Source organism: Thamnophis elegans, chromosome 2, assembly GCF_009769535.1.
Source record: "Thamnophis elegans isolate rThaEle1 chromosome 2, rThaEle1.pri, whole genome shotgun sequence".
Classification (NCBI taxonomy): Eukaryota; Metazoa; Chordata; class Lepidosauria; order Squamata; family Colubridae; genus Thamnophis; species Thamnophis elegans.
The window spans coordinates 128,034,413-128,322,770 of record NC_045542.1 but is presented as its reverse complement, the minus strand read 5'-3'; the positions used below and the strand labels follow the sequence as shown (position 1 = coordinate 128,322,770).

Sequence of the window (288,358 nt, the reverse complement as noted above, 5' to 3'; positions counted from 1 at the left end):
TAAAAGAATGAAAGCTGCTGAATGACTTAAGCCAGTCCCACCCTCCCAGCAAAACCTACCTCACAGGGTTGTTGTAGTAGGGACAATAGGTGGTAGGAGGATTAGGCAAGTTCTTTGACTGGACAAAAAATTATATAGGTAGTTTTCACATTACAATCATTCAGTTGGTGACTATATGAAGTTACAACTGCACTAAACAAAAGTTACTTATGATGGACCCTTGCTTTATGATCTTCGCAATGTTCCCATAATAAAGGACCCAAATGAAAGCATTTGGAAACCAGTATGTATTTATGATGGTTGTAGCACACCAGGGTGATTTCATTTCCACTTGCAACCTTCCCAGCTGACTTCTATCATGCAAAGTCAATGGGGGAAGTCAGATTTATGAAATGATTGCATGATTTACTTAACAGCAGAATAACAAAGTTGAAAAACAACTTGGAGATCTTCTAATTCAAGCCCTTGATCAAGGAGAAGATCTTATACAATTCTGGACAAATGGCTGTCCAATTTATTCTTAAATACCTCCAGTGACAAAGCACCCAGTTCCTGTAAAACATATGAAGAACGGTCTAGAGAAGAGAAGGAACAGGGGAGACATGATAGTAGTGTTCCAATATTGAGAGGCTGCCACACAGAGGGGAGGGGTCAAACTATTTTCCAAAGAACCTGAGGCCAGGCAAGGAATAGTGGATGAAAACTGACCAAGGAGAGATTCAACCTAGAAATAAGGAGGAACTTTCTGACAGTGAGAACAATCAACCAATGGAACAGCTTGCCTTCGGAAGTTGGGGGGGCTTCATCACTTGAGACTTTCAAGAAGAGATTGGATCATTTTTGAAAAATGGTGTAGTATCTCCTGCTTGACGGGTTGGACTAGATGACCCTATAAGATCCCTTCCAACTCTGTTAATGTGTTAACTCATAAACTCTGGAGGCAATCCAATCCAATACAGGCAACTTGGCAAAACAAAAAACAAAAAAGTCATAAAATTAGGCATGACTTAATAACTTGCTTAGCGACAAAGATTCTGGTCCCTATTGTGGTCATAAATCAAGGACCACCTGTATGTAAAAACAGAAGGTGAGATGAAAATCTAACAACAGCTACTGCTATTCTCTTCAGTTTTTACTGAAGAAGGAGACTATGAACTTCAGTGAAACTTCATTTGAGTAGACATGCTTGGAAGAGGAGGCTTAGCAAAAGAATATGAGACAGAGACTGAAATATTAAGAATGGCAATTTGTAATAAATAATGAACTGGAAATAATCCTTTGTATGCTCATGCGCAGCAACAAGGGGGAAAAAATCCTTTCTGACTATGTCATTTTCTTTCTTTTCTCAACAACAGCAAGCATTTTGATGTATGCATACATTATTTAACACTATGGAAAAGGAAGGATGTCAAGCTTCTACAGAAATATAATTGCATCTCAAGAACTCCTCCAGAACTATAGAGATGTATTTGCTTGTAATCATTCATATGTTTGGCTCCACATTTAATTAAATATTCATAAGGTATTTAAATTGATTGTATCTTATTGTAGGACAAAGGAATACTAAGATCTACATTGGACATATCCATGATCGACCATTATGACTTTATATATTTTTTGCAAAAGACTAAAGAGAAGGTAGTTAAATGAAGATTGGTGCCTTGGTGTCACTATTTATCATAATGTTTCCCCAAATAATCATTTTGAGGCTAAGCTCTAGCAAGTTCATATGTACTCCCTTGATATTTCTCATAAGGCACCTAGACTAATAGTCAAAATTATTACCATTCTGTGCAGAAGCGTAACTATGAGTTGTTAATGTCATGATGTACCTGTGGCAAGGATAAATGGGCAATTCTAATGGAGGGACTACTTAAAGATTTCCATGTGGAGAACCTGTGACCCTCCAGATATCACTGGATTACAAATTCCATCTTGTTGATAGCATGGCAAAGGATTGTAATTTTGAACCAAGTTAGGATTAGGTACCCCATTTCTGTATACTTGAGACTAGGCCTCCATATATAAGTACACAGAGATGAAGAGTGTATTCTCATAGATTTAAGAATATGTGTGTATGTATGTGCATAAGTGTGGAGGGTTTTGTGAATCTACATTTATTCATATTTTTTTTAAAAAAATTCACAAACAAATCAGGATATAATGCATACAGTATGTGCTTTAAAATATGAAAATATTATACCAAGTGAACAAGTCACGCATTTAAAGTTCAATACAATCACATGTAAAATATGGAATTATGTCCAATCATTTTACTAAACCAACTTTTAGGAATGGGATTCTTGGAATGGGAGTTGCAACCCCAACATAATTGGATAGCATAAGATTTGCTACATTTATATTCAGTCTTTTCTATAGGATTAGGCTGTAAAATAGGATTCCCTTTTCCACTTTGACTCCCATAGCACCTTAGCAAGATAAGTTATAGGCTGAGACAGAGATTCATCCAAAATCTTCAATGAACAATCTATGGTTAAGTGTAGTGCTGAACCTGAGATATCACTGATCTACTACTATACTATACTGTAGTTCAGGAAAAGCCTGTTTTGTGAATAAAAGGCCAATACTCATTGTGGATCCCTACAACTTTTTAATTGTACATAGCATATGGATAATAAAAAGAAGAAAAGGGATGTGGTGGCTCAGTGTACTCACGACAAGACATTGAGCTTGTCGATCAGAAAGATCGGCAGTTCAGCGGTTTCAAATCCCTAGTGCTGTGCAACGGAGTGAGCTCCTGTTACTTGTCCCAGCTTCTGCCAACCTAGCAGTTCAAAAGCATGTAAAAATGCAAATAGAAAAATAGGGACCACCTTTGGTGGGAAGTTAACAGTGTTCCGTGCACCTTTGGTGTTTAGTCATGCTGGCCAGATGACTACAGAGACAGCTTTGGACAGCGCTGGCTCTTGAGCACTGCCCCCTAGAGTCAGGAACAACTAGCACATATGTGCGAGGGGAACCTTTACTTTTTACCTTTACCTTAATAAAAAGAATTCTATTTAATCAAGTAATTAATTAATCATTGTTTTGCAATGTTTGATTTTCTTTCAGGTTATGCAGTTCACCTTTGACATGAACTGATAGAGCAACATAGATCTATTATTACAGATGGCTGCAGGGGGAACAACTGCCCCAGGTACATGGGATAGAGTTAGGCATTTTTTTCAATACTCTGACCTTGAACACCTCTTAATTCAAAAAGCATGTCAGGAGCATAAATGAGGTCAAGTCTTGAGTATCAGACAATTTTTGATAATCCTGTTTCTTAGTGTGCTCGAAGAAAGGGTGTCAAACTCAGTCCCAATTATCATTGCTTGAGGGATATGTAAGATCAAAAGGTCACTTTAAAGGCTGACAGAGTGATGTTAAGCCCTTGATAATGCAGTCATTCACAGGTAGAATTCCTCCAAATACTGAGGCTTTTAAGAATATAGAGCCATTTGTAAATCCTTCACACTCCACTTTTCTAGGATATCCTTCTACAAATTTGAACTCAGATATGTCACTTATAGGGAATTCATATACACAGGACTGCATTATTATACCATTCAGATAATAGTTCCTGTGGTCAGGCAAGGACATTGAGTTTTATTTTTATTTTTTTAAAGAAGCAGCTCTCATTTTATTTACAGACAGATTCTACTTGTCTAAGTGGAATCACTAAATGGATTTATAATAAACTGACACATGGTCAGATGTTTCTAATGTGATTATCATTTCCACATTTCCATTAGCACAGCTACCTGAATGATGAATGACCTGGGAAAGTGTAGTTTAAAACATCTGCAGGGCTCCAAGTTGAGAAATACTGAACTAGTAAACCAAGAGCTATTTTAAATCACTAATCTTCAATGTATAAAAATAATGAGCCATCCTGGGATACAAATCTTCCTATGTTATAATCACCTTGCTCTGTAATATAGACCGGATTTTTTGGTACAATTGTCTACCTTACCTAATTGGTCAGTTTCAGTGAGAGACCTTTCCTTCCTAGTTTCAAAGCTGTGAACAAAATAGGAATGATAAAATACCTCACTTGGAATTCGAGATACATCTTATTTTCACAAGAAAATAATAGTATCTAAGGGAACAAAACTGAGTGTGGCATCTCTGAGTCATACCATCTAATGAAAGGGTAGGCTATCTGCTGCCCTTTTGGCTTACAACCATCAACACTTTACCCTCATGGGAACACAGATTTTTATAAGTTATTTCTAGCCTTTGTCGCATATCTGCTTGTTTTGCCCTGCACTGGATTCAGTTCAGATTGTGAAGCCATCCCTGCATGATACAATTTAAAAGTTCTATTGCACACTCATGACTTAGAATTACAAGAGGAGAGAGAGGGGGGAGGGAGGGAGGGAGGGAGGGAGGGAGAGAGAGAGAGAGAGAGAATGCACCAATGAGATGTTTAAAGTCCTAGTCCTCTCTTGGGTATGAAGGCCAGGTTGGTGACTTTTGAGACAGTCACCCTCTCTTAGTTGTAGATTGTGAAACTGAAAAAGCATTAATCTGTTAGTTTACCTTACCTGATATATATGGTCAATACACATCAGGGAAGATGACTTAATCCCGCAGTGGATTAATTTGGGCAAATTATTGCAACATGAAGAGCAACATTAAAGAGGTGGCACAGTGGCCAGAATGCAGTACTGCAGGCTACTTCTGCTGAGTGCAACTACCTGCAATTTGCCAGTTCAAATCTCACCAGGCTCAAGGTTGACTCAGCCTGAATCCTTCCAAGGTTGGTGAAATGAGGATAAAGTTTTTCTGGGAAACTCTGTAAACCACTTAGGGAGGGCTGTAAAAGCACTGTGAAGCAGTATATAAGTCTAAGTACCATTGCTATATTTATAAGCACTATAATTCAATGAAAATTATTACAAAACCTGTATTAAATTTGACGTTGGGTTATAAACAAGGGTTTATAAAGTTAGTAAAAGTATGGAAATATGTAATAATTTAAAGTATATAAAATTTAAAAATTTATAAGAGTAGGAAAAAAACCATCATTTCCCAACTCTTTTTACTTGTACTATCCCTGATAATTGTTCCAAAAGAGATTTTCCAATCCAGTTAATTACTCCTAATAACCCTAGCCAAAAAGTAAGAAAAGTAAGATTGCTAAACTTATACTCTTCCTAGATTGGTGGAGATCAATCTCCATGACCCATTTGGTCTGACTGGTGTTTACAGAAGATTGTGCTTGTAATATAAGAAGAATAAGTGGTAGAACAGATGCATTAACAATACAGATAAAAATAGCCTGTATGTGAAACAAGAAAACAAAGAAGGGTTGTAATAAATCTGAATTAAGGTGCTTTGATTTTCGTGAAGTAATGAATACATACTTTGAAGTGAATGTATAGTGGGTTTTCTTCTTGCTGCTGTTTTGAATAAAAGGGATACATTGTTATAGCAGAAAGCATGAAGAGGTATCATTTAGGATGTCATGGTGTTTAAGGACAATAAATTTGTAACAATTGAAATGACACTCTATTGAATGGATAATGGAAAACTGGACATTTACTTTGGGGAGAGTTGCACCACATTCTGAAGATTGTGATCAGGAGAAAACTTATTCTGTTAGAATACAGGTGGTAATGAGATGAGAGAACTTTAAAGGAGGAAGAGGAGGAAGAAGAGGAAGAAGAGAAGGAGAAGGATTGAACTACTTGGATACCTCAGAATAAATTATACTGTTAAGCCATGCCTTTAATGCATGACTAGTAAAAAATGTATGTCTTTAAGGCATGGCTTAAGTCTATTAATGCACATACAGTATGTACTTAGCAAAGGAATTAATATAAAAGTTTAACAGGATGGTTGATTTGATAATCCTATGATAAATGACCAAGAAAATTATTTGAGGCTATATGGATGCTAAGAGTGTGGGATAGAGCATTTTTTGGCAGCACCAAGCGTGGATATTAGAAAAAAAAATGGACATGGAAGAAAAGCAAGCAGGGAGTACTCTGAGGAAAATAGGAAGGAAAACTACAAGTCCTGTGCAAACCAAATATTGGAAGAAAAGCTGATGGGATAGATTGTAATCCAATACAATTTGACCGCGAGACTTTAAACAAGGCGGCTCTATTTGGTATAGATTTTTTCTCCAGCACAGCTTTGCTGAGAATTTCACTTTTTTTCATCTTCCTGACCTACATAATGGTGAACATGATAAAAGCTATTCACCAAGAGTTCTTCAAGAACAATGTAATTCCCTATATAAACTTTTTTCTTTGTCTCAGCTGCAGAATATGTCCATGTATTGTACTCACAGAGACTACATTATGCATCCTTAATGGAATTCTATACAGGTTTTTCAATGTGCAGCATGAGATCATCATTAACCTGGACAGCTTGGATATCCATAGCTTGTATCTGATTAGCTGCTTTGATATACTAAGCTACCTTTATTGTGCAAAAGAAAGGCAATGAGACATTTCCGCTCACTTTCAGATTAAACAAATGTAGCTACTTTCCTGGAGCTCCCACATTTCTCTTCAACCAATTTATTCATGTGCTGGTCCATTTTTTTTTTAAAGTCAGTTTTGTAAGGAATCATATCTTACAACTGCAGCTCATTTATATAAATACTATGATATTGATTGTATGGCAGTTATTACCAGAGTAGGAGAAAGGTGGGTCACGAGCAATTCCATATACACAGAGACATTTTTTCAATATATTTTTCAGGATAGACTCAAGATCCAGATGGATCTGACAGATTTTAACACTAACCCAATTTAACAAAATGCAATGCAATGTAGAGGAAAAGTAAAGTCCTACACTCAGGTAAGAAAACCAAAGTACACATATAAACTAGGTGGAAACCAAGCTTAACAGCAGTGACTGTGAGAGGGATCTTGGAGTCTTAGTGACAACCAGCTAAATAGGAGCCAGCAGTGTGCAGCGGTAGCCAAAAAAATCCAATGCAATCCTAAATTGCATTAACAGAGGGCTACAATCAAGCTCAAGCGAGGTACTAATACTACTCTATAAAGCTTTAGTAAGACCACACTAGAATAATGCATCCAGTTTTGGTCACCACACTATAAAAAAGATGTTGAGGCTCGAGAAAAAGTTCAGAGAAGAGCAACCAGGATGATTAGGGGACTGGAGATTAAAACATATCAAGAACGGTTTACAGGAAATGGGAAATGGCTAGTCTAGTGAAGAGAAGGACCAGGAGAGACCATGATAGCACTGTTCCAATAGGGGCTGCTGTGAAGAGAAGAGGGTCAAGCTATTCTCCAAAGCACCTGAAGGCCAGTCAAGAAATAATGGATGGAAACTAAACAAGGGGAGATTCCACCTTGAAGTGAGGAGGAACTTTCTGACAGTGAGAACAATCAACTTAGCAACAATTTTTTTGCCTCAATTACGGCAATTGTGCCTTCTGCCTCAATTGTGACTATCTGTATATACTGCTCACTTAGCAACCATTCAAAATTATCATGGAACCATCAAAAGGGATTTAAAACCAAATTTAAGTTCTGATGGTGGTCTCCCCTATGGTCATGTGACTGCATTTTGGCTCTCAGCAACCAGCTGTATTTACAGCTATTTGCAGCATCTCATGGTCATGTGACCGTTAATTACATTTTTTTTTGCTGAAAACTGGCATTTACTGTGTAATCATAAATATTTATAATATGTAGGCTCCCTTATGTTTAATAAGCAGGTATATCTAGGACTGCAGATGGAATGGATATCCTTCGAGATCTATTACTACTCTACGACTGATTCCTGTTGAAATGAAAGATAAAAACAAAAACAAACATCAGCAACAGTTTGCAGAGGTTCAAAAGTGAACATCAGTGATAGTTTGCAAAGTTGAAAAAGTAGGCAGAAAGCATATAGAAATAAATATAACCCTAGTTTGCACTATATTTATAATAAATTCATTTAATGTGGCTGTTCTAGGAAGACAATGTGACCCCACTGGTTATTGGACTTTATATTTGCATTAATTGACCAGACAATGAAGATAATAAAGTTTCGATGGATCCTCTATTAGGACAGAGTAACTAACCTCACACTTGCTACAGTTTCTTCTTTCCAGGACATTATTTGTATTTTTCAGTATTTCCTGGCAATACAGATTAGTATCTATATTATATGCCATTCAGCCAAAGTATGTAGCAGATTCAAAATATATGATAGGACAATTTCACACACATAATTTGAGCTATGATTTCCCCTTGAGTTCAATTATAGAAGTTGATGTGCTCGTATGAAGGGTCTTTTGGTACACAGAATTAAATTATACTGACTCTGATATCTTCTTTTTCTGGAATCTTTTGATTGCTACTGCTGATACGGGAGGAATAATGTTAATAATTAATTATTAGAATACCTCAAGAATTATGCACACACTGTTAATGGCAATATACTAATATAGCCACTAACAACTGCCTAATATGTAATACAGCACAGGTTCAAATCCCAGTAAGGGTATGGCTAGCTGATGAGAGCTAAATAGCTTGAAATAGATCTATACTAGTCTCCCTTTATTTATTTATCAGCACAATTGTAACACAAATGTAACAAAAAGACAACAGTAAAAATAATGGCTTTCTGTATGGATGGTCTCTTGAGATGTGCCGATAGGCAGAGAAAGGAAAGCAGTATGCTTCCTCCCATATTTGGGCATACCAAGGGTTATGACACAAAATAATACCCTATTTCCCTGGCTGAGCTGATAAAGGAGGAGAACCTGTGGCTTAGTGGCTAACACAACTGCCTAATATGTAATATAGCACAGGTTCAAATCCCAGTAAGGGTATGGCTAGCTGATGAGAGCTAAATAGCTTGAAATAGTCTATACTAGTCTCCCTTATTTATTTATCAGCACTGTGCTGATTAATAAATGAACACTAGGCAGAACATCAGAAAGTAGAAGCAGACAATTGGTAATTTCCCTGAATTCCCTTTTTTTTGCAACCCCCAAGGCCTTTCTTTCACACTGAAAACACCTGAGAGTATAATTTCTTAAATTAGGTGAGACGGTATTGTAGAAAGGTGATAGATAGATAAAGAGATAGATAGATAGATAGATAGATAGATAGATAGATAGATAGATAGATAGATAGATAGATATTTAAGGTGAGGAAGACATTAAGGCTGACACATAAGGCTCATACTTCACGTATTCCTCAAAACAATGGAATTCTTTCACATTCCTCCAAAAACTGTGTTGTTTCTCATATTTGTCATAGCAAATATGTGGGGTATATGCATAGTTTTGTATTTATTTATTTATCTATTTATTTTGTCCTGTTTATGTAGTGTATATTGACCTTGAGAGCTGTCTGCAATGAAAATTTCACCTTTATTTATGCCAATAGTGTATATTCAAAGTTGCAATAACGTTATTCTACGCTCTTCTAAATTCTAAACTAAAGAGAAAAGCAAACTCCTGGTCCAAATCTGTCTCTTTGCATTATCATCCCACTCCCTTATGGTCTTTGATTTGCAATAAACAAGCAAGTAAGCAAGCAAACAGGCTAAAACATTTGATGAATGATTGCTGGAACTGGGTATGTTCTCGTCTGATGAATAGAAGGACTAGGGGGACATGATAGCAGAATTCCCAGCATCTGAGGGGCTGCCACAAAGAAGAGGAGTCAAACTATTCTCTAAAGCACCAGAAGGAAGGACAAGAAGCAACGGATGGAAACTAATCAAGGACGGAGACGGAAACTTATATTTAAGAAGAAACTCCCTGACAGTGTATAACAATTAATTAGTGGAACAACTTGCCTTCAGAAGTTGTGAATTCTCCAACACTGGAAGTTTTAAAGAAGAGATTGGACAACCATTTGCCTGAAGTGGTGTAGGGTTTCCCTGCCCTAAGCAGGAGGTTGGACTAGAAGACCTCCAAGGTCCCTTCCAACTCACTCTACTCTACTCTACTCTACTCTACTCTATTCTATTCTATTCTATTCTATTCTATTCTATTCAATAAACAAGATCCCTGGCTACTTGAAGTTGCTCACAATGGAGTTAGTTTGACAGAATATAGCTGGGGCAATCTAACGACACTACCACACTGCACAATGTTTAGTGGGTCTCCTTCATCCAATCATCTTGAGGGTGGGAATGGAGAAAAAGAAAAAAAGAATAACCACACATGACCAGGATAAGCTGAGCATAAGGTATCAAGCATCCAATGAAGCTCTACAATTATTTTACTAATTCTTTGGATGTGGAAGATCCAAAGATCTTTTCTTTTCACATATACAGCAGAACTGGAGACTAGCCAAAAGAAGACTGATGGGAGGCTAGAAAGGATTTGTTTTAGTGGATTAATATCACCTATACCTCTAGAAGATTAAGCAAACAACAAGTCTAGCTCTTAATTAAAATGCCTTTCTCTAATGCTATATTCAACAACTAAGAGGAGGGCATTGTGTTATATAATATGTTAGTATATATCTTCATTAAAATTCTCTAATTACAATCACTTTCAAGTGCTATTAGGTTAATTAATTTTAATTAAATCTCCCTCCAAATAGGAGGTCAATATAACTTTACAAAAGTTACCATTTTCAGAATGAACTTTGGTATGATTTTTAAAGAAACAATTTTAGACAGCTACTAGTGAAATATTGTCAATATTAAAACAATTGTGATCTAAAATCAGAATATTTATGTGGAAAACATCTTCCAAGTGTTCTCTTTCAATATATGAATGCAATTGCAATACTTTGGTTATTTAAAATGGAAAATGGATTTGTTGTACACTTATTGAAAATAAAGCTACAGAAATAATCAAACTTCCATTCCCAAAAGACAGAAATACTTTGCTTTAGAATTATATTACACAACAGTGTAAAAAGGCCTATGTTTTGATTTATTGCTGTTGAGATCTCAATATTTATAGTTTTTACAATAAAATTAAACTCATAAAATTCAGCAGGATCAATTAGATACCTATAATAAGTGCATCCTTGTGTTGTTTATTTGGAGAAGACCAAATGTATAAATAAGCAAGATTTAATTATTTCTTTGTAGACTTTAAGAAGTACATAATAAAGATGGTCTAAGGTTAGAGAACATATTTACTTTTCAAGCCTGCTTTTTAGTCTGGATTGCTATGTTTTGTTTTCATGATTTTTAAAAACAATTTAAATGTAACCACTCAGATAGCAATAGCACTTAGACTTATACTGTATACATAGTGATTTTACAGCCCACTCTAAGAAATTTACAGGAATCAGCATATTGCCCCCACAATCTATGTACTCATTTTACCAACTTGGAAGGATGGAATGCGAGTCAAACCTTAAGCATGGTGAGATTCGATCTGCCAAACTGCACGAAGCCAACAGTCAGTAGAAGTAGACAGAACAGACAGACAGACAGACAGACAGACAGACAGACACCACACCACACACACCACACACACACCATCCAGAACATGTTTCCCAAAGTGATCAATATCAAGCACCAAGGATGGCTGGGACTAGCCAAGGGTTATATTTGGTGTTGAGAAACGAAAGGAGCTGAAGAGTTTGAGGAGTCCTGATCTAGAAGAACATTTCATTAAGGTTAGCATTAAGTCATCATTTCCATAACACATTCTGAGTCACAAAAGAACTCCGCCTATATTTCAAAAAAGCTGACCAGTGAGTTTGATTTGTTTCTTCCTAAATTTCCATAATCATTAATTATATATACAAATTGAGTTTTCTGATGGATGCACATTTTCAGGGATAGTGTTTCCTCTCTCTCAAACACACATACACACACACAACACACAACACACACACACAACACACAACTTGTTGGCCATATTGCTTAGAATAGAATAACAGAATCGAAGGGATCTTGGGGGGTCTTCTAGTCCAACCCCCTACCTAGGCAGGAAACCTACACCATGCTCACCACAGCCATCATTAAGCAGATCATATTAGTGGTCAGCAGGATTTTAAAATTATGAATTTAGTGGTCCCTGAGATCCAAAAGGTTGGTGAACTCTGTACTAGTCCAATCTCCTGCTTAGGCAGGAAACCCTATAGCACTTCAGACAATGGTTATCTAATCTCTTCTTTAAAAACTTCCACTATTGGAACATTTGCAACTTCTGGAGGAAAGTTGTTCCACGGGTTAATTGTTCTGTCAGGAAATTCTATCCTTAGTTCTAGGTTGCTTCTTTCCTTGATTAGTTTCTATCCATTGCTTCTTGTCCTGCCCTCAGGTGCTTTGGAGAATAGCTTGACTCCCTCTTCTTTGTGGCAGCCATGAGATATTGGAACACTGCTATCATGTCTCCCCTTGTCCTTCTTTTCATCAAACATACCCAATTCCTGCAACCATTCTTCATATGTTTTAGCCTCCAGTCTTCTAATAATCTTCTCTTCACTCTTTCTAGAGTCTCAGTATGTTTTTTACATTCATGGCGACCAAAAATGAATGCATTATAAAGTGGTATTAACACTTCACGTGACCTTGATTCTGTCCCTTTGCTTCTTCTTTCCATTCTTAATTCTCCAATCTATGTCCCCTTAATTAGCAGTTACCTGCTTCTTTGTGCTTTTCATCTGGATGGGATAGAACGTAACTGCCCTTTTGATTGTATTACTGGTGATGGCTTCTGCCTTGCTACAGTTGGTGCCTAACATTAAGCATGTATATTAACAACCAAATTTGTATTCTCTTGATGGCTCTTTTAAAGAAAAGCATATAGCCTCCATGTGCATAGATGAGCTCTAATGATGCCCGTCTCCACTTATTTATTTATTTAAGCATTCATATCTGCTCTTCAAGCAAAAAGCCTCCCTGAGCATAAAATCAATAGAAGCAGGACAATCCGTGCCTGCAGGCTTACAATCTCAACCTGTTAAAATATATCAAGTGTTTTTTTTTTTTAAAGGTGCAGTTTTGCAAAGAAAAAAGAAACCAAAATACTTACAAATTAGCATATTTTGCAAACATCAGCTCCATCTGCTTACTTTACTCTAATGCCAACATTTGAAATACATGCATTTTCCAGTGAGGAAGACGAAATGTGAGAATGTTAGTCTCTCGTTTTTCTTAATTTTTTTCCCACTCCATTTACACCCAGGGAATGCTGTCCATTCCTGCAGATTATGGAAGGGTCCTTTTTCTTCTGCATGCATGTTTTCTGTAGATGGGACATTCAATCCATAGGGTTTGCTAAAGCATGACTGTCCCAGCTGCTTGGAAAAACTGAAATTGAGTCCTCAAGGCAAAAAGGGAAAAATAAGCTTTTCAAGCACACCAGGATGCTCTGTACATCTTAGAACTCAGTCCCTTATTCAAAAAGTGAGTTATAGTTCCAGTGTCTGCATTTGCCTGTTATAATCATTGGAGGAGAAAGAAGTCAAAAGAAATGAAAATACATTTATTTATTCAAAGAAATCCCTTGATCATCTTTAAATGAAGAGACCTCTTCTTTTCCCTTCAGTTTCTCTCAAGCCCTGTTCAGGTCCTTCCTGCAGAAGTTTTGAAGATCCAGATAACTGCAAGTAATCAGAAGCAGAGTTCTTCACAATCCCCTCTTACCTAATTTGGCTACCAAAATTAGTCCAACTGTCAAAATTTAAATAGAATTTTTACATCTTGATTTGTCCAATGTTTAACTTAAGGATTTCTTTCTTTCTTTTGTTCTTTCTTTCTTTCTTTCTTTCTTTCTTTCTTTCTTTCTTCCTTCCTTCCTTCCTTCCTTTCTTCTTTTGTTCTTTTTTCTTTTCTTCCTTCCTTCCTTAATTCCTTCCTTCCTTCTTTCTTTCTTGTTTTTTTCTTCTTATGAATTAATTTACATGAAATTCATGCAATTTTCCCTAATACATGCATTTGTTATATGTCTTGTGTTTGGAAACTGTCCATTTGAAAAGTTGAGTTTTCATTTATGCATTATGGTTTAAAAGGGTGGACTGAGACAGCTTCTCATTCAGATATATGCCAAATTCTCCTCCATCCTTAATTGCAATTCCAAATTTAGGCATCCTTATCTGTTTGATTCACAAGGGTGATAAGGTAAAAGAAGATGACGCTATGATGTCAAATACAGGCTCAAAGTCTCAGAGAGGATCATTAACTGCTCTAGTTGTTAATGGAAAGATAAGAGATGTCCAGAGATATATAAGCTCTGATAAATTTATTGAAGTCCAGTTGGAAGTGAACAGACAGAACAATTTTATGTTTAAAATAAGCTAAGTTTTGTAAATGTTTATTTTATTGTAATGCCTAGGGTTGTTAATATAGAATTATGATCATAATAAATATGGCAGGCTTGGCAAACTTTGTGCAGGTTCATTCTCTTTTTTTGCCCACAGAATCAAGGGGAAAGAGTCAGTGGTGGGATTCAAATTTGTTTACTACCAGTTCTGTGGGTGTGGCTTGGTGGTGTGGCTTGGTGGGCGTAGCAGGGGAAGGATACTGTAAAATCTTCATTGCCACCTCACTCCAGGGGAAGGTTACTGCAAAATCCCCATTCCCTCCCCACTCCAAGGAAAGGTTACTGCAAAGTCCCATTTCCTCTCAATCAACTGGGACTTGGGAGGCAGAGAATAGATGGGGTTTGGGCCGTCAGAGGTGGTATTTACTGGTTCTCTGAACTACTAAAAAAAAGTATGCTACCAGTTCTCCAGAACTGGTCAGAACCTGCTGAACACCACCTCTGAAAAGAGTACACACAAAATATAAAAATATTATTTATTATTTAGCATATGATGATGATACAACTAGCCAGGAGACTATAGTATTAATACAAAGTAGCTATTTGATTGCCAAAACATGATACTCTGTTTAATTCACACTTGTGAGCTATCCAGGTTGCATCACAGATGGCAAACTAGCTTTTCACAAGAAAGAAAAACAGCATCCATCATTATCTTCCAGGGACTTCTCTCACCATTGATGTTGCCTCGCAGTCGGGTATCATATCCGGGCAAGTCCAGCACTGGCAGGGTTCTGACCGTCCACATGAAACACCAACATATTTCCCAGCAAAGTGGTACTTATTTGTCTACTCCTATGTAACATGCTTTTGAAATGCTAAATGGGCAGAAGTTGAAGCAAGTGACCAGAGCTTATTCCTCCACATAGTGCTAAGACTCAAACCACCAGAGCCAAGGTCATCTCCATTGTCTTTAAGCCATTCAGCCACTGCACCATACAATATGAAAACAAATATATTTATAAGAACAATTAAAATGACAGAGGAATTAAATAAGCTCCATTTGTTTCAAGCTCACTCCCATTAATTCCTTCTAGCTGATATGGGATAATTGTCATCTAATTTCCATCCTCCATTTCACATATAACCACTTTGAGGCAGTGATACGGTTCACTGAGCGCGCGCTTGGCTCAGAGCTACTTTTATCCGAACCTGTCTGAACTGGCTGAATCCCACCCCTGCTTTAGAAGGCTCTATAGCCTTCTTCTCCCTACAGTAGGGATAAAGGATATGGATCTGATCAGCAAGTTCACCAAGGGCATAATTCCAGGCTCGTTGCAATTAGCATATACCATTTTTTGTTTTCTCTGTCATGACGAAAATCAATCCAAGCAGACACCAACTGATCTGATATTGTCATTTTCAGGAAACCTGACTCCTAAGGAAGATAGCAAGAATAATCGCTGAGAAAACTGAAAAAGACAATTGCTTGGTCACCTTGTTAATTTTTAATGAAAGCATGGGTTGAAAGGATTGAAAATCAAGTGACAGATCTCCATGATTTTCCCCTGAGGATATGGATTAATAAATAAATAAATGCCAAGACTGCAAAAAATATCCAATTGTCTTTATGCCTAAAGGCCACTTGGTAATGAATGATAATGGTCCTAAAGCTACATTTCAAGTTACAAACATGGTCGTTTTAAAAATTAGTAAAAAGCTTGCCTTGATTATTTCTATGAAGACTTTTAGAACTTATTTGCCCAATTATCTCCAATCAGGCCTCAGATTCAGTTTGAGGGTTAAAGAGCTTGCAGTTTCATTATAGATAAGCTCAGGGATATTGATTTGAGTGGGCTTCTGTTCCTCCCCCACCTCTTTTCTACAGGGAATAGCTATCTGTAGAGGGCAGAAAGTTTTCAAATACTGAGGCAGGGTGACACGATTATAACGGTGAAAGAAGCCAATGCAGATCAAATGAAATGGCTACAGTTAGTTTTATTAGGAATTTTGGTCATAATTTGTTCCCTTTACTAAATCTCCCTGCCCCTACTGCCATGGCAACAACAATACAATTAGATTAGTCACTTGATTGATACTTCCATTTGTGGTCCTCAGGCCCACTGACAAAGCCACATTTTCAGGGCCTTTCAGAAAAGCAGCAGGCTATGGGCCAGTTGTACCTCAGAGTAATAGTGTTCTATAAAGAAAGAGCCAGACAAGACCCTTTTTCATTGTTCTACCCATGACAAGTCCTAAGTGATGGGACCCATAACATGCCTTACTGCTCTGTGGGACAGTTAGAGGTAATAGGGGAAAGTCGATCCTTCAAATAACTGCTATGGTGAGCATAATAGTCAGAGGAAGTTCACTATATTCAAATATGGATACATATGTGAGTAACGTGACATGAATCAGAGGGAGTAATGAGAAATTTTTTTGCACTGCAGCCTTTTTTGTTATCTACCTTATGGCCCTCTGTCAGTGAGGCACTCACAGAGGTAGCACAAATCTCAAACTACATTAGTCCCTGATTCACTGAGGAATATCTACTTAGTGACCCAAAACATGAGGAAAGATTAGACAAAAATAATAAGAGAAAAATTTATAACAATTTTATTAAGTTTCTTTGTAAGAAAAAATATAGAAGAAATAAAAGGTAGAAAAATAAGAAAAGGAAAGAGAGAAAAATGACTTTTAACTTTCTTTGATGCAGTAGATCACAAAAATAATACATTAACCCTTCTCTTTACTTTTCACAAGGTTTCAAGCCATTAGAAAATCATTTCAACCATCAAAAACTAAAATCAAAGTTTCATTTTTTTCTGTTTTAAGCAGAAAGTCCAGAAGCAGATTCCAAAAAGAGGTAAAACTAGATAAATGATGTTCTTTAAAAAAACTGTCAATTTCACCATCTCCACCAACTCAATCACCTTTACTGTACCTTTCTTTCCATTGTGGGAATCAATGTGTCTTTCCATCTTTGTGTATAAAGCGTCTTGCTGCTGTCAATATAATAACAAGATTCCAAATTTTCTTTCAAGGCATTTGTCCATCAAATCTAAAAAGGGAAAAAGATCTTCTGAATCAAAGTAGAAACCTGATTCCAGTATTATTATTATTTGCTTTATCACAAGATTAAAAAATATCATCTGTGCAGTTGCATTTCCGAGATAGAGAATAACAGACTAACAGAGTTGGAAAGGACCTTTGAGGTCTTCTTGTTCAACCCCCTGCTCAAGGAGGTAACCCTATACCATTTCAGACAAATGGTTGTTCAATCTCTTCTTAAAAACCTCCAGGGTTGGAGAACCTACAACTTCTGGAGGTAAGTTGTTCCACTGATTAATTGTTCTAACTATCAAATTTCTCCTTAGTTCTAGGTTGGTTATATTCTCTCCTTGATTAGTTTCCATTCCTTGCATCTTGTCCTGCTTTCAGGTGTTTTGGAGAATAGGTTGACCTCTTCTTTGTGGCAGTATCTTAGATATTGAAACCCTGCTATCATATCGTCCCTAGTCCTTCTTTTCATTAAACTAAATATACCCAATTCCTGTAACCTTTCTTCATATATTTTAGCCTTCAGTCCCCCTAATCATCTTTGTTCTTCTCCTCTGTACTCTTTCTAGTGTCTCAACACCCTTTTTATATCATGGCAACTGAAATGGGATGCAATATTCCAAGTGTGGTCTTACCAAAGACATTATAAAGTGGTATTAACATGTCATGTGACTTTGATTCTGTCTCTCTGTTAATGCAGCCTAGGACTGTGTTGGCTTTTTTGGTAACTGCAACACACTGCTGGCTCATATTTAAGAAATTGTCCACTATGACTCCAAGACACACACACACACACACACACACACACACATATCCCTTTCTCTGTTTCCCTCTGAGCCAAGTACCATCTATTCTACAATTATGCATTTGTGGGTTTTTTTGCCTAAATATAAAATCTTACTTTTCTCTACATTGAATTTAGTTTCTGAGATACACTTGAAATTCCTTTATACATTTTTGACAATTTCTCAGTTGAAGAGAAGAAGTCGGCTTTCAAGATTGTCTGTATTGCTGATCATCATATCACTGAGTTCCTTACACAAGCTGTACAGCTTCAATTCTCATTACTCCACAGTGGTATCATTGACTTTAATAAGAATGCCCTGGAGTTAATGAGTGGTAGACTTAATTGACTTAATGTAGATGAAGCACAAATAAAGATTGTCATGAAATGTATGATTCAGTCTAGGCATTTCAAGCAAGTTATTCTGATCGTAGAAATATCACTTTATTTTGATTCGGAAGTTATTTGACTGGTAGCAGAACACAGACATTTCCACCGCCTGCCATTACTTACCCTGAGAACAATCATAGCATTGGGCAGACTTTCAGATCTCTAATTGTCAAAATATTCTTGAGAAGACATATTGTGAAATATTGCAATATTTCACAATATTCATGAAATGTTGAAGTTAATTAAAGTAAATTATTATTCATTTTTACAGCTTGGGAGTATAGATGTGAAGCATAAAAACTGTTAATAAAAGGGATCTCAAACCATATTTAATGTGATGCAAAGAGGCAGATGCTAAGAGCCACCAGTATGGTATTGAACCTGGGTGAAGATTGGGGAATAGGTGAAGAGAGACAAGGTTCAAGGGACTTCCCATGCCTAACATTGAAAAGTACCTGGGCCTGAAGGAGGAATTGAATAGATGTGAAAAACAGAGTCCAAAGTGGGTTCACTGATGGTAGAAACAGTGTGATGGACTTGTGGGTGTGGGGGCAAGATCATGAACTTTATCTTGGGGGAGGAAATGGAAGAAGCTTCAGATTTGGGTTTTCCCCCAGATGTGCCAGCATGGCTCTCTTAATAAATTGGAACTTTAAGCAGCACATTGCCTTGAACCCTAATTTAATTTTGGATGCTATCTGGAATGCTGACAAACTTTTGGGGCTGTGACCAGTGGTGGGATTCAAATTTTTTTAACTACTGGTTTTGTGGGCATGGCTTTGTGGGTGTGGCAGGGGAAGGTTACTGCAAAATCCCCATTTCCTCCCCATCCCACTAATCTGCTTTCCAGCTTTATCCTCCTGTTCAGGGCAACAAAAGAAGATCATCAGGCAGGCAATGGGGGTGGGGCCAGCCTATTTGCCAGTTCTCCAAAGTACTCAAAATTTCCGCTACTGGTTCTCCAGAACCTGTCAGAACTGGCTGAATACCACTTCTGGCTGTGACTCCTAAACTGGGAGAGTGGCTCCAACAGATCCCAGGAACATTAGAACACTCTGAGTGCAGTGCTAGGAATAATTAAGATACTGCAAACAACCCTTAAATTCCCAGGTCTCTGGAAGTCATGAGAAACTGTAAACAATAAATTAATATTAAAACGAAATTTGTTCTCAGTTTTAAAGCTTTGGCTTTAAAATTCACCTAACATCTACTCCTGATTTAAGCAAACAAAATTGCTTAATTTATATAATAGGCTGTTAGGTCTTAATATGATGACTTGCTTGATACAACATACTAAGGAAATAGCTAGATATTCACATTCACCAAACCACAGGGTGTCAACCTCTTTTTATTCTTGCCTAAGCATTTTGGACAAACTTAGCCCGGATGATCCAATAGTGATTCCCACTTGCATTCCTAGTTCTGATTAAATGAACAAGAGCAAGACTAAAGAAAAAGGAATGGTGTGCAGAAGGATATAGTGATGTGGAAAGTATGTGTGCCACTCAGTGTCCCTTACATATTTGCACCCAGCACCCTGTACCTCATGTATACAGTAACAGCTGTTTGTATGCTTACTCTCCTGTTTCAGTTAATTATGAACAAAACCTGTATCAGAGCTTATAAAATAGTATTTTGTGATGCCTTACTCTTTATTGATCTTGTTCTTACATACAAGGATGTTTATACAGAAACAAGATCCTTGCTGCAGGGCATACATCTGCTCCTAGCTATAAATGCAACCTGTACACATTGATATGAATGTCATTGGGAACAAATCTTATGGTTAAGAAAGGAGATCTGAATAGATTGGCACTTAATGAAGAAAAAGCATAGCTTTTGTTTATTGTAAACAATACAGAAGAATCTCAAATCATAGGGTTAGGGTGAGGGTGAAGGTGAGAGTTAGGGTTAGGGTGAGGGTTGCATGCATGAAATAATTCCCTCCCCCTGACACCACTGCCATTGCCACCATTGCTACCGGGCCTGGAGCCAGTAAGGTTGGGAATTGCTGCTTTATGGTATATGACAGAGTTCCACAAATTTTTTGGCTTTATGAACCAGCAGGAGAGGAAAAATGGGATGGTTCCGTGCATGCAGCTCCATTGGCTCAAGCAATTGGCACGCACACCCACGCTCATGCAAATGGAGCAAGCACACATGCTGTTACTCACTGCTTGCATGATTAGGGATATGTGCATGAGTGTACTTGCTCACCTGCCACTTCCGCAGCCCAGTTCCAAAAGGCTCATGGCTTGATAGAGGGCTGTTTTCTGGGGTTTGGGGATCTTTGGTATACAGGTGAAACTTGAAAAATTAGAATATCGTACAAAAGTTCATTTATTTCAGTAATGAAACTTAAAAGGTGAAACTAATATATGAGATACATGCAAAGCAAGATAGTTCAAGCTGTGATTTGTCATAATTGGGATGATTATGGCTTACAGCTCATGAAAACCCCAAATCCACAATCTCAGAAAATTAGAATATTGTGAAAAGGTGCAATATTCTAGGCTCAAAGTGTCCCACTCTAATCAGCTAATTAAGCCATAACACCTGAGCCTTTAAATGGTCTCTCAGTCTGGTTCAACAGGAATCACAATCATGGGAAAGACTGCTGACCTGACAATTGCGCAGAAAACCATCATTGACACCCTCCATAAGGAGGGAAAGCCTCAAAAGGTAATTGCAAAAGAAGTTGGATGTTCCCAAAGTGCTGTATCAAAGCACATTAATAGAAAGTTATGTGGAAGGGAAAAGTGTGGAAGAAAAAAGTGCACAAGCAACAGGGATGACGGCAGCCTGGAGAGGATTGTCAGGAAAAGGCCATTCAAAAGTATTAGGGACTTTCACAAGGAGTGGATTGAGGCTGGAATCAGTGCATCAAGAGCCACCACACACAGACGGATCCTGGACATGGGCTTCAAATGTCGTATTCCTCTTGTCAAGCCGCTCCTGAACAACAAACAATGTCAGAAGCATCTTACCTGGGCTAAGAAAACAGACCTGGTCTGTTGCTCAGTGGTCCAAAGTCCTCTTTTCTGATGAGAGCAACTTTTGCATCTCATTTGGAAACCAAGGACCCAGAGTATGGAGGAAGAATGCAAGATGCTTGAAGTCCAGTGTGATGTTTCCACAGCCTGTGTTGATTTGGGGAGTCCTGTCATCTGCTGGGGTTGGTCCACTGTGCTTCATTAAGTCCAGAGTCAACACAGCCATCTACCAGGAGATTTTGGAGCACTTCATGCTTCCTTCCACAGACGAGCTTTATGGGGATGCAGACTTCATTTTCCAGCAGGACTTGGCACCCGTCCACACTGCCAAAAGCACCAAAACCTGTTTTAATGACCGTGGGATTACTGTGCTTGATTGGCCAGCAAACTCACCTGACCTGAACCCCATAGGGAACCTATGGGGCATTGCCAAGAGAAAGATAAGAGACATGAGACTGAACAATGCAGAAGAGCTGAAGGCCGCTATTGAAGCATCCTGGTCTTCCATAACACCTCAGCAGTGCCACAGGCAGATAGCTTCCATGCCACGTCGCATTAAGGCAGTAATTGCTGCAAAAGGGGTCCAAACCAAGTACTGAGTACATATGCATGCTTATACTTTTCAGAGGTCCTATATTGTTCTATGTACAATCCTTGTTTTATTGATTGCATGTAATATTCTAATTTTCTGAGATTGTGGATTTGGGATTTTCATGAGCTGCAAGCCATAATCATCACAATTATGACAAATCACGGCTTGAACTATCTTGCTTTGCACGTAATGAGTCTATCTGATATATTAGTTTCACCTTTTAAGTTGCATTACTGAAATGAATGAACTTTTGCACGATATTCTAATTTTTTAAGTTTCACCTGTATGATACATGTGGATTACGAAGTCCCCATTATTTTGTTTCCATAATTTTATTGCAATTGGTTTTTAAAAAACAAATCTGTTTAAAAGTAAATAAAGAATGATATTTAAAATCAACCACAGTTGCTCAAGATTACTTATTTCTCCTTTTCCTTTTCTCTGTATTTCTCCATTTACTGCTCCTTTTGTTTGCTTTACTGCCCCCTTTTAGAGCTATAATTCTGTTTCTGGTTATGTTCACTGTTATTTGTATTATATTTAGCTCAAAGGATCTGTATGAAATATGCTGTAACAAGGGATGTGAAAAAGATGAGTTCTGGTGTTTTGTTTATCAGTTCTCCCATGCTTAGCCAACTTAAATACATTACTGAACACCTTCATATCAAGTGTCACATTGATTAGTCATTTCACTTGAAGAAGACATAGGTGTTTCATAACTTTACCTATGCAACGCCATTATAAATATTCATCAATGGCTATGAATACTGATAGCTATCTTGCTCACAAGTTTCACTTCTTCCGTTGAAAAGCACTTCACAATCTGAAGAGGAGATGAAATGGAGGTTAAAAATACTCTCTCGGAACACAGGTAAGGTAGTAAATATAGAATGAGACATAAGAAGGTTATTTTATTTTTTTAAACACAAGAAAAAGTGATATGTAGTGAATTTTCAGTGGCAAACGCAGATTCTAGACAGAGAACTGTGGTTCATGGCTCAAAGCCCCCTAATATCATTAAATTTGCTGCTAAGAAAGAATCTCAAAGGCACACTGCCATCAAATGGGGATTTTATTATTATTATTATCATCAATCATTTATATAGCACTTAGTATACTTGCTGCTTTAATTTTGTTTTCCACACAGCCCCATAAAGTAGGTCATTATTATGCATTCTTAATAGTTGAGAAGCTGAAGATGAGAGAAGGGTTTGAACAAGAAAGACCACCTGGAAAATGGAGGTGGAATTTCTATAGAGCCCAACTTTCCAATTTGTGACTATGAAGTTTATGCAGAAGGAAATGGGCTGTGGATGACAAACTACACAAGCTTCCAACCCACAGGGGTGGGGGGAAGAGAAAGAAAATAAATGGCTCATATTCTCACAAGATTTCAATGGAGGAGTGTTGTCAGGGGTGGTATTTACTTACCTTCCCTACCAGTTCACAAATGTGAGCATGTGCACTTTTTGCGCATGTACTTTGCCTAAAAGGGGGGCCTAAATGGGATGCCGTACAGCTGGGGTGGGTGGGCAGACCCACCCGCGATTTCCACTATTGGTTTGGGTGACCCAATCAGAACCGGCAGAATACCACCTCTGAGTGTTATCTAGACTTAGTGAGATGCTGAGGGGAATTTGAGAGAAAGCCTGCCGACCCACTTTGAAATTGAGAAGACTCAGTTGAAAGTACACTACACTGCCCGCTGCAAGCCTCCTCTGAATACAACACCACAGATAAGCAACCTCTGTTCCCCTGATCTGAAGCCACCCCTTTTTTTCCTCCCTTTCTGCATGTCTTCCATCCATAAAACACAGAGCAAGTGGTTAAGTGAGTTATGCCCAATGTTACAGACTTTATGCTGCGGTTGTTAAGCAAACCATATGGTTGTTAAGCGAATCTGGCTTTCCCCATTGACTTTGCTTGTTAGAAGCCAGCTGGGAAACTCACAAATGGTGATCATGTGAACCAGGACTTGCACATGTTCTAAAGATATTCCAGCTGCCAAGAGTCACCCAGAAATTTAAATATGTTTTGTTTGATTAGGAGGTAGCAAAATGAAGGTAATATTTCAACCTATTCTTATTACCTGGTAGTTCCAGATTAACATCTTTTTTTAATCACAGGGGGAATAGAATAGAATAGAATAGAATAAAAAAGAATAGAATAATAGAGTTGGAAGGGACCTTGGAGGTCTTCTAGTCCAATCCCCTGCTCAGACAGGAAACACTGTATCATTTCAGATAATTGGCTGTCCAATCTCTTCTTAAAAACTTGGTCCTATCCCAGACTATTGTTTTAAATGTGTTTTTTTCTTTTGTTTTGGTTGTTGTAATCTAACCTGTTTACCAGGTTCAAAGCTCACTTTGTAGGATTGATTTGCAATTATTATGTTAGGCTTTGTTTTGATTGTTTATTTTTTTGATCTATCCTGCCTCTTTGTCAAGGCACATAATGAATAATTATAATGATTTTTGGTACACTAATAGTAATAGCACTTACGCTTATATATCGTTTCATAGTGCTTTACAGCTCTTTCTAAGCAGAGTCAGCATATTGCCCCCAACAATCTGGGTCCTCATTTTACCAACCTCGGTAGGATGGAAGTCTGAGTCAACCTTGAACCAGTGAGAATTGAACTGTGGGCAGTTGACAGAATGTGCATGCAGTACTGTGCTCTAACCACTGTGCCACCACGTATTACATAAATAATAAGAAATGTACTCTAGAATAAATCTGTTCTGACTTCATAATGTACAGCTAAAGTTTAGGCACCCAAGGTCAATTGCATCTTTCAATTAATCCCTGGGAGAATAGAAGCTGACATTCCTTTTCATGGCACAAAGTTAAATGTGACATCTTTCAGCAATTTGAATGTATGCCTATGTATTTATGCACAAGAATTTTACATAATAAAAATAGCAACAGTAAATATGGCAAATATAGAAATCTGCACAGAAATTTCTTCGGTACTTTATATCACCTAATTTGGTACCAATAATAGCTTCCAAACATTTCTGTTATTCTAAGAATCATTCAAACTTTTCCTCACTCTTTTTAGAACTGAAGATAAATTTCCTGACAGTTAGAACAATTAATCAGTGGAACAACTTGCCTCCAACAGTTGTGAATGCTCCAACACTGAAAGTTTTTAAGATGTTGGATAACCATTTATCTGAAGTAGTGTAGGGTTCCCTGCCTAGGCAGAAGGTTGGACTAGAAGACCTCCAAGGTCCCTTCCAACTCTGTTATTCTATTCTATTCTATTCTATTCTATCTCAGAAACATGCTTAGATCTCCTGCATGCTCCGGGCACTTAAGATCTCCCCACCGATTTTCAGATATTTCTTTCTGGGGACTATGAAAGCTATTTCAAAATCTTTATCATTTGTAAATATTTCACAGTTGATTTAGAAAAAACAAATATGTTGTACCTTTATAATATATTTTTTTGTTGCAGTATTCAACCTCTTTTCATTTTCAATTTCTTCATTGACTGTGGAACATTAGCCCCAGGTTATGTTAATGTTTAGTTGAATCTCTTCTTTCTTCCACCTGTGCACTATTTCCTGGGCTACTGGAGGCTACACAGGCCCAAAGTATAATAGAACCACTCCTGTGCTTAATGACTGCCAAGATGTTATTTTCTTCATACGTATCATCTTTTTTCCCCTTTTCCAAATGGGTCTTGTGTGATTTTGTAGCTAAACATTTCAATGTTTGTGCCATTAATCCAAAGCACTTAGTTCCAAAACATTTTAAGCTTCTCGAGGATTTCATTTCCATACTTCAGGCAACAAAAGAATGTGAAGATGCTGAGGAAAGTGTTTTCTTTCATCAAGTCTTCCATTAAGACTACTGTTGTACAACAATGATGTGAAAACTACTCCACTCTTTGCTACATTTTTTCAGCAGATATTTACAGTGATTTGCAGGTACTGATATTCAGAATTGATTACTTTTTAGGTAGGTCTAGCAAATGTTTTTTCTTGGTCTTCCAAAGCTTAACAATACAGTTAACTTCCTATTCTTAATGATGTTTCTCACACTTGAAATATGTAGCTGGCAACATTTACATTTTTAAAAAAAATAGATTTCTAATGAAGAGTGACATATTTTTATTTTCAAATTCTCAGCTGCTTAAGGGAGCCCATAGCTTTTGCAATTAGATGAACAATCAAAACCTGAGAGATTAAGAGAGTCAGAGGATCTGTTGACCTATTCAACTGTCTTCCGTCAACTAATTGTAGAGTTGCTTAATGAAATGCCTTCAATAATTTTATAGTTTTTAAACATTGCTACATCCAATGGAAGAATATCCAAATATTTGTTATTATTGTTATAATATTTCCAGATATTGTGTTTAAAATGCAATGGGCAATATGTTTTATTGTTTGTCCTTTTTTTCTTCATCTTATTGTAGAAGTAGATGTTGGAAGAAATATCCATCTGTTCAGTTCGAAGCTGGGAGAAAGACATTGGAAACATGGAGGCTGATTGGAAAGATGGTTTAATAATGAACAGAACTACATGGGTTCTGGTGCAGCTGACCCCATGGAGTTGAGAGTGGCAGAGTATTTATACTTGTCTTGAGCTTCCTGTTCCTGTGCAAAAACATGTATTCTATTGGCTGTTGTCAGATTCCTATGGTGCCATGTACAAATCCTAGGAGTTTGTCTGAGCTAAGTTTGGTTGATGTTTTCTGCAGGTGGTGCAACTGTAATAATGGAATGAAGGGGCTTGTATTCTGAAAGGGTATTGGGCAATTCCTATTGTGGCTGAGGGCTAATCCTACCTTTCTTGGATCTTGAGTGAGGGTATTTGCTTATGAATAGTGCTAGCTATCTCTTTATCTCTTTCTTAAGTGCTGACATCTCCTGAGAGCTTTTAAGAAAGGTGGGGGCTTCTTTTTGTCTCCAAGAGCATGCTTCTCAATTTCTCATCCAGGGAAATATAACATTCTGATTTTTCTAACATTTCTTAAAATATATTTTTTTTTCATTTGTATGCCGCCCTTTTCCCTGAAGGGACTCAGGGCGGCTCACAACTCAAGGGAAGGGGGATACAGACAGTTAACAACAACACAAAAACAATACATAGTTAAAACGCAACAATCATACCATTCGAGATAGGGGCAACGATTCTTTAGCCCCAGGCCTGTCGGAACAGCCAGGTTTAAGGGCTATGCGGATTTCATTTTTCTAGGATTGGGGTGGTTGTTAACTTTCTACACTGGCATATAATTAATACTATTAAAATTAATAGATTTACAATGAAAATATATTAAATTGTTTAGTGACTCAAGGATTCAAAATAGAGCCTTTCTTTTGGCACAAGTGTTTTCTAAGATGCTATTTTCCACTTTTACTTCATGTGCATACAAATGAGAACTGGAAAACAGCCAAAAAACTTGCATTTTTAAACAAGGAATCAAAGAGGGTAGCACAAAATTATAGGCCAGTTAATTTAACATCTGTTCTGGGTAAATTGATGGAAAACATTATTAAACAAAAAAAAATAACACTGATAAAGAGTAGAGGAGGAAGAAACTTGCTGAAGAAGAACCAACATTGCTTCAGCAAAGTGTTCTGACCTAGGCTTCCTGAGAAAGCATAAATCACAATCTTAGTCCCAAAAAACCTCTTTTATTTATACGGCTGTAAATTATGGTCATTAACAGTCTGCAAGGCTTCACAAACAGTTTGTGAAGGTTCCCACAGAGGTCTGCTCGAGTTGCCACAATCTTTCAGGGGAATGTTGATAAATACCCATCTTATCTCTCTTGGAATATTGCCAGAAACCTAATTGCCAAATGCAGAGCAAGGCCAAAGTTAGCACAGAGTCGAACAGAACTTTTCAAAGCTTGAACCGACCAGATGAACTAATTGCTTCCTGCAAGAGCTCATGTCCTGGTCTCTCCTCTTTTATGTCTTACGGGAGGGACCAATCATCTCCAAGCTTTACTCCCAATTCAACCCTGTTTCTAAATTGTTCTTGCCTTCTAGCAGCTCTGAGCATGCGCACACTGGGAACAGGCTCCCGCTTCTCTTCTGCCTCGCTGATGTCAGAGTCCGGAAGCTTCGGAGGCAGCAAATAACTACCAAATGGTCTTGATCCCTTCTCTGCCTCCAGCGCAGAGCCCTCGTCCAAGCCTTCTCCAGACTCTACAGATTCCAGGACTGGCCCATGTTCCTCCCCAATCTCCTCACTGTCCGAATCTGCTGCCAGCTCTGCTTGACTTGTCTCACTAATTTCTAGACTTTTTCACATCAACAAGTTTGTCGATAGATGTGAACTCTCAACTATAGGACCATGATCCAATTTTGAGAGAAAATAAATAGATAAAATGAAACACGATTTCAAGAATATGCAGAACAAAAGGATTTTCTATTTAAAATTATTCAACAGACAACACACTGAATTGATTTAACATAAGTGATTTCAATAACATCACTATGAAGCAGAATCAATTAGCGATTTGGTCTTTTCAATGCATTTGTATCTCCACTTCTATTAGTGAGAGTATTAGATAACATTGGCATTCTGAGGCCATATCTTGCATTTCTTCCATATGTAGGTCTAGTCTGATCTCAGGAAATATGGATCTGAAATCTCACTTATCAAACAGCATTAAAATCATAATACACCAAGGTTTTCTTAATGTCAAGTCTATGATTTATTGTGTTATAGAGAAGACAGACAGGAGATTATTTGATTGGAGGCATAGTAGGATAGAAATTTTCTATCTATAACAAGGGCTCGTGGTTTCAGATGAGGAAACAACCACAGGGGGTTAAATGCTAAGAAATGATAAAGAAAAAGAAATTATAGTTCAGCTTGTGCAGATAGCTCCTTAAGCCTAGTGATCACGTTTTAATAAATGGAAAGCTAAAGTTGGGTCACAGAGCCCTGGAGGAGGTTAAAACCTGGCATGGCTAAGTGTCATAATATTTACTTTGTGAAGTGAATGGTTACAGCAATTAACATGTATTTGACAATTGTGGGCTAAGCTCTACCCATCCCAATATAAAGAAACAAAAGAGATTATTAAACTTATAAAAAACAGGAGATGTACAGTATATGGTAGTATTCCCAACAGCAATTTCCTTTATAGTCACTTCCTCATTTTTGCCCATATAGTAAGATTTATCTACAAAAAACTTCGAGTGAGTTGAAAAAGAATATCACAGAACATAAATCCAAAATCAAATGCCAATGTATGGGAACATGGTTAGTCAATCATGTCGCATAGCAAATCATTCTGAAGAAAAAGGGGAGCAAGAATGTTAGAAGTCATTAAGCCACATTTTTGTTCAAATGGAGATAAATATATCTAGTAATAATCGATAACATAAACTAATATGTGTGTTTCTTTGTGTCTCTTTGTGTGTATTCTTTTTTCCCACTTATTGCTTATACAGAGAGAGAAACATGCACAGACATGCACAACACCATGTCTGACTCACTTGGGGATCTCCTTTTGCCCAACCTGTTGGGGACAGACAACAAGTTTGCTTCCTAAGAGCCATGGTGGCGCAGTGGTTAGATGCAGTATTGCAGGCTATTTCTGCTGACTGCTGGCTGACTGCAATTTGGCAGTTCGAATCTCACCAGGCTCAAGGTTGAATCAGCCTTCCATCCTTCTGAGGTCAGTAAAATGAGGACCCAGATTGTTGGGGGAAATATGCTCACTCTGTAGACCACTTAGAAAGGGCTGTAAAGCACTGCAAAGCGGTATATAAGTGTAAGTGCTTTTGCTATTGCTAATCATCCGTAGACAGGAGCCCACCACCAAAAAAGTCAAAAGGAGGGAGCTAGAGAATACAGCAGTTTCCTAGGAAAATGATATAGAAGATGGTTAACCCAAAGACCTAATGTTTATGCAACATAGTCCCATTTTGTTTAGAATAAGAAAATTATAGAATTGTAGGGAGTCCATTTAAACCTTTCTGTGTAGTGCTTGGAATATGAAAAAAAATCCAGATTAAAATATCCATATGCTGTTTGTCCAGCATCATCTTAATGTTTCCAGTGATGAGGAGCCCTCAATTTGCATTGATTATTGTCTCTCCTGCTATATCTTTTACTGTTCAGATTCCTGCACAAATGTTCAACTGCAATTTGCTGCTCTATAACCAAATCCATTATTCTAGGTCCAACTCTCTGGGATGATAGCTTTCTTTAGATTGGCATCCTTTTGATATTTCAAGAGCGTATTCATTCCCCCTTGATCTCCTCTTCTGAAGATTCAGAAGAGATTCCCAAATCTTGCAATTTCTGTGAGACTTAGTTGTTAGTCCTATGATCTTCCTCATTGTCCTCCTCTAAACCTGCTTTATTTCCCAGAATTTGTCCTAAAGTGTGCTACCAAGAATTGTTCAAAAACTTCAGATGCAGAACAATTACTTTCCACCCAGTAACAGTTAAAAACAGCATGCTTTTTCTGCAGCCAAAAGCTTCATTTGACTTTTTTGTAGCCGGATCACATTGCTGACTCACATTCAGTTCATAACCAAAACTATTTCAAGATCTTTTTCACAAGTAGTGTCACAAAGTCAGGTAACCCCGTTCTATTTCTATGCATTTGATTCTGGCTTTCCAGATAAAGAATTGTGCATTTCATAAATATTATCAGTGCATTTGTCTAAAATATCAGGATCATTTTTAATTTTATGTCTCTCTTCTAGGGTATTGTTCTGTTTCATGTTGTGCTATCTGCAAATTTGATAAGCATTCCTTCCACTTCATTTCATCTAAGTCATTAATTAAAAAAACATTGAAGTGTTCAGAACTCTGAAGTAAAACGTGGGCTCAAAGCATCTTTCAAGTTTGATTAAAAACTATTGGAAGACTTTTTGAGGGTAGCTTTTATATGTCTATTAATTAGATGTGCCATTCAGCTCAAATTTAACTGGTGGTGACACAGATGCAAAATATTTTGTCAAAGGTTTGTCTGAAGACAATGTATATCTACAGTTCCACAATTTAAAGTTCCTTGATCCCATTTTATCATAATCCTGTACTCATATATACTTGGCATAGGACTAATATCAAAAGTTGAGGCATGCATTCTTTCCAAATCATGGCAATTAGTTCTATACTGAGTTAGGGAATGCCTATGATATGTTTCAAGACATCAGTATGTACGGTATCAGAATGTAGTTCCAGAATGTAAGATGATCTTTGAGATGTTTCTGTCCACCCCACTTTTCAGGGAGACAGGACCTATTTGATGAGTCCACACCCAGTGACTGATCGACCTGATAGGATTTCAAAGGGATCTGGGGTTTCTTCCTGAGGTTCTTCTGCATGTCTGATACCTGGAATAGTACAGACATTAGACAAGGACCTGTGTGACTCTTCTTGTGCCATCATGCCTGACAATCCTTGTAGTTTATGGAGTAATTGATAAAGTTGAAAATAGGCTTAGACAACTTAAAACTTCATCGTCTTTGATCCGATCTAAGCATAGTCCATAAAATTATCTGCTACAATGTCCTACCTTTCAATGAATACTTCAGCTTCAACCACAACAACACATGAGCACACAATAGATACAAATTTATGGTAAATCGCTCCAAACTTGATTGCAGAAAATATAACTTCAGTAACAGAGTTGCAAAGCCTGGAATGCACTATGTGGTTTCTTCCCCAAACCCCCCAAACTTTAACCTTAGACTGTCTACTGTCGACCTCACCCCATTCCTAAGAGGTCTTTAAGAGGCATGCATAAGCGCACCAGCATGCCTATTGTTCCTGTCTTAATATTTCTTGTATTCATATTCATTTCATGTATTCATAATCATGTTTAAACTTATATCTGTTATCTAATTCATGCTTTACAAAATAAATAAATTTAAAAAGATATCCAAAGCACCCTGGAGGAAGACAAGGGATAATCTGACCAATCAAGAGTTAGAATCAATATTAAGGACTACCTCATGGTGGTAAGAGAGGTAAACATCAGTATTTCTCCATTCTTATTATATTTACTAAATGCCCCCTGGAAGTTCTGTTTAGAGTCACCCTTTATCTTTTGATAAAGAGGACTGAGATTCATCTTCAGGCTGCATTGAGGAATTTTCAATGCACTTGGTGGATAAAATAATTTGGTTCCATTGCCAGTTGGATTCCAAGCATGGTGCAGGTCTGTTGGAGATTCCTATTGTATGAGAGAAGTTTGATCCTGTTGGATCTGAGAATTGGACAGTGTCCTCTGAATTGTCAGCATGATTAACTGTGACTTAGATATCTTCTGGTGGTTATGGTCACTAGAGAAATGACATGTAGATGAGATTTAACAAAGAATAATGCACCCCTGAGTAAGAGAGTGATCTTGTTACCATTTAAAGAGATTCCGGTATGTCCTCTTCTCAAGAAGCCATCTTTGGACCCTACCCATGGTGAATAACTTTCATTTTAGGGAAGGTGATTGAGAAGGTGACCATGCATCAGCTCTAAACTGATTATCTGGACCCCTTCCAGTCAGGTTTTAAGCCCAAATATTGGATGGAAACAGCATTGCTTATTCCTTTGGATGACCTCTGCATCCATTCTGGCTCTTTTTGACTTATTGGTGGCTTCAATACCATTGACCAAGTATCATTTTGGACCAGTTTGGGGAGTGGAGGGCAAAGGCACAGTCTTTGTATGGTTTGTTTCCTTCCTCCAGGACTGTCCAATAGTTGTTGATAGGGAGTGAGAAGTCCAGTTCATGACCATTGTTCTGTGGAATGCTGCAGGACTCAGTCCTCTCTCCACTCATTTTTAACTTCTACAGGAATTTTTCTGGGAAAAATCATCATTAAGGGCTTAGATATAATCAGTATGTACAAATAACCCAGATGTATGTCTCCATTATGGGCAAAGTAAGTGCTGTCATGATTGCCCTTTATACTGCTTGAAGGTTGAGGGGGATTGGATAGGGAACAACAGGCTTCAACTGAATCCTGGTAAGATGGCTCTATGTAGGAGGTTCTTCTGTTTCCAATAATTTCCCATCATTAGTCCTGGATGAGGTTGCACTGCCCCATAGGGGGCTACTTTGTAATTTGGGGGCCTCCTAGACTCACAACTCTTCCTCAAGATGCAGTTGGCAGTTGTGGATAGGAAAGCCTTTGCTAAACTTCATTTTGTGCCCCAGTTATGTCCTTTCCATCACTCATACCCTGATAATTTCCCATTTGGACTATTGCAATATGTTCAGGCCCTACCTTTGAAGAGTATCCAGAAGCTGCAACTATGCAGAATGTGGCAGTGTTTGGTCCTCCTTAGGTTGCAGATATAGCACCTTTACTACATAAGCAGAGTGCCAGTTTACGTCTGTGTCCAACTTAAGGTGTTGGTTATCACCTTTAAGCTCTTCATTGAATGGAGCCAGGTTACCTGAGGAACTGTCTCATTCCAATTATATGGTTCTATTCTATATAATGGTCAGGCAAGGAGAGTATGCTGCAGATCCTGCTAGTTAAAAATAAATTGACTAGTGAGAACCAGGAAGAACGTTCTCTGGCATTGCCCCTGCCCTCTGGAATATCTTAACCTAGAGGTGAGGTGAGTCTTCTGGCCTTCAGAAAGAGCATTAAGACCTGGCTGTGCAAGTTGGCAGAGACTAAAAAGTAATATGAATCCTGGGAATGGTTCCCAAGTTTGAGATACATTACTATGTATCATTAAAGTGATAGAGTTTTAAAACATTGCAATAAAAGAATCATGGACCTGATAAATTAGCATTGTGTTTTGCATATTTTCATTCTTGTATGACCCTATTTTTGTATAATCAACATAGATGGGGATATAATTTTTTGTAATATATGATTGTAATAAAACTATGGTGGTGCACTGGTTAGAATACAGTATTGCAAGCTAACTCTGCTGAAAACCTGGAATTCAATCCTGCCAAGCTCAAGGTTGACTCAGCCTTCCATTCTTCTGAGGCCTGTAAAATGAGGATTCTATCTTTCCTTCATTAAAAGTGTTTCTGCTTACTGGAGAAAGTTGCCAAAGCACCAAAGGGCATATAAGTAATTACAGCTTTAGGTGACAGCAGCTGAAATAGCAAGTGGCAATAAAAACTGTTGTGGGATAGTCAGATAGTTTGGGTTATTTTTTGGAGCCTCTTTCACTGGCTAATTAGACTGAGCCATGGTGGCACAATAGTTAGAATGCAGTATTGCAGGTTAACTCTGCCCACAGCCTGGAATTCAATCCTGAAGGTTGACTCAGCCTTCCATCCTTCTGTGGTCAGTAAAATGAGGATCCAGATTATTGAGGGCAATATACTGACATTGTAAATCAGCCAGAGAGTGCTAAATAAAGCATTATTAAGCACTATATAAGTCTGAATGCTATTGCTATCAATCCTCAGAGTTTGAGATGGTATTATTTGTGCTGGGTATTATTTTCTGTAATTTAAATATATAACTGTTATGGCCCAGCAGGAGCCGTTGGAGCTGCCAACAGACTCTGATAGCGAGGGACCCTATGAGTCGACTCTGGACGATGTGGAGGACCTGGGCAGGGTTCAGACTCCAAGCAGGGACCAGAGATGTTGGTTGGCCACCAGGAGGTGCCTGAGGCATGGAGCAGTGGTGAAAGCCAAAGGGAATTTGTCCCTGATGTCAGGCCCTGGAGCAGTGGTGAAGATGTCAGGCCCTGGAGCAGTGGGGAGGAACAAAAGGAGTTGGTCCCGGATGCCAGGCAGAGACAGGTAGATAAGCACCAGCAGCAATTACGGAGCCAGAAGATAATCGGGCCCAGATGGTTGTGATTAGGCTCCTCCCAAGAGAGTATATAAGAAGAGACTTTGGGAGGAGTCCTTTTGCAGGACACAACCGTTTTACTAAAGCTGGAGAAGCTCTTGTGTGTATTTCTTATCTGTGGGAGCCTGGGTTGCTGCCAAAGTCTTGTCTGTGAGTAATTACTGTGAATAAATTGGCTAACAGTAATTTTGTGTTGGCGTGAATCTTGCCAAGTGAATCACTACAGTTGTTAAATTAGTAACATGGTTGTTAAGTGAATCTGGCTTCTCCATTGACTTTGCTTGTCAGAAGGTCACAAAAGGGGATTACACCTAGACATTGCAACTGTCATAAATATGAACCACTTGTCAAGTATTTGAATATAAATCACATGGACATGGGGATGCTGCAATGGTCGGAAATGTGAAAAATGGTCATAACATACTTTTTTCAGTGCTGTTGTAACTGAAAAGTCACTAAACAAACTACTGTAAGTTGAGGACTACCTGTATTGAATTTTACATTATATGTTGTTTTTATATTTCAAAATATGTCTATATTACAGTTTATTTTATTGTTGTGAATAATAGCCTTTTTACATAATTGTTTTCTCTAATACTTTGACATTCCATTTCTTGGAAAACCTACTTTTATCTGCAGGATAGCAGGATAGTTTGCAAATAGTTTGCAAAGGATTGTAAACGATTTCTCCAAAATGATGAAGAGGATTTAAATTGATACACACCATTTTTGGCAATAATTTTATAATAGAGTAATTGTTAATCTATTATTAATGTATCAAGTTAAGAATGATCAGAAAAATGGTTTGTTATAGTAATACTATTTTATGGTACACCGTGTAGAGTTATGTTCACATCAGTGGTGGGATGCAAAAAATTTTACTATCGGTTCTATGGGTGTGGTTTTGTGGGCTTGGCATTGTGGGCGTGGCAGGGGAAGGATACTGCAAAATCCCCATTCCCTCCCCACCTCACTATCCTGCTTTCTAGTTCCATTCTCTTGTTCAGGGCAACAAAGGAAGATCAACTGGGAGGCTGAGAGACAGCAAGAGTGGGCCAACCTATTTGCTGGTTCTCCAAACTATTCAAAATTTCTGCTACCGGTTCTCCAGCACCTGTCAGAGCTGGCTGAATACCACCTCTGATTCACATGATACCATAGAATTGAAAATATCTTTTGCATTAACAGTAATTGCCATTAGTATCACTCTATTAACCCTTATTGTAGAACTTCATACCGAAGAAGGCAAAATATTAATTATGCACTGTCAGGAAGTTACAGGTCTTATGGGCTTTAGGAGTAAATAAATCAAGAATTTTCTGACAAAATTCTTTCCAACAATGCATGAAGATTAAAGCAGAGGCAGTAAATTTTGGCAGGTACCCACAGGTGTTCTGAAACCTATATAAATGATCAAAGACATTTTCAACCAGAGCTCTATATAAGTCTTGGGAAATGAATAAATGAACGAATGAGCAAAGTTTATCAGAGTAGGCCCATAACATTTGTTACAATTTTACACTTGACAAAGTTTTATTAGTTTGGGACTTCTCCAAGCTTAAAATGTGCAAGCAGATATCAAATGGCAGGATTTGTGTGTGTGTGTGTGTGTGTGTGTGTGTGTGTGTGTGTGTGTGTGTGTGTTTAAAGCCTATGGGATGTAAGTGGAACGTTATTCCCGATAATGTATAGAAAATAGATAGCATTTCACTGGGCTAATTTTTTTCGGATCAGTATTGTCATTCCACAAGGTGAAAAATTTAACTAATAGGCTGACTTTAATATTTAATGAGACTGCAGGGTGTTCTTGACAAACCTAATCTTACTGAGTGAACCCTGTCATTTGTAGGAAGAAAACCCTTATCATTCCTGATATTAATTTGGTACACTGATAAGTGACCTGGATTTCAAGAAGATGAGTAGCTTTGAATACCTGGTAGGAGCTGTCAGCTGTATAGGAAGGAAAATAGAACGAGCATTTGATCTATCATGCTCAAGGTACGGCAGGCAGCTTTATGTGTTCTTTTTATTTCAGTGCTGGCATGTCTGTGCACTCGTGTCTCTTCTTCTTTCCTGCATGAAGAAATACAATGCAAAAGGCACAGGATGCCTCAATATCTCTATGCAGGATTTAACTGCCAGTCTCTGGGGTTGGCGGCTTCTTTTGGGTCTGGGCATTCGAAGCGTGCCGGGGACGTGGTGGAAAAGCCATACATTTCACGGTTAATCCCACTGAAGAGACTCAATGCTCAGCAGATAAAAGGCTTCTATTCCCAGCTGGGGAAAGAGTTCCATTATCTCCCAGCTGTCTGCCTAGGTCTGGTTTTTGCCTAGCTGAGCTGGGTAGCTTTCAGAGTGCGGGTAACATTTTGTCAGAAAACTGGGACGGTTCTGAGACATTAACATATGTAAGTACCAGATTGGGCTGCGTCTTGCAAGATGAATAATACTAGAGAGAGGACTGCTTTCTTTCTTTCTTTCTTTCTTTCTTTCTTTCTTTCTTTCTTTCTTTCTTTCTTTCTTTCTTTCTTTCTTTCTTTCTCCCTTCCTTCCTTCCTTCCTTCCTTCCTTCCTTCCTTCCTTCCTTCCATCCCCTTCTCTCCCTCTCTCTCCCCCCTCCCTTTGCAATGATTTAGATCAGCACGAGAAATCTAAATAAATAAATAAACCAACTGGCTTCCCTGCTATGAGGCTTCAATTGTAGTACTGCTGAGGCTGTCTTTTATATTCTGAATGATCTATGCATGCATGTATCTTGTGTGTTTGCATATAATCTCTGCTCATGTAAGAAAATATTGCAAGAAACAATGCTTTTAAGCAGGCACAGGTACAAGTATATTTCTTAATACCTTGCAGCAGTCTTTATTATGTACATACAGTTGTATGTACATTGGTAAATGTGTATATTTATTCAGCTGATGGGCAACACAGAGCACGAGAGTGCCTTTATTTGTTGCATGCAATAAATAAAGATAAAGAAGATGAAATCCTTTCTTCAAATGTTCCAACATCAGCAAAGAAACAACATTGTTTTCAATTGATTCCAATGAATTGTGTGAAGTAAGTTTCTTCTGGGATAATGTGTGTAGCTACATATGTGTTTTCTTTCTTTCTTTCTTTTCTAATTTAGAAGAAAATAATGTACCGGTACACATAGTTTTAGATTTTTTATTAGACTTTTCATAGGGATACATCTATCTGCGTTACTGTCCTTTCCTTTGTATTGTGTACCATTTGTAATTAGTATGGGTTGTTTTCTGATGAAAAGTTTGGAAAACTTGTAATTTTACAAAGAAGCACCGATTAGTTGTATCCTGGGTTAGGAATACATTCACCTATATATCTCGATCCATTCCATACTTTATGTTTAAATTGCATAAAGTGTATCAGAGAGAGGTATTTGGAGGTTTTATTTGAATAAAGTAGTCCCACACATTAATGTTTTGAATAACAGAATAACAGAATTAGAAGGGACCTTGAAGGTCTTCTAGCCCAACCCCCTACCTCACTCATTGCTTGTGTGTGTGTTGGTTTGTGTGTGTGTGTGTGTGTGTGTGTGTGTGTGTGTGTGTGTGTGTGTGGTATCTATGTTTTAAGTATTTTTAATGTATCATTTAGATGGCATGAGGAGTGGAATACTATTCAGAATGGGGAGGAGACTTCAAAAAGTCCTTAGATTGCTGAAGTGGATTTTTATATTTAATATCTTCCTATACTTACGATGTGGTGGCTCAGTGGTTAAGATGCCGAAAGGTTGGCAGTTCGGTGGTTCGAATTCCTAGTGCCATATAAGGGGGTGAGCTTCCATTACTTGTCGATCAGAAAGGTCGGCAGTTCAACGGTTGAAATACCTAATGCCATGCAATGGAGTGAGCTCCCGTTACTTGTCTAGCTTCTGCCAACTTAGCAGTTCAAAAGCATGTAAAAATGCAAGTAGAAAAAATAGGGACCACTTTGGTGGAAAGGTGACAGCATTCCGCTGGCTCTTTGGCTTTGAAACAGAGATGAGCACCGCCCCCTAGAGCCAGGAATGACTAGCACATACATGCCAGGGGAAATTTTACCTTTACCTTTTATCTTTCTATAAAAGAGTACAGTTGTGAAAAAATAAATTATCTGTTCATTGATTCCTGTTTCATTCATTAAAGGATCAGGAGACAGTGGAACAATCAACTTGTTATGTTTGCAAAACTTCTTCACTTCTGTCTACCATCATGAAACATGGTAAAAGAGAGAAAATAAAACAGTCTAGTAAAAAAGAGGGATTTAGAACTGTCCATTGATAGTACTCATTTTACAACCATAACTGGAACTGGTATTTCCATTGATGCTGTTAAGTGAGTCACACCAAATTTTATAACTTTTTTTGCCATGGTTACTAAGTAAATCACTGCAATTGTTAAGCGAGTCACATGGTTAAGCAAACCCAGCTTCTCTTGTTAACTTTGTTTGTGAAAAGCTGGCTAGGAAAGTCACAAATGGCTGTGACATGACCCCAGGATGCTGTTGGAAATACATGCTGGTTGCCAAGTCCCTAAATTTTGATCATGTGACTGTCGAGATGCTGTGATGGTCACAAGGGCAAGAACCAATTCTAAATCACTTGTTTGGTGTAAATTTGACTGTTATTAAAGGAATGGTTGTAAATCAAGAATTATATGCACTGGAATGCGGTGCTGGAACTGTCTTCGGGTATCTTCACACACAAGAAACAATTGTCCTTCCTTTGGAATCAGTTTGAGAACTCAGTAGCACAATTAGAGAATTTTCTAAATGGATAGAATAGATGATTATTATTATATGTGGTTAATCTTTGGTGAGATTCACAGCGTTTGGGGCTGGTTGGTAGCTCAACAGCTCGAGTCCTAACCAAGGACCTAGGAACTGTTAAGGTAACGTCGGAGGATATAAGCTGTTCCAAGTAGGGTGGCTTTTTGTAGAATCAGAATGTTCAAGTCTGATAAATTTAAAATTTCCAAATAGCGAGGTAGCCCTTTAGGTATTGCTCCAAGGGCTCCAATTACAATCAGGACAACACACAATTTCTTTTTCCACAGTCGCTCAACTTCAATTTGCAAGTCCCGGTACTTTGTGATTTTTTCTTGCTGTTTATCTTCAATTCGTGCATCTCCAGGTATTGCAATGTCAATGAACCATACTTTTTTCTTTTCAACTATTGTTATGTCAGGTGTGTTGTGGGCCAAGTGCCTGTCAGTCTGAATTCAGAAGTCCCACAAGATCTTGACTTTCTTGTTCTCTAAAACCTTCTTAACGCTATGTTCCCAATGTTTTTTGCTGTACTCAAATCCAAACTTTTGGCACAATTTCCAGTGAATGATCTTAGCAACATGGTCATGGTGTTGTAGGTACTCAGTTTGTGAAATTTTGCTGCACCCACTGATCAAGTGGTCGATTGTCTCATCTTTCTCATTACAGAGGCGACATTTGCTGTTGGTGGTAACATGTTGAATTTTTGCCTTCATGCAGTTTGTGGCTAAGGCTTGTTCTTGAGCTATCAAAATAAAGCCTTCTGTTTCTTTTTTCAGTGCTCATGTTCTTAACCAGTTTCCAGTTAGCTTTTGATCAGCTTTGCCTTCAATACTTTTCAAGTATTGGCTATGCATAGCTTTGTTTTTCCAATTTTCACCTCGCTTCTCAATTATTTCTTTCTTATATTCACCTTTTGACTTAGTTGTCTTTAAAAGGCCTCCTTTATTTACTTCCTTAATCATTGGTTCTTCACTTTTCTGGATGTAATCATCCAAGCTGTGTATTTCTTCTTCCACAGTCTGTTTTACTTGTAGGACTCCTCGACCACCCTCTGCTCTTGGTAGATATAATTGGTCAACATCACTTTTAGGGTGCAAAGCATGATTCATTGTCATAAGCTTCCTTGTTTTTCTGTCCAAATTGTCCAACTCCATCTGGGTCCAGTCAATTATTCCTGCAGAGTATTGAATCACAGGTATAGCCCAGGTATTTATGGCTTTTATGATCTTTCCTCCATTCAATTTGGACTTTAATATCTTGTGAATATTATTAGCAATATGCTATATCAACATACAAGGTTCAAACATGTATTACCAATAAAATCGTATGCAAACAATTTTAAATAAGAGTAGGGTAAAATAATCTGTGCACCTTCTGCATTTAGTCATGCCAGCCACATGTCCATGGAGACATCTTTGGACAACGCTTGCTCTTTAGCTTTGAAATGGAGATGAGCACCACCCCCTCGAGTCGGGAACAACTAGCACATGTGTGCAAGGGGAAACTTTACCTTTATTAAAATACAAAAGTTGCAGGATGAAATACAATAATTTAATCGATAAATATGTAAAATGAATAAAATGACATAAAATTATATTTCTATATCACGCCCGCAATCTACCTCAATCACATATGTTGATCTCAGTCTAACTGTTTTAGCCAGAAATTGTGCTGTAGTAAATGTCATTTTCAAATTCTGGCCACATATGTGATATGTTGTTTTAATATGGGCCTGCCACTGGGCCATACATTTAATATGTGGATCAAGGTACTTATCTCTCACCTCCTTATGATACAATAGCATATGACCATGCCTTAAAAATGTAGGTTTGATTCAAATATACTTTGATCAAAACTTTTACATCCATGTACTTTCAAAATTCAATTACAAAGTCAAATTATTGAATCAAAGTGGATGCTATCAAACTCCTAACCACAGCAAAATTGCATAATAAAAATGCTACTCAACCATCCAGCATTATTTCAAACTGCAAAAACAGTGACACATGAATATAATGAATAAATAGATAAATTAAACCAAAGAAGCAAGAGTCTCAAAGACACTTAACATTCAATACTAGGGGCTTGGTTATAGAATCTTGAAACTTGATTTTGGAAATTATATCCAGTCCTTATTCTTGGTGCAAGATGTTCTGTGAATTGTTTGAACTCCTTTGAAATCCTCCTATAGAATATATAGCCAATGGATTGACATGTTGTATGTGAGAAAAGGCCTATAATTACCATAATTCCTGCAGATATGCTAGTTGTGGGTATTGTAAACCCAACAAGTTAGAGTATGACAGGTTAGAAAAGCTGACCTAGAATATCTTTGTTTGGAGAAGAGAAATCAAGTGAAGGCTTTGTCATGAAGGAATGGATATGGAATTCATTACTTATCTAAAAAATGTTGATTATGAGATTTTATTCAACAATTATTCTCATAATCTCTTTACAACATCTTGCCACAAGAGATGAGATCTACTTTTGGCCTTCTAGAAGGACATTAATCCTTTTTTTCTGCTGATTGACTTGGAGTCTTGATAGGGACACTCTTCACTAGGGGTGGCTGGTTGATTGAACCCTTCTTGCATGGGTTTACCAATTTTGTATTTAATTTTGTTAATATTTAAATATTTTAACCTTTATGATGTTAATTGTAGGCTGTCCAGAGTTATTTTGTAGAGTGAAATAGGTGGCATATGAATATTAAATAGCCTGCTGCAATTTAATTGTGGACCTTTGCCGATTTAAGAATATTTGAATTATTTTTCTTTTAGCTCATTGGAAGAGAATTCTTGTTTGTGTGTATATATATATATGAAAATAGGATTGTGTGTGAGATTGAAATAGTTTAATTATAGGTAAATATTGATTCCAACATAATACCAGTATCTGAAGGCAATATGTTTCAGATCTTTTCAATCACACATGGATACATTAAATGCTCTTAGTAATATTAATAATTCCTAATCCTTGGTTATAATCTATTGTTTATTGATAGGTTTCTTTTTCCTTTAACTCCTGATACAAAATGATTGCACACTGTGAATGAAGCCCAATATTAATAGCATAATTTGTTTTTCTTTCCTTAGACATATTTGAATATATACTGTATGTCATAAGCTTTTGACTTAGTTGGTTCAGATTTGCTCTTATAATAAAGTAAAGTAAAATGTAGATCATCCCATATCAAACATCTTTCCTGTTGCCACCTTATAGTGACCTGAAAAATTGTGGTTTTTTATGATTAAGCATATTCTGTTTAATGAACTAAGAAAATGGAGAGAGATAGGCAGCCATATAAATTGCCTAAATAAGTACATCTTAGCCAAGATGTTTTTCTACAAACTAAACTTACAAAATGGTTTTTAGAAACATTGCCTGTTCCAGAATCTCCTCAATATTTATTTATTTACTTAGAAAAGTAGGATACAAATTAAAGAAACAAAGAAACAAATAGATAAAAACTTAGTCCATCTTATTACATCAACCTAGTTAATTGTATTGCACATAAAACAAATACCTTTTAGGCTTCTGCTACATCCAATACATGGACAATATTTACAGTGAGATACGTTTTTATCTATTTGTTTCTTTATTTCTTTAATTTTTATGCTACTTTTCTAAGTAAATAAATAAATATTGAGGAGATCTTGGACACCAAGAATCAAACAAGTTAACCAAGAATTATTGAAGATATATGGGTGGTTTTGGGCTAATCACTTTAGCTGAACTCAACTTACTTCACACAATTGTTATTAGGATAATAGAAGTGGGAAGACTACATATGTCACCTTGAGTTTCTGATGGGAAAGCTGAATATTTATTTAACAAATAAGACAAATACAAGTGGATTTTATTATTTGTATCCCACTTTTATTATTTTATAGATAACTCAAGGCAGCAAAAATATCCAACACACTTTCCTTCTTCTATTTTCCATAAAACTACCTTGTCAGATGGATAATAGAGAGTGACTAGCCCGAAGTCACCCGGATGGCATTCATGGCTAAGACAGAATTTGAAATTATGCCTCCCACTTTCTAGCCTGGTGCCTTTACCACTAGACAAAATTTGCTCTCTGGATTGCAGCCATCTGGTCATCTTTAAGAAAAACCCAAGAACAAACAAAAGTTAGGGGTGGGGGATTACAGTAGAAAAATTAATTGAGGATAATCAAGTAAAGTCAACTGCAACATGCAATGTTCATGTCCTGGCATGCCTGATTTTCTCCAGACTTACTATGATACAGGTTCTGAGATTGCAATTGAATGCATGCACTTTTATTCTTGCATTCCGTTTTACTTCATTTTTAAGTGATTTACTTGGTTTTGTTATGTCTTTGGTTGGATGTTCTGGGGATTGCTATTTTATTAGCTTTTTAATAATACCATTGGCATTTTAATATTTTTTCTATATTATTTATAATATAAACAGCTGGGGGATTCTTGGACTGCATTGAAATATATGCAAAATATCAATAAATATTTGGTTACATTTAAAAAAAGAAAGAAATGGAGAGACTGAACCTGGAAATGTTTCTAGCCCATTGAAAGCTGTGATCCTACTCCACATCTACCCACTTTTAATTACAAGGCAGCCATATGTAACAACTTCCTTCATTAAAGCCAGAGAAGTTGGCAAGAAGATGAAAGTTACTCTGTGTTGCACATATTGCTCTTTCTCACTGCCTGTTTGGTTGGATTCCCAGTGGCAGCGATGTGATGCATCAAAAGAGAAAATTCAGTGAAAAAAGAGAAGTCAAGTTAGTTAACATGGAACAAGTACCATGACTGGGGTAGCTACCTCAGAAGGATGGAGCCAACAAGAGAACAGGGGAAACAGCCTGGAAAATATGGGACTCAGAAAGAATTACACCATGCACGGATGGGATTCAAATGAAATAGTTAGAAGAGACTACTGTATTTCTTTTGCCCAATGCAGATTTGGTCCTATTAGCCTTGTCATCACTCAATTTAAAAAAAATGTTTTACTTCAAGAGTCAAAGTCAGGAGAAAACTGGAGTGAATCACAACAGAATGGCAATTTTAATTTCTTGTTGTTATTAGTTGTAAAGTCATGTCCCACCCATCACGACCCCATGGACTATATTCCTTCAGGCCTTCCTGTCCTCTACTATTCTTTGGAGTCCATTTAATGTTGACTGCTTCGGTGAATCCAGCCAGCCACCTCATTCTCTGTCGTCCCCTTCTTCTTTTGCCCTCCATCGTTTCCATCATTTGGCTCGTCTCCAGTGAGTCCTTCCTTCTCATTAGGTGGCCAAAGTATTTGAGTTTCTACAGAATCTGGCCTTCTAAAGAGCAGTCAGGGTTGACTGACCAGTTTGATTGCCTTGCAGTCCAAGGGACTCGCAGGAGTCTTCGCCTTTCATTTGCTATCCACCAGCTTTATGCAAATACATCTTTCAGGTAAGATTATCCAGCCAATGCTATACTATGCTAACAAAGAAAGGGTTTACAAGGAGATATTACAGTTTCTCTGAAAATTTAATCTCTTCTACTTAACACTCACCTAAATTAGCAGACAAATACTGGGGATTTTATTTTTTTGTTTTACCACAGGTAAGGAGACCAGAAAGACTCCTTAGGACTCAATTTCTTATTGTACAGCTCATTTATGAGCCATTACTTATAAGAAGATAACAATAATGATTTTCACCAAGTGACTTGAATTACATTGATGGCAATTATGAAAGAATTCCTTAGAGTAAGTCAAATTTTATGTAGGGATTGTTTTCCAAGCATCCAGAACATAGAAGGCACCTTAAATGTGTAGCTGGGAGTGCTGAGAACAACACAGCTGCAATCTTGAGATTCTGTTTGATCTTTGGCAGATGATGTTTAGAAATTTCATGAGGAAGTTACCGCTGAGTTTACCACAGGTACAGAATATATACTAAGTACAAATGTACTCCACAACTGATTTCTGCAGATGATAATACTTGGAAAAGATCCACATCCATTTTCCTATTAACAGAATAACACAGTTGGAAAGGACCTTGGAGGTCTTTTAGTCCACCGCCATACTCAGGAAACCTGCTGTCCCACTGTTGAAGAAACTCTATACCATTTCAGACAAATGTTCATCGAATCTCTTCTTAAAATTTTTCAGTATTTACAACTTCTGCAGGCAAGTTGTTTCATTACCAGCAATGTGTCTCAAAGTGCTATGTTTGGAAGTATGCAAATTTAAACTTGGAATTTTACACTTGGAAAAGTGCTTTGGTGTTTCGTGTAAACCTGATCTGTGAAGACTGTGGAAGAACGGCTGCGTTTGTAAGAGCTTCTGTTTTGAACTCTTATCGGAGAGTTATGTTTATGTTATTTCTGGGCTCAAAGCCAGTTTGAACTGTAAATTGATAAAGAGAAAAGTCCTTTTTTAGTTTGCCTGCCTGTGTTTGTTAATGAGCCGTCAAGGGGGGGGGGGTCAGAACATGTATGTATGTATGTATGTATTTATGTATGTATGTATGTCTCTGTGTGTATGTATTTATGTATATATACACATACATACATACAAACACACACACACACACACACACACACACACACACACACACACGAATTCTCTTCCAATGAGCTGAAAGGAAAATAATTCAAATTCTTAGTATGTCTATTGTTTCTGGAGATGAGCCAATGTGAGGGCTGAATTCTGGCCAGTAATAGAAATGAACTAGGAACTGAGAAACAAGGCACTTCAACATAAGATCAGAGTTGAGGATGAAGTCAAGTCTCTAGAGAATCAAGTTCAAAGAACAAAGTGGGAATTAGGCCTTGAAAAGCAAAGCACAAGTCAGGCATGGAGAGAAACCAAACCATATTGATTATTCTCTAGGAAGAATAGGAGAGAATAATCATGTGTGAGGAAAATGTGTGTCTCAGAAAAGTTCCAGCTGAACCTGCTTTTTGGTATTTGGTTCATTCATTCATTTATTAGGCTAATTCTTAATACGTAGTCTAGATGGCTCCAGGTCCAGGGCTACTTTACAGCAAAAATATGTGAAAAATGCCAGCAAACCTTCATTCCCCTCCATTCCAACAGAATGGCAGGACATGACAGTGGACCTAACACAACCCAGGAAAACAGATGATGTAAGAAAGTAGCTCAAGATGGTCCTGCCTCACCCATTGGGGTTTTTTTTTTGGGGGGAGGGGGGTTCTATAAGAGGGAGGGAAGGAAAATCACTGTCAAACTTTCTATTATTACTAATAAAATAGAGTGCTAATATTTCTTCTCATGTCATTTTCTTGATCTAGTGTGCCTCAAAAATCTGAGACCTTTTGAGGCTTCTACATATCACATACCTGCTGTAAATATGCCCCCCCTTCAGTTCACTTGGCATTAAAGTTTTATTCCCCAATCAAAGGGTATAGATTATAACAAAAGGTCCCTAGATTCTGAAGTTAGTATTCATGTTGCTGAAGCAAAACAAGAAATAACCTTTCCTACACACTATACTAGAAATTAAATTACCCTTTAAGTAAGCCATTAATCATGTTGTAGCAGATTAATGAGTCCAAAATAAAGAGAAAAGAATAGCTAGACTAACATGAATCAATATAATTTTATATATTTGTGCTGCGACTAGATTACTTTTTTGTGCCTTAGTATGATGAAAGCTGCCTCTGAGAATTTGCATATGGAGAGGAGAATCTGCATTCATTTTTCCAATTGCATTTGGGTAAAGTATTTCAGCACTGCTTTTATTTATTTATTTGCATTAAAAGACCTTTAAGTGCATCCCAATGTCACTTGATAATGGCACTAAAACAATGTTGCACATGAGATCGTATCATTACACAAATACCACCAGTCCTCTGGCAATTAGACAGTTATAGTAATTTAACAAGTAAAGAAAAAAAAATACTTGTGTTTTATAGGTGTCTGTCAGTCGGAGTATTTGGGAACAATATTATCATGCACATTATTACTTACCCCATCCCAATTCCTGCCATGTCCATGATTTATGAACCTTTTTTTGCAATACACTGTGTTGCATGGTTTACTTTCATATAGTTTCCTTCTTCAGCATCTCTTTTAGCCAAGATTTAGTGACAGCCGCCTCCATCTTTATCATCATCCATATGTACTGTACAATTTAATCAATCAATCAATCAACCAACCAGCCAATCAAATGTCTATGCCATCCATCATGCTTTTGTGCCTCTGGATAGTTTAGGCTTCCATACCTGAAGGTTACTGAGAACTAAAACTGGTCCAAAGAAAGGTGCCCTCTATGTCAGTACAGCATACAGTACAGCACAGGCATATAACTCTAAGGTTTCAATAATTTCACTAGTTGCTAAAACCCTGTAGACTCATTCCAGATGAAACTTAAGGCTGAGAAATGTAGACTCTCCAAACCCAATAGTTTTCTGTAGGGGTTTTAGAGAAGAGTCTCCTCTCAAGTTCATGATACACTTAAGCTGACATCTTTTAGAAAGCCCTTGTAATTGTCCTGCGGGTCAATGGTAGCCTTATGATTTGTGGAGCTCCATTACCAATTGATTCGTGTTTTGTTTGCATTGATGTTATTCCTACTTTGTCCTTTTGTTAATTCACTTTTGTTTCACGGTGTTGATTCCGATTACCGTAAACTGCAGTGAGTCAGTTGAAGTTGGCAGCATATCAAACAAATATATGCAATTTAAGTGAGATTCAAAGTAGGAATTTCTTTATAAAAGCTATTTGGTATTACTGGAATATTACAAATAACAATGATAAATTCAGAGATCTAGTTATTGGATTCTTTTGTTTGATCGCAGATGATGGAATTTCCTTGATAAAATTGGCTGAGTCCATAAAACAGATTTTGTGTTCATTCTAAAATGCTGTTTTTATTCATTCTTCATGTGTTTTGATAAAGATTTATTTGTGGTACATATGGTTCATATCCCCCAAGGGACTCCATCAATTTTTAAATTTGAAAAGAATCTAAGCTGTTCTTTTTTATGGCCAACTAATCACATAGTCACTAGGCAAGTTATTTCAGGGTCCATATAGAAAAAAGGAAAAGTAAACTTGTTTAACTTACATATTGGAGAATCTAATTCTCTTGAAAAAGCTAATTAGAATGGCACATAAATTTCACATGAGCCCCAGTGTCATGAGAACAAGCTTCCACTTAGGCAGTTGACTGCACAGAACAATCAAGAATAAGCATTTATAAGGGAGTTGGTGTTTTCTGCATTATTTTATATATGTATTATTCTGTTTATTTATTTATTATTTATTATCATTTATTATTGTTTCTTTCCCATCTTGCCACAAGGCAATGCTTTTATATATTATTATATACATTATTCTATATATTGCTACTTAAGTTTCGATCTTCAGACTTTTATAAAATTTCACAGAGCTATTTGTTGCTTGCATGAATTAATAAAATTATTATTTCATTTACAAAATATTGAAGCATCTTCCTGTTGCTGTTACTGCTGCTGTGCGCAAAAATAACTTTTAGTTAAATGCTGCTTTCAGAATCTACTACCAGTTTCGTTAGTCTTATTCAACAGTATCAAATGCAATTTACTTACTAGATATAGTCACAATAGGCTTCAGTTAATAGTTAAAATAAGCATTTGTAATTTAAACATGTTGTTATTATGGTTGGTCGCACAGTCAAATGTTTAGACTGGATTTGGCAAGTTTATCTACCTATCTAATCCTTCCCAAGGACTTGTGATAGGCAGGTGTTGTTGTTTGTTTTGTTAAAGGTATCACCGAAGCATTTAAGCTTTTCCAAGTAAAGCTGCCTTTTGCTGACTGATGGTGTCTTTGTCGATGTTGATGGTGCTTCAGATGTTTTGGGATCATTTGCAAGGGGATTTTACTAGTACTGGTACTTTTTTTTTTGCTTTCTTTTGCCACAGTTATTTTACTTCTATTTGGAAGTCTTTGTATGTTATGAATTTCTACAATTCTTTCTCTTCTCTTCTGCTGTCTCCAGGTACTGCATTGACAACGATCCATATTTTTGGGTCTTTCTTATCAACAATTGTTAAGTCTGAGTTGTTGCATGGCAGATGCTTTTCTGTGTGAATTCACCAGTCCCTGAACTCTTTAGGTTATTCCTTTTCTTTTACTTTGTCTATTTTGTGGTCCCACCATGTTCAATTATTATTGTTATTTGATTCCATATTTTGAGATTTCACTGTTGAACAGAGGCTCTCTGTTTTCCTACTCCTGAAAAATAATTTGAAAGTATTCTATTCTAGTTAAGAAACAGAGAATACTATATAAACCTGCTGTGTTTAATCTCCCCAAGACATTTGTCCATAACGTCTCACTGTTTTCGAAAGAATTCCACCTATTATAACTTATACAATTATTGTTTTTTCCCTGAATGGAAAAAAAAGCTTCATAACATATCTCTAAAAATAACCAGTGTTATATGTTACATTTTCCTTACGTTTTGTGTCAGTAATATTAGCTATAAACAGCTTTATTCTTGAATAGATAGCTTGTGACAAGTACTTAAAGGAATTTATCCATTCTATTAGTAATTAGAGGATTTTAAACAGTTTTGTAACAAGTCGATTAAATTTAACTGGAAAGAAGTAATTTGCAATATTATAAGATAATGTTAAAGAGCATTTAGCAATTATACAAGTTTTAATACATGCTGATTGACACTGCCTATTTTCCGTTGATAGAAGAGAGGTATTTTGGGGACACATAGCAGAGGTGAACTCTTAGAATCTCTGATTTTGACCCACATATTATTACAATAATTTGAAAATGCACATATTCATAGCACTTTATAAAATGTGTATGTAATTTCTCCTTAACTAATAGTGTCACCTCTATGTTTTTCAGAGTTGGACAATGTGATGACATTGCATTATTGGGTAACTACTTTCCATGAGTCTTATTTATGGAATTATAATCCATGCACTTGTTCTGACCTAGGCTTCCTGAGACAGTACAAAGCACACACTTAGTCCCCCAAACCCTCTTTTTATTTCAACGGCTGTGAATTAGGTTCATTCACAGCCTGTAATGAGTCACAAATCGTTTGCAAAGAGTCTGACAGAAGTCTGCCAAAGTCTTTCAGGATAAGGCTGATAAGCACACACCTTTATCTCCTTTGAAATATTGGCAAGAACCTAAATGCCAATTAGCTTTGCAAGGCCACGTGGAGCATAGAGTCAAAACCAAGCTTCAGAGTTTAAATCGGCCATAATGAACAAAGTTTCTTCCTGCAAAGGCTCACTATATACTCATGGTAGTGCCTTTCCTTCTCCTTTATGTCTTATGGGAGGAGCCAATCATCTCCAAGCCTTACTCCCAAGTCACCCCTTTGTCTTAACTGTTCTTGTCTTCTGGCACCTCTGTGCATGTGCACACAGGTAACAAGCTCCCCCTGTCCCTTTTCTTCACTGATGTCTGACTCTGGTGGCTCAGGAAGCAGCACAAAATTCCCTGATAGCCCTGGCCCTTCTCTGCCTCTGACGCAGAGCTCTTGACCAAGCCTTTCCCATACTCTAGGACTGGCTCATGTTCCTCTCAAACCTCCTCACTGTCTGACTCTGCTGTCAGCTCCGCTGGCAGACTACAACAGCATTGTTGACTAGGAGCTGGCTTAATGTTGTGGCAAGAGAGATAAAAAAATAAGTATAATCAAATCTTTTTAGGACATCAAAAGCAAACAGAGATTGTTGCTGGCTTTCTTATGTATACGGGGTGGGAGACCCTCTAATGCACCATAACTGCAGATCTGTTTTTCAGCATTGGGCTTTCAGAATACTAAATTGTGATCCCAAGAACATAGGGCAAAATAAATCATCATATACTCATGGTAATAGCAATAGAACAAGTAGCAATTTAGTTCAAACTGCTTTTTGTCCTCCCCAGTTGAGCAACTTTAACCCAACTATTCTCAGGACTTAATTAAAATTAAATTAAAATTAAGAGAGATTTGTAATCAATATTTTCTGAAGTTTTTGTTTTCTTTCAAGTCAGTTGAGTTGGATTATTAAATTGATCAGGAACTGGGTAGAGAAGAAGGAAGAGAAAATCTATTTAAGGCAGTTTGAAGTTCCCAGCACGGACAGCCGTTCTGCCTTGGGCTAGCCCCCCTTTCCTTGCAAGCACAAAAGCTGCAAAAATCGAAGAGCATTTGCCAGCAAAACAGTTTCTTCTTTCCTTCTTGCCTGAAGGATAAGAAAACCTGATAAGACGTCAGATGGAAGATCCTCTAAACAGGTACGTAGCCAGGAATTCGGAGGCAGCTGATTTTTTGCTGCCTCCACCAGCAAGCTCCTCCCAGGAAGTCCTAAGTATAGCTGTCTTTGCAGACCTCACATAATAAAGAAAGATAAAACAGTATTATTTGTTTGTTTGTTTATTTATTTATTTATTTATTTATTTATTTATTTATTTATTTATTTAATTTGCCACCCATATCACTATCCAAACTGACTCTGGATATTTATTATAATGACTACATAACCAACCTCTACTAGCGTTGCACCCACAAGATTCTATGGCACCAAAATAATGTCTCATGCACAACTACATCCTCATGGCAATGCCAACATTACTTATTTCTATCGCTACACTTAATGTCAGTCACAGCAATTGTTTGATGACAGCATTACACAAGTACCCTTGTTTGGTTTTCACTGATTCCCTGCACAGATGTCCATATCCTATTAAGCCAGTTTGTATTTTATTATTGTTAGCTCTTATCTTTCCTGGACTTGGAGGAGTCTCTAAGAAGAATAAGCCTATGGTGTTGTCAAACCTAGAGATCATTAATAAAATATGGTGTTTAAAATATTTAAGTTTTCAACTCCAAAATTGCAATTTTCTTTGAATTAAAGTCCAACCTGTGATGTCTGTACAGAGAAGGTACTTACTACCTTTTTTTTTTTTTCTATTTGGCTTGGAAATCCCCAAAATAATTATGTTCAGATAATTAAAATTCCCTAAAATTATAGAAGAGTGATTCTCTCCATTGTGAAAATAGGCTTGTTTGAAGCTATATTTTTGTTCATAATATGTCGTGGCAGTTCAAAAAAAATCCAAGGCTTAGAATTTATATTCATGGTGGAATTAAGACTGCCAAACAAAGTTCCAGTTTTTAATAATCTGGCAACTTTTCCATGCCTTGCCTAAGAAATAAAATTTACCTTTTAGTTAATTGTTTACAAAGATTTACAAAGAGCCACGACTGAGTGTGATCTGGAAAAGGTGGGCTTTCTGTTACAATTCCTCCAATTTATGATTCAGTTAACATATGGTGCATTACTGACAACAGTGACGGAGAAATAGATCAATTAAATTCTTTCTTTAATTAATTTGAGAAAAAAAATAATGGCATTAGGGACCTTCAGAGGCCATTGCTATAATTGGTGATCACCAAAGCATCACCAAAGCAAAGAATATATAGCACTAAAATAGGCAATGGGGGATAAGATGAATGTATCCTACTTTATAAAGATTGATGCACACTTAGAATTAATTGTGATAATTTAAAGAGGAATAAGATACACTGCACCAGAGGGATGGAGCTTGCAACCAATGGAATATTTGCCAGCTCAATTTTCTGTCCACTTGTAAAGTTTCAAAGGATTTGTGTTTAATGTATGCCCAGGTATATAATATATTAAGAAGATTTAACCATTCTGCCTGAAGAAGATAAAACTTTGAAAAATACAGGAAGATCTCACTATAAGTTTGTTATCACTGATGCCCTTTCATGATGTCAGGACTCATGTATATTAGATTTAAATTGTAATAGGAAGTACAATCTTTTTAGGGTGGTAGGAAATATGCTTGCTTTACCCTGTAAAATGGAGACTTTTTTCATTTTCACTGTGCATTGAAATTTATTGTACCCCCTTGTGGAAATCTTGTTGGTAGATGGACAGTATGTGCAATATGGGGTCTTTTAAATAAAGAAATAAGATGACAATATACATTTGGATACCAATATTTATTATCAGCTACAGGTTATAAATCCCTATCAAGTTGTAGGCTGTTGATTTGATGAAGCAAACAAATTCAAAAAGATATTCAGTGCAATTCCATCAAATATCACACTCAAGGATTTTAGTTCATAAAAACATTTGGCGAGGGAGAGTTGTCAATTGAATTTTATAATTATTGAGACACACCATTCAATTTGCATTTTAATGGTTTTTCACTGAAATTTATAGGGATGAGCTTAAGTTGAATATATATAAATTTTACACACACTCACACACACACACACACACACACACACATGACACAGAGAGACAGAGAACTGTGCTGCCTGCAATTTGAAAACAGCAATATTTTCTTGTAAAAATCTAGATTTTGTAAACAATAAAATAACCCTTCTCCAAAATGGAAATGCAACAGTATGCTTTCTGATAGCTATTATCATTATTAAAATTCTTATCTTTGACTTAGGTAGTAAGCATGTCTCTCCATAGTGGTTTTTTAAAGATTTTGGGTTAGATGGCTCTGCTAATACAATTTTGGAACAACCATGATGAATTCAGTCTGTTGAACACTTGGAAAATTTCAATGGATGTAGACAACAACCAAGTTGTGATTATAGTTTTCAAAGTAAATCTTCAAAGCAGATCAGATTAAGCTTGACTACGTTATATATGTACATGGAGAGCCCTTCTATTGCACTTGGTTGCTAGGCAAAATGTTTGCATCATTTCTAAGTATCTGTCTCCTGCCAAGTACATTTTTTGTAAATCGTGGCATACTTGGAAGTCAACATCTTTAATATTAGTCAAGGTGAAAGCATGATTTCGAAAACTGTGAGAATAATTTCTCTATCAAATGTTTAGCAAGCCAATTCAGATAATTTCTTTGAAACTTTTCTTTCTCATGACCCACATTTCCTCCTACTTTGCACACCAACTGAATTCTTTCAACTTGCTTCCCATCCTATTTCAAAATTTTTAAAACTCCAATTAAAATAGGTTAATTTTTAGGTTTAGGAGATCGGAGCTGCCGTCTTTCTATAAATATTGGTGGGTGTATGTGGAGTGCTGGCTTTGTTGCTGTAAGTGGGTTGGTTGGCTGTGTTTTTACATCTTGATTAGTTGATGGAGTTGATGTATGCAGATTAGTTGGCTGTTTCGTAACATCCTTTGTGGCTGAGGTACTAGCTGTGTTACAGCAACAAAGCCAACACTCCACACACCCCACCCATATTTATAGAAAGACAGCAGCTCCTATCATGCTTTGCTTGCACAAGCACGAAGCTGAAGGCACCAGCCTGAAGATGGCGAGTAGGACCTCGTCGAAACATTGCCAAGATACTCTCAATCTTACACAGGAAAAGAGCCGAATACGCCAAGACCTGCATACCTGTACCCGTGAAAATCTACAAAAACATACACACACACACACACACACACACAAACACAAAGTGTATGTGTATGTGTGTATGTGTGTGTGTATGTATGTATATATGTATGTATGTGTGTGTGTGTATGTATGTATGTATGTATGTATGTATATATATATATATATATATATATATATATATATATATATATATATATATATATATATATATATATATATACACTGCTTCCATTCTCTGTCAATCGGCTCATCACAAGAGTCCATCACGACAGAAACCCAATATTTTTACTGTTGCCTTTTGTTATATTTGTGTTTTATTTAGAATCCCAGTAAGGGTATGGCTAGCTGATGAGAGCTAAATAGCTTGAAATAGATCTATACTAGTCTCCCTTTATTTATTTATCAGCACAAATAAAACACACACACACACACACATATATATAAATTAAGAAAAGTATTGTTGACAAAGAGGAGCTAAATATCTATCACTGCTTTTGTAAAATAATCATTATGATTTACTTTGATTCTTGATGTGTAATAGAGCTGTAAATCATTAACCTACTATCTGGTCCAAGCATATTTACTTCTTTGAATTTAATAGAAGCAAAACATAAATTAGAGGGTGAAAAGATATTTGATAAATTATATCATAAATAACAAGTGAGATTGATGAATAAGGAAAAAACTGTTTGAATGTTAATATTATAACTGCTGCTAATACTAGGAGGTAGAAATCAATTTCTGCTTTTTTCCTCTCTGTATTAATCATTACAGTTATTGCAGAAGTGCAAGGAACTCCTATTATTGGTAAATATATATTAAAATATATGTTTTGCTTTGGACATATCAAATTTAAGTATTTATATATACCAATATCAGAAAATGGAGAAAAATTAAGCAAGGAAGCACCACAAATTCTTTGGATTTCATGGTCCTGTTGGAATATGATCAAAATATTAGGGATGGTTTCTTGGCTTTCTGTACACATTTAATGTGTGCCATTGTTTCCATCAAGTTAAGTCTCTACATCTGTTATTTCAAATAGCATATGCAGCAATTTGCATGCACCATGTGTATTTTATCAAAAGAATCCAAATTTTAAAACAACCAGCTTCATTCAGTGATAACCCCAAATGTTTTTTCCTTCTACAAGATATTTTTTACCCTCCAAATCCTGGACATATAGAGGGTGAAGCGGGAAAGAGGAAGGTTCAAACCATCTAAAATTTTCTATTCTCTTGTCAGAGAAATACAACTGTCACAATCCTTGTGTTTTGAAAGACATCAAGAAGGGAAATGCATACGCTGAAGTGACTTATTAGATCTGGAAATTTATTTGGCACTAGGCATTAAGCAAAACTATCTTTCCCATTTGATTATCATGACTGCCTGCTTCACATCCTCTGACTATTTTAAACTTAAACAACGAAGAAGATGTGACAATTTCCATTTGTCCTACCTGTTGTGTTGATGTCTCCATTTTCTGAAAAGGTGGAGCATAGAAAAAGTCTGAAAACTAAAACTAGCCATGAATTTCAAACACCTGAAGGAAATTATTTCATGAGATTTCATGCTCAGAATTATTAACAAGGGAGATCAGAGCAGCAAAAGGAAAGGCTAAAGAATCAGTTCTCAACAAATGAACCAGCAAACATGTGGAGAACTCTAAAAATATCACCGGTTACAGCTAACCTCCTTCCCATGCTGAAGGAAATCAACAACTGGCAGATGATCTGATGTGTTTTAATATAGGTTTGAGAGAAAACTACTGCCTCCCATCTCCACAATCCCCATCTCAGCAACAGCTAAGCCTCCTACAACCTACCTACAACCTACCCTATTCTACAGATGTGATTACAGAGGTGCAAGGTCTATTTCACAGACAAAAGCCAAGAAAAGCACCAGGTCCAGACAAGATAACTCCTTCTTGCTCAAAAGCTTGTGCTGACCAAATGGACCCCATCTTCACCTGCATGTTTAATAAATCACTAGAGATGTGCTATGTTCCTTCTTGCTTCAAATGTTCTACTATCATCCCAGTGCCAAAGAAACCCTCCATCAAGGAACTGAATGACTTCAGACTGGTTGCTCTAATCTCTGTAGTTATAAAGACCTTTGAAAGGCTAGTGCTGGTCCACCTGAAAATCATCACAGATCCGTAGTTAGACCCCTTGCAATTTGCCTACTGAGCAAATAGATCGACAGATGATGCTGTAAATGTGTCTCTGCACTACACCCTACAACATCTTGAATCTCCAAACACCTATGCAAGGGTCCTCTTTGTAGACGAGCTCAGCATTCAATACCATCATTTCATATATTCTTCTCACTAAACTAAATCAGCTAGCTGTACCTGACCACACTTGTAAATGGATCATAAGCTTCCTACCAGACAGGAAGCAGCAGGTGAAGCCAGGCAAAATCACATCAGATACATGTACAATTAGCACAGGAGCCCCACAGGGCTGTATGTTGTCTCCACTTCTCTTCTCTCTATCACCAATGACTGCATCTCAAAAGATCCCTCTGTTAAAGTACTGCCATTTGCAGATGATACAACAGTGATTGGTTTCATTTGAGACAACGATGAAAGGGAGATTGAACAACTAGTCTTGTGGTGGAACAAGAACAATCTTGAACTAAATAGAATCAAAACTATAGAAATGGTGGTAGATTTTAGGAGAAACCCTCCTATACTACCACCTTTTACAATAGTAGACAACATAGTATCAATAGTAGAGATCTTCAAGTTTCTAGGTTCTATCATGTCTCAAGACCTAAAATGGACACCTAACATCAAAAACATCATCAAAAAAGCACAAGAAAGAAGAGCAAGAGGAGCTGATGTCACAACAGTACGACGTGCGATCTCGGAACTCCAAGATCGCAGTCAATACTTTTGCTGCTAGACAGTCCTTTTCGACCTAAACCGTCCCAAAGAGATGGTGACAGGGAAAAGTATGTCTTTCTGATCTCAGGGACATCACAAAGTCCCTGATTGATCAAAGAGAATCTCTTCTTGCCGGTGACAGAAGTGCAGCCAAAAGCTGCTGAAGTTGGGACAGCTCCGCAACGGGAGGAAAGTGGAAAGATAAAGTGTGTCCATCTGGTGAAGAAATTTTATTGTTATAAAAGAGACTGCCCCCCCCCCAATCAAAGCTAAATTAAACTTGCAAAGAAAAGAAAATAAGCGGCAAAATTAAGCTATATTGGACAGTGTGTTATCCTTTTTTAATGGATGGAAGTTTTGCAAATATTTCCTACTTTTTAAAGTGAAAGTATTGGTTTTTCTTCTTCTATTTATTTTTTTACCTATGGATTAAATATTTTTCTTTATTTTTATAACATTGGTTTGGATGAGTTTTTTCTCTTTATTTTGCTCCATTTAAGAATTTTGTTTCTTTTAAGCCTGGAATATAAAGAAGATATAAAAGGAATATAAAGAGGGTAGTAACATCAGGGAGAAAAGAAATTACACTGTCACTTGGAGGTTGGAGGTTGAGTCCTGGAAATATTGCTTTCTCTTTTATCATTTTGACTTTGCACTTCAAAGGCTTCAGCTTGTTTACAGAAGACATAAGGAGAAGAGCATGGGTTGTTTATACAGGTGCTATTTGGATGCTTCTTTGGCAGCTGGAGGGAAGAAAATGAAAATAACCAGCAAATAGAAAAGTGGAGGTTAGAATCCTTAAAACCCAAGGGAAAAATGAACAAAGAGCAAGATAATTGTAGATACTGACAGTGAACTGAGTGTGGTTGGAGATGGAAAGAGTGGAATATAGAAAGGGAAGATAGATGGAAAGGAGCTCTACCCCAGATTTCAAGGTATAGAAGAAGAAAAAAGAGAAGAATTGATGGATTCAAGGAGAGAAACTTTGACAAAACCACTACTAATATCCAAAGATAAGCTGATTAAAGAAGCTGATGGAGGGTCTCAATTTTACAAGATATAAAAAGCAACAAGTTGCGAAGAGAAGTCCATACAAATTTGATTAAGGAAATAACCAGAAGACCAATTCCACAAATGGCAAAAGACATAAGACTGCACTTTTACTTGAAAAATACAGGTTGAGATATGAAAACTAATAAAATATTAGTGAAATTTAGTTAAAATTAGAGCATTATGTTAAAAATGAAGTGATAATGGATTTAGTTAGATAAATAATTGATAATGATAACAATGTACACATATGTTTTGCTTTGATAACAGGAAATTTGGTATAAATTCTAAATGGTGATCATGAAAGGAAGTTTAGAAACTCTGTTATGTATAAAAGTTTATAATATTAAAAAAAAGAGTAAGTCAAATTTAGTTAAACTAAGACCAAAAAAAATCTATGAAATGATGATGGATATTGTTAAATAAATGATTGATAATGATAATAACGTAATATTTGTAATGACAAGATAAAAGGGAAATTGGATATAAATTGTAAACAGTGATTAAGAAAGGAGGTTTAGAAACCTTGTTATTAAACATAATTAATTTTTATTTAGAAAGTGTCATAAAGATCTAATGTTGCTGGATGATATTGAAAATAGATAACGGAATGCCATCATGTGGTTTTGCTTTAAATTTTGGAATATTTTATATAAAGGGACGTAAAAACAATCATAATCATATGAAGTTTGAGGTATGATGATAGTAATATATATAAATATATTTGATTTAAAGCATATAACCTCATATGAATTGTAGATGATGACTGTGGAAGGGATGCACGAAAGCTCTTTGTAACCAACTGACACACTTTTTACAATTTGTAATGGAAGATATTTTTGTGGTGTTTGTTGTGTTTTGTCTGTTTGTGTTTATTGAAAAATAAAAAAAATATTTTAAAAAAGCACAAGAAAGAATGTTCTTTCTACGCCAACTCAGAAAGCTCAAACTACCCAAAGAGCTGCTGATTGAGTTCTACAGAGGAATTATTCTGTCATCTGCACCTCTATAACTGTCTGGTTTAGTTCTGCAACCAAACAAGACAGACACAGACTTCAATGGATAATTAGAACTGCAAAAAAAAAAAGAAAAAAAAAAAACCAACAACAACAATTGCTACCAATCTGCCTTCCATTGAGGACCTGTATACTGCACAAGTCAAAAAGAGGGCTGTGAAAATCTCTACAAACCCCTCACATCCTGGACATAAATTGTTTCAACTTCTACCCTCAAAATGGTGCTATAGGGCACTGCACAGCCGAACAACTAGACACAAGGACAGGTTTTTTCCCCAAATGCCATCACTCTGCTAAACAACTAATTCCCACAACACTATCAAATTATTTACTAAGACTGCATTACTATTATTCTTCTCATCCCTCCTAGTACCTATCTCTTTCCACTTATGACTATAACCATGTTGCTTGTATCTTTACATTTTCCTAGTATGATTTGATTGCTTATTAGTAACCTATGGCTATTATTAAGTGTTGTATTTTATGATTCTTGATGAACGTATATTTTTTATGTACACTGAGAGCATATATGTACCGAAGACAAATTCCTTGTGTGTCCAATCACTCTTGGCCAATTAAGAATTCTATTCTATTCTATTCTATTCTATTCTATTCTATTCTATTCTATTCTAGTCTAGTCTAGTCTAGTCTATTCCATTCCATTCCATTCCATTCCATTCTATTCTATTCCTACCATGTCTAAACAGTAAGGAATAAAAAAAATGAATAGGAAATGTCAAGCATAAAATCAGCTGCAAAAAACTTGAGCATTTCAGATAACTCTCTATCTGTACCAATAATTACTTATGCCAAAGAACATGCAGTTGCTGCCATTGTTGCTGCTAAATTCCTCTCTCCTCTTTTTCCTTTATGGCTAAAGATGATTTTACTGTTTATTTACAAATGATTTTTCCAGTAGAGTAAATGGCTGTTTATATATTAGCCTGTAAAAACATCTTACTTACAAAATACAGTTATCCTGTATTTTATGTCAACAGTACCAGAAGCTTTAACTGACTGACCTAGACAATTATGGAATCCTTGGGGTTATCCAAGCTTGATGTTTTGTTTTGCTTTTGCAAATATTTCATTACCAAACTAGATAACATCTCCAGAACACCAAGGGCTCCACAGTTCAACCCTGATCTATTATCTTTTATTGGACCTAGAGAATGTTGACGAAATAGATGAGATTATTGTTCTATATTGAAAGAATATATCAAATTCTTTTACCTGAAAGAGATCTGACTTGCCTTTTCTCCAAATAGTTAAAGAATGTCTTGTAAAGTCAACTGAGTTGAAAGAGTGATTGACCCCAAATCACTCTTGAGCTTTCTGAGTTGATCTTCCCAGTTGCAATCCAAGATTTTCAGGTCCATATTTTAGCATGTAACTACTGACATGTACTCAAGTGTACATCACAAATTCTGCAGACATTTTCTTATGCATTTTCTTATGCAAAGCTTCATCAGTGCAAGGGTGCCCAAGTGGGAGTTGCCTTACTGTATTTAGAATCTATATGGTCTTGAATTATGTGGGATTGGATAGTGATTGGATGCTTCTTGGAAAGTGTCAATTGATTGATACTTGGATGTGCTGGTTGGTCTGTTCTGATTGATCCAACTCAAAAGTTTCCTTTGAATAGTTTGGTTCTTGCATCTGATTGGGTAGTAAATCATATCTGCTATTGTTCTCTTGGTGTATCTATTATTTGGGCATGCAGCTTCCAGGGAATTTTGTGGCTCTTCTGCTGAAATAAGCTAGTTGATTATTTCTATACTATCCCATACAAACCTGTAGTTTGTTTTGAGATCATGGATAGCTAATAAGTAGTTCTGGTCTGAGTTCTTTGTGGAGCTTAGGCAAGTTTTTATTGTTTGGTGTAATTGGCTTTCTGTTTATCATACAGATTTTAATCTTGGAAGTTGATTCTATTTGATTCCAGTATCTCTTTGATAGGGTAAACAATCTTTGGTTCATACTACATTTTGCTTTTGATAGAAGTTATATTCAGATCTAATTGTAGATAAAGATGCTGATGCCTTTCAAAAATATTTATTTGTGTCCATCCATGCTGCTCATAACTCAGTCTTTCTTTATGGAGAAGCATAGTCTGATGTGAAAACTATCTAGTATAATTCAGGATTAAGGGTGTGCTACTTTAATAATACAGAAAAGAAGATAAAAAATTATAATCCAAAATTTCCCTACCCTGCCTTCACCTATTAAGATTTTGTGTATTCAATAGTCACAAAAACGTTGAGGGTATGTTGTGAGGAGAAAATAACAAAATATTTTTTAAGCAGTAGTAACAACATGGAAGCATCTGAAATATTTCTTTATGTGTTGATTAGAAGAGGAATACCCTCCAGCACTCACCTATCTTAATTAAAATATTTGAGTGAAACTTTATGCTTATGCCACAGTTTCTTTACATAACATTCTCAACTTCACATGACAAGTATTTCTTATGAATGTATCCCATATGATGACAGCTGGTGCGTATCACACCTGCTAGTTCAAAGATGATTTTCTCTGACCTGAGAAACACAAGCTGTCACAACTTAAGGATATGTGCATATGATTTGTAAAAAGTACTCAAAGAAATGTGATGAAAAATTCTCATTTGATATAAAATTAATGCTATATCATGCCATAAAGTAAATGAGCACAAGATTTGTCTGATATTGATATAGCTCGGACAATAGAATCTCAGCATACTCTCTTATATAGATATATAGCAAGAACCTTCTGCATGATGAGCAATGTTCAGCACTTATCAGAGTGCATTGCAAATGCCAGCCCAATTGAAAAGGCACACCTTACACTGCAAAGAAGCCAGTGAGCTGCTGAGATTAGTCTGTAAACAACTTACCTCACAAGATTGTTGTTGTGGGGAGAAAATAGGAAGAGAAAAGTGTGTTGGTAGATATATTTGTGGCCTTGAGTTATTTGTAAAAATAATAAAGGTAGGATATGAATGAATGAATGAATGAATGAATGAATGAATGAATGAATGAAAGAAAGAAAGAAAGAAAGAAAGAAAGAACTCTCCCCCAACTAGACAGGAGCACCTGAGATAAAATGACAGAAAAAAAGTGCACTTTATAAATGGAATATAGAAACATACCCTTACTTTGAAGATCACTGGCCAAGTTTGTGTGTGTGTGTGTGTATGTGTGTGTGTGTGTGTGTGTGTGGCAGAGAGAGGGAGGAGAAATAGAGACATAGATAGAGAGATGTGGAGTCAACCATTTCCACCTTCCAGAAACAGCTGCCTGTCCAATCACAGGACAGGGAGGATAAATCTTTACAATACATTCCTTTTCCTTTCTTTACTAGCCTGAAAGCCCTTGGCCTTGATATCTGACAAATTGGGTATCTTACTGTAACGTTGTTATGATCACTTAAACCTGTAATGAAGAATAAGAAAAGTGATCCTGACTAATTTAATGTTTTCACCAACAAATATCTAGGCAGGCAGCAGCACAAGGCTCCTGCCATCACTTGCTTTCATAGCTAACAAAGGAAGAACAGAAAGAGGCAATGCATCCATCAGTTAGACACAGAAATGTAAAGTCTCAGCTGTGTTTTTGTGGAAATGTGTGGCCCTTTACAATTTAGCACTGAAAGCTCAACCCATATGCTTTTTTACTGGATGAGTATCCTTGCACTCTTTTTCCTGTGGATAATGTAGGTGAACTGACTACAGAAATGCACAGGTAACTTAGCATAATGGAAGCATGTGCTTGTTTCATTAAGGCTGAAATAGGTGAAAAATATAGTTTCCAATACTTTTAAGTAATCTTTGTGCACAAAGCTACTATAACTAGGTCTAGCAGTTCATATTTGCAAAAACTTGATGACTGTGAATTGTGTTAACTAACAAGCGAGCCTATTTACTCCAAATGGATTGTACTGTTAATTTAAAAAGTAGAAGAAAAAATGGGAAAAATAGGTTGGGAAATCTCTCTAGGGGATGCTACCCTGCCCTGTGACTTTATTTTATAGTTCAAGTATTGAAACTGCCTTAGGGAGAAGAAGTTTTAAAAGAAAAAGAGTAACTGAATACAATTGGCATTCATAAGGAGACTCACATTAGCAGCCTGCAAATGGAATATTCAGAGAATTAGAGAGGATGGCAGGGGAAGGAGAGAGGGAAAGAATAGATATAGAGAGTTTGAATTCAACTGCTAATAAAAAGCAGGCTAATGGCAAAGGAAAGAGCTGGTGGAAGTTTAAAAATGACATCATCATCATCTTCAATTCCTTATGTCCCACTTTTAATTATCCTTTTCTTTCTTTGTGTTTATTTACATTCCCCTTTTCCTTATGTAATATACAGATATGGTGTTAAGCTTCTAATTTTAATTGAGCTTCATATACAGGTGTTCCCCAAGTTGCAACAGCTGTTTTAGTGACCATTCAAAGTTACAACAACATTGAAAAAAGTGATGTATGACCATTTTTCACACTTATGATTGTTACAGCATCCCCATAGTCAGGTGATTAAAACTCAAGACGCTTTCCAATTGATTCATATTTATGACCGTTGCAGTGTCCCAGAGTCACATGAACACATTTTCACCTCTTATGACCTTCTGACAATCAAAGTCAACAACTGCATTACCAGCTTAACCACTGCAGTGATTAAGTTAACAACTGAGCCAAGAAAGGTTGTAATATTTTCAGACATTTTGGAAACTAGAAAAAACAGATTTTGTCAAAAGCAAGGATATTTTGGCACAAGGCTAGAAAAAGTAAGAAATATAAGAAACATATTGTATTTCACTATTGTTTTAAAACCGTACAATTTACTGTATGTGCATAACTGCTAGATACATAAGTGAACTGCATCAATAATGTTCAAATATTGTATATAATTTATAGCATTATACTAATTTAATATACTGATTTCCCCTCTCTTATGGCAAATTAGTAAAGAAGCATATGATTTAGTAGACCAAGTAGAATCTCTAACTCTAATCCAGTTTCAAGAACATTAAGCTGGCTCTGCATTCTTGATCAAGTAGGCCTTATTTCTCATGGACTAGAATGGTACACACTATGCCAATTTCACTGCACCCCCAGTATTTTCATGCATCATCCAACTAGAATAAATCAAAAGCATATCCACACATGAATAAAAGGGTCCACCAGGGAAGAGGATCGTCTTCTCTTCTATAATGAAGGGAGTGCACAAAAGGTGGCAGAAATTCTCGCAAAACGGATTGTCTTTAGAAGTTGATGCATCATGTAAAAGTGTCCTAAAGGTGCTTTTTTCTAGAGGCAACTGGACTTTCTTCCTTTTTCTTTGAAGACATTTAACTTCTCATTCAAGAAGCTTGAGTAGTGCTGACCCAGAGATGACCCTGAGAATACAGATAAACCTCCAAGCGCTTCAACAACCCTCTAAAAGGATGCAAATCCTTCCATTCCCCACTATCTGTCAGAGCTGAAGGAGCTTCTTGCATAAGAAGCAAAATATCTTCAAAGAAAAAGCAAGAAAAAGCACCTTTGGGACAACCATGACCTGGATGACAGAATCTCTGCAGAATCATATAAAAGTGTAATTGTTGCATTGTTTTTAGGTATCAATGGGGTTAGGAATGAGGATATCTTGTTTAACCATTCAATATTCAAAATAAAATATCTTTCAACCAAGTTTCCTTTTCAGAATAAATATTTCAATTGTTTAAAAACAGGAACACAGCAACAAAAACATTGGGGGACCTTATCCACTTATATAGCTGGCAATCAAAAAAAAGGCTACTTGTTTTTGTGTTACTCATTTTTATTTTCGGCAAAGAGATTTAGATGTGTACAGTTATACACTTTTTATTTTCAAGAGATGCAAATGCTGAACTGACTGGATTTCCACATAGCATTATCCTTCGGGATACTTCAATGTGTTTTCTAAAGGTATCACAATTTTAAAAGGAGTTAAAAATAAAGGATTGTATTTCAATTCACATATTAAACCAGAAGCCTTTGAGATAATCTTGTCCTATTGAATATATAGTTCTATAGAGAATATATGTATATATGGAAGAAAATGTGGTTTTGTTTCTACAACTATGGTAGCTTTCCCAATTTTTCTTTGTTCTCTTGCTAAAATATATTTTATCATTTGTTATTTCTGCTATTGGACCAATTGGTTTTAACCAGAACCATTTTTTAATTTATCTTTATGTTTTTCATACCAAAGCTGTAATCTGTATCTGAATGACATAGCCCAGAATTCCATTTATATTTTTAAAGACATTTTGTAAACTTGAATAATATATGTATTATGTTGTATGGTGAGTTATATATTATGTGTTTCTAGAAACACAACTACGAACTTCCAATGACTTAATATAATATATACTTTGGTTGTCTTTCAAATGATTTGAGCGTAAGTCAAAGTGCCAATAAGAGGTCTGGACATATAAATGCTAGTGAAATTCAATTCGAGCAAGTAGCAAATTATTTCAATTTGTATCTGTTGATCATTAATATATGTTGCATGGCTAGCTACGAGGAAAAAAAGCATTGGAAACATAAGTTGAGACCTCAATAGATACTGAATAGTTTAAAAATGATCAAATTAAAAATTAAATCAAACAATGCCACATGAATATTTGCATATATTCTGAATCAATAACTTTATTTTACAGCTTATAAAACATTATCAGAAAGATTGACATAGTCCTACATCTTTCTCAGATGATTGGATGGGAGGAATTTTTGACCTCAGAAATTGGAAATGATGTTGCTATGGAAACTCATACTGCTTTCGTTCTTAAGCTGTTTTGCAGGTAAAGTATTTGATTATTAAGATTTTGGTTTGATTGTTTGGTTTGATATAGTAGCATACCTTATTTTTAAAGTAAATAAATGGGGCATTCTAATAGGGTAATATACACAAGCTATTTTTTAAATAAATAAGATAAAAAATCATGTTTTTTAAAAAAATTGATGGAAGGTGAAAGTGAATTGGACATATTTGTCTATTTAGGTAAACATTGCTTACTACTTACAAGTCTGAGTTCAAATTCCTGTATATTCAACGATGTTGAATTAGGGACAGATTTAGATTTAGATTGCTTTTATTTATAGGCCGCCCTTTTCCCTGAGGGGACTCAGGGCGGCTTACAACCTATAGGGAGGGGATACACGTAGTGACATATACAGACAATACACAATTAAAAAATAGAAGCAACATTCATTCAGAATCTTTTCTCTTATGAAAGATAACTCATATTTATTTTTAACATAGTTCCCCCCCCCATTTCTCCTCTCCCCCCCAATAAAATCTGGAATATTCATCATTTACAGCAGGGGAACCCCTTGGCTGTAGCCCACTGCCAGTCTGCGGTCCAGCAGGAATCGGGCTGCGCAAAAAAGCAAAACCCCATGTGGGATCCAGGCAGCACTGAAAACCACACATACCCACACACACAATCCACAGAAAAAGCATCCTCCATGGAACCAGTCACTAGGTCCCAAAAGATTGGGGACTGCTCATTTACACGCAGAAAACTTTGGGGAGGGCGGGACAATTTTATCTTCTTTTACAAACTAACATATTAAGGATTGGCGAGGACATTGCAGTAATGCAGCACCAGACTGGAAAATAGGAATCTAAATTATAAACTGGCTGAATTAGGGGTGTGAGGAATGTCATTAGATCTAATAGAAGCTCACTTCATTTATTTTGTTAATTAGTAGTTCTCATTTATTGATTTATTGATATCAAACTTTTTCCTGTTCGAGTTCCAAGATAGAGCCTTGTTATTCTCCACTTTTTTGAACAAGAGATTGGTGTGATTGGTGTGTATTTAAAGAAAGAAAGATTGTCTAAACATGCAGAGAACCTTCAAGTATCCATCCAGTTCAAGTTCAATATTTTCAGTACTACATCATATTGAATTCATCAGTGGAAACTAGCATAACGAACTTAGTAAATATCAGGAATTGGTGAAAACATCCATTCTTACTTACACCAATAAATTGGTTCTTTCAAATCAATGTTTTGACTCTTGCCCTCTCCAAGCTTCTTGTAATTTTCCTGCCTAATTTTCAGAAGTAACTTGTCATGGCTATCTTCAAGGACTGATAGAAACAATTGAATCACTCAGTTGACTTTTGTGCCTAAGGTGGAACCAGAACTCACAGATTCCTCGCTTCTAGCCTGATACTTTAATCACTGTGCCACACTGAATCGTTCCACTTACAATGTAAAAGACAGTAAAGTTACAATCTTTTACAATGTATTTTAGTATTCACAATTGGGACACTTGGAAATCAGGACAGATTCTTTGTCTGATTAGATAGTATAGTAATCTTCTTTTTTGTTAGCATTTTGAGGCAAAATAACTCTTTATATTATAAATGCCTAGCATTCTGAATCTGATTCACTGTCCACTTTGACCTGATACCAACAGTGTTCACAGAAACTTGCTGCTTTAATTAGAATGTAAAAAGCAGTATCCTAATGTCAATGTTTCAAAATGCCTTTTTGGAGCATATGTGTGACAATTTGCCAGTAGGAAAGGTTACAGGATTCTATCATGATGCAACAAGTCTATGGAGAACTTTTTTTAATTTCACCTTGAAGCCACCTGAAAATCCAACATGGTTCTTGTTTTGATGCCTGTTGTCAGCCCTCAGGCTGCCATCCAGGGGGAACCTGTCCATCACCATGCCTGCTCGGCCATGCTTACATGCCACTAACGCTGCCACGTTGATGTTGCCTCTCTGATGTCGATTGAGCCTGTTGCTGCATGTGGCTCTTCTACTCGGGTGCCACTACCTACTCTGATGTAACTCTTTTGCTCGGATGTGGCTAACCAGGAAAGAGGCTATGATGATACTGAGTGGGGGTGTGTGGCTGAGGGTGTGGGTCATGGTGATTCGTGATGGTGGGTGGGTGTCATCTGGGTGGAATTGTGGGTGGAGCTGGGTGGGTAATAGTATATACATACCTCCACCCAATCAGAACACAGCCAAGCTCCCACCCAATCAGCTCAAACCACCACTGGCAGTTAAAAGGAAGAAACAGCCGAGATCTCACATTGCTCCTGGAAGCACCAAGCCGAGCAAACAAGCCTGAAGATGACGAATGAGACTTCGTCGAAACATCGCCAAGACACCACCAATTTTACGCAGGAGAAAACCCAAATAACCAAAGACATATACATACATACATACATACATACACACACACACACACACACACACACACACACAGCAATAGCAGTTAGACTTATATACCGCTTCATAGGGCTTTCAGCTGTCTCTAAGCGGTTTATAGAGTCAGCATATCGCCCCCACAGTCTGGGTCCTCATTTCACCCACCTCAGAAGTATGGAAGGCTGAGTCAACCTTGAGCCGGTGAGATTAGAACCGATGAACTGCAGATAACAGTCAGCTGAAGTGGCCTGCAGTACTGCAACCTAACCACTGCGCCACCCCAGCTCTTATATGTATATGGGTGCGGATGTTAACTTGGTTAGAACTGACTTGGATTTGATTACCTTTGTATCATTGTCATTTAGTGCTGGTTATCACGTAGTTTCTTAGAGATAAAAGATAAAAGTTTTTCACCAAACAAACTGAATCTCTGTTTGTATGTAACGTGAATGTCGGAATGTGACATCTGTCCTGTTGTTACATCTTCTCCAACCACCAGCTTAAATAGATTGGACCCACCATTAACATGCTGATCCTTAAGACTGTGTCTTAATTCAACTCTCAACATTTTGAGTAGCAATATGTGAATTTTGCATTATTCTCAAGAATTCGTTTTAGTGTTTTTTTTTTAATATTCACCATTCCCATACTTGTTATATCTTTACCTGCATAGTACAGCCAGAAATAGTGCAAAGCCAGATAACGTTGTGAGTTTCTACATGGACCACAGATAATGGCTGGCTGATTGATTGACTGGTTGATCATTTGTTTGATTGTGTGCCATCAAATTGGCATTAAGGTTGAGCGACTACTTAGATCTTCCCTGGTAAGATTTGGCCCTTTGGGTCTTCCAACATTGCACCAATCTTTCAATGCAAATTAGATCCTTACATGGAAAGGGAAATGCCAGGTGTTCAGGCTAGGTTTAGAACAAGACACATTATAGTTGAGACATACTGGATAACTGAGAAAGTCAATGAATACCAGGAAGAGTTATATATAATTTATTAGTGATAGAAAGAGCTTTGATTATACTGACCATTTAAAATTATAGAAACTTCTTGGAAAAACAATATAATAAAAGGGAGTTATCATGAACTGTAGTTACAGTTTGGCAAGAAATGAGCTTCAATATCTCTTTATGTCTAAAATGCCACAGTATTCTGATGTCCGCACAGACTATATAACAAAATAGTCAGTTTGGTTTTATTAAACTCAATTTTGCTTTTATTAAATTCAATTCTGAGTTTATAAAACAATTTTCTAATCCCTTGGTATAAACAGTTTGTTTGACCTTTTCTCTATCTAGCTACTGATCTCAACTTAGTCATAATGCTAATTGCAACAATTAGGACGCTTTAAACTAATCATATGATTCATGAATCAGCATTAAGATAAAATAATGCAGGCGTGTTCTGGAACACATTAAAATAAGATGCTGTATTTTTCCCCCCCCTGAATATGGGCAAAACTGAAATCTTTTCTATCTTTTAAAATATTGGGCTGATAGAATTCAATTATCTACTTTCCTAAGTTAGTTATTCTAACTTAGAAAGGCAGATAATTGAATTCTATCAGCCCAATATTTTAAAACAGCCTTCCATCTCATTGTCTCTAAATGAAAAATAAAATAAAATTCATTTCCATTCATTCAGTTGACCCAACTTGCCACTACATTTTAATATTACCATTGTTACTGGATTGTGTCAAATGAGCCTGTGAAACAAGGTTAGCATGGCTCTTCTTTTTCTTGAACTGTGTGTCTGAATATAATCACTGTATGTTTCCATGTGAATTTCTTTTCCCTTTTCCCTTTTCTGTTCTGTTGAATTGCCTTGAGAGAAAGTAGTGTTGCTGCAATGTAAGAAATCAAGAAATACAGTTAACACATATTTGAAACACAGATTTTCATCCAAGTATAATCACCTTGGCAATACATTCTTTAGGAATGCAGTTATGCTAAAACCTGTTGCAGAATCTAAAATTTATGTGTAAAGATTGTGAGGTTGGTTGGAAGGCATAATTAGATTTCTCTTCCAGTTAGCATACAAGAATATCTAAGTTATGAAGCTACGTGCAACAAACTGAGATTTCCAAATTCTCACAATTTACAGCTATTCTCTGACTTATAGTTGTTGTCTGATCAGCAATACCATGTGTACTTTGTTTGCTTAATTTGTTTAAGTCATGAAAATGTGTCATTTACATTTCTATTTTTGAATAAATTATTTCTAAAATAATTTATAATTGTTTTGTGTAAATGTCTGTGGAGACTCTCAATCATCCAAGTCATGGTTGCCCCAAAGGTGCTTTTTTCAAAAATCAAATGGACTTTCTTGGTTTTTTTTTTCCTTGAAAACATTTCACTTCTATCCAGGAAGCTTCTTCAGTTCTGGCTGAATGTTGGGGAATGGAAGGATTAATATTAGCAGTAGCAGTAGTAGACTTATATACCGCTTCATAGGCCTTTCAGGCCTCTCTAAGCGGTTTACAGAGAGTCAGCATATTGCCCCCAACAATCTGGGTCCTCATTTTACCCACCTCGGAAGGATGGAAGGCTGAGTCAACCCTGAGCCGGTGAGATTTGAACCGCTGACCTGCTGATCTAGCAGTAGCCTGCAGTGCTGCATTTAACCACTGCGCCACCTGGCTCTCCTTAGTGGTTATCTAGTCATAGCACTCTGAAGGTCAACCATTAGCTTTCTTGAGACCACTTGTGGGGTTATCTGTGTCCTTGAGTGTTTATCTGCAATCTGATTCAGGTGACCCTGAGGATAGAGATAAAACCCCCAATGGTCTCAATGACTCTCTAGAGAGCTAATGACTGATCTTCAGAGTGCCTACTAGATGACTGCTAAGGAATATAAATCCTTCCATTCCACACATTCAGCCAGAACTGAAGAAGCTTCTTGGATGAGAAGTGAAACTTTTTCAAGGAAAAAAACCAAGTAAGTCCAGTCGACTTTTGAAAAAGCACCTTTGCTTTGTGTATATATTTATAACAATTAGCATACAAAACATACACACTTGCAAAATACATACATCTTATTTTTTATATCAAAAATACTTTCAAAATGTACACGTTGAAAAAAATACATTAAAAACCTGTGCATTTCATATCTATGTGGATTCTTTTTAAAAAATGTTAAAGTAAGTAGAAAGTTAAATCTAAGTAGAAAATGTTATAACTTTTTATTTAAAAATAAATGTCATAATATTAAATAGAATTTATTCTCGTTAACTATAGATACTGTATATCTATTATATCTATATCATCTATATCAGGGGTAGTCAACCTTTTTATACCTACCGCCCACTTTTGTATCTCTATTAGTAGGACAATCTTCTAACCGCCCACCTGTTCCACAGTAATGGTGATTTATAAAGTAGGGAAGTAACTTTACTTTATAAAATGTATAAGGCAGAGTTACAGCAAACCCCTACCCCCCACCATGAAAGCTGGAACGCCCACTAGTGGGCGGTAGGGACCAGGGTGACTACCACTGATCTATATCATCTATATCATCTCTATCTATCTATCTATCTATCTATCTATCTATCTATCTATCTATCTATCTATCTATCATCTACCTACCTACCTACCTACCTACCTACCTACCTACCTACCTCTCTCTCTCTCCCCCCCTCTCTCTCTCACGAACTCTAACTCTAACTAACTCTAACTAAATATTTATGTGTTAGGATGTGAAATCTCTTATTATTTTAATAATAAATAGAAAAGAGAAGAACAATGTTTGGATTCCTGAAGAAGAACAGCATTATCCCAGTAATGGAATAATGAAGAAAAAATAAGATGCAGTATGTCTTCAAGGAATATTTTAATTTAATTAACACAACTAGATATTCTTTCTCTTTGATAAATGCATTTCATTACACTAATGCTTCACTGTTCTCCTTTTCTCTGCAATTATATTTTATGTCATAACAAGTCATTTTGCTTATGCCAAAAGGAATAAATAATGTATAGATGGATAATGACATTACATGGCAGCAGAATCGACTCCATCTTTTTCTCTCTCCACTTTTTCATGGGGAAAAAGCAGCACTATTGAAATGAGATAATCTCATGTAAACATGTAACCAGAGGCAAGAAGTATGATGGGAATAAATCTGAGATCATTAGTTTCTCACTGAATATTTATTATTAATATTCATTCTAGCAGTTTCTTTCTGTTATTGTTAAAATGAAAATGTGCCTTATATATTAATTCTGCACAAAGGGGGGAGACAAATCATTCAGAGATTAAAAATGACTGCAAACTCATATGCTTTCTTATCAATAGGGGCAAAAATCATGCTGAATTTCAGGGGGAAAAAACTCTTGCTTTCTATATTCCTTTCCCAAACAATACTGGAAGAAATATTGCATGTCTCCTGTTTCATAAGCCCAAGAAAATCACAAATAAACCTTTGAGGATTATCTATTAAGATAGGTCATTGATTCACAGCACATGTGTTTGGGCAAAAACTCTTCATTTTTGTTATATGGGGCCCTACAAAGTAGATCACTCAAGATCATGAAATAAAATAAAATAAGTGCAACATTGAAACTTGAAAGTGGCTAAGAAACTGCAGCAAGAATACCATAATACAATTTATACAAGCATAAATCCACCAAGAGAACAATATTTGCTACTGGTAGTATGGAGAAATATATGTGGTCATTTGGCTACTCAGAGATATACTGGGAAAGAAATTGACACAGTCAATAACCCACATTGGGTTGTTGGACTGTTTTAAAATTAAAGTATTTGGCTATCCCTTAATTTTTAGAAAGATAAGTGCAACCTTTGCCTGCTTCCATCACAGATTATTTGCCCATCACCACCTTGGAAGGATCATTGAGCCGTGATGGTAGTGGTTAGAGTGCAGTACTGCAGGTTGCTTCTGCTGGCTGCTAGCTGCCTGCAATTTGGCAGTTCAAATCTCACCAGGCTCAAGGTTGACTCAGCCTTCCGTCCTTCTGAGGTTGGTAAAATGAGGACCCCAGATTGTTGGCAGCAATATGCTGACTCTGTAAACCGCTTAGAGAGCGCTGTAAAGCACTGTGAAGCAGTGTACAAGTCTAAGTGCTATTGCTATTAGCCTCTGAGGGCCTTGTTTTAAATTTCTGCTCTTGGAAAGCTGCAGAGCAGAATGAGAGTCTGGATCACCAGAAGTCATTCCTTGCCTTCTCCAGCAGAGATCCTGCTGGATCGCAGCGCCTCCAATAAATACAATGTTTCCATTCCATCTAATTGTTTGCATTCCATCTAATTGTAGACTTAAATGTATAGATGCTGAATTTCAGGGGGAAAAAACTTGCTTATCTATTATCTTAATAGATAATCCTCAAAGGTCTATTTGTGATTTTCTTAGGCTTATGAAACAGGAGACATGCAATATTTCTTCCTTCATTAAATATGCATTCACTATTTTTCGTATAGATTCACTTTTTGCCATTAAAACAATGAATCATAAACTGTCTCTTTCTGGCTCTTATATTCTCTTTGCTTTCCTTCTGCAGTGAGCTTACAACTGATAAATCTATGTTCTCAACTTTCTCATTCTACACCTGTCTTCCTTTCTCCCTCCCCAAATTTCAGCACTTACCATATTTTTCAGAGTATAAGACACACTCCCCCCCCAAAGAAGAGGCTGAAAATTTGGTTGGGTCTTATACTCCGAATGGAGCTTTTTCTAAGCTTTTTTTCATCCCTAAGGAGGTGCTAATGAGTGAAGCGATCTTCGGTGCTTCGTCTGCTTTTCTCATTGCTGCTCCCTCCGACTTTAGCACCTCACTAGGGCTCAGGGACGTGCAGTCACTAGAGGCAAGGGAGGCGGGGCCTCACCAGTCTCCTGAGGGAAAGGAAGAATTTTAAATAATTTTTTTTAAATAATTAAAGCCAGGGTAGTTGCTACCAGATTCAAAGTCACAGTGGCTTGGTGTTTGCTCTCAGTGTTAACTATGGGAGGAGGCCAGAGAACTCAGAGCCTCTTTTGCCTAAGGAATTGTTTGCCTTTTAAAAGTTAAGGTGGAGTTACCAAGCGAACACTTTCATATGCAAAAGAGGCACTGATTCTCCCGCCTCCTGATCGGGGAGCAGCGAATCATGCCTTATGAGCTTACATTAGCACGCTTATGTTGGGCGGACAAGAGGAGAGTTGAGAGAGTTTCCACAGCTGGAAAAGGTGGATCAGACGGAGGGAGGGGGGGATTCAAATTTATTGTAATTTAATTTGTAATTTAATAAAAAAAATAATTTTTTATTGTGAGGTTTGTGTGTGTTTTTTTTTCTTTCTTCACAGCGGTGGGGTCGGAGGAGGCAGGGGGCGAGGTGGCGGAGCACAGAAGCGGCAGGGACGTTCTCACCGCTGTGTTTCAACAGGCCAGGCGTCTCGCATTTATGTCCGCCATAAACATGAAACACCTGGCCTGTTGGACACAGTGGTGGTGGGGGGAGGAATTGAATGGGTGGGCTGGCTGGCTGGGGAGGGGAGACCCCTTTAAAGCCCAGCACCGAGTGGGGAGGAGGAGAGCGGTGAGTCCAGGCAGGGAGCAGGTCGGGCGGGCAGGCTGGCTGCAGGATTGTGACTGTCCGTATGAGGAGGCGGGGGCGGGGGCAAGGCGGTGGAACGCAACGGCGGTGAGAAGCATCTCAGATGGAGCCAGGACACCCGGAAGACAAGCCGGCACTTAAAGGCATGCCGAAGTGCCTTTAATTGCTTCTCGCCGCTGCTGCGGTCTTGCCTCACCAACGGTAACCGCCACCGCACGTCACTGTTAGGGCTGAAAGCACAGCTGATTGTCGGAGGGAGCAGCAATGCAAAAACAGGCAAAGCACGGAAGATCGGAAAATTTCCTCACTCGTTAGCACCTCATTAGGGATGGAAAAAAGCTTCCGGTATTTTTACTGCAGCATACTCACCCCTTTAGATCCTGATATATCTAAGTGAGGCTTGGAAGAATAGAGAAAAACAAAATGGAGTCTGTGCTTCAAAAACAATTTCTCAAGGAATGGAAAATCTACGGTACTTCTCTCCAATGCAACACATTCTATTACAAATTGTGGCTATCTTCTTTGAATTTTCTCGATCAGTGTGGCCTCACTTGGAATACATAGTCCAGGGGATAAAAACCATTTGTGCTCAAAACCAGCAAATGTATGTGCTGAAGCTGACCAGATTGAGGATGCTAGCCAGATGAATATCTGGTAGGCAGAATTTTTTCCCCTATTTTCCTCCCCAAAAACTAAGGTGTATCTTGTACTCTGAAAAATACGGTACCTGTGGTGCTTGTAGATATGTATATACCATTGCCATCTTTTTGAAACTTATGGATGCCCAACCCAATTAAATTCATATTGCTGAGGCATGTTTGTATCATATCATAGCAAAAAAAAAATGTTAACTATTCAGTTCAAAAGAAAGAGTTTGAGCCAATCTTTCCTTTCATTTTTACTGAAATGGATTTTTCTATCAGAAAAATATTATAGATACTTCTAAAACAATTCCCCAATCAAGAAACTGCCAAAGACCCATCAGTAAACAGCCCAACCAAAGACTCTCTAAGACCATCCCCACCCACATAGACAGGCAAGACATCAGAATATAAACTGACAGCAAACAGCGCTCCTTACTAGCACCAATGATGTTACCTAGTTTCGGTAATGAAATGTCTGCAAGAAAACAAGCAAGCTCAGAGCTTCAAGGATCCCTCATTTCAACCCTGAGCTACAAATATTCTCCTTTATTGGTACTTCTAAAACTTAAGTCATAGGGATTTTTTTAAAACCATTCTTCCATAGCTATTTCATTCCAACTTATTCTGTACACACAGAAAGATTTGCTTCATGAACATTGCTTCATTTTCATAGCCTCTAATTTTAAAGTATTGCAAAACCTTTAAATAATTGTGGTATCACAACCCTGTGATGTGTTGCTTTATCTAAGAAGAAATATCCTTTTTTCCTCTGATGATTTTTTTATAATTTTCTCCTCTTTTTAAATGTCAAATAATTTCACCTCTGTCTATAAAAAGCTTATTATCTCAACAAAAAAAGCCTTCTCCTAGCAGTTCGGAAATAATTTCACGTTTTTATTCATTCACAACAGATTCAAAGAATCGGTTCTGCTTATATTATCTCCTTTATTAAAACAGAAAAAAATGATCAAGAACTATTTTTTAAATATATATATATCTATTATTTTTAATAGGAAGCAATACAATTGCATAATTAAATACACAATCCCCTTAAAATATTTCTTCAAGCAATGTGCAGTTTTTAAAAAAACTAGAGCATTCCCATAAAATGCAATTCTTTCCATCCCAGGAACTATAAAATATTATCTATCTATGAAATTTTCCCTGTGTCATAACCAAGATCAACTGTAGATTTATAAAGGCAAAGATTTTCCCTGTCCAATCATGTCTGAATCTAGGAGAGGGTGCTCATATCTGTTTCTTAACTGAAGGAGACAATGTTGTCTGAAGACACTTCTGTGGTCATGTGGCCAGCATGACTATACACCAAGGTGCACAGAATGTTACCTTCCCATCAAAGTGTTATCTATATCAGTGTTCCAAATAGCATCCAAAAGTAAATCAGAGTCCAAGGCAAAGTATTGCTCAAAGTTCCAATTTATTAAGAGAGCCATGTTGGCACATCTTGGAAAACCTGAATCTGAAAGTTTCCTGGTTTTCCCCACCCAGTTGAAAGTTCAAGATCTTGCCCGCACACCCACAAATCCATCACATGGTCCAATCTTTCACTGCCATGCTGGCAGTTCCACCCATCCAATTCCAGTCAGGTGCAGAGGTGCAAAGACAAAGGATAACCTTGTCTTTCTAGAAAGAATTTTGTTATAGCTACATTGCATCTCACTCCTACAATCCTTCCTCCCATTTTCTAACAATATAAAATGCATAGTAGAATAATAGAAAGTGTGGCAGGCCAAAGTTCCAAAAGAAAAGATGGCCGCAGGCCTGACGATCTATTTATTTACTTATATTTGCATGCTTTCCAGTTGACAAGCTCAGTGTCTTTAACCATTGAACCATCACATCCCTATATACATATAGACTAACAAAAATATAAAAGGCATGATGTATGGATTCTTGTTTTGGAAGTGCAGTTATGTGACTTGTTCAATAAAAACTCTAAGCCAGGGCTGTCAAACTGGTGGCTCGTGGGCCAGATGCAACACACACATAGGCAACTGTTCTGACCCCCCCCCCTCCGTATGCCGAAGCACTCTGACATAAGATTAGTGCTAGACAATTTATTCACAGTAAATTAACACACCGACAAGACTTTGGCAGCAATCCAGACTTCCAAGATAAGAAATACTCACGAAAGCTTCTCCAGCATTAGTATATTAGTTGAATCCTGCAAACAGCCTCCTCCCAAAGTCTCTTCTTATATACTCTCATGGGAGGAGCCTAATTACAACCACCTGGGTCCAATTATCTTCTGTATCTGCGTAGTTGCTGTCGGTGCTTATCTACCCCCCTCTGCCTCACGTCCGGGACCAACTCCTTTAGCTCTTCCCCACTGCTCCAGGGCTTGACGTCAGGGACCAACTCCCTTTGGCTTTCATTGCTGCTCCATGCCTCAGGCGCCTCCTGGTGGCCAACCAGCCTCTCTGGTCCCTGCTTGGAGTCTGAACCCTGTCCAGGGTTTTCCACATCTTCCAGAGCCGAATCATAGGGCCCCTTGCTGTCGGAGTCTGTTTGCAGCTCCAACAACTCCTGCTGGGCCACAACAGGCAACACTCATTCTAGCTCCATGAATGGCCACACTCACTCCAGCTCCATAAGCCAGTTACAAAAGGTCACATAATGGCAATGTGGCATGGCAGGTTTGACACCCCTGGATTAGAGTTTTTATTGAACAAGTGCACTAAGCTATCCTCACTCCCTTTGAGAACCAATGATGTTGTCTAATTTGGTAATAAAACACCTGCAAGAAAATCATCAAGCTCAGAAACCACCAATGAACCCACACTTCTCAATTTTTATAGACTAAGTCTGGGCTTTTCCTCCTCCCTTCCTTATAAATCAATTGATATTTATTTATTTATAAATATCAACTTATTTATTTATTAAATAATGTATTAATTGCTATTTATTTTTTCTATTTTGGTTTTGTTGGGTTGAGTTCAATTTGCATTGCATATAAGGGCTGTGATGTTGGTATGATCTTCTTATGATGCTGGAAAGTTGTTTTCTTTTTTTGTGATGTTTGCTTTTATGGGCTTGTGGGTGTGTGTGTATAAGTCACTCTGCTTTTTTTTTAAAGTCAGACTATACATTAAAAAAAACAAACTGCTACTATTTTGGGAACATACCGTATATACTCGAGTATAGGCCGACCCGAATATAAGCCGAGGCACCTAATTTTACCACAAAAAACTGGAAAAGTTATTGACTCGAGTATAAGCCTAGGGTGGGAAATGCAGCAGCTACCGGTAAATTTCAAAAATAAAAATAGATACCAATAATGTTTTTGAATATTTATTTCAAAGAAAAACAGTAAACTAGCGGTGTATTCAATGAAATACTTCACTCACCTCATGATGCTGATGTCCTGCTGTGATGATGATGTCCCGTGCAGCCGCGGGAGCGATGTCCCGCCTCCTATGACACACGGCACAGTGATTCCTATCATTGGATCACTGTACCAGAGGAGGTGGGACATCGCTATGTGGCTGCTTGCCATAACAAGGAGGAGGTGGGACATCGTTGCAGAGCGGCAGGAGGGGGAGGAAGGGGAATCGTAAGACAGCCCTGCATTACATTAGAACGTGAGGAGGGGGGATGGTGCGGTGCGCGCTGCGCGGCAAACTGACACAGAGGGAGGGGAAACTCACAGGGGCACTGGGCCATTCACAAGTGTCACCCAGCAGCATGGCCCCGCCCCTTTTTCTCCTCCATTTCGGGCAAATTTTTCACTGACTCGAGTATAAGCCGAGGCGGCTTTTTTCAGCCCAAAAAGTGGGCTGAAAAACTAGGCTTATACTCGAGTATATACAGTAGTTATTTCTTTGGCAGATCATCTTATCACAGTAAGCAAGTAGCTTTTTGCTGGATGAGCAAAGCTGTTAGCTTGTAAACAAGTGTGAGCACCCAAAGATCACTAAAGACCAACTTTGAAGAACTCCAGCAGTAGCAGAAAGAGTAGAGAAGCTGTTCATTTCTTTGAAAGAGAAATAGCAGAATTTGTCAAGGTGGAATATGGTGCAGCATGAGCGTAATATAATTGCTGGAGATTCTCTTGTGTCTGCCTCATTTTTTCCTAGCCTTTAAAACGTATCTAATCTGAAAAGATCCACAGAAAAATGTGTCGGCTGGGAAAGCTGCATCCCAAAACAAATAAGAATGTTCATGTAAAGAGAAGCATAAAATGAAATGGAACATGAGAAGATAGAAACATATGTAATGTTGATAAAAGTATGATCTTTGACTGACTAATAGATGGAAGTTCTGGAAATGTGGTAAGAGGTTTGGGCGAGGAACCAAAAGAAAGGAAAAAAGGAAAGGTGAACTCAACATATGAATTCTATCTCTCCTTCCAGCCTGCCCTCGAGCCTTAACAATATTGGCAATTAGTCTACAGAATCTTTTGCTCTGAATGTGTTATTAATAAATGTCAAGTTGCTTCAGGAGAAAGCATTAACGGTAGTGACCTCATACAGGAAGAATATGCTAATTTTCTATAATCAGATCTTTATAGGGGTAGGAGATGTGCCTCTCCCAAGTGACTATCAAGTGCAGTACTACAGATGGTTAAACACTTTGTTTAGTCTACTTTTACAGTATATTTTAACATTAATTAACTTAATTATATATTCTCAAACTCATCTATGGGGCAGAATGCAGTGACATTTCTGCAATGCATCTCCAACTTAAATAAAATAAAATAAATCAATACGATAGACCAACATGTTTATTCTGGATTAAAATTACAGTATATGTGCAAATAAATGCATGCTAGGTTTTTGAGGACTTGGTGTGGTAAATTGTTCACCTCAAAACACTATAGCTTCCATCTCTGAGTTGACAGTGTTTTTAAAACATGGCCCTGAGAACCCCAAGGGTGCTTTGGTGGGGAGGATTTCAGCATTTATACTGAAATGTTCTTATCTAAAGGCTTTATGGTTGCTATGACAACCATAAGCCACCAAACACATGCTAAGATACCTGCCAGAACTATTTTGCAGGATACTGTAGGATCAGAGGTGGTATTCAGCAGGTTCTGACCAGTTCTGGAGAACTGGTAGCAGAAATTTTGAGTAGTTTGGAGAACCAGTAAATACCACCTCTTACTGGCTCTGCTCCCATCTATTCTCTGCCTCCTGAGTCCCAGCTGATCAGGAGGGAATGGGGATTTTGCAGTAACCTTCCCTTGGAGTGAGGAAGAAATGGAGATTTTACAGTATCCTTCTCCTGCCACGCCCACCAAGCCACACCAAGCCACACCCACATAATTGGTAATAAAAAAAAATGAATCCCACCACTGTAGAAGATACAGAATCATCATTTAGAAAGTCTGCTTGCTATGAGAGATCCAGCAATGTTTTTTTTTAAATCTAGGCTAATTCACTATTCAACCAATTAGATCTTCAGGTAATTTTCAGAACTAGATAGTCCAACTCTCCAATATTGGTAGCTTCCCAATGTTTCCTTTATAATTTTGAAGGTTTCCTTATAGTTTTGGTGATTCTATTGAAGACCTACCTCCTTTCTGGAACAGACAGATAACATGGAAGCATCTTCAGGCAAATTGAATAATTATATTTCCTTCCTGATATATTGAAGAATTGATATCAATTAAATAGTAGGGTCAATAACTAGAGTGCAAATGACAGAAGAGTAAGTGGCTTTTTGACTCTACTGACCATGGCAGCCTTTTGTTCTTTATGTCTGGTCTAGGTCAGAAAATACAATAGGTTGAACAGATTATATATATATATATATATATATATTAATAGTGATAAATGATAAATGATCTATCTTGAACGAGCTCCCTGTGGATATTCGGACCCTCACCACCCTTCAGGCTTTCCGCAAAGCCCTTAAAACCTGGTTGTTCCGACAGGCCTGGGGCTGACGGGTTCCCGCCCCCACTCGAATTGTGTGGTTGTTGAGTGTTTTTTTAAAATTGTTTGTAGTTGTTTGTCCGTTGTTTTTCCTCTTGTTTGTATTCACCCCCCTTACTTTGGTTTGTGAGCCGCCCTGAGTCCCTCCGGGAATAGGGCGGCATAGAAATGCAATAAATCGAATCGAATCAAATCAAATCAAATCAAATCTTAGAACTGAAATAACTATATTCTACTCTTTGTCTATTATGTAACCCATACTCTTCAATAACTAACTGAACCCAACCATCTGAATTGTCATAATACACATAATTGTGTCCATATACATATAACTGGAAAACTATGCACTTTTGTGCAGGTATATAGATTGACAATTTTTTAAAAGAACCTTGTATGTATCAAGAATGAGAAAATCTATCTTTATTCAGTAACTCTTCAGTTACCTCCAAGCTGGATTTTAAAAGTACAATTTATATGAAATGGAATTATAACATTCACAAGTTTCAGTGTTAATAAAATGAAACTATTTTGGTACTAGTTGGAAAATAGGGACTTTCCCAAGCCCAATCCAAGATCTCTTAAATCAAGACTAAGTCATCAACTTTGCTTTGGGAAAAATTCACATATAGCTACAAATATCTATTCACCAATTATTCACATTGATGAATATCTACTCCTAAAATTTTATAAACAATCCACAAGGTTCTTAAATCATGAACATTTCTCTTTTTTTTTCTGGCCTTGGTTTAGTATTCCCTGGTAGGTTATCATGAAATAGGAAGAAATTCTGTTTGTGAAAGTCAATTGCTTTCTGAGTTTCCATTTCAAAGTGTTTTACCACCCAGTTCTACTCAAAGCAATTCATCCATGATAAAAGTAGGAAGTGGGTTCACTTTTCTGCCACCATGATAATATTGTTGCCTTATTTGATCAACATGAACAGAATTTTCCTGTCCTTATTCTTATTGTAGTGAATAGCTGATGTCAACATTCAGCAGCAAAGAACCTTTAATGTTAGTTTGCTTATTTTCTAGCTCTGCAATCTAGTCAAACTCTAAGATTTCTATCAGTATGTAATAAAGGGTAGAGAAGCTACAGTATAATAAAGCAAGCAACCACCTCCCCTAAATGTGTACTTGTAAATGCTTACCTATATAGCTAAAAGTAAAAGAAACCATAGCTGTTTTAAATGTTTTACAAAATGCTGACAGTGATGTTCTGATGTGGACTCCAAGGATGTGTTTTCCAAAGCTTAGAGCCACAGCAGAAAAGACCTGGCACCTAGGCATCTTTAAAAAAATCATGATGATATGGAGAGGAAGAAATAGGCTTTAGGGCTACCTAAGAGTCATCTTAATTGTAGTTTAGGCATCTAGTAATGACTATCTCTCTTCTATATCACTTCATAGTGCTTTACAGCTCTCTCTCTAAGAGGTTTACAGAATCAGCATATTGCCTCCAGCAAACTGGGTCCACATTTTATCAACCTTGGAAAATGGAAGATTGAGTCACACTTGAGCTGGCCAGTACTGAACTCCTAGTAGTGGAATGCAGAGTTAGTTTGCAATACTGCATGTAATCACTGTGCCACCACGACTCATGAGATTTTAAATAGAATATTTCTAATAGCAATAGCACTTACACTTACATACTGCTTCCCAGTGCTTTACAGTCCTCTCTAAATGATTTACAAAGTCAGCCTATTTGCCCCCAATAATCTGGGTCCTCATTTTACTCACCTTGGAAGAATGGAAGGCTGAATCAACCTTGAGCCTGGTGAGATTTGTGCTGCCAAACTGGTGGCAGCTGGTGATCAGCAGAAGTAGACTGCAATACCACATTCTAAGCACAGGATGATTTAATTCTGAGGTCTTTTTATTCTTGTTCCTATAGACATTCCTGGAAACCAGACACCACATGTCATCTGTGTGGAATTCTTTTTCTTCAAGACTAGAACACCTCATTTCATTGAGGGTCACATCAGGGCTGTGGTTGACTTTGGGGGGGCTGGGTGGGTGTGGCTGACTATGTGGGTGTGGCCAGCTTGATGCCAGTCCCCAAACTGCTGGCATGTTTCCTCTTCTCATTGGGTAAACTGGGCTGAAGCCACACTGACCAGATCTTTCCTCTTCATATTGGGTAGACCAGGATGGCCTCACCGGCTGTATTTGACCTCGTCACAGGTCGAATATGGCCTGAGGTCCTTGAGTTTGCTAAGTAGATACTTTAAGAAAGAACAGGGGGAAAAGCCAAAACTAATTCACAGTTGAAAGATTTTAATGTTCAATGGCGATGAAAGGCAACCAAACAAACAAAAACCGAAAATAGATTGAAGTAAAATTTGCCTGCATCTCATAAATGTAGGTTATTTGCAAATCTTCCTTTAAAGTAATCTGTAATATCTGCTTTTTTCATCCACATAAGGATTCTATTTAGAAATAGTTTTTTTCTCCCAACATTGCCCATAATCTATGATTTATACTGCCAGTATAACTTCTTTTAAAGAAGCAGAAAAACCCTCAGAAGGACTGCTATGTAGAGATGGAAGAATTTAAGAAATATCTATTTGAACTACAATACTGCCACACTCATTCTTCCATTGATTTTGGTGGGAAGCCCAGCCAGTCTTCTGCTACTGGCATACATAAGTTTATACATTTCCAGACAAATGGTGCAATCTTTAAAAAAAAAACTTGCTATAATTCTGCCAGGATAGCAGTTCTGCTCAATTTCAGATATACTGAATAAAGTATTTCAATTCCATGGGCTATTTAAAAGGGCTCCATCCAATAAGCTTTCTTTGCTTTTATCTTGTTTTGCTTTATTTTGTTTTTAATGAGAGAACTAGTGGTTGTTTTTCCATTTGTAACTTTGGGGTCATCCATCCAAATGTCATGCCATTTGCAAGCAGTCTCTTATTCACTTTTTAAGACATATGATTTGCCACATTTGAGTTTCACTGTTTCTATCTACTTCCATTCTTCTGACCTGTGTTAGGGTGCTTCTATTTTTCATTCCAATGCAAATGACTGAAAAACAAAGGCTGGAGAGAAAAGGGAACAAATTCCCATTCATGATTTATTAGTTGGAATAATCATTTGTCTTTATAATTAGCATGAATGAAACAAATGGGTTCATTTTTTAAATTTTCTACCCAATTAAAAAATAAACTCATCTCACTGTTAGCCTTCCAAGAGGACTTGACTGTCATCTTGTAATTGTAAAAAAGGAACTGGCTTATTGCCTTGTGTGAGTGCTTCTTAGTACAACTACAACAATAGTTAGCACAAGAATTGTTTCAGCTATTGCTACTGTAATGTTCATGCTATTGCTGCATTAATGAAATGGGCACTGATAACATCAATGCATTATTGAGGATGCCACCAGTAGAAGAGAGACAATGTGTGTAATGGTTACAAGGGCTTAAACTGGGAAGGTGTCAAATCTCCATTGGAATAAAATGCCCTGGGTGATCCAGGAATCATAAATATAATTATTTTTTCCAACAAAGGAAGCCAGAGTAGCACTTGCTCCTAAGTGGAGCTTATGCTGTTGAATTCAATCAAAGCTAAGACTGTCTCTGTCATACAAAGTGATGCACTGAATTCTGCCGTTCTGCTCTCCATTGTACAAGGCATGTTCTGGAGCTCGGCAGTCTTTCTAGTTCTAACTTCTGATAGTGGATGCAGCTACTCCTGGTGATAGCAGGGTGGATCAGCCTCAAATATATGAATGTTTGATGTTTTACAAGGCTGAAGTCTTCTGGGATAGGGTTCTCTATTTCAAACTCCTCTGAGTTGGAGTTGGTTGTGACATTATAAAGAATCATAATCTAAAGTCTAGTTGGGTACACTTAGAGCTCCAAGTACCAAACTCATTTCCCCAAGACCAACAGGAACAAACTCTTTGAACCACATCTGAAGATCCCTGCCTACCTAAAAAGGACCTGCATGACTAGAATCCAACTCTGAGAAAATCTGAGAGATTTTATCTGAGAGCTGCCATGAAAAAACTTCAAGAATTTAATAACCATCTCCAGCAAGTACTTAAAAAGGGCTGATAAAGCAATTAACAGAAACAGTAATAATGATTGTTTCACTGCTCTTACCACCACAGGCTAATCCTTTAAAAAGGATTAATTGTGACAATTCATGTTAAACATTGTTTCCAGCATTTTCTAAGTTCTCTTCTTCTTTTTCATCTTCCAGAGTTTTTTCTCAAAAACAAGGGATCAACTAACAGAGAGATGCCACAGCTCTCTGTTGCAATATTGTCAAAGGCAACAGCTATACTCTCATTCCAAATAAAGGCTAAGGCTGCAACCGATCTGGGCATCAGATATTCAGAAATTTTACCAAGCGACCTTTAAAATCCAGATGAATAGGTCCTGCCTTCCTGTGGTGGGGAACAGGTAAAGAGAATTCCAAAACAATAAGAAAGAAATCCATGACAAGTAACAGACTGAAAAAATCCCACAGTTATATTGTGTATCCTTATAGCCCAAGACAAAAAACTTATATCCAATATCCACCACCACCTTGGCATGCCAGATCTATGATGCCATGGTAGTTCCATGATTGTATTGATGGGTATTAGCAAATGTACCAAATAAATTTGCTCAGCAAGGATGCTACAGCTTAGCAGGAAGGCTGGTGCAGAATTGCAATCCCATCAGTTTCCCAGATCACAAATGCCTTAACTAATTGTGATCTAAGTTTGTTCCCCAAAAGAGATTGCTTTAGGCTCTCCTTTGTCTGAGTTAGCAAAATGGAATTTCTAGATTAGATTTTATGGACATCAGATTGCCAACATGGTCTATGCTATGATCCAGTGGCATGTCTCACTTGCAAATTGATACTTGAAGTATGGTATGATTTTGGTCCAACTTCAGCTTTAAGTACTGTATGTGGACAAGAATTCAAGAACCACTCCTGTGATTGCAGGTTATGTCCAACACCACCACCTGTTGCAAAGATCTGCAAATATTTTTTCTTTATGACTGAGTACCGTATAATCAGAGGAAATAAAAATTTTCCTTGTCAAGAAAAAAGGGTTGTATTGTATACTTTATGGAGTTTATTGTATATGACTCCACATAATGTTGGAAGCTGTAAAAAGCCATTTTTAAAGCTTTAGCCATGTCATCCAGTTGTGAATCAGGACACTGGAGTTGGAGGATAGAAGGGCAAATCAGAAGATGGCAATCCAGGGAGAAGTGGGATTTGAAAGGTGTAGGTAGAAGGTTACAAATAAGGAAATACAGTACATTCTCTTATCCCAGAGACACAAAATAACTTTAGAGTCAGGTAGTGTGATGGTATCAGATGCTGGTTTGCCAGAGGGATAAGGCTTATTCCAGGGGTGGGTTCCTGCCAGTTCTAACCTCTTCTATAGAAGAAGTTCCACAAATCTACTGTGCAGTTTAGAACTGCTTCCAGCTCCCTCCTGCTGCCCCTCCGCACCACGCTTACCCCGCCTGCCACTCACTGATTGGCTGGTTCACCAATCACCTCATCCACCTCTAAGAGTCCTATCTAAACCTTAAAGTCTTAAAGCTGTCAAGTTTGAACACCCCTGGGGTTTTTCTTCTAAAGGGTTAGGGGTGCAAGGGTCTTGTTACTTGACAGCTTTAAGACTTACGTACTTCAAATGCCAGAGTTTCTGAGCCAACATTTTGGTTGCTAAGCAAGAGCATTGTTAAGTGAGTTTCACCACATTTTACAAGTTGGCCATGCCCACCCAGTCATATGGCTGGCAAGCCACTCCCACAAAGCAGGCCACACCTACAGAAGAGGTTCTAAAAAAATTTGAAACCCACTACTGGCTTGTTCTCAAGAAGCTAAAAGACAAATCAGCCTTGAGTCATGCAATATGCTGCAAGAGGCCCTGAATGGATCGTTCCTAAAACTTTATAAGATTTATCTGATAGCTATGCAGAATGTACTTTAGACTGGCAAGATTCATTTCCATAAGCAGACACAATAAAGGCACTTCCAGTAGCTCATCTTGTCCTTCTTTGTTCCCTGCTCTGGATGTCTAGTACTGGAGTAACTTTGCAAAAGTAAAAAAAAAAAAAAAAAAACATTAAAAAAACAATTTTCAGTTATCTGATAAAAAAATCAATTCATTCCTTTGATTCTATCCTAATCCAGAGTCTTCACCTAGTGTAAGTTATTTTACCTTACAGAAAAATAATTAAAGCACAAAAGCAAAGGAGTTTAGTGGTAGCAAAATAAAAAATAATAATAAAGGAAAAGACTCCCACAAAGGAAGCATGGTGAGCACTTTGGACCGGTGTTAGACACAACCAGCTAAATCACTGAAGTGGTTGTAACATGAGGAGTAATGAACAATCCTAAGGAAGTCCCATCACTAGTCTTGTTATATTTGGAATCGGTATAATTTCCAGCACTTCTTCAAGAATTGCCCATAAAGAGCACATGGCATACACGCACCAGCGTGCCTACCGTCCCTGTCCTTCTGTCCCCATTTATTTGTACCCATTTCCTGTGTTCTTATTCATGTCTATTCTTATTCCTGTTATATTGTACATGAGTGACAAACTAAATAAATAAATAAAATAAATAAATTTTCCAGGGTTGAGTATACCAAGTCACTATGACTCATAAGGCAGGAGTCACTAAGCCAGATTTTCCATTTTGTTAGGAATGGACTTCATCAGTCAACGCTTTAAAAGGGTCTTCCTTGCTACTAAGTTATTTTTAAATGTTGGGACAATTAAATTCAGCATATTGAATTTTATTTGATTATTGTGTTGTTGGACTTTTTTTTTTAAAAAAAAAAGTGCTTTAAAATAAAATGTGAAGAGATGTCAAAAAGAAGTAAGAAAATTATCCAGCACCTAAAATGCACCATGTGAAATTCATTGGAAAGTGTTCCCTTTATGGAAAATTAGCAGCGTAATTGGGACATAGAGAAGGACTTTTATGTAGTACAGACCATTTTGAAAACAAGATTATTTGTGTCACGCATGATTTGAGAAAGATACAAGAAGCACGCTTGAAAAAAGATTGGAAAGCTAAATGAGGTGACAAAGCAGATGTGCTCAGGAAGAATGTGCTTGAAATAAGGGAGGTGAGAGACAATGTGCAAAGTTGATAGGTAAAGCAAATAACTCAGGTAACTTGAAACAGTAAAGCAAGAGAAAATGAAGGTAAGAAAATAATCAAATATATAAAATAAAAGAAGGTTGCGAGAGTGAAACAAACAAACCAAAAAATAAACCTACACTTCCACGAAGAAAAGGAAAGATGGAACACTGGAAACCTAACGCTAGAATTGTTTGATAGAAGGGAAGGGTTTTTTTCTCATCCTTTCTCATCCTTTAAAACCAGTTTTGCAGTAATAGCTAGAATGGTCTTTTCTTTCTTCCTTGAGGCAATGGGAAAAATGCTGGTTTTTGCACATGCAATGAAGAGTTCTATCCCAGAAAAGGAAAGTGAGATAGTTACAGCCAAACTTTCAATGCATTTTCTCTTCCGTATCTTCTGATGACATTTCTCAAAGTAGCCTTCTCAACTCCTGTTAAACAAATCTAGCTATTCCATAGGCAAGTGTCATTAGTATTTTAATATTTCTTAAGTTATTCCATCTGCAGTCTAGCCATTTCTCAATGTTCTCATAGATGTTCACATAGATATCCTAGTATTCTGACTTCAAATTCATTTTTGGCGATGATACTATTTCTTTCTTTCTTTCTTTCTTTCTTTCTTTCTTTCATTCATTCATTCATTCATTCATTCATTCATTCATTCATTCATTCATTTATTTATTTATTTATTTATTTATTTATTTATTTATTTATTTATTATTTGCATTGATTACATTTTTCAATATTCACCCACTTACAAAACTTTATTATTTTCACAAAAAAACTCTGTTTCTTTTAATACTATTCCTTGCTCTCTTGAAGCCTTTATCCTTTTCTTTAACCCCTATATCAATTGCAATTATCTTGATACATATGACATATAACTGTTCTCTCAGGTTATGTAACACTTTTATTTGCATCTCTCCCTCCCCCCCCCCCATTCACAGACTTTTTCACTTCATCATTTCACCTATTATTTTTCCTATTTCCTACTAGTGTAATTCTACAAAGGTTTTTAGCACTCCAGAACATAATTCTTTTCATTGTTCCAAGCAGTTTCCATATCTTGTTACATTTCCATTCTCTTCATGGCACTGGGTGATTTATCTATGCTATAATACATTTTCATTCTGGATTCATAGTTTTCTTCCTGCAGTCATTCTATTTTTATTATAGTTGTCCTTCTTTCATCCCGATTTTTCATAAAATCCACTCTACACACTACACTGTCCACTCTACACTAAAATATTTTATTACTCTGATATCTTTCTAATTCTTTCAATCTTTCACCATAAAGAGTCAAATCAACAATGCTTTTATATTTATTGATTTGATATTCTCTGTAAAAAATTACTAGTCTGCCCAAATTGTATTTTGACATACTTTAGAAATGACAGTAAAGAAAGCTCTTATGTCTCATCATATTTGTTTGCATCATGATGTTTTAATTGCTGAATAATTTTTTTAATGGCACTTGAGAAGGATAAAAGCACATTAAATAATGCTAAAGGCATTCTATTTTGTAATTAAGAAAATGAATAGAACTCAAATGTAGCTCAAATAGAGAGCTGACGTCTCAACGGCATGACATGCGATCTTGGTGCTCCGAGATAGCAGTCGATATTTCTGCCTCTGGATGGTACATTTGGACCTAAACCATCCCGTAGAGATGGTGATTGAGAAGGGCACCTCCTGCTGATCTCACACCGCAAAGTCCCTAAAAGATCCAGGAATAATCTTTTTTTCTGGTGACAGAAACACAGCTAATGAAGCTGCTGAAGTTGGGACAGCTCCAGAATGGGAAGAAAGCAGAAAGAGAAAATGTGTCGAATTGGTGAGGAAATTTTATTATTAAAAAAAGAGACTACCCCCACCACCCAAAAAATAAGTTAAATTAAAATTGAAGACAGAAGACTGTAAGTGGCGAAATTAATGTATATTAAACTGAGTGTGTTATCCTGTTTCTAATTTTTTTTTCATGGATGGAACTTTAGCCGGTTAATGTCGGTTGGCGGCTCCCCGGGGGAGGGCCTTCTCTGTTGCTGCCCCGGCCCTATGGAATGATCTCCCCATAGAGATCCGGACCCTTACTACTCTTCAGGCCTTCCATAAAGCTACGAAGACCTGGCTGTTCCGGCAGGCCTGGGGCTGCTGATTATTATCCAGCCCCACTCTAAGCAGTTTGTATGATGTGTAGTTTTTAAAAATTGTATGTTTATTTTTAAATTTATATGTCCCCTTGTCTTCTCTGTAAGCCACCCAGAGTCCCTAGGGAGTGGGCGGCATACAAATGACAATAAACCTTGAAACCTTGAACCTTGAAACTTTTGCAAAGGCTCCCTATTTTTTAAACTGAATGGATTAATTCTTTCTTCTTCTTTTTTTAACTTTTGCTTACACATATAGATTAAATTTTCCTTCTTTTATATATATATATATACAGTGTGTGTGTGCGCGCACACACACACACATACACATATACACATACACACACACACACAATATATATATATATATATATATATATATATATATATATATATATATATATATATTTGTGTTTTTATTTGTGCTGATAAATAAATAAAGGGAGACTAGTATAGATCTATTTCAAGCTATTTAGCTCTCATCAGCTAGCCAGTTAGCTTCCTCCCATAATTGGGGCTTACCAGGGGTTGTGACACTAATATATATGGTCAAGCCTCGGGGCTGCTGGGCTGGGCAAGGCTGATTGGGGGAGATGGCGCCGGGGCTGTTGGCCTTGTGGAAGTTGTTGAGCATCTCCTCGGAGGAGCTGTGCTCGGGCTCCCCCAAGTCAGTGGGCTGGGAGAGTGCAACATCCAGAATCTCGGAGGAGGAGAAGTCCTCGGTGTGCCACCTCATGGGGCACCCAGGGGCCGCCCCAGCGCCGCTGCACCTCAGGCTGACACCGTCACCACTGCCCCATCGGAGCCACCTTGGCGAGGCCATAGCTGGGTGTGCGCGGCTGGCCGGGCTGAGGAGATGCTCTACGTCTGCCTCCTCTGGAGCTCCACTGCCCTAGCCAGGGGTAGGCCAGCTTAAGAGCAAGGGGAGATGGCTAAGGGATGGCGCAGGTGGTGCCCTGCCGCAGACAGCAAAGGCCTGGCGGGAGGGGAGGGGAAAGAGGGGATGTGGAGGCCAAAGAGCTTCGTCTGCCCTTGGCGGAAATGGGCGAAGCTCATCAGAGGAGGAGTGGAAAGGGGAAAGGGTGCTGCTGCAGCCCAGCCTTTCATATAAAGGAGCCATCGGGATGAAGCTGAAGAGAGGCCGAACTGTTCCAAATATACTATACTGACTAAATGAACGCTATGGTAAATGACACAGCTCAATTCCAACGCAATGTCACACAAATAATTAAATCAAAATGAAAATTAACCTAAATAACAATGCAATCAGAACATTGAAATGGAATCATGAAATATTTAGTATAGCGTGTGTTGCTTTTACATCCATCAGATGGCGCTGGTTTTCAAAAAAGCATGTTTTTACAAAAAATCATGGTTTTACCTGTCACAGGTGTGACATCTATGTAATATACATATATAAAAATTCACGTATTCGAATGCAACATTGTGTCAAAGTTTCAAAGCAATCGGTGCAAGCAAACTTTCGGAGATTAGCGATTTTGAACAAACAACCATTACATTTTTATTTATATAGATATTGCTTGATTGGACTGAATGGATTGTTTTTGATCTCCATTTAAGGGTTTTTTTCTTTCTTAAGCTTAAGCTTGGAATATAAAGAAGATAATAAGAATGATTATAAAGAGGGTTGTAACAACAGGAGGAAAAGCAGTTACACTGCCACTTAGAGGCTGGAGGTTGGATACATTGTTTTTTCTTCTTTCTCTTTGATTACTTGAGATTCAAGGTTCTTTCAGCTTGTTTATTGAGAGTGATAGTAGGAAGAGCACAAGTTGTTTATACAGGTGCCTTTTGGGAGTTCTGTCACTAGCTATTGGAAGGAAGATGACATTTTGACTTGAAAGATAATAAATGAACCTGTTTGAAGTTTATTAAAATAGCCTTGAATCCTATAGTGGCAGTGTCTGCAAAACTGAAAGAATGGCTCAGCAGAAAAAAGAAACTGTAACATTGCAAATGATTATGTTTGAAATTCAAAATCTATTAGTTGTTACAGACTCCTTGGTTTTCTAGCTGGCTTTTGTCTTTGGGGATTCTTAAGATGTTGGCTATTTTTGGTCAGTGTTGAAGGCTGTCTTGATATTGTTTTTGTGGAGAATTTTGCTGATTTTATCTGTGGATAAAAAATAGAAGGAGCACCCATGGGATCACCCTCTCACCCGTAATCACAAACTTATACAGGGAATATTTTGAAACTAACCCTATATTTATATTTATATTTATATTTATATATATACACACCATTACAGTACAAAAATTGGGGACCACTTTGGTGGGAAAATAACAGCATTCTGTGTGCCTTCGGCATTTAGCCAGACTGGCCACATGACCACAGAGACACCTTTGGACAGTGCTGGCTCTTCTGCTTTGAAACAGAGATGAACACTGCCCTCTAGAGCTGGAAATGACTAGCATATCTGTGTGAGGGGAACCTTTACCTTTAACTAACTAACTAACTAACTAACTAACTAACTAACTAACTAACTAACTAACTAACTTACATACATACATACATACATTCATTCATTCATTCATTCATTCATTTCTATTAGGGTATATTTTTAACAAGTACAATGATAGAATAACTCATCATTCATTCACTCTTTCAACTCAAATTAGTCGGAAAACAGTCATATAAATAATTGTTCCTTTTCCCTAACAAAGGACATCTTATGGATTTTTAAAAAAAACTAACATGGACAATATATGAACCACTTTTAAGCAATATTTACAATGTGCCTTTATACGCCCTATCATGTATCAAGGTTTTGGGCGTTTTTTGGCTGAAGAATGTGAAAAAGTACAAAATAAATTATAAACTTTTGAATTGGGGCAGAAAAGTATTTATTTTATCATATTTTATTAATAATTCATTTTCACCAATAGCCTGGGGACAATTCACAAATGGAAGCTTATTTTTATGTATACTTTTGTTGGATCAGAATATATTTTATTTCTTTTAGCATATACTCACATATTAGTGAAAAAATAGAAATTATCTAAATTAATAAACAATTCTGGTTGCACAATTGTTGTATGTACACAGAGCCGTATTTATACTGAGAACCATATTTTACAGTATTGAAATGTTGCCAAATTAATTTTGTTAACTAATTATGCTATGTAGTTGCTTTGTATCTTAGGTGAGGCATTTGGTTAGGAAGAATCAGTCCCTGATCATTAATGCTGTTGAATTATTTTTTTAAAACATAGCATTATTCTATATAAAAACAAAGTAAAAGTAAAGTAGTTCTATTTGAATCTCTATTGTGAGTAATGATCAAATATATGTATGTTAATTTAGTATTTATTTTTAAGAGTTTAATTTATCATTTTAAAATAATATGAGCAGATCCAATGGTAGCAATTTTTAAAATTAATTATCTCCCTTATATAAAACATCTTCAACTGGAGAGTAATTAAAGGTAATGTTTATCTGTATATCAATATTTATTATGTCACCTATCAAAATAAAATGTATAAACAAACATTCAATAGAATCCTCACAGAGATAGCTTATCTGGATGGCAAAGTAATTTAGATGTACTGTGATTATTTCCTCAAGATTTTTTTTTAACTTTCAACAGTGAAAGTCACATTATGTATTAAACTTCATTATCAAACATTTGGCCCAAAGGTGCTTTTTCAAGAGGTAACGACATTTTGCTTTTTCTTTGAAGACGTATCACTTCTCAGTCAAGAAGCTTCTTCAGCTCTGTCAAATGTCTGATTATTTGAATCTTCCTTTTTTGACCTGTGTATAATTCTTAGGAAGTTTACTTCCAGGATAATGCAAATTTGTGGCTTCTGAACTTTCTGAGTTAGTACTTAGAACTATTTCTAAGTTAGTATTTGCTTACTATTTGAATCTGTTTGTAACTACTTGCATAGGCAACAGCCTTGATTATTGGAATACTTACTGTTACAAAAGAGACTGATTTCTGATAGTTGCCTTTACACATATATTATTGATATCTTGTGTTTCCTGTCATGGATTTCACCAAGAGGCTAAACCAATTTTGTTGTATACAATGACAATAAAGGCTATTATTATTATTTTATGCTTCATTTATTAAATATGAAACTCAGTCAACTGAATATTCAAAAATGCATCACAAATACCATTGACTGGTGCTAATGGTTGATATGGGTTTCTGCCATCATCCTAGGTATCAACCAATTAAATTCTTAAAATATAAGATATTCCGAATAGCAGAGTTTTTGCAGTTCCTCTGGTGTTATTGGAAGCTGCAATTTGTTGATGCATCTTATAAAATTCTTGGACATGGTATCAAGTGCCCCAATGACAATGGGTATCACTGTTCCATGTTTCATCCATAATCATGTAGTTTTGATAGCCAGGTCGTGTATTTTGTCATTTTTTCCAGTTCTTTTTCTTTGACTCGAATCTCCTGGTACCACGATGTTAATAAATTGTATGATGATGATGATGATGATACAATTGTATCACAGCGGCCAGTTGTTTTGCCAGATTTGGCATTGGTTACTAGTCAGGCCCCACCCAGGTGCCTAGGACGTCGTAACATATTTTCGTAATATGTGTGCAGATCCAAGCAGTGCGGCTTTTTGCATTTGACTGATGGTGATTTTTGTCAATTTTTAACTGTTTTAAATGTAATTCCAGTGCTTTTGAAATAGCACCCAGTGTGCCAATTACCACTGGAATTACCACTGCTGGTTTGTGCCATAGTCATTGAATTTCGATTTTTAAGTCCTGGTATTTTGCGATTTTTTCATGTTCCTTCTCAGCGACCCTGCTATCACCTGGTATTGCGATGTCTATGATTGTGACCTTATTTTTCTCAACCAGTGTGATGTCTGGTGTATTATGTGCCAGCATTTTGTCCATTTGTATACGGAAATCCCACAAGATCTTGACCATCTGATTTTTGGTGACTTTTCAGGCTGATGTTCCCACCAGTTTGTTGCTGTTGTAATATTATAATTTTTGCACAAATTCGAATGGATCATTTGTGCCACTGAATTGTGCCGCAATTTATAATCAGTCTGTGTGGTTTTTTTACAGCAGCTGAGTATGTGATCAACAGTTTCATCAGCTTCTTTGCAAAGTCTGCATTTGGCATCATCAGAGGATTTTTCGATTTTGGCCTTAATGGCAGTTGTGCGGATAGCTTGTTCTTGCGCAGCCAGGATTAGTGACTCTGTTTCTTTCTTTAATGTACCTGTTATTAACCATAACCAAGTTTGTTCACTATCCACTTTATCTTTTATTTTTTCCAGAAATTGGCCATGCAGTGCTTTGTTCTGCCAACTTTCCATTCTTGATTTTATCACATCTTTTCTGTATTCTTGTTTCGTCTGTTGGGCCTTCAGTAGATTTTTGTTCTTTACTTCGATTAATAGATGTTCTTGACTTTCTTTTAAATAATCAGCCAGTGCATGTTTTTCTTCTTCAACTGTTTGCTTCACTTGTAATAATCCTCTGCCACCTGATTTTCGGGGCAGGTACAGTCTATCAGTATCACCACGTGGATGTAAACTGTAGTGCATTGTCATTAGTTTCCTGGTTTTTCGGTCCAAAAGGTCCAAATCAGCTTGTGTCCAGTTAACTATACCAGCTGTGTATCTTATAACTGGTATTGCCCAGGTATTTATGGCCTTGATTGTATTTCCACCATTTAGATTTCACAATTTAGATTTCAAAATTTTCCTAACTCTGTTGGTATACTCTCCCCTGACAATAGTTTTTACTTCTCCATGCTTAATGTTATCCAACTGCAGAATGCCTCAGTATTTGTAGGCTTCATTTTCATTGCATTTAATTAGTTGGCCATTGGGCATTTTAATTCCCTCACATGAAGTGATTTTGCCCCTTTTTATGGATGCAGTGGTGCATTTTTCCATGCCAAACTGCATTGAAATATCGGTGCTGAATACTTGGACTGTGTTTGTCAATGATTGGATTTCTATTTCTGACTTTCCATAGAGTTTCAAATCATCCATATATAGTAAATGTGAAATTTTTTCAGCTTCTTTGGCTGTTTGGTAGCCTAATTTCATTTTTTTTAAAGATTACTGATAGTAGGATCATTGCGATGATGAAGAGAAGAGGTGAAAGTGAATCACTCTGGAAAATTCCTCGCTTGATATTAACCATTCCATAGATCTCATTCCCTGCTGCCAACTCAGTTCTCCATTGTTTCATCGCCTTTTCAGTAAAGGATGTAATATTTTTGCTAATGCCAGTTGTTTCTAAGCATTTTATGATCCAACTATGTAGCAGTGAGTCAAATGCCTTTTTGTAATCAATTCAGACCATATTCAAGTTCGTTTTTCTGTTCTTACAATTTTCTAATATCATTTTATCAATTAGGAGCTGATCTTTTGTGCCCCTGCTCCTTCTTTTGTTGCCTTTTTGCTCTACTGGCAAGATATTGTTTGTTTCCAAATAATCCATCATGTTATCTGCAATAATGCCTGTGAGTAATTTGAAGATTGTTGGCAAGCATGTTATTGGTCTGTAGTTTTCAGGTGTTGTTCCTTTAGTTGCATCTTTCTGAATCAAGTATGTTTTTCCAGTTGTCAACCATTCATCAATTTGGCCCTTTTGTAAAATTTCATTCAGTTGCCTGGCCAATATTGCATGTAAACTGGTCAGATATATGAGCCAGAAACCATGTAATTGGTCCTTTCCAGGTGATGTCCAATTCTTTACCTTTTTTATGCGATTTTTGCAATTTGCCCGAATTTCCTCAAGTTCAACTTCACTAAACACTTTATTCCATATAATAAATTGGATTGATCTGCTAGTCGTTGTTCACTAACATTTGAATCTGGATATTGTTGTTTCCATAATTCATACATTTGCTTTAAATAAGCTCTTTTTTCTGACTCTGAGTTTTAGTAACAGGCCATTATAGCACGGTTTTCATCTGCGCTATATTTTTGTCATTTTGTTGGCTGGTCCACTTGTAGCCCACTTGTCGACGGATGTCCAGGGACCCCAACATCCGCCATGGCCCTTATTAACCCGCACGATGACCGATGCGGTATACAATTTTTATTTGTTTCTTTCACCATATTGTATGGGTTGGCGGGGTTTTTTTATGGGGCCAGTTGCCAACCTGACCCCAACCCTCCTCCTTTCTCATCCGGGCTTGGGACCGGCAATGGTGGAGTTGTTGTTGTTGTTGTTGTTGTTGTTGTTATTATTATCTAGACATCCCAAAAACATTCACAATCATAATTGAAACAGCAGGAATGAATACCCTTGTCCACATATGTTTGTGACTTATCTCAATTAATAAAATTATTCTTACTCCTCTACTAAACAAATAAATATAAGATATAGTAGAATATATACTGGAATCTGTACATGGCCAAAAGATTTGATTGTGGAACCAATACATTTCAAGATTTTCATTAATTGCTTGGCTGAATAGCTGGAGGGAATCCCGATTGCATTTGCATATAACATAAAGGTTGCTGAGATGCCTAACACTCTGATCTTGATAGTTTAAAGAAAGGGACTGAAAATAGAAGAATGACATTTAAGAGAGAAAAATTCAAAGTTCTTTCCTTAAGAACAAATAAATCAAATATAGGTTGGGGAATACATGGCTTGGCAATCATGCACATGAAAAGGATTTTTGAACGGCCGCTAATCACAAGATGAATATAAATTAGCAGTGTGACCTGACTGCTAAAAAGACAGATGCATCAATAAGAAATATAATTTCCAAATCAAAGAAAATAATGCTGCCACTATATTTTCAATGGATCAGACACCACTTGTGTGTTGCTTTGACTACCATATCTTAAGAAAAAATCCATTTACTCCAAATAGTTTTGGGTTTTTTTCTTGATGATGCTTCATTAATTTGCTTCTTATCTGATATTTTGTTTTGTGTCTATAGATCTCAGTTTGGTTGAGAAATGACTCAAGATTGATTTTATGCTTCATGATTTCATCTATAAATATTACTTTTTAAATATGATCTTCACTTCTATTTTCAGAATTAAATCTAGCCCTTTTTCCTTTCATAATTTGAGTACGTTCTCCTCATTTATCGTCCTAGAGGAGGGGGTGTCAAACTTAAGGCCCACAGGCCAGATTCAGTCCATGGGTGCTTAGATCTGGCTCATGAGGCCACCTTGGAAACAGCAAAGGACTGCCCCATGGTGCATCTGGCAGCAAAAAAAGAGTTCACCATGGTCCGCAGAAGTTCCATTTTCACTAGCAGAGGGTTGCAAGATGCCATCCCAGCTGAAAATGGAACTTGTGAGGGTCAGGCACAGCCCTCACAAGCTCCATTTTTGTTGGCAGAGGGTTGCAGGAGGCCATCCCAGCCAAAAACAGAGGTCTGGAGTTCATTTTTCCTGGCAGAACATTTGGGCCACCATAGGCACCCCTGAAATGAATGACATCATTCTGGCCATTCCCCCCTTCATTCGGGCCCCCAAATCAAACACAACTTTGATGCAGCCCTCAATGAAAGGTAGTTTGACACCCCTGTTCTAGAATAAAACTAGTAGATCCAAAGCATGGTAATGTTTTTGAACCCTTTATAATAATCTCTGGGATTCACAAATACATTAAACTGATGACAATTTAAGCCAATTTTGTTGTTTGTGTTGTGACAAGAATTGACCAACTAGCTTGTTATCTGAACTTGACTTTGGTGGCTGAGACAGAATGGCTGGTCCAAAATTACCTAGCCAGACTAATAGTGTTCTCTCCCTCTCCCTGTGTCTTCCTGAGTTTATTCATTTGAATATCAATGTTGTCCATAGGCTTATGATGCTTGAGAACATATACTTTTTTAATATTCAAGTGTGAAAGTAGAAAATAGTCCAAATGGGATAATTATTTCAAATTCTTCACGGGCAATATAAAATGTTTCCTTTATGTAAATCAGGTAATTATATACTTTTTTGCTCTATATTTCATCAATAATCTATCAATTTGTATCCTGAAGCCACAGATAACCCAGCAGTAGACCATATATCAAACAAATCCTGTTTTCCCCATAAATAATTAAACATTTTCAACCTCTCCCAATTCTTTCTATCTTGATGAGAATGTGGGATTAATATGTCAGTTTCTGTGCTGAGGATCCAGCCACTGTTTCCTCAGTAAAAATAATGCTTGCTTTCATATATTTCTCCAACAATTTTGACTGTCAAAGAATTTTGTTCTCAAAATGAGAGTTAAAATGTGCTTCTCCAAGCCAAAACCAAACAAAATACATACTATTTGCAAGCCACTCCTGTCATGGTGCTTAAAAATCAGTTTCTGATCATACTTACATCTAGACATTATTTCACTTTCACATTAGAGTAACAGAGTTGGAAGAAACCTTGGAGGTCTTCTTGTCCAACCCTCTGCCTAGACAGGAAACCCTATACCATTTCAGACAAATGGTTATCCAACATCTTCTTAAAAACTTTCACTGTTGGAGTATTCACAACTTCTGGAGGGAAGTTGTTCCACTGATGAATTGTTATAAATTAAATTAGAAGGCAATGATGAGCTTCTAGAAGCCTTAGACTTCTATGCCATTTACAAAGTTTTCTAAGCAATAGAATTATATACATTGGTTTTAGGAATTATTTGTAATTAGAAACAGGATGATTCTATCTTTCCCTTCAATGCTGTATCAGGAACACCCAAATGGGGTTCATGTTGCCTCATATGAGAAGACTCTGCATAGATGCACTTTCTTGAGCAAAGCAATGCAAAGCTCTTCCCTTAGAAATGGAGTTTTCTCCAAATGCATTTCACCTGAAATTTTGTGAAAGTGCAAATAATCCTTTGAGATGCTGCAAAGTGCTTATATATGCACTGCCCAAAGAAGTACATACATATCTTATTAACTGCATTGTTCTCTTGAGATCCAAGGAGATTCAAGCAGCAAATGTCAGTTAGACAGAGACAAAAAGAGGGGCAAGGAAATAATAATGCCCTGGAAATAAACAAAACCAAACAAAAAAGAATACACAAATATACAGAATAAGAACCAGGACTCCCTCTTAAGTAGAAAACATAAGTTCACCAGTATGGATGAATTATGACTGAGGTGTTAGAAGCCTCTTGTTGTTTCCACAGTTTGTTTTTTTTTTATTTAAAAAACCTGCTCTTTTCTCTCTATGCTCTCTATATTCCTTATCTTCTTTGTTTTTCCTTAATCCATGTCTCTGAGTGATGCTTGAATGACTGCTTTCAGCTGGGGTTTTCTTCTCTGCATTCTCTAAAGTTTGTTCCCTGCCCTCTGGTTCATTTCTTTTTTAACTTAGTTGATCTGGTAACATTTATAGTTAAGCTTTGTGAGACCGTGTAGTTATTGGGTGAAAAATCATTTTCGCAAGTTTGCAGATGCTTCATGAGCGTATTTTTCTTTTAGGCACCCAAAAAGTTTCTCATTGCTTGAACAACTAAGTTATTTTTCAGCCAAAAGTCCATATCTTATATCAATAGAATCATAAGAAGCATCTTATTATACAAATAAATATTCATAGAAACATACTTCTCTATTAATCTTAAGGGTCTTGTGCTACGTTTTAAATTAATATCACTTGCACTTCTTTCCAATTATAGATGGTGAAAATATACTCTTCCCTTTAATCTTGCTTAGTTTCACATTGCCCTAATTGCTTGGAGTGATTTATTTTTCAAGTTTCTCACAGCCAGTTGTCAATTATCTGCAAGCAATCAGCAACTTACTGTCTTAATGTATCCTTGAGTATTTTGAAGATTTCTCTTGAACAGTCATACATCATTTTATAAAAAATAATTGCTTCCAAATAATGTCATATTGAACTTTCCCAAACATTAAGATTACTGATAATTCCAAGTCAGTCCTGGCATTATCTATTGGACTGGCATAGGGGCAGGCATCTTGTCATAATAATTCAATCTTTTTAGATACATTCATAATTAACTCAGAACAATTTTATATTTCATTTTAAGTAGTATGCATAATTGAAAAGGCTATTGTTGGAAGGAGAAGAATTCTTAGTGGACAGAAAGAAACCATGGAAACATGTGGCCAGATTAGAAGCCACATGTCCCCATGGTTTCTTCCATCCACTAAACAGGCAATATTAGTGCAATTTAGATCCTTCAATCAAAAACACCCAAGAATTATGCCTTCTCCATCATGGCACCTGCCCTCAAGAGTCATATACTTCCAAGATTCATTTGACTTCCACATTGATGATGTTCACCAATTCTTTAAAATTGTGACTGTTCTCTCAAGCCTATGGAAGCATATTTGTGGAATCCCTGTTGTTCATGTTATGTTACAGGAGCTGTGATTATCTAGACATATAAGGTTTGCCAACCAAACACATTCTGGATCTGAATGATAGTAAAGTGAAGTGAACTCACTTTCGTATGGGAAATTCTGCTAGCAAAAAAAGTGGATTACAATTAAATCAAACTACTTGAACTTAGTTCACAATTGTGTACATAAGTGCCTTAAAATTAAATCAAATTTCTTGAATTTAGTTCACAATTGTGTACACAATGCAGGATTGTTGAGCCCTTTAAAAGATAATACATATCAATAGCAGTTAAAGATGTGATCCAGTCCATTTATTTACCCTGATTGCAACAACCTATTGTCAATTTTTCTTCATCTGCAACGTGTAAAAAACTTGCATGTTTCCTGCTCCATATAATTGGCCCCTACTAATCTGTGTAGAAAAACATTATATGATGCCATCAGAACAAAGCATCCAAATTATATGTAATGGGCAACAATAGATTCAAAGGTTTAAAACCGTTGAACCTCAATGCTGTCCAATTAACTCTCTTCTGTGTTTATCTCAGTGAAAAGAAAATAAGAAGCTTCTGATTCCTTATTTAAACAGGTAGTATTTCTGTACAAGAAAGAGATTGTTTAACCTACAGTTAGTGACGACAAACTGAATCGAAACATGGTTGTCGACTATGGCTTTTTCTAAAACAAAGCCATTAAGTTTATATATCCTAAAATAGAAAAGACAGCTGCTTCCAGCATAGTGTAAAGGAGAGCTAAAGATGTTACTGTATGTAGCTCATTCACATAATAAAAAGCAATGGTTTCAAAAAATATTTACATTGGATTAATATATGGATAAAGAGAACTTGACACAGAAATTTGCAATTGAATAAAATTCTGTTTCTTGGAACAAGTTGCCATATTTCTACGCATTTTTCACATCCCTAGGTTTCAGATTTGACCTAGCAGACAAAGAGTAATTTAGTTTATTCTTTACAAATTGGACACTATTTTAGACCATCAATATGCAAGTTACAGTGTTTGTAGAAAGACAGTATTTTCTTTATTCCATTCCTTTCCCTTTTCCTTCCCCCTTCTCATTTCACCTTTGATTATGTTGACTACAACAAGCCGTAGAACATATTTAAAAAAATTGGAATCCCAGAATATCTCATTATCCTCATGAGAAACTTTTATACATATTAGGAAGCCACAGTACAGACAGAATCTTTCTTTCTTTCTTTCTTTCTTTCTTTCTTTCTTTCTTTCTTTCTTTTTTTTATTTGACAACCATTTGAGTTCTAGAGATACTAAACCCATTCTTTATGAGGGGTATGGAAACCTTAATTTATTAGGCTTTTTTAATTATCACTGCTTTCAAAGATCAGCTGTGCAGTATTTTACTAAGTAAAAGTAATAGTAGTAAAACTGTTGGATTTATTTGATTGACAGGATATTAAGTGATATAGCTATTATCTCCTCTTCCATTGTAAATCATCAAATGGGACCTTCACTCAGCTTGGTAATAATGGCAGATGAAATGCTGTGAGGATATAAGGCAGCAAACAGTATCTGTCACTATATCTAGAATTCACTTATAACTCAAATCACAGTGACAAAATGCTTGTGCAGTAGATTGGAAAAAAGGTCCATTATTATTTATTTGTGTTGCCCAGGAACACAAGACTAATGAAATTTCATTGAATAGCATGCATGCCAAGATTACTATATATCATAAAGACACATCCTTCTAACTTTGTAGTAGATATTTGTCTCTGTTATTAGATATTTGCTTTCACAATACTTTGATGTTTGAAGGACATGGCCAAGTTCATGGTATAAAACAAATCACCTGCACAAAAGAAAATAATTGATCTTTCATGCATCTTGCACAACAATATAAAAGAACCATGCAGGATATGTAGTTATAGCTTGTAATTTCAGAAAAGCCCACCTTTCTTATAGTTGAATCAGATATACAACTAAATCATTTCCTCTTCTTTGTATTCTTTTGTGAGGGACAGTCAACAACAGAAGTGAGCAAATTTCACATATTGGATGACAGATCAAATTCTTACAATGTAATATAATAGCAGTCCAAAGCAACTCAATTGATGTCACCAGTTCCTATCCAAATGGCATCTTCTTAATTTTCACTGTGTAACTATTGCCAATTGTAAACTGTTCCACTGAATAAATTATGCTTGGATGTGAAATTTGCGAAGAAAAATGAGAGAAAGCAAATGCATTTTCTTCTATTTTTCTCAGTTTGAAACTTTATAAATATCTTCCTAATCTAGCTTCCCACAGAAAACTACTAATCAAGAGAATAGACAAAAAGCGGGAAGCTGCACTAACAAGGGCCATATTTTATATTCAGAAATTGAACCACTAACTTTCGTCTCTTCCATTTTCCGTTGAGTCAGCATTCAGCCCTTTCAGGGGCTGCTTTTTTTGTTTGCTTTGAATAGAGTTGGGTTCTGCAAGTCAACAAGATAGACACACACTTCAGAGGATAATTAGACCTGCAGAAAAAACAATGCCTTCCATTGAGGACCTGTATATTGCACAGGTCAAAAAGTGGGCCATGAAAATATTTACAGACCCCTCGCACCCCATACATAAATTGTTTCAACTCCTACCCTCAAAACAATGCTATAGAGCACTGCACACCAAGGCAACTAGATACAAGAACCATTTTTTCCCCAAAAACGGTCACTCTGCTAAACAAATAATTCCCTCAACACTGTCAAACTATTTACTAAGGCTGAATTACTATTAGTCTTCTCATCATTCCTATCACCCATCTCCTCCCACTTATGACTGCATGACTGTAACTTTGTTGCTTGCATCTTTACAATTTATATTGATATTGTTTCCTGATTGTTTATTTGTACCCTATGACCATTATTAAGTGTTGTACCTTATAATTTTTGATGAATGTATCTTGTCTTTTTATGTACACTGAGAGCATATGCACCGAAGACAAACTCCTTGTGTGTTCAATCATACTTGGCCAATAAAGAATTCTATCCTATCCTATCCTATCCTATCCTATCCTATCCTATCCTATCCTATCCTATCCTATCCTATTCTAGGAGTATATTTATGAGCCCTTAGGTCCAACCGCCAAGAACTTCCAAAAGTTCTCATCCATTTTTAAACTTTATTATAACAGAAAATAGAAATGAAAGCAATATACATGTTCCAGGATAATGTGGTAGGATCAAGTCTGGGTCAGTCACAGGGACCAGATGTTTATTCTTTTAAAGTTTTGGACTTGTGTTAGAGCCCAACATCAGGGAATTTCTCAGAGAGAAAAAAATAGAAAAAACAAAATAGAAATCACAATTTGGCAACAATTTTTTCTGTGTAAAATCTGTCAGGATCTACACATTGTATAGCCTCTGGATCCTCCAGTTGAACACCTTTCATAAAAAGAGAAAAAATGCAGTAAAATGAGTCCTGGAATCACACTGAGTGAGTACTTCTGGGTAAAGATTAACTGAGCTTTGGAAGAGATGTTTGAATTGCCAGGCTGGCTTTTTATATCAGCTGCAACAACTCAGAATGATCTCATTAACTGGCTTTAGATCACGCAGTACAGCCACATTTTTTCCAAGCCAATTGTGCTCAACTTCTGCCCACTAAGGATGTGTATGATAATGGGATTTTTGGAGAGCAATAAGGCTGGCAATGGGGAGTTCCAGGCAACTTTGGCTACTGATTGTTGTCCTCTGCTTCAGACCAAACAAACCATCTAAGTTACATGAATGCCAAACTAATAGCAATTCATCTATTCCATTTCTGTACTTGTTGAGGGGAAAAAAGAAGAAAGGACACAGTCCTGATATCATCTGCTTGTTGGACAACTTTTATATTTGTATTCTTTGTCTATTTGTAGCTATTTAGTTATGTATAATTTTCAAAAGACATTCAAAACATTATCTAAAGCACTTATTTAATGACTGGGAAAAGTTAAAATATCTACAAAGACCAAAGAATTGTGCTCATCTGTCAGAAGAATTGTGCTTTTCTGTGTTCTGACCGACAACACAATTCAAAATGCACTGATGATGTCTCCTCGAATGGTGATGAAATGTTTGCAACCAAATTGCCAAGCTTGGAGCTTAAATCAACAGCCTAACTACCAACCCTTATTACTAATATTCAATCACATTTCAAAGCATTCTATGTTACAGCTTGCTTAAACTGAGCTTCACGGTACTTCATCATTTAATTCAAGGATGAAGATTTGGCCTGTTAAAATAACCTCAGAAGGAACAATTAATCTCATTTTAAGAAATACATTTTTTCCCTTGATTACCAGTCAATTTCATAAACATATCCAAAAGTATCTGGAAATTTGAATCTCATTGATGTGGGGATATCAGAGACTTTGAAAAGGGTAGTTGTGGGCCACACACAGGTCCTGGCCTTCAGTTTTTTCCATACGCCAAACTTCCATTTCATAGGGTCACAGTTTAGTTCTCAGATTTAGCTGCTAATCCATTTTCAACATGATGTTTCAGCTTTATAAAGCAAAGTAGCCTTCACTGAAGGATTGTAACTTTGTTTTTGTGTTGTACCTTAAAGATTTTAAAAAATAATAATGGAAAGGGAGAGGAAAAAGGACAAAAGGAAGCCATTTGCAGTGGGCAAAACATGGTAAAATATATGCATTATTCACTCTGTGAGGACACAAATAAAAAAGGAAACCAGTAAGAGAAGTAATGGTAGATGTAAGGTCTGCACCTCATAAAGGTAGGGACAAAATGGGAGCCAGGTGATATTATACACACTGCGGTCTTCATAACCATTACAGAAAGAACTGAAGAAATAAATAAAAAGTGAAACTGCCAACCATTTAAGAAAAGGAAGCCATAATGAAATGGGTGTATATTCACTGGATGGGAGGAGCCATGCCAAACACTAAAGCACTGGGATTGCTTCTAGACTGGAATAAAGTAATCTAAATGGTTAGAAAACTTTAAGATGGTTCAGGATGGAAAACAGTATTTTGGAAATTTCAGAACACAGATGGAGTGTTTTTGCATGGGTTGAGACTGCAGTGGGTGGAAAGCCACTTTGGTTAACACGTCAGGCTAGAAACAAGGAGACTGTGAATTCTATTTCCACTTCAGGAACAAAACTAGCAGGGTGATTTTGGCCCAGTTGCTCACATACATTCCTAGGAAGAAAGTAATGGCAAAATGCTTCTGAAATTTTACCAAGAAATCAAATATTAATACTGATTGAGAGGGGGGAGGGGGGAGGGAGGGAGGCGGAGGGAGATGAAGACAGAGTGTAGGATAATTTATTTATTTTATTTATGTCAATTATGGACATGAGCACATGAAATGAGTACAAATAAATGGGGACAGTAGGACAGGAACGGTAGGCATGCTGCTGCACTTATGCACACCCCCTTTAGAAACGTCTTAGAAATAGTGTCCACAGTAGACAGCCTCTTTTTGCTTTCAAGAAATGGTGTACAGCCAATACTGATGAAGGAAGGAGCAGAAACAATGTGTTGGTCAGATTGCTGTTTATCCGAGTACACTGTATCCAATGTAAGTGACTCAGAATCACCTGTGTGTGAGTTGGGCAGCCATATAAATGCATGCATGCATGAATGAAGGAATGAATGAACTGATGATGTTACCTAGTTGAGTAATGGAATGTCTGCAAGAAAACCATGAAGCTCAGAGAGCACCAAGGACACCACAGTAAATAAATAAAATAAAATAAATAAATAAATAAAATAAAATCCAGATACAGTAAATAAATAAAATCCAGATACAAGATATTATTATTGTTTAATAGCATGTACACTGTTCACTTGGATCACTTTTAAAGTTGATTTACACTGTTGTCTTATAGATTATAGATGCTGTTAGAAGGTAAATGGACTCAATTAAACACATGTAGAAGAAAGAAACGTGACATTTTAGTAACATGGATTTTTTTGGGTCAAAGCAATCTTCACTATTATATCTGTCTAGTCCAATTCAGTTCATTTTGTTATGGTAATCCAGTTACTATGGTTTACAATAATTTCTTGAAGGATCATTCTAAACTAGTCAAATATAGGCAACATAAAGGCAACAAGCATCCTATAGTTCTGAAGAAAGGCTAAAAGCAAGTGCATTTCCTCACCTTTATTATGTAAATAAACCGCACACAAATCTTCAAGAAATGTGTTGTTATTATTAATCAGGCATGAAATGTTTGCACTTGTATGGGAAGAGGAAATTGCCTGCAGACTATCTGGGAAAAACTGAAAGCAATTTCACCTCGTAAGATTTTGAAATAAACGAAAGGCAAAGAATACCTAATATTTTTACAGCCTTGACAATAAAGCAGCAAGGTGATAGGTGAACATTAAGGGCACATAAATATTATATATTTAAATTGTGTTTAAACTCACACTGGATGGATATCTCGACACAGGGCTGGTTAAGTTAAAATCCCCTCAAGGAAGGAAGGAAAGGATACTTTCCACTTTGGGATATTGTTATTGTTATTACATAGAGCTTTGTTAATGAGAAATGCCATAATAAAAATGGTAAAGGTTCCCCCGCATATGCATGCTAGTCATTCCCAACTCTAGGGGACAATGCTCATATCTGTTTCAAAGCAGAAGAGCCAGCACTGTCTGAAGACATCTCTGTGGCCGTGTGGCCGGCATGACTAAACGCCAAAAGTGCACCGAACACGTTACCTTCCCACCAAAAGTAGTCTCTATTTTTCTACTTGCATTTGTACATGCTTTCAAACAGCTAGAGTGGCAGAAGCTGGGACAAGTAACAGGAGCTCATAGCTTTATGCAGCACTAGAGATTTGAACTGCTGAACTGCCAACTTTCTGATTGACAAGCTCAGTGTCTTAGCCACTGAGCCACCACATCCCTTTTAAATGCCATATTAGCTGCTTTCAAATAGAAAGGAAAAAAATAGGTATCTCAAAACAGTTCTTTCATGTAAAACTCATTAAGATAGAATGATTTGCAAGAAATTATCAATATATAAAAAGATATGTAAGGTCTGGCTAGAAAACTGAATTTTAAGTGAAATGTTATGTTTTAAATGTGTTTAATATGTTTTGTAACATAGATGAAGAAATTTATCATGGTCCTGCTTTTATTCAAGAGCCATCAGATGTCATATATTCAGAGAATTCAGAAAAATCAGAAGTGCTTTTGAATTGTACAGCAAAAGGTTCTCCCTTGCTACACTATCGGTAAGGTATCTTCTATGTATATTATTACTTTGAGTGTTATTGAGTCTAATGACAAAACTTTTTAGTTTGCAAATGAAGAGCAAGCAATTAAATGGGTATGGTATGGAATCACATGGCATGATAACCTGGAAGTTTATCCCAAATATGAGTATTTACAATAAGAAATATAAAAAACAGACATATTGCATTAGAGGCAGGTGAGAATGTAGAATAAAGAGAAGCAGGTAATTTTATTTATTTATTTTTAAAATTACACAAACTTTACGTGTTTGTTATTTACTGGAATATATAGCACAGCTATTTTGTTTTCTGACTTTATTTCACTCAGAAAAAAATTACTAAATGTATTTTTATATGTTTTACTGATGCAAAATTAGAATGCCAAGGGTCAATTCCAGCTAGTGATGTTATTTTTAAAAATAAAAACTTATATTATTTTGAAAATGTAAATTGATACTGCTCCATTATTTAGATAGCATACAGAACATTTGAGACAACAAAAAAATCACACTATTATGCATATTTCCACCCAAACATCCAAATCCTGTATTGAAATAATTGGATTTAAAATAGAATAGAATGACACAGTTAGAAGGGCCTTGGAGGTCTTCTAATCCAACCCCTCTGCTCAGACAGGAAACCCTATACCATTTCAAACAAATGGTTGTCCAATCTCTTCTTAAAAACCTCCAATGTTGGAACACCCACAATTTCTAGAGACAAGTTGTTCTACTGATCAATTGTTCTAAGGGTCAAGTAATGCCTCCTTAGATCTATGTTGCTTCTCTCTTTGATTAATTTCCATCCATTGCTTCCATCCATTTAAATAGATGAAGCTCTATAAAATAATTAATATTTATGTTAGTGAGAATACTACCATCAAGATAAAACTATAGGTATGCTGGCCTTGTTGTATTCGGGTCTTTTCCCATGTAAGATTGAGATTGTCTTGGCAACATTTCAGCGAGGTCTCACTCACCATCCTCACGCTGGGTTTTGGGCTTAAAGTGTGATTGGAGCTGCCGTGTTTCTTGCCGTCCTTCCACCAAGATTTATAGAAAGACGGCAGGTCCGATCACACTTTAAGCCCCACACCCAGACTGAAGATGGCGAGTGAGACCTCGCTGAAATGTTGCCAGGACAATCTCAATCTTACATGGGAAAAGACCCGAATACAACAAAACCAGCATACACACACACACACACACACACACACACAGATACACACCACACACATACACACACACATACACACAAAAAAAATTTTATGTTTCTATTTAACAACTTCATGGAAACAACGAAACATTAAACTCTGGGTTAAGATAAAAATGGAACATATTATGTATATCATTGATTAAATAAGCTTAGCAAAATTGTTCCCAACATTATGTGGATCTTCATTGAAATTCAGTTAAGGATACTGTTTCACTGTGGAACATTACTTTTCTATATTGTGTTAGCTGGTTTAGTACCATGTACAAAAAATCCTCTGTGTAAAGGCAATTTTTAGAAAAGGAAAATGGTGCCTTGGCTTCAAGAGATCTATTCTCTTCTCCAGTTTAAAGTAAACCAAAATATATAAGGATATACATGTTTCGGTATCCACCCACCAAAAACTGCCCCCTATTTTGTTATTAATTAGGTTTTTATAATTTTTTAAGTAGTTGAAGTAATAAAACACAGACTGAGGAAAAAGATACTGTGATGTTTAATTTACCCTGGTTTGAAAATATAAAAGTCAGTTTCCAGTTAAATTTGAGGGCAGGCCCATCAAATCCTGTATTTCAATCCTCCTTCAACTCAAGTCAATTTTCAATTCTTGTCCTTCCCTTCCAATCAAATAATACATTGTAATGGCAAATTGGTGTGTCAGGGTAATAACTGAGATCTCTTTTGGTTCTTGATGAACTCTGTGACTGAGTTTCTAGATTTGGAAAGTACTGCTCAAATTATTTTATGACTTTAAGGAAAATACCTTGCTGAGCCAAGCAAAATCTGCATTTTGTTGAAGGTAGGTCATCCATCACTAAGAACAAAGTTTTCTCAGTACACTTACAATTGATTGATTTGTCACCACCAGCCAACTGCTGAATTTAACAAGTTGTGTATTTCCGATCTAAGTGATTTGAAGTATTTTCAGATGAAATAGTTAAAATCTTAAGAACTTAATGTTGCTACTAGGGAATTAACTTATCTTGCCATGCTAGTTCTAGAACATGGTCCTAATTAGCCACAAAATATGATTACTAAATTCATACCCACAGGACAGGAACCACAATTGTTAAAAAGCTTTGATTACAAGTACTTTTAATTAAAATGACACCAGGGGTGTCAAACTTGTGGGCTGGATGCGTCATGTGTTGGCTATGTCCACCCCTGGTTTAGCAAAGGGGGGGAGTTGCAATATGTCACATGACAACAATGGGAAGCTGCAAGTTTGACACTCTTGATCTATTCTATTTAAAAATGGTCAAAGGTTTGGTCATTACACCTATCTCTCAACATTATTTTCCCTATATCAAATTTATAGTAAAAGTTCCTTGGGATTGAGGTCTATTATGGAAGGAAGGAAGGAAGGAAGGAAGGAAGGAAGGAAGGAAGGAAGGAAGGAAGGAAGGAAGGAAGGAAGGAAGGACTGACTTGAACTTGAAAGTTTTGGTAGAACTTTTTTTCCCCTTGAAATTAAGTGTACAGTATTACTAAATTGATAAATTCATAGCTATGGAATGTACTTAAAACAGTATCAGTTTTAAATATTTTGTTTTCTTAGCAGTGTTTATACTGGGTTTTATCCGCTTCATCCAATTGGCTCAAGACCAGATATGCCAAAAAGGATAGATTTTGTCTTCTTGATCTAATATTGTGCTCACTCAGTTTGGAGTGCATTCTGTATTTGGAATGATAATCAAAGGACACAGATTAGCAGTGGGGAATCTCTGGACTGCAGGCTTAATCTGACCTATGAAAAGCAGCATATCCAATCTGGGGCCAAAATTCCACTCTCTAAAACCATCTCCCTTGTGGGAAACGCAACCCACAAGACAAATGGGATAAGAATATTCCTAGTAGGCTGTTACAGGTTCATCCCTTCAATTCTTGATCATCCTGCACTACCTTAGAGTAATTAAGGGGAATTCTAGTCATTTTGGCTGAAACGCAATTAAAACCCTCCATGTTTCTGAGGAACTTGTTTATTGGAGGAAGGTTTATGAAGTAGAATCAGTATAAGTAGCTGTCTCCATGTCATACATTGAATGTTCACACATTCTTTGACTTTCATGTTTTGCACAAATACCAAAACAATTTATACTTGCATTTTAAAGCCATTATAAAATAATTAATCTGTACTGAATGTACACGATTTTTTTTTTCAAATCATTTCCAAGTTTTTGTTTCTTGATGAATTTTAAGTAATTCATCAGGGTATGCATGATCTGATTAAAGACTCACCTGGCAATCATATGCATCCATTAATAGCTTCCCTTCACTGATTTAAACATATTAATTAAGAGAAGACCATAACCAGGAGCTGAGTTCCTTATCTATATGCACAGTTTAATAATAATCACACTGTGTGATTAGAATGATTATGGGACACTGTGAAAAATTCATTTGCTGCAAGTAAGCCAACAACTTTGCATCTGTGTTGAGAAACAATTATAGGGTTTAATTGGGAACCATGTAATGATGACAGCAGTTATTTCAGTGATTGATTCAGAAATTAAAGTGAGCTGGCAAATTAACGACTAGTGTTTCCAGCATTAGAACATTTTGGATCCGGAGGACATATATTGTATATAGATTTAAATGGGCGGTGAGGGAAAAATAAAATGAAATCCAGAGAATTGAGTTATGAAATGATTCAGAATACCCAACAGGTCCAGTAGAACCTGATAAAAATCTGAAATTAGATAAAGAACATAAGAATCGAAGAGTTAAAATGAACAGCAGCAGCCAGCAAGCAGTACTCTGATATCACATGACTGCATAAAGACAAACCTTTGAAAGACTGGTCTAAGAAATGTTTCTGAGCTATAGACAACTGTTTATAGAATTCAGTTGATGTTTTTCAATTGAACCATTCAGTTTCATTCATTTTGGGGAGGAAATATATGTATTTATCTAAAAGAACTTTAGCTAAACCTTCTGAAATTCCTTTTCAGCCTCTGAACCTTAATACTTTTTCATGCATCTGTACAAATGCTTTCATTGTAAAAATAAGTCCTTCAGATTAAGCATTACTGATTTAATTATTTATTTTGCAGGGGAGTCAGGTCAGATATTTTATACCAATTAAACTTCATATGTAGTCTGACAAATTGGCAAGGTAATTTAATTTAAATTTACTCTGGCTTCATTTCCATTTCCATTGGAATAGATCTTGTCAGAACATAAATCACAAAATAAATTTTCAACCAGGTCCCATATAATGTATATTAAATATGTTTCACATTCCCAGGGAGGAAATAGATGGTTCTCTCCAGTGAGGTCTCATCTGCTTCTCACAAAAACAGGAGTACCCAGTACCTCTCCATTACAACTCCTACTAAAATCATTTCTCCAGTGGTAGACTTGAAATACAAGGATGTCAGAGTTTGTTACAGAAAGATCAGATCCAGAAAGTACACAGAGATAACTGATTCAGCTGGATTGATTAGCTTCTTTATATTCATAATAACAAATGAATAAATGTACAATACCAATAATAGATTCTTTCAACATGGTAGAACTTACAAGCAGAACACAAGCAGGAGAGAACAATTAGTTTCATTTCAGAGTTCAGAGCAGACAGAGTCTTAAGTTTATGTTTCAATTCTTAGCACAGACTCAGAAGGTTGCAAGCTGAACCACACCCTGGCCCCTAGTTGTTTCAGCGCTTATTCATTGGCTGACCTTGTTATCATGTCTCTCCCAGTCATGAATATTCTAACAAAGGAGAAATTCAAGAAAAGGCAAAAAAGTTTATGGCATCTTACCTTATGGTAATGGCACACAAAATTTCCACAACTCCTATCCCACACCCAAAAACAATAAGCAATAACACCATGATGGAGTTAGATTTATACATAATATTTTCCAGGTGTCAAACTATATTTGACAATCAAGTTTTGGAAACAGGGCATACCAGTAGCAAACCATCCTCTATAAATATTATTTGTTTTCACTAATGCTTCCTTGGATTTAAGACACTTATATAGAATAAGGACACTCCACGAAAATAAAGATAATTCACAGCTCAGGCGCCATCCCTTCTGCTTAGGCTATACTGCCATTTGGCAGATTGAGGAAAACTAATTTCCTCTTACAACAACTGAAATACCCAAAGGAAATAAATTGATCAAAACAGCCCAAATTGCCAATGGCTTTCATTACTCCTTCAAAGTTTAACTGGTATTTTCAAAAGAAAAAAAAAAAATCTGAAATATGAATTTATGAATGTAAAGTCAACATTGTCATTGGTCTCAACATGTTTAAACTCTGGTTAAACTGAACAGAACAAAAATCTGAAGAAGCAGAAGATATCGACTATTTTAATTACTTGTTTCTTTTGAGTGATTGTATGGAATATGGATACAGAGACAGTTACTTTTAGATAACTTATTTTTTCTCAACAACAGATAGCTAACGTCTTATTTCCTATGAAAAATATGATTAGCTAGATTTTTGTACTAATTTAGATTGTCTGTTGTCATTGCCATATTTATCATACAGTTGGCTCTTTCTTACAATTTTCTATGACTAATGCCAACAATGCTAATGTTCATTTTCAACCACCTTTTCCCCAACAAGAAATAGTTGCTTATCCAAACTTTTGGATTGTCGTTCTATGAAAAAAAAAATCAACCAGAAGGCCAAGGCAAATCTAACTTGGAGTTTGGGACTAGAGTCTTCAGTTCTAGATCTAAAGAGTTTTTAAAAAGGGTATCATATCTGGATGGTACAAAATCTGACGAAGTACAAAACACAGCTGAGTTTAATAATTTCTAATCAGTGCTTATTTGGAATGTTGTTGCCCAAATATGGCAGACTTGATTTTAGGTAACATAATTTTCATAGAAAGAATGGCTAATCTACCTGGAGTATTATTATTATATTCTTGTAGAAAATATTGTTATGTATGGAACATAATTTATTTTGATATTTGTAAATAGTTGTGATACGTTGCAGACATGATTCATTTTTTTTGTCTAACAAGCTAAGGGAGACAGATCCTGTTTTAAAATAATAGTGTTATCATTATTACATGTCAATCTCAAATGATACAAAACAACCCTTTCTTGCTTTTTCCTGCCTTTTGAAGTATATTTTGTTCTGAGTTAGATCTCTGAAATCTTTATTACAAGCAAATGTATTGCATTAGTAGCATGGGCTGTAAATATAGAGTATTTCCAGTTACTTTGATAGTATATAAAAGAATGTAGTGACATTCTGCTGTTAAATGTATAGATTGGATGACAGGAATAGTTGACATTATTTTTTGAAGACATTTAGCTGTTTGCATAGAATGTGTTATTCAAAGAAAGGTTTCTAGACTGTAAAATTTACAGTGAAATTTACAATATAGATATAAAAATTAGTCTGCTGTGCAATATGATACAATATTCTAATATTTTAACTGTGCTTTTCATTGTTGCAGGTATGTTACAGCAACTACATAAAAATGAAACCCGAATAGCCTCTGTAAATTATAAGTATAATTTGATTTCTCCCCCCTCAAAGGTGGAAGCGAAATGGCACAGATATTGATCTTAGCATGAGTTATCACTACAGTCTGGTTGGAGGCAGCTTGACAATCAATAATCCACATAAGAAACAGGATATTGGAACATACCAGTGTTTGGTCACAAATTCATTTGGAACGATTCTGAGCAGGAAAGCAAAGCTTCAGTTGCATGTAAGTGTGTGGGAGGGGTGGGTGAAAAAAGCATATTTGTTGTTCACATCTCTTTTATGCAATTATTTTTGTGTACCGAAAACAATTACTAGGCAATTAAAATGGCAATAAAATTTGCCACAAATTGGATGAACTGCTCATGTTACCTTTTTCATGTTCAGTTCCAAGATCTTTTTTATCTAGTAAATAGCATTAGTGAAACAGATATCCAGGGGCTTTGCAATAATTATCACAGATGACGGAAAGGTCAAGAAAGATGAACACAAATTACTTTTTGGTTAATAGAGTTGTTGTGACATACCCCCCCTCACCCTTTTTGGAGGGATTTTTTTTCCCCATGTCCAGATTGCTGTTTGTGAAATATCTATTCCATGCTAAGCAACAGGTTGGAAAATACAATAATCACAAAAGAATAATGATGTCCAGCATAGTCCCAAAATGTCACCTTCTGTAATTACCTTCCTGACATTTAACCACATTAAGAGGCATATACACTTTCTCACCTCTGCTTTGTAATTGGCACAGCATTGTGGTTTGCAGCTAAATATGCAGTTGTCCTTTAAGCATAGACATAGTAATACCTGGGAGTGTACGCAATGTGCAAGGCTTTTTGCACTAAAATCGGTAATAAGATCACTTATTTCTATGTTTTTTCCCATTGTATTATCAGCTATCATTCATTACATATTCAAATGATAAGCACATTCTGATAAACACAAAGTGAACATATTTTAATCAGAGATTGTGGTACATAAAAACTATTCCCCACTTTAATGAAATGGACAAAAATTTATTTCAAATTGGTGAATATTTGTTCAGAATCCCTGGCAACAATGTACCCCTTCTTTTAGCACAGGGATGTCAAACTCAAGGCCCGCAAGCTGGAACTGGCCCATGGGATGCTTAGATCTGCCCCACAGGACTGGCCTGGAAACAGCAAAGGACTGGCCCGCGGTGCCTCTGCCAGTGAAAACGGAGCTCAGAGGGGGGTGCATGCCCCCCCCCCCGGAGCTCCATTTTTGCTGGCAGAATGCTATCAAAGCAAACTAAAAACAAAACAAAAGGAAAAAAATATTTCACCCCTTTGCATTGAGCATGCAAGAAGGGACAGGAAAGGAGAAAGGAGAAGAGGAAACACAAAGAAAAGGAAGGAAAGATGGGAAGAGAGCAAGGAAGGAAAAATAAGGAAAGAGATGAAGGAAGAAGAAAGGAGAATGAAGAAGGAAAGAAAAAGAGGAATGAATGAAGGCAGGGAGGCGGGAAGGAAGGAAGGAAGAAAGGAAGGAAGGAAGGAAGGAAGGAAGGAAGGAAGGAAGGAAGGAAGGAAGGAAGGAAGGAGATTATAGTGAGAGTGAGGCAGGGTATGAGGGAAGTCCTGCCTTAACATTTGGTCACCACAGGTGCTCCTAATACGAGTGATGTTGAACTGGCCATGCCCACCCCCAGCCACACACACACATGGGCCTCTGAGGTCAAACACAACCCTGATGCAGCCCTCAATGAAATTGAGTTGACACACCTGTTTTACCACAAATACTGTACCTTTAACAAGATAAAATGGCTTAACCACACAGCTCTGTATACTAATTCTAACAGTACTAACAGAGACAGGGAAGGCCCAGAAGAAGTGATAATAAAATTAGCACATTCTATCTCAATTGCTTCAAAAGTAATTTGGACTTTGTAATTTCTTTCTCAAGGAGAGTGACCTTGAGGTTAGAGACAAAGCGTTCAGGGGAACTGATCTCCCCTTCTCCACTGATTTTTGGAAGTTGCCTTTTGCTATGTTATACTTATGCTACAAGTGGAGAACTGAGGTGCAGTTATAGGGAACAGTAATGTGAAGTCTGATACTACTCATTTACAATTCATTAGAAGATTTACATCATTTTCATGCATTAAATAAGACCAAAGTTCCTCATTATACTACATGTTAACCAGGTCTTCAAAGCAAGAATGTCTGAATCACACTAGCTACTGCTGTAATAAAGTCACTATGAGCAATTCTCACTGATTTTCTCATCTTGTTTAACCCTTTTCCTCCCTGCTCTCACACTTCCTTCCAACCAAATATTAGTGTTTATATAAAATGTTTCTTTTCTGGATTATATCCTGGGCATCTGATGAAGAGGACTATTATCTGCAGAAGCTTGTGCAATAATATTTTGATTAGTTTTTAAGGTGTGTTGGGACTCTTTACTGCTCTTGCTGAAAAAGTCTAAAGCAGCTAACTTTCAAAACTGTAACACAAAATTGTTAAGGGAGCTAGGGAAAGCTAAGTAAATAATGTCTCTCTTTAGATGGTTGACTTCACCAAGGATTTTCCACAAACCACAAAACAATACCCATATCAAATGACTCAAACAAGTAAGTCGCAGCAGCATTGGGAGGCTCCACCAAGCCGCCAGGGACATGCATGGTGCATGTGAGTGCAGGAGTCTGCGCAAACGAGTGCTGGAGCATGGGAACGCGCTCAAACTGATAGTAAAAAGATTAGCCACCCACCTCTGACTCAAAGGAAACATCCTAAGGTTTCCTTGCTACTTTCACAGCCTAAATGAACATCCCAAAATGCTCCATTCCACATCTAAACAACCTTCCTGAAGATTACTAACAAAAACTAGAGGCTCAAGCAAAACATTAGGTTTCAAGCATTATTCATCTTATTTCTAGAGAATACTATAGCCATTTGGAAAGGAGGGGGAGGCAGAAACCCAGATCACCTAGAATTAACTCCAGATCTTATCTCCTTATACTTTTCCTAGATACCTAAGCAGAGCCATATTGAAAAACAACTTGATCTAATTTAGCATTGTTTTTTCCCCATTCCATTTTTAATCCTCATTCCTATACGGGCTTTCTTGCTACACTAAGACAGAAATTATTTGATTTCATTAATAAAACATAGTTCTAAAAAATCAGTGTAATGTCACTATTTCTGTCATCAATAAAGCATTAATTATCAATCATATTCTGTTCTTATATAAATGTCCCTGTCCTGCAAAGGTCAGACAAAAGAAAGCACCTAGAAAATGAGATGATGCTTAGATTTTTTTTTTTTTTGTACCTGCGTGAAGGCAATCCTTTCTGCCAATGTCTGTTATGCTTTTCAGCATTTAATTGGACTCTAAAATAAGAGAATGCTGACAACTTTGTAGAATAGAACTATTGGAGAACAATCAAATTGGATGGAATGTTACAGGTCAGCTAGCCCAGCCCTTGTCTGACATATCACTATCTATTGTTCCAAAAGTCATGTTTGAATTTAACACATTTTTTTTTTAAAGTCATTACAAGCTACCACAACCTCCCATTGGACAATGGTTCTGCTTCTGTGCCGTGTTCTATGTTCTGCTTATGTTCTAGGAAAGGATTGTCAATTGCATTTTTCCCCTTTGAATATTTTCCTGGATGCATGTATACAAGTTAAAGCATAAAGCAGAAAGTGCTTATATATGTAAGGCAGAACGAGGGGCCTCAAAAAATACCTCCCCTTTTTGGCCCTGTTTTACTCTATTGATTTATTGCTGAATTTATAAGACTGCACAAATCAACCATGTGGCATTGGGTGGCGCACAACATACCCAACCTCCAACAACCCACCCACAACAATAATTTCAAGTCAATACAGAAAATATAAATATGAAATATAGAATATAAAACCATGATCCATACAAAAAGCATACAAAAAGAGACTCAATTCAACTGATTTAATTGACATTCTTCACTTCATTTAGCTGATTTTTGAGATGGAGACCATCTGTGGTACATTTAGGTATTTCCTGATAATATGAGAATTTAGGAGCTTTCTATTCTACAGAATAATACAATAATACAATACAATAGCAGAGTTGGAAGGGACTGTGGAGGTCTTCTAGTCCAACCCCCTGCCTAGGCAGGAAATCCTATAGCATTTCAAACAAATGGCTATCCAACATCTCTTAAAGACTTCCAGAGTTTGAGTTGAGTTTGAGTTTTATTAGAATTTGTAGGCGCCCTTTTCCCTGAGGGGACTCAGGGCGCTCACATAAAACTGGGAAGGGGGGAACACAAACATCAAGATAGAAGACATGTAATAAAATGGTAGGCAACATACATTCATCATTCGGGAGGGGTAACTATCCCTATCCCCAGGCCTGACGGCGAGCCAGTTCTTCAAGGCTATGCGGAAGGCTTGGACGGTGGAGAGGGTACGAATCTCCACGGGGAGCTCGTTCCAAAGGGCCGGGGCTACTGCTGAGAAGGCCCTCCTCCTTGTGGTTGCCAGCCGACACTGGCTGGCCGATGGAATACGGAGGAGGCCTAGTCTATGGGATCTTATTGGTCGCAGGGAGGTAATTGGCAGAAGGCGGTCTCTCAAGTATCCAGATCCACTGCCATGTAGGGCTTTATGGGTGATTAATAGCACCTTGAAGCGCATCCGGAGATCGACAGGCAGCCAGCGCAGCTCGCGGAGGATGGGTGTTATGCGGGTGAATCGAGGTGCACCCGCAATCACTCGCGCGGCTGCGTTCTGAACTAGCTGAAGCCGCCGGATGCTCTTCAAGGGCAGCCCCATGTAGAGCACATTGCAGTATTCCAGCCTAGAGATCACAAGGGCCCGAGTGACTGTTGTGAGAGCCTCCCGATTCAGGTAGGGTCGCAACTGGCGCACCAGGCGAACCTGGGCGAATGCCCCCCTGGTCACAGCCGTTAGGTGGTGGTCAAATGACAGCTGTGGATCCAGGAGGACTCCCAAGTTGCGAACCCTCTCTGAGGGGTGCAAAATTTGACCCCCCAGCCTGAGTGTTGGAATATTAGTCAAATCTTTGGGAGGAAAACACAACAGCCACTCGGTCTTTTCTGGGTTGAGCACAAGCTTGTTAACCCTCATCCAGTCCATAACGGCCTCAAGACCCCGGCTCATCACATCTGCCGCTTCATTGAGTTGGCACGGGGCGGACAGATACAATTGAGTATCGTCCGCATATTGATGGTATCTAATCCCGTGCCTGCGGATGATCTCTCCCAGCGGTTTCATGTAGATGTTGAATAGCAGGGGGGATAAGACCGAACCCTGAGGCACCCCATAATTTAGGGGCCTAGGGGACGATCTCTGCCCCCCCACTAACACCGACTGCGACCTGTCCGAGAGGTAGGAGGAGAACCACCGTAGCACGGTGCCTCCCACTCCCACCCCCGCAGTCGTCGCAGAAGGATACCATGGTCGATGGTATCGAAAGCCGCTGAGAGGTCAAGGAGGACCAGGATGGAGGAATGTCCTTCATCTCTGGCTCTCCAGAGATCATCAATCAATGCGACCAAAGCGGTTTCTGTGCTGTAACCGGGTCTGAAGCCTGACTGGAAGGGGTCTAGGTAGTTTGCTTCCTCCAAGGACCGTTGGAGCTGAAAGGCCACCACCTTCTCAACAACCTTCCCCAAAAAGGGAAGGTTGGAGACAGGACGATAGCTATTAAGAACAGCTGGATCCAAAGATGGTTTCTTCAGGAGGGGTCATTTGGGGCATTCACAACTTCTGGAGGCAAGCTGTTCCACTGATTAATTGTTCTGTCAGGAAATTTCTCCTCAGTTCTAAGTTGCTTCTCTCCTTGATTAGTTTCCACCCATTGCTTCTTGTTCTACCCTCAGGTGCCTTGGAAAATAGTTTGACTCCGGCTTCTTTGTGGCAACCCCTGAGATATTGGAACACTGCTATCATGTCTCCCCTAGTCCTTCTTTCTATTAAACTAAACATATCCGGGTCCTGCAACCATTCCTCATATGTTTTAGTCTCCAGTCCCATAATCATAGAATAGAAGAGCTCCTATTTATAGGAGTTTTCACTCCATTTACAGTAGAGTTCCTGGAGTCACCTTTGCTATTGGAATCCAATAGTATTACATGTACAGCATTACATTTCTCATTACAAATCAGATAATTATACTCATCAAAAAAATCCTGCTGCATGTGTCATGACTCACAAATCTAATTTTGTAGTTGCTTGTGGACAGGACTTCTCAGCAGTGGTACCTGATCTCGGGAATGTTTTCAATATTGAATCCCTTAGAGCACAGATGTCAAACTTGCCACATCACATTGCTGTCACATGATGTTTCATGACATTTTTCACCTTCATGAAATTGGGTGGGTGTGGTCTGCGTGTGATTATCCAGCCCGTGGCTGCCGGTTTAACACTTACAACTTAGTATTATGGCAGAGTTTCTTTATGAAGGTTTTATATTATTTTCATTTTCCTTCTTTTAAATACATATTTTATATAGCTTAAATTTATGTTTTTCATATTTTAAGTTTTAAAATAATATTGTAAACTTCTTCAAAAAAGTTTACAATATAACCTGTTTCCCTGAAAATAAGACCTTCCCGGATAATAAGCCCAATCAGGCTTTTGAGTGCATGCGCTAAAATAAGCCCTTCTCCCCAAAAAAATAATATCTCCCCAGAATATTGCAACACAGCAGCAGCCATGAGGCGACCACGCTCACTGCCTTCTGCACCTCAAAAATAATAAGACTTCCCCGAAAATAAGGCCAAGCGCTTATTTTGGGATCAAAAAAATAAGACTGTTACTTATTTTCAGGGAAATATGGTGGTTTTAAAACCTAAATATAGGGAAACTGTGTAGAAAGTTTCAAGTTTAATAGAATTTGTATGCCGCCACTCCCATAGGGACTCTGGGTGGCTCACAACAGACAAAGAAACATTTAAAATTTTTAAAAAAAAATAAAAATAAAAAATACAGTATTAAAATTCACATCACCCATTCCATCTAAGCGGGGCTGGATATCAATCAATAGCCCCAGGCCTGCCAGAACAGCCAGGTCTTGATGGCTTTATGGAAGGCTGGAGAGTGGTAAGGGTCCGGATCTCTGCAGGTAGATCGTTCCACAGGGCCGGCGCAGCAACAGAGAAGGCCCTCCCCCGGGGAGCCGCCAGCCGGCATTGTCCGGTTGATGGCACCCGGAGGAGGCCCAACCTGTGCGATCTTGTTGGTCATTGGGAGGTGAGTGGCAGGAGGCGGTCTCTCAGGTAGCCAGGTCCTAAACCATGTAGGGCTTTAAAAGTAATGACTAGCACCTTGAAGCGTGTCCAGAGACCAATAGGAAGCCAGTGCAGCTCACGGAGGATAGGTGTAATATGGGTGTATCTAGAAAATCATCATCACCATTCTTTTCCATTTTGCTTTCCCTACATGGAGATAATGTCTGCATAGTAAGCATGACATCAATATTTGGTTACAGTCGATTAAGGCAAAGGCTCCCTAACTTACATTTTTATTTTACTTTTCAAGTTTAATGATTAAATAGTCACAGAGCTATCATTGTTTTGGCATATTTCGCTACTCTTCTTGCAATTCTTTTTGGTTGCATCGTTTGTTTTCCTATGTAGGAATTTCAGCATAATCTGAAAAGATTGCCTTAGATAAAATTGAGAAGTAACTCTATTCTCACTTGGTACAATATATTGGAGGAAATAATTCTTAAAAGGTGCCAGATATGCAGTTAAAGGCTTCAGGTAGCAAGTAATGGAAAATAATTCCCAGAATCATGTTATGTTCAATTCTGCTTTCTTCATGAAAAGTTTCTCCTAAACGAGCTTAACTAACAATCTGCATTAATGTTTTATACTTGGCCATCACATTAATTTCTCTGCTGCTGCCACTCCACATTATTGCTTGCAGGCAAGCCCACTGCCATAATTCACACAGCTCAATAGCTTGGCTCAGTTGTAGAAAACTAGTTGCAGGAATGTCAATTTCTGTGGTGGCTATAATGTGTTGTTCTCCAAGTTGCCAAGTGGTGATAAATCTGTATTCAGGAGTGCATTCGGGGTGAGTGTATCTAATCAATAAATGTGGTTATTTGTTTTCTCTCCCAATTAACTGGGTTAGGAATAGATTTCTCTTTCAAAAACACAGAGCCAGGAAAAGGGAAGTTACAAGATGGCATTAAATGAAAATATTTAATACTGCACTGTACAAGATACATAGAAAGTCAACTGCATGTTGATAAATGTTTGGGCTTACTCTGCCATTCATGGTGTCAGATGATATTGCAGTGGTGCTCAAATATACTGCAAAATGTTCTCCCCCACATTATTTCAATAACATTAATTTGGAAGAATCTAATATGTAGCTCCAGTGTATACCAGCTTCGAAGATTAATGCTGTATAATACAGCAAACATTAGCATAGGAAAAAGAACCTCATCTAGATTACTAATATCAGCTTCCAAATATCATGCAGATTTAAATCAAGTCCAAGGCAGAGCTATCCTTAAAGTTCCAATTTAATAAGACAGACATTTGGCAACGAACTGTGGAAATCCCAATTCTAAAACTTCCTGGGATTTCACCCAGTTGAATGTTCATGATCTTATCCCCACACCCATAAATCCATCACATAGTCCAATCTTCTTCAGCCACGCTGGCATTTTCCACCCATCTAGTTTCGGTCAGATGCAGTGGTGCGGAGACAAAATGACCTTGGGCTTCTAGAAAGAATGACAACAACACATTCCACAATTCTACTCCTTTCTATTCCCCCTCCCAATTATTACACTAATGAACAGCATAATGAAATAAGAGAGAGTGTGGCAGGCCAAAGATCTTAAAAAGGAATATAACTGCAGGCCTGACAACTTCTGTATATCAATATCCCACTGGTGGAAAGAATCATACTACAAAGTCTCTCATGAAATAACAATAACATGAGAACCGAATAGTAATTTAACTACTCATATACAGGAATTTGATTTCTCTTTTATGCTTTGCTATCTTTTGATATCCTTACTGCTTCAGTCATACTTTTCTTTCTTTACTATGACATCTTGACAACTTTGTATGTGATACATTTCATCATATTTTTTGTAAAGAAAATGGCTAAGGATGCTTGAATCAGTGTATTGGCATTTCAATATAGAATTAATATTTAATGGATATTATTATAGATTTAATATTTGGCCCTTAAAATTGGAAATCAACCAAAGCCATTTGTCCTATTTTTGTGATGGAATGTAATCCAGAGTCACAAGAGGAAGCATGTCTTTTACAGGGAGAAAAGAGACAACGTAGATTGGAATATTTGGTGTGTAGGAAAAAGGTGAAGGCAGATTTCACAGCAGTTCACATCTAATAGTTATGCAGGATAATGCTTTAATCTGGCAAGATTCAGTTTGTAGGTGAGCAACAATACATAAACTACTCTGAAGTAACTCCTTGTGGTGTGGTTCCTTGGACCAGACGATTTTTAAGCTTTTCATTTTATATTCTTTAATTCTGCATATCATGTTGTCCATTTTAATGTTCATGTCCCATAAAATACAGAAATAAGAAACATAAATGGAATATTAAATTGGATAGCCAGTATCTAATCACAAAATAGATCTACAAAATGTCAGCATCCTGGCACAGTACAGCAGACTTTCTCCCCAAAAAATTATTACAGAAGCAATAGAAATTTTAAAAAGCATCCTAATCATTTAAGCGAGGAGGAAGATTATCAACTATCACCCTCTTGGCGATTAGAAACTAGTTGTGGACATTCCATTCCATTCAACCCAAGCAAAATGGCGTCTTTTTCAGCATTCAGTTCAAATATGCTCTGAAGAAGCTAGACACATGGCTACTGAAAAATCAGCACATATTCATTGCTTTTCATACCACTACCCAGATGTCATTTCACAAATAAATAGCAGCTGTGAAAACTTACACTCTATATTTAGAAGCTAATTTCAAGTACAGGTTTTTGAATTATTATAACACAAGCCAGGATCACAATAATGGTCCTCTGTGGTGCGATAATGTTCAAAGGCTACATAAATGTATAGTTGCATTGATTTCATGCTTGGGATTAAATGTATCTTCTGTGATAGAGTTTAAGCTTCTTTAATAAGTGTACGGTCACAAGATGAACAGAATTGATAAATGACAATGATAAACATTCTAGAACCAAGTGTGAACAGTAATATACGAAGGGAAATCATTCCATTTGGATTTATAATTTAGATCTTTGAAAGCTTTTCCGAGTTTACATATGCAGGAGTGTGACTTTCAGTAGGTTATTTAAAAATAAACATTTGTCTTTCAACTCCTTTGTGTATCCTGTTAGAGACGCTTTGTTAGTTTACAGTTTTAAATGTCCCTATATTACATTATTGCATTAAAAAACCACAGGAGGATATGAGGGAGTGCAAGTTTGAATGGGTTTGTATATGCACCTTGTAATTTTAATCTCATTTAGATTATATACAGTATATATAGTAATTCCCTAATCAGATTAGATTCAATTGGACATGAAGAAAATTAACGTGTGAGGGGATGGGGGAAATATCAGAAAATAGCATTTCAGAAACATTTTTGGCCATGATTATACAAATGTATGTGATACCCCTTTATCCAGTGAAACACTGGATGACAAATAAAATACAGATAGTCCTCATTTAGGAATCTCATTTGGGACCAGCTACTTGGCTGTTCAGCAAAGCAGTCACTAAAGGTAACCAAACTATGCTTATGATCTTATTTCAGCTTTTCTTGCATTATAGACCTGCAAAGTGTCAAACCTCAAAATGGCAAACCTCCGGGTTGCTATTCGGGAAGGGGAGACTTCAAGGGCAGGACTGGGATTGACACAATCACTACACTGATCATCTGAGAGGTGGTAAATGGATTTTCCAATGAGCAGCTGGGCACAGGGCACTGGGTGGAGGCTGCAATGCTACTGCATGTGTTGATAAGCACTGGGCATCAGAGCTGATTGGCTGGAAGCAAAGCGCCGATCAGCTGCAGCACAGAGAGCGGGACAGCAGCTGAGTGTTGGCCTAGATGCAGCTGAAGATTCCAGGCTCTCTGCGGCATCTGGAAGCCACGGGGATGGAGTAGGTGCACGCAAGATGGTTTAAGACACAGAAGAGAGGCCACGGTTAGCACTGACTTTGTTTATTGTCATTCAGTGCCAGGTTTTCATGCTTTCCAGGATAAAACTCTTCAACTAAAACTGTGTTGCTTCCGGTTTCTTGGTGCTGGATACTTGGAACATGACACAAAGGTTGTAAATGTGAGGATAACATTAGTTTTTTGTAGCTCATAATTGCAAATAGTCACTAAATAAACAATTGCTAAATGAGGAGTACACATCTAAATAAATACCTTAAAGCCAAGAGGAAATTGAGTTGATGCTCCTTAAAAATATTTTTTTTAAATTCAGTTATTCAGTTATTCCGTTATTCCGTTATTCCGTTATTCCATTATTCCGTTATTCTATTATTCCGTTATTCCGTTATTCCGTTATTCCGTTATTCCGTTATTCCGTTTTCCGTTATTCCGTTATTCAGTTATTCAGTTATTCAGTTAGTTAGTTAGTTAGTGTTAGTTAGTTAGTTAGTATTTAGTTATTGTGCCAGACCTCCAGTAATTACCTAGAGAAACAGCCAGTGTATCCCAGGGTTCTGAAAAACAAGTAATGTGGGGCCATCTGTAGGGGAGGCAGTTTCCATAGGACCTATGCCATATAAAAAAAGGCACACATCCTAAGTTTTGCTGGGCGACACTGCATCCCTGAGGGGTCCATAAAAGTTCTACACTGCCAGAGACAAGCCAAAACCAGTGAGGATAGGCAGTCTTATGAGTAAACTAATCCAATTTCATTCAGGGCTTTAAAAGGTGGTGTATGGCAGGTGGATTTCCATTGAAAACCCACTCTAAAACAATATATAGTTTCATATAGTTGTTGTGCTACCTGGGCAAACCATGGTGCAACCAATACTACATGCACCACTGCATCCTGGACAAGGTGAAGTTTCTGAATGCTCTTCAAGGAAACGACATATAGAATTCATTGCAATAGTCCTATTGGGAGATGACTAAATCAGCATAGCCATGAGCAGTGCTGCCCTGATCCAGGAAGAGGTACTATTGTTACATTAAATGTATTCATGTGATATCTGTCTTGGCCACAGCTGCTACCTGCTCCACATATTCACAATGATTCTTGGATTATGCAGTAATTCAGTTTGGGGAAATGTAATCCCATTCAGAGTTATGATGGAAAAATCACTAGTTTGGGGGGGGGGGGTATGTATGTATGTATGTATGTATGTATGAATGTGTGTGTGTGTGTGTGTATGATGTATGTATGTATTGTGTGTGTGTGTGTATATATATATATATATATATATATATAATAGTACCAATGTATGTCCTCACCAGTGTTTTCATAGATGTGTTAAACAAGAATGGGAAGACAAGTGAGTCCTACAGAGTCCCACAAAGCAAATATCCAGACAGAGCTGGACTTCTCTTCCCTTCCCAACCCCATCACTGGTTAAGAACCACTCTCTATCTGCTCCTAAATCAGAGCCTAATTAAATAAGAGCATGGTAAAGTTGGAAGCAACAATTCAGAACATCAAGTCAATCACCCACTCCATAGAGATATTCAAATTAAAGAAATTGAGTCTTTAGTTGTATGAACTATCATCATTTCTTGAGTTAATTGGTTCTATAGTTATATTGAACTTACTCGTTCAGATTTATTTTTGTAACATTCAACTTATATCTGTCTCCTCGAATTTATGTCCACTATTCCATGTCAACTAGATAATGGAGAGTGCATCTTACTCATTCTCTGTGACAGGAAACCTAATTGAATCTTTCTATAACAGTTTGGCGTTCAGCGGTTCAAATCCCTAGCACCACATAACGGAGTGAGCTCCCATTATTGTCTCAACTTCTCCGAACCTAGCAGTTTGAAAGTACGTGAAATGCAAGTAGAAAAATAGCGACCACTTTGGTGGGAAGGTAACAGTGTTCTGTGTGCTTTCAGTGTTTAGTCATGCTGGTCACATGACCACGGAGACATCTTCGGACAGCACTGGTTCTTTGGCTTTGACACAGAGATGAGCACCATCCCCTAGAGTCGGGAATGACTAGCACATATGTCCAAGAGAAACCTTACTTTTACCTATATAACAGTTTGGTATCAGACTGTAAATACACATTTTATTTCTGGATTCCTTTATGTCCTTTATGTTTCCTCGGCTAAGTATATTTCCTTCTATCTTTTTAAAATCCTTTCCTTTGGTTATAATGATGAGTTAATATTATCTTGCATTTACATTTCATTGTTTTAATTATCAGGCCTTGCTTGATGTTTATTCAGTTTTAATTATTAGGCATTCCCTTGGTGTCTAAATGGAGAAAAAGTCAGGTTAGAAATTATTTAAGAGTCTAACAAACTTGTCCCCATTTCTCAAACTATGGTTATTGGGTGTCTAAAATCTCAGGGCATATAGTAAAAAAGAGCTCAGTTAAACGAGATTGTGCTATAAAAATAAATGAATCTTTTCAGGTAAAAATAGAGAGAAATATAATGATAAGAAATGGAAGGGGGAAATATAAGAATGAAACACAAAAAAATGCTACTTATACATTCATGGTGGGTTAAAAACAGCAAGCCTGGTATTATTTAAAATACCAATTTTTCTAGAATGGGAAATGCAGCTCCTGCTTAATATATGCAAATCACTCTGTCTCCGACTCCATCACTAATCAGAGAAAGGGATGATGGTTCCTATTTACTCAGTTCACTTCTATTGCCATATGAAAGGCACTTGTCTGTCACCTACTGTGATTTTAGCTTGTTAATTTCAAGAGATATTGACAAGCGCTTTAATTTCCATGCAGATTAATGGGCTTCACAGGGAAGCAATCCCCCAGAGTCAGACAACCCTTTCGCACTTGCAAATTGTCCACATTGTAAAAAGCTTTCTCTTCTCTTGTAAACAGGGCTGGAGTTATTGAAAAAAAAGGAGCTTTTGTTTGGCTCACGGGGTGAGTTTTCAATGGGCTGGCTTGCAGAGTAAGCACAAACATTTCTCACTGAGAGGAAGTTGTATTATGGAGGCTTGTTGCTAATTGCTCATCAGGAAAGCAGATGAAGTTCCCGAATAATCCTCCCTCTTTTTTCCCCCCCAGCTATTTTCAGTGTAATGCTGGCAAACTGATTCAGTGAAGTTTGGATCTTACCCAAAGACCAAAAGAGCTAGAGGGAGTAGTCTACTATATATGCATAACACAAACTGCATTGAATACTGCTGGCTTTGCAAACCTTGACTTCCATTCTGCAAATGAGGTGGTAAAATATGGATGAGCTGACAGAGAGAACATACAATTCTCTCCCTACTTGTAGGTGTTGATAGGTCCTAAACTCTCAAGTCAGATGACAGGTTTTTTTTTCTTTCAAAAAAAGGAGGCTTTTGGGCCAAACTAGATGGTATCTCTTTTTTTACTGAACCTGTTGAGAAATGTTGCAGATTCTAGTCCCTGAGCCCTTTTTGTTAAAGTGACATTTATGAACTCGATAATCTAGGCTTCAAAGCAAGAGGAAAATACTTGAAACATTGCTGAATTGGTCACAGATTCATATTATCAAGGGTTTTCAGAGCTCCATTCATAATTATATTTCATAGTTTTTTCCTTACTCTGGAAAGAGAAAAGTGTTAAAAGGGTAAGATAAATTTTGGCTTTTGTTCAATTGCATAAATGTTGTATGCTTCCAGTTCTTAGTCTGTGCCTCATACATGGTGTGGCACAGCGTCATATGTCTTCTGTCTCTTTCCCAGGATTTGATTGGGAAAGAATAGCTGATAAGCAGAATTCAGGCTGCAGGGATAGAACAGAGAAAGAGAATATTACATCCACAGTGGATAAGAAGTGTTTTTCAAGAGGTGATTGTTATCAAAAATACTCATGCTTTTCTCTCCCTGTTTAAGACATGAATCATTAAGCCTAACATCCAGCAGCAAGACATTAATTTCAGAATCCAGCTATGGATCACAGTTTATCTTATTAGTTAAGGTAGGTTTTCAGTAAATGTATAGAGGTATAGATGTTTGTCCTACGATATTAGGTATAATCTGATACTTGTAATATGGTACACAAATTTAACAAATATATGATTAAATCTAGCACAGATTAACTTCTTTAGCCTATAATCATTGTTTTCATTCTGGGGGTACTGGTGTGGACTATTCATACTTTCTAAGTCCAGAAGCACATTGCACTGTCCGCCTCTTATTGTAGCCCATTAAAATTGATTCCACTCACGTGTTTTAAGCCTTGATTTGAACTTTATTTTAACCTGAACCATTTTAAGCTTTTCAGAGTGATATTCTCCAATACTTCACTGTAATCTAATGGTAGCCTAAGCCTTGATTGGATTTAGTGGCTGCCACACAGCCTCCCTGAAAGTAGTAGTTGCTGTAAGAAATAGACTATTAGTGGAATAAATGTCCATCTGGGTTCAGTTCCAAGTGGGGAAAAAGACACTGGAATCACGGAGGCTGTTTGGAAAGATGGGTTTTATTTAATGGGTTTTAATGGTGGACAGGAGAACATGGCTTGAGGTCCTAGGCAAAAAGGGAATCACATGCTTCAAAGATGTTGAGTGAAGAAAAAGAAGGGAAAAAGGGCCTTGCTGAGAGTTCCTGACTTTCTTATACCCTCTGTTCGGCCCCACCTCTCTGTTTCCTGTTCCTGTGTAAGAAATGCATTCTGCTTGGTTGTCAGACTCCTGGGGGTGAGGGTCTTGGCTAATGTTGTAGGTTGTGTGTCTTTTGAGCCCCAAGCTTGGTTGAGTTCCCAAATGCCATGTGGTGAGTTTCTGTTGTAGATGGGTCCTGCCTAAAGGAGGTAGATCTTTCTTATGTATGGCTCAGGCCTTTAAAGGCCCAGTGACAAAGGTGGGAGAGCTATTAAGAGTGAGACTGTTTCTTGCCTTAAAACATGTTTCTCTGGCTCCTCATTAACAAAGGGTGGGGGAATAGGTTTCTGCCTCTCTTTTAGGGGGAAATATTCTGCCCTTTTAATTTTTCCTAAATATTTCCTAAAATATTTCATTTTCTAGGAGAGGGGTGAGTGCTAACTTCCTACACTATGTTGTTACATTTCTATGAAGCTGATATATCATTTTTTTTCCTTGACAAAAATTATCCTGGACCTAGTCATGTCAAAAACAAGTTTTCCTCCTGTTGTTGTTTTACCATAACATCAAACCAATTATGAGTCCATAGGGGGAAACAAGCATCTGCTTTAGTGTCGAATGAGAGAATGTGAGTAGGGAGTGAAGGCATACATGTATACAAATGGGAAAGGCAAGGAAGGGAGAAGAAATACCTTAGGGGAGAAAAATGAAAAAGAAAAAGGCAGGCACCAGTAGATCCACAAGAGAACCAGTCATCAAGAACTGTCTTTCCGGTACCGTTGGGAAGGGCAAAAGACACCTAATCCAGTCTTGCATTGACTACAGTACAGATAATGGACCCAGTGTGGTTCAGTCCCCAACATATGCAATCCAAACTGGGATATCTGAAACTGGCTTAAGATATAGATGGGAACAGTAACCTAGGCTACAGTGCAGAATTGCATTGTAGCTGCATTTAAATTACTACTACTTTTCCTTTTCCTTGGAGGAAAAACATATCTTCCAATAAAATCATTGATTAATTGATTGATTCACAATCTTTGCAAGAGTTCTAGAATAGCTACATATTATTCTCTGACATTTGAAAAGAGAGTTAACTCCTGTTACACATCATGGATAGGTCTATGTTATATTTGTGGAAACAATTTAGAGGTGATTTGGGGTTGCCTTTTTTCCAAGATGCTGTCAAACATTCCCAATAGTTGTGCTATTTTTTTTATAGTTTTCTAATCAAATATTAAGTAGCCCATCTCTGCTTAGCTTCCAAGCCTGAAGTCAACCAACCTATGTTTAGAATGGCAAACCTAGGTTTTCCCTAATAAGTTGCTGCTCGGCTATGAATTTTTGTGAGTCTTTCCTAATGAATGCGATCATTTTTACCTGTATTTAATGTGTTAAAATGTTAGTCATAGAGAAATTCTTTCTAACCAAAGCATTCTTCAACTGCTAACTGCCATGCTGATGTAAGTTTTACTTGTGCTTAGCAATAAAAATTGGGAAAATAAAAGTAGTCAGCTCAGTTATTCTGAAATGCAAGTATGGATATCTTTCCATCTGCCTTTTTACAATCCAACTTGGATGCTAATAGGCTATCTACATATTTTAACCTCATCTTGCTTTATCACAGTTGAAAGATGCCCTAGTTGGAAGATCTGTTTCTTTCAAATAAATAATATTTTTGTAGTGATACTGACTTTAAGGGTTCATGTTAAGATTGGTTTACTGAATAAAACTATCAAGACAATAGAATGGTATTTTTAAAGTAAAAATGAAGAAATGCTATTGTAGAATCATTATCATCATCATCTATTCACCCAACAAATATCACTGTTTTTCAATTGGATATTTCCTAGTGATTTTGTTTTAACCAAGAGCCTAGGATACATTATATAATAAGTAGAAAGTTCCAAGTAAGGAGATTTTTTTGCAAATTCTAGTAACTTTCCCAGATAATTGGTGAATCCCCATGGTAAGACCCCAAGAGCTCCAATTACTATTAATATTATAGTTGACTTTTTCTTTTAAAGTCTTTCAACTTCAGTTTGTAAATCCAGATACTTCATTACTTAGTTCATTTATTTTTCATCAATTGTCTCTTGCTACATCTATAAACCATGCCTTTTTTTCTTTTTAATATTAGTAATGTTTGGTATTGTATTTCAGATGTCTGAAAAAAATCCCACGAGATCTTGAACTTCTAATTTTCAAACGCTTGTCAGGTGTAGGGTCCCAGTAGATTTTGTTAATAATAAATCCAAACTTTCTTTATAAACTCCACTGCACAATTTTTGCAATTTTATTATAGTGATGTTTAGGCAATTATGCCACAGCTACTAATGATATGATTTATAATTTCATTTTTTTATTTAAATACTTGGAATATTCCAACAGTTCAAAAATATTCACTTTTGGCTTCGATGAAATTTGTTTGCCTACCCTGTTTCTGTGCTGCTATGACTGCTTCATCAGTGTCTTTTTAAAGAAATTCCTGAAAATGATATTTTTAAATCTGATTTTCCATCACTATCACAGATACATTGAGCACAAAAGATTAAGATTTCCAAGTAACAATTCAGATTTATGTGACTTTTTTTAATAATCTTTTGATGTAATGCTCTAATTCAACCTGTTACCAATCAATTATACCTGCAGTAGATCAAATAACTTGAATGGCTCAAGTATTAATGTCTTTAATTATGTTCCCCGCATTTAATTTTCTTTCAATTTTGTTTAATTTGCTTTATATAATTAGGTATTTAATGAGAGATAGTATTCTTTTTAACTTGCTCACTTAATAAGTCAGAAACTTCCATTCATCCTAAGTTTTCCATCATTCTTAGGTGCCAATTGTCTTGTGGGAATCATCATCATCTGAATATTATTCCTGCCTTCTTCTGAAAATTATGAAAGGTAGATTTAACTCTGTAATAACTGTTGAATATTAGGGTTTTAGGTTAAAATGTTCTGACCCAGCTCCCCAAACATGATAAACCCTCTGTATTTAAGTCAACGATTCCTTTATTAGGAGCGCCAGCAGCCCTGGCAAAAAGTTTCTCAATGTAGGCTAACAAGTCTGCCCAGCAGGGAAATGAATATTTGTCTGCCACATCTATTTATCTCCGCCTCCTGCCTTTTATCCCCAGAGCTAGGATGGGGCTTCGCTAGCAGTGGTGGCTCTTCCATCCCAAGGATCGACCCATGGATTTCCACTGCTCTCCTCTCTTCTGCCCTCTGCCCATCCGCATGTCAGCTGTTCCTCCTCTTCCTCATCAGCCACCTCCAGACCTGGGGCTGTTGACTCCATCTGATGGCTGATTGATGGCCCAGGCCCAGGTTCTGTCTCTGTCTCTCTCTGATAGCTCCATTTGCTCTTCTCCCTCGGAGCTCTCAGGTTGCCTTGATGCTGACCCTGACTCCCACGCCTCTTCCTCATCTGATTCAGCTGCTGGGATGGGGGGACAGCAGCCGACAGGCCACAACACAAAACCATAGACTTCTTTATGTCATGGCCTTCAAACAGACTGGATGAGAAAATAATTGCTTTAAGGAAAATGAAACACAGAGAAGCTGTTTTCTGTGAGCTGATAACTGAGTCCTTTGGGAGAAGGGCGGCATATAAATCCAATAAACAAACAAATAAACATAACTATGATTACTTTGATACTTTTGGTGAACAGAATCATAAAATTTGAAAGTGCCATTTGGGCCACTGTCCAACTCCCTGGTCATTGGAGGACTCAAGATTAAAACATCCCTGACAGGTGATTGTTATCCCTCTGCTCTTACTATTGGGAAGCTCACCAGTTCTGAATTTCTTTAAGATTATATAAGCATTCACCTAAATCATCTGCTAATTCCATTTCCTGTATAAATATTTTGTATTCCTATCTCCCCTAAGTTTTTTGTAGATCTTTATTGGCTTTTTCTCTTCCCTATCCTCTTTTCTCCCCTCTCCTGATTGGAATTATTTGCAAATGTGCTTTTAATATTGCTTCTTTTTTTTAAAAAAAAAATCTATTTTATTCATTTTCACATTCCATTTTACAATCACTTATATACAGGGTATTTGCTATAAAAGAAAAAAAAATAAAAAAATAAAAAATAAATAAAAAAGAAAACACAACTCATCATTCACAACCCCACCTGACACTTCCATCCTCCATACACCCCATCTACCCCCTCCAACTTTCCTTTCCTCCCTCTAACGCTCCCCTCCTACTTCCCTTTCCCCTCAAACCTTCCTTCTCCCCTTACTCCCAACACGCCCTCCTTGCATTCCCCTTACTCCTTCCTTACTCCTCCCTCCTCTTTCCCTCTACCTCCCTCCTTGGTGTATTCCTTTATTCAAGTGTTGTTTATTATAATCTGATAAAAAGTAAAATAAACCAAGGAAAAAAAAATATAAAGAAAGAAAAGAGAAAAAAAGGAAAAAAAAAGAACAACCGTATATAAGTGCATTCTTGTTCTTATTGCGACTATGTTAACACCCACCCACCCACCCCCCATAAATCCCCATCCCTACTCCTCCCGACTTCCCAGGGCCCACACCTGGCACTGCCTTCTATCTAAAGTATCTTATGTTCGTATGGATTAAAAATAAAAGTAATATATTAAAGGAACCCCCCCCCCAAAAAAGAAAAAAAACGAAAAGAAAAAAGAAAAAAGAAAAAAGAAAAAGAAAAAAAAAGAAACTCTTTGTGTTAAGCTCAGCCCCCCATCTTTATCTATGCTTAAATAGAGTCATTCTATCTATATTTTATTCTCGTCTCTTGCTTCTTTGTTATTTACCCCGACCTCCTGTAGACTCTCCCATTCCTCTTCCTTAACCTTGTATTCAGATAAACATTTATCCAAATTTGTATAGACATCAATATACAATCTAACTCAAACATAATCCCTTCTATTAAAATTTAAGCAGCGTGGATCATTCCACATATTCAAATATTACTTTACAGAAGAATAATCAAACTTTCCCTTTCTTAATCTTAATTTCAAACAATAATTCAAAATAATCTGACCAAACTTTCCCTTCTTAGTAAAATTTAAGCAGCGTGGATCAAGTATTACTTTACACAAAAATCAGTTTGCATTCTATCTTGAAATGATCCCGACCAGCTTTCCCTTCTATAGGATTTAAACAACGTAAATCATTCAGTATATACATTCAGTATCATCCCACCAATATACGTAAATCATTCCGCATGCATTTTACCCTCATCCCTTGCTTCTCAAATATTTGCCACTATCAAATTTATGCAAACATTAGTTTAAAATCTAGCTCAAAATAATTTCACCAAGCTTTCCCTTCTAATAAAAATTAAATAGCATAGATCATTCCACATATTCAAATAATAGTTTCAGCAAGAATCAGTTTACCTTCTATTTTAAAATAATCTCTTCAAACTTTCCCTTCTAACAAGATTTAAACAGCGTAAATCATTCTGCATGCATTTTACATATATACATTCAATATCACCCCACCAATAAATTCCGCTTTTTCTGCCGGAGAGAGGTCGCAAACCCCCATTCAATCCACAACTTTAGTGAATATTTTAGAATGTCTAAATCCTCAAACTCCGCTTTTCTGCTTCTCCGAAGGAGGGGGAGCTACCCCCTCTTAATATTGCTTCTTAAGTAATTTATGCTCATGTTGAGATCCTTTTCCCATGGCATCTCGTGTCCTGGAACTTTAAATAACATTCCTCTGACTTACCAAATTTGCTTTGTTGAAGTCTAAAAAAGGGGCTCTATGGCAGGCCCATGGCTGGGTGTTGTCCTTCTAATGTAAGGAACCCCAACAGGTTTGAGGGAGCATGAATTGCAGGAGCATAGAATATTCTTTATTGCTCATGTCTCTCGATGGGATTCAATTGTGGCAATTTGGGGCATGACTGTGCTGAGATCCTCTGAAGTCCAATATAGAATCTAGATTGACATGAGGTGTGTGTGTGGGGGGGTGTTTGTGTGTGTGTGTGTGTGTGTGGAGAGAGAGAGAGAGAGAGAGAGAGAGAGAGAGAACTGTGCAAAAGTCTTAGATCACCATTAGATTTGCTGTTGTAGCAGGGGTGAAATCCTCCTGGTTTAGCCTGGTTTAACCGAACCAGTAGGGATGATTATCCTTGGTTCTGAGAACCAGTAATAAAAAAAAAGATTCTGAGGTTTGCACGACTCAGCTGTGAACCTCATGATCATCAGACTTTTTTTCTGCTTTTTAAAGCATTTTTTCCCTTCCAGTTCGCCTGAATTGGCGAACTGGAAAATGTTTTGAAAAGCTAAAAAAATAGCTGAAAGTAAAAACTTTTTTTGCCATGCCCACCCAGTCACATGACCCCCCACACCAAGCCATGCCCACAGAACCAGTGGGGGGGGGATTAGATTTCACCACTGTGTTGTAGCATTGGTGCAATGACCATATATAATTATCTCAGGTTCCCTACTGAAATATAACCAAGAAGCACATGAAATTTGTATGAAGTATTCAAAAACAGGGGGAAAAAGCTGGGAAGAAAACCCCAATTTCCATAAGCTAAAGTGGCAAGTATGGCAAGTAGGTGGCAAGTACACCTGGCTCCTGTAAACCTAAATGGAACAGAACCCTGTCATTGCTAATTCTATATGTGTCCTATATTTTATGCCAAATGACTCCATAACACTCTTTTCCACTGATCCTCTGTCCAATCTTTGTGAGCTTTTTGCATATCTTAGCCTTTTCACCTTCTTTCCTTTAACAAAAGAGGTTATCTTTCCACAAAGACCATTCCTGATCAAGCTTCTTCAAACTGCAGAAGGGTCAACTTCAGAGGTGGTATTCTGCTGGTTCTCACCGGTTTGGGCAAACCGGTAGTGGCAGTGGCGTGAGTCTCCGCCCACCCACCTAGACATCATCATGGACCTTCTGTGCATGCCCAGACGTGTGTGCTCCCTTTACTGAACTAGTTGTGAAGAAATTAGATATCAACTAGATATCTTACCTTTGGTTTGGAAAATAGAAAGTTAAGTAATGATTTTTTTTATCATATTGTGTGGAACACCTAATATATATTCTATGCTTAGATCAGTTTAAAGTATTTAAACATAATAAGACTTATTCATGTGCATAAGGTAACTATGCTCATTTCACTTCCATTGATATGACTTTATTAACAACATTTACCCTATATAAAACAACTACCATAAAAATCATAATGTAGTCCCAAGACATTTCCCTTTTTGGGGGAAAAAACAGTAGGTGTTCTCTAGGCATTGTTAAGAAGAAAACATCTATAAGTCCCAAAGCAGTTAGATTTTTATTGATAAAATTTAATATTTGTGAAGGTTAAAACCAGTCTCTTTATTGCTGTGTGGTAAAGTTCTTTTATTGTCCTAGATTCCAATAAATACTTGAATGTAATATCCCCATAGCCACTAGAGCTTTTCATTTTATTTTGATATAATACTCAAAAGATTTGAGAGCTAAATTGAAGGAGGGGAGAAATCGATAATGACTAATACTATCATTTTATTAGTGGAAAATTAGGAGAGATCTATACCCTATGATAAATTAAATTATTAAAACAAAGGCAACCTGATATTTATCATAGAGTTTTCCCAAAGAAGGACTTATCTAGATATGTTCAACTTCATCTCCCCCCAAACTCCAACCAACTTGGTGGGGTTATAAAACCAACACATGTAGAATGGTCCACTTAAAACCATTTTTAATTTTTACTCTTCCTCAAAAGGACTTTTCTTAGGGATTTGCATTAGGTGGTTAGTAGATAGTAATAAAATAACTATACAGTATATTATTTACAACCTTCACTCCATAGAAGCAATTTTCAGGAGCCTTGAAGCCAGATCCTTCTCACGCCTTAAGATGGTGTTTAATCTTAGAACCTTCTATACACAAAGCGTGAATTCACTAACTGATCCTTAATTCATGATAATGATGATGAATTCAATACAATATTCATCAAAACATTTTAAAGTGATTATACAGTAGACAACTAGCACAGAGGACATAATTGATGATACAGTCACAGTTTTAAGCATGGGGGGGGGGAAGACTTGGTATGCTGTAATGGACATGTTTGTACACTCTCACACCCATATATTCCTGTCTACAAAATGCTCTTCTACAACAGAAAATGGAAGGGCTCAGAAGCAGAGGAATTCTCCAGTGGGAAGTTATAATAAACTATGTCCATACTGAATATACTATGTGTGCATATGCATGCATACATACATACATACATACATACATACATACATACATACACACACACACACACACACACACACACACATGCATAAATACATATATTTACAGCAACATAGGGTTAAGCTATCTTGAACATAAAATAGGAGCACAAAATATGCCTGAATCTCAAAGAGATAATTATTAAAGTAATTGCTGATGCAATGAATGCCATAGTTAGCATGCAATTGTTTTAAGAACCCTTGTTATTTACTTGACATTTCAAGTGCACATTGATATAGACAGATATGACAGATATGATTCCACTTCTTGGACTCCTGTCTTGAGAATATATTGGAAACATATTTGCCTTTCTTATATTATGGTTGAGATTTGGGTAAAGAAAAAAATATTATGTCTCACTGAAATCAGTTGGACTTCACTCACATACATACATACATACATACATACATACATACATACATACATGAAATGCACTTTATGTGGGGCTATTTATGAAGAATCTTGTCATTGTTAGTTGCGAAGTCATGTCCGACCCATCATGACCACATGGACAATATTCCTCCAGGCCTTCCTGTCCCATAACATCTTCTAGAGTCCATTTAAGTTCATGCCGACTGCTTCAGTGACTCCACCCAGTCACCCCATTCTCTGTCGTCTTGAAGAATACCTGAATGCAAAATGCATAAAATATTTGAATATTTCAGTCTATCAGTTTCAACCTTCAACACAATCCATGGCCTTCTAGTTGCATGTCTGTGTAATAGCCTCCAACAATAGCCATCCTGATGTTACCCTTGAAAACCAGAAATCAGTAAGCAAACCCAATTGCGTTCTCCTTACTTACATGTGTAAGGCAAATTATTTATCTTTTTTTTTAAGGATCATCTCCAAGTGTTGCAATAGGCAGATAAGATTTGGGCAGTTTTATGGAAATGGAGATTATCTTACAAAATCTGATTTATTTTCTGACAAAGAGTCAAGCTTTTTAAGAGATGATGATGATGATGATGATGATGATGATGATGATGATGATGATGATGACGATGACAAAACAGCACCACAATGTGTGATTTAATGGGTTTACATTTTTATTGCTATTTATTTATTTATTGTATGTATGTACATCTCACCTTTCAGGTAGGAGTCAAACACTGTACCTAGTGTTCTGTTCTCCCAGTTTTCCCCATGAAAAATCCTGTATGATAGGTTAAACTAAAAGAAAATAACTATCCCAAAGTTATCCCATAAATTCCCATGGCTGAGGGTAGACTTAAACCTGGGTCTCCATGCTATCGGTCCAATCCAGCAAGGAGCACCAATCCAGCACCTTAACCACTACCATGGCTCTCTAGACAGGACATACTCAGATAAAATTGGTGAATGAATGAAATCTTTGTACCTTTTAAAAGTAATGTCCTTTAAAGAATGCTGGAGATTGTTGGCAAACTAGTGTATATGTGAGACAGAGTTCATATGCATTTGGATCTGTGTCAATCAGCAAAAAGCTTCTCTCTTGATTAAGGACCATTCATACAGAATATAATTAGCATCACCACCAGGTAGCATAGACTATGAAGGGCTGCCCCTTTGAACACCAATGATGAATTGTTGATGAAAATTTTAACAATAGGTGCACTTAGAAAATTGCTAGGTTTCATATTTTTGTGTTACATAACCTTCAAGTGAAAAATTGTAGTATAAGCCAGTATATCTTAGATTTATTATTTGTGGCATAATATAGTAAAAGCAAAATACACAATTTAGGTAAATACACATAATCAAATAAATTTGAAGAAGTCCTCTGATAATTCCTCCTTTTGTCCTTCCAGAAGGTAAAATTCTCTGCCAGAATTATTTCTTTCCATTTCTGCATTATTCAGTAGTGAATTATAATTACAAGAATAATAATTAAAAATCAAGAATGACAAAATATTTATAGAATAAAATCCAAAGTTTGAACAAGTGTGAAATTGCATTTATTCTGAACAACTGTTTGTTATTATACAAGGTGATATATTCAACTTGCTCTAATTTCATATATATGATAATTCGTAAATATGTGTGTGTGTGTGTGTGTGTGTGTGTGTGTGTGTGTACGTATATGTATGTGTACATATATAAAGATAAGCTATGTAACAATCCCTTCTAAATATTCCTTTCTAAGTGAAATCATTGACTCAAACAATACTATCACCAATGCTATTTTTATCTTTATCCTACCTTTAGCCCAATGCACAATGTATAACATAAATTCGGAAGTAGTAATGCCAAAAAATTTTATGATTAGTCCTACACAACTGGCTGCCTGTTACTCCAAATATTGTGTACTTTAGTGCCAAACAATTCTAATTGATGTAATCAATAGAAAAGATCTATAGGAAGTGTAGTCTTCAAATTATCTACTGTACAACATCATCTCTTCTTCATCTCCTTTTGTACTTGGTGCACTCCAGTGGTGGTTTCCTACCAGTTCAGACCGCTTCAGCCGAACCGGTAGTGGTTTAGTGGCATGGGTCGCTGGAACCGGAAGCAACCCAGGTCTCCCATGCCCCTGAACCAGTTCTCCTGGCAGCACCTATGGCCGCGCCATCTTGTTTTTGGCTTCTGTGCATGCGCAGAGCAATTTTTATTGCTTGGCGCATGAGCACACAGTGCTCCTCAAACATGTGCATGGCACACCCATGAGCTAACCGACAGTCGTGAGTGCTGGAACCTACCCCTGGTTCACTCTGCTGCAAGTTTGTGTCAAAACTTATTTCACAATATATATTATGAATATATGCTGTAGATGACAGGTTAACTAGTGAAATATAGAATAACAATAGTATATTTACGCTCACTTGTCAATACATTTAAGAACTTGTGCCACTTCTGATACTGGCCAAGGGATTCTTAGTTGGAAAGAACACAAACCCCCTCCTCTATTACTACATAAACCATGAAATGAAGATGGTGATGATCATAGTTATGTTTCCAAGCCCTATTGCCATTATGGGGCAAACACTGAAACTCCCACATATTGAGGAGAATCATATGATTTGAATTTGATATTCATATATGGATCAATATCCTTTATTAAAGTCATCACAATTAACGTTAAAATATTATTGGAAGAATTCTGTAAGTATTTATGCATGTCAGCACTTCTCCATATCATAATCATCATAATAAAGTATAGGTAATTAAAGAAAATTCCAGGACCTCTCACAGCCTTAAAAGGTCTAAATGGCCATTCCAATTTGTATAGTTGACTCTTATGTCATGTGAAGAGAAGGACTGGCAGACCTAGGGGGAGGGGTGAAAAGAGAGATCAGCCTAGAATCACTATATAGCCACAAACAAACAGATATTAAGAAATATCAATTTGATAGCATTTTGCCAAAGCAATTGCCATTAATCAATTGAAGCCTCCCTTGTGCATGCACAAACAACTGTATGTCAATCTATGCCTCCCTAGACACAAGGTTTGTCATTGGTTGCCTAAAGTAGTAGGATTCAAAAAATTTTACTACCGGTTCTGTGGGCGTGGCTTTGTGGGCATGGTAGAGGAAGGTTACTGCAAAATCCTCATTCCCTCTCCACCCCACCCCACTCCGTTCTCCTGTGCAGGGCAACAAAAGAAGATCAGCTGGGAGGTTGGGAGGCAGTAGTGGCAGGGGCAGCCTATTTGCCGGTTCTCCGAACTACTCAAAATTTCCGCTACCAGTTCTCCAGAACCTGCCAAAACTGGCTGAATACCACCTCTTATTGCTTCCCCGGCTTAATTAATGCTCTTGCTAGATCTTATATTTTAGGCTGATTTTAACCATGTTTGTGTAATGTCGATACTGATGAGTCAATACAAAATGCTTGCATCTACTGCTGTTCACCTTTTAACTGCATTGTTTAAATTATTAAAAGGGGCTAATGGTTTTAAATTTGGTAGCAATCAGTCCAACCAAGATCAGAAATCTCACATTTGAATTCAGTGTATAATTAGCAATCTTTAGGCCTTAAGATTTGGTGAGACTTTATTGGAAGAGGGATCAGAGGTGGGTTCCTACCGGATCAGACTGGTTCTGCCGAGTTGGTAGTAACTCAGACAACCATGCCCCCCCATCATTCTATCGATGATGCCACAGGCAGCGCTATAGGCAGCGCCATCTTGTTTTTTGCTTCTGCACATGTGCAGAAGTGATTTTTTTACTACTGCACATGCGTGTGTAGTGTGTACTAAGCACACACATGCCCAAAGTATGTCCCTAAGCAAACCAGCAGTAACAGAAGCTACAACCCACCCCTGAAGGGGATTACATAAACCGTGTACCGTGTATTAGGTATCAAAGACCAGGTACACAAGATTTTATTTAACTGATTTAGGAAATCTATATATAACCATTTGGATGGTTTTCATTAGGAGCAAATTTTCTTGTTTATATGTATAGTCCTTTAAATAGATTGTTAAATAGTGTGTCAAGAAATTGGAGAGAACAACTGAAACACTCTTATAGATGCAACCTGGCAAATCTGATCATCACTGAATTGAGCAGCTGGTGGCTGTATCTTGCAAGCCAGTCAGCTATGATGATTTCCAGCAGAGCCCCGAAGATGAATTGCTTCATTCCTAATTTAGAAATGAAGGGCTTAGCTTCCTCTTTCAACAATACTCAGCAGTTAGGCATCTTGATTAATGCATCTTTGCCCACAGCCATGTAGAAGTAGGTGGCTGTCATCACTAAAATAAATGGTAAGTCTCCCCATTTAGTCTATAATTTGCATTTGTGCCCAAGTTTCCACATTTGACATAGCTAGCATAAATTAACCAGAACTCTGGCCAACTGATGTTAAAGTTAGACATTTTCCAGGTATACTTGTTAAGGATAACAACCTCTAAAGATTAGGAACCTAGGCACTTTCCATGACACACTACTTGCCTTTCAGATTTTCAATGCAAACTTAGTGTGCCCTGCCAAGTGAGTAGAACATGGATGTAGCATGATGATTTTACATAGCTGAAGAGAAACCAACCCTAACTGTCTCTTTACCTGCTGTCCTTTCTGATTCAAGCTAACAAAGCCCAGGAAGCATAGGCTTATTTGCAATAGCATCTCTTTATTACAAACCTTCCTAAAATTGTTCTGCTTTATTATTTCAGCATGCTGCAATCCAGTTAATTGAAGACTGAAAGATAAGCTTCTAATGCCATCCATTTAATGTTAATTGTGGGCATTAAATAGCAAGGCTGTGGGAGTGGAGAGAATGGGAAGATGGAAAATACATTTTCTATTGTATGTCAGATTGTTATTCCCATTAGTGCTTATGGAACCACATGAGCGCACAGAGGAGACAAATGTTTGTGTACTTTGCATTAGTACAGCTCTCCCGATACAATTTTTCATCACCTAAACTAAACACCTCAGCAATCACTGTGGATTTGCACATTTTGGGGGGGAAGTGCTTTGCCAGGCGGTTAGAGCATATTGTTTATCACTTTCTAATGTCATTGCTCTTGCCATTTTCTGTTATTATACTCATTGTTTGGAATATCTAAATTAAGCAAAAGGAATTGTTTTAAGGGCTTTGGGACTGAATGCACAATTTTGCTTGGAAGAACAGCTCACCTGCCAAATCTTTTCTTAGGATGATAGAGTTGTGTTATCCCAGGAAAAAAGTCAGTTATTTTAAGGAGATAAAAGATTAGATTAGATTAGATTAGATTAATATATATATATATATATATATATATATATATATATAGATAGATAGATAGATAGATAGATAGATAGATAGATAGATAGATGATAGATAGATAGATAGATAGATAGATAGATAGATAGATAGATAGATAGATAGATAGATAGAACAGATGGCTAGATAGATAGACAGATAGACAGACATAGACAGACTGAATGAGGGATAGATAGATGACATATGTGTGTATTTATAGAAAAAATGTGGAACATATGCACTTGATATTATACACACACCGGCTGAGATTGTGTACACATATTGCTATAATTTTCAGACGTACATATTTTAATGCAAATGCAAACATGCTTTGTGTACCATAGTCACATTTACATAGCAAAACTTGGAATCTTTGTATGAGTAAATAACTCTTCATATCTGTTCTCTTAGACATCTCGAATAGGAAATAGAAATCTTGGTTTTATACAATATTACAGAATTATACAGTATTTTCCTATCATATGTATCTTTCCAATCTCATGCATGAACTCCAAGAAAACTGGGCTGCTCGAGAGATAAGACAGCCATTTCTTTTTATTCACATTTACATTTTTATTCACACTTATTCATCTTATTTGCCTTCAAGAGTAGCAGCTCTTTCAAAGAGGTAAATTGGGCAAGAACTTTGTAAATTCAATATGGCCTATTGGATACTCCTTATTTGCAAAAGTTAAAAAAAATACAAAGAAGGACAACTAAGATGATTAAGGGTCTGGAGACTAAAACATATGAAGAACAATTGCAAGAATTGGATATAGCTAAGTCTAGAAAAAAGAAGGACTAGGGATGATACAATGGCGGTGTTCCAATATTTGAGGGGCTTGCTACAAAGATGAGAGGGGTCAACTTATTATCTGTAGTACCAGAAAGCAAGTTAAGAAACAATAGATGGAAACTAATCAAGGAGAGAAGCAACCTAGAGTTAAGGAGAAACTTCTGAACAGTGAGAACAATTAAACAGTGGTACAGCTTACCTTTAGAACTTGTGGGTGCTTCATCACCAGAGGTTATTAAGAAGAGCCTGGACAGCCACTTGTCTGAAATGGTATCGCGTCTCCTGCTTGAGCAAGGGATTGGATTAGGAGACCTCTAAATTCCCTTTCAACTGTATGCTATTCAGTAATACTGTGAATTCAGGCTTAGTTTCCTTATTAGCCCTTTTAGTAGCCAGGTAAGAGGATATCATACCCAATGAAAATCATAGGCATTGTGCATGAAAACTGTGGCATGAAAATGCAAGTTGTCCCTGCATGAATTGCTATCCTAGTGCTTTAAGAAAAGCAATAAACATGAAAGTCCTAAGTGAAATTTCAAAAACCGGCATTAATGGCAACTGAATAACTTGCCTGTTCTCTCAAGTTGTTTTCCACAAGCACATTCTGGAAATGTCCCCATATGGTTCAGTCTATATTAGTACTGTTCTTGAGATAATCTAATTTGGTTAACACAGGGGAACATATGTTTTGCTTGCCACAATCTTATTTTGGGCTTGCTGTGGTTGTGAGTGGTTCCTGTGGATGATGATGACTTCCCCCCAGATACAGCTGAGCCCAGTTTCCCATGCCATTCTCAGAAGGATCAAGAATACATCTGAGGACTTTGCTCTATCAACATGGTATCATTCCAGGGTTGACTGATTAGCTGCAGTGTGCGATAGTTATTTGCCAGAAAGCAATGAGGAATGAGGAGTGTTGGGGAGGGGGCAATGGAAAGGAAATTGGAAGGAAATTGCAGCCAATAGCAAAATTCAATGTGAGGGGCATCCATGCTCACAAAGGAAGACAAATGCTGGCAGGGGAAAGAAAAAAAAGAATTAAGGCAAGTCGGGTAATAACTTATTCATAGGTTTCTGGAAGAAACACAGTGATTATGTTGTCTGTGAAATAAAGCTGCTGTGCCTAAAATGCCTATTAGCAAATGCAGTCCATGTTCAACACCTGACCTCAGCTTTGCTCTTCTTGAAGATAAGGTGGGGGAAAGTCTTCATTAGCTCATGACTTGTTTAGTTGTGGTATTAGATAGCAGTACTAATTCATATATGAATCAATGCAGACACTGTAGATGAATGTGTAGTTCTACGCAGTTTTTTTTCTGAAATTGATCAAGGTATTAAGCAGCACTTATTTATCGTGTGATGAGAACATGATGGATAGAAGTAAACATATTCCTGTAATCCACATAATGATATACAAAACCTTTATCGGGATATGACAGTGTCCTCATAACTAGATGTCCAATTCAGCTATTCTGCTGATCGCCTCTGGCATTGCTTCATGCAGATCTTCTAGAAACCAGATAATGTATATCATGGGCAATCTTGCACAATATTGTAATAGTTTGCATATCAGCACCAGAGTCACAACAAGGGCAATCTTTCCATCCCCACTGATATAGGGCAGAGACACTTCTTCCAGTGTAATATCTAATTTGTTCAATTATGTCCGGACAGAGTTACTCAGGTCATAACCAGATGACTTGATAAAGTCATTGGTAAAGTCACTAATGGCTATCAGAAGCTATCCTGTACCCTTCCTCTTTCCAGGAATTTTCAGGGTTAAACTGGTTGGATGTTAAATGAGTAGCTATAATAATAAGCATTTAAAAATTAAAAATAAAGTGAAATATGTAATTTGCAATGAGTTATCAACCCATGCAATAAAACACCTAACTTTAGTGCAAATGAACACATTGAAACATACATGGAATGATAAAAGGACCTAATGACAATATTAATACCACGTTTCTTTTGACACCTGAAATAAGCACTTACTGTATTTTTCAGAGTATAAGATGCACTGGAGTATAAGACACTCCAAACAAATTGGCCCGTTTTCCCCTGCAAAAAAGGGCCTGGATAACCTTTAGGCAGCTTGTAGAGTGCTCCTGGAGGGGTGGGGTGGGGGGCAAAAACCAGCAAAAAACAGTCCATTTTTTCTGAAAATGGGCCCATTTTTTTTTTAAAAAAAAGGCATGAATAACCTTTAGGAAGCTTATAGAGTGCTTCTCGGGACTCAGGGGGGGGGGGGGGATTAAGCAAAAATATGGCTCACAAATGCCGTATTCAGTGTATAAGATGTGCCAAGATTTTCAGCCTCTTTTTTGAGGGAAAAAGGTCCGTCTTGTACTCCAAAAAATATGGTAGCCTTATTTTCAGGGACGTCTTATTATTTTGAAGGGACAGGAGGCTCCTTAACCTGCAGCCTGCAAATCAGCTGATCCAGAGAGGGCCAGAAGTTCTGTTTCTGTTTTTGGCACATTCTTGCTAGCTATAGCGTTGCTGGGCCTGCCACTCTTTTTGTGGCTGCCACTAAGAGAAGGAGCACAGGAGCTAAGGTTTGAGGGAGAGGCCTCTGTGAGGCCATTCTGTGTGGATGGCAGGCACATGTGGGGCACATGGGGCATGTTCCCTTTTTCCACCCAGGAAATGGCAGGGGCTGGCTGCATATGTGGTTTAATATTTAAGGGGAGGGCTTATTTTGGGGGGAGGATTTATTTTAGTGCATGCGCTCAAAAGCCCAATTGGGCTTATTATTTGGTGAGGCCTTATTTCCAGGAAAACAAGTTATAAGAGAAGAAACTTGCTAATTAACTAAGAAGTTCTATAGAGACAGCATCCAGATCATGGTAGTGGATCTGCGTACTTGAGAGACCGCCTCCTGCCAATTACCTCCTTGCGACCTATTAGATCGCACAGATTAGGTCTCCTCCGAGTCCCATCTGCCAGTCAGTGTCGACTGGCAACTACACGGAGGAGAGCCTTTTCAGTAGTAGCTCCGACCCTTTGGAACGATCTCCCCGTGGAGATTCGTACCCTCACCACCGTCCAAACCTTCCGCACAGCCCTCAAGACCTGGCTATCCCGTCAGGCCTGGGGATAAAAGTCATAATCCGTCCCCACCCGAATTATGAATGGTGTGTACTATTTTTTATTTATGTATTGTTTTATGTTTTATTGTCTTGTACTCCCCTCCCTATATATTGTAAGCCGCCCTGAGTCCCCTCAGGGAAAAGGGCGGCCTATAAATAATAATAAAAAACTGTAGTTAATCAGCTGCTTCTAAGAATTTTTATATTTTATATTTATATCTTCTACTTCATTATTGTTTTACAGTGGGAGTTTTCTTCTTCTTCTTTACTTATTGTTTGTTTTTTACACTGTATACTGCCCAGAGTCATGTTGCTTAAGTTGTGGCAGCCTCATAAATAAATAAAACTTCTTGAAACTAGGGTAGGCTTAAACAACATGCAAAAAAATCACATCTGAAATTGAAAAAAACTCCAAAACCCCAGTGTTTCTTTTCACATAGTAATCCAAACAAATGACCTGTTATGGCTTAATGTAATGGTCTACTTTATACTACAAAATGACTGAGTTTGTAGAGCACACTGAAGCCAAATTAGATAAGATTGTACAGTGGGTGGGGGAAAATAAAAAGGGTGATAAAAGAAGGGTTGCACCAATTTTAACACCAATTTTGAACTTTGTATACAAACACAGTATGCATACCAAGGGGCAAAGTTTTCATTACAAAGATTGAAGTGCTTTTCATTAAATACTCCCTTGACCCCTCTTGCAGACATCTTAGTGATGAGAAATCTGATGATGAAGTAATAAGGGATGCCATTAGATGAAATGTGGAACTCTGTAACATACAACTAGAGGTGCTTTTCTGACTGTGGGGACATACTGGTTGATTCCTTTACACAGATATCCCCTGAATTCCACTTTTTAGCCCATTGCTCCCTAACACTCATCCCATAATCACTTCCCAGGTAACATTGCAATGTTTTCTAGATAAACCTGTCCTTGAAGAGCACTTAGAAACTTCAGCTGGTGCAGGATGTGATGGCGCATTCTATGTTTTGTACTTCAAAGTTTGCCCTAGTCTTAAGATGGGCAGAAAAATATATTTGATAAATTATATAGGTAAGTAGGTAGGTAGGTAGGTAGGTAGGTAGGTAGGTAGGTAGGTAGGTAGGTAGGTAGGTAGGTAGGTAGATAGATAGATAGATAGATAGATAGATAGATAGATAGATAGATAGATAGATAGATAGATAGATAAAGACAGACATTAGGTTCAGTGTGGTATTGGGCAGATTTCAGATTGGATTTAGGTCTAGCACTAAATGCAATCTTAGATCTATTGCTGGGAAATAAATCATTTTATCTTTTGTACCTGTCTTCATTAAATTTGCTTAAAAAAAAGAAATTGTTTATGATTTTGTTGAAAATAACATTTTGGGGGGAGGGCGGGATTATTCAGTGGAGCATAGTGTTCTTGTATTTATGGCTTTAGTATATTTGTAAAGAATCACACAAATACATCCCCTGTTTTCTCACACTTCAATGAAACCTGAAGTGAAGCCATCATGGGGAAATGTCACTTAGCAGATTTTTAAAGCAGTGCCTAGTCTAGTTAGTATTTCAGTGGTGGATGACCAGGGAACATGAAGAACATAGGCTAAATGAGAAAATTGAAAATATACCCCTGAAGAAGGAAATGGCAAAATGCTACCATTCTTTTGCCACTTCTACAACCACCCTAGCCTCCCTGAGGCAAAGAATATAATGTAATCTGAAATCTGACCAGGTAATGTCCAGTTTAGTCATATGAAGTCTCCTCTATATATTTTATTTTAAAACAATGATTAAATTAAACTTTAATTTTAGAAAATCGTTTTCTTCTCATCTTTTCATTTTTTTGATTGATATTCAAAAGTGGATCACTACCCTGAGGCTTGAGTTGAAAACAATGTGGAGTTACACCAGCTTTTTATCCAAACTTTAAACGTTCCAGTAATGTATAAAGGCAAGTTTCTTATTAAGATAACAGTTGAAATGTGAGTGAAACACAATAATTTATCATAAATCTGTAAAAATGCAGATACTACATTCTATTTCACAATATTTTCTAATGTACATATAAATTCTACACCACAGATTAAGAATAGCCTCAATACTTTTTTTTAAGGAAAGTTCTAAAACCCTGGCCTTTCTAGCAGGTTAGGGACAGGAAACCTTATGACTCGACATTTGATTTTGATATTTTAACTTTTTTTTATTTCCCCGATGTGCCATTTTATTGCTTTATTATTATCATTTCCTTCTTATTTGTTTAAAAGGTGTTCTAAACTTTTTTTATATTACACCTGAAGTTACTTTTGTGTTGAGGCATATTATAAATCCAATAGCTAACTAATAGTAACTCTAGTAACTCTACTTAGTAACAATAGTAACTCTACTTACTAACAAAAAGCATATTTCTGCTTCCAGTGCAATCTTGGAATATTTTTAGGCTGCTATTGGAAGCAATACCAACTAATTAAATGTGGCTAACATTTTGTTAAAATATATAAAACATTTGATTCTGGTTTACATTAAAAAGTTGTGGGGTTTTTTCTTCTTACTTTTGTCTGATTAATTACATTGACGATAGGATTAAACAAACATTTTAGGTAACATCATGTCCTTTTGCAATGGCCGAAAGTCACTCTTACATTGTTTATCCAAATTAAAATTCCCAATATTTGCCAAAATTATAAAATCTCATGAGATTTTATTAATATCGCTCCTGAATATTTCTGCATATCATTCTCACACTTAGAGGGGAGTCATTGTAGCATGTATGACAATATTGGCTTTGTGATTCCAAAATGGTTATGTGGATGCATCTAACACCTGTCTTTCTCTTTCTCTCCAAGATCTTGAAAACTTTGAAACTAAAGCAAGAAGCGCTGTTTCAGTCAGAGAGGGACAAGGAGTCGTTCTATTCTGTGCCTCTCCACCACACTATGGAGGTAATAAAAGGCATTTTGCATTATATTCTTCAGTATTTGCCAGCATGAAGAATAGATGTGTAGAAAGTCCTATGAATTTTTATGTGTATAGGATTTGGGGACAAAATCTCATTTAGTGCTTGAACATGCCTGCTATGATTTATGATAGCAGTGGCTGGATCTGCCCTTTTCATTCCTCCCCCCAAATAGGTAGTTTATAGTGAAATTTGTAAATTTGAGTAAGATTTTTTTGTATTATTTTTTAAACAAAAACTGAACAACATCTTTTGAACCAGTCAAATTCAGTAAGTATGGTCATTTCCACATTGTAAAGATTTACTGCATTTTTTTTGTCCTGTTTATAAAGAAAGAAGCAAATTTTTATCAAGTATTTGTGAAAGCATAAATTGTGTTTTATTTGTGTTTGGAATTGTAAATAATTCTCTCCAGTTCTTGATTTATGATAGGATATAAGAAAATACTATTTTCTTTGCCTTCTGATCCATCCTATCCAAATGCTGAGTAACGATAAGTTAATACAACTATCTAGTATCAAACACAAGGCTCAGGGCTGGATCCGGTCCTTGGGTTGCTTAGATCTGGCCCATGGAAACAGCGAAGGACTGGGTCATGGTGCCTCTGTCACAAAAACATAGCTCGGGAGGGCTGTGTGTAGCCCTCCCGAGTTCTGTTTTCATTGGCAGAGGGTTGCAAGAGGCTGCTGCAGCAGAAAACGGAACTCATAAGGGCCACCTGCAGCTCTCCCAAGCTCCGTTTTTGCTGGCAGAGGGTTGCAGGAGGCAGTCACAGTCTAAAATGAAGTTAAGGACTCCGTTTTTGCTGGCAGAGCATTTGGGCCATCACAGACACCCCTGACATGAGTGACATTGAGTTGGCCATCCCAACCATGGGCCACATCCCCCTGTTCCCCTCAGGTCAAACACAACCCTGATGCAGCCCTCAATGACATAGAGTTTGTTACCTCTGATCTAGAGAAAGCTGCAGAGGCAATAATCGAGACTGCAGTAGAGACTTTTAGCAACTTATCATGGCCTTGGATACACTGAATAAGAAACAGAAAATAGAATTTTGTGGCAGCCTATTATGATCTATGTACATATCATCACTGTACTTATACTATGATGGATTATACTTCTAATGTACAATTATCAAATAACAGATATGATCTCTGTTTCCATCGTCTTTTACTGCTCCATCGCAAGCAATTTTTCATAATTCTAACTGAACTGCATCACTGATGCTTTCTAATTAATACATTTTATTTTCATACTTAGTTGAAGTTCCTCATTTTTTCATACTAAGGTAAATCATTCAATGCATTTGGCAAATATGGATTATTTGAAATATGGCTTCCAAAAAGAGAAAGACCAAGCCTCTCGGCCTCTGGCTCTAAAAAGATAAAATATTTCCAAACCTTGCTTCAATTATAGGAAGAAGGAAGGAAGGAAGGAAGGAAAATAGAAAGGGAAAGCGAAAGGGAAAGGAAGAAAAAAGAAAGGAAGGAAGGAAGGAAGGAAGGAAGGAAGGAAGAAAGAAAGAAAGAAAGAAAGAAAGAAAGAAAGAAAGAAAGAAAGAAAGAAAGAAAGAAAGAAAGAAAGAGGGTGGGGGAGAAAAAGTCCAATGCTCCCAAAATTTCAATCTGCCTTTAGTATCACAAATGCAGATGTAAACCAAATGAATACTTAAAATTGAATTGGTAGGTAGCACACCAGAGGTATTATTCAGCCAGTTTTGACAGGTTCTGGAGAACCAGTAGCAGAAATTTTGAGAATTGGGAGGGAATGGGGATTTTGCAGTATCATTCCCCTGCCATCCCCACAAAGCAGTGGTGGGTTGCAGGTGGTACACCCTGGTATGGATGTACCAGATCCTGCTCAGAGCACCGTGTACTACTGATATTTTACAACTGGTTTCCTGGCGCTGAAATGCCTGAGATCCCATTACCTTCTTTGGGGGGAGGGTTGTTTATGATGGCCATGTGTGGCATTTCACTTTAATGTCTAAGGGAAGATAGTCATGGGAATATATGTTTATTCGGCTCTAAGGGCTGTTGATAAAAGAAACATCTTCACACTTGTGCATTGGTTAGAATCTGCATTCTAACACATGGGAGAGGTCACTACTGCTTTAATTCTACTTGCATTGCCTAAGGGGATTCAGATGTTGCTTTGACTCTAACGGTTTCCATTCTTCTTAATAAAAGGATCCTTTTGAAATACTCCGTTTCAAGAGTCTTCACTTTCTTAAGTTAGGAGTGGAGCCATTACAGTCATATTGGGTCTGCGCACATTACCCAGCATCCTTAGTTAATTATGACTCACATATTGCTATAACATATTTCTTCTTTCCCTGAATGGCTCTTAGATTTCATTGATCTATGCAATGTTATGCAGAAGGGTTTCTAATTGTTTTTCAAGCCATGGTGCCTGTTAATTAAAAAAGAAAACCCAGAATTCCAGATCAAGAAGGAAACTGTAATGATAGAAAATTTGCTGCATTCAAGTGAACCAACCCTCCTCCTTCTTTTATCTTTAGTCTTTTAGGAACCATTGAGGTTTATGCTCGGTTTGAAAAACCTAGTTCAAAGGTAGTAGCTGACTGTCCTCTAAAGAAAAAAAAAATGTGATACCAGTTTCTAAAATCTACTGAGTGCTTCCTGTCTTTTTGGATTGTGTTTTGCTTTGCTTTTGACCAGGGGAGCTATAGCCTTCTGTGTATTAGGTTTCCTTTCTCCCCTGTTCTTTGGTGTTTTCTTCATTTTTCTTCCTATACTGGAGAAATTCATTGATGCATTTCAGGTTAATGACTCTGTCCTCAAGTGGTCTAGTGGTTAAGATAAGATTCACAGGGGGTGGGCTGCTGGGCAAGGAATCTAGCTAAGATTCTGTGTGGTTCAGAGAACCCCCAAATATCACTTTTGTCTCGGCCCTGCCCCTCCCCTCTCCAAGTCCCCATGTGGCCTGTTTGGGATGCAGGTAAGTGCAGGGCACACACAGAGGCTCAGGGAGGGTGAAAAATGGGTCTATGTAAGTTTGGGAAGGCCAGAAATGGTCCTGTTTCCAACCTCCAGAGGACTTCCGGAGCCCAGAGAGACCATTTTCGCCCTCCTGGAGGCTCGAAGAAAGCCTCTGGAGCCCAAGGAGGACAAAATTCCCCCCTCCACTGTGGTGCAGGAGGCTGACTAGGCCATGCCTACCATGGCTACGCCCACCCAGTAACCGGGTAGAGAACCCCTTGATAAAAACTTTTGAAGCCCATCTCTGGAGGCTACAAACCAAAAGACTGTGAATTCTAGTCTCCCCATTAGCATGAAAGTCATCTGGGTGACTTTTAGACAATCACTTTCTCTCAGCTCAAATCACTGTGCAGGGTTGTTGTTGTTTTTGTGGGAAAATAGGAGGAGGAATGTTTGCTGCCTTGAGTTATTTATAAAAATTATAGTAAATAATTTTAAAAAATTTAAATCTCTTGTTTCTCCTATCTGTTCTGCCTTTTCTAATCCCCTTGCCAAATTCTTGTTTGCTCTTCTTGGTTGTTTGCTCAGTTTTCCGCTTGTGCTTTAGCGAAGCCATGCTTTGAATGTCAGGTGCATGTCTCTGCCAAAATATTACAGTTATGATTTCACCTCCTATTGCAAAACTTGATTAACTGATTTATGCAGGCTTTGAGAGAGAGAGACAGAGACAGAGAGACAGAGACAGATAAACATATTTTCAAAAGGAAAACATTTTTGTAGATCCCAAATGACTTGCTGTTTCTAATTATAGTCACATAATATTATAGGAAGTCAGCATAAAGTTCCTCAGTACTGCTGTTTACAGAGTCATAAGCATCCCATGGGTTTTGCAACTGAAAACATAAATAATATTTGTAAGATGGCATTGAGGATGGCAAGGAATTTCAGGGTGAAGAAAAGAAGCAACATTTGGAAATGAATCTGTTGGCAGAAAGTTTTAAACTCATGAATTATACATTTAATTAAGAAATGCTAAACTGCTAAATTTCAAAACTTCTGATTTACTGTGCTTTATTTGAAAAAAAAATTAATTTCCATGCCACTCTTGCCACTGCTGGAGCATGATAGAGAGAGCTTCACCATCAGCTGTCAAATTCCAGGCAGCCATAAAGAAAATTGTGACAGAAGGTGAGAAGCCACAAAATAGAAAAGAAGAAAGTCACACAGATTAGAGCAGCAGGGAAATCAGGAAGCAGATGAAGTACCAGCACCTACAGGAAATAGCTATTTTGGGTGAGGAGAAGAGAGATCCACAAAAAAGTTAGCATAAATGTTGGATGATTGTCAAAACATCAAAATGACAAAGTGCATAATACCCCCCCTCCCATTCTAAAGGAAACATTGAACAGAATAGATGTCAGCTCAATGGTTACTTTTGTAGTTCATATGTCAGGGTTCCAAGTAAGCAAAACTCCAAGGCAGGTAGATTCCTCAAATAATAGCTTTATTGGATATATCATATTGGCACAGTTGTGATGAAAACCGACCCACACAGTTTTAACCTAAATAAAAGTAAAAGTTTGTCACTTTCTCAAAACAATCAGTCACATGGTCCAATCACTGCTCTGTCTGGTTGCCTGGTGACATCACTCCTCCTTCATCCGACAAGGTGTGAGAATGTCCTTGGTTCCCAAGAAAAAGTATTTTATTTTGACTACAAAGTCCCAGCTATCTCAAATCCCACCTCCCTATGCCTCAGCTCCAAGATGGCTTCGGTCAAGTCATGTTTAGGGTTGACTTTATGTCTATCATGGCAGATTTAATGTCCTTCTGGTTACAGCACCAATATGGTGATATGTTAACTCTAAACAGCATAGCAAAATTCAGAGCATCACTGATAATGCCTAGGAGAAAAAGTGTAGTCAGGCAAGCTCCACCAACCCTGGGCCATGGACTGGTAACACTGCCGCCACAACCACCAGTGCCAGTTCATGGAGCCAGAAAGATTGGAGACTATGGTAGTGAGTCAGTCAGCAGTGAGATGGGTGGCATATTAAATAAAAATAATAAAAAATAAAATAAAATAAAAATAAAATAAAAAATAAACTAAATAATAAACTAAATAAACTAAATAAACTAAATAAACTAAATAAACTAAATAAACTAAATAAACTAAATAAACTAAATAAATAAATAAAATAAAATCAAATAAAATAAATCTAAATAAAATTCCTACATATATTTATTTGGAAACAAAACAAGTCCCCCTCCCCACAAATGTCTGTTTTAATCTTACACTAACCATAGGAATATCTGGAAATGTTCACCATCTGAATTTTCCTAACACCATGCAATGTCGTTCTGACAATGTCGGCATCCATAAGAAATCTATTAACCTAACAAAAAGTTGGGCATAGCACATTAGTTTCTGCATGTATAAAGAACCACGATGAGACAGAGTTCTTGCTCATGTTGAAGTCAACACATATACATTTCTATCTGCAGATGTCTACTGAACAAATATGGGACTATCTTGTGCACATATTCTGAAATCCTTGGAGGGCAGCCTCAAGGCACCCACAATCTGTTGAGGTTATTGGGTTTTGTTTTTTGCTTTAAAAGCAAAATTTTAGAAGGAAATTGGGTGACTGTGGTGACTTGAAACAAAGAAGTAAGAGAGGAAGGATAAGATCAGCAATGAAGATTCATTTTATACCAATATTGTGACTAAGCAGTGATAACTTCTTTTTGCTGAATGTTTGGATAGAGTTATCAAAGAACTGGGAGAAAAAGGACTTTGACAGAAATTGAGATCATTTTAGACAATGAATCCACTACGGGATCTCTTAGACATATATTTTTAATTTTAAAGATAGAAACTTTTGAAGATAAAGTTATGGAACTGTTTTGGGATTTATTTTCCATATGAATGAATGAATGAATGAATGAATGAATGAATGAATGAATGAATGAATCAATCAATCAATCAATCAATCAATCAATCAATCAATCAAGAAACTTCATTAGGGTCACCAATAAAAAAGAATACATTTTTGACAAAGGAAATAAAAGTTGTAATAAAACTACCGGTAATTATGAAATGGATCTGATCAATGTATTACTTAATTTTACGTACCTAGCCACATTCAAAGAAATAAAATCACATTAGTTGGAGAATAAAAACTGTAAATAGAATGTATATGGGTGGTCAGGGAATCTGAGATGGAGAATTATTATCTGGAAGTAGACATCTTTATAATAAAGGCAATATAACAAAACATGTCTTTGTGTTTTAATAATTTCTTCATCACACGGGCATTTTCTTTGTTTGAATTGAGTATCCTGAAATTTCTCTTTAAGAGCTATTTTTGTAAAGGCATTAACTTTTGGACATTTCTGAATTTAGAAACTGTGCATTGGCTTAACTATCTCCCTGGCTTGAAAAACAGGAAAACAGCTAGCCATGAATCCAGGTTTAGACAAAGCAGCCAGATCTAATCAGCTCTCCTGATCCATGGCATGCTGTTTAAGGGCTGCCAAGGGGCACCCATTTCCCATCCTCAGAATTTCATCACTTGAGACATGATACTGTTTTGGTTTCTTCTGCAGAGTCCTAGTCCAGGACAAAACAAAATAATCAGTTAAAACAGGGGACAAAACCAAGGGGAAAATTAGAAGCTTTAGTCAGTACAAGAAAATGCATGTCTAACTATGACTCACAATTTCAGTCATGCTGGCATTAAGTATTAACCATGCATACTGTTTTCTGCATGGAGATTTTACTGCCTCTTCTCATGCCAAAGCTCTTGCTGATTAACTTGGAAAACATACATGGTATCTCTACTCACTTACATAACACAAACTGTCTACCTCCGCACTCCTCCACTATAACCTGGATTTTTTGTTTTATTTTGTTTTGGTGTGCCTTTCAGTCAATCTTCACTCATGGCAACCAGATGAAGAAGTTTCCTTACAAGACATTTGGAAGTGGTTTGCCATTGCCTCTTTCTTTGGATTGACATGAGAATACAGCAGAGCAGAGCAGAGCTGGAGGGGTGATTCCCCCAAAGTCACCTAGATGGATTTTGTTCATGAGAAGGAACGGAACTCATGGTCCTTTCAACTCCCAGTCCAGTGCCATGACATAGAACTGGTTCTTCTCATGTTGCTATACCTATACCTGAGGCAGCTTCAAGTGATGTTTGACTCTAAAATGGACTTTTCTTTTTAATCAGGCAACAAACCACAACAGTCTTCCTCTGGGTGCAACCTCCATGAGCTTTGGTCAACATTACACTAAGATGATCTCTCAGTGCTGGGGTCAGACCATCACTTATTGGCCACTGTAGGTTTGTGCAAATGTACCACCCCTGCTTTGCAGGCTGTGTACTACCTACCAGAGCCATTCTGTGGGCAGTGGGAGAGTCCATTTTTGAAACCAGGGTTTTCTCATATCCATCAAATCTGTAAGCCCACGTAGCAACTGACTAAGTGTGACAGTGAGAGCCTATGAGTGAAATTTGGAAAGAAAAGGCTGGTATTCTTTATGCCTTTTCTTGTTTCAATCTCCCTCTATGATTTTCAGTTGTTGCTTGAACATGGGTTTACTGCTTCTCCCAAAAGTACAAAGCCATGTTTAAGAACAAACTTACTAAATAGCTATCATGCATAAATTGGTTGTGAAATGGAAGGTTGTGGGAAATTATCAAGTTCTATAGCAATGAGCTGTCCAGAAATTTTGCTTATTCCACCCTAAACATGGAAAGTCATTGGGTGACTTTGGGCTAGTTGAGTTATTACCACTCAGCACAAGATTATATTTATAGGAAAATTGAAGGAATGAGGGCTATGTGCAATTTCTTGAGCTGTTAGAGAAAAGTCAGGATAGAAATCAACCGAATAAATATACTGGTTGAGTTTTAAGGTTTTGCTTTGCTGACAACTTGTACTAATTTCTTCATCCAAGTCAAGAGTGAGAAAGATTGCCATCTTCAGATACCACTTTTTTAAATCTTTGAATCATTAAAATAAATCACTCCTAGCTTTCCAAAGACAAAATTTAAAATACATTAATAGAGTTAGGACAAGACAAGTTTGCTTCTCCTTAAGCCTAATTCTAAAGTAGTTGTTATTTATCATTGCCAATGAACTTTGGAAAGCGTGTCAATCTGTCTTATATGATCACATTATTTTGATGATCTCAAGATCTTGTCTAAACAAGGAACTGAAGAAGCTAAGCAGTGAAGACCAAAACACAGATCTTTTTTTTCGTCTGCTGTCAGTCTGATCCCAACATTGGCCCATAGGACTGAGCCTGTTATACTGGATCACATGCAGTCTGAAGTGCGAAAATTTATGCAGGAATTGCTTTCAAGTTGACAGCCAGGATTGTGATCTATGATGGTTGAAAGGTTACAAGTTGAATTCCAAAGCATCAAAATCTCTGTGATGTAACCTTTCTAGCTTTGTGGACCAGCGGAGAGGGCGGGAATAATTATGCACAAGTGGTGAGGAAGCATGAGTGATGTGAGCAGTGGGAGAGCAGGAGCAGCAGGAGAGCGTGAGCAGCTCCATTTGCACAAGTGGAGGGCACATGCACCTGCCACTTGCACAAATGGAGCTGAGTGCAAATATGTGCTCGTCTGCTGCTTGTGCAAGAGGAGCTATGCACACACATGCGCTCACCCACCGCTTCTGCAGCCCAGTTCTGAATGGGCCCAGGCTCAGTAGTGGCAATGAATCTATTTGTTCATTCTGGCTCCTTCTTATCATAAAAGTGATAGTTTTATAGTGATAGGTTTTTTATTTTATTTTATATTAGACCATTTGGTATATTGGTTTTTAAATAGGCACTATTCTATTCTAATCACATCAGGATTAAAAAATGAAGGAAAAGGATGTCTGCATTAAAAACAAAGAACAAAAACACATAACACATATATATCCATTATTTCATTTAATCAAAATCAAAGCAAAGGTGCTCAATAAATTAAAAAAAAATATTTCATGTTGCAAACATGTTAACTCCTAATTTTATTAGGAAAATATATGCAATAAGCATTTGATATTTTCCAGGTTTATCATTCGCTTGGATTTTCAACAATAATACCTTATATGTTCAGGAAGATGATCGGCGGTTTGTCTCTCAAGAAACAGGAAATCTATATATTGCCAAAGTGGAAACATCTGATGTGGGTATCTACACTTGTGTAGTATCAAACAGAGAAACAAAACAAAATGTTCAGGGGCCACCCACACCACTTGTGTTTCGGAGTGATGGTAAGTTTTGGTTGTTGTTTTTTAAAATATAATCTTAATGTTATTTACATTAATTCTGAAATGGCACCCAAACTCTGCAGAAAAGCACATAGATTAGCACTACCCATTTGATTTAAAGATTGTTTGGTCAGGCATGAAGAATCAACACTACATCCAGAGTTACAGTTATGTGGATTTATTGCTCAAGCCCATACACAAGAATCTAGTCACCTAACGGTCAACATTAGATCAGAGTTAATGGAACTTAAGAGGGGTTGAATTAAACCACTTTTGGGAATGTAATGACTCCAGGCTGGTTCTTGTCTTGATTCTACTTTCCCACCCAGGCTCTGCCTTTTCTTCTCTTACATGTTAAAGCCTTTGCCTCATATCTGATTTTTGTTGATAAAATGAAGGAATTGAGGAATGTCTGAAGAAGGATATTGTCACCCCTTTAAGATGGTCTAGACAAGAACTCCAAACCATGAGTGTTAAACCTACCATTATTGTAAGGCTACAGTAACAGAATCTTGCAAGTCTTAAAGCAAGTCTGAAAGCAAGTCTGTCCTTACTTTTACTTTTTAGAAAACCGGATATGGGCCCTCTGAGATATTTTCCATACTCTCTTTTCCTCCGTGAGCCGAGATATCTTTTGTATGATAGTTGTCAAGGTTGCAGTTCTTCCTCCTGTCTCCCAAGGTCATTCTCACTATATATATATAGTAGATGTTCTTCCAAATAAATCTGGAAATCTGTTGGAAGAAGATGCCAAAACTCATCCATTAATGAGTTAGATTATGAAATGATCCAATTTAATGGGCTCTTGTCTGGATCACTCCATTGATTTCTCTGTTTCAAAAAATATAAGCAATGCAGCTATCTCATTCTGCCTTACCTTGCTTGCTTCCCCTCTTCTGATGATCTGATGTCTCCTCCAGCAATTTCAATAGCCTCCAATAATTCCAATCAGATATGCAGAACTTTCCTCCACTACTGGTCGAGGCTTCAGATTTTGTCAAATCACTATTGGAGTAAATCTTTTTGCTTTGATAAGGAATATTGTGTTGCCTCTGTGAAACAATGTGCCTTGTCAAGGGGAATCCCAACTCAGATTTATTAAACTGCTAGTCCCTATCTCAATGTTATTGTTGTTGTTGTCTTCACTACTGTTATTGCAATCCAATAACCAATAAGAATAATAGGTTTTCTGGATAGTTCAGAGTTGATCAAAACAGTAAACAATAAAACAGTGGAAATACATTTCTGACAGTATAGGATAAGAGGGAGATATAGAAAGAGACAGAAACAAAGGCAGAGACCGGGAGAATTTACCATAAGAGGCACTTAAAATCAAAACTATATTCTCCCCCCTCTCTTTCTCATCTCTCATTTATCTATCCATTTACTTCTGGTGAAGAGTAAAGTCTTAGTTTAGATGAAAGGATCAAGATTAGTACCATGCTTATCTTATAGGGAGGCCATTCCAAAGGGGGAGTCTCCAGAAATAAAAGTTCTGTGCTCTCATACCTAATGTTACTCGGAGATGATCTCCAGAGTGTCTAGGGAAGTTCAGTTGTTAGGAGCCATTGGGATATTTCTGTAGATATGGCTCCAAGACATCAGTTTAAACTACTGCGTCCTAAATGTCTAACAGTCAATGCCACCAACAAAAGATTATGGTGATTTATCTGTATACTAGATAGCAGCCTTGAAACACTCTACTCACATATTTAAACTGTCATGCCACGTAAAAGCATGACATAAAAAAAAACCACGTAATCAAATTCATTGCAATGGAAAAGAGCAGACTAAACCAAATCTTAATTCCTACATCAACTTCATTCTTTCAAGAATCTTCAAATTCAGATGTAACAAGCATTGTTCAAATGTAAGATGCATCAAACTAGATCTAATCCAGCTTAGGCACTGAAGTGAGTAGCCTCCTTTCTTGGAAAAAATATTTTTTAATTAAATGTTCACAATTGAAAATGCATAGTTCAAAAATTCATTAACAAATGAGATTGCTTCCTCCAAGCCATGGTTCTTAATGGAGTACACTAAATGCTCCAATGAAATAACAACAAAAATTCAGAGCATGTCATGCTCATACCACAAAAATAAAATAACAGCAAGCTTGGGATGATTGCTATATCCTGAATGAGATGTGTAAGTGAGGAAGAATGTGGGATCCCTCAAATTAGACATTATATTGTCATAGGGATAATATTCATAAAGCATCACCAGCCCCACATTCATTTACTTGCTTCCCTCCACTGGTGCAGTTACTACAGTTACTTATGTATTTCCCATTCAGCAGTGTCTTTTACCACTCACCCCCTATGTGCGAGTATGTTGCTTAGGCAATAGCAAATGTTGGTAACACTTGCTCCCTAATGGCCAAATCATTTGTGTAAGTAGAGAGTCATCAGTACAGTTCAGATGTGGTATTCAGCAGGTTCTGATCAGTTCTGGAGAACCAGTAGAAGAAATGTTGAATAGTTCAGAGAATCGGTAAATATCATCTCTGACTGGCCCGCCCCCATCTATTCTCTGCCTCCCGAATCTCAGCTGATTGGGAGGAAATGGGGATTTTACAGTATCCTTCCCCTGGAATGGGGAGGGAATGGATATTTTATAGTATCCTTTCCCTGCCACGCCCACCAAGCCATGCCCACCAAACCATGTCCTGCCCATTAAGCTGTGCCCACAGAACCGATTGTAAAAAAATTGGAATCTCACCACTGGTGCAGTTACTACAGTTACTTATGTATTTCCCATTCAGCAGTGTCTTTTACCACTCACCCCCTATGTGCGAGTCTCTCCCCCCCCCCCATTATTAAACCATTGCACTGCCCATAGACTTCATATCTTCTGTACAGAGTCTCAATGAACTTATCTTTGTTGGCAGCCAGATTTTGTATGATGTTTTTATGTAATGTAATAAAAAGGCAGTGCAAATAAAACAGTTGTGTTTTCAGCAGCATTAACAAGACAATTGTCATCTCTTTCATTGGAAATATTAGGTGTATCTTTAACATCAGACAGGAGAACTGGGACTATGGATATACTTAGAGGAAAGAGAAAAGTTGGGGATATGTAGCCCTGACTATATGTCTCTTTTTGTTGCTTTGGCCAGAAAAATGAAGAAATTCCTATTTGCATGTTTTCATTAGCCCCTTTTATTATGACAACACATTTTCTATTAAATGTTTTAGACCACTCTTGGATTGGGTTTTGGAAATCAATTGTAAAATTCATTATAAAGGTGATAGACACTGGATTGGGCAATCAATTTGTAAATTTAATTTAATGTAAGCTATTGTAGTTCATGAAAACTCATTTGCTAATAGATGGGGGACAGGTAATAAATTTATTTTACAGCCAGGAGGAGAAAGTAAATTTATTAGTAGAATTATGAACCAAATGGGTGCTAGGAAGAAATCTAATTATTTTAAAGGTCTATGACTGCTTTGATGAATTACTGTACATCAATTAATTAGTTAAAATTGACATTAAGTATATTTGACTTGGTTGCATCCCATTTTGGGAAAGGCTTTGTCCTTGTGGCACCCATTTCAATATGGTGTCCCTGATAGTTGCTTAACATTCTAATAATCATAAATAAATTTGTTTCATCCTTGACAGACTAGCATGTACCTATGACTATATCAGCTTGAATTCATACTACAAAACATTTTTCTCGTAACCAATGGGTGTCAAACTTGTGTCGTCACAGCATCGTTATGTAACAACATGAGTTTGATGTAGCATGACTTTTTTCCCTATCGGTAAACCGGGCATGGGTGTGGCCAGTGCATGACACATCTGGCCCATGGGCCATGAGTTTGACAGCCCTGTCCTAACCATTTGCTCTCCAGATATGTTTCTATACCAGGCTTATTATGAGAGTTGTTTCCCTTCACTTCCTGTGAACACCAATTAGTATATTTAACTCAGACTTCTTTCAAAGTTAAGGTAGCAAAGCACTCAGCAGGATATTTTGGGGAGTTTCTTTTCTATTCTGATTGATTGGCAAGACTTTAAGACTCAGTTTATTTAGCTGTATATTTATTTTATGAATTGGAACAGAATACACTGTGTGTTCTGGTAAAAAGGCTTGACCCCATTTGATAATCTGGATCGAGAGGTCAAGGAGAGCTCACCATTGAGATTTGATTTGTAGAATTCATATTAGTCATTGTACTAAAGATGAAGTTCTCCATAGTAGCTCACTCTTGGTTTCACTGGAAGATACTTTTTAGTTTCCATGGGAACAAATTAGTCCACAGGTTTTTTTTTAATGCTGCTATTTTATAGTAGTGGGTTTGAAGCACAACTCAACTACAAGCTGTTTTGGTATTCAGCAGGTGTGATGGGGGAATATGAGCCAAAAATTGAAGTGCGTTTTCCAGAGACTATACAGGCAGCAAAAGGCACATCCGTTCAGCTGGAATGTTTTGCCCTTGGAAAGTAAGGATTTTTATCTTTTCTTTATTTGGGGAGGGGGAGTTATAAACTAAAGGCATTTCACAACACTTGACTAAATAGCAGATTGGATTTGATGGCTAATACATGTTCACACAAAAATGTTTTATTTAATATTTTCATATGATTGGACCTTATCAAAGTTGCGTGTAAAAAAAAAAAGAATGAAATCCTCATCATTCAGTTCACATTTTAATTCAAACTTCCCAAATATGCAGTTATCAAACTGATATGCAAACTAAAATGCAATTGACTTTCAGAGCTTCAACATCCTCCTCCCCTCCATATCCCACTCCAAAAAACAATGTATTGTGTTATGGGATTCAGTAGGCCTGTATTATACTTGTATTGTTAAAAGCTATGACATTTATCTCTTACCTCCACACAAGGATGTGCCAGTATTACATAACATCCCCAGATGCTTCAAAAATGCATTAGGGAAAGTTCACAACCAATGATTATTATAGAAGATACATTGTAGTAAAAATATATATACTAATGTTAATGAAAATATGAACATTTGTACCACAAAAAATGTGGTGCAAATAATATGAAACAATCTAGTTTACATTTTGCTGATCTCTTTAGTTGCTTTCAGGCTGTATATTTGAGATTAAATTCCAAACAAGATTCTTTAATTAAGGATTGACTAAACTGCTATGTTTTTTGATAACCAAGTGTAATGAATGTAAGCACACACACACACACACCTCTGCACATACTTCCTAAGTATAAGAGGTATTTCAATAAATCAATAGCACTGGCAATAACCCATGAACTTATATACCACTTCACAGTGTTTTACAGCCCTCTCTAAGTGGTTTACAGAGTCGCACAGAGCTGTGGCGGGCCCACCTGTGATTTCTGCTACCTGTTCAGGTGAACTGGTCTGAACCAGCTGAATACCACGTCTGATTATAAGCATATCTAATTTGACAAGTTTTTCTATAGTAAATCCTCAGTGTTGACATCCAATATATACAGCTTTGGAAATAACTTCTCAGTTTTCCTCTACTCTACCCATTTAAAAGAAAAATGGACCGAATCTCCTTTTCTTTGTTAACTTCTTTCTAAGGAGACAGACCAATTTTCTATTTCCTTTTACTTTCCAATTATTATTTTACTGATAATTAGGTACTGATAATATGGTTAGACTGATGCCAGCAATACCTTAACCATAGACAATCACCTCTGGCACTGGAAAATACCTCTGAATTCCATATTGGGACTTATAGAACACCCCCAATAACAGCATTTAATGAAAAAGAGAAGTGCTTTCCTTACAGCTCACTGAAGAAAACTAACATATCTTACAAAAATTCTCTTTAAAAGTTCTTCTTAAAACTGTGACTAGTGCCAACTAGGTTCACCAACTAAACTGATTCTCCAACGAAATAAAAGCTGCAGATTAACTAGTGACTAGGTTTCTATAGTTCTATAAAGTTCTATATTTCTATAAATCTTCTTCCAATGAGAATTAGCTAGTCAGTTAATAGTTGCATGTTCTCAGAATGGTAGGAAATTACAGAAACAGGTTTACTGACTTGGTCAATAAATCAAGGCTTCTGCCCCAAATTCAGTCAATCCCCCGCCCAAAAACCCCTATTCTATACTATGCTTTATTTTTCCATGCCTTTTTTTTTACCAGTTCTTTGGTTTTCTGGATTGTTTTTCATTTGTTTGTGCTGATTATTGATTGCTAGCTTTTGTATGTAATTAGAACACTCATATCAGGTTTTTTAAAAAAAACAAATCTGCAACAATTCACTTGGTTCCCTTTTATTAAAATTAAAACCCATTATTCATTGTAACTCTGGTGTTAGATTTGTGCTAGCACCACACATTGTAAAACTGCCTAAGGCTGGTCATTTTATTTAAAGGAAAAAACTAGATAGATTTGTTTAAAAGCTTAGTGCTGTAGAATGGATGTCTCCTGTAAGCTGGTTACCCCAAAATGTGAGATAAGTAAATGACTATTCCTCTTTTAAAAAAAAATATTTTTATTAAGTTACAGAGTTTTATAAAATACAAAAGTAATTAGAAGATCAGTGATGGGGGAGGGGAAAGGAGGAAGAGAAGTGAGGAAAGATAAAGGGGGGGGGGAGAGGAAAAGAAGCAGTAACTTCCAGCTCTCTCTGTTACAGTAAAATAAGGCATTAACACCAAATTACAGCTTTCTGCTTTTCCATGATAGTATGAACAAGTTATTTCTATAAAGATCTATCAATCTAATCTGTAAAAACCCAAAGTCAGAGTTTCCTTCTTTTCCATCTCAAGCCCAAAGTTCAGAAATGGTTTCCATGTGGAAACAAAAGTACTTATGTTCTTTTCTTTAATCAAAGTTGTCAGTTTTGCCATTTCAGCCAACTCCATCAACTGCTGTCACATTAACACCACAATCTTCACATGAAAGACTTACCGCTTACATTAGAATATATTTAGGTGACATTGTGTATGTCTTTGGCCAAAGCAGTCAAACCAAAAATATAAAAAGTCTGACCTACTTAATTATTATACTCTTTTAGAATGTAATTATTCTCTTATGTCAAGGTTTTGTCAAAAAGCAGCAGCAATGGCTTTCTGATTTCTTCATTGTCTCATCTGTTTAACTAGCCATGATCTTAATTATCTGTGCTGTAAACTTAATTTTATCAAGAAATATTCCGTAAATATTATATACTGTAATACTAAGACCTTAACTTCGCCCCACCCAAATGCTGAATGAATGTTGTGTTTTACTGGTTTATTTTTTTATTCACATTTTTCTTTTTTTCTTGTGTTCTGTCTTGCACTCCCTCCATGTTAATTGTAAGCCGCCCTGAGTCCCCTCAGGGAAAAGGGCGGCCTATAAATGTTAATAAACATAAACATAAACTGAGAGATGCTATAGCCATGCCTTCCTCTTAAGAAAGAGGTTTGTTTTCTTATGGGTGATTCTTGTGTTGTTTCAGTCAAACTGAAACGGATGCCAAGTTTGTCTCAACTTGTCACTTTGAAGAAAATGTTTTTCTTCTTCGCTTTTAATTTGGGGACTTATGAATCCAAACGCCTGCTGTCTGTTTTTGCAGAATATAGATACAAGTACCAACTCTAGCCCTGTGCTTTGATGCTTTCAGACAAACTAAGTCAAGATTTTATCTTCACAAAGATGCATATCTTTGTGCACTGAGCTCACTTATTTATGGCAAATACAAGAAAACTTTGGCTTTAAGTTCAACACATCTGAGAATGTGTTGTCTCTTGTAACACAGCACATATTTGCATCTGTCGCTTGAGTGGTGTTGCTGTGTAATGAGAAACTGCAGAATATATCTCTTATTAAAGGGAAAAGGTAACAGATGCCATATAGTTTCTAACATGAGATAATGAGCCTACAGTTACATCCCTAACACTATTCAACATCCAACTCTATCCAAACTCCAAATAAAAATGGAAAACCAGAACCAGTGGATGACTTGTGTTGTGCCATTTCAGAGGTTCAACAGAATGAATAACAGTATCACTATCTCGGCTGTATGGAGTTTCCTGTATTGCTCAAATATTATCAGAAAGAAGATCTGTTTGCATATGACAGGACAACTGATTGCAATTCATCTATGTTGACAGGGTAGATATCTTACTTCTGCTTTAGGATAATTGTGCAATCATTAAATGTGATTACTGCCCAGACCAAACATTGTGGGGGTGGGGGGATATATTCCTCTAGCCATCCAACTACCAGTGTACTAGCTATGCTGAGTAAAGAACAAAATAGGACAGGAACACAATCACAAACCACAAAAAGAGCCCAATTATCATGTTTGAAAATGCTGAACTGATGAAATGATGCTATTTGTTTCATGGTTGCAAAAAATACTGTGCTTTATTCCAACCTCAGGACAAAACTCTTGAAATGCAAATCTATTGTTTCACATTTTGACTATCCAGAATAGCTGTTTCTAGATAAAAATATTTTATAGTCCAAAGGTTCTGCATATCAAGAATTATAACATCATGCAGGGTTCTCTGGGAAATCATCTGAAAAACACTTCCAATGCCAGTAGTTGGCTTCCCATAATATGGGAGATGCCCAAGCGAGGTTCCCAATGAGACCTGAGGGCCATCTGAAAACCTTTACAAAATTTTCCATAAAAGAGCAAAATTAAATTATATTCAATCAACTATATGTTTTAAGCTGTGCCCATTTTTTTCCATGGCACATCAAAGCAACTGCACTGTTTTCTGGATTCGTGCAAACTTTAGGTGCTTTGTCACCAGAAAAGATGCAGTTGCTTTAAAATGGATTGCAGAGAGATTCTGCTTTATGCACTCACACCCATTGGATACTGGAGTCACATTACTCCATGGCTCTGCTGTATAGTAACTGACAGCTACAGAGTCCTCATTTGTTTGTTCATTCAAACATACCTATATTTCACCCTGGTCAACATAACATCAACATAAGTAAAGCAAAAACCTAATAATAAATAAGTAAAGTAGAACAATGTCACATTATATACATATACACAAACTGTAGGTCAACTCTGAAGTGAACGTGGCAGAAGCCATCTTTTCTTGCCTCATAGTTGCCACAATCTTTGAAAGAGGGAAGGAAGGGCGAAAATAGATAGACTGGGTAGCAGTCAAAACTGGTGGGATGACCTTGTGGGTACCAAGGTCATTCCAATAGGTGGCAAGTGAAGGAGGAGATGAGTGACCAAGCAGTCCTAGCTACTTTCAGCTGACAATGTGATTAGTGACATCTGGGGAGGGAAATAATTGTTCTTTTAATTAAGGGAAAAACCACAGGAACTTTTAGACTTGGTTTTCAGTAGCTGTGCTGGTATGATGTATCTAATAAACAAATTATTTGAGGAGTCTAGCTGCCTCAGATTTCTGCTTTTGTCAGATGTGTTACTCAGAACCCTGACACTGTAGAAACATTGTACACAGACACAGAGAAAGGGGGAGAGGGAGAGAGAGAGAGGGAGGGAGAAAGAGAGAGAGATCTGATCTACAGCAATTAACTGAGATCAAGTGTGTATTGAAATAAAATTGTCTTGGTAGAATTGAAACAAGCTGGGCAGGGGTGAGATTCCGCCAGTTCAGACTGGTTCGGGCGAACCAGTAGCTCTAACAACCAGCTAAGAGTGAACCAGTTCGCTCCAACAATCAGGTTGGCCCACCCACCTGCCCTTGCACTTTACTTACCTATGTCCTCTCAGCTGATTAGTGCAGCAGAGTGGATTGCCATGCCTCAGCTGTGTTACTCCCCAAGAAGTAATGTGGAAGGTACATTTTAGTAAAACTGTGCCTGTGCACACAGCAAAATACGCAATCACTGAACCGGTGCCAGTGTTAAACTGGCAGGATCCCACCACTGAAGCTGGGGCTGCAAATACTTCTGGTGGGAAAGTATGTTTATATTTATAGGATGGGGCTATTACAGAAAAGGCCTGCTGTCTCACCAGGTGGAGGGAACTTTCAGTAGGCTATTTCCAAAAGGATTTGATTAGACAGACAAATATCATTCTGGTAAGGGGTTACTTGATGTATTCCTGTGCAGAACTTTTTGGAGCTTCACAGGAAACTTAAAGTTCCTAGAAATCGTTAGGTTATTGGTGAAATGCTGTCTAATAGTTTTATTGCTTTTTATTATTCTCTGTGATTTACCTTATATTTCATATTTAAGAGAGCAATTGTTATCATGATTTACACTTGTTGCTTGTATGTACAATGAGGCCTTATATAGAGCCGAGGTGGCGCAGTGGTTAAATGCAGCACTGCAGGCTACTGCTAGATCAGCAGTTCAGCGGTTCAAATCTCACCGCCCAGGGTTGACTCAGCCTTCCATCCTTCCGAGGTGGGTAAAATGAGGACCCGGATTGTTGGGGGCAATATGCTGACTCTCTGTAAACCGCTTAGAGAGGGCTGAAAGCCCTATGAAGCGGTATATAAGTCTACTGCTATTGCTATTGCTATTGCTTATGCACCAGAGACAAATTCTTTGTGTGTCTAATCTCATTTGGCCAATAAAAAATTCAATTCAATTCTACTCCACTCCACTCCACTCCACTCCACTCTACTCTACTTTACTCTACTCTATTGGAAGTGCAGTCTGATGTGACCAGTGTGATCATTAAATACTCCTGAATGGAATTCTATCACTTTGCTTTGAAAATTAAAGATGAAAACTTCAGTTTAGTAAAGAACAACTTCACATGATCTCAGAAACATTGCTATGGGGACAACTTTGTGAATAAAACTGATCTGAATTTTCTGGGAACTTTAATATGCTATTTATAATTAATTAATTAATTAAACTTGTATGCCGCCCACTCTCGGAAGACTCAGGGCGGCTTACAAATAAGAAGGGAAAGGGGGATATAAAAAAAAACAGTTAAAAATTCAACAACATTCATAACATAAGATGGGGCTGGATAATTCAACAGCCCAAGGCCTGCCGGAACAGCCAGGTCTTGGTCGCTTTGTGGAAGGCCGGAAGGGTAGTGAGGGTCCGGATCTCAACGGGGAGATCGTTCCATAGGGCCAGAGCAGCAACAGAGAAGCCCCCCCCCAGGGGGTCGCCAGCCGACATTGGCCGGCAGATGGAATCCGGAGGAGGCCTAGTCTGTGCGATCTAATAGGTCTCTGGGAGGTAACTGGCAGGAGGCGGTCTCTCAGGTAGCCAGGTCTGATACCATGTAGGGCTTTAAAAGTAACGACTAGCACTTTGAAGACCAATGGGAAGCCAGTGCAGCTCGCAGAGGATAGGTGTAACGTGGGTGTACCTAGGTGCATCCACAATCGCTCGTGCGGCTGAATTCTGGACTAGCTGAAGTCTTTGAACACTCTTCAAGGGCAGCCCCATGTAGAGCGCGTTATAGCAATACAGTCTTGAGGTGACGAGGGCGTGAGAGACTATCTGAAGGGCCTCCCAGTCCAGAGAGGGTCGCAATTGGTGCACCAGGCGAACCTGGGCAAAGGCCCCTCTGGTCACAGCCAACAAATGATGTTCTAGTGTCAGCTGCGGATCCAGGAGGACTCCCAAATTGCGAACCCTCTCTGAGGGGCATATAATTTCACCCCCCCAGGCTAAGAGATGGAATAGCTGGACCATCCTTGGGAGGGAGCATCAATAGCCACTCAGTCTTGTCGGGATTGAGTGCAAGCTTGCTAGGGTAATGGGTGCTTCATTTTTTTTACACATTTCTTAAATAATTTTAGGTACATTGCACCAAACATTATTGCATTATAATGTATAGTTTGGGCTAACTTCGGCTACAAATAGTCAAACCTATAAGCACAATAAGAATTTTAGTAATATATACATAGATAGAAGACCAATACTTAGAATTTGGTCTGGAACCATATTGGCAAATAATGCAGTGATTTTAATATAGGTTTCTTTCTATTTGTGAGACTGTCTAGTCTTAATCTTGTTGCTTCATTTAGTACCATCTGAAGTTTCTGGATTGTCTCTCTTTAGAGCATTTTGTGGTGGTCCAATCAAGTAATGCTGAAGAATTCAGATTTATTTTTACAAGGTTACATTCAAAAAAATATTCACAATATTATTTTTTGAATTCCTCGTTAGATTATGAATATAATTGGAAGTTTAAATTAAAGATTATTTTTATTATATTATTTAACAATAAACTGAAATGAGTAAATGACCTTTGCTCATTTATATTTGTGAAACTAAGGTCACAAAGTGAGTTCTACCATTAATTCAAATGGTACATTTTTCCATAGTGCTTAAATTATCTGATCAAACACTGACTCCTCTATTAAAATGAATAGTATCAAAAGCTCTTGTTGGGTATGAATTTTTAATGTGTTCATTTTACAGGAGTCTGTTTTTCTTGTTAAAGTATTTTCACTGCTGAGGTCTGATGGATCACGGCTAAGGAAACACTTGGTCATAAACATAAAATCCTGGGTTACAGAGGCATTAAAACCAAACTCTAATTCTAAATATATTCAAAGTTAAACCCAATTATACTAATTACATGTTACCGCACACAAAGAAAAGAATGCATTTATCTTTTACATACCTGGATCCAGTGGTGGGTTCTGGCAGCCACTACTGCTGGCTTCCTCAGGAATGTGCTGTGCGCACACTTGTGCTTGATACACACTGCATGCACACATGCTTGATGTGCACTGCGCACCTCCACAGTAAAACAAAAATTGCTCTGTGCATGTACAGAAGCAAAAAACAAGATGGTGGTGCCCACGGCAGCTCTGAGACAACCGGTTCGGGGTGTGGCAGACCTGTGTCGCTGCTGGTTCCAGCGACCCAGGCCATCAAGCTACTACCAGTTTGGCCAAACTGGTCTGAACCAGTAGGAACCCACCACTGCCTGGAACTCATAGGGCTGGACTGATGTATTCACATTTACTGAAAACCATAATGTCTAAAAGTTTATATACAGTTTCAGTTTCAGTTAATAGCTCAAAGTTGTCTGTTAAACTAAATTGGATAAAAAGACATTTTTCTAATGGAAAACAGATTGCAAAAAGTGATTACATAAATTAGAAACATGTCTGAAAATATTTATAATGGCTTTGCAACTGTTTTTATAATAATTTATAAACAATGGAATCAAACAGAATTCATAGTTAGTAAAAGAAATGAAATAGAAGAAAATGAAGTTGACAACTTGTCAACTTTCATGAGACTTTTTTTATAGTACTGGAGTATTTTCAAAGACTGCACTGGATAGTACTGGATTATTTTCAAAGACTGTGAAATTCATAGGGTTTATTATAATGAATGAAAACACCAACAGAAAATTTAGGGGGGGGGGCAATTATTCACATAAACTTTCTGTTTATACTATGAATATGATGCCTGTTCAATATTATGACTAAGTGAAATATAGTTGATAATTGGGCAGAAATATTTTCATCTATACTGTAGATAGTTAACATAATTGCTGCTTGACTGCTTCCCTTCTTGTCACAGAAAAAAATAGTAGCTGTTTTGTCCTTGGTCAGAAGATGCACAAACAATTTTAGTGCTCCCAGACTCTTAGTGACCAGCCTTCACTAATCAAGATGGCATTCACAAATACGTACATGTTTGCATATTTACAATTAATCCAATATATTCCGGTCTATTCCAATTTAAACTTTTTTCACTGTGCAAAATTTGTTTTCCAAATCATGCTAAATAGGGAATTGAATTAGAACTATTGTTTATCAATTTTGAGATGATGTGGCAACCATGTTGTCTCAATTGAAGATTATTTTTGTGGACATTGGATTGCATCCAATCATATCTATCCACCAATGTTGATCAGATAGAATTTTCCCCCTTTGTAGCCTTTCTATACCTTCCCAGTCTACTACAAATAACTGGGATATCCCGCAGAATCATCTTTAATAGTTGGGGAAAGCAATGAATGCACAAATGGGAATATATTCACACATGTTGAATATCAGTTGTGATGTGACAGACTGTAAGGAAAAGTTCAGAATATCATGCTAGAATAAAAAATAAGTTCAGGCATTAATGTAAACCTTCATAGTGTAGCGGGACTATAGGTTCTATAGGTTGAATCATTTCAGCAAATGATTTACATAAGTGTAATATTGAATGTTAATACCAAATTTATCATATTATTAAGGACCCTTAAATAGGAAATATAAATATGGTCAACAAATTTAGAAATCAGAAATACATATCCATGACTTTCCACCCTTAAGATTGTAGACTAAATGTCTGTAAACATCCATGGTGGCCTAATTTATCTGAGATCCTATTCCCTAGGACTACCTGTCTTTGGTTGTTTTCTTGCAGATGTTTCATTACCCAACAGGTAACATCATCAGTGATAGAAAGCAGTGGGGTTTTCTCTGTGTTTATATTCAAATGGCTTATCCTAGTGATGGCAAACCTTTTTTCCCAGCAGGCCGAAATTGTGCATGTGCTCACACCCATAATGCAACATGCCCCACTCCCTGCGCATACACATATGACCCACCTGCACACACCCTGCCCCCATGCATGTGTGTGCAAACCCCCACACATACATGCACGACACCCGCACACATGTATGTGACACCCACACATGCACAGACATCTCCCACATGCGCAGCAGAGACCCAAAAATCAGCTGGTTGGCAGGAGGTGCATACGCACGGGAAGTGGAGCTGAGCTAGAGGATGGCTTGCATGCCCACAGAGAAGCTTCTATGTGCTACTTGTGGCACGTGTGCCATAGGTGTGCCACAGTGACGTGCGGTGAGGTTTATACCTGGTGAGGCTCAGCTGGACATCCTTTTGCGAAGCAGGGCAGCGGTCGGCTTCAGCGGGGGGGGGGGAATTTGCATCGTGGGAACAGCCAAGCGCCCGGGTCTGCAGCAAAGGCACTTGGCGGCTCCCGCGATACAAAGTGCCCTGCCACCCCCGATGCTGCCGCCTGGCCCTCCTTCGCCTGCAGGAGGGGTGGTGGTGGCGGCAGCAGCTGCTTTAAGCACTGCCTTGTCTCGCAGCCGGGGCCGCTCTGGGTCGCTGGCCGCTGGCACGCGATCCTGCGAGAGCCTCTGCACAGCGCCGGGAGGCCATGGAGAAGCTTCGCTCCGCTTCTTACCCAGCCTTCCCCCAGAGGCGATCCGGGACTTCCAGCGGCGGAGCCTGGAGAAGCAGGCCGGGGCAGCAGGCGGGCGGCAGCATCGGGGGTGGCGGGGCACTTTGCATCGCGGGAGCTGCCAAGCGCCCAGGTCTGTAGCAAAGAGCGAGCCTCCTCCTTCTCCCCCACTCCTCTCTCCTCTGAAGCACGCCCTCCGAAATAACCCGCCCAACGTAAGCGTGCTCAAGAAGACATGATTCGCTGCTTCCAGATCAGGAGGCAGGAGAATTAGTGCCTCTTTTGCATCTGAACTTTTTTTCCTTTTAACTCTTTCTTAACTTTTAGAAGGCGAAAAATTCCTTATGGAAAAGAGGCCCCAGTTCTCTCGCCTCCTGCTTTGGTTAACACTAAGCAGACACCAAGCCACTGTGACTTGGAATCTGGTAGCAACTATCTTGGCTTTAATTATTTTAAAAAAATATTTAAATTTCTTTCTTTTTCCTGAGGAGACTGGCGAGGCTCCGCCTCCCTTGCCTCTAGTGACTGCACGTCCCTGGTGTGCCATCATGGGCTTATCATGTCAGTGTTGATGGTAGCGTCCTTGTGGTTCCTCAATTAGGCTGTTGTTTATTGTTTACTGATTTTTTACTGAGTTGGTAGTTGCTTGATTGGGGTATTGCAATATTGTATCAACACTGAGGTACAAATATTCTCTTCTATTCTGTAAAATTGATTTTTTTCCCCATTGGGTGGACTCAGTGTGACTCTAATTTACTAAACTTTGTAGTGTAATTGATAAGATTGCAAAAAGACAAATAAATCACAGAACAGCCAAGTGGTTATTACTATTTAACTAAAGGAAAGTTTTTACATAGACAAGACAGATTGGCAAGGAAAGGGGGAGAAATAAAGAAGGCTTTTATTGTGAAATATTGCAGAGGAAATAGTTATAAATATTTGGCCTGGAGAAAGAAAATAAGGGGCGGCTTCATTACCCAGGTTACAATCAACTTGAACTGATGTGTTGGCCGATGGGCCTTGTGAAATATGCCTCTATTTTAAAGCTTTTGTGCCAGTTTTTGCTTGCTCCCAAAGAATCACAAAAGGTGAAAAGAATTTATCTGAGATTAGAAAACAGGTAAATGATTTTTTCCCCCATGGAACAAATATGTCCCTTTGATTCACCCTTTCTCTTCTAAAATGAGCAGGATTGTCCTTTTTTTGCTTAAAAAAAACACATTTGTGCAAACTAACAAGAACATCAATAACCTTTCAATCAATAATTCTGAAGAAGGGAATTATCTTTTGACATCAGATGTACAGGAGACATTTGCCCATAGCTAAAAACAAAATATCAATTTAACAGCCTGGGATGCTTTCGCAAATGCCATCCACGATCTCTATCAATCTACAACACGTCTATTCCAATTATGTCTTATCTTTGACCTGATCACAAAATATTTCACATTAAGCCCAAGATGATGAAAGTCTGAAGAAAAAGTTCCAATTAGAGCCATACGTCTTAACAAAGTATGGATACCACATTAGAACTGAAAAATAGCAACTGACAAGGAAGGCCACGGCTGCTCAGAATTCAATGGCCGAGCACACATTTTGCATTAATAAGTCTCTGTTCCAATCCCTGTTATTTCCAGTGAAGGAGGATGGTGGGGTTTTTTCCCATTAGAAATGGGGATTTACTGGATAAATTTTTAATACCGTTGCCTGCAGTCATTGAATTGGCAAAGTTAAAAAAACAGGAAATTAGAGTATTTTCAACATTCTACAAACTCTCCATAGCCTATTATAAAACAACCAGGAATACAGAGGAAAATTTGAGGAAGCAGTCTTTCCATACAAGAAAACCAGAGGTGGTATTCTGCCAGTTCACCCTGGCTCAGGTTAACCTGGTAGCAGTGGTGGGAGGCTCCACCCACCTGCCCCCAATGTCATCATGGACACTCTGCGCAAGCACAGAAGGTTCTGTGCATGTGCAAAAGCGCTGCACGCAAGCGCGCTCCCAGTTCCGAACCAGTAGTGAAGGTAAGAGAAAACCATTATTGAAGAAAACTTATCATGTGGCAGCAGTTAATTGTTACATAGTTTATGCAATGCAATTTGCCTTAAAAGTTAAAAAAAAAATGCTGAAAAATATCTTTGCCTGAATCCTTAAAGAGCTGTTTCTTGTCAAAATAGATTCTACCCATAGAAGCATGTATTGTTGAATATTATGTTTTTATGTTTACATTTCTATCAATTTTTCCACTATGTCAAATTTATACAGATAATAGATAGACAACTCAACTGCCAATGTTTTTGCATTTTTTAAAGGAAAGTACGGTATATTTTAGGCTTCTTTGTAAAATAACAATAATAATAATTTTAAAAAAAACCTTGATTCCTCCTTTTTACTCCAGCATTTAAGTAGCTACTACTTTTGGCAATATAGTGTATCAAAAGATAATGCTAATATTACAATAGTTAAGGCAAAAATGATTAGTGGCTCATCATAAATCATAACCAACCCTTAACAAATTAAAAAAGAGACTCATTATGGTATGTAATTAAAACCTTGGGCTGCACTGAAAAATGCATAGGCTGGTGAAAAACTCTGCCAAAAATAATGGCTTTTATCAGTGCTGGAAGGAACAGTAAGAGAGAACCACTGAACTTCAAACACACACAGACACACACAGAGAGAGAGAGACACACAGACAAACACACACACATTATATTTAATTTAGCTCTTTGCATCTTCTTCAGCCCAATAACACTAGCTCACACTTGGATGTAAAGTACACTCAGAAGACTGAGAATAATGTATCCTTAAGTATTGCAGATAAAAAAGTATATAGCTTTTCATCTTTTAAATTATACTTTGCATCATCTCCAGAAATATATTGATACCTGCTGTATAGGGTTTTTTTAATTTAAAAAATGATATAACATTCTGGCATAAATGAAACTCTTTTAATCTCAACAGACATTCTCTCTCAGCAATAGGCATGCATCAGGCCTTTGAAGAACTTGGAAAAATTCAAGTAGCTTTCAAATGGAGAAAGGGATAGTGTTAATATTGCCCATCTTGCCTTCTTCCATGTGATATAGTAAAAAACCCTAGAACCAGTTGAAAGCCAAGGGACTTGTCAATCTTAAAATCAAAGGGGACACAGTGTCTGCCGCATGGCAGCATTTGGCTGGGGATCAAGTTTATTTGAAAGACCACCTCTCCCCCGTTATATCCAACTGTACACCAAGTCAGAAGGCCATGTCATGTTACAAGTTGCATTGATTAGGATTTGTCATCTGGTGGGACCACAAAAAGGGCCTTCTTCTTGGTGCCCCTTTTTTATGGAACATGATTCCTCCTGAGGTACAATTGGCCCTCACCCTGCTGCTTTTCCAAAAGGACTTAAGAACATGGATTTTTCAGTGAGTCCAGGAACCACAAATGGTGATCGAGCCAATCAAGGGGCTGTTTTATTGCATTGTTGCTGCCATTGGGAATAGGATGGGTTTTTAAAATGAGTTTTAATATAAAGTGGATCTTTAACATTCAGACTCTCCTATGTATGGAACAGAACATAGAACAATAGGATTGGAAGGAGAGTCTTGAAGTTGTTCTAGTCCAACCCCCTGCTCAAGCAGAAGGCTCTATACCATTCCAGACAAGTGGCTATCCTGTCTCTTCTTGAAAATCACCTAGTGATGGAACAACCACAACTTCCAGATGTAAGCCATTTCACTGATTAATTGTTCTCACTGTCAGGAAATTTCTCCCTAGTTGTAGGATGAACCTCTCTTTCATGATCTTCCACCTATTACATCTTGTCCTGTCCTCATGTGCTTTGGAGAATAGGTCAAAGCTGTCTTTTCTACGACAGCCCCTGAAATACTGGAAAACTGCTATCATATCAGCCTTAGTCCTTTTTTTTGTTAAACTAGACCGGGGGTGTCAAACTCATGTCGTCACATCATCGTAATGTGACGTATCAGGACTCCCCTCCTTTGCTAAACTGGAGGTCGGCATAACCAGCGCATGACACATCCGACCCACGGGCCACAAGTCTGACATCCCTGAACTAAACATACCTAGTTCCCTCAATTGTTCATTGTATGGTTTACAGCCTCTAGATCCCTTATCATTTTTGTTCCTCTTAGTACTCTTTCTAGGTTCTCAGCATCTTTATATACATTTATATAAATTTGTTTAATCAAATAAATTGGTTTAATAAAGCTGTGGATTGAATACATGCTTTTGGGAATATCTTCCCATTGAATGAAACAAATGTTATCATCACAAAATATTTGTTTCTCAAATTGAAGTATTGATATGTTAATATTGCATGCCTTTCACAACATCATTTACAGCAATGGTAAAGCACAGGCCCAAAACTTCTTTTAATAGCCGTATGAATGTTTCCCATCTTTTAGGTATGGTCAAGCAGATTATTTTCATTTTCTGCAGTACAAGATCTTTCTATGTAATGATTATTAATATTATCTAATCTGGTGGCATAATAAATTAAAATGTGTATTGTTTATATTTTCTGATGTTAGCAAGAACTCTAGAACTATTTATCTCTTTGTTCATTCTGAGATATTTTATTGTATAAAGTCCATTGATTAAGACCCATGATGGCAAACCTATGGCACGCGTGCAACAGGTGGCATGTGTAGCCATATCCACCAACACGTAAGCCATCAGCTCCAGCACACATATGTGCACTGGCCAGCTGATTTCGGGCCTTCCAGAGGGCTGGGAGAGGCTATTTTCGCCCATCCCAGGTTTCAAAAAAGCCGCCGGAGCTAGGGAGGGCGAAAGCTCCTGCCCATGCATGGAGGTGTGTGTGTGCTGTGTGCATATGCACATGGAGTAATGCGAGCATGTGCAGGTGTCACGAGCGCATGTGCAGGTGGGTGGGACACATTGCATTGTGGGTATGGGCATGTGCATGCACGCTATCGTGTGTGCACATACAATTTTGACACACATTTACAATAAAGTTCGCCACCACTGATCTAGACATAACCAAAAAATGATAAAAAGCTATACGAATGTAAATCCCAAGCATACCCAGCCTTTTTTCTTATCATTGTTGTGGTTTTGGCTTGCAATTTCTAATTTTCAGCTTTCAAATGTTTTGAGTTGCAATAAGCTGCTCAGATGGAATATTGTATCTATTCTATCAGTGCTATCAGTTGGAGGACAGTTTGCTTGTGTGGTCTTCTCCAAGCTAGTCTGTCTAACCTTTCTTGTTTCTTGCCTGGGGAAAGGATTAGTGTTAGCTTATCTTTAATGCAGCTTCAGTTCTGTAGGTCTTGGTTCCTTCAGTGGGTCTCATTAAAGGCAGCAAAGTTTCTAGGCTCTCTCTCTCTCTTTTCATTCTTAAACAGATTTTCAATTAAAAAATGTTACATGAGAATGTGAGTGAATAATATCATTTGCTGCAACCTGGATCTAAGCAAGTACAGTCTGGGGTTGTGCTGTAATTTGGAGGCTGAAGGCTGCACCTGATCTTGGTATGTTAGGGGTAAAAAAAGGGATTAAAAACAGGTCCAAAGGAAAAATAATAATAATTTAGTTAATCACAGTTGATGCCATAACACCCCTGTATTTTGCAGTTTCAGTAACAACAGTCTGTACACCATGGTGTGGAATGCAGAAGTCATGCACTCCTGTTTTAGCTTATCTACATATATAGACAGAATATAGAGATACATCTCTCTCCTGCTATTGTTTCCCCACGAATGGAAGTAAGAATGGAAACTAAGTTAGACCATTCCCTTAATTTTAAACCCATATAAGCTAACCTCATGGAGAAAATCCATTATTATTATTATTATTATTATTATTATTATTATTATTATTATTATTATCATCATCATCACAACAACAGAATTGTATCACAGCGGCCAGTTATTTTGCTGGATTTAGCATTGATTACTAGTTGCGCCCCACCAAGGGGCTAGGACGTCGTAATGTATTTTTCTAATATTATTTTTTACTACTACTACTACTACTACTACTACTACTACTACTACTACTACTACTACTACTACTACTCTGTTATGGCCCAGCAGGAGTCATTGGAGCTGCCACCAGACTCCGACAGTGAGGGGCCCTATGAGTTGGCTCTGGAGGATGTGGAGGACCCTGGACAGGGTTCTGACTCTGAGCAGGGCACAGAGAGACTGGTTGGCCACCAGGAGGCACCTGAGCCTTGGACCAGTGGGGAGGAAACAAGGGAGAGTGAGCCGGACGCCAGTAGTGAGTTGTTCCTGGATGCATGGCACCGAAGAGCTAATAGGCGTCAGGAACAGTTGCGCAGTTACAGGAGGTAATTGCACTCAGCTGGTGCTCATTAGGCTCCTCTCCAGACTATAAAAAGACTACTTGTGCACACACCCCTTCTTGCACAAGTCAATACAGAAATGAATGTCGGAGAACATTGTTATGAGCTTGGCAGGCTGGATTGCTGCCAAGCCTTATCTGTGTTTATTGCTGCCCAAGCTTGTCTGTGCCAGTTTGCTGCCAAGGACTTGTCTGTCTGTTAATTAAATGCAGTAACTTATCTTTGGCTCGGAGTGTGCTTTGGTGTGGAACGAGGGGGGTCAGAACACTACTCTATGTTCTATGATCATGAAAAGTCGAAAACAACCTGATGGAACTTTTTTTTCTTTTTACAACCCTTTCACCAGGGTGGCACTGGGGCAACTGAACAGAGCTCAGTGTTTACTGACTGGATGTGCTTCCTGACACCTATGAAGAGTTCACAGTAGATATTTTCTCTCTGCGCCCTGATAGAGAAACATCTGTCACTGCCTAGGATTGAACTCTCAACCTTCCAAGTGGAAGGTGAATATCTTTACTTCTAGGTCACCATCCCACTCCCAATGACACATAATCAATCAAAAAGCTAGTTGCCATCATCACATCTTACAGTAAAAATATATCCATAAGAATTATGCATTTTTTAAAAAAATATTTATTTTCCCTGATCAGCATTTCCTTCCAATTAGTTCCTAGTATTCTGAGAGAGAAATTAAAATCCTCTCTTTGTTGATTGCCTTCTTGCCTTGCATCATACTATATATAAATATATAAATACATACTATAAATATATACTATATATTTTCATCGTGTTTCCTCATTTTTGAATTTCATCGTGTTTCAATCATTTTTTTCTCAACTGAAGAGTTCCAAACTTTCTAATTTGTTTCTCACTCTTGAGCCGCTGTTCTTTTTGTTGTCCTCTTCTGCCCTTTTTCCAGATCTATTTTATCCTTTTTAAGCCTATCAATCAACATTCTAGTAAATACTTTGGTTACCAATACACCCCCCAAAAATGTCAGTGTTAGTCCTTTGATTCATAACCCATTTCCTAATGATCACTAGATAGAAATTATTTATATCTGCTGCACATTCAGTATGACCTTTCCTTGGTTAGTTATAAACAGTCCATGCTGTAATTGTATATATCTGAAATTAGAGGGTGGGGTGGGTTTTCCTCCAAATTCCGTAACCTTCCACTTGTTTAAATTAAATCATTTTTGCAATTTGCTTAACCATAAGCTAGCTTAAATAAATCTTTCTTAAACACTTCACAATCATTTTTGGTTTTCATCATCCTGAATAGTTTGCTATTATCTGCAGAATTGGCCAGATTACTCCTAAATTAAAACAATCAATGAACACGTTTAAAAGACCAGTTCCAATATAGAATATTGAGGGTCTCTATTTCTTTCTTTTTGTTGTTTATTTCCCCTTTGTTTTAGACTTTAGCAATTCATAATGAGACAGTTCTTCTTACGCCACAAATACTAACTTTACTGAAGAACCTTTAATAGGAAACTTTATTAAGGCTCTTAAAGTACAAATTCAAGAGGCCCATTTCTATACTTAAAATAATTGCACAAATCAAGCACCCAATGTATTTTATAAACATCTAAAATAATTTATTTCCAATTGTTATATTAAAAACTACAGTTGGAAAATTGTGTTGTAGCAGTGCTATTTTTGGGCTAATTAGTCTCATTCAGAAGTTTTAAGGAAAGATAAACATGCAGCTGGGAATATAATGCAGTTGAGGTTTATGGATTTCATTTCAAGCTTTGCAAATCACTGGCAATTCTATAACAGTAGATGCAACACATGTTTAAAAACCTCCAAAAGAAGCAAAAAAGAAAAGCTAGTTTGGTTACCGTGGTGAAGGTGCTGGCCTAAGAAACTATGAAGCTGTGAATTCTAGTCCCTCCTTAGCCACAAAAGCTGAGTGACTTTGGACTAGTCATTCTTTCTCAGCCCAACTTACCTCACAGGACTGTTGTAGGGAAGAAAGAGATTTAGAGATTTAGAGATTTATTAATATTTGTAGGCCGCCCTTTTCCCTGAGGGGACTCAGGGCGGCTCACATAAAATAGGGGAAGGGGAGATACAGACATTAAGATAAGACATATAATAAAATAATAAACAACATACATTCATCATTTGGGAGGGGAATTATCCTTGTCCCCAGGCCTGACGGGCGAGCCAGTTCTTCAAGGCTGTGCGGAAGGCCTGGACGGTGGCGAGGGTGCGAATCTCTACGGGGAGCTCGTTCCAAAGGGTCGGGGCTACTACTGAGAAGGCCCTCCTCCTTGTAGTTGCCAGCCGACACTGGCTGGCCGATGGTATACGGAGGAGGCCTAATCTATGTGATCTTATTGGTCGCAGGGATGTAATTGGCAGAAGGCGGTCTCTCAAGTATCCAGATCCACTGCCATGTAGGGCTTTATGGGTGACTAATAGCACCTTGAAGCGCATCCGGAGATCGACAGGTAGCCAGCGCAGCTCGCGGAGGATAGGTGTTATGCGGGTGAACCGAGGTGCACCCACAATCACTCGCGCGGCCGCATTCTGTACTAGCTGAAGTCGCCGGATGCTCTTCAAGGGCAGCCCCATGTAGAGCACGTTGCAGTATTCCAGCCTAGAGGTCACAAGGGCCCGGGTGACTGTTGTGAGAGCCTCCCGATTCAGGTAGGGTCGCAACTGGCGCACCAGGCGAACCTGGGCGAAAGATGCAACACAACACAACACAATACAAAGAGAGAATGAGATAACTGGATGTGATCTATGGCATGGAAGTGGAATAGTGAGGGTGGAGGACCAAAAGGTAAAAGAGAGGATAGACAGTTTTATTATTGCCATGATATAGGAAGAAATAGATTTATTAAATTCATCTCACTATCCAGAGTGATTCTGGGTGGTTTAGAATATCCAATGGTGAGAAGCTGAGAACTGGCTACCCAGATGGAGACTAGAAGCCAGAGTCAAGACTTGTCCTGGCCTCCAGTCCTCAGGCAATATCCCTAAAGTCATGCCTTCATATTCTTAATGGTCCTGGGCTGTTACTGAATGGCAAAATGTTATGGAATTAGGCGATGATTTAATTGTGGATAAGGCAACTAACCTGGCATGTAAAACTGAGGCCTGGGTGGGTCTGAAAAAAAGGTTTCACTTCTTGGAGATATGCCTACCTGGGTTTTAGATTTCACACAAGCCATAAGCCCAAAGCAGAGGGATGGGGAGGCCCTTTTCATTTATAGGAACAATGATTTTCAGAGGCTGTGAGTTTCCGACAACTGGATATGAGAGTATCTGGTTTAAGAGGAGCTCTAGGAAGCAGTTGGGCTTCTTCCTGCTATACTGTACTTCCTTTTATTCATTATGGCATTCCTTCCTGAGCTGCTAAATTCCATCACCCAGATTGGCAGATGTATCTTTTAGTTTTGAGGAGATTTCAACTTGCCCCAGATGGTATGGGAGAATTCATGACACCCATGGTAATTGTAAGCCAAACCCAAGTTCCTGAGAATTGCATGTACACTAGAGGTCACACATCGGACGTGCAAAATGATCTAATGGGAAGATATCATCATCTTTACTCATCCAATTTTGACGTTCCGGGTTTGCGGGAGACACATGAGAGGGGATGAAGTGGGTGAAGGGAGGAAGACTGTCCTGTGAATAAATACTTGGATTTCCATCTGCCTTATTGCATTCTTATTATTATTGTTATTATTATTGACTGTATTTGCTGTCTATCTCACCATGGAGCTACTCTAGGCAGAAACTGGGTTCCAAATATTATTTTACATCAAGAAGATTGTTCTTGTTATAATCTAATAAAGACAGAAAAAGTCCAGCCCCTGTGGATGCCACAATCCACACAATCCATAGTCCAGTATCAGTTTGCAAATCCAATACACAAACTGGATCAAAAGATTATGTTCAATAGTGCACATGCATTTCCCCCTAGATTGTCTTTCCAGTGTCTATAAAAATACAGCATCAAAATTAAGTATGTAAATCAAGTCATAATAATATAATCACTTTTGCTAATACCTCTGCTGCTATAAATAAGGAAGATGTGGCTAAACCAGTAGCATTTTCCTTCTATTTTGAATAGCAACAAGGTCAAAGATGGATCATCTTCCTCAAAATAAGTACAGCAGGCTTCTACAGTCACTAGAATTTCTTCAAGAAAGTCTAGAATCATTCCTCCTCAAGATGTTCATCATTTATTTGTTATCTCTAATATTTATTAAAACCAATCAATAAGTCAATTTTCATTCAAAATAATTTCTATAATACTTAACTATTAGAGGTGGGTTGCTCCCGGTTTGTCCCGGATTGGGTGAACCAGTAGTAGTGGTGGCGGGAGGCTCCGCCCAACCTCCAGGACACTTATGTGCATGCGCAGAAGCATCATGCACACACATGAACACAAGTGGAAGAGCGCCCAAACTGGTAATAAATAAATTGCCAATCTACCACTGTTAACTATTGATAATATTGTACTGTTCAAGAGAACACAATTTCGCATTAACAATTTTGCTTTAAATGTGTCTGCTCCTGCATTTTCTATTATCTCGCATTCATTTAGTCCTGTTCCCAGCATCACTTGGAAGAGATCTGATGGTATACCATTAGCCAGAAAAATCAGCACATCAAAAGGAATCCTTGAGATCCCAGATTTTCAGCAGGAAGATGAAGGTTTTTATGAATGTATTGCAAGAAATGTACAAGGAAGCAATATTGCACGAGGCCAATTGTTTACACATGGTGAGCAAACCAATTTGGTTAAAAGCATGATGCTAGTTATGTTTGGGGGAAAATATTTAAATATTTATTTCACACAGGATATTATCAAGAGTGAAAGGCTTCAGCTCAGGGGTGAAATCAATTTACCTTTGCTACCAGTTTGCAAAGGTGAGCGTGCATACACAGTGTGTTAAAAATAGGACCTGATGACACCTAGGCAGGTAGGTGGAGCCAGCTACAAGCACACCTGCAAAGGTAAGTAGAACAGGGGGGGGAATCCGCTGTTCCACGCCATTTAGATTAGCTAGAGAGCAGGAAATCTGACAATTCTAGCTAATATAAATCACTTGTCACAGCTGATCGTTGGAAATACTGGTTTGCCTTAACCAGTAGCATTTTTTTTTACTGCCAGTTCAAGTGAACTGGTATCATTTTTACTACTGGGAACCAGTCCAAACCAGTAACATTTCACCCATATTTCAACTCATTAAAATGATTGGAAAATTGAAACTTAAAATCCATTTTAGACTGTCTATCTTTGAAGATTAGGAAAAAAAGGGTTAATATAAAAAGGTAACAATCACTTTAAAGAACTCAGATATTTGACTATTTGAATCTACTTCCGTGGACAAATATAATGTATAATGTCTAGATTCTCATTTCTCTCTAACTCATATTTTGTTTAATAATGACTTACTGAAACAATAGATGAATTCATGCAACACACTAAACCAAAAGGAAAATATGTTTTGATCGTCATAATGTTTGAAAACTTGCAATATTTCAGTGGTCAGTATTTCAGATTAGAATGATTAGATCAAAGCCTGAATGATGGATGTATCAGATGCAGTAGATTGAGAAAAGGACAGAAATCTTATCAGAGTCACAGAAAGAAAAATCTATTTTTATGTTCAAATTGTGGAGTTGCATATACAAATAACCTCCTTATACATTTAGCTGGTTTTGTGTGTGTGTGTGTGTGTGTGTGTATTGTGTGTATGTTAAAGTCAATTTATGTTTATGATTGATTACACTTCCAAAACCATAGGATAACTTACACTAAAACAGTTACAATATTTTTTTATTGTTACAGCTGTTCCAGAATGGAACCAAAACATTGAGAATACACAACTTTCTCTTTATGAAACTTTAGTTTGGGAATGTAAAGCAACTGGCAAACCAAAACCTTCTTATAATTGGTTTAAAAATGGTAAACCACTTCCATCAGAGGTAAGATTTGAATTAGATTTGGATTCATTTGAAAATCAGTATTTGATTTTAGATACTTTTATCTTATAAGTCATAACTACAGCTATAGCGCTAAATAAGATGCATCACCAACTATTTGTTTGTTCAAATAAATATGTTAATTCTACCAAAAGCTCAGCCCTTATTTTAGTGCTCTTAAAAAATTCCCTTGCTACAATAAGTTAAGAGATCCTGGTTTCTTTTGAGTGGTTCATATCCTGAACTTGTTTTGTTAACGTGCTAATTGCTTTAGTCTTGTGCATATTTATTCACTAAACTGGTTTTTTTTAAGCTCAAAAGAAAGATTGGGAGGTTGAATTTCACATGATAAGAAATAACAGAATTAAATATACTGATATGTCAATATGTGTGAGAGAAGGGGATTTATTCTAAGGATGTTGTAAGCTTGGAAGTAGAATAAAGCACTGAGAAGATATTTAGTAAATAGCCTATTTTCTAACACTAAAAACTACTGAAGAGATGTTAATTGATTTTTCTATAGTAGCCATGCAACCAGAGGGTGAATTCCCATCAAAATGATAAGCTAAGCAAAATTGGAATGGGTCAGTTCTAAGGGGATAATTCTATAAAGGATATCCAGAGTGCCAGCTAAATTATTTTTAAAAGGGCCTTGATGATACTATTATCTTCACAAAGAATATGACAACTGAATGCAATTGACTTTGTTTAAAATAATTATCCATTTACTTGTAAGGCATGGACCCAGAATTAGGGACCATATAATGATCATTAAGAGAACTTGGACATGAAATCTAGATTTATTCACTGAATGGAAAAGGATGGGTGTACATTATTTATTTATCAATTTTTTACAGCTGGTCATCTCACAAGAAAAATGATTCTGGGTGGCATATGACACATGTATAAAACAATTAAATATAACAATATAAGAAGCAAACAAAATAGGAGAGAATCATATTAACCACCACAAGGGAGCCAACACAAAATCGTCCTGGTTCTCTAGGACCCCCCCAGTGTGATTACATAGTCAGGTTTTAGAAATTTATGGAATATTGAGAGAGATGGAGCTACTCTCACTTTTGGGAGAAGATTTCATAATGTGGGAACCACAACAGAAGGTCCACCTTCTGGGAAATGTCAAATGCAATCCCCTGCAGATGGGATCCACTGTGTGCCTGCTCTGCAAGAGTTGATGGATAGATAGGTGTAATTGGAAGTGGTCCCTCCAATTAAAGGTCAAAAACAATACCAGGCAAATTAGCAAGCAATGCTAATTAAACGTCAAAAACAATACCAGGCAAATTAGCAAGCAATGTAATTCATGGAGGAAAGGTGTAGTGTTTAGGGGCACACAAGAAGATGGAAAATTTAAAATGCTTCCTTCCCATTCAAACAGAGACCACTTTTAACATGTATTTTATTCAATCATTCAATCATTTATATGGTTGCCCATCTTACAGACAAACTCTGGGCAGTTAACAACAATCCACAAAATTTATACCATAAATGTTATGTCAACAACAATGTGGGCATTGTTTGCTTATGTATGTTCTTATTTGCATGGCTTTTTATTTTTGTAGGAAAGAATTCAAATTGAAAATGGCACTCTTACTATAAGTGTGCTGAACATGTCAGATTCTGGTCTCTATCAGTGTGTTGCAGAAAACAAATATGATTCCATTTATTCCAATGCTGAGCTAAGAGTCATGGGTAAGTTTAAGGCTGAAAAGGATAAAAAGGACAACAGAGATTTAAACAAGTAACATTTCTTAAAAGTTGATTAGAAAGACAGTCTTAAAGAAGTTAATGCATGCATGTTGTAATGAAAAAAGAAGGTATTATGCAGTGCTCAGGGGTGGGTTCCGGCAGCCAGTACTGCTGGTTTGCCTGTGGATGCACAGCATGCACATGTACTTAATGTGCGCTGCATGTGCATGCGCAGTACAATAAAAATTGTTCTGTGCATGCTCAGAAGACAAAAACAAGATGGGGCGCCTATGGCACTGCCAGCAGAACCAGTTCGGGGGCGTGGCAAGTCTGGTTCGCTGCCAGTTCCAGTGACCCAGCCACCAAGCCACTACCGGCTTGGCCAAACCGGTCCGAACTGGTAGGAACCCATAGGTGGTAGTGCTCTATTCAAAAATAACAATAACTGAATTTAGTGGGTCTTGCTACCAGTTAACGTGTGTAAGATTGCAGCCCCATTCATTTCTAAGAAATGTCAAAGTATGTTTTAGAGCACATATGCTTTGAGGATCCAGGACTGTAACTTAACTGGGTATTTTGTGAGGAAAACATACCCTATATGCTGTAAATTAGAGGAGTATACATGCTCATCCAAATTATTGATTTAATGTTGTTAATGTGGTTTGGTTTAGGTTGGTTTATTAGATTTATATTTATATAATATGGATACTTTTCATATATTTTATGTTCCTTTTATTAAATCATGGAGAACCCCTAAAGGCCACCCCCAACACTTTTGATGAGATCATATATGACTGGAGGCTTCAGGTTTTGTTCCACATCCCAAAATCCTTTTGACTGATTGATTGATTACTTATTTATAGCTTCAGCTCCTGATTTTTCTAAATATCCCATGAAAAAAACATCAGTCGTCCATGAGGGAGGTGAAGTAACTATTGGATGCAAACCCAATGCCTCTCCCAAGGCTGTTATTAATTGGGAAAAAGGCACTAAACCTCTACAGCAAGGTAAAAGGTATGCCTATATATAGGTATGCCTCTATATTTTACTTTTTATGTGAATAGTATTGCACACTTTTCATGTCAAATCTTAACAGGGCCCAAATATAAAGATACTGTTCCTGACGTGATATTTTAAAACTCTTTTGTCTTTAAACAGAGAATCTACTGCACGTATCTGATCATAAATTGCTTTTTAGGTTCTACTGAAAATTCAAACGTAGGGCCATTGTTGTTTATAATCAAACCATCCTGAATTGTACTTAGGGTCATGGAACTCATTCGGCAACCATGGGAAACAAAAAGAAGGAGGTTTTGGAAGATTCAAAACAGGCCTCATAGCATCATAATGGGTCAATTATGCTTAGTGTCTTCAGGGGCTTAATAAAAAAGGCAGCGTCTCTTGCTCTTTACATCAGTCTATGTTTCTCTCGCACCGCCTGTTCCTCTAAGCCCGTAATGACAAAACTATGGCACATGTGGATGGCACATGTGGATGGCATGTGGAGCCTTCTCTGCAGGCATGTGAGCCCTCACCCCAGCTCAGCTTCACTGCGCATGCGCACACACCACCAGCTGATTTTGGCGTCTCTGCCATGCACGCATGAGGGGTGGGGTGCCTGCAGGAGACATGCATGCATACACGGGGGTGGGGTGGGTCGCACATGCATGCATGGTGTGTGTGTGTGTGTGTGTGTTGCGTGTGCATTGCATTATGGGTATGGGCATGCGCACAAACGTTCGGCACACAAGGACAAAAAGATGAGTCATCACTGCTCTAAACAAAGGAGAGCTTTATTTGTTGTTTATCTGCCTGTTCTGTACTTGGGAAAAATTTCACTTTGTTCTCCACATGCCACTTTATTTGTTCAGTCTGGACTGAAAGGCTCACCAAGGATATCAAGGTGACAAATATTCTGAAGGTATTTATGACTAATCCAAGATCATGGATCTAAATTAAATCCAGTGGAATTTAAATCAATAGAAATAAAAGGTGCCTCTAATTGCAGCCTTAGCGTGCATTTAACTAATTCACCAATAGTACCCATTTGCTTCACACTCCCCAGGAACAAATGCTAATTCCACACTTGCTTCATAATGGTATAATTATTACATTCAATTACTTCACTTCAGTGAGAGCTGTAAAACAGAAGAATGAGGAGAGGGCCCATGAATAATTTGAGTGCAGAAGTCCCAAATAAGGAAGAATAAATTTTAAGTGCAGGGCTAGGATACTGAATAGATGTTTAACTGACACATATTGTTCCTGTTTAAACCATCTGTGTGAAGCAAAGTATTTTGCTGTGTTTTTGTTGTTGTTTTGTTTTGCTTTTCCACCAACCTTGGGTATTAGGCATACCATTTTGAGGAGACAAGAAAATGATGCCAATCACTGCTATATATTGAGCTGCAAAGTATTCAATCCTGTTCTGGTGGAAATAGGGGATTGATATGGTGGCTAAGTGACTAAGATGCTGAGCTTGTCGTACAGAAAAGTCGGCAGTTTGGCAGTTCGAATTCCTAGTGCCACATAACAGAGTGAGCTCCCATTACTTCTCCCAGCTTCTGCCAACCTAACAGTTCGAAAGCATGTAAAAATGCAAGTAGAAAAATAGGGACCACCTTTGGTGGGAAGGTAACAGTGTTGCGTGCGCCTTTGGCATTTAGTCATGCCGGCCACATGACAACGGATACATCTTTGGACAGTGCTGGCTCTTTGGCTTTGAAACGGAGATGAGCACCACCCCCTATATTCAGGAACGACTAGCACATATGTGCAAGAGGAACCTTTACCTTTTTACTTTAAATTTAAAATAAACATTCAGCTTGGGTTCTTTAAGAAATACCCATCTCATTTATTAACCTAAGAAGATGCCTGATTGACAGGCCCACCAAGCTGGGATTTAGTATCATGAAAAAGGTGAGAGAATAAACAAATGCTGATGCATAACAACAAATGATTAATTGGCCTTGGAGAAAATGAAACCTGAATGTAAAATGTATTGATGTAAAACTCATGAGAAAACAGAGCTGAATTTTGAGTCCTCTGTGGATAGTGCTATCCAGTGCTTTTTTGCCATTGTATTTTATACTGTTGCAGTACAAAATCTGAATATGAAATATTGATGACTGTAAAGTTAAAATTGCAAATGTGATCACAATAACAGAAAGGCTTAGTATATTTTGTAGACTTTATAAACTAAAAGATGTTTATAGAATCAAAGGTTGTTGAATACATGATAAACATTTAATGTCCTCATTTCCATTTTGTTGGCTTTTCCCTTTTTTTAAAAAAAAATTATAGCTTGAAAACTGGGATTTTTTAAAAAGTACAATTGTTTTTATTAATTCATTTTTAAACAGTCATACATAAAATAAAAATGAACAATTTGCCAAATACAACAATAAAAATAAAAGTACCATAGAAGTAAACACATCTAAGAATCTATAATTACAACTATATTCCAAGTTTGCCTGATTGTAAGTCATTAAAGGGAGAAACTAACGTTTTAGCCTTCACCAAGAATTTTCTCCAAAGGGAGAGATAAAGTGACATTTTCTGAGTAGTAGAAAGTATAGTATCCTCAAGCAATGCTAAACCACATGTCAATGAATTCCAATATGTTCCTTGTAGAACTACAGTATTTTTCCATCTTCTGGGGATTATTCTTTTTGCTGTTGTTAGAGCATGGTTGATCTGTTCCACATCACTTTCTTCCATTACAGAATACATTATGCTTTTAGTTTTGAGATAGAAGAAATGGTGAAAAAATATGGGTGAATATAAAACTGGATTTTCTATAGTGCTAGTTTTTCTGCATTCATAGGTACTTTAAAAAACATTGAACCCATTTTAAAATCCATGCATACATTTTTGAACTGATATTTTTAAAATGTTAAGTTAAATTTACTTTATTATGGAAACATCCTTTCTAATATTGACATTTCTTTGTTCACTCTTTCTCTTTTGATCCTTTTAGTCTAGTAGCACATATATTTGTAGCAGCTCCTATAGCTAGATCTCCTTACTCTATTCTCAGCAGAAAATTCTTTTCCAATTCTAGATTTTTCAAGAATTGATTGACTTTAGGCTTATGATCATGGCCATTTGTGTTACATAACACAAGATTCAAGGACAAGACAAAATTAATGCAAACCAGTATCTTTTGTTGATGACATGCTGATATTAACTAATACAGTATAACTTTCTAGTAGACCAATGGGATTGATTTTTCATCTAAATATAATTAATCTCTGCAGCTGTATTTCTAATTAAAGACTGAAATGACAGAAATCAAAGCCATAGATTTCCCTTCATGCTTCAAGTCATCACATATTGCATCATGCACTGAGATATATGCAAAATTTTAGACTATTCAGCAGAATCATTTTCTGTTTCTAACTGCTTCTCTGGCCATCTGAAAATTAACACTATGTTGTACTAGTAGGCACTATGCTGTAGTTCTATACTTCTCAAGATTGTAAACACAATTTAAAATTATGGTTTACCCAGTAAGCAAAAGAGCAACTGTAGGTACAAATTAATGTAAACAACACAATGTGAATTAATGATTGGAACTATTGTTCCAAATTATTATTCCTTGGTTAGCTTTGCATCCCATCTTTCCTTAAGGAGCTCAGGATGACATACATAGCACAACTCCGGGAAACACCCAACTCCAGGAGCAGAGGTGGGTTTCAAAAATTGTTCGAACCTACTCTGTGGGTGTGGCCTCCATTGTGGGAGTGGCTTGCTATCCATGTGACTGGATGGGAGTGGCTTGCCGCCCATGAGACTGGATATGAAGATGCCAACGACACTTGTCAGAACCACCTTAAATTACCTCACACACAGCACTGGCATGCATAAGAATATGATGTAAACTTGTTTTTTAAAAGGCATCTTTGGTTTGTGTTAAAACAACTTCAACACACAAAATGTTCTGATTGCACCGCAAATGCAGTAGTCATCCTTATCTTTCACAGAGGCACTGAGCTTTATAAATATGAGCATGATAGCATAGAATAATCATATCCAAGGACCAGTGGTGGGTTTCAAATTTTTTTGGAACCTCTTCTGTAGATGTGGCCTGCTTTCTGGGTCCACTAGTGGAACCTCTTCTAATTGGTTCGGTAGATTTGATGAACCGGTTCTACCGAATAGGTGCGAACTGGTAGGAACCCACCTCTGTCCAGGAGGCAAGCTATTTATTGCTCTCACTTCCAGAAAAAATTTCCCTCAGGTGCCTTGGAGAATACGTAAATCTCCTCTTCTCTGTGACAGCCCCTCAAGTGCTAGAAGACAGTCATCACACACTCTCTAATCCTTCTCTTCAACAGGCTAAATCAGGGGTGTCAAACTCGTGTCATCACTGCACCATCATGTGACATATTGGGACTTTCCCCCCCTTTCTTAAACCGGGTATGGGCGTGGCCAATGCATGGTGCATACGACCCACAGGCTGGGAGTTTAACAGCCCTGGGCTAGACATACCTAGCTCCCTCAACCATTCATCATATGATTTAGCCCTCAGATCCTTTATCAACTTTGATACTGAAACACTTTCTAGGATCTCAGCATTTTTTGTATTGTGACAACAAGAACTGTGTACAGTATTAGAAGTGTGGCCTCACTAGTGCATTATAAAGCAACATTATCACTTTTTGTGACATTGATATTATTTCTATGTCCAGAACTGCATTGGTTTTGGGGGCTGCTGCAGCACATTGCTGGCTCATGTTCAAGTGATGGTCCACTAGGACATCTAGATCTCTCTCACAGTTACTACCATTGAGCCAGATACTGCCTATTTTGTATCTATGCATTTGAGTTTTCCTGTCTAAATGCAGTATCTTACTTTTTCACCACTGAAATGCATCTTGTTGGATAAAGTCCAATACTCAAGTCAATCAAGATTCTTCTGAATCTTCAATGTGAACTAGATAACTAGAAATTTATAGAATAGTCTAAGAGTAATTTCTTGGTAATTTCTTACCAAGCTTCTCTGTCAAGGTTCCAACTACCGAACACAAGCAAATCAAACTCTGAGTCCGGAATCTTTCTCAAATGACTTATTTATTGGGTATATTATATCGGCACGGTCAAATGTAAAACCATCTCTAAATCTTTCCCATAGTTTCAGTATGATTAAAATAGGAAATAACTCCATCCACAATTGTCACAGGTCCCATTCACCAATTAGGTTAATTGCCAGGTCCTCCAGATACTTCTCCCTGATTTTATCCATCACCTGTGGAAGTGACCTTGGTTCTCACAAAAGCTCTGTGTTGTGTCTAGCAGTGCATTCCATCCTCCTCCTACCCTCCCCACACTGTGTGGCAACTGAGGAACAGGAAAATGGCCCCTGCTAGATTTGCTTCTAAGTCAACATTCTCTTTATACACTCCCAGCACTTCTTACATATAAAGTTGCTCCATTACAGATAATAACATTCTTAATCCAACAAGAGAGTTTTCTATTTATTTTTCTTCTGTTATATATTCTGAGCCAAGGTGGCGCAGTGGTTAAATGCAGCACTGCAGGCTACTGCTAGATCAGCAGGTCAGCGGTTCAAATCTCACCGGCTCAGGGTTGACTCAGCCTTCCATCCTTCCGAGGTGGGTAAAATGAGGACCCAGATTGTTGGGGGCAATATGCTGACTCTCTGTAAACCGCTTAGAGAGGCCTGAAAGGCCTATGAAGCGGTATATAAGTCTACTGCTATTGCTATTGCTATATTCTGTTATATGTATATCTACTATAGCAGGACAATCCCCAAACCCCTGGGCCATGGCCAACTACCAGGCCATGAGCTGTTTAAAACTGGACTGCCTGAAGCAGTGGGCAAGCACATGCACACATCACCCTTGTGCAACCAGTGTGCAACCACATGCAAGTGTGCTCCATTTGTGTGAATGGCATTCAAGCATGCCCACCACTCACACAAATGGAACTACACCAGTGGTGGGATTCAAAAAAATTTGCTACCAGGTCTGTGGGCTTGGCTTGGTTGGCATGGCATGGCTTGGTAGACATTACTTGGTGGGCATGGGAGGGAAGGATACTGTAAAATCTCCATTCCCACCCCACTCCAGGGGAAGGTTATTGCAAAATCCCCATTTTCTCCTGATCAGCTGGGACTCAGGAGGCAGAGCATCGATGGGGGCGGGGCCAGTCAGAGGTGATATTTACCGGTTCTCCGAACTACTCAAAATTTCTGCTACCAGTTCTCCAGAACTGGTCAGAACCTGCTGAATGCCACCTCTGAACTGCACACAAGTGCACACTTGACTGCCACTTGTGCAGATACATCCCCTCCTATCCCCTGCCAATCCATAAAGCGGGAAAGATTGAGGAACTCTTTACTGTAGGACATATATAGATATGAACAAAAAGTAAAGATGGATTAGGAATAATTTATCATAGACCGAAGGTCATAAACATTCATTTAAATTATGTATAAAGCATTAATTACTACAGTAATTACTGCATAAAATTTAGGCTCATAAGAGACTACTTTAATTCATTATCTACTCTAAGCACGGACAACTAATAGTAGAATTGCAAATGATAAAAACATTATGCTTATCTGAAATTTTTCCAGATATCTGAAATTAGTTACACTTCTTCTCATGAACAACAAAACACATAAGTCATCTCAAATGCAAATAAAGTAGACGAGGGGGCGCAGTGGTTAGGGTGCAGTACTGCAGCCACTTCAGCTGACTGTTATCTGCAGTTCAGCGGTTCTAATCTTACTGGCACAAGGTTGACTCAGCTTTCCATCCTTCCGAGGTGGGTGAAATGAGGACCCAGACTGTGGGGGTGATATGCTGACTCTGTAAACCGCTTAGAGAGGGCTGAAAGCCCTATGAAGCGGTAGATAAGTCTAACTTCTATTGCTATTGCTATTAAGGGGTACCAGGGACGTGCAGTCACTAGAGGCAAGGGAGGTGGGGCCTCACCAGTCTCCTCAGGGAAAGGAAAGAATTTTAAATGATTTTTTAAAAATAATTAAAGCCAGGGTAGTTGCTACCAGATTTCAAGTCACAGTGGCTTGGTGTCTGCTCTCAGTATTAACTAGGAGGAGGCCAGAGAACTCGGGGCCTCCTTTGCATAAGGAATGTTTCGCCTTTTAAAAGTTAAGAAAGAGTTAAAAAGCAAAAAATTCCATATGCAAAAGAGGCACTGATTCTCCCGCTTACATTGAGCACGCTTACGTTGGGCGGACAAGAGGAGAGTTGAGAGAGTTTCCACAGCTGGAAAAGGTATGTGGATCGGACGGAGGGAGGGGGGGATTCAAATTTATTGTAATTAAATATGTAATTTTTTTATTGTGGAGTGTATGTGTGTATGTGTGTGTGTGTGTGTTTCTTTCTTCACAGCGGTCCGGTGGAGTCGGAGGAGGCAGGGGGGCGAGGCGGCGGAGCACAGAGGCAGCAGGGACGTTGTCCCCACTGTGTCCCAACAGGCTAGGCGTCTCGCATTTATGTCCGCCATAAACACGAGACGCCTGGCCTGTTGGACACAGTGGTGGCGGGGGGAGGAATGGGCTGGGTGGGCGGGGAGGACGAGCGGGGAGGAGGAGGAGGAGGAGAAGGAGAAGAGCGGTGAGTCCAGGCAGGGAGCAGGTCAGGCCGGGGGGGGGCTGGCTGGCTGCAGGCCGGGGCAGCAGGCGGGTGATGGCAACGGGGCACTTTGCATCGCGGGAACCGCCAAGCGCCTTTGCTGCAGACCCGGGTGCTTGGCGGCTCCCGTGATGCAAATCCCCCCCCCCCACCGAGGCCGACTGCTGCCCCACTGAGCTGCTTCGCCAAAGTCTGGGAAGGAACTCTGCTGGAGCTGGCGAGTCTTTGAAGAGATGTCCAGCTGAGCCTCATAAGGGATTAAACCTCACCGCACGTCACTGAGGGGTACTGAATGTAAATTAATGAGAAAAAAAATGAATTTCAACAGCTGTAGAACCAAGTTGCAGCATAACAAAATTGACCAAAATGAAGGGGGTCTGAATACTTTCTGAATGCATCCTATATGTAAATCTATTGGTCACCATTTTCTCATTTTACCCAGCTACAAAGCTTTCATTTTATCTCAGCCCATCTACTCATGCTTATTCAAGACTTCGCGCAAAACAGCAATTAACAACCACACAGAAGTTTTAATTTCCTTATATTATTTCCACCATCAGTTGATGAACTTCCGTTTGATTTACTATTAGAAGTCAAGTTGAGAAATGGAGGGGGGCGGGGGAACAGCAGCTAAACCTATGTATGTTATTCTAGAGCTGCATAACTGAAACTAATCCCAGATTTATTTAATTTAGTACATTTACCATTCTATTAAAATCATCTTTGAATTTAAACATATAATAATATATTTGGTTGAGTCTGTAGCAGGATAGAAGGAAGAAGGAGAAGAAAGAAAGAAAGGAAAAAGAAAGGAAAGAAAAGAAAGAAAGAAAGAAAGAAAGAAAGAAAAGAAAGAAGAAAGAAAGAAAGAAAGAAGAAAGGGAAGGAGGGAGGGAGGGAGGGAAGATGGAAGGAAGGAAGGAATTATGATTGGTTTGCTTCCAGATACCTTTGGCCCATTTTCTGAGCCTCTTCTGAGTTTAACCTCAGTTCAATGGGAGAAATTAACACCAGTCTTTTCACTGTCTTTCCTTAAACACACACACACACACACAAATACACACACCTGTTGTGATGTGATGTTGCTTTCAGGGGTTATCTTCTGTGAGAATGGACTATACTGGGCCTAGGAAGGAGCCTTGTGGTACCCCACTGCTTACTTCTCTTCATGTGGATGCAGTATCATTAACAGCTACTCATTGAATATGGTTTGCCAGCCAGCTACAAATTCATCTGGTGTTGATGTTGTCTGTTCCACATTTTTCTAGGTTACTAAGAAGTAGATCATGGTCTACTTTGTCAAATGCCTTACTGAAATCTAAGTATACTATGTCCACAGCATTTTGCTCGTCTACTGATTTGGTGACTTTATCACTAAATCAATATCCCTGTTCTTTGTTCCATTTAACTTTCCCTTAACCCTGACCAGTCTTCCAGTGCTTGCTACTGAAAAACACCACCACAGCATGATGCTGCTACTACTATACTTCACTGTTGTGATGATATTGGGCAGGTGATGAGTGGTGCCTTATTTCCTCCAGACATAACATTTAGAACTGAGGCCAAAGAGTTCAATCTTGGTTTTATAAGTTCAGAAAATCTTGTTCCTCACAATCTGAGAATCCTTTGGGTGCTTTTTCCGAACTCCAAGTGGGCTTTCATGTGTTTTGCACTGCTTCTGTCTAACCATTCTGCCATAAAGTCCAGATTGGTAAAGGGCTGCAGTGATGACTGTTCATCTGAAACTCTGTCCCATCTCCACATAGGGTCTCTGGAGTGACCTTTTCGTTCTTGGTCATCTCTCTTACTAAAGTCCTTATCCTCGATTGTTCAGTTTGATTGGGTGACCAGTGTTTGGAAGAATCCTGGTTGTGCAAAACTTCTTCCATTTGAGAATTATGAAGGCCACTGTGCTCTTATGAACATTTAGTGAAGCAGAAGTTTTATTTAGCCTTCACAAGATCCTGCTTTGCAATAATCTTGTCTCTGAGTTCTTGAGGCAGTTCCTTTGACCTCATGGCTTTTGTTCTGCTACAGTATGCATTGTCAGCTGTGAGACCTTCTATAGAGAGGTGTGTGCCTTTCCAAATAATTCCAATCAATTTAATTTACCACAGGTCGATGTCAATCAAGGTGTAGAATATGTCAGCAATGATCAAGAGCAATGATCAAAAGCACAGAAAAGACAATAATTGTAAGAATATTTTTATCATATGCCATTGCATACATACATGCATGCACGCATGCACGCACACATATACATATACATGTGTGCGTGCATGCATGCAATGGCATGTGATAGAAATATTCTTAAAATTGTGTGTCTATATTTTCTCTGCTTTTATATGCTTTGCTTTGTTACTTAGAGAAGGCAGTCAATATTTTACAGGGCCATGACTCTATAAAATGATAAAAGAATTTGTTATATCACTTCATAATTAAAACAAAAATTAATTAAGATTGGGCAAGAAAGAACAACAGTGCAGACCTTGCTTAATATGTTCCTTGTTCAGGGACCATCCAAAATTACTGCAATGCTTTAAAAAATAACTATCTTCTATAGACCTCTCTGGGGGACCACAGTTGATCAAATGTAAAATCAATCCCCATTTGTCAAAAAAAAAATATCTCTATTGACATCATAAAGGTTGGTGGCACTACAGATGTTCAGACTGAATATAGGCTGACAAAAAAGGAAACTACTGATTAAGCAGTGGGAAGAAGTTGAGAGGCAGAAGAAAAAATGCCATCATGCTAAGCAAATCCCAGGGCATTTGCCTTTTTCTTTTTTTACCTTGATACCTGATCACCTCAAACACTGAGCACAGATGTGAGAATTCTCTTGTGTTTGACAGTTGGTTGAACAAAGTCAGTGATAATTAACTCCCAATCAGCATATTTGGCTCCTCTGAAATCGTAGTTTGATTTTGCACTTTGCAGACGGCCTTGCGGTTCTATACAATTCATAATTATACAGCTATTTCTTTTTCTTTATTTTGTTGTGTGTGTATTTTTTGCCACTTCTTTCTTACTTCTGGAAAATATCACCTGGATTATTATTTTTTATCTTTTAATCACTTGAACTTATTTTCAACTGTTAAAAATTGCATATAAAAACATAGCATAGCAGCTGGCCCTTACATGAATTAATTTTTGAAAAAGGAACATTTTTAAAACTTGAAATAACACAATGTTCTTGTTTTTCTAGCACAAAATGTATGTTTATTCCTCCGCCCCCCAAAAAAATCTATGTAGGTCTCTCCACATGTCATCCTTAGTGAAGCATGCAAACTAGCACCTGCATTTTCTCTGTCAGATAAGGAAAACACATTCCCCTTTTGCCCTGGCCACTTTTTAGAGAGGCACAGTTGAGAGAGTTTTAACAAACAGCATCACTATTTGGTTTGGTGGCAACAGTGCCTCAGAGAGAAAGTCCATTCAGAGAGTGGTAAGGACAGCCGAGAAGGTTATAGGAAGCTTGTTTCCCATTATTCAGGTTACTTCTTATAAGAGCTATGAGCTTAGAAACCAAAGCATTGTTAGAGACTCCACATACCCAGTTTACAGTCTGTTTCTATTGCTCCCCTTCTGGGAGGAGGTTTCAAAGTATTTCTAGCAGAACTATCTGATTCTGTAACAGCTTTGTTCCCTATGCCATCCGTCTGGTAAACTTGCAAGATTCGTATTTCTAGCCACATACATTTATACATCTGAACTAGACTGTGTTGTTTCTCTGTGTCATAAAATATATGCTTATTTATTTATTTATTTATTTTGTCATGTTTATGTAGTGTATATTGTGACGTGTATGCAATGAAATTCCATTTTCATGTATGCCAATTAGTGTATGTTTAAACTGATAATAAAGCTATTCTAAGTCTACAGTAAGTATAAGTGTAGAAGAGGTCCTCCATCTGTTCTCTTTCTATCTCTTCATCTTGAGATGTATTTGCAAGAACAGATTTATAGGAGCTTTTAATTAAAGGACTATATTACAATATTTATTTTCTGATTTGGGGATTAGCTCTTTGTCTTTCACTCATTTGGGGGAGAAAAGCTCAATGAGATCTTAAAATATATCAACAGAGGGGTCACAGGTCACAAGAATTTCCACTTTTAGAACTGGAAAAGCATTAGCTCCAACAAGTATTAATGAAGATGAAACATTTGGAAATAATTATCTCCTTTTTACAACCCCCAACCGACAAGATGTAGTTTCTTGTGATATTAGCTGGATGGCCAGAGGTAGAAATCATGGGAGCTTCAATCTTGCAGTCTGGAGGAATATACATTTTTCTCCCTTCTGTACAAAAACATTACACTAATCCTAAATATCCTAATTAAGGACCGGATAGGAGAGTAGAAGGAAAATAGCATTTGCAAAATATGAGATAGAGACTATCACTAGAAGATGGGCAGTTGAAATCTAGTAAAAACATAAACCCAACCCATGCCCCTCTGAAACAGCAGCATTTCTGGTATTCTGCATAAATAAGCAAGAGGAAAGTTTTAGATTACACCATAAGGATCAGCGGTAGGTTTCTACTGGTTCGGCACAGTTTGACAGCAGTAACACCAGCCAGCACCCACCCCTGATAAGAATACATGGCTAGTTAAAAACAAAGAAGCAAGCAAACACCTCTGATGCTGGTATAGGTTTCCTCCTGAAATAAAGCCATGACTAACTCTTCTTTGTTACATATGTTCTGAAGAATATATTTTTATTCTCAGACCTGAATATCTGTATTGGAATAACACAATAGAAAGAATGAAAAGAAAATAAATATCACATTTTGGCTGATGTCCTTTGGAGATTTGAATTCAGCCCCAAAACCCCAAGAATAATCTTAAGTAATGTATTAATGTAAAATAAGTGCCCATAAAAACATGATCCTAAAGGCATAGGAGACAGAAGGAAGGAAAGAGGAAGAGGAGGAGAAGGAGGGAAAAAAGGAGAAGGAGGAGAATGGTGAGGAGGAGGAAGAGGACACTTTTTAATGTTAGAAGATGGTACAATCAGGGGAAAGGATGAGCTTGGAGTCTCTTTTAAAAATAGCAATAGCACTTAAACTTATATACCGCTTCACAGTACTTTTACAGCCCTCTCTAAGCAGTTTACAAAGTCAACATATTGCCCCCAACAATCTGAATCCTCATTTTACCCACCTCAGAAGGATGGAAGGCTGAGTCTACCGTGAGATTTGATCTGTCAAACTGCTGGCAGCAGAAGCAGCCTGCAGTACTGTATTCTAACCACTGTGCCACTGCTGCTCTTATCAAACAGTAGAAGCTCCAGGTCACCCATAGTAAGACCATCTCATGTTGTTATCAGATCCTACATTCCTGTAATAAAAATGTAGTTATAATTTACACTGCTTTTGTAAATCCTATATATCATTTCCAGACCTATAACTTATAAGCTTGAGGCTTTCTGATTCCTTTGGTGAGGACCCTGGTGATCACTATAGATATAAGATACTTTGTGGCATCTATCTGCAATCATTTTAGTTCCTAATTTAATTGGCATTTTGTCCATAAATCAATATCTACCTATCGTCTACCTGCCTGTCTTATCTATCTATCTATCTATCTATCTATCTATCTATCTATCTATCTATCTATCTATCTACCTATCTACCTACCTACCTACCTACCTACCTACCTACCTACCTATCATCTCTCTCTCTATCAATCAATCAACTATCTATCATCTATCTATCATCTATCAATCAATCTATTTATCTATCTATCCATCCATCCATCCATCCTCTGTTTGTGTGTGTGTGTGTGTGTGTGTGTGTGCCTCCCTCTCTGTGTCTCTCCCTCTTGCTATCTATTTTTTCTTTTCAATTATTATACCTGATGCATTGTGCTCCCTTTGCAAAACACACTCAAATTTTATTATTATTTTTAGCAAAAATTTTCAATTTTGTGATGTTATCACATTCCGAAAAGTGAAGTTATAAAATTATAACCTTTGCTTGCCCTGATGTAATCATTTAATCCATGTTTGTCTTCTTCAACTGTTACTACCAATAATAAGCGGCCTTAACCTGGTTATTTATAACTGTGTGACATATTAACCTTCCTATAATAATCAGCTTAAATTCATTTCATTGTTTGACTGTTAGCGATCTCAATGAGGAATATTTTCTATTCAAATTGCTGAAAAATTGCATCTTCTCATGCTTCCTACTATAATCAGCTCACCATCTGAGACTGAACACATATTTTACTCCCTGAAGAAACACACCATGCTTAAACCTCATATTGTGGATTTATTTCTTCCTCTGCAGGAATAAATTGACCAGAGAAAGAGGCAGACTAAAGACAGAAAATTAGTACATTCTACTGTGTCTAATCTGTATCTAATGTAATGATCAATGATACATTGAAGTGAAAATTTGGCTGAAATGTGCTCAGTGTGCTGTAATCAACAGCAACTATGATTAATGTTCAAATATTATAAATAACGTATTACACTTATTGGTGTTAGTCTTCAGCATAATATATTAATAACGGGTTTGCATGGTTTTGTTTATTTTTTAATCCTCCTTCTTCAGAATCCTTATCTTAGAAGATAACAGTCTGAAGATATATAATATTACCAAAGCTGATGCAGGTGTATACAGCTGCATAGCGATGAATCAATTTGGAGTTGCGAGAAATTCAGGAAACCTGGTTGTGAAAGGTACTTTTTTTGTCTTTATTGGTATTATCTGCATATTGAAATCCACATACATATTTGATCAATCATGCTGAGATGTCAGAGACTATCGTATTCTGGGAATGTGGTTTGAAATTTATTTTCTTGAGGAAACAAGGTTACTGAAATGCCAGTGGCAAACACCAGAGGGATCCTTGCCAAGATACATGCAATACCTGTGGTTTGACACCATTCTTAGAGACAAACGCAGGTTCAAACTTAGTATCCAAGCTTCCAACTGAACAATGAAATATTTCAAGGAAATGGCTGCTTTGCAAACTATATTCTAAAGGGCAGAAAGATGAGGAGACATCTGAACCCTTGTTTAGTCTCAGAAATTAAATCTGTGCAAATGCTTATTTCTAAAGCTCTGTGGAATATTGTACCTGATCAAAGTGAGAAAAGTAATTTATTTCAAGGTAATTTTATTAAAATGTATTATTTTGGTGGTCCAGGAAGAAATAAAGATTAATACATTCTCGGTCACACCAAAAAATAATCTTTTAGGCAAAAGTATGTGAAGGAATAGGGACGGAGTGGCTCAGTGGTTAAGACGCTGAGCTTGTCAATGAGAAAGGTCGGCAGTTCGGCGGTTTGAATCCCTAGCGCCGCATAACAGAGTGAGCTCCCGTTACTTGTCCCAGCTTCTGCCAACCTAGCAGTTTGAAAAAATGCAAGTAGAAAAAATAGGGACCACCTTTGGTGGAAAGGTAACATTCCATGCCCCTTCGGCAATTAGCCATGCTGGCCACATGACCACGGAGACATCTTTGGACAGTGCTGTCTCTCTGGCTTTGAAACGGAGATGAGCCCTGCCCCCTAGAGTCATGAATGACTAGCACATATGTGCAAGGGGTAACCTTACCTTTTACCTTAAGTGAAGGAACTACTGGCATATTCTATGCAATATGTTGAACCAAATGACCTAAAGTAATCCTGGGGAATCCTTTATTCAGCAGTGTACAGTCACGTCAGACAGTGGTCCCCAACATTTTCAGTTGGCAGCCAGGCTGAGGGTGGGAAGAGGGGAATCGGACCATTTGAGCAGCACACTGGTGCATGCACCCACAGCTCCACTCTGCAAATGATGCAGCTCCCTGCTATGGAGCTACCTGTTTGTGCACACCAGCCAGCTGCATGAACGAGTGGAGGTGTGTGTGCTCATGCTGCTAGTCTTTCGCTCACACAACCCATTCTGAATAGTCCACAGCCTGGTAATGAGCCATAGTTCGGAGGTTGGGAACCCGTGACACCTCCACTTCACATGACACTGGGTGTTTGACTAGGAGATGCAGAAAGGAACAAATACCCATAGACTCTTCTGTGGTCTCCTGCTCCATTTCTTCCTGACTTTACCAAAACTGCTGATTTTTCTGAAAGCTCATTTCTATAATGATCATCAACCATAAACTCTGCTCACAGTAGAAGTTCACTAGCTCCAAAATCGAGTGTCTTTTGAAAGGGTTGCTTGGGTTTTGAAGTAAAAGACATGACCACGAAAGAAAGTTACCTGTCAGATCATTTAGTTTTTTTGCACTGTGCTAATTCAATGATCTCTGGGACTACTAGAAGTAATCCTTTCCCTTCCCCCATCCCCTGAAAAAAAAAAACCAGCATTAATTGCAAAGCCATGGTGATCTTGGATGGCAGAAACCCTGTGAATAGAAACTTCTTGGATGAATAAATGGAGAAAGAGCACAAGGTTTTCCATAAAGGAGAGGGGAGAGAATCTGCAACCCACTATGAGAGACTCTAAATAGAGTAAAGTTGAGTGGAGTGGGTTAGATACTTGTCCTGTGGTTAAGAGATATATGTTTACAGTCAGCTGAAATGCTTGTACAAAGTTGATTTGTATGTGTTGGAGTTCTCATGAGTGTACTAACGATATTCTAAGCCCCCTCCCTCATCTGTCAAGGTAGACCTGTTTTAGTAACACATCTCCCATAAGACTATTGAAAATCGCTTGTCTTTGCAAGTTATCAATGGATACTTTCTTCTTTTATGTCCTTCAATGGGCAGTTCTAGAAGTCATATATAACAATATACCAGCTCCTCAAAGAATTTGTCCATGTGAACTGAAATGGATAGAATATGTTATCTTAAGATGTACATTTACATAAAAATGGACAAGGTTATTAATCCCTTTACTACACAAAAACCTGGCTGCCTGGATGAATATTTTATCTCTTATCTTCTGCCTGGTTAAAACCACAAAGCTGACATATTCACTTGCAAAATTGTATTATCTAGCAATACATGTTTGTAGCAGTACAATATCCTTCAACAATGTCTGTAGAAGAGATAGAGGGCATTGTACGCTGACATTTTATTAGTTATTAGATGCTATATTTGATAACTAATTGTTTTTATTTGCATGAATTCTGGTTTACCACCCTAATAAAGTGTGTGTGTGTATGTTTGTGTGTTGTTTTAGTAGTTGGTGGACTGGGTTGGACTTATAGATTGGGACAAGGGTGGAAGGTTGGGCTACATGATAGTGGAGATATGAATGGAGATCATATATCAATGTTGACAGGCAAGGAGAGCACAACGATGAGGAATTCCATCAGTAGTCTGGTGAGAAACAATTGAATAATAACAAATACCTCTTTCCTTTTTGATGTATGGTATATACAACTTTATATTTTATTTGTTGTTTGTCATATTTGAGAACCACCCATCTTCTTATTTGTTCATGCAAGGGTTCAAAATGTAGTGCTCTTCCCTCTGCTTTTGGCACGCAATGGACCAGTTTTTCGCCTACCCCAGGCTCCAGAGGCTTTCTAGGAACAAGGAGATGGTGAAAAAAGCCTCCTCTACCCCCCCCCCCCATGGGAACAGACTTCCGATTTGCCCGTAGGGCCGTTTTTTACACTCCAGAGCCTTCAAGGGGCTTCCCTGAAGCCACCAGAGCATGAAAAACGGCCCAATGCACAAACCAGAAGTCAGTTCCGAACTTCCAGTTTGCACATTGGGTTGTTTTTTGCACTCCGAAGGGCTAAAAGCTGCCAAAAAAGAAATACGAAGTTAGCTGGCCAGTACGTGTATGCACGCTGGAGCTGACAGGCCACCTGTGGCACGTGTGCCAAAGGTTCGCCATCACGGACCTAGGAAATTGCAATGTGTTAGCTTAGTATATACACAGATCCAAGCAGTGTGACATTTTGTAATTAACCAATGGAAATTTTGTCAACGTGCAGATTTTCTAAGTTGCCATCCACACTTTTTGGTATGACACTCAGTGTGCCAATAACCTCTTTGACAATCATAGCAAATTTATGCCAGAATTTTTCAATTTCAGTTTTCATATCTTGATACTTTGTGATCTTCTCCAATTCTTTGTTTTCTATTCTAATATCCCCTGGCATTGCCACATCAGTTATGCATAGTTTCTTCTTTTTAACCACAGTTACTTCTGGTGTATTATGTGCCAAGATTTTACTGGACTTTCATTTTTAATCATTTTGTATCTGCTATGTTTATAGAATATCTAGTGACATGTTGTTATTGGTTATTGATGTATTTTGCTGTGTTGGGACTTTCAGAAAGCAGTTAATTGCACAGAATCTTGAGAAATGTTTTCCAACCATTACAAGTTGAAGATGTGTATACTTTAACTTCCACTATTCTCCAGTCATCATGCAAATCCGCATATCTTCAAGCTGCCAGGGTGGAGAAACTCTGGCTAGTACAATACCTGTAATAATAAATAGATAATCAAGTTTGCCACACTTCACCAGAACACAAGTAAAGTGAAATCCATCTTGTACCAGCTGCCTTTCATTCAAATAACTTGGCTCATAGCTCCAGAAATTATATAGCTCCCACCGACATCATAACTGAAGGCAATTATTCATGTGCAAAATTTTTCTTTCTCCTTTCAGTGGAGAGATGGATGAGAACATCACCTGAGCCTCCAGGGTCCTGAGGTTCTCTCCTCAATCTTCACATCTGTGCTGATACAGTTGTCATTGCTCTTGGCAGTATCATTTTAACTGACAAGGATTAACAGGAAAGGATAATTGTCAATGGACTTAATAAATTCCCCAATAATGAAACAGACCTTAGCATAATTATTTGGTCGAGCAGCTGCCTCCTGAAAATGTACAATAAGAGTAATGCAGACAGCAGGGAAATGTAATCTGACACTTACAAGTCCCAAAAAGAATAAAACTTACAGACTTCCATTGTAGTTGTGAAAGAAAGGGACTAATCTGTCTTCTTCAGCAACACAGTTATCCAAGCAATGAACCAGAATACGACATTAGAATTTTATTTGTAATATACAAAATTCCACGGCATGAAAACTCCCTTCCAGAGAAATGGGGATTATACTACTATATGTTCTGAAAGTGAACTGCAACGAGAAATTGACCTTATTTCATCTTGTATTTCCTATGGAGGAAAATATGTTCCATTAGCATTACGTGAGTCTGCTTAAAAAGAACTCAAAAGCTTGCAAAAAGGGAACACAATCACAGCAGCATAATCTAGTATTTTCTAGATAAGCAACCTGTTCATAGTAAGGAATCCATCAAAGAAATTACATAAATCCCCTGGTTATTTAACTGGGCTTTCATATGATGCAATTAACCAATAGGTGGAGTCATAACATGCTGTCCAATCTTTCCAGAATATTCACCAGCTATGATGTTAGCAATGGCTCCTAGCATGGGATATAGAAAAAAAAAACTGACAACTTTTCCTACACCTTTTGTTTGATTTAAAAAATCATTACTTTTTTTCAATTGGAATCTCCTTGTATTTTTCAGAAGAAACAGCCGGGAAGTTGCAAATAATATCCTAATTATTGAAGAAAGGATAAATGTTATAGAAGCAGAAAAAAAAGAATATTATTGGAAAGTACAGTCTTTCCTTCAGATTACAGAAAAGGATATCGAATTAAATCCAGACAAAATGAATCTGAAATGGAGGCAGGTGGCATACACAGGACATATACTGTCAGCTGAATAATAAAATCTGATTTAGAAAGGCAGAGGCAATTTGGAACAACAGGACAGCACCAAAGGATATTTACCTGAGCATGCATGACTTGCTTCCTGACTAAATCCTATCGATATATGGCAGTCAAAAAAAGCTAGAACCAAAACAACAACAACAAACAGAACTGACACAATAGAGTGAAACTGGACAGAGAATCACAGGAAAAACTATTTCAGAAATGAAACCAATGTCCTAATCCAAAATATTGTCAGGAACCCCTAGACATTTTCAGGAATAACCATCAGGTATTCAAACACAGAATTCTTCATAGAAATTTCTATGAAAAAGAGAAAAAATAAAGGCAAGGATGATTTTAAAAAGTTTGTAGCTGTGGCATTTGGAATACAGAATTTCCACCGCTTTGGTTACAGAAATCTCTTTGATCCCAAACTACTGAAGAACATTGTGAAAGCTTCTCATTAAGGCTATTTTAGTTGTTGGTATGAATGTTGCTATTAAACTTTCTAACTAGATATCAGATACAGTCCAGGAAAATCTCTACAAATAGAAAAGAATATCTATAATTCTGAGTTGAACTATTGAGTTATTGGTGCTCTCGGAGTTTATTTGTTTGTTTCCAGATATTTCATTACACAACTATGGTGTTAGTTGGGTGATGAAGTTTCAGCAAGCAATCAGGCAAGCAACCAAGACCAGACAGTATCAAGAACTCCATAAAAAGAAATATACCATTAGTTCTGTTCACCAGGGAACAGAACTATCCAGGAAGATTAGGACATCTGAATCTATCAACATGATGTACCCTATCAGTTACATCTCACTTTTTATAAGCTTGCTCTCACCATTCTTTCTAAAGTTTCATAACTTTGTTTAATGTTTCTTCATTTAAACCAATATTTTATTGATGGTATCTATGCAAAGTAATTTTCATAGACCTCATTTCCTAGAACTTCCAATCATTCTAAGTATAATTGATTTTTCTAAGGATTTTTATCATTTGACAAGACCATGCCTGTTACATGGTTAAAGAATATCAATCATATACCATTCATTATTGGAACTATTCCTTGCATTTTTTATTTGCTTCTGATCATTCAAAATGTTCCTATTTCTTCCTATTATTATCCCTTTGTATTCCATTTGTGATACCAGTTTTATTTATTAGAGAAAAATTGTATACCCATTTTTCTCCCATTTCTGCATATATTTGGAAAATTGTCATACCCAAAGATTTAAATAATATTTTTTGTAATTTCCTGTTTTCAACTGATTTGGCAATTTTCTTAATTAATTAACTGTGCTTTTCTAATGTCATTCCCTTTTGAAGTTGACATTTCCATTTACCCTGTAAAGTCATCTGATTTCTAGTCCACTTGATCTCACTGACACCAAGAATTTCTATTTTGGTCCTTGGCATTTCTTTCTTGATGATGAACCAGCTAGAGTCACTGAGGTGAGATGGGCAGTGTAAAAATTTGATAAATAAATAAATATAAATTATACCTAGCTTTCATAGCTCATGTACATTTCATGTTCCAGGGTTTGTTTGTTTGTTTTCATTTTATTCTAGCATATATAGTTACTTTCTTTAAGGGAAGATTCATCAATATTCAGGCTCCCCCAAATTCTCCTTTCTGCATCATTATTTCCTAGACTACTCATATCATGGATTTGCAATTCCCCAGTGACTGGTTTGAGAATTTCTAGTCTGGGTTCTTCTTTCCACTACCATCCTTGAACTTTTCTTCTAGAGGTACCAACTTTTCCCCCTTTCACTAAATCAGAGGGGCGGGGGGGGGGGGCAGCACATGATGCATCTGGCCCATGGGCAGGTGTTTTTGAGCCCTGTTCTAGAGCACTTCCATAAAACTTTGGTAATGCAGATCACTTAGACTTTTTCCAATCTCCCTTTCTATCCATGTTTTGGAACAAAATGAAAATGACTCCCAGTTAAAATAGCAAAACTAAACGAAATATAAAGTTGCCATATGGAAATAGAAGCACATTTCAGTTTAAAGAACTTTAAGATGGGCATACATATTCTGTGCAGGTATTTGTTACTCCAGTTTCATTGCACAAACATTATACAGAAAATATTGTTGCATCATGTAGGAGACTTCACATTTGCAGATGATGGATATGTACCCGGACTGAAAAAATCTATATGGAAATGTGTAATGCATTTCTGTGGCACTCATCAATGAAAATATACTTACTAAATGGACACTCTACAAGTCCATTGGATAAGATAAGCATAGATCTATTTACTTTTAAAGGAAAGCAGAATTTTACATATACAGTCCAACTTCTGGGGAATTGATCATCTACAAAATACAGGAATTGGAATTATGATCCAAAACTAAGAATCCACTTTTCCAAATATAAGATTCCTAACACATTATTTAGTAATAACATTATTTTCTACTACTATGGTGTCAATCACAGGAGACAAGTGGATCAGAGGCCATTTGAAATTAAGGTGCCTCTGTGATGATAAAGTTCAGCTTCAAAATGATCATCAGGAATTGTTACCAAACCAATAGGCTGAATTGCTATCAAGAAATTATTCTTAAAGAGAAAGTATGTAATTATAAAGTTAGACATCTGTGCTCTCAAGGGAGAAAAAGCTGCTACAACAGCAGGATGTGACATAGTGTCTGCTGTAATATGTAACACCAGAGACCAATCCACAATGAGTGGCATGAAGCCAACGTTTTAATCAACGTGAAAAAGGTCAAGAATTAAAGCTGCTTAGATTGATTCTCTTCTAAGAAAATCAGCATATCTCAAGAAGTTTGTGACACAGAATTTAAGGCAGAAATATGATACCCTCACACTTCATCACAGGTGTTTACAGTTCTTAACCTTAGATAGAAGAGGGCATGAAAAGTTTAGGATTGTAAATGATTACTGTAAATATGTATAATAGTTTCAATTTTACTAAAATAAATATATAAAAAACAGAAGGATTGTGATCAGTTGAAATAAGGACAGTTAGTTCTGAGATAGAATTTATGGAGAGAAGACTTATACCAGGATACCTACAATGACAAGCCTCTGAAGTAATTGAAGAATTTATAATGAATAATATACCTTGTCCACTATAAACAAAATCTTCTTGTCTACACAGATCTCCACAATTACTTTGTTTAAAAGACTTCTGGGTGAATGTTCTATGCAGTGGTGTCAAACTCCCGGCCCAAGGGCTGGATGCATCATGTGCTGGCCTTGCCCATGCCTAGTTTACTGAAGGTGGGGGAAAGTCCCAATACATCACCTCATGCTGCTGTGACTACGTGAGTTTGACACCCTTGTTCTACTGGATATTCCGAAGGCCACTTATTTATTTAACATATTAGTAGATTTATATTTACTTTACATTCAGGAGCTGATGGCAGCATACACTGTAGTTGTTCTCCTATTCTTCCCCATAGCAATGCTTTTGTGCATAGGTTGGAGTGAAATGACTGGGCCAAAGTCACTCAATGGAATGAGAATCAACTAAAATTTTGGTTATTGCTTATTATAACTTCAGCATAGAGTGGTACAATATTAACAGTATACCCTGAAATCTTCCTTCTCTCATTTCTTCCTTCCGTCCCTCCCCTTCTCTCTCTCTCTCTCTCTCTCTCTTTCTCTCTTTCTTTCTTTCCAGCATGTTTTTATAAGCTCAGTAGTCCAATGTATTACCTTTCATTGATTATTATGAAAGCAGCGTAACATACTGAAAAGTGCTATGGTGTAATTAGCAATAACATAATTAACATTGGGCATGTATAACCAGGAACCAGATCATGCTATAGTTGGACCTATCAGAGCAATGTTTGTCTTTTGTTCTTCTGCCTAGACCCATTTTAATGCTTGCTTTAATCTACATATCTAAATGCTATACTATTTTTAACATGTGTAAGTTTATATATGAATATAGGCATATACAATACATACTACTGCATGTATAGACACACACATACTGTATATAAATAAAAGAGAGCCAAGTTTAATGTAGTATTTTAGGTATTGAACTAGGGTTGGAGAGACCCGGCTATAGGCAAATCTCATTCATGGAAGCTCATGAGTGATTTAGGGATAGTCATTATCTCAGTTCAATCTCTCTGACACTTCAATCTATTTTACAGAGGCAGCAGGATGTATGCTACTTGAGTTGTTGAAGGAGAAGTGTGATACAAATGTAATAAGGCTGAAAGCATGGAAGCTGGAAAAGGAACATGTATCTCATTCAGGTGTTTTGTCTTATATAGTATAATCAATTCTTCCCTTTAGAAAAATCTAACTTTTTATTCAACACATGAACAGAATATATTTTTCTAAAAATTAGAACATTAATTTTTTCTATTTTACTTAATATAACAACTATCATACTTTTCTTATCTATTTTTTTCTTGAGATGTCACTGGTTTGCCTGCTTCCATTCCAACCTACCCATCTAACCCAAGCTGTAAATACTAGTTGCGGTTGAAATGAAACTGCTGCTTGTCTTTATTGCATATTTGAAATTCTATATTGAATTGAGTTGAATTGAAACAACATCTAATAACTTATAATAACTAATAAAAATAGTCACGGCTAATAGCATGAAGTGTTAGTGCACATATATACATACAGTACATTCTCATTAGGCTATTCTTTTTTGAAGTAAGCAATATCATACAAAGAATAGAAGGCATGACACATACAAAAGAAAAGGAAATATAGCTAAATTTAGTTTACACCTGCACTACACTTTTTAACTTTGCAAAGAATTCTTGTTTGCCCAATGGCCATACAGTCCTGTTGTGGCCCACCAGTAGAGCTGGCAGCAGATTCAGACAGTGAGGAGGTTGGGGAGAAACATGGACCAGTCCTGGAGTCTGATGAAGGCTCTGATAGGGGCTCTGTGTTGGAGGTAGAGGGGGGCAGAGCCGTATGCCAATTATCAGCTGTTTTCAGAATCAGACATCAGTGAGGCAGACAAATAATTGGAGCCTGTTCCCAGTGTACACATGTGCAGATTTGCCAGACAAAGGGGACAACTAAAGAGCAGGGTTTGATTTGGGAGGAAAGCCAAATGACAAATGCCCCCTCCCAGAGGAAATAAAAGAAGGGGAATGGAGTTTTCAGGAGACAATTAGTTTGCTAATTAATTAGTGCCTCTCGGAGACTCCTTGCCAAGTTCTACACATACCAGCTTGTCATCTCTCCAAGCCAGATAAGGTGTGACTGTACAGTGAATGAGCAGAATTCACTGTAAATTAATAAAAAGAGATTTTTGCCAGAGCAAGGAGTTTGTTTCATGGTCTTGGGAAGCCTTGTCAGAAGGCTTCCCAAGCAATTTGATTTCTTGAAAACTATTCACTCCTTTCTTTCAGATCTCCAGAACTTTCATCAACTCCATGCAACCGTAACTTCCTCTTCCATTCCATTTATTCTTCCTTATATTTGTTTTGTGGTTTGATACTTATTCTATTTATGTGACCAAATTTCTGAAACATGCTATCTTCCTGCTGTTCACTCATGCCTGGATTCAATTCACATTCCTTTAGTACACACTCATTCTTATGCCTATTTTTTCCCCCTGTATTCTTACAGATACTTTTTAGGTAAACCATTCCCACCGCATTGAAATTATGCCTACATTTCTTCCAACATACTCAGTTCTGCTTCCATATAACTTCACAAACAGAAGTGTGTTCTTCTGTAAATAACACAAATAGCATTATGCACACAGTAGAGATGGAACCTAACTATGTATGGTGTTCCCACTATGTTTTTTAATGTAATGAAAACCTTAATTTGACAATTGAAGTTTTTATTAAAAATCAAAATAATAACATGGTATCACAATTACAATATTTTCAAAGAACATTTGTTTTGGTTCCCTTCTGAAGAAATTTGGGCTGTTCAATTACAGGCCTCATTGCTTCCGCACTGTATTCAACTGAAATGTCAGAATCTAATAAACAAATCTAATGTTTACTGCCGCTCATTGGGCTGCTTATCCTCAGTGATAGAAATCTCTATTGTATTTCAGGTGCACTGAATACTTTGTATATTCTTCTTTTTGGAAACAGGTTCTGCTCCATGATACATTCCTACAGAGAGCAAACAAAGCAGATAGTTAATGAGAAAAGGGAAATTTTAAAGAAAGACTTTAAACAGCTTGAGTCAAATGAAGCAATCATTTCAGCATCACTCATAGAAATTGATGTGATCTGGTTAGACTGGTATATCCAGAGAGACCTTACTTTAGACTTCTTTGAGACACATATCTTTTATTCTTCTAAGACTACAATAATACATATTTCATGGAATGCATGGTTGAACTGCTCAACATAGCAGAGTAGAACAAAACAAAACAACAGTGTGTGGCATTTTCTGGATTCTGTTTTCCATATCCCTTTTCTTTGCAATGAAACCAGAGGTGGGTTTTTGCCAGTTCACTTTGGATCGGGCGAACCAGTAGTGGTGGCGGCAAGAGGCTCCACCCATCTCCCTGGACGCTTCTGCACATGCACAGAAGCATTGCACCAGTGCACACTACAAATTACAAACTGGTAGTAAAATAATTTGAAACCCACCATTGAATGAAAGATACATAAAATGTTAATCGTAGACTTTTTTCTCCAGCTTCTTAGACACTATGGTTAAAAAAGTGGCAGATACACTTGGCTGGAAATTCATATTCAGATCATGCAGCCTAACCTGTCAATCACCCTGGGCACTTAAAAAGGTAAAAAGAGATAAAGCAGGATTGTGATCTGAAAGATTAACCCTTAATCTTCATGAGATGAAACTCTGATACAGAGAGAAAAAAAGAGACAGAGAAGCTATATATAGCTATAATTTTAAAAGTGCATGTTACTTGCCTTCATACAACTGGTTTCAAGCTAAATAGTATCTTCAACTGAACTTTGGGTCACACAAGCAAGAAGAGATAGACAAATGTTTATTTTCCAAGTGTTGCATCTAGGGCCAGTCAAGGTGGGCAAAAGGATACTTATCCACTATCTTGTGAATATCTCAGGATAATTTTATGCCAGATTCAAAATATCAATTGTTTTTCAAAATCAGATTTTTCCCTCTATCTGAAGAGGGGATGGAATCATCATGTTTCTTTTGACTAGCAACCCTAAATAAGTACTTATTAAATTGTGAATAAATACTCAATTCATAAATGCATTTTTCAACAAACATTGCAAGTCGGAAACACTGGAGTCCTCTATTTATACTATTGTCCAGATAGATGGCCATTATATTGTTATGCCAAAACATCCTTTTTGTTTTTCTACCAATCTACATAATTGGTACAGTATTTATCACTGTATCCAGGCTTCCTACTGCAATTTACTTATGTGCATATGAATTACCATGAGTGCATAATGCTTTCATCAGCATACTCACTTAAACTGCTTATAACAAGGGAGTTGTTATCTCTAATTTATCAAGCAATCATTGGAACAATAGTAAAGAGGGGCAGGAATAAAATATGTGGTTCATTCTCTTGTCTCCCAAGTAAACTAGAAGGTTGCTAAATGAAGTGGTTGATGATAATGATTTGGTTGATGTGGTTGAAATGACGTTTACGATTGTTTAAACTGGTGTCTTTGTAAAAAGAACTTTGATATCTTTATAGCTATTCTTGAAATGCCTGGCATTTGTCAACGTCTTGACTTTTTCAGGACTTTTTCCTGTCCCACAGAAAAAACTGTCATCGTTAACTCTCCTTGTGATGTTGATGTTATTGTTGGAGAAAGTGTACTTCTGCCTTGCCAAGTATTCAAAGATCCATCCATTGAGGTTGTTTTCTCATGGTCACTCAATGGAGATCTTATCGATTTTAAAAGAAGAATGACTCATTTTGAAAGAGCTGGCAGTGTAAGTTTAGTTTCATTGCTGTTTGTGTACATATACTTTTGTATACCCATTTAAAAACATCTCATTTCAACATACATTTCAACATGTTTTGAAAGCATATTAAGAATATGTATGTATGTATGTATGTATGTATGTATGTATGTATGTAGTGTCACAACCCCTGGTATGCTCAAATATGGGAGGAAGCATACTGCTTCCATTCTCTGTCTATTGACTCGTCACAAGAGACCATCACGACAGAAAGCCATTATTTTTACTGTTGCCTTTGTTACATTTGTGTTGCATTTGTGCTAGTCTCCCTTTATTTATTTATCAGCACAAATGCAGCACAAATGCAACACACACACACACATATACATACATACATACATACATACATACATACATACATACATATTTTTATGTATGGTTGTATAATGTATGTATGTTTGTAACCGATGTATAATAGAAAGCTATCATCTGTCCAGTCAGCATCTAGTATTAAGTTTTGCACCGCATAATTTTTTGAATCTATTTTCAGGCATAAATTATAATTACAGAGTATTTCTATAAATGTTAAGTCTTCTCTCTGCTTTGGATGCTTTAAGAAACTGAGCACTTAGAAAAGCCCTTATTTTTTTTCATAACAAAGGCAAGGCATGACAATAGTAAACATAGTCTACTTCCTCATACACACACACACACACACACACACACACACACACACACACACTTTGATTTTCCTGCTAGAAATGAGGTCTGCCTCCCTCCTTTTGCCCTTCCAGAAGGTCCTTAAAACTTGGTTCTGTTAGCTGATCTGTGGCCCCAATGCTTGTGCTCTATGCTAGGGGTGGCTGATAGGGTAGAGAGAAGATCCGCACCCCTCTGTTGCCCATCCTCTCAGGTTTTAGTCTCTTTGTTAGCATCTTTTAACTTATATAATTTTGTATTAACTTTTTATCATTACGTAAGCCACCCAGAGTCATTTCATATAAATTTAATAAATAAACAAATAAATAGAAGAAGTTGAAAACTTGCAAAGATTCAAAGAGATCTGTTATGACTTCTTTTAAAGAAGACATTGCCTCCAAACATAGAGCTGAGATCTTATCTGTAAAAATAGTTGCACATTTCTACTGGTATTATAGTTCTAGAAATTTCTAACAGTGGCTGCAGTAATCAATGAAATTCTCAATCTAAGCTTTTCTTTTCTACAATTAAAGAGGAGCCGACTCAATCCCACTATTAGGAATGGAGCACCTTCTTCTAAAAATGCTTGATAAAATCTTATTAAAATAGATGTGTGCTGGTAATACCCAAAATACACTTCATTGGCATGTTTCTTCTAAGTCATACATTTTAGTTTGGAGTCTGTTTCCAAAATCTACTCAATGAAAGCTTTATTGCTTTACATAGCCACATCCATTTAGTTTCTTTGGCTTTCATTGTTGGCATTATTTGTGGGAATTGTAATAAAAGTGTCTGAATGAAAAAAAATAGATGACACTATTGTATAATTCAGTTTAAAAACCACATCTTCATTAATATTTAGCATGTTATAAAAATATGCATTAGGAAAATACATCATGTCTGATTAATTGCTTGTGTTCTTTTTATCTAAGGATTCTGTAGGAGATCTTATGATAAGAAATATTCAGCTAAATCATGCTGGAAAATACATCTGCACTGTGCAAACATTGATGGACACTCTGTCAGCATCAGCAGAAATAATTGTAAGAGGTAAGTCTATAAACTCTAAAAATTAAGCTAATTATATAGACGTGTATAATACCCTTAAATTGTAGAGAAACTGATTAAATTAAATATGTATAACTAATGATCTATAGCTCAGATATATGACCTACTGTTATATATTCTCTTGAAATTAAAATTTGCTCTATAGGCAATTGACTCTTTTATATTGAAAATGTATTTTGCCCTAAAGGCTGACCTATAAATATTAGAGCCAAGAAGTATTTAATCTTGAATTCTATAATGAAGACTGGAATGGAAAGGGAAACTGAAATTTCATTTGATTTAGATATAATGGTTTAGATATGCTTGGGAAAGAAAGCCACTCCCAGGAGTACTAGTGAAGAAACAGGTATGGACATTGATAGTGGGTGCATGGCAGATATACTCTTGAAAACTTAATTTGTTATGTTCCTACTGTAGGATCAAATTAATTCACATATCCTGTAGATAGCAATTATAAGATAAGGAGCTACAGGATGCCATGTATTCTAGCAGATATGATAATAGTTGGTTCATTCCTTATTAACTGGAAGTAGCAGAACGACTAGGAATGGAGATTTGGATTGTAGTGCTTATTTCATTTACAAAGCCCATTGTTCACTGGGGAATTCTGGGAACTGAAATCCATATAGCTTAAAGTTGACAAGGCCATGAAACACTGATATAATATGTTGCTTTCAGTCCCAAGACCATTGAAGGGACTTTATGGCTAAAAACAGAAGGGAGTCATTTTGTGTGCTTGCCTAAGAAGTGGAGAGAAAAGTCCATTGTGTAGCTTAGACTTCATTATTTTGAGAATGATGGGGAATTGCTAACAATGGAAACTGCTGAACTTCATCTCCCAGTCAGCATGATTTTTTTTTCCAGATATGCCAAGTATTGTTTTTCCTCAGTATCAGGAATATTCTAAGCCTGGATCTAAAAGAATCTTTTGAAATCAAATCTATTTTATATAAGTAGTCATGTAAGATGTTTAGCCCTTAGGGTACACTTTACATGGTTGAAGGGAAATTCCCATGTTTATTTCGAACTATCCTCTTTAATCAGGTCCATTAGTACTAAGTTCACCAATAAACCCTAAACCGCAAAGAACTTCAAACAATTCTGCTAAAATAATATGGATGTCAAGGCTTCAACTAATGAAACTAAGCAAATCTGAGATTAGGACCCTTCTCAAATGTCTTCTTTATTGAGTACATCATATTGGCACAGCTTCAAAGGAAACCCAACTCTAAATCTTTCCCGCTGTTACAGTATAATTAAACTAAAAATAACCCCATCCCCAAGGGTCACAAGTCACACTGGCCAATTGGTTTAAGTGGCAGGCACTCCAGGCACTCCTTCCCCAACCTTACCCGTTGCCAGTAGAGATGATCTTAGTTCTCACGAGAAAGCTCTCTGTTGTGTCTAGTAAGGCATTCCAACCTCCTTCCCCTTTTCCCCCTCTGTGTGACAACTGAGGAACAGAAAAATGGCTGTTGCCAGGTTCGGTTCGAAGTTGACAATGGATCTTTTGTTTTAATAAGGCATTCCTGGCCCACCAAAAGAAGTTACTATTGAATATGTATCTAGTACAACTGCAGTGCTGAATTGGAAATCAGGAGCAGAAAACAACAGTCCTGTCCACACCTACACAGTTCAGACAAGGACCCCTTTTTCACTTGGATGGCAAGCCGTTTTAACAGGTACACCTTTCTGAATTACATTCTATGCTGTTTTCAAAAACTGCCTGTCTCTAGCCCTTTTATTTTTGTTTTTTTTCCCCTTAAGTTCCTGAAGTCATTAATGGAAAGACCCACACAGCTACAGTAGTTGATCTAAATCCATGGGTTGAATATGAGTTTCGAGTTGTAGCTGCTAACGGTATTGGAATTGGGGAACCAAGTACACCATCGGAGCTACTAAGAACTAAAGCATCTAGTAAGCTACTTAAAATATTATTAATGTGTTTAAGAGCTCTTAAAATACAGTTTCGCTCATCTTAATTTTACATCATAATCAATGATGGAATTCATTTTTTTTACTACCAGTTCTGGTGGGCGTGGCATGGATTGGTGGGAGTGGCTTGGTGGGTGTGGCAGGGGAAGGATACTAAAAAATCCCCATTCCCTCCCAATCAGCTGGGACCCGGGAGGCAGAGAATAGATGGGGGTGGGACCAGTCAGAGTTGGTATTTACCGGTTCTCTGAACTACTCAAAATTTCTGCTACCGGTTCTCCAGAACTGGTCAGAACTTGCTGAATACCATCTCTGATCATAACGGTTTACCTTTCAGTAACCTTCAAGACACAATAAAGGGTTTAGAGGGTTATTTGTATTTCATTATTTATATTTCTCTGTTCCCCTTTTCGACTAACCATTAGCATCTAAACTATTTCACACCAATTTAAAGTTAATAATTACAGTATGAAACCTTCCATAATGGAAGGCAAAATTCAGGACAGTGGAGATGTCCACGGTGCCTCTTTTGATCACTTACCACGTATTGGAGGGGGGTGATGAAGAAAAAGAGCATCATTATCTCTCTTCAATGAAACATTTTCAGAGGGCCTATTTTACGTAAATTTAGGTCATCTTGAACTCTCTTAAACTTACTTTTAAATAGATATATAGAATGGCAGAAAAGGAAAAGAGAAAGGAAAGGAAAGGAAAAGAAAGGAGGGAGGGAGGCAGGAAAAGACAGTAAATTTTAATGCATACTAATCAGCATATTTATACTATTATGTATACAATTTATAGTGTTAGCATCATTGCTTAACACTAACTTGCAGGCAACTATCTGAATGCAAACAGTGCTATGCATTCCCTAATGTATTTTCACATATACATTTCTCTCTGTGTGTGTATCAACATTTTTTTCACTTGCAAATCCATAAATATTTGCATCCTCCAGCTGCTTTCATTCAAACAGCAAAGGCAGCATGATGCAATCATGCAACAAGCTCTGTGCTTTTAGGGTATACAGCAATGCACCCACAAAGGGCTAAGGCTTGATTCTAGTGGCTGTTTGTACTTGCTTTCATCAGACTAACTGGTTTAATTGCCCCAGTAGATATGTAAAACGTATGTAGATACGTTGATTGAAAAAAAAAACCTGGCATCACAGTACAAAGCAAAATGCATATATTCATTCCAGTTCTTTTAATTTTTACCAGATTAACAGCAAAAGTTACATCATTTTCTTTTTCTACTTTTATATCAGAATATATATACACACACATGCAAGCATGTATATGTACCACTGTAGTTGGCTACTAAATCAATAGCAAACCCACTTCCCCCTTCACTCCCTCATGCTCCCCTCCAAATATTGTTCATGACACCACCCATGGATCTATTTAAGCAACATGGCATATTCATCAGACATGTGAAATACTTAAAAGTTGACCAATCAATTTGTTAACCAATTCAAGCAAATATTTCAATGAAATGGCCAATTCAGGAAAATGTTCAACCCTTACGCCTGCTGTTGGAAAGCGCTTGTGCCCCAGTCTTTGATTGCTTTTACTGCTTGATGCAGTGTTGGTCTCTAATAAAGCATGCATTGACTTAATAAGACATAGGAGGAAGAGAGTTGATAAGCATTCCTGAAACTTGCTTGGTAATGATATATATCCATTTGGATTTGAGTGTGATATCAAGTGGGAATTATCACCCAAGAAACTGATAGCTAGTTGCCTGCTTTTCACCCCACTGGGCTCCACAAACTCCTCCCATTCCCTGTCACCCATCATGCACTGGCCTTTGGAAAATATTTGATGCTCCAGAGCGCACACTTTGGAAAGAAGACAGCCCATTCTACACCTTGGCATACCTAGGCTGTGTGACATTATCTGTAAGAGGGTGCTGTTTTTGGAGTGGCCACAATGGATTGCCACTTTTAAAATGTATGTATGTATGTATGTATGTATGTATGTATGTATGTATGTATGTATGTATGTATGTATTTATTTATTTAACTCATGCATTCATATTTAAGAAAATTTATATGACTATCTACTCACTGTCAATGACTCTGGATGGCTTGCAAAACTATGGTGCCAGCTTCTGGTATGAAGCCGTGAAGCTTATGGATGCCACTTCTCCTGTTCACCTGTAGGGAAGCTGAGCTTGGGGCTCTGGAGCTCATAGTAAGGAAGGAGGACAGGTCATTCCTCAACATCCTTAGGCCATGTGGCTCTATCCCAAAAGCTGGCAGGTTTTTTGGAGGGGCTGCAATGAGAGGCCAAGAGGCCTCCCCTGTTTTCACCAATATCAGCTTGGAGCTCCCCAGATCTTCCAAATGGTGCAAATGGTGACTGGGCTTCAGAGAGAAAGATATAGGACCCAGTAGTGTGGAAAGTAAAAACTGTGAATACCCCAATTGTAGCACAGATTGTCTCAGGCCTTGGGAGGCCTTAAGCAGGTAAACATGGGTCTGTACTAGGGCTCCCAGGTCTTCCCCTCACCCATGAGTACCATGTGGTCTGCTTAACAACTTGCATAATCACATAATGACTGCATTGGAGAGAGCAGAGGGGAGCAAGACGATCACATGATTGCCTTGCTTAACAACACTCACAACCTTTGAACATAATGGGCATGCTTTATTACAGTGATAAGTCAAGGACGACCTGTATGAAAGATAATGAAATAAAATAGCACCTTTCATTTATTGTGCAGTATTTGAGATTTAGATAAATCCTACCCACTTTAGCAATATAAACTGTTCCAAAAATAATAGGGAAGCAATTGTGTTTTGTAGCTCTTTACTAAATGGAGCCAAGGTGGCGCAGTGGTTAGAGTGCAGTACTGCAGGCCACTTCAGCTGATTGCTAAATGCAGTTCAGCGGTTCAAATCTCACCGGCTCAAGGTTGACTCAGCCTTCCATCCTTCCGAGGTGGGTGAAATGAGGACCCAGACTGTTGGGGGCGATATACTGACTCTGTAAACTGCTTAGAGAGGGCTGAAAGCCCTATGAAGCGGTATATGAGTCTAACTGCTAAATGGTGACATTGCTAATTAATGTCATCTTCAGAGAAACAGGTGTAGCAAATGGTAATAAAAGGAAAAATGGAGTGTCTGTCCGTTTGAAACCTGGACTACAAGCAAATGAGCTGTTACCCATTTTATTAAAATGGAAGAAAGAATTAATTGTGCAGTTATCTGAAAATTTTCATCTTATTCTCAGCTATGACCCAGGTGAGGCTTTGTTGAGCAGTGGTATTAATTTCTTTCCCATGCAAATACAGTAAATATAAGCCTGAGTGAGCATGGACTAATTAATTGGACAGTGGAATGTTATCTATGCTTGGCTTAAAAAGTCTCATTTTAATTCTTCATTTTAGTTAATCATCCCATTCACTTTTCCCATGTTGGGCAACTCCTAAGCAATTCACTCAATTATGGGTAACAGCAAAATTTGATGTCCTATTTCCATCCAAAAATAAGACAGAAACGTATTTTTATTAATACCGTCTACCATGAAAAAAAAGAAATCACAAATTTATCAAAAATGAAAAAGTTATGTTTCTGGGCTATCCTGTATATCAGGGGTATCAAACTCAATTTCATTGAGGGCTGCATCAGGGTTGTGTTTGACCTCGGGGAGCTGGGGTGGATGTGGTCAGGGTGGGCATGGCCAGCTCGACATCACCTGTGGTGACCTTAGCACTCTGCCAGCAAAAATTGAGCTTGGAGTGGGGGCTGCCCACAGCCCTCACATGCTCTGTTTTTGGCTGCAATGGCCTTTTGCAATCCTCTGCCAGTGAAAACAGAACTCGGGTGGTCCTCCAGAGTTCCATTTTCATTGGCAGAGGCAATGCAGGCTGGTCCTTTGCTGTTTCCAAGGCAGCCCTGCAAGTCAAATCTAAGCATCCTACGGACTGAATCTGGCCTCCAGGCCTTGAGTTAAATGCTCCTGTTGTAGATTGAAAGTTAAGATAGATTGAGGCCTATATAAGAATATGCACTCTACGTATTATGTACTATATGTATTGTATAGTAATATATAGTAATACAAGAACTGTAAGATATCCAGTTGCTCATGATGTGGACAATTTTGTAGCAATAGTGGTAATCTATAGAAAAATAAACTCTGCATGTTCAAGTAAGTGGGTATAAGGAGTACTTGACTTACAGCCATTCATTTAGCAACTGTTTGAAATTTACAACAGCAAGGAAAAAAGTGTCTTACAACCAGTCCTCATATTTGTGACCATTGCAGGATCCTCAATATTATAGGATCAAAATTCAGGCACTTGGCACCTGGCATGTTGCAGCATCATTTGATCACCATTTGCAATCTTCCCAGCTGGCTTCTGACAAGCAAAGTCAACAGGGAAAACCAAATTGGCTTGATTCACTTAATTGCAATGATTCACTTAACAACCATAACAAAAAAAAATAATGAAATTGTACACACTCACTTAATAATCTCCTTACCTAGCAATGGAATTTCTGGTCCCAATTGTCATAAATCGAGAACTACCTATATAGGATTCTAGACTATACAGAAGTCATTTATGAATGTCTATTGCTTCAGATTGATTTCAGTGAGATGATCTATGACAGAGAAATTAGTTGTATCACAATGACAGCTGGTTGTATTTTCTAGGAACAGCTATCCCAATATGTGTCAGAACCAAGCTGCAAATCTCCATGGAGCTAGACAATCAGCATAATCCCCTTCTCAGCCTCAATGGACAATTTCTCCACATTATTTGTAGATACAGTCATGGTTAATTCAAATAACAACATATTGGGCCCAGAAATTATTCCTTATTTTACAATTCTTTTCCCATAGCTAGCTCTGGTGATGTATATCACTATGTGACTTTGAATTTCCTCTTCTTTTCACAGAATCATGCATGCATATGACAGACAGAACATGTGTGTGTGTGTGTGTGTGTGTGTGTGAAAGAGAGAGAGGGGGGGGAGAGAGACATTTGCTGATAAAGAAATGAAGAGAGACTAGTATAGATCTATTTCAAGCTATTTAGTTATCATCAGCTAGCCATACCCTTGCTGGGATTTGAATTTGGGCTACTTACATATTAGGCAGTTGTATTAACTTCTAAGCTCAAGTTCAAATCCCAGTAAAGGTATGGTTAGTTGATGAGAGCTAAATAGCTTGAAATAAATCTATACTAGTCTCCCTTCATTTCTTTATCAGCAAAAATGTAACACAAAATGGTTTGTTGTGTAAGTGACTGGAGTAGGGCTGAAAGGCAAAAGGGAAGCAGTATGTTGCCTCCCATATTTGGGCAGACCAGGTGCTTTGACAGATAAATAAATATAGATATAGATATAAATATAGATATAACTAATATAACTAATATAACTAATATAACTAATATAACTAATATAACTAATATAACTAATATAACTAATATAACTAATATAAATAATATAAATAATATAAATAATATAAATAATATAAATAATATAAATAATATAAATAATATAAATAATATAAATAATATAAATAATATAAATAATATAAATATACACATACATATAAATAATAAAAATAAATGTCTGGTGTATGTTTTTTTTTTCTTTCTCTCTCTCTGTTAGTTCCCACAGTGGCACCCACAAATGTCAGCGGAGGTGGAGGAAGCCGATCTGAACTTGTCATCACGTGGGAGGTAATTTGTAAATCAATCTCAGGTCTTCAAGATAATGAGTGGAAGATATATGACAGCTCTAACAAAATCACTTTGTTGTGCTATTGTTAGCAATTTAGAGAAGTAAACTGAGAGAAATGTTGTAAAGGTATTTGGAAGTCATCTATAGCCCTCTTATCATTACTATGCAGAAGACAGCTTAACATTCCAATCTGAGTGTTTAATGCATGCAACACTTTACACAGTTTTAGTTGCTTCTTGGTCCTTCCACCCTTGTTATTTTGGAATATAATGCTGGTAATTTGTATCTTGCCATACATTTAAAAACACAACAGGATAAGACCTTTCAATATCAAGTATCATTATAAGAATGTTTAGATGGCACATAGATGGTTCATGCATAAGACTTTCACCTAGGTTTATTTGCTAGTATGTTCCAATGAAACATTTATTTCTAGCTATCTGTGACTTTGGAGACATGCCAGCAAGGATAACTCAAGGTATTTCCATGCCTAAGAACTGATATTATCTCTTTTTCATTCACATATGCTGATTAGACTCCTATTTAGATATGTTATGTTGCACTGCTAATGGAACATCTGAAAATTAAAAAAAGAAGACGAAAGATTAGGAGGACTGCATGGAGAACATGTCACCCACATCTCCATGCTTTAATAACTCACTGGTGACTCTTACCTGTCAAAGTCAAATCAGCAATTCTCTTGCATGTCCTGCTTTCCAGCAAATAGGAATAAAAATCTCTGCAACTCCAAACTGCATGTTCTCTATAGAATCTATGAAGTTTAATGTTCAAGTTTGCTTTTAAAAAGCACGACAGTTGAATACTTAGTGCCTATACATATATTGTTGCATAATACTGCTACTCTTGAAATTTCCCAATTTTACTAAAATGTAATGCTTTTGGTGTATTTGTATTTAAATGTCAATCAAGAATAGAACTGGGGGACTTACCCACATTCATCTATCTGCTTCTTTTTCACTTCTATTGTAGCCATCACATATTAAAACATTTTAAGGGAAAATGTTTCAGGCTTCTATGGGACTTTGTTTCTATATCAAAACAGCCCCATCACAGCTGGAACTGACACAAATCAGTCTTTCATTGAGAAAAGTGTTTGCAGTGATTGTTGAGAGTTTACCTGAGAGCAATTGTGGGCTACAGTTTTTAAAATTCTTTTTCAGAAAAAATCTGTATTCTGGATCTGAACTTGCTGCTCAAAGTTTATTTCCTTTGAACTGTCCCATCAGCTTCTCACTGGAGGAGCTGAATGGCCAGGTTGGGGTTAGATAATTCTGTGGAAAGTCTATTTATGTTATCTCTAGAGTTAACATCAAATTGATGGCACCTAATCAATCACAATCAAATAAACACATTACAGTGCCATACATCTTTCAACTTTGGTCTTCCTCAGTGAAGCTGCTAGGAATTTCATTCCAGCAATACTTTGGGACCAACAGTTCCTTGCCCCCACCTACTATAATTAATTATGTACAGGTAATTATGAACAACAACAATTGAAATATACACATATTATTTTCTCAGTTAGTTTAACCTTCATTCTTTTGTTTGATTTTTCCCTTGGGTTAAGTATACTTCTTAGGGTAAGGATCTAATGTTTTACAGGATGAATAACAATATAAACATAGAAATAAGAGTGAAAAATAATGTTGATTGGACAAGAACCAATACACTGAGAATGAATTTTAGTAAGATGAAAGTGCTATAATTTTGGGCTGATGGGTTCAGGAATAATCTAAGTTTAACATAAAATATTTATATATACCTTAAATTGTATATATTACACACGCGCGCACACACACACACACACACCATTTTTAAGTCTAAAAGAAAACCAGATACAAGAAACATATTTTTCCCATTCCCTTCAAATGTCTAGAAATTTCCTATTTGTACTGCCACAACAATTTAAACCCTGCGTTGTATATTTCTTTTAATAAATTTCATAAGTTCAATTTCCTCAATGCTATTATGATTATTTACCACCATGTTGTGGTCAATTAATAGCAACAGCACAGATATATTTTCTCTGGAGTAATCTGTCCCCTGTCTGGTCCTTCACGTTTTCCAAAACTACATCCATTGTCACTGTAATTGAGTCTCTCCACATTGCTGCTGGTCATTTTTTTCTTCTTTTTTCTTTTCACCTTTCCCAACATTACAGATTTCTCAGGAGAGCTGGGTCTCCATTTAAGGACAACTTTGCAGAGGATTAAATTCCACTAAAACCTGATTGACATAAAGTTTTGTTTCATTACCATGCATCCTTTCTATTCACTGTGAAGAACATTCTGGTTTAAAAACCAATCAGACTGAATGAAGTGCAGACATCTAAAGAGCTAGGACAAATAATTTTCCATGAACACTGCACAAAGTAGATGTGTTTATTGGTATTGATTACTCTGGTGTAATGTTTCTCACCCTTCTCAACATTCAGATGTGTGGACTTCAACTCCCAGAATTCCACAACCAGCATAGGGGATGATGGGCAATATTGAGAGTGGCTGGAGAATTCTGGGAGATGATGTCCACACATCTGAATGTTGCCGAGAATGAGAAACTCTCCTCTGGTGGATAATCTTTCAACAGAACCTGATATCCTGATATAGGGAATATTTATTTATTTAAAACAATTATATACCTGCCCATCATATACCAAACTCTTGGGTGATTCCCAAGTATGTCACTCCACACCTACTTGCCATTTGGCAGCATTCAACAATATGATGTTTCTCTGGGCCACATGCAAAGAATTAGCCAATCTTATTTGCTTATCTTGATAGGATGTTCAAGGTTTCCATCTATGTAAGCTAAGAAGAGTAGAGCTCTAAAATAATGTTTTTCTGTGGTGATATCTATCTTGAACACCTTGAGCAATTTCAACCAAACTTGTTACACAGATGACTTACTCTCTGGAAACAAATACTGTGGGGGTAAGCACCCCTAACACTCCTTGAGGTTTGTGTTCTGTTAAGATACAGCCTGTTGTGCCTTAAAATGGCTTCTACTATACTGCTGTAAAATGGATTCTAGTGTACAGTGCAGTAGAATTGCCATAGTAACGGCTTCACAGTACTCCACAAGGGGGATCCCTCTGTTAAGGGGGAAAATCCAACATTAGAAATTACATTTGCTCGGGACATTTTCAACAAGGCTTTGATTATTTTTGAGGACAAATGTATGACCATGATCAATAAAACATTACTGCAACTCGGCCTGCCTGCACCACTACGAGACCGACATGACGTATTTCATGCAGATTACATATGAGAAAAGAACTACAACATCGAACAGCTTAGTGCAAATATCACGGACAAGAAGCCACTTCTAAATCAAGATCAGAAAAAAGCATACCACATGATCATGGATCAGCTAGCAAAACAGCAAGGTTTTGACACTTCTGGGGGCACAGGAAAAACATTTGTAACTAATTTCATTGTCGCTGAAATCAGGGGTTTCCCTGTCTAATAGAGGAGTAGAATACATAAATACCTGGGCAATGCCGGGTTATCAACTAATGATAAATAAAAGAAGAACTAAGAATATACAAGGGATACACATGTGTGAAATAAGTCCGTGTATTATATGCACCAACTGAGGACACACTTATTTTACTTTGTTTTATATATTTTATAACTTATAGCTCTGGCCTAAGTCCAATGTAACATTTCCGATGTATTATTTTAAGAAACAGCTGCATGACACCCATCTTTCTGAGAAAAAAAAAGCTCCTCTGTGACAAGGAACATACAAAGAGTGCTAGTCTTTTATTTCTATTGACTTGACAGCTGACAGTTGCATTCTGTGTGTAATGCCAGGAAAACGGAAAGAAAAACTCAGAACAAAATGGACATTTTGATTCATTAGAAAGTAAATACATAAATGGTTTGAAGGGACATGTTATATATATAATTCATTTCTTCTTACCTCCTAATCATTTTCATAGGTTTTAATGTAAATTCGCATAAACTTTAGGTCCAAAATTAAGGGCACATTATGAATATTGGTTTTTAAAATGTACCTACTATCATGCACTGTAATCATCCTTTCATAATCTCTCTCTTCTTTATATCAGAAAGAAAAAGAAAGATAACATAGAGTACATTTGAATCCCCCAGATGCTCCAAATTAATTTTCATTTGACATGAAGCTTTTTCTTCTAGGAATTAGCTAACACAACAGAACACCATAATCTGCTTTACTATGATGGATGAAATAGCTAGCTGATGAATTCTGAGATTAAAGAAGCATCAGAAACAATTTAAATTATATGAATGATGCCCATTCTCTCTCTCTCTCTCTCTCTCTCTCTCTCTCTCTCTCTCATTCTCTCTCTCTCTCTCTCTCTCTCACATACACACACATACACAAACACAAACACACATACACAGATACTTCTGGTCATCCATCAGGTGCCAGTTAATATTTCAAGTTGAAATACTTAACCAAACAATCCAATAAATTATGGATATAAATAAACTAAATATTGGTAGTCTATAACTTTTTTATTCCTTAAGACTCAGACAAGAGTAAACAGCAGTATTCATAATTAGTTAGATGCTAATACTCACAGAAAGCATCAGAGACTAACTGACCCTGAATGATCTCAAAAAGAAAAACAACTAAGCAGATTGAGATGTGGACGAGTATCAATTTGAAATCTTTCACCCACTCACTTCTCATAAACTAAACATTTCAAATGAGTCCATCGAGGATTTAATTTTATATGGTATAAAAGTGTATTCATGCAGCATTTTAAATTTTCCATTGTAAGATGTCAAAGCTACAGTAAACACTTAAGATGGCAAAGTGTGTTGAACAGATAGCAGCGAAGAATCACTCTGAATCTGAGATAATCATTATACTTTTGAGTTTAAAAGTTAAAATTCTTGAAAAGTTGGTTTTCTTAGTTAAGACTGACTTTAATTTTTAAATCAAGTCTTCTGTGCTGGTAGAAGATTGAATGGAAATAAGAAAGTTGTTGGGAATTAGGATGCTCATTGATTATGGAATAAAGCAAGCCAGGATAATGATGCAGAAAACATTGGCAAGGAGTATGGAAAAGGATTGTTTCATTCTAAAATATAACGTATGTATGTATGTATGTATGTATGTATGTATGTATGTATGTATAGGTATGTAGGTATGTAGGTATCATCTATCTATCTATCTATCTATCTATCTATCTATCTATCTATCTATCTATCTATCTATCTATCTATCATCATCTACTCTGTCTACTCTATATATGTATGCATGAAGAGCTTAATGACAAGATCAAAGTGCCTAGGCTGGGTCTGGTTGACTACCTTATTGCTAATTTAGAGTTGAGATTTTTTTAAAAAATAATCTAGGTAAGGCAGGGGTGGGTTCCGGCAGGCACTACTGCTGATTCGCTCATGTGTGTGCTGCGCACACATGCACAGTGCTATTAAAATTGTTCTGTACATGTGCAGAACTGAAAAACAGGGTGGTGGCATCTATAGCGCCACCCATAGAACCAGTTTGGCAGGCCTGGGTCGCTGCTGGTTCCGGTGATCCAGGCCACCAAACCACTACCAGTTTGGCCGAACCGGTCCGAACTGGTACGAAGCCGCCATTGATGTAAGATAATTAGTTATTTGGGACTATCAATATAAATTTCTATCTCTTATGTTATCCTTTGTCAATCTATTATCAGGTCTCTCAGTCAGTTTGGCTGGGAGCCCTGTCATCACTCTTATGTGGTATTTTAATTTTAAAAAAACACTGTTTCAGTTCTTAATTGCTCTGGTTCATGTTATACAATGTTGCTACTTTTTCCCATTGACCCTTCTCTCTCCATTTTGTTAAAGTATAAAATTTTAATGGTGCTGATTAGGTCTTTTGTCTCTAAATTGATTGTCTCAATAGATTTTTCTTTTAATTGTTGCTTTCAATACTATGTTGGCTGGTGGAACAAACATTTTCTCTTCAAGGCCAGTCAACCAAGTCAATACACATAAAATATTTGATGGGATGAAGAGAGCAGGTACACTGGTTAGAAGTGATTTATTATGCTTCTTGCAGTCCATTCCTGAAGAACTACAAAATGGGGAAGGATTTGGATACCTTATTATGTTTCGGCCCCTTGGCTCCTTCAGCTGGACTAAAGCAGTGGTGACTTCAGTGGAGGCATCAAAATATATCTACAGAAATGAAAGCATCCCATCATTATTTCCCTTTGAAGTGAAAGTGGGTGTCTTTAATCATGAAGGAATAGGCACACTGAGCCCAGTATTTCTTGTGTATTCTGGAGAGGATGGTAAGTAAAGTAGTACATATCTCATATTTCTATCTATTTCTGTCATATGAAACAGAATTTGGAAACCTGTCTGAAATGCTCCCAGTAATATGGCTGATGCAATACGCACATGATGCAGTGGTTTAATACTTAATACACAGAAAGTCTTTAAATTAAGTCATAAATCTTACGGATGAGATTATAAATCTTATTATTTCAGGATCTCTATGATGAAGTTTCTTCTATTTTTTGGTTTAACAACTATGCAGTCCCAATGTTTTAGGAATAGCCTGCTAAAAATTAAGCAACAAGGTTTGCTGTGCCTCTGCTTTTTCCTAGAGCCTCAGATCGCACCAACTGGCATTTCAGTACAAAGCTTCTCATCTTTTGAAATGGAAGTCTCTTGGAACCCTCTTGTATGGACCAGACATACTGGAAGGATTCTTGGCTATGAGGTGTTGTTGTTGAAAACCTATTAAATATTCTCAGCCAAAATATATGCTTCCCATCTTTACCATCTGCTGTTTTCTCTAAAATAACCTTGTCTGTTCACTAATTTCACATGTGTCTTTGTTCTTGCTCTAGTGTGCTATTTCACCATATGGGTTTCACTTTTTGGCAACTGATCCTTTTTCTGCTTAAGTAGTTTCCATCTCATTATGTTGTTATAGGTAGAATACTATCTATATATCTATATCTATATACCTTTATCTATAGATAGATACCTACCTACCTACCTACCTACCTACCTACCTACCTACCTACGTACATACATACATACATACATACATACATATGTATATACATAGACACATAGATAGACACATAGATAGACACATAGATAGATACATACATAGACACATAGATAGATACATATATACATATAGCTTTTTTGCAAAAAAGTTGGATGGATGGATGGATGGATGGATGGGAGGGAGGGGGAGGGAGGGAGGGAGGAAGGGAGGGAGGGAGGGAGGCAGGGCAGAAATGTATTGGTTTCTTGCATACCAAAAAGCAAAGGCTGGGCATTTAGATAGGTCATACATAGAATGTTGATTAAAGATAATGTGAACATGTCCAAACTAGATTCAGAGATGAATCACTGTATAACTGATTAAGGAGGCAAAATCACAAGACTGCAAATGGAGTCATTCAATGTGTGAAAACACTACAGTCCTATTTCTTGAAATATACCACAGTACTCTCTTACATATGAGAAAGGCCAAGATTATAACTGTTAGCTTAACAAGTTGACCCTATACTTAAAAGGGGAATGAGGACAGGTAAGGAAGTAGTAACTACAGCTCTGAATCTGCTACATCTCACGAAAGGCATAATTTCTGTATATACCTCTAAAGCTATAAAGAATCGTTTTCTGTTATTTTCCTCAGCTACGGAGAGCTGCTATTTCAGGGTCAAGAAGCCAGGTGAAGCTTTGTATTTTGAGATGTTCTTACAGTACGTCCTTGAGGATTTTTCCCCCTAATCTTTATTTTTAGTTCGTCAAAAGTTGGTGTTCTGCCAACTTGGCTGCTACCTCCTACTTTGTGTGACTAATCCACATTTGGAAAACAACTTTGTTGTTAGAATAGCTAATGTAGTTCATAGACTATCAGCTAGTCCTCATCAAACATTTGTTAGAACTCAGAAAAGGTGTAAGTCAGTAGCTATTTAATTATAACTGCCTAGATAAAAACAATTTCACATTTGGAGATCTAAAAAAGGAAAAAATGAAGTAGTGTGCTTACATATAATTTATATTTAATATGTGACATATGTTTTTATAAAATTATTTGTTCCTTCTGAAACTTTATTTTTGTCAATTTTCTTGCCATAATTGAGGGAGAAAATTTCTGTCTTTGTTTTTTAAACTTTAGGTCTTATATTGGATGGATGATTCCAAAGATTCAACAACTGGGAAAATAAGAGTCAATGGCAATGTAACAGCAAAAAACATTACCAGTCTTAAGGCCAATACCATGTACTTTGCCACAGTGAGGGCTTACAACACAGCTGGAACTGGTCCATCCAGTGTTCCAGTAAATGTAACTACAAAAAAACCACGTGAGTATTTTCAATTACTAATGAATGAAAAGCACAAGTGCATTTGCCTCACAATAAATGCAGAACCTTGCCATCTAGTATAACAACAAGCAAAACATTACTTGAAAAGCAAGCTATAACATGGATTCCTAGTTACCATAAATGATTAAAATCAGAAGTAGCTTCTTTTCTTCCGAATAATACTTGCACTTCTTTAATTATCAAATATATTTTCTGTTGGTCATTTTTTTTTAATAAAGCCTTCCTGTCTGTTCATGTGTGTCTTAGGCATCTATTTCCTAAGCACAGTATAGCAAGGAGAGTATAGCAAGGAGAGTAAATGTGTATCCCTGGGGAAGGTCAAATTATGAAACTAACAGTGTAAGCTATACTCATTTTTATATTTATATTATGACGTTGCACAGATGAGAGAGGGAGGGAAGGAGGGAGGGAGGGAGGGAGGGAGGGAAAGAAAAGTCTGCGTCATAAAGCTCATTTCTTCATTGTGACCAAAATCATTAGATTCTGTAGATGCCTTGGTTGCACATTTTCTGATTCACATAAAACAAAATAAATCAGTATCCTAGTGTTTATATTCACACTTAGTTTTGTGCACTGCGTAATTTGGAAATAGAAATAACAATTGTAAACAAATGCTTTTTTTTTAAAAATAGGAAATAGTCATTTTGCCATATTGAAGGCTTGATCACATTTACAGCTGGCATTTCTAGCAACCTTGAGTTTAAAAGTGTGTTTCCAATGTTTGAAATTTCAGCATCCAACAATAATAAGATAAAGAAAAAGAAGCAGAGCTTTGGCCTATGGGCATACACTTATTTTATTATTGATAAACAGGAGAAAATGACTGTTGCTATTTCATTATAAGCAAGTATAAGAAATTCACCATCTATGAAGGAATTAGGTGTGTTTAAATGCATTCATTTCAGCTGGCTTTGGGGCATTATTTGCCAGGCTCTTTTAAAGCGTTAATGAATTCTTGGTTTTCACTGGCATAACATAAGCCTTCAAAATGTTTTACCTTGGGTAGGATGGCTCTTCATCATTCAAGGCTGGTACAAAAAAGGAAGGGTTTTTTTCTGCTTGATAAGCAGCTAGCAGCTATGGCCAGGAAGACCTACACACAGGTTTATCTGGTGTACCACTTGAACCCTTTCCTGGATCAGAGGGCTATTTAGACAGGCAGGCAGTCATTATTTCAAGGTTTGACTCCTACCACTTGCTGTACATGGGGCTGCCCTTGAAGACATTGAGAAGATTCAACAGGTCCAGGATGCAGCATTATGCCAGCGATGGAGATGTTTTGATATGCTCATGCTCATGTAGCAAACTACATTGATTATCAGTTTGCTTCTGGGTGTAGTTCAATAACAATAGCAATAGCTATTTATGGCCACAGTGATGGTTCGGTAATGCTTAAAGTTGCTGTAGCAATAGCAATAGCACTTAGACTTATCTACTGATTTACAATTCTTTACAGCCCTCTCTAAGCGGTTCACAGAGTCAGCATATTGGCCCCAACAATCTGGGTCCTCATTTCACCCACCTTGGAAGGATGGAAGGCTGAGTCAACCTTGAGCCTGGTGGGATCTGAACTGCCAAATTAGAGGCAGGCAGAAGAAGTAGCCTGCAGTACTGCACTTTAACCACTGTGCCATCGAGGGTCTAGATTCAAGATGTTGTTTGCTGCTGATAAAGCCATACATAGGTCCTAGTTAACTGAGTGACCACCTGTCTCCAATAGCATTTGCTTGGCCACTTAGCTCTTGTGGGATTGGTATTCTTTCTATTAAGCAATGTCATCTTTTGAGACACCAGAAATGCATCTTCTCTGCAACACTGTCTACCCTCTGTAGTGAGATTCTCCCTGCAATTGAAATATACCCTCTCTCTACTAGTTTTGAGTGGCCCTGAAGACATGGCATTTTACCCAATCCTTTGGTGATAATGATTGATGCTCTCTTTACTTCTTTGTTCCCAACTGGATTTATCTTTTCTGCTATCTTTGCTTCTTTTGTTCTTCGTTGGTTTTTTTGTGTGTGTGTTTTCATTCTCAAAAGTTTTAAACAATGTGTAGCGTGCCCCAAAACACTAGGTGTTGGGAAGCAAATTTATTGTTTTAATTTATTGAAAAATATGAAATTACAGCTGCCAATTCTTTAGTTGGTGTTGGCCTTAAAATGCACTGAGTTCTTCCCAAGAGCCTGGATGTCACAATATATTGGGGTAGTATATATGTGGATCCAAACAGTGTGGATTTTTGTAATCAATAGGTGGAAATGTTATGAATGTCTTTTTTTTTTTGTATGATACTCAGTCTGCCTTTATGAATTTTATGAATGTCCAATTTTGGGGGGATATGATACCTAGTGCACCTGTAATCATCACAACTGCCATAATCTTTCAATTTTGATTTTCAAATCTTGTTACTTTATTTTCCCCTCCAATTCTTTATCTCCTGGTATTGTAACATCAATCAGCCACAGTTACATTTGATGGGTTATAAGCCAAGACTTTATCAGTTTGTATTTAGAAATTCGACAATGTTTTAACCTTGTCATTTTCAATTATTATATCTATATTCACACCAATTTATACTTGCTGGCTCATGATATTTTTTGAAGATGTTCTACTGAATCATTTTAGCAACTATGTCATGTGCTATTCCTAAGCAGTATAGTATATACTGCTTCTTCTGGTTCTTTGAAAAATCTGTACCTTGAATCATTTGATCATTTTTTTAAAAGTCTAGCCTTAAGTGCATTAGTTTGAGTAGGTAGCTGTTTTTTTAATGTTCCAGTTGCAGGTCACTGCTAGGTTTTATCTTTATCCACTTTCCTCTGGATCTTTTGCAGAAATCAACCATGTAATGAATTTCCTTGCCAAAAATTCCGTTCTTGTGTTTATTACACTATTTCAATATTCACATTTGGTTTCCAGCACATATAGTAAGTTCAAATTTTTCACTTACATCAATGTTTGTTCTTGGATGTCTGTCACATATTCAGCCTTCTTCTATAACTTGTTTGACCTGAAGTTAATTCCCCCCCCACATTTTTGTGAGACAGATATAGTCTATCAATATCACTACATGAATGTAATGCACAATGAATAGTCATCAGTTTTCTTGTTTTTTGGCCCAATATTTAGTTCAGCTTGCATCCAGTTAATAATATACTTTCCTGAAAAAGGGGCTAGAAAGAGACTCAGGATGGTCTATCCATTGATCTATGACTGGGATATGAAAGGGAGGAGAAACAGAGGTGTATAGTTCTATTAATTCTATTATTTCCTGATAAGAATATCAAAGGGCTTGAAAGTACTCAAAGCTTTCATGTCTAACAAAAACCACATTGAAATTGGACTGGGATATTTTGTGAACAATTTAAACATAAGAAACCTAAAAACAGGAAGATCCAAGTTTTATAATGCCAACATTTCCATAGTCAGTTTACCCCCTTGATTCAGTATAATTGGACACACATGAAAGCTGGAATGGTGTTTAAATGGTGTTTACAATTCTCTGTGGTGTGGGAAAGTGTTCTTTCCATTTATCTTGCATTAAGTTGATAGGCTACTGTTAATCTTGTCCGTGCATGGTCTTCTTTAGATTAAGAGATTGGCCCCCAATAAATATACTTACACTCACTGGAATGTCACTTTCCCCTTTTTTGTTTTGACTCTTTTTCTTTTAGGTTACATATAGAGACATGGCCTCTAATGCAAAAGTAAAGGGTACTTTGTGGTTTGCTTTTTTAATGCATGCTAGGTTCTTATAAACATTTTTCAATTTAGTGCACATCAAAAAGAAAGTGAGGTAAAGATTATAAATTTAAGCAAACCTTTGCTGTTCAGCAGTAACTACCCAATATTTTTAAACAACAGAAGCATCCTTATGTCTGAAATATTCTACATAGAATCCTTCACTAAGATAATCCTGTTTTGCATATCAAGTTTGAATTTATGTATATTGCTATTCTTCAAACAAATTCTTGCACATGAACGATATTGCAGATGAATATATATATATATATATATATATATATATATATATATATATATGGAAGCTAACTGCTTCCATCATCTGTCAATCGGCTCGTCACAAGAGTCCATCACGACAGAAACCCAATATTTTTACTGTTGCCTTTGTTATATTTGTGGTTTTTTTATTTGTGCTGATAAATAAATAAAGGGAGACTAGTATAGATCTATTTCAAGCTATTTAGCTCTCATCAGCTAGCCATACCCTTACTGCGATTCGAACCTGTGCTGTATTGCATCTTAGGCAAACGTCTTAGCCATTAAGCCACAGGTCTCCTCCTTATCAGCTGAAGCCAGGGAAGAAGGTATATATTTAGAGTCACAACCCCTGGTAAGCCTGGTTGTGGTTCAAGCTATTTAGCTCTCATCAGCTAGCCATACCCTAATTGGGCTTACCAGGGGTTGTGACTCTAAATATATACCTTCTTCTCTGGCTTAATGGCTGACGTTTGCCTAAGATGCAATACAGCACAGGTTCGAATCCCAGTAAGGATATGGCTAGCTGATGAGAGCTAAATAGCTTGAAATAGATCTATACTAGTCTCCCTTTATTTATTTATCAGCACAAATAAATTATATATATATATATATATATATATATATATATATATATATATATATATATATATAGATAGATAGATAGATAGATAGATAGATAGATAGATAGATAGATAGATAGATAGATAGAGATAGAGATAGAGATAGATAAAGAGATAGAGATAGAGATAGAGATAGAGATAGAGATAGAGATAGAGATAGAGATAGAGATAGAGATAGAGATAGAGATAGATAGAGATAGAGATAGAGATAGAGATAGAGATAGAGATAGATAAACAGATAGAGATAGATATAGATATAGAGATAGAGATAGATAAAGAGATAGAGATAGAGATAGAGATAGAGATAGAGATAGATAGAGATAGAGATAGAGATAGAGATAGAGATAGAGAGATAGAGATAGAGATAAATAATCCCAAATAAGACCTACAGTACTAAATACACATAAGTGACTTTAGGCTTGAAACTCGAATTGTCATAGTTACTTTTCTCTATATATTCCTCTCAACACTTAAAGAGTGGGATTTTTCCCCTTTAGCAAAACCTACAAATATATATATATATATATATATATATATATATATATATATATATATATATATATATATATATATATATATATATACATACATACATACATACATACATACATACATACATACATACACACACACACACACACACTTAAAGTCACAACCCCTGGTATGCCCAAGTATGGTATGCCCAAGTATGGGAGGAAAGTCACACTTCCACTCTCTGTCATTAGGCTCGTCACAAGAGACCATCCAGACAGAAACCCAATATTTTTTACTGTTGCCTTTTTTTTTGGTTACATTTGTTATATTTATGCTGATAAATAAATAAAGGGAGAGCCAATAAAAAATATTGGGTTTCTGTCTGGATGGTCTCTTGTGACGAGCCTAATGACAGAGAGTGGAAGTGTGACCTTCCTCCCATACTTGGGCATACCAGGGGTTGTGACTTTAAGTATATACCTCCCACTCTGGCTGGCTGATAAGGAGTCGTTCTCTGTAGCTCAAAAGGTTAACTCCCTGCCTGGGAGGCAATGGAGCACAGGTTCGATTCCCAAACTTGGGTATGGCTAGCTGATGAGAGCTAAATAGCTTGAAATAGATCTATACTAGTCTCCCTTTATTTATTTATCAGCATAAATATAACAAATGTAACAAAAAAAAAAAGGCAACAGTAAAAAATATTGGGTTTCTGTCTGGATGGTCTCTTGTGACGAGCCTAATGACAGAGAGTGGAAGTGTGACCTTCCTCCCATACTTGGGCATACCAGGGGTTGTGACTTTAAGTATATACCTCCCACCCTGGCTGGCTGATAAGGAGTCGTTCTCTGTAGCTCAAAAGGTTAACTCCCTGCCTGGGAGGCAATGGAGCACAGGTTCGATTCCCAAACTTGGGTATGGCTAGCTGATGAGAGCTAAATAGCTTGAAATAGATCTATACTAGTCTCCCTTTATTTATTTATCAGCACACACACACACACACACATACACATATACGTTTGTGTGTGCGTGTATGTATATGTGTGTGTGTGTGTGTGTGTGTGTATATATGTGTTTGTGTGTGTGTGTGTGTTTATTTGTGCTGATAAATAAATAAAGGGAGACTAGTATAGATCTATTTCAAGCTATTTAGCACTCATCAGCTAGTCATACCCTTACTGGGATTTGAACCTGGGCTATATTACATACTAGGCAGACTTCTTAGCCATTAGGCCACAGGCTCTTATCCGTTATCAGCGAAGCCAGGGTGAAAGGTATCTATTAGATTTTTACAACCCCTGGTAAGCCCCAATTATGGGAGGAAGCTAACTATATATATATATATATATATATATATATATATATATATATATATATATATATATATATATATATATATATATATATATATATATATATATATATATATATATATATATATTCAACTATTATATATCTATCTATTGTTCTTTGAGTCAGTTTCTTCTAGTGTTTAAGGCATAAGACTGATAACCAGAAGACTGTTAGTTGTAATCCTGCCATAGGTGTGAAAGCCAACTGGGTGACTTTGGGCCAGTTACTCTTTCAGACCATGATGTCAGGCTTGGGTGACAATCTGTTGGTCAATTCCTGTTGCAATTAATGGACTAACATTTGATTGATCTGAAAAAAGTAGACCATGAACTTGTAGTAAAATGTGAAGAAGAAGAAAAAATATTGTTTCATCTATTCCATGGAAAGAATATATAAAAAGTGGGGAGAAAAATGTCAAAAATGAGTTTTATATTAAGACTAAATCTATGATATTTTAATGAAGAATACAGAAGTGTGATTCATCAATCAATCAAGTCATCATGATGATGATGATGATGATGATGATTGTGAAGCATTTGTGGATTCATGTAAATGTCTATGGAAGTTCTCAGTCATCCAGGTCAGGGATGCCCCAAAGGTGCTGTTCAAAAGGCTACTGAACTTTTTTTTTTTTTGGGGGGGGGGGTGTCCTTGAAAACTTATGTAATTTGTCAGCTGCAATTAATAGCTAATCAGGAGGAGTAATGTGCTGTTATATAACCATGCAACCAAGGAATATGTATTACATGAAAGATACTATATAAAATGTTCCACCTTTCTTCCAACTGCATGGCATTTGAGAGTACTAAGTTATAAGGGTAATTATGTGAGGAAAGAAGCAAATATTACCCAGATCCATGGAGGAAAGTTTTGAATAATTGATAGGGGCTTTACAGGAACATTGTACTGACTGAGATTATGCTTGAACAGGGTAACTGTGTTTCCTAGCTCTGGATGAAGATCTCTTCTTTTTCATCCAATTGCAGTTAATATTAAGTGGCAAGCTGGAAGTTTACCCATAGGCTATAGCTGGATAGCATCAACAAAAATAACTTGGGCGCAGTCTGTGTTCTATTTTATTTTTCTATCATCTAGATAATAGATAAGTCTGCATTTACACAAGACACACACACACACACACACACACACAGAGAGAGAGAGAGAGAGAGAGAGAGAGAGAGAGAGAGAGAGAGAGAGTCAGTGGGACTCTCAGTGGGTATATGGGAGTAACTGTTATGTTTTGCATTGAACTTTGTGTAACTGTGTATAAAACTATAGATTTTCTTTACTTAAATATTGTGCAAGCAGCCATCCTGTGCCAAGTTATCTACTATGAGATTCATGAATCTGAAATATTTATTTTGTCAGTCAACCTTATCCTTGGGGGAAAAACATGTACAAACTATGAATTATATAATTTGGGCCAATATACTTTCAAAATAAGTTATAAACATTCTTTTTCTCCCAGCTGTAAACTTTTGGTCAGTCTTCACATGGACAAAAAGGAATCATTTTAATGGCCATTTTGGCTAATTTTATCTTATCCAATTTTATAAGATTTTCAGAAAACCTAAATTTAGGAATGTAAGAATGTATGTAGGAGATGCTCCAAATACATTAATAATATAAGTATCTATAAATTTACACAAAGCCATGCTGTTTTGATTTCAGTTGTTGGTACAAATGATTAAATAAAAGTTTGGACTAAATTAATCTTGGTCTGGATCTGAAGAAAAGGCAGACACAATTGCATAAGGAAACTAGCATTCATGCAGAGTTTGGGAGGAGGTAGATTCAGAAGACTTTGATATTTTAGGCTTATATTAAACCATGAAGGTCTGAGCTACTTTCATGTGAACTTACATCCATCTGTAGGAGACTTCCTGCTGCTACCTACATGGATGTTCCAAGCTTTTTCCTAGAAGGCAAAATTTCCTACACACCATACCAGTATAAACAAACAAGTTCCTCTTCATTTATATTCCAAATATTGACCACAGAAACAACAGGCAGAGCTTGCAGTCATTGTAAATTGTTTCCCTCCTTAGTTTCGCAGCTGCATGGATTAGCAGGAAGCACTTCTTAGATCTCCCATGATTACATTTAGTAATATAGTTCCATATTTTTCTCCTAGTTAATTCTTTATAAAGATGTTTTTTTTAAAAAAAAAATCTCAGTGCTAAAAGAGACCTAGCTAAATCCACAGTGTGCCAAGTGAGAATTGTCCAGATTCAATCAATCAGAAGAGGGCTGGAAGGGATTTGGAGATAGTTCTAGTTCAACCCCCTGTCCAAGCAGAAGACCCTGTACCATTTCAGACAGATGGGTGTCCAGTCTTTTCTTAAACACCTTCAGTGATGAAGCCCCTACAACTTATGAAGGCAAACGGTTCTACTGATTAATTGTCCTCACTATTAGGAAGTTTCTCCTTAATTCCAGGTTGCCTCTCTCCTTGATTAGTTTTTTTTAATTATTCCTTTATGTCCCATTCTTCTGGGACAATCAAAAGAAGCTATCACTTCTTGCTATCATGTCCAAGCAAGAATGCATACTATCAGTAAGAGAAAAAGCCAAGAATGAGAATGAAAAAAATTCCCCATCAAAGCAAGTGAGCTCCAGTAATACCTTCTGCTCTTATAGATATTGACAGTCGAAGGGTATGTGAATCTCTTAATGAAACCCAACAGGTGGATAGTGAAAGAAGTAACTGCCAAATTGTGGGCAATAAGGACAATAGTTCACATATCTTTACGCAATTTCCGTATCAATAATATGTCCTCAGTTCTGAACAGCCCTAGAAACACCTTATATAGCAAAAATAATTTGTAATGAAAGGGTTCCAAGAATGACTTGGTTTACTGTAACTCAGATGATTTTGCCAACCGTTTATCAGTAGCATTATGAAAAATAAGTATTTCCTGAATATTATGTTCTTTTTTTCATAGCTCCAAGTCAGCAGCCAGCAAACATAGTCTGGAGATTTACCAATTCAAAAATATGCTTGAACTGGGACCAAGTGAAAACAATGGAAAATGAGTCCGATGTCCTAGGCTATAAAGTAAGATTCTCATGAAGATCCTAGTAAATGTTACGTACATGAGTAATGATAGTTTGAATTAACCAAGTCTCTATCTTTCTTGTGATCTATTGTTCTTAAAAGGTTGTTGACTACATAAAACCATGTTGATATTTGGAGCAGGTAGTACGAAATTTATAAAGTTACATAATAACGTTGGGCTAGTTTGTATTCCAGACACTTCAAACAAATTCATTTTGTCAGTGCAAAAATATATATCAAAGTGAGGACAAAGAAAACAGAGATTATGAAATAACAAGACAAAAAGCTGCTGTTTCAAAAGGCAAACGTTGTTCAGAATTTTGTCTTGTGGTGGAGCTACCCAAGCTGGCTGAGAATTCTAGTAATTATAAAGGAGAAACCAAGCTCATGAAAGCTTGGATGCCAGAGGATATGAGTGATCACAAACTGGGAACAGAAAATAAATATTCACTTGTTGTACCCTATTGCCAGAAGACAACAGTCTTCAGGCATCCTGAGTTTATTTTGCTGACTGTGTTTTATAATAGAAATGTATGCAACAATTCCAGGTGTCAAACACTAATGCAACTGTTTTGTAGGAATAAACTGTTCACACAAAGTTGTGTTCCTTGTTTACTCACATCCCATTGTTCATTAGAGCAATCTAATTTTAAAAAGGGGTGAAGTATCTTCTCTGTTGTGGTTGTTAATACCTGTAGAGAAAATCACCCACAAATATATGAAAATATGCTATCTCACTTTATTGCATCCAGGGTAGCTTTCTCAAATCTGAATACCCTTAAGGTGTGTAGTCTAACTCCTAGAATTCTCTGATTAGCATGACTATTGTTAAAAAAAATCTGGGAGTTAGACGTTCACACTGTCGAAGCATGTCACAATTGGAAAAGATTTTCATATGCTGTTGCTCACATTAGCAAAAGATGTTAATGAGCTAAATAGGTGACTAAATTGTGACACTTCTCAGATCACATACGGCTCTTATGAATTTGAATAAAACATAAAAATATCGCCATTGTTTAATAGAGAATTAGCATGTTGGAAATAATGTTACCTTCACCAGCTTCATTTTGGTGATCGTTATTGGTATTTGTTTCCACTTATACACAAATATAGTATGCCCCAAGAATGTGACAATTGAGGCAATGATTCACTTCGTGTGCATCCATAGGAGTAAGAAAATATCAGTCCAACATAGAAAAAAATTAAAGAGTGAAAGCAAGCAGTTGTATTAACAGTCACCAGGAAGAGAAAGTGTTTTCACTTACAAAGACAAAAAAGGCAAACACTCCCAACATGTTGTGCCTGATGATTCGTGTCACCACAGTTGGTTTTCAGTGATGTCCAGAACATATTTTCCAAATGTGCCAAAGGTGCATGTAGCTATAATGGTCCAAATACCATACTATTGTTACCTTCCTATATTTGTCATGGCTTAGGATGCCAATGCAAATAAATGTGCCATTGTGTGAACAACGGGCAGGCACCCTGAACATCTCCTTATAGCCCCACTGAATTCATACAGAACACTTATAAGCAACAGGAACAGAGTATTATTTTTTTCCAGAATGATCCTAGTGGGATTTTTGAATTTTATGTTTTGTTTCATGAGCTGAAGATGAATCTTTAAAAATAAATGATAAACGTATATAAACAAAAGGAACCTATGTAACCAGTTCCGCCTTCTCTCCTTTTATATTTAGATTTTGTATAGGCAAAATCGACAAAGCACCACTCATATCTTAAAGACAAACATTACCTCCGCTGAACTTCTAGTACCTTTCGAAGATGATTATCTCATTGAAATAAAAACTGTAAGTGACGGAGGAGATGGAAGCAGCAGTGAAGAAATTAGAATTCCAACCCAGTCAAGTGAGTTCTGTCTCCCTGCTCCTCTGTCCCACTGTCCCTCCCTCCCAAATGATCACTATAGACCTTGAATGCTGAAAACAGACATATTCTATCTTAGTAAGACAGCATCTTAGTTGGCAGCTAAGTGAACATAGGGACCATATCTTGGTTAGGAAAGGGAAGAGCATTTGATCTATAAAAGCACATTTGGATTTCCTGAGTGGATGGGGTGTAAAGCTCTGCAGTTTGTTGATATAAATGAAACCTGCAGCTGTGTGGAAATTTGTACTGCACTGAAATCAGTCTTTGGCACAATTGTCTTCATTATTTACCATTTTAGAACAGCTTAAAATATACCAAGTGTGATAGATAGGTTAAACTATGTAATATCCCTGCCTGCAGGCTCACAATCAGCTGAAAATGGAACACAAAATGGGAAGGGGAAGGGAAGAAAGGACATTGCTAATCAAGGCCTCATATGAATGTCTGTGTGCATTTATTACTGTATAATGACATTTGTGAACTAAACTCCATTTAAAAGCATTTGTAAACCTGAAAAGAACATTCTAAAGGGGCAACATATGATTTTTAGAAATCAAGAATTAGTTTAGAGGGGGGGAAGAGCAAATGTGTGAGAGTAAGTGACTAGGAGAACTGACATCCATGCTTTGAGCAACCTACAAACTTTACTTCTTAATACTGTTTTACTTCTTAAGAATACAAACTGCAATTTGTTCCATAATATGGACCCATCATGGACACAGGCAGATTGGTCTATGATATTAAAGTCATCCACATCTGGACCTACAACAGGTATCTCCTGGGTTATCCAAGTGGATAGGGGAGATATGGAGTAAGAGCTCCATATCTGATGGAGATATGAAGCAAGAGCAAAAGTAAGATAAGAACCTTACACCTTTATAAGAAAAGGTGTAAAATAAATGTTGAGAGCAGGAAATTCCATGCACGGTTATCAGTAATAAAAGACACTAAAGGATTATCAGAATTGCTGTCTGATAAAGAGAACTAGAAGAGCAGTCAAAAGAAAATGGGATAAGAAGATGAATGGCAGATCTAAAATGGAACATTTGATGCATTTCCTTGTCATATATGCAAGATTTATTCAAGAAGAATATTTGTGACTCAAAATTGAAATGAGGAGTCAAGCATTAGCATTGATGATGTTACCTAGTTTGGGTTAATGAAACATCTGCAAGAAAACAACCAAGCTCAAGTAAAGAAAAACCTGACACAATAAAGCACTGATTCTCTTATAATAAGAAGCATATTCATTATAATGGATTATATTGTAATTCTCATGATGTGCACCATACAGAGGCCTAATGACCAGGACAATATACAAAGATTGTATATAAATAAAGATAAAATTGCCTATATGCTTGAAGATGAGAACCCCAGTCTACACGGATGTCATGATGTAATGTCATTTTATGAATGTTCTCTACATGTATGAAGCAGATGTTTGCTCTCAATTTAATTTTAATATATTATTAACATGTTCCTGAACTTAGAGCTAATACATTTGTGCTGCTGTGATAATTAAGTGTCAGCAAAGAAACACAGTCCAGTAGTCCTATTCAAATTTTCACAGCATGGGTTTCTTTTCATACTTCATTGCCAATTGAACACATATGGATCATATTGGACTATTCAGTTGACACTCTGATTAGAAATCATACTCAATATCATTTATTAAACTAGAGCTTGGTCTCTAACTGTAGAGTTTTAATTTTTAACCAATGGTGCAAGGAATAGTGTAGAGAATGGCACCAAAACACAAAACTCTTTGAAATAGTCACAGTTGGTAGTTCTCTTGCCTAGATAAAGACGAAGAACTCTCTTCAGATTTTACTCCACTAGTCATTGACAACTACAGGGGGTGGTGCTCATCTCCATTTCAAGGCCATTAAGTTGAAGACATTTCTGTGGTCATGTTCTGCCAGCATGACATCACAGAGCACTGTTACCTTCCCATCAAAGTGGTACCTATTTATCTATTCACATTTGCATGCTTTCAAACTGCTAGGTTGGCATGGGCAAGGACAGGAAACACCCCATTGTGTGGCACCCCATTGTGTGGCACCCCATTGTGTGGCACCTGGTGTACCAATTTTCAGTGGACGAGCCCAGCATCTTAACCACTGAGCCACCATGCCGCCCCTTTTGTCTAGAAAAAAGGTTTTTATTTTCTATAAACCCATAGCAAATAAATGACTTAAAATACATGTTGTTTAAAATATATTTATTTATCTCTTTGAAACCAGGAAGAATACTTCCACTTCATGAATTTCAACTGTCCCTTCTTTCTCTCTATCTTTTGAGGTTTAAGCTCCAAAGGAATGCATGTCTGCCCTTCAGTTGGTGACATAATTGCAAACAAAATTATAATCCTGATTTATATATTCAATTCTGCCGGATAAACAGCTGCTGGACATTTATGGACAAAACAATAAGGAGCCAAAAATATTGGGCATTTCCCTTCACTCGCCATATATCAGTTTAATCTGTTGTCTCTGAAAATAGAAGCTGTGAAGAAAATATAATGATTTGCCCTTTAAAATGTAAACATAATCTAGGCTGTAGTCTTCTGCCTAGTTTCCTAGGAGAGCATGAGGTCTTTTTGAATGGGCATGTGCAAGATCATATGTAATATTGAAACTGAACAACAACTTGTTTAAAATCTGTCTTTTAATATATCTGTGACTTTAATAGCAATTGTAAAAAAGTACATGGGATTGCATTGCAGTGTTTTGTTATATGTTTCATAAACATGCAAACTATTAAGAACCAGTAGTACTGACCAATACAAGAAAAGGTTCCAACTGTTTGTGATGTACAATATTATTACACCAGTTTGAATTAAATATTTATTGCTTTTTTCAAATTTAATAAAAATATTTCTTTTTACCATTTCTACTTTTTGTAGCAATATTTGGATCAGCAGGAAAAAAAATAAAACCATACAAGGGACATGAATTTATTCCAATTCTATAATTCAATTTAAACAATAACGTTAGTGGGAAAAGTTTTGTATGGAAAACTTGAGATCAGACTACTAAACCTATATTATCAAGAAATTAAAAAATATTTGCACAAGGATAGGAACCTACATTTTTTAGAATATAACCAAACTATATATTTTACAAATATATTTTATTATTGTTTTTATTGAGCAACTTAATTAATGTATAATAAAATCCCACCACTGCACAAACCTCACTGTCTTTTGTTCCCTCCCTCCTGGAAATCCACACTAAATTCTTACCTTTATGAGTTCAGTGGAAGAGGAAGGCAATTGTCCTCATTTTTAAACTGCTTTTGAAGGGTTGCCTACAGTGTGAAATATTTGAAATTATTTTCGAGGAAATATAAAGGTGAATTCACTTCTATTTAAGAGTGTATACACTTATGTGCATATTTTAAGCCCAAGGTTACATTAAGACAGCAGCTGGTCCACCCCAAGGATAAACATTCAGACACAAGCAGAGCAGTACAGTGGCACATGTGCAGATCTGTACGTTGGGGAAACAAAGCAACCACTTCACAAACATATGGCGCAACACCAGATAACAAACCCATGAGGGCAGGATTCAGCAGTCCATCTGCATCTGAAAGACAAGGGTCACTTTTTTGAAGACAGCAAAGTTCACATTCTGGAGAATGGGGACCACTGGTTTGAAAGAGGAGTCAAAGAGGCCATCTATGTTAATATTGAACAGTTGTCACGGCTGCATCTCATCTATCCAACCTTCATCAGCTGGCACCCAGACATTAGCATGTGGCCGGGGGGGGGGGGGAGATTTGAATGTGAAGAAAGAGGAGGATGGAAGCCCAGATGAGCCATGTGAGAAGCTCCAGCCAGCCAAGGTCATTAATGATATGCAGAGCTGGCAACCAAGCACTTATTTTTTGAATGCTATATAAGCATCTGTTTGGACATTTGCAGATAACTGGGAGATAGTGGGATGGGGGGGGGGAGGGAACTTCCTTTGTGTTGCTTGCACAGGAAAACTTCCAATTCAGCTTATGCTACCTCTGTAATCATTTAAGCTTCAGTAAAGTAAACTCTTGGCAAAGCAAATGTTCAGAAATCTTTCTTTTCCAGATGACTGAAAGGGATGGTTGACAACAGCTCTCCTTCAACAGAGAGGGAGGAATACAATGCGACTTGTCTCATGTTTACAATGCACTCCTTTCACCAGAAGGTTCCACGTCCATTCATCAGGTGTCTCTGAGGATACAGATAACCCCCCCCCCCAAGTAGTCTTGCGGGACGGTTGCTCATGAGCATGGTCACCTCATGGCTGCGTCATCCCTGAGGCTTTGGCCGGCTCTTTGGGAGCCAGTTTGCAAGGGAGCAGCTGCCTGGCAACCCCAAAACAATAAGCCCTTCCCCTAAAATAAGTCCAACGTCATTTCGTGGGGCAAAAGAAAATAAGACCCTGTCTTATTTTGGGGAAAACATGGTATATACATACATTCTTTGATCTAAGTCTAGATTTACAAAGAACATGCTTTTCTATCACATAGAGATACATCATCTCAAGCAAATGACCTCAAGCACCAAATGCACCTGTCAGATGTGATAGGCATGATCAAAAGCAATCCTGTAAGAACAGAAGGCAGGGAAAGCATATGTTTGACCACACCATCATAGCTCACAAGTTAACTATGAGCCAGAAGCCAGCAAGCCATATGCTTAAAATAAGGATTTAGTAAGTTTATGATTCAGTTAGAAAAGTGGGAAGAAAGCATTTGTTGTTCAGTCACTAAGCCATATCCGATTGACCTCAGGCCTCTTGACCTCCACTATTTGTCAAAGTTTGCCCAAATTCATGTTCATTGCATTGATGACACTATCTAACTATCTCTTCCTTCTCCTGCCTTTTCCTTTTCCCTCTACCTTTCCTAACAGCAGGGTCTTTTCCACTGAGTCCTCTTTTCTCATTTGGTGGCCAAAGTATTTGAGCTTCAGCTTCAATATCTTGTCTTCCAACGAACAGTCAAGGATTATTGCTGCTATAGTCTGAGCTCTGAGGGAAGGCACGGAGACCGATTGCTGGAACAACTGCTTTATTTTAAGAACTAACAGCGAATGAACAACAATTATAGCCTAGCTGTCAAACAGTTAACCAATGGGAAGCCTGGAATCTTCCCTCCAGACTGCAGTTGCGTCTGGACCAATCAGCACTTGCCAATTATGTGATTGACGTTCCCGGCTGTGGTCATTGCGATGTAACAATTTCCTTTAGGATTACTGATATGACCTCCTTGTAGTCCAAGGGACACTAAATGATCTTCTCCAACACAATTTGAAAACATCCATTCTTCAGTGCTTCTTATGGTTCAACACTCATACTCATACATTACCACTATAAAAACCATAGCTTTGACTATACAGACCTATACAGCAAGGTGTTGTCTCTGCTTTTTAGTATGTTGTTTAGTTTTGCCTTAGCTTTCTTCCCAAGGAGAAAACATATTTTAATTTCCTGGCTGCAGTCACTGTATTATAAAGAATTAAATATAATCAAGGGAAAACAGTGGTTAAAGATGCTTAGCTTATCAGCTGGAAAACTGACAGCCCAGGTTCGAAATCCAAGCACTATATGATGGGGTGAGTTCCTGTTTCTTGCTCCAGTTCCTGTCGATCTAGTAGTTTGGACCATTGAAGCTCTGGGCAGAGGCATCTATAGGAGATTTGGAATTAAAAATATCAAGGTGGCAACTGCAATCATGAGATCCAAGGTCTGTCCCTTAAAATGGATGGAGTTTTGATTGTATAGATGTAGCCACTATCTTGACTTTTTGGACAGGATGCCCGGATCCTTGATTTTGCTCCTGAAGTGACTATATCTAATATTTCTGAAAAGATTGTTGAGCTGTAAACATTATCACAAATAGAATTCTTATGAAAAAGATTTTCAATTAAATCACTTCAATGAAGCAGAACCACAAATTGAAACAATAACTAACTTCAGAACAGTGAATCAGATTAGATTATTTCCAACCATTTTGTAGCCTTGGGAGAGGTTTAAAATCTCATTTGCTTGGGGGAATTTCAGTTCAGTCTTCAGTTAGTTTGACTGCTGGTGACCACCTGCACACAGCTAGAGTTTACTTGGCAGATTTTGGCAATAGTTTGCCTTTGCCATGTTCCAAGAACTGGGTGGCACTAACTGCCCAAATCACCTTCTTGTCTTCATGTGTACGGTTTTAAATTCACTTTTTCCCAGTTTCCAGCCTGATGCTTTTAACTACTATGTCAATGTCTTCTGTAAAGGCATTATATAACATGTACAGAAAATGCCAGGGAAAAGTTAATAGTCTAATGGGATTTTATTTACAAAAAATATGATTATTCAAACTATGTTTACTTAAACTATGTAACTTTATATAACTCTCATCCTATTAGAGCTTTTTTGGGGTGATAGAACTTTGCTTTTACAATCATTTTCTCAGCTCTTAGCTTCTTACCCATGACCATAAAATAACTTGAACCTCTGCTTTCTCCTATGCTAATGAAATGTTAGAGTCCTGTTCTGGTCTTTCCAAAAGGTTGAAATTCAACTCAACTGTCAACACACAATATGGGCTCAAGGTTGACAAATCCCATAGGTGGTCTGGGATTATTTTTAAAAATTCTGCATAATAGTGGCAGATATAAAAATCCCAATTAGGAATCAATGGTTGTCAGGCTCATTACATATGGTTGTGGATAAGAGGTGGGCTGCCAATTTTTCTACTATCAGTTCGCATGCAATTATTTGTGCATGCACAGAAGCATCTGGGTGGGTGGGCAGAGCCTCTCAGTACTCTCCTACCAGTTCAGCTGATCCAGGCTGAACCAGCGGCACCCACCTCTGTTGTGGATGCCATCTTGATTTTTTTGCCCTATCCCAACCTCAGTAGATCTTTCCAGTTGCAGAAAGAATAATTCAAAACTTATTACAATGGAGCCTTTAAAGATATCGAATTGAAACTGAATTATCCTCTTAAAAGTCTTCCATTATTGCAATTTTTCATTTCATTCTGCCAAAAATTGAAACAGCTGCAAAATATTTGATGTTTCCCTATCTGCAGACAAATCTTTTATCAATCTCAATCATGAATCAGTTCAAATAAAAATTGTTTGTATTCTAATTTTGGTACCCACATTCTAATCAAATGATACTCTCTCCCAATCTTGCATCTCCATGTTGAACCATATTGGTGTGGATTTACAAAGACCTAATCTATAAAAAGTATTTATAAAGTACTCTCAGACTTTTTAGCACAGAATATGACCAGACTATGAATTGCATTATTGTTATCATTCATTGATTAAGCATCCCTGTATATTGCAGTCTCTCCAAAATTGACTCTTCTGGAAATTTCAGTACAGAAAACAACAGGAAATCCAATTTCTGACTCTGTTGTCTTGTTTTATCAGTAGAAAAGGCACAAGATTTTCCACTATACACATTGGGCAATTATTCTGGTGTCCATCTGCTTTTGTTCCATAGGAATCAGTGTCCTTGAGCTGGAAGGGAGGCAGGGAATAATATTACCAGTGATCTTTGCAGGTAACGAAGTGGAGAATTCACAGAAACTTTTCTTCCAGTTCCTGCAGGTGATGTTCCTATTTTCTTTTTTAAAAACAAAAATAATAATCTTGCCTGCCACCACACAAAAGTAATAGGGATACTTTCAAATGATTTTGTCGAGTAACAGTTTCTTTCCAAAACAAACTTTCATTTTGGGAAATGACCTAGAATAAAGACTTTCTCACATATCTAAGAAGGACATGGTCAACCAGTGATTATATGGGGAAGACGAAAGAAGATGTTTAAGAGCATTTGGTTTCTGACCCTCTCTGTTTAGCTCTTTCAAGAACATGCAGCATATCATCCCACCAAAAAGAGAAGTCACATGAATTTGTAAACCTGTGGTGTTTTTCACATATGAAGCAGAAGAAAGAAAATAGATATATTTAGAAGAACTTCCCTTGGGGAAAAAGAAAACTCTTGGGAATTCTTGGAAGTGACTTTCGTAACAATAAAAGGATATGAGCAAAGATTATGAAACTGAATGCTAAATAGAAACATGGTTATCCAATAATGTTTTGAGGTAAAAATAGTTGCTTATGCTTCTGTCCTTACAAATAATGTGTGGGAGCCATGTCTTCATGTATGTAGTATGAAGAAATGGCCCCCATGTCATTTGTAAGGATAGAAGCAAAGGAATATCGTCATATAGGCATCTCATGTTTAATGTTTGAAGTAGCCACATGTTTTCTAATTACTATGAACAACATGAAGCGTCCAGTCACTTGGTTTCTATATCTGAACTTGTCTAATTCTAAAGGAAACAAATGTATATTAAAACCAGAATAAGTAAATTGAAATTAAAACAAAATCAATTACTGTCTCAAATGTTGACATGTACTTTAATAAAAGTAGCTTTGCATGTTTGATTTGAATTCAAAGAAACTATGAGAGAAATGTACAACTCTGATAATCTTCGAAAAGCATGATTATTAGTTAATATTCTATGGCAATGCAATTAGCATTTGAAAAATGTGCTAAATGAATCTTATCATGTTTGAAAAGCAGAGAAATTGAATGCCTTGTAAATCAGACAGGGGAAGCGGCTTACATTCCCAACATAGAGTGCTAAAACAATTTCAAGTTTCTGTAATCTGAATGTGTCATATGGATAAAGATTATATGGAAGTCAATTGTTAAAATCTATAGGTTTAACTGTCTGTTCTGAAATCTATTAGATTTAAGTCCAGAAATATCTTGTAATTTATTTTATTTATTGAATAAATCAAATGATTTAATTTATCATTCTATATTAGATAAAGTAAATTAAATTGATCTACCTTACAACTTGGCTGTCTTCTTCAATATGTGTTCCTTCTCTACATAATTATCAACATCTGCCTATCTGCTACAGGGCTTCTTCTGATATTTTTGACTGTATTTGAAAACCTCTTTTTCCCAAAGGTCCATATTGTCTCTGACGGTCTGACCAAACTGCCAAGCTCATTGCCTTTACAGTGATATAGGCAAATTTGCTATAAGGGCTAGTTTCACATATTTGGTATTCTTTGGTTTAATTAATGAAATCCTACAACAAACTTGTCTATAGACTGGAGCTCCACCTTTGCTCTGTTACTTTGGATGTCAAGGAACTTCAGTTGTCCTGAATTGTGTGCAGCATTCACACAAATAGGAAGACATATTATTTAGGCAGAACATTTACAGTAAATTAAAAAAAAATGTTAAACATATTTCAAACTATCTCCTTGGGTGGGTCAAAAATGATTATTTACTTCTAGTCAATTTTTATTTCCTGTACAAAATGTTGAGCATTCATAGTCAAAAAATTGCTTACTGATAATGCTGTAATGTTGTTGCCAATGATGTATTGCCCCGGAAGGCTGTCAGACTTGCCCCATTCAGGTCCCCAGGAAAGAAAGACCCTTGACTCCATTTATTTGAAGTGATAGGTACTTTTACTAAGGATTAGTGGTTGCAGCCAAACCAAGACTAGATCTGTATTGTGGCACAAAAGTTACACTTTTCCCCTTTCCATGACACTAATCCTTTTGTCCAGACCATCAGTGTCCAATAGCAGGCTGGTTAAATGTTTTTGGAACCATTTGGATGTTTGGCACCACTCAATGCTATTTCTCACTCCATTTTCAGACAAGGTGTCCTTGATGACTTTTTCATTTTAGTCTTGGCATCTCTGATTTCTGTCAAAGCTGTCTCCTCCTCCCACCATTTGTCTTACATCCCCATGCTCCATTCTACTACTCTACATTTCTCCCCCCCCCCGCCACCTGCCTAACAGAGATGCTGAAGATTGCATAGCTGACAAAGGCTTTGGATGTGCCTCTTCAAGTTTGCAGAGACAGTCCATTCTCACAGAAGATAACCCCTGAAAGCAACATCACCACGGCTGTGTGTATTTGTGTGTGTGTGTTTAAGGAAAGACAGTGAAAAGACTGGTGTTAATTTCTCCCATTGAACTGAGGTTAAACTCAGAAGAGGGTCAGAGAATGGGCCAGAGATATCAGGATGCAAACCAATCATAATTCCTTCCTTCCTTCCACCTTCCCTCCCTCCCTCCCTCCTTCTCTCTTTCTCTCTCTCTTTCTTTCTTTCTTTCTTTCTTTCTTTCTTTCTTTCTTTCTTTCTTTCTTTCTTTCTTTCTTTCTCCCTTCTATCCTCCTATAGATTGAAATCAGTTTAGATATCTTCAATGCTTTCAAAAAATATACACTCACTATAGTTTTCATGTGATGGGTCCCAAGGTGAACACTTAATCTAAAAAATATAGTTTGGACAAATTGTTTTGAATCTCAATGAAGTTTAGAAATAGATAGTTCTACATGAAAAAACATGCAAAATTCCAGAAATACAATACAACTCAGTACATTATATTCGACTCAGTGGAAATGTTACTTGTGGGTATATATATGACTCAAGTTATTTATGTATTAATAACATTTATATGGTTATAATATATCATTTCATAGTCTCCAGGTATTAACAAAGCAAAATCTGAAACAGGTACAATATGAGAAATAAAATTTAGAGTAATTAAAAACAGAGAATAAAAGTGACTTAGATGAAAATGATATTAAATCAGCAAGGACCTTCCCAAAAGCCTTAGCTGAGTAAAACTTAAAGCCAAAAAAATGAAGAAGCCAGAATGGATTCACAACCAAGCTGCTACTGCTAAGAAGACTTCATTTCACATGGCAAGGATGAATTCATTATTTAAATAATACATACAGAAAAATGTGATCTTTGCTCTGCATAGAAAATTGTATAACCCCAATCTTTACCCAGACTTGGCAAGGGAAAATGAAATCCCTTACTTCATCTCACTGACCATTTTTTATCTTTATTTATTTATTTCATTTTAGTTTCTTTGTGTGATAGTTATGAGCAGCCCTGAGAATCAGATGTCACACAAGTGTAACCAATTATTATAGTTGGCTGCATAGTCGGCCAGAAGTTTACAATGGATTTGGCATTTTTATCTACCTACTGAGTCTTTCCCAAGGACCTGGAATAAGGAGACATTGTTGTTGATGGTATTAAAGGTATCCTTGAGGTAAGCTATTCCAAGTAAAGCTGCTTATTGCAAATAACTGGTGGTGATTTTATCAATGTTGATGGTGTTCAAATGGTGATCCAGATGTTTTGCGATTGCACCCAAAGCATCTATCCCTGATAAAGGAGAAACACCAGACCAACAACCAAGAAGTAAACAATACTCCAGTCAAGGAACTGCCAAACAAGCTAACCAAAGACCTCCAAGACCATCTCCATCATCACTGACAGGGCAAGCCACTAGAATATAAATTGAGAGTAAACCTCATTCCTTAGTAGCATTGATGCTGTTAATTATTTTGGGTAATGGTATGTTTGCAAGAAAACAAGCTCAGAGAGCACCAAGGACCCTGCACCTATTTCTCCTGATACTACCCTTGCTTTATTTTGCCACAATCATTCTATTACTATTCCCAGGTCTTTATTTATTTTGTCCAGTTTTTTCTCTTTTATTCTGCTGTCCGCTGGCACTGCCATATCCAATATCCAGAGTTTTTTGTCTTCCTTTTTCCTTCAGTAGTTGCGCGACTGTTCTGAGTCCTGTACCCATTTGTCACCAGCTGTACAGGAACTCTAACTCCTAGTGAAGCCCTAGTTGACTCAGGCTATAACCAAGCCAGTATGTGTTTGTGTAAATTATGTCTCACCATATATTTTATGGGACAGACAGTGTCTGTAGCTACTCTGGTGAGACATGTCCAGTTGAACTTCTGGTATGGCTCGCATCTTCTTCAGAGTGATGATGTTTGTCCATCATGTTCAAAGACAACCTTGACATCAATCAGGTTGTGGGCTGTCCATGATCTGTCTGCAGATGGCTGGTAAGGCCTATACGGACATGAAATGTTCTACCACATGTCTGGCAGTTGTGTGGGCACTATTGTTGCAGCATTTGCAGCTCTGGCTTTGTGGAGTGCTCACTTCACTTGTGCCATGGTTGTTCTTCTGTCTTCAGATGTCTGGCAGCCTTGGTGGATCAGCATGCATCATGTTGATCAATTTTGTGCCAGGATTTCCCAGGAAGCGGTGTCAATTTCCAAGGACTTGAAGGAGGCTTTCAACGTGTCTTTGTATCACTTCCTTTGTCCCCCATGTGATCACTTTCCTTGAGACAGCTCACCATAGAGGAGCTGTTTGGGGATGTAATGGTTTGGCATCCTTGAAACATGGCCTGCCCAGTGTGTCTGGGCTTTCATCAGCAGGGTGTGAACTGATGGCAGGCCTGCGCTGGAGAGGACCTCTGTGTCTGGCACCCTGTCCTGCCACCAGATCTTCAATATTCTACAGAGGCAGGTCATGTGGAAGTGGTTCAATTGCCTAGCATGCCTCCTGTATACAATCCAAGTCTCATGGGCATACATCAGGGTAGTTAACACTACTGCTTGGTAAACTTTGAGCTTTGTAGCAAGGCTTATTCCATAGCGGTCCCACACATTGGTCAGTAATCTACCAAATGCAGAGCTTTCCTCCTCCTCCTCCTCCTCCTCCTCCTCCTCCTCCTCCTCCTCCTCCTCCTCCTCCTCCTGAGTACACAAGCCCCATAACTTTGCCAAGGTAGTGCCTCACTGAGAGATAATTATTGTGTGTGCTGTCTACACATAGTTAATTCAGTTTTACTGTGCTGAGCTTTTCTATCTTCTTGCTTCTTAAATTCCTTGGTACCATTCTAATTCTGTCCTTGCAGGTTCAGCTTTTCTTTTCCTGGAAATGCTGTCAGAAAATATTTATTGTCTTAGGTGTCAGTAAATTGAAATAAGTTGGAATTGCATACTTTCAGTCAGAAGATTGTGCTATTGACTGTACAAAGCATGAAAATCAAAGAAGGAACACTTTTGTTTTCTTAATCAGAAAGATATAGAAAAAAACAGTACTAGAGTACAATGTAATCAATGACCAACTAATATTAATTAGATATTATGGACAATATTTATATGATTAAGTTTACTGATGCAGAGGAAGAGCAGGTTGATGAGTTTTATTATAAAGTTCAATCTGAAATCAACAAAACTAAACATAAGATATGTTGCTAGTTATTGGATATTGAAAAGCAAAAGTTAGAAATCCCAAAGAGAAAAATGAGGTGGGACTATATGGTATAGGAAATTCAAATGAAGCGGGATAACTTTTCATTTTCTACCAATCCAATGATTTCTTCACTGCTAACAGAGTCTTCAAACAACCAAAAGTATGTTCATATATACATGGCCATCTTCAAATGGAGTATGCAAAATCAAATTAATTATATTGTTGGTAGAAAGAGATGAAAGAGATCAATGATAACAGCAAAGGCATGGCATGGAACTGAATATTGAACACCTCATCAATTGCTCATGAACAGATTCTAAGTTAAGCTAAAGCAGCAGAAGAAAGCCAACCACTTTCCATAATATAATCACCATTTTCAGGAGAGCATCAGGAATCCTTTGAAGTCCTGAACTTCATTGATAGGGAATCAGAGGAATTCTGGAATGAACTTTAAAAAGTTGCTAATTGTTAAGGTGAACATTATTAATATGCACTGATCAGGAAATCAAAGTTTCATATGGTGAAACTGACTTGCTCCAGGTTGGAAAAGTATGTACACTCATTTTATTTCAATTATTTCCTAAATGTATATTGAGGGAAGCTAGATTGGAAGTTGAGTGGGGTTTTAAAACAGAAGGAATGAATTTCAACAACCTGTGCTGATAGCAGAAAATGGAAAAGAGCTGCCAGGTCTCTTAATAAAAGTCAAGGAGCAAAATGAGAAAAAAAATGGGACTAAAATTAAATATCGAGAAGAGTAAACTAATGACAAGTGGTATGACAACTAACATTGGAATTTACAATGAAGATATTAAGGAACCAGTTGTGAAGAAATATGCCACAGACTAGCATTAGCTAGAATGGACATGAAGGCTTTGAAAAAGATATTCAGATGCAATGTTTTTTTCTGATCTACAAAGATCCGAATCCTGCAGGCAACAGTTTTCCCTATGGTGTGAGAAGTTGAATTTTGAAGACGTAGGATAGAAAAAGTATTGATGCTTTTGAACTTTGTTGCTGCAGAAAACTCGTGAGAATACCATGGGGAGCCAAGAAGACAAAGTAATGTGTTGATCAAACAAATCAACTCAGAGTTCTCGCTCAAGGTACAGTTGACCAGGTTTAAATTATACCTTAAGCACATTATGAAAAGACAGAGCTCTCTGGGAAGGTTCTAATGCTGAGAAGAGAACAGCCAGCAGCAAGGTGGATGGACTCAATTACAATAGTAATTCGGTGTTGTTAATAAGTGAAGGGTGATATTGAGAATAGAACAGCCTGTAAAAATGTGGACTCTAAGAGTTGATATTGATTTGTTGGTGCATCATCATAACTGTAATCAAATTGTAATTAATTCAGTTACTGGAACCCCTACCATATCCATCTCAATAAATCTTGTTAAAGATAATTTCTGATAATTGTGCTTGGAGGGAAAATCACTTTCTGTTTAGATAGTTGCCATAGAGTCTGACCAGGGGTGAAATCCAGCAGGTTCTAACAGGTTCTGGAGAGCCGGTAGCAGAGATTTTGAGTAGTTCAGAGAACTGGCAAATGCCACCTCTGGCTGGTCCCAGAGTGGAATGGGAATGAAGATTTTGCAGTATCCTACCCCCATCATGCTCACCAAGCCATGCCCCCAAGTCACACCACACCCACCAAGCCACGCTTACAGAACTGGTAGTAAAAAAAATTGAATTTCACCACTGAGTCTGACCATATTCTTATTTATCTATGTCTGTATTTATTAGTTATACTTGTATACCACTGAATCTGGAGCAGTTTAAAGTAGATTATAAAAGTCTTGAGGTAAAACAGACGGAGTGTTAAAACAATCCAACAAAAGATAGTATATAAACTGACATTTATATCAGTTACTGTCCAAAAAAATGATGTTTACTTATGTATGAAAAAATCACTGAGAGCAATTTTTATCACTTCAGCCCCTGCAGCTATTGAAACAAGCTTCTTTTAAAACACTAACTTATCTTCTTATCAACAGCACATGTCGACAGCAAGAAAGCTGCAGAATTGTAGATGATTGCTTTGGATGCACATAAATGGCTTATTTTTCTTAGAACTATTGTATGGCTTTCTAGGTGCATTAAAGCCGCAAAGATTAAATGATCATTGTATTCTTTTTCTTTAAAAAATCTGAAGTACAACTATCTCACAAGATTGGGAGAAATTATGATAATTTAGGGAAGAGACTAAAATAACATTACTGGACTATGAAAAGAATCATGCCTTTACTTAAGTGATTTATGTTTACAACTGACCATCTTGTGGCTGTGACCAAATGTGGCTTACAATAATAAAACAAGATGCAAAGTAATTAAAGACAACTGCAGGAACAACAGGTGTAGAGAGTGGCAAGGATCCAAATAAATCCCTTCCATCATGCAGACAGACAGACACATGAGTAACCCATAGAGCTCACCCAACCATTTTGCCTCAATGGAAGGTGAGAAATGTATGGTTTTTAATGTCTTATGGAAGGATGGAATAGAATATGGATAAAAAAGTCAAGATGGTGGCTGTGACAATCAAAGTTATACCCATTTTTATGCACATCACCATAACCCCACCCTGCAGACACTCCTGATGGAAAAAAAGTGCTATGACAAATCAATATGTCATCAGGAATTACCATGTGGCAAGATGGGCAGCTAATATACTTTACAAATAAATAAATAAAAATGTCTTTGCAAAATATTGCACTGTGAAAACATCTAGAGCTTCCTTTTCCCAGTCAGCTAGCCCTCACTTTTTACAGTGTTTAATTCAATTCATTCATGAATGAACATGAATATCTGTGTCCCAGGATAATGTTGCAGGATCCAATCTGGGTCGGTGGGACCAGAGGTTTTGTCTTCTGAGCTTTTGGACTCATGCTGGAGCCCATTTTCAGGGAACCTCTCTGAAGTTCTAGAGAGAAGTTCCCTGAAGATGGGCTCCAGCATGAGTCTGAAAGCTCAGAAGATAAAACCTCTAGTCCCAATGACTGACCCAGATTGGATCAATTGGTTCACCTTAAGCAGGTACTACATAAACATTCAGAAACATTATTGAGTTATTTGGGTATTTTGCCTATGCAGATCCCTCTCCCTGCAACATGTTTTCTCATTTTTAGAATTTTTTGGTCAAACTGTGCTTCTCACATTGATCAATAACACCATTTTTCTCCATCAACATTGGAATTGAACAGCTTAGTCGCCTCTTAATGTTTCACCAGCTTTGGGAAATGCCAAACCCATCTCACATGACTTACAAAAGATATTTGAGGCATTTCTGGTGTGTCTTTTTATCATACCTTACAATCCATGTCAATGCCACTTCAGAATAAGGAAATGCCAGTTCACTGCATATCACATTCCCTCTGGAGATCAGTATTCAACCAGCTGGTTTCCTTTGGGTCTGAGCTCTCATTAGTGGAGTAAAGTTGACATGAATCTAATCAATCCAGAATGATCTTGCTATGGATTTTTAGTTAGGCTGATGCTAATGAACTTTTGCAAGAGCTAATGAAATACTGGGTGCTGTTGAGAAGCAAGCAAGATGGTGAGGCAATCTTTCAATGATTTTTAAAGACTAGATAGTGGGTTGCAAATTGCAAAATAGAAAATGGGCAGATTAGAATTATCTGGAATTTTTGAAACATTTTTCCATATGTTTGTTTATATGGAGCTAAAATTCCTTCTAAACATCAATGACGGTAGAACATTAACAAGTAATAATATTTGGAAGAACATTATGATGTAGTCCAGTTATCTCTTATTTCTAACTTCCCCCATTTCTCTGCACTTTTAAAGTGTAGCACTGACTCATCTGATTACTCACTAGCAGCATAGCTCCTTTACATAATGTAAGTAGGCTACAGAGTGTTCTGAGAAAAACCTACATAATGATGTTGCATTATCGTTATGAAAGAAAAAAAATAAAAGTCAGTTCCATTTGTCTGTGTTTATATCGGGAAAGTGCTGAAGAAACACAGGCACACTAAGAAACTATAGATCTACAGGTCTCAGAATTCTCAACAGTCTCAATAGATTCAATAGTCTCAGAAGCCTCAATAGCAGTATTTCCTAACAGTGAGAACAATTAATTAGTCGAATGGCTTGCCTTCAGAAACTGTGGGTATTCCATCACTGGAGACTTTTAAGAAGAGACTGGACAGCCACTTGTCTTGAGTGGTCTAGAGTAAGGTGACCAGACGTCCCGCTTTTGGCGGGACACCCCCGCTTTTTGATGCATATTCCCGCGTCCCGCCCGCTTTTTAAAAAGGCACGCTTTTTTTGGCGCTCGCAGCTCCCGCCCATCAGCTGCTGGGCTGGCTCATCGTTTCGTTCTATGCTACCTACAAATTTAAGCCAGCCCAGCCTGCCGCTCATTGATTTGATTGGCTGGACTCCAGCCAATCAGTGAGCTGGCCAACCAGCTCACTGATTGGCTGGACTCCTTAGCTGAGGACGCATGCGCGAGTCTCCATTTTATTTCATCTTTCTTTCTTGTTGGGGTTGCAGCTGCTGCGCTTACTCACTGGTGGTGAGTAAATAAATAAATAATGTATTATTTTATTCTTATAATTTTATTGTCTTATTGTCTCGGTCATGGACGGAGCTTTGTGGCGGCGCCTGTGCTGTGCGCTTGCCTTCCTGGCTTCCCAGCGACCACGCCGCAAGTCTGCGAGGCGTGGTCGCGTCCCGCCGCCCTCCCCTGCGGCTCTCCTGCCGCAGAGTCCGTTTTTCAGCCTTGCTGCCCTTGCAGACAACTTTCACTCGCTTCCGCGGCTCTCTTGCCGCCCGGCAGAAGCCACGTGGAAGTTCTCTGGGCGAGGTGAAAAACAGCCGCCGCCCCGCCCGCCCTCCCCGGCTGGGCTGGCTTAAATTTGTAGGTAGCCTGGTAGCATAATGAAACGATAAGCCAGTCTGGGCGGGGGAGCCTCCCCCGCCCATCAGCTGCTAGCTAGCTCGCTGGGCTGGCTCATCGTTTCGTTCTATGCTACCTACAAATTTAAGCCAGCCCAGCCTCCCGCTCACTAATTTGATTGGCCTGGATTCCAGCCAATCAGTGAGCTGGCTGGGATGGAAAATTTTCAGCACGCCACGTGCTGAAAATTTTCCATCCCAACCAGCTCACTGATTGGCTGGACTCCTTAGCTGAGGACGCATGCGCAAGTCTCCATTTTATTTCGTCTTTCTTTCTTGTTGGGGTTGCAGCTGCTGCGCTTACTCACTGGTGGTGAGTAAATAAATAAATAATGTATTATTTTATTCTTATAATTTTATTGTCTTAGACTTATTTGGTACCGTGGGAATCGGGAGGCGCTGGGCTGGGGAGAGGAGAAGGGAGGGGGAGGACAGCACCCGAACCGCGATAGCAGAGAACCGATAGGAAAAGCACTTAGTTCGTCCCTTTCACCCGAACCTGAGCTAGGGCAAGCCCCGTGGCCATTGCACACGTGCGCTCCCTCGCTCGCGGCGGCAGAGGAGGAGGAGGAGGAAGCAGCCCGGCGTCACTGGTCGCCGCGTGCTCCCTCACTCGCGGCGGAGAGGAGGAGGGGGGAAGCAGCCCGGCGTTGCTGGTCACCGCGTGCTCCCTCGCTCGCGGCGGAGAGGAGGAGGGGGGAAGCAGCCCGGCGTTGCTGGTCACCGCGTGCTCCCTCGCTCGCAGCGGCGGAGGAGGAGGAAGCAGCCCGGCGTTGCTGGTCACGGTCACCATGTGCTCCCTCGCTCGTGGCGGAGAGGAGGAGGGGGGAAGCAGCCCGGCGTCGCTGGTCACCGCGCGCTCCCTCGCTCGCGGCGGCTCCGGAGGAAGCAGCCCGGCGTCGCTGGTCGCCGCGCGCTCGCTCGCAGCGGCGGAGAAGGATGGGGAAGCAGCCCGGCGTCGCTGGTCGCCGCATGCTCGCTCGTGGCGGCGGAGAAGGATAGGGAATTAGCCCGGCGTCGCTGGTCGCCGCGCGCTCCCTCGCGGCGGCGGAGAAGGATAGGGAAGCAGCCCGGCATCGCTGGTCGCCGTGCGCTCCCTCGCTCGCGGCCAGGCTTTGGTCCCGCCTTTCCCGCTCTGCGTGGGAGAATGTGTGTGTGTGTGTGAGAGAGAGAGATTGTGGGTGTGTGTGTGTGAGAGAGAGAGATTGTGTGTGGGTGTGTGTGTGTGTGTGTGAGAGAGAGAGATTGTGTGTGTGTGTGTGTGAGAGAGAGAGAGAGAGATTGTGGGTGTGTGTGAGAGAGAGAGAGAGAGTGGGTGTGTGAGAGTGTGAGAGGTCATAAAATGGGGCAAAACCAATGTGACCACTGTCTGTGATTCCTTTGTTCCATCCAACTATATATATATATGCTATAGAACAATTAAGAAAATAGTGTGCAAATCATCTGACTTTCTGTTTCCTAAGATCGTAATCAGTGTTTAGTCAGAGATGTTCCAAAAAGTTGATTTTAAAGATGTTAGAACAATATGACCACTGTGATTCCTTTGTTCCATCCAACTATATACCAATTATCCCATATCCAATAAAATCAAATTCTGATTCTTCTTTTCCCTGTATTTCTTTTGTTAATATATCCATTTCGGCAGTCCATAATTTTTCTTATTATTTCTTCTTCATTTAGGTTTAGTTTATTTTTCCACTTCTGGGCGAAAGCGATCCTTGCTGCTGTAAGTATGCGTAATATTAGATATTGTATTTCTTTTTTGTATTTCATCGGTATAATTCCTAATAGAAAGAGTTCAGGTTTCCAATCTAACTTAACCTTTGTTATTTCTTCCAACCAATTTTTGATCCTTTTCCAGAATTTTTTTGCCTCTTCACAAGTCCACCATAAATGATAATATGTGCCATGATGTATTGAATCACATTTCCAGAAATTTAGCAAGGTATTTGTTGAAATTTTGGCCAACCTTGACGGTGCCAGATGCCATCTATAATAAAGCATTTTGTACTGGTTTTCCTTGTATGGGATTGATAGTGTCATTCTTAAATTTATTCCCCAAAATTTTTCCCATTTGTCTAGTTCAATGTTATAGCCAAAGTTCTGTGCCCATTTTATCATTGGTTCTTTTACAATTTCCTCTTCCATTTGATACTTCAAGAGGAATTTGTATATTTTCCCTATCATCTTTCTGTCCAGACTTTGAATAATTTTATCCAATTCGTGTGGTTCTGTTTCAATACCATATATTTTAGTGTCTTTATTGTATTTAGTTTTAATTTGGAGGTAGGTTAGCCAATCACTTTTCATATTCTGATCTGCCAATTCTTCAATTGTTTTTAAATTTCCCTGTCTATCAATTAGATCTCTGTATCTTAGAATTTTGTTCCAATCTGTAAAATTTGGGTGTGTCGTTCTTTCTGTTGGTGATAGCCAATTTGGGGTTTTCACATAGTGTTTTTATTTTTTATTTTGAGCCATTGTTGCACTAAAGTTCCAATTAAATGATTTTGAAAGTATTTGTGCGTTTTATGTTTGTCATTCCATAAGAAATTATGCCAGCCTGCCTGCAGGTCATGGCCTTCTAAGATCAGAATTCTTTTATTCTTTAACTCAATCCAATCCTTCATCATTGTCATTGTTACTGCAGTTGCGTATATACTAGGCTCCCTGTGTGCTTCCATCCATCGCTACGAAGATCTGCTGACTCTGCCTGCCTGCTGGTAAGTGAGCCGGGTTTTTTCTTTTGTTTTTTAAATGTATTTTAAAATAATATTTTATTTATTGTGCATATGATTTTTTTAAATAGTGGTATTCTTTTTTTAAATTGTCTTAGACTATTTAAAAAAAGATTCTATCCAAAATAAATTGAAACAAGCCATTTTTAAAATTTCTATGCACAATACTTTGAAATGGACTCAGGAGTCATGATTGACACTGAGTGAATTTGCACTTTAATAATCAGGAAGATACAATGGCATTGAAAAAAGTGACTGATGACCATTTTTCACACTTAGCGACCATTTTCACACTTAGCGACCGTTGTGGAACCTCATGGTTTAAAATGATTTTACTTCAATTTATTCTGTGTGGAATAGTTTGAAATGGTGACAGTATAAATTATTGCTGGTGTAATACTTAACAATGGTTTTTAAGGATTTCTTTTATTTATAGAATACCTTTTTATTATTTTGGGGGGATTTTTATTTTTAAATTGTTTATAAAATGTATTTACTACAAGAAATGTTCCTTTTTGCAAATGTGATCTTTGCAAATCTTTGTGATGCAATATGTTCAGACCAGGTTTATGTGTCTCAAAGTGGCTGCTATTCTATGGGCAGGCCAGGTTGGTGCAAGGCAGCTTTGCCAGATTTGGTGTGTTTCACCCTCATTGAATTTTATATAGTATAAAATCATATAATTTTAATTTTTTTTAGATTATTAACATGAGTAAGAAAAGAGGATGCAAATTCAACGATGATCTAAGAAATGAATTTCCTTTTCTTAAAAAAACAAAAAGCGATCACATAGTAAGATGTGAGAAATGCAATGGCGAATTTTCTATTGCGCACGGTGGGAGGCATGATATTACAAAGCACTTGGAGACGCAGAAACATAAGAGATATGTAGATGCTGTTGCATCTTCCTCCAGAATGCAAGACTATTTTCATAAACCAACATATGCAGACGAAGACAAGAAATTAGCATTGGCAGAAGGACTTATGTCTTTTCATACTATTAATCACAATCATTCCTTCCGATCTATGGACTGTACATCACAAGTGGTCAAAAAGTTATTCAACAAAAAATTTACCTGTGCTAGAACTAAATCCGAGGCAATTGTGCGTAATGTGCTTTCCCCATATGCATTTACAGAATTAAGCAAAAATCTAGAGAAAATTAATTTTGTATCCATATACTCTGATGCATCAAATCATAAAGATATCAAATTATTTCCAACCCTTATTCGATTTTTTGATTCGGAAACTGGAATAAAAATTAGAATGTTAGATTTTGTTTCTTTGCCTGGCGAAACTTCGGAAATAATTTTCAGTTCCATTGTTAATATTTTGGAACAAAACAATTTAAAACACAAAATAATCGCATATTGTGGAGACAATACGAATGCAAATTTTGGAGGAAAAGTGAGAAGGGGTACCAATAATATTTTTTATAAATTAAACCAAAACCTTAATCAAAATATTATTGGTGTTGGTTGTGCAGCGCACATAATACATAATGCCATTCAAACAGCTGCTGACTTGTTGCCCATAGATGTGGAAAATATTATTGTTAAAATATATTGTTATTTTCATATATACACTGTGCGCGTTGAAAGTCTTGAAGAATTTTGTCAAGATGCGGAAGTCGAATATCACAAAATGCTTGGATATAGTAAAACACGCTGGTTAGCTCTTTTGCCAGCTGTCGAAAGAATTTTGAAACTCTACGATCCTTTGAAGTCCTACTTTCTATCACAGGATAAATGTCCTAGAATTTTAAAAGAGCTTTTTGAAAAAGAATCTTCAAAAATTTGGCTAGAGTTTGTACACAATCAAGCAGCTCTTTTTCAAAATAGTATAAAACTTATTGAAGGTGACAAAATTTCGGCAATCGAAGTAGCAAATGAACTTAATAATTTAAAATTTCAGTGTCAACAGCGGTTAGATGCAATTTTTATTCCCATTACTATCCGTAATACTATAAGGCAGCTAGAAGAAGAAGGTGCAATAAATCGTGCAGATACCATGAATCATTTTAAAAACTTCTATAGTAACTGCGTAGATTATTTAGAAGAGTGGACGGTACATTTTAACAATATCGAACATTTTAATTGGGTTGAATTAAAAAAAGAACTTGATTGGCATGATGTGCAAAAATCATTCGAGCATATTCATCAAAATTTCCCAAATAGTGATATTTCAGAAACTAATCTTTTTACTGAGGTATCACATTTAAAACTATATATGAATAAGGAAAAAGTTGAATCTTGGGCATCAGCAAAAATGACAATAGAGAATAAATGGATAGAAATGTTTAATCATTTTCAAAGAAACCATATTTCATATAATAATGTATTAAAAATTGTGGAATACGTGCTGTCCTTACCAGGAACTAATGCTGCGATTGAACGTGTTTTTTCTACGGTAAATCAAGTGTGGACATCAGAAAAATCACAATTAAGTGTTGAGACTTTGAAAGCCATTTTATGTGTAAAATATAATTTAACGAATTCGTGTGAAAAATTTCATGACCTTTTAAACAATGACAGCAATCTACTAAAAAAAATTCACTCAAGTGAGAAATATGCCAAAGAGTAAAATTATTCTGTACATAATTTTTGTAATATATTTAATAAATATAAATGTAAATAAACGTATTATATTTGTACTGTACATAATTTTTGTCAATATATTTAATAAATATAAATGTAAATAAATGTATTATATTGTAGTTATGTTGAAATAAAAAAAATATTACAATACTATTTTTGTGATGTATGAAAATTTTTGTTGCTCCGTATAAAAGTTTTAATCAAGGCCCCCCCCCCCCACCCGGCAGAAGCCCCGGGACCGAGTGGAAGTTCTCTGCGCGAGGTGAAACGGCCGGCAGCTGCCTCTCCCATGAAGATGAAAGAATGGAAGGAGGAAGGAAGAGAAAAAAGGAGGAAGGGAGTGAGTGAGGAAAGAAAAGGATGGAAGGAGGGAAGAAGGAAGGGAGTGAGGGAAAGAACAGAAGACAGATAAGGTGAAGGTAGATAAGCAAGAGGAATGAAGGAAGAAGTGAGGAGTCTCGAGGAGGGGGAAAACATTTAGTGACCAAAGTTACAATGGCATTGAAAAAAGTGACTGATGACTATTTTTCACACTTAGCGACCGTTGCGACCATTTTTCACACTTAGCGACCGTTGCAGCATCCTCATGGTCACGTGATCAAAATTTTGTTTGGCAACAGATTCGTATTTATGCTGGTTTCAGTGTCCTGGGGTGACCTTTTGCCAAAAGATTTTTTTTAACCCCCCCCCCCCCAGTGAAGGGCGTCCCTCTTTTCCAATCTGAAAATCTGGTCACCTTAGTCTAGAGTCACCTACTTGAGCAGGGAGTTGGACTAGAAGATCTCCAAGATTCCTTCCCAACTTGTTATTGTTATAACTTGTTGTTGTTGTTGTTGTTGTTAACTAGAACTCAAGGAGATTGCCATTAAATACATCTGGGGAGGGGCATGTAGGAGAGGATTTTTCTTTTCAAAAAAGAAATATTGTGTGATTTGGAAGGAAAAAAAATAGGGACAGTGAAGCTCCTATATTTTGCAACCCAACAGGTAAATGTGAGCAAAGAATTTACTGTATATTTCCTGCCAGCTAATGATTGCCTTAAATTTTTGCAATCTGAATTTTGTAGGTCTATGGAAAGTGAAGACCAAGAGAGTGCTTCAGTAATTACAAGGGGTCTTTGTAATAGAAGACTTATTTTTGTCCAGGGAATATTACTCGGCTTCTAATTTCACATATCACTGTTCTCATAACTCATCCCCACATGTTATTTCACAAGTGAGTCATTTTCTACATTTGGAGACCAGGGAGAAATAATGTAAGCTTCATGCATTATTTGTGTCTGGGTTCCAAGGGGGGCTGTTCCAAAACAAATCCTTTTCTGCTGGATTGTCTTCATAGTTGTGAAACAACAGTGAAACAACCAGTCCCTTATGCCTAAGTAGTTCTAATTTGTGCTAAACCTCTGAATAGAAAATTACTAAAGTACTTTGCACTCCTCTCATTTGACTGAAGATCGGGGCTTGTCCTCAAAGAAAAAATTACTTCATAACAAATCCCTCTGCTTAGTAATATCACCATCTCGACTCGAGTAAAAGTCACTTGTTTATAACACCAGATTTGAATGTTTAATGTTTCTGCTAGGCAACATTCAAGATGCACTTTCCTAGCATTTCAAATTTCATAATGATTGCATTTCTCTCAGTAAACATGATGGCAAAGATCTCTGGATTATCTAATGCCCCAATTTTATCCTTCACCATTAAGAAGCGGTGGTGGCACATAAATGGTTAGAATGCAGTACTGAGGCTACTTCTGCTGACTGCCAGTTGCCAACAGTTTGGCAGTTCGACTCTCACCAGGCTCAAGGTTGACTCAGACTTCCATCCTTCCAAGGTCAGTAAAATGTGGACCCAGATTGTTGTGGGCAAAATGCTGACTCTGTAAACTGCTTAAAAAGGGCTATAAAGCACTGTGAAGTGGTATATAAAGTCTAAGTGCTATTGCTATTGTTATTTCTAAAGTTCAGTCAACATTGTAGAGCATGAGGTACCTGAGTTACTTCATAACTGCCAGCCTGTTTGCTAGTAAAAAGAAACTATCTTTAAGAGTGATTGAGTTCTTTCTTTATTGACAAAAATCAGACCAGTCTACTGAGTGAAGAAATGTTATTGTTTTGTATTCCTGTTTGCAAGAGGAAAACACTCAGAAAAGGCATCCTAAATATTGTATGACTTAACCCTCTACTTGTTGCACCATATGGAGGCCAGCTATATAGTTTAGTCTCCAGAATCCTCACATAGTATTCTTGGAAGAACAAAAACAAAACTAAATCACTATATTTAGCCTCTAGTGTTCTGTTTCCCACCCTATCTTAAGGTGGACAAAGAACTGCCAAGAACAAAACTAATGGCAGGTGTTCATCACATTTTATAAATAATCAATGATACTCTCCAAACCATTATTTTTCTGAAGAAATAACTTCCTGCCTGAAGAATGCTGAATAACATGGAAGAAAACACTTAAGACATATAGTATACATTTTATTTCATGGGATCAGTTCAGTGGATTTCCCTAAAACAAGGAAAACAATCCTAATCAATAAATGAACAACTTTTCAATTTGTTCAGCATACAAGGGGAAAAAAATTGAGAAGGATAACTTTCAGCATCCAGATATATGTCAGTTTTACCTGCATCTTTTTTTAACTGCCCAAAGGAGGGCCCTGGGATTTCATACCAATAGCTCAAGGTCAAAAGATGTGCAGGGGAATAACTATTGCCTTTCCATGGTTAACAAGAAGATCCCTTCCAGCCAAATGTCTACCTTAATGAATGCAATTTCCATATACGCTAGTTGAATCAGCAACCAAAGGACTATTCTGAGAATAAGAAAAAAAGAAATGTATGTCATATTTGGAACCCACAGGAGTTTAAAATAGCTTTGAACAGCATAATTATAAAGTCTAGGGTCATTTGAGCATATTCCTTTGTCCTCCAATGAAAGAAATTTCATGCAATACTGCAAGAAAGGTAGGGTAAGGCTGAGGAGTATGTTCAGTTCTTGGCGGACAAAGTTGCCCGGTTTCGAGCGGACCTGGACTCCACTCTTGCAGAGCCAGCTGAGACACAGGGGAAAGACTTGGCAAACCATCTCTGGGTTGAGTTTCAGGAAGTTGCCTCTGGGGATGTGGACAAGGCTATGCGAGCTGTGAGTACCTCCACTTGTGTACTGGACCCGTGTCCCTCCTGGCTGGTTGCCAACAGCAGTGAGGTGACACGAGGCTGGATCCAAGCGGTTGCTGTGGCATCTCTTCGGGAGGGGCATTTTCCCACCGAGCTTAAGGCAGCGGTGGTGAGACCCCTTCTGAAGAAACCGTCTCTGGATCCAGCTATTCTTAATAACTACCGTCCAGTCTCCAACCTTCCCTATGTGGGGAAGGTTGTTGAGAAAGTGGTGGCCCTCCAGCTTCAGCGTACCTTGGAGGAAGCAAACTATCTTGACCCCTTCCAGTCCGGCTTCCGACCAGGTTACAGCACAGAAACTGCTTTGGTCGCATTGACCGATGATCTCTGGAGAGCTAGGGATGGAGGCTTTGCGTCCATCCTGGTTCTCCTTGACCTCTCAGCGGCTTTCGATACCATCGACCATGGTATCCTTCTGCGACGACTGCGGGAGGTGGGAGTGGGCGGCACTGTTTTGCAGTGGTTCTCCTCCTACCTCTCGGACAGGTCGCAGTCGGTGTTGGTGGGTGGGCAGAGATCGTCCCCGAGGCCCCTAACATGTGGGGTGCCACAGGGGTCGGTCTTGTCCCCCCTCCTATTTAACATATACATGAAACCGCTGGGCGAGATCATTCGGAGGCACGGGATAAAGTATCACCAATATGCGGACGATACTCAACTGTATCTGTCCGCCCCGTGCCAACTCAATGAAGCGGTGGACGTGATGGAACAGGGTCTGGAAGCTGTTAAAGACTGGATGAGAGCAAACAAACTGGTGCTCAACCCAGACAAGACCGAGTGGCTGTTGTGTTTTCCTCCCAATAATTTGACCACCGTACCATCAATCAGGCTGGGGGGACAAAATTTATACCCCTCAGATAGGGTCCGCAACTTGGGAGTCCTCCTGGATCCACAGCTGAGTTTTGATCACCATCTATTGGCTGTGACCAGGGGGGCATTTGCCCAGGTTCGCCTGGTGCGCCAGTTGCGGCCCTACCTGAATCGGGAGGCTCTCACGACAGTCACTCGAGCCCTTGTGATCTCTAAGCTGGAATACTGCAACGTGCTCTACATGGGGCTGCCCTTGAAGAGCACCCGGAGACTTCAGCTAGTACAGAACGCGGCCGCGCGAGTGATTGTGGGCGCACCTCGGTTCGCCCACATAACACCTATCCTCCGCGAGCTGCGCTGGCTGCCTGTGGATCTCCGGGTGCAATTCAAGGTCTTACTTACCACCCATAAAGCGCTCCATGGTAGTGGATCTGACTATTTGAGAGACCGCCTTCTGCCAATAACCTCCCTGCGTCCCATCAGATCGCATAGAGCGGGCCTCCTCCGTATTCCATCCGCCAGTCAGTGCCGACTGGCGACTACCCGGAGGAGAGCCTTCTCAGTTGCTGCTCCGACGCTATGGAACAATCTCCCCGTGGAGATTCGTACCCTGACCACAGTCCAGGCCTTCCGTACAGCCCTCAAGATCTGGCTAGCCCGTCAGGCCTGGGGATAAACTCTTCCGCCCCTCCCGAATGCTGAGAGAATGTTGTGTTTTTAGTATTTTTCAGTTATTGCACATTTCTTTTTATGTTTTGTCTTCACTCCCCTTCCTTGTTATTGTAAGCCGCCCTGAGTCCCCTCAGGGAAAAGGGCGGCCTATAAATGCTATTAAAATCTAAATCTAAATCTAAAGTACAAACCTCATGTGTTACTGTTTCAGATCAATTATAACTCTCCATTGCTAGACAAGATTGAAAAATGTTAATTTTGGTGCATCCTGTACAGGAGATGGTTTGCTTGTGGTTTGGCACGGGAAATTTTTTGTACGCATGCATGCCAAATGCTCGTTCCATGACCATGTGCATTTGCAACTAAAAAGGTCTGCACATGTGCAAAATGTTAGAAAAGGGAAAAAAAATACATTTCTGCAGTGAAAGTTGTTCTGCGTATGCACAGAACCAAAAATCCAGATGGCGGTGCCATAGGAGAACAGGTTCAGGGGAGTGGCACACCAGAGTCACTGCTGGTTCCAGCAACTCAGGCTGCCAAGTTACTACCGATTCATCTGAACCAGTCCGAACCAGTAGGTTCTACTGCACTAACAGTCTACAGGTTTTCTATACATATAGTGTGTGGAATATATATTGCAAAAAAAGGGAAATTTCTGATTGTCACAAACATTCAATAGCAGGGCAATTATTTTCAGGAGATGGTGGACTTTGTTCTGAAAAACAAACATTTAAATAGTGTCTAGATGTGACATAAGGCTTATCCAACCTTGGAAACTCTGAACAGGCAGCAAGATTGTTATGGGAGAAAACAGGGCTATTGTAGAAGAGATTTTTAAGTCCATAGGAGGAGGAAGAATGAAAAAGAGGGTAATTCTGCCTTAATCATACCAAGTATAAATTTTGCAGGAGAACTACTTTGATAGACCTTAAGATTATGTCACATACTAGTAATACAAATATTTTTCCACAAATCCACATGGTTCATGTACCTTGAGGTTGCCAGATTAACCTGAGTTTGGATGACTATCTGCTAGGTCTTATAGTGGATTCCTCCAGCTAGTTTTCAAGATCCTTTCAAACTTTTATACTCTCTGATTCTGTGAAATCTACAAGCTATGCATGTGACCTAAACTTTTCCTTCCTTCCTTCCTTCCTTCCTTCCTTCCTTCCTTCCTTCCTTCCTTCCTTCCTTCCTTCCTCATCCCTCCCTCCTTTCCTCCTTCCCTACCTTTGTTCCTCCTCCCTTCTGTATTTTTAGCATTTGTTTCAGTTCATTTATGGAGACATTTGAAGTTATAATAGTTCTTTAAATGTAATTTAATCATATGTCAGATTCTCATATAAATAAATAGCTCATTCTCGGAGACAGAATTCATTGTCATTAGGTCAGGTTCAGTTAGTTGAGACCAAAAATGTATTTAGCCACAATTCATTTCTCTAACCAGAAACCCTTGGAAGATCACTTCCAGGGACATTTGAAGTGTCAGCTTAACTCTTTAGTTTGTCCTCTTATGGATAGTACTTATTCATAGACCCATAGAAAAGATCTTTCCCAGCCTAGCAAAAGTCTTTAGGAACTGTAGTTGCTAAGAACTGAATTTCACATATTCAGTATAACCCTTCCCATGATAAAACCTAGTGAACTAAAGCAATTATATCTACTATACTTACAGGCCAATTATCTTAGAGCTAACTAAAACTTGCAAGATTGAACCATTTATTTCTTTTCCACTTCTGTAATGATGCCATTATTGTCACACAGTCCTGATGGGACTGTAACAAAAATAATTAACCTTATCAACTCCTTACATTTTTAAGTGTTCATGGAGGCAAAGCATATTCTTGTTTAGCTGGAAGTGAAATCCAGTAAGGAAAAATATTTATTTTAGAAGCTGAGTATACAAACACACATAGTCAATTATTCATTATCTCTGTCTGGCTGAGAAAGAAAATCAAAGAAACAGAGTTGAATTATTAGAGAGTATATAGCTGCAGACATTTGTAGCTAAGTCCAAACATAATAATTCATCTAATTTATCTATGGCATGAAACTCATATGTATGGGCTCCCAATAATTTTCAAGTATTATCTTTTAGTCTTCTCCTTACCCAGAGTCAGCCACTAGAATATTTCTTCTATAAATGTAGAAGTGACATTTACAGTTACCCTAAGGATTTTAAAACAACGACAATGTATTTTCTACTTTAGAAAGCAATTTTATATTATATTATATTATATTATATTATATTATATTATATTATATTATATTATATTATATTATATTATATTATATTATATTATATTATATTATATTATATTATATTATATTATATTATATTATATTATATTATATTATATTATATTATATTATATTATATTATATTATATTATATTATATTATATTATATTATATTATATTATATTATTATATTATATTATATTATATTATATTATATTATATTATATTACATTACATTACATTACATTACCATACTATATTATTATATTGACATACATAACATAACATAACATAGCATAACATAACATACAGGGGTGGGTTCCACAGTAGCTACTGCCAGTTCACTCATGGCCATGTCACATGCACACACTTGATGTGCACTACAAGTGCATGCACAGTGCAATAAAAATTGTTCTGTGCATGCATAGAAGCAAAAACCAAGCAGAACTGGTTCAGGGGTGTGGCAGGCCTGGGTTGCTGCCGGTTCCAGTAACTCAGGCTGCCAAACCACTACTGGTCTTTAATAAGAGTTCCTATGTTATTTATGGTAGATCAGCTCAGCTGCCTCTTAGATCTCCACTACCAAGGAATTGTAGCCTGGGATATAATGCAGCACTGTACTGGTTCCTTTTCCAGGTGGAAGGCAAATAGAGCAATGAATGAAGGCCATCTGATCTCTGAGATATCTATCAGCCAGTACAAATCCTATTCCCTTATTGGTAAATCTACCAATAAGGGTTTCTCAGAACATGTTTATTTTTCAGATATATAAAAATATCTTCTCTATTACATGTTAATGAGGAATTACTTTAATGCATGAAAGCCACTAGGGATTTTTCATTAATGTTAACATGGGAGCCAAAAGAGAGCTACTTTAAGATGACAATGACATTGTCTAAACTAGTAAAAACTATTGCAGCTTTTTGTTATTTTTGATACAAATTCCATGATTTATTTAGGCCTTGCCTAAATAGATCGTTTGTTTCTTTGTTTGTTTATGTTTAAATTTTTTATACCAAGAACACTATTGTGCCTCTGGCTGGTTTATAAATAAAACAATAAAACCATATATATGTGTAGTGCTATGCCCGAAAGGGCTGCTAGAGTCCGGGTTCTCCTGTCCCACTTTGTATGGCCGTCGATTCACACTGGTCCCTCACTCAGGCACCTCTACTGTCCTGGGTCATGTAATGTCGTGGTGGTCAGTCTCCTCTTAGTGGGCAGGTCACATGGTGGGATGATGGTGAGTCTTCTCCCAGCTGCCAGGTCACCTGATGGTATTAATATGGCTGGTCAGCCCTTCTTCCTCTCTCTCTCCCCCTCCTCTCTCTTTCTCCTCTCTCTTTCTCTTGAATTGCCTGCTGGGCTTCACCACTTTGTGGATTCCTCTCCTTACTCCCATAGAAGCTTTTCCTCTCCTATCCCGCTTCTCTCCCTCAGGCTTGCCCCACAGAAGTCTCTCCTAGCCTTCCTATTGCCTTCACTCCATCTCCCTTTCCTCAGGCCCCTTTATCCATTTCCCTGTTAAGCCTCTTTTCCTATCCTCCCAGAACTCCTTTTTCCCCAGCCTAGGAAGGATAGGATCCTCCTTATCTTTACCTTCTGGCCTTCCCCCTCACCAGAAAAACCCTTCTTCCTCCTCTCACCCTCCCTGGCTCCTCCTCTTCCCACCAAAAACCTCCTCCTCTTATCCCCCCTCCCTCCTGGCTACACATAGTTAAAAACAAGATTAAAGCAAAGTTAAAAAGCACAATTGCAGGGTTAAAAGACAAAGGGAACACCTACAGCCAATGAACCAACCAATCTCAGGGTTGATAGGTAGTTTGCTCTTCTGGGAGCAAGGTATTCCATATTGACAGTATGCAGCCTTTTCATACTACTTTGCTAGCATGGAGGCAGTCTGTTTTGCCAAATTCTATTCATGCTATTACATCTTACAATTTATAAATACCCCTGAAACTACTCATAGATTCAATGTGTACCTGTAATGGTGGTACTCCAGAAATATGCAGTAGTCATTTTAGTTTTACTTCATTATGTCTTTCTACAAATCTTTGGAGGAAACAATTGTCAAACTACACAGATCTTGGTAAGATCGAAACAATTATTTTTATAAATGCATTGCAATATTCATTCTTTTACTGTATTTTAACTCTTTCCTAATAAATGGAATGTTTACACCAGGTTGGGATTTTCATAAAATTGTTATGCTTTCTTTGATCCATCAGTCTCTATGTTGCCTCACATACACTGAATTTGTTTGCTATTTTAATTCCTCATTCTATCCTTTCTCAAAGTATGGACAGCCAGTTTTGTCTGGCACCAGGCTAGAAAATAGGAGACAATGAGTTCAAGTGCTTATGACATGGGTAGATAAATCTTTTGGAATATTCAGATACTAGACAGCCAGTTTGATTTAGTAGGTAACAGGCTAGACTGTGAGAGACTGTGAGTTCAAGTCTTGCCTTTGCTATGAAAGCCAGCTGGATAACTTTAGACCAGTCAGTCTGTCCTAGCCAACTCTCTCAAGGGTTTGTTGTTGTGGGTAAAATAGGAGGAAGAAAGTGTGTTGGATATGTTCACCATCTTGAATTATTCATAAAAATAATAAAAGTGGGATGCAAAATAAATAAACGAAGTACGGTGCCATACAGAAAAATATCTGATGATGGAAATGTAAAGATTAATGTTGTAGTCCAATGAATAGTTCTTGAATTTTTCGGGTCAATAAAATACTTAGATGCCTCTGATTTGGAAAGGGGCATGGGGTAAAATACAGTAAGTAAAAGTTAAGGTTCTATTATTTGCATTATTTATTTTAAACTTACCCCAGATATTACAAATTCCAGTTAATTTTGGTGATAATTAGCAAATTATGATTGTCACTGGATGAATAAATTATTAGATGAATTGTTTTTAATCACAAGATGAAACTGAGTAACATTCTAGAACAAAAGATGATTTCATTAAAATTCTTATAATATCTGATAAATATATAATACAAATTTTGCCAGTCAAAACTGAAATCCTGGAATTTTTTTCTTCCAGGAAAATAGATTCCAGTCATACAGAAAAATAGCAATCATTTAGTATAATACTTTTTTCAGCATGAGTAATAACTTCTGATTATTATATTATAAACAATTTTGTATGTGCTGCATTAGTGCTATTAAATCACATTTTCATATACAGAAGAATACAACAAATTGTTTTAGAAAATAAATGTCTCTATTACATTTTGAAAAACATCAGCTAATTTATAGCATCTCATTGAGAGAATTAGACAAGAGAAGCACAAATATATTTTCTATGTGTCATTTTCTAAAGATGAACACTCATGAAAGTTGCAACAATATTAAATCACTTAAATAATGCTAGTAATTTTTAGTTTGCTTAGACACATTTTCTTTTAACTCACTTTATTTACTTAGAAGTTTGGTCTTTAAGGTTTCTCTTTCAATACAAGTACAAAATAAGAAATTTTACAAGAAATATTGCACAATAAAGAAAAATCATAGTACTTTGGAGACTATATTTCTACAGAGAGATTTGCAAATAAAGTTTTTCAGTTTTTATGTTGTTGCATTCTATCTTATAGTAAGATTATTGAAATATTATGCATGCAACACTTTTTTTCCCATTAAGACTGCTCCTTAGCATTAACTGGAAAGTATTTCCTTGCTTTCTATAAAAGAGGTATTTTGGTGGAACTTCAGTGAAAAGGGGGAAAAATCACTCATTTAACTTCTGATCTCATGAGTGGGACATATCTCCTTCCTTCCTTCCTTCCTTCCTTCCTTCCTTCCTTCCTTCCTTCCTCCCTTCTTTCTTTCCTTCCAGCAGCATATAAGTAACTTTGAAAAAGAACCAGAAGAGTCAACTACAAATTACTAGAGAAGTGACTTAGATATTTTATGAAAATTATAATTTTCCCAGGTATAAAGCATTCTCCCTCTCTTCCTATCTCTGTGTGTATCTATTCTATTCTATTCTATTCTAATTGAATGCATGAAACCCCCAAGAATAGAATATATGCATGGAAAAAAAGCAAATCATGGATGTACTGAATTCTATGTACTACATGCTTAAGATTCTGTTGTGCAGTACTCCAACACTATTTGTTTATTTGTTTATTTATTTATTTATTAAATGTATACAGTCTCCCTTATCTGGACCACTAACAATTGAAAACTAAATAAAAACAATAATCAAAAATATAAATATAAATAACATAAAACAGTAGTTGAGACATTCATCCAAAACCAAAGCAATGAAGAAATGCACTTAGCCAGAGGTGGGCTTCAAAATTTTTAGCAATGGGTTCTCTACCTGGTTGCTGAGTAGGTGTGGCCAGGGTGGGTGTGGCCTAGTCAGCCTCCTGCACCACAGTGGGTGGGATTTTTGCCCTCCCCAGGCTCTGGAGACTTTCTCGAGGTTGGAAACTGGCCTATTTCTGACTTTCCAGAACTTCCAAGAGGACCATTTTTCACTCTCACCAAGCCTCCACGTGGGCCTTGCACTTACCTGGCATCCAACACAGGCTATGTGCAGGGTGGGCAGGGCCAGCCAGGAGTGGGATTTGAGGGTTCACTGAACCACACAGAATCTTCACTAGAGGATTGCCCAAACCCAGGCATACCTGGAGCAGCCACCCATGGGCTTAGCCACACTACCAGGACCTCAAGTTCAAAATCAAAACCAGATCTTTATGGGTGAGTCTATTTTCTGAGAGTTGATATTCCACAGAGCAGCCTTCTCCCCCTCTCTCCCCCTGTGAGTTATATGGCTGCCCATCTCAAGTATATGACTCTGGGTAGCTTATACAAGCAAATATCTATGCAAATATCAAAATAAAACAGCTGCCGGAGAGTCACAAAAAAGCTATCAACGTAGCCAGGAGATCAACCCATTCACACATATGAAGCAAGAGGCTCAAGCACAGAACTAGATCTTCAAGAAATAAGACAATATCTACATTTATTGGTGGCTGGAAACCCCTTTATGGACTTTTTGCATAAAATGGGAAAAAATCAAATTTGGGATCTATGGGCTCAATGGTTTTATGGGATAGATTATAGAAATAAGAGAATCATGATGTAACTTTAAAGAGATCAAGCTTGGTCTAATGGTTAAAGCATGAGGCTAGAAAGAAGGAGACCGTAAGTCTAGGTCTCATCTTAGCTCAGCTGGGTGACCTTGGGCCAGTCAATCTCTCTCTGCTCAACTTACCTGACAGGGTGGTTGTTGTGGGAAAAATAAGAAGAGGAAAATGTGCTGGATATGTTTACCAACTTGAATTATTTATAAAAATAATAAAGATGGGAAAGAAAGAAATATACGGTACTGCAGTGGTTAGAATGCAGTACTGCAGGCTGTTTCTACTGATCACAGGCTGCCAGCAGTTTGGCAGATCAAATCTCACCAGGCTCAAGGTTGACTCAGCCTTCCATCCTTCCGAGGTGGGTAAAATGAGGACCCAGATTGTTGGGGGAAATATGCTGATTCTGTAAACTGCTTAAAGGGGCTGTAAAGCACTGCATATAAATCTATGTGCTATTGCTATATACAAAATACAACGAATTATAGCTTGCCCTATAATGATTGAATAATGTCAAGCAAGTTAAATAAACCAGAAAAAATACCCTAATAAAGGGACTAGCAAGACTGACAAGGTATATAAAAAGGGAGCAAACCACACTCACCAAAACCAATGATGTTACCTAGTTGGCTAATGAAATGTCTACAAGCAAGCTCAGAAAGCACCAAGGTCTCCACATTTCAGCCCTGAGCTACAGATATTGTATTACCGCCTCTTTTGTCTGCAGACATCCAACATCCAATGCTATATACTGCGCTATCTTTGTCATTATCCAAAAATCTAATACAAGTAGGTTTACAACAGTTCATTTAGTCCTAACGGCACTGAAAAAAGTGACTTATGACTGTTTTTCATACTTATAATCATTGCAGCATCCTCATGGTCATGTGTTCCAAATTTGGACACTTGGCAACTGCCTTATATTTATCATGGCTGCTGTGTTCTGGGGTCATGTGATCTCCTTTTGCGACCTTCTAACAAGCAAAGTCAATGGGGAAGCAAGATTCATTTAACAGGTTACTAACTTATCAATTGCAGTGGATTCACTTAACCACTGTGGCAAGAAAGGTCGTAAAATGAGGCACTCACATAACAAATGTCGCAGCAACAGAAATTTTAGGGTCAGTTGTGGTCATAAGTTGAGGACGACCTGTAGTCCTGAATGTCAGCCTTTAGGAATATAAATAAGCCTTGTATTTCATCAGTTTTTGTAATCACAGGGCTATTTTCCTTAGCATTGCTTAAAGAAGATTTAAAAGAAAATAAGAATATGGCTAGATTTATGTTGGTAGGAAAAAGAATTGCTGTAATTCAGAAATGAAAAACATTCCAATATTTGATATTCAGTATTCTAAATAATTAGAACTCATTTTAATGGCAAGGCATCCATAATGCATTTATTATCTGTGTGTGTGTGAGTGTGTGTGTGTGTGTGTGTGTGTGTGTGTGTGTGTGTACTGTACTATATGTGTATACACACGCATGGTATATTTTGTTAAAATAAAGAACAAATTGGCTTCAATTAACTGGCCTCAATAATAATGTAGATTTTATGGAGTGAACATTTGAAGTCATCACGGAAAGAGGGGCTTTGGAGGGGAGTCCTGAATTTGTGGCTTTGCTATTCTTTGTGTAATTCTGTATTTCTAAATTTCTATATTTGATCCAATAAATAAATAAGCAATATTTTTGGATCATGGAAATAGAAATACACCATTCCCATTTGGCCTGGAATATATTTGTATATCTGTTCATATCAGATAATTGCAACATAATCAAGGACTGCATAGAGTACACTGATGCGTTATTAGCATTCCAGCCTTTTCCTAAATCTGTAAACAAATTAAAAACTAACAACAGAGCTGACCTTACCCTTGCTCTGCTCCGGGGTTAATTTTCTGCAGTCATCTCCTGCACCTATGCTTCTGCCAAATTCTAAAGAGTCCTTCGTTCTCTCAGAAGTTCAGAAAATAATTTTATTGCCTAACAGGAGGGAAAGCTGCCTTAATTTTGTTGTCACTGGGAGTCTAAATGTGTAAGGACAGCTGCTGTGCTCAAGCAACAATGCAATCAGTTAAGGCTTTCAGCAGGGAGACATTAGCCTTCTTTGCCTACTAGGCTGGGAAAAATAACTTATTTGGGAAACTTTTTAAAGACAATTTATTTGTGTATGTGTAGTGTGTTTTTCCTTAAGCTGGACAAAGACAGGAAGAGTTCAAACATGGTAGTATCTTTCACATTATTATTTCTACTTTTATTGTCAGGGGTAGTATTCACTTACCCTCCCTACCTACCGGCTTGCAAATGTGTGTGTTCATGCCTGTGTGCTCATTTTGTGCATGTGCACCACATCTGCACATGCACACAGACTTCCACGCCTGTGCTTTGGCTTTAAAAAGTGCCTAAATGGGATGCCATAGAGCCGGGGCAGGTGGGTGGGGCCAGCCACGATTTCTGCTACCAGTTCAGAAGAACCGGTCGGAACTGTCATAATACCACCTCTCTTTTGTGTTTCAAGTTTGTTTTAATGCCCTCAAAAACTACAATGATCTCAGTCTGAAATCATAGAAAAATCAGCCTGAATTCCCATTGACTGGTTTCTTTCCCCTTTCCTCCCCATTTACATACTCCATAACAAAAGAGTTACATTCTCAATTTTTCATTTTTTTTTCATCTCTGATTTTTTCCATTTTTTTTATCATCTTTGGGGCCTTGGGGTTTTTCAGCTGCTATCTGGATTCCAAATTCGTCCTATGGCAGGTCTATTATAGTTATTTTTTAAATCTACCCTAAACTTACCTATCTTGTACCACAAATATCCATCCCACCCAAATGTTGGTCATGTTCTTCTAACACTAAAAATCATCTATTTCTAAGCGACAAACACTGTTTCATCCAAATAAAGAAGAAGCTGCAAAATAAAAGTTCAACTCAAACAGAAAATACCCTTTCCTTTCCATCCTGTAACACTTTAAATTTAAACCATGATTTTCCCTTCCTGTAAAAAACTTAGATGTAGCCTTTTGTCATTTTCTAAATGGTGCATCAGTTGTAAAAATGATATTGTTTGAAATGAAAACATTATTCTAATCAAAACATTCATTTTGATCACAGAAATTCTCTCAATAATCACAACCATAATTTCTCTCATTTTAATATAGGCATCTATAGATTCAAAATGTTCTCATTCCTTGAGAAGGCAAGTATGCTAATCTAAAAACAAGTATCATTTATTTCCATATTATTATACTAATTAAAGATGTGGGGGGGGGAGAAAAAATCCAGCCCCTTTAGCCTTGTCCCCTCTGATTTCAGCAGATAATGAGTATTTCTTTCTTCCTCTCCTATAGAATTGCTGTGCAAATCCAAGAGTTCCTGAGGGCAATGTCAAATTCATATTAAGAAACTATCTCTACAGAGTGCTTGAGAGACACTAAGCACTAAACCATCCCAAACAAAAATAAAGGAAAATGTGCAATAGATTCAGGGAGTTGATTTCTAAATATATATATATGGAAAAATATGTTGCAAATAATAAGGTAATTTCAGGGGAAGTCTCTACATTTATAGAGTGCCATAGAATGTCACCAGGGAAATCTGATCCAAATATTTGGAAAACCTGTTTATTGAAACAGCCACAGTAACTTTGAGGAAGACTAATAGAATTTGAAGAGATTAATACAACTTTTCAATGGTTATAGTGCATGTTTGATACAATACACGATTTGGCTATAAATGGTCACACATTCCATTTATGATTTTACCATGTCTTCAAGGAGATCAGGTTACCATACTTATCTACTTCTCTATTTATCTTCTTAATTTATTCAGACCCTGAAATAAGGTTTCCTACTACAAATTGCACATATGATAAATTGATTAGATAAATTGCAAACATGATAAATTGATTTCTGCTAGAATGTCTATGAAAAATATTCAAATCTATAAGAAGGTAGGTGTGATGGACTGTTTCCCAGGAAGGAGGAAGCACATTGCAATGAGCAAGGTGAAACAAGAAACAGTATAGCACAGATCTGGATCAGATAAAGAGGAAAAGGATTAGGATAGCCACTCTCTAGAATCTCCTGGGTTTTCTCTATTAGAATAGTGTAGGTTTAGTCTGGCAAGATTATGTCTATATGGTTTGGCTGGATTGTTCTAAGTCATTCTTGGTCCAAGGCCTGATAGGATGTCCATAGATCTCACTTTCCCAAGGCATTGGGACTGGATAGTAATTGAGCCCAGAGTATACACATTTAGGATAGGAATGTTGTGTTTTAGTCATATGAAATGAGTTTCATTTTCTTGTGTTTTGTTATTTGTGCCTATTATTGTCATCTGCCCAAGATTATACTATAAGAGGATGGCCATATACATATTTCAAATCAATAATAATAAATGCCTGCTACTGTTTTACATAATAATTATTACACAAAAGTAA

At 37.5% G+C, this 288,358-nt stretch overlaps 1 protein-coding gene across 1 annotated transcript; it reads left to right on the top strand.

The window, feature by feature from the left end:
- The first annotated feature begins 109,750 nt into the window (after positions 1-109,750).
- On the top strand, positions 109,751-250,935 carry LOC116524010 (contactin-6-like). Its single transcript, XM_032239107.1, has 22 exons — positions 109,751-109,872; positions 116,593-116,763; positions 126,457-126,461; positions 152,874-152,969; positions 162,001-162,204; positions 166,551-166,653; positions 188,155-188,333; positions 189,406-189,542; positions 191,123-191,252; positions 192,113-192,263; positions 206,440-206,567; positions 219,244-219,419; positions 221,021-221,138; positions 222,680-222,838; positions 222,924-223,073; positions 228,712-228,782; positions 234,850-235,084; positions 235,403-235,518; positions 236,941-237,127; positions 246,534-246,646; positions 248,347-248,515; positions 250,838-250,935. Exons 2-22 carry the CDS (start codon positions 116,627-116,629, stop codon positions 250,933-250,935), a joined length of 2,862 nt encoding a protein of 953 aa, XP_032094998.1. The 5' UTR covers positions 109,751-109,872; positions 116,593-116,626.
- The last annotated feature ends 37,423 nt before the right edge of the window (positions 250,936-288,358 follow it).

What these genes read in the sequence shown, in the direction of transcription:
- LOC116524010 (XM_032239107.1), top strand. Translation starts at nt 116,627, where the DNA reads ATGAGTTATCACTACAGTCTGGTTGGAGGCAGCTTGACAATCAATAAT. An exon ending in GTAAACCACTTCCATCAGAG is followed by an intron (nt 189,543 to 191,122) that starts GTAAGATTTGAA and finishes TTATTTTTGTAG; the next exon opens with GAAAGAATTCAAATTGAAAA. An exon ending in TAGAATTCCAACCCAGTCAA is followed by an intron (nt 248,516 to 250,837) that starts GTGAGTTCTGTC and finishes CTATCTTTTGAG; the next exon opens with GTTTAAGCTCCAAAGGAATG.